Source organism: Diabrotica virgifera, chromosome 8 (genome assembly GCF_917563875.1).
Source record: "Diabrotica virgifera virgifera chromosome 8, PGI_DIABVI_V3a".
NCBI classification, from domain to species: Eukaryota; Metazoa; Arthropoda; class Insecta; order Coleoptera; family Chrysomelidae; genus Diabrotica; species Diabrotica virgifera.
In genome coordinates, this window is record NC_065450.1 from 203720545 (window position 1) to 204008902 (window position 288358).

At 32.2% G+C, this 288358-nt stretch overlaps 5 protein-coding genes and 1 long non-coding RNA gene across 6 annotated transcripts; 4 read left to right on the forward strand and 2 right to left on the reverse strand.

Moving 5' to 3' along the window:
* The first annotated feature begins 910 nt into the window (after positions 1 to 910).
* On the forward strand, positions 911 to 81436 carry LOC114325640 (nose resistant to fluoxetine protein 6-like). Its single transcript, XM_028273753.2, has 11 exons — positions 911 to 1185; positions 12374 to 12615; positions 17629 to 17849; positions 20570 to 20664; positions 32714 to 32907; positions 39126 to 39289; positions 46925 to 47093; positions 49083 to 49276; positions 58326 to 58657; positions 75208 to 75350; positions 79786 to 81436. Exons 1-11 carry the CDS (start codon positions 987 to 989, stop codon positions 80122 to 80124), a joined length of 2292 nt encoding a protein of 763 aa, XP_028129554.1. The 5' UTR covers positions 911 to 986; the 3' UTR covers positions 80125 to 81436.
* Positions 50731 to 53125, forward strand: LOC126890571 (uncharacterized). Its single transcript, XR_007700373.1, has 3 exons — positions 50731 to 51209; positions 51845 to 52002; positions 52945 to 53125. It is a non-coding gene; the product is annotated as an uncharacterized LOC126890571 (long non-coding RNA).
* Positions 81437 to 84635: 3199 nt separating the features above from the next.
* Positions 84636 to 88801, reverse strand: LOC114325639 (39S ribosomal protein L23, mitochondrial). The gene is made up of 3 exons (XM_028273752.2): positions 88519 to 88801; positions 88187 to 88466; positions 84636 to 84873 (listed from the first exon to the last, which is right to left on the reverse strand). Exons 1-3 carry the CDS (start codon positions 88530 to 88532, stop codon positions 84712 to 84714), a joined length of 456 nt encoding a protein of 151 aa, XP_028129553.1. The 5' UTR covers positions 88533 to 88801; the 3' UTR covers positions 84636 to 84711.
* Positions 88802 to 88893: 92 nt separating this feature from the next.
* Positions 88894 to 127281, forward strand: LOC114325637 (serine/threonine-protein phosphatase PP1-beta catalytic subunit). Its single transcript, XM_028273751.2, has 4 exons — positions 88894 to 89033; positions 112078 to 112440; positions 118456 to 118919; positions 125160 to 127281. The coding sequence occupies exons 1-4, from the start codon at positions 88982 to 88984 to the stop codon at positions 125262 to 125264; spliced, it is 984 nt and encodes a 327-aa protein (XP_028129552.1). The 5' UTR covers positions 88894 to 88981; the 3' UTR covers positions 125265 to 127281.
* Positions 127282 to 144593: 17312 nt separating this feature from the next.
* Positions 144594 to 192815, reverse strand: LOC114325649 (FK506-binding protein 59). Its single transcript, XM_050659637.1, has 9 exons — positions 192529 to 192815; positions 192170 to 192427; positions 191967 to 192109; positions 179734 to 179854; positions 167803 to 167987; positions 164529 to 164742; positions 158823 to 159036; positions 151017 to 151155; positions 144594 to 144779 (listed from the first exon to the last, which is right to left on the reverse strand). Exons 2-9 carry the CDS (start codon positions 192363 to 192365, stop codon positions 144627 to 144629), a joined length of 1365 nt encoding a protein of 454 aa, XP_050515594.1. The 5' UTR covers positions 192366 to 192427; positions 192529 to 192815; the 3' UTR covers positions 144594 to 144626.
* Positions 192816 to 197873: 5058 nt separating this feature from the next.
* Positions 197874 to 258467, forward strand: LOC114325648 (zinc finger protein 436-like). The gene is made up of 11 exons (XM_050659636.1): positions 197874 to 198206; positions 198491 to 198603; positions 198882 to 199159; positions 207400 to 207542; positions 207879 to 208068; positions 217412 to 217583; positions 223828 to 224020; positions 234103 to 234312; positions 239903 to 240174; positions 243023 to 243245; positions 254815 to 258467. The coding sequence occupies exons 1-10, from the start codon at positions 198072 to 198074 to the stop codon at positions 243243 to 243245; spliced, it is 1929 nt and encodes a 642-aa protein (XP_050515593.1). The 5' UTR covers positions 197874 to 198071; the 3' UTR covers positions 254815 to 258467.
* The last annotated feature ends 29891 nt before the right edge of the window (positions 258468 to 288358 follow it).

The window sequence follows — 288358 nt, forward strand, 5'->3', positions numbered from 1 at the left end:
CTTGTCCAAAATAGTCCAAAAGTCCAAAAATATAGGTATATGAAAACTATTTAAAAAGGCAGTATAACTATTAACTAACTTTTGTTTGTTGTTTCTTTTCACACAAATTTTAAAACGCAACAACCATAAATAATCTAACTACAGCTGTGCCACAGCCGCCATATTGAATAATTTTTGACATGTCATTTGAACATCCAATCAGAACAAAGTTATAATGCGCATGCGCCGGGATCATAGGTTTTAACATATAAAAATTCACCCTCATATCGCCGGTAAAGAAGTATAACTTCAAAAAGTTGCTTAGAATTAGTTAGTTCATCCAATTCCGGGTTTTGATATTGGTAGGTATTCTTCGTTTTTGTTTATAAGTACCTACACAAAAATTAAAAATTATTAAGCAGTTAGATTTCCTAGTGTGTACTGTGTACTTGTGTGGTTCAAAATGTCCATATCAAGTTAGAAACAAAAGAAGCAAAAAGGGCGCTAGAGCGGGCCCCTGTGGGGCCCGGGCCCTGGTTCCACGGAATCCGCGGAACCATGCTCAGTACGCCACTGAACCCCGCCATAAATAAAACCAATTTTATACTGAAACTGCAGCTCAAATATTTTTTATTTTGTATTCTTCTAATAAAACATTATACTGGAATACAAGTAGATCAAACAGAAAGCTCAAAGTATCGCAGGAGTCGTCTGTAATGGTTTTTCACGTCTCCTGAAAATTTTGATAGATGTGACTTGGCGGATTTTGCTTCTATACCCATTTTAAGGAAATTTTCCTTAAGGAAATTTTAAGGAAATTTTCCTTAAAATTTCTTAAGATTTCAATACTCCGCCACTGGTTCCACTAGATCAATTAACGGAGACTTCATTTAATATAGGTATATTAGCAACAAAATTGTCGATTTAGTTCATAAACAACTAAACGAAAAAGCGAACTTGAAGTACAAAAAAGCATTTTTAATTATTTTTATGAAGAAAAACGTAAAATGGTGCATTATTCAATTCTGATCTTAATTTTCTTATTTCCTATTAATATTTTTTGTGTTAGTACAAATAATTTGTTGAATCCTGATGTTATTTATCAGTGGTTGGTTCCTAAAATAGGTGAAAAGAACAGTCTGTGTTATAATCATAGTCAGTTTTATTGGAATGAATTGCAAGACATGAAGTTATGGGCTGCTGAAAGTAAGTATATATAATAATCAAATTCCTTTCTACAATTGGTGTCGGGATTACAATAATATCTTAGATATTGTGTACAAACTTACGCTACTGATTTCTATTTTGTGCTTCTTTCCAGGATTTGCCTCCCTTTTGCAAAACTTTTTCAATAGCTTTGATCCCATATTTCTCTTGGTCTTCCTCTCTTCTTCTTGATATTTACTCTCGCTTCCCAAATCATTTTTACTGGTCTTCTATCGTCTAGTCTTTGTAAATGTCCCCACCAGCTGATTTGTCTTTTTTCTATGAATTCTAAGATTGATCCACCTCCAGATTTTCTCTTATCTGCTCATTTCTTACCCTGTCAAGTCTTGTGACTCCTCTCGTTCTTCCTAGGTACTTCATTTCGTCGCTTGTATTCTGCTCTTCTGCCTCTCTGTTAATGTCCACGATTCGCAACCGAAGGTGAGTATGGGTCTATATATTGCCTTAAATACTGCTGAAAGTAAGTACTATATTAAATAACGGTTTAAGTGCCAGTTTTTTCGTTACTGATTGTCTTGTAATTATCATATGTTTCTTATATAGTCCAGGGAAATAAGATTTTTCCCGTGTCACATCCCCCTCCAGGCCGAAACCAAATTGTTTGAGTAGTATGGACATCTATAATAATAACCTATATTATGTTTCCTGCAGCCGATTTTGATGATATACATAGTTATAAACAAATGAATATCAAAAAGCGGTAAATTTTCGCTTTTTTCGTCTATTACCAAAAAGTTAAGCATTTTAAACAAATTTAAGAGTAAGAAACCCATACATCGTATAAAAAACTTCAATATGGCGTTCGCTGAATATGTCTATCCTTATTGGTTGCTTAGAAAATTGCAAAATAAATCATAAATTTTGAGTAATTATACATATTCATAACTTATGTAAAAATTAACTAAGAACCTTCTTATTACATGGAATGCTGAGGCTTCTGATGCTTAAATCATAGCCTATATTTCAAAGCAATTGGTAAAATAGTTTAAAAGTTATTTAATTTTTTTATCCCAAATTCATTTTTTTGAAACACTACAAGTCAGAAAATTATGAGGTTAAAGTAATACTTCGGACAGTTAATGAAAGAAGAACATTTATACTATTAACTTAATTAAAAAAAATGACAAAAAGTAATTTTAAATAATGTAAAATTATTTTGCAAAAACGTGTCGATTTTTTTCTTACTTATAAACAATTAGAATAACTTTTTAACCGTTGCCCATAGAACAATTATTTTTTCATATTTTGACACTGACACTTTGATACTGAATTTTTATACACATTTAGAAAGAAAAACAATGGTCCTAGGACAATTAGGAACGAAGTTAGCCCCCCCTTTTTTTAATTCACATGTTGTTACAAAACAATTTTGCAATATTTAAAATTATTTTTTGTCATTTTTTTTAATTAAATGTATAGTGTAAATCTTCTTCTTTCATAAACTATCCAAAGTATTACTGTAACTTCATCATTTTCTGACTTATAGTGTTGCAAAAAAAATGAATTTGGGATAAACAAATTAAATAACTTTTAAACTATTTTACGAATTGCTTTGAAATTTAGGGTATGATTTAAGTACCAGAAGTCTCAGCATTACGTGTAATAAGAAGGTTCTAAGTTAATTTTTACATAAGTTATGAATATTTATACAAACTCAAAACTTATGATTTATTTTGCAATTTTCTAAGCAACCAATCAGACTATACATATTCAGCGAAAGCCATATTGAAGTTTTTTATACGATTTATGAGTTCCTTACTCTTAAATTTGTTTAAAATGCTTAACTTTTTGGTAATAGACGAAAAAAGCGAAAATTTACCGTTTTTGATCTTCATTTGTTTATAACTATGTATATCATCAAAATCGGCAGCAGGAAATATATAGGTTATTACACTCGCGATCATAAAAAGCGGGTCACTCGATGAGTTATTCAAGTTAGATGTCTCGAATTTCCTAAACCTGTTGTCCGATTTGAGTGATTTTTTAGTATGTTATAGCCTTGTTCTTTAGCAATATCGCTATAATAATATTGTTGCTAGACTGTAAATTGTCATTGTATACCAGGTGTAACAATCATACTGTGTTTATTCCTAAAAGTTCGGAACACCCTGTAAAATATTTTAGCATAGATAAAATATTGAAATTAAAACTCAATTGTAGCCTTAGGCTCTCTTAAAATTTTCTTTTTTGATTTATTTGTTTATGTTGGATAATAAAAAAGTTAAGCACGTTAATAACTAGTCATGTTCTTCATCAATACAGGGTGTTTCTAAATAAGTGCGACAAACTTTAAGGGGTAATTCTGTATGAAAAAATAATGACAGTTTGCTTTATAAACATATGTCCGCAAATGCTTCGTTTCCGAGATACGGGATGTTGAAATTTTTCTTACAAACTGACGATTTATTTATTGCTCTAAAACCAATAGAGATATGCAAATGAAATTTGGTAGGTTTTAAGAGGCAGTTATTGTGGATTTTTTGACATACAATTAATAATTATATATTCACCACTGGCGTGCATACGGGTATAAACATTTTAGACACATCCCGTATGCACGCCAATGGTGAATATAAAATTCTTAATTGTATGTCAAAAAATGCGCCATAACTACCTCTTAACATCTACCAAATTTCATTTGCATATTTCAACCGGTTTTAGAGCAATAAATAAATCGTCAGTTTGTAAGAAAAAATTGAACATCCCGTATCTCGAAACTGAAGAATTTGCGGTCATACGTTTATAAAGCAAACGGTCATTATTTTTTCATGCAGAATTGCCCCTTAAAATTTGTCTATATTGATGAAGAACATGGTTAGTTGTTAAGGTGCCTAACTTTTTTATTATCCAATATAAACAAATAAATCAAAAAAGAAAATGTTAAGAAAGCTTAAAGCTACAATCGAGTTTTAATTTCAATATCTTATCTATGCTAAAACATTGAACGGGGTGTTCCACACTTTGAGGAATAAAAACAGTATGATTGTTACACCCTGTATACAATGACAATTTACCTATCTAGCCAATCTCACCAATATTACTATGGCGATATTGTTAAAGAATAAGGCTATAACATACTAAAAAAATCACTCAAATCGGACAACAGGTTTAGAAAATTCGAGACATCTAACTTGAATAATTCATCGAGTGACCCGCTTTTTATGATCGCAAGTGTATTATAGATGTCCATACTACAGTCGAACCCGCTTATTAGAATCCCTGTTATAGGAATATCCCGGTTTATGGAATATAAATTCGAGTTCCCGAAACGTTTCCATTTACTCCTTAATAAATTTATCCTTTTATTGGAATAGGTTCTAATTAGATAATACCGCTTATTATCATATTTTGCAGGTCAACGACTATTTTTTTTTACAATTTTACTAAAAATTTAAATTATGTTTGGTTGTTATGGTCAGTCGTCAAGGATTATGGATTAGATATTATTAGGGTAATAAATATTTATTACTTTGTTACGAGTACCAATTCGATTTTTAGCCGACAAATGCATGGGTCATAAAGTAATTTTTATTTGTCTACGCAAAGGCACTGTTGCCTGCTATAAAATTGTTAGAAGCAGTTTATTTAGAATTCACCCAGAGAGGCTTATTATGGCTTTGTTAAATTCAATTCATCCATTTCTTGCCGCCAATAAAAGTTCCACTCAACCAATGGATTAAGGATGACCGCACGGATTAACAACAAAAAGCTATAATTACCGATAATTTCTCAAGAAAAAATAAGTAATTTTGTTATATGGATTTTAATAAGAAAATATTTACATATCTACATATTGCATACATTTTATATTAATTACCTACTGCTACTGTATTCATTCACATATATAATGTAATGTAATTTGGTATTTAACACATACATAGATAAGTAGTAGTTACACTACTGTATTATTGACGTAAAAAGACCTAAAACCATTTACATATACTGATTATGTAGGTGTACATATATGATATACATATTGGCATAGTATGTAAAACTACACATTGGCATAGTATGTAAATAATATTATTACGTATATTCGGTACACTTATTTCGACTAGCCACCAATGATCGGTTATTAGAATATCCCGGTTATAAGAATATTTTTGCCTGGTACAAAGGCTATTCCAATAAGCGGGTTCGACTGTACTCAAAAAAATTTTTGGTTTCGGCCTGGAGGGGGTTGTGTCAACAACAGGATATTCTTTTCCTTATTTCTCTTAACTAATAACTTAGTTAACATGTATTTTAGGTAAGCTTTTTTCATTTCTTTGCATTTTTCCTTTGCTTCTATGCAAAACCATGAAATTGATGAACCCAATTAAATTTTTTTGTTCAATGTATCTTAGTATCCCGTGTTATATTACTCCTCTTCTTATTATCTCCTCATTTTGAGAGGTAAGAGTGAAAAGGAGTTATGAAATTGGCAGTGACCACTATCTACTAGAAACCGCATTCAGAAGCAAAAGAAAAGAAATAAAAAAGAAAGAGACCTTGAACAGAAAACACAAAGAAATAATAAAAATTTATAAACTAAGGGAAGAATCAACGAAAATAAGATACACAGAAGAGCTAGAGAAAGAGATGGACAATGAACATGAAATAACAGAAACAATAGAAGAAGAACGGGGAAAATTTAAAAATGCGATGATAAAAATCACTTATTTTGTATCGGCTGTCTTTTTCTATAAATAACAAACGTTTGTTATAAAAAAAGATAGCAAATACAAAATAAGTGATTGATGTGATTGTTCATGGGTATTCTTTCATTTTTCCGACTGTATATAACTTAATATGGAAGAGAAAATTAATACCCAGAGAATGGACGAATGCAGTAATTATACCTATATACAAGAAAGGAAACACAAGAGACTGTAAAAACTTTAGAGGTATATCACTACTATATGTAGCAGCAAAAGTATACGAAACCATAATAGAAAGGAAAGTCAGAAACGTACAAAGTGGATTCAGGAAAGGACATAACACGCAAGACCATATATTCACCATGCAACAACCAGTAGAAAAATCCTTAAAGAAAAATAGAGAAATATATCTGAGCTTTATAGACATGGAAAAAGCATTCGGCTCAATCAAAAGAAAAGATATATGGGAAAGCCTAAAGAAGAAACAAGTAAGTGAAGAACTGATAGAAGCAACAAAAAGTATATACATGAAAACAACCAATACAGTAAGAATGTTAAATATACAGTCAGAGCCATTCGAAATAACTCAAGGAGTTAGACAAGGGGGAAGTCTCAGCCCAGTGCTACTCATAAATGTAATAGATGAGATAGTGAAAGAATGTAAGAAAATTTTCAAAAAATACTGCATCGATGGGAACAGAATGCAAATGATAAACGCTGAGATGTGTATCGTATATTTGCAGACGACATAGTGTTAATTGCGGAAACAGCAGAAAAACTGAAATACAACTTAGAGAAATGGAACCTAGAAGCCAGCAAATACAACTTAAACGTAAACAAAGAGAAGAATCAGATAATAAAAATATCAAGGAAACAAGGGACAGAAGATCAAATAGAAGTAATGATAGATCAATAAAATATAATACGGACAAATTCATACAAATACTTAGGAACAGTAATCAACAACAAAGGAGACATTGAGGACGATCTTAACAACAGAATGGAAAACACAGAAAAACTATTCCAAGCACTAAACAGAGGATTCCTTAATAATAAAGAAATATCAACAAAGACCAAGATGACAATATACAAAACAATATATGTCAATATATGTCACTACCGTGACATATGGAGCAGAAAATTGGATATTAAACAAAATACAGCAAAGCAGAATTCAGGCAGCAGAGATGAAATACCTCAGAAGAACGATCGGAGTAAAAAGAACTGATAGAATCAGATATGAAGAAATAAGAGAAAGGCTCAAAATCAAACTGATACTCGACTCAATCAAGGAGAAAAAATTGGCATGGTTCGGACATCTAACCCGGATGGACAATAATAGACAAGTAAAACGAGTATGGGAAGCAAAACCAATAGGGAAGAACAGAAGAGGACGACCCATTAAAGAATGGAATAGTGACGTCTCGCAGATACTACAGAGTAAGGGTACGACTTGGCAGGAAGCTACACAGATGGCATCCAATAGGAAGAAATGGAGAGAGTTCATTAAGAGCTGGGACACCTTAGAAGACTGCAAATTACTGTAATTTAATAAATTGTATTATAAACGGCCCAACACCGAATAGAAAGGTAGAAATGGGTCTACTGATTAAGTAAGTAAGTTATAATACGATCCAGTCTTGTTATTCTACAGCTTCTTCTAATGAGCTTAATTTCGGTTGCTGTAATTTTGGACTTGTTTTGCTTGTTTATTACTTAATTCTCTGCTGTGTCAGTCATCACTAAAGTCCGGATTATAAGCATTTTGCTTTTTTTTGCTTATAATTAGGTTTTTTCGTAAAAATGCTTATTTTAAAGATATGTTGCTTATAGACCAGGGCGCATCTGTAAAAATATTAGTACATTTGGACGTTGAGAGGTGACTCAAATTTTTTTGCAGAAATTGCTTGAAAATAAATCAAATAATAATATTTGAGTTATCCTCCTTCTCAAAAAGGTCCGGAACATTGTTTAAATAATCAAAATGTCAAAAATTGAAGGAAAAATTAGATTTTTTTCTTCCTTTTTTGATTATAACTTTAAAAGTATTTATTTTCGAGAAAAGTTGCACTGACATAAAAGTTGCGTAATTAAATTTTCTACAATATAGAATTGGTTAAAAATTTATAAAATAGTCACCCTTCTTGCAAAATAGCAATAATTGTGAAAAAACATACAAAAACAAGTATTCGCATTTTACGTTTTTCAACCATTTATGCTTCACTTAGGACCTTCGTATTTCACCCTGAAAAACTTTATGATACAGTAAAACAATACTGTAAATTTCATTAAGATCGGTTCAATAGATTTTGCAAAATAAATTTTGCAATCCAGCTTTCGTAAAAAAAAATCATTTTTTCAAAATGTTACAGGACTGAAAATGAAGCAGATAGAAAGTTGAAAATTTTTTTGCGCATAAAAGTGTATTGTACCTTTCATTTGCAATTTTTCAAAATTAAAATCGATTAATACCACGGCGTCAGGAATTTTTTTAAATAAACATTAATTATTGGTGCTACGCGCAGGACAGCGGATAGTTTGCTCTGATTGGGCATTCCAATGACCTTTGATAATGATTGATACATTTTAATTTTTATTACATTTCGATATAAATAAATCAATTTGTTTATTGCAAAATAAAAACACATACTCTATCCTTTGAAATAACACTTTTATTAGCAAAAACTTTCTTTGTTCATATATTTTAACTTAAATAATAAAAGTTTATTATTTTTAAACATATGCAATTGTTTAAACAATATTTCACAAACAATAATAAAATTAGTTTGATTTTTGTGGAATTAAAATATTAAAATGCAATAAAATATAGAGTAAGAAAATAATATATTAGATAAAGATTGAAAGAAATTTTGGTGGAAATCAACTTGTGTGAATCGAACACCGCTGTCCTGCGCGTAGCACCAAAAATTATTGTTTATTTCAAAAATTTTCTGACGCCGTGGTAATTAATGGATTTTAATTTTGAAAATTGCAAATGAAAGGTACAGTACACTTCTATAAGCAAAAAAAAATTCAACTTGCTCTCTGCTTTATTTTCAGTCCTGTAACATTTTGAAAAAATGAATTATTTTTGCGAAAGCTGGATTGCAAAATTTATTTTGCAAAATCTATTAAACCGATCTTAATGAAATTTACAGTATTGTTTTACTGTATCATAAAGTTTTTCTGGGTGAAATATGAAGGTCCTAAGTGTAGCATAAATGTTTGAAAAACGTAAAACGCGAATACTTGCTTTTGTATGGTTTTTTCGCAATTATTGCTATATTGCAACTAGGGTGACTATTTTTTAAATTTTTAACCAATTCTATATTGTAGAAAATTTAATAACGCAACTTTTCTCGTAAATGAATACTTTTAAAGTTATAATCAAAAACGAAGAAAAAAATCGAATTTTTCCTTCAATTTTTAACATTTTGATTATTTAAACAATGTTCCGGACCTTTTTGAGAGGGAGGATAACTCAAATATTATTATTTGATTTATTTTCAAGCAATTTCTGCAAAAAAATTTGAGTCACCTCTCAACCTCCATCTCAAAACAGATGCGCCCTAGACTATTATCTTTGTTTATTGTACTTCTTATGATAAACTATATTGAAATTTCGTGTTACTTCCTGTCTTAAGCAAAATTCTGTGAAGTATACAGAGCTATAAAACTTTAATAATTCAATAAACCATAAGAATTTTAATTCCTTATGCTTAGGAGATAAACAGGAAAACCCATCGGTATACCTGTCATGTAATAAACTAATATTTGTCTGCAGACAGCCCAAATTTATTATATTGTTGTAAAATAGTGCCGGTACATTTGTCTAAATTTAAGTACGCACCAATCATATCTGCAGATGTTGAAAGAACTTTTTCTACGTATAAATATATGATGTATACAGATAGAAGACGTAGCTTTTACAAGAAAAATTTGAAAAACATATTATTGTTAATTGTTTTTTTGCTAATGGCCATGAATTAAAAATATATTAATATGTTAATTATTTTTCGATTATTTTTATTATATTATAGCTTAACATTTTGGTATTTTTTATGTATTTTTAATAATACGATAATTAAAAATAAATGTAATTTAATGTTAATGTCCTTTATTCATATTTATATCATTATATCCATGTTTACTTACATGTTTTTTTCTTGAACCTTGCGTATTTCATAAAAACTTTGCTTATTTTTGCGACATTTTTTGCTTATATAAGTGCTTATTTTGATCTTCCTGTCATGCTTATAATCCGGACTTTAGTCATCACACTACACACTACATACTAAGGTGTTATAATATACAGTATGGTGCAAATGTCTGGAATAAATTCGATATTTCGTAAACCGGCGACTATAAGGAAAGATCCCGAAACAAGTCGATTTTTTTTTAAATTACGATATTTTGGCATATATTCCATACGAGTGACATCATCCATATGGACGTGATGGCGTAATCGATGATTTTTTTAAATGAGACCAGGGGTCATGTGATAGCTCATTTGAAAGGTTATTCAATTCTGTATTCAGTAACATAAAGATTAACATAATTGTTTATACAGAGTGTCCAAAAAAAATTTTAAATTAAATTAGTTGACAAAAAAAAAGAATGTATGTAATTTATTTAATTCAAAATACATTTTACTGCTGTCAAAAAACAGAAAAAAATGTTTATTTGACAAATAATCATTGCTTTTCGCTTAAATTAACTGTTTGTTATATCGATGGGTTTTTGACAAAACATCGTAATCGACAAAACGCAAATTTTACAGGAGACGACTTTTTCTTCTACCGAGTTTTTGGTTAATATAATTAAAATTTTGAAACTGTGATAAATTAGTACATAAAAAATATTAATTTAAGAAAAAAACTGTAATATAACATTCTTTTATCAAATTATGTAACATACGATACTTTGTCAGACCTAGTCTGTGTAAATTTTAGTTGAAGCTTGTCGCTTAAGATAAACATACGATAGTTTCAAGGTATCAATCTATATATGAATATTCATAAATAACGTAAGTAGTAAGTATCTTAACAGAAAAAATATTATTAATAATAAAAATCGACAAAGAAAAATAAAATTTAATACGTATATTAATCTGTGACACTACTAAATGATGTACTATTCAAAAAAATCTCAAAAATTTAATTCAAATGATACGACACGTCTCAAAAAATGTAATTTTTGAGAACTTCGTAGTTTTACAGAATTACTACCGCCTTAAGAGGGTATTACTCAAGTTTGAACAGATATTACAATTTTATAGGTGTTTTTTAAAGGTTAAGATGTAATCTTTAAAATGCACTAAACTATTTTGCTTTAGACATGAAATAAACAACTTTTTTTTGAGAAAATTAAGAAATATAAAAAAATGTAATACAATAACCCAAAATATCAGTTAAAAAACTGTTTGTACAAAGTCATCAAAACCTTTTTCTGTACAACTTACCTAAAATACATTTAATAACAAGCTTTTTTGAGCTCTTATACAGTATGTCTGCGTAACTTGGAACCTATTGATAACTTTTTATTATTAGTTTAAAAAAACTATCAGATATTAAATTTTATTAATTTCATACGAGGTATGTCAAAAAATATGAATCTTGTTCAAGAGTAAAAAAGTAGCTTTATCAATATCGAAAGTTGTTTGGAATTAAAAACTATGTTTCAATTTTCGTTCTATATTGACTCCCCTACAGTTGTTTCAGGTTTCAGTGAACTTACAAGTTGATATATTTTTGTTGCAAATATAATATTTATAATATTTGCACAAGAACAACTAAAAAACTTAGGTTATGTCATTACCAAATTAGTAAATTAGCCTTAAAATTATATTAAAAAGACAATAAACCATAAAAACAAGTATTAAAAACTTACCGCATCTATTGAATAAGAGAATTTTTCAAAACTACCACTATTTTCGTTTTAAATTGTTCTAACGAAATAAAAAATTTGCACTGACTGAGTTCTAACACATTTAGGATAACACTGATGAGTAATCCTCCTAACGGTCATTTTGGTCATTGAATCTTATCGTAAGCGGCAAAACATGCAAACGTAACCGACAAGATTTATGGCGCTTACTATAATCTGTCGGTACTACCTTGCCGTTTACGATACCAAAGGCACAAAATGAGCTTGAAATGCGGTGGTTACGATAAAAATTAAATTCAATTTTAGACACTTGGGATTTTATTATGGGAAAAATAATTTTGAATTAGCTGTACACTATCGTAAGGAACCATTTAAGATAAAAATCTCATTTTCGGAAAATTGATCTTACGATGTTTTGTCTAAAACCCGTCGATATGTTTAAATTTTAATTAAATGACTTTTAAAGCTTCACATAAATAGATGGTTTGGCTTGGTTTTGCTTCAGAAGTGTTCACGCTAGCTCTGCTGAGGAAGCCTGTAAGGCAGAAACAGCTGTCCAGGGATTGTGTATCCCTCTGAATCGAAAGCAAGCAAAAACCGTCTTTTTCTTTTCAAATCATTATTGTTAAAATGTTTTCTAGTGTTTGACGCCTCTGGTAAATTTCCCAGCGGTGTCCTCTACGGCTCTCCATATGCTCTTGGCAACTTCGATCAATGTGTTGACATAAAAGTACCTTATTCTGACGATCCTTTCGTTGGAAAATACTGCATGGCCAAAATCACAGTCACACCACTTGCTAAATATAAAATGACGGAACAAATAGACTACCAGTTTGGAAGATACGAGACCTTTTTTAATGTTTCGGCGTGGAGCAAAATGCTGGTAAGTTAAAAGATATTGTAGATAGTTATTATGTCACTCATTTTTGTTCTGATCCAGATTTGCTTTGCTTGTTATCTCTCTTCATCTTCTTCGGGTTCCATCTCCGCGACGGAGGTCGGCAATCATCATAGCTATTCGAACTTTAGAGACGGCTACTGAAAAGTTCATTTGATGTACCTACATCCGTACCATTCTCTCAGGTTGCGCATAATGAGTTGGAAAAAGTTGTATCTCTCTCTACGCGTAATATGTCCCAGATATGTAATTTTATGGTTTTGATTGTATTTAAGACTTCCATTTCTTTATTTATCGTTCTCAGAACATTTTTGTTTGTGACGTGTTCTGTCCAGGATATTTTCAGAATTCCTCTATACACTCAGCCCACAACTCGAATGATTCCGGTTTTTTCATTTATGCGGCATTTAATGTCCAAGCTTCCATTCCATAAAACAAAGTCGAGAGAACGTAGCATCTAGCCAGCCTAATTCTCAGCTCTAACTTCAAATCTCTTTTGGAGAACACTCTTCTCATTTTGTTAAAATTTGCTCTAGCCTTTTCTATTTTAATTTTAATTTCCTGGAAGTAATTTGTGGAGTTAATCATTACTCCAAGATATGTATATTGGTCTACTCGTTTCTATTTTCCGTAAACGTTTCCATTTACTCCTTAATAAATTTATCCGTTTATTGGAATACGTATGAATACAACAATACCGCTTTTTAGAATACTTTTCAGGTCAACGAATAAATTTTTACCTACAATTTCGAATTTTCTAAAAGTTTATTTATATTATTTGGGTTTGTCAGATAGGTAATAACTATTTTATTGCGTTCTTATAAGTACCAATTCAATCGTTTACCGACAAATTCAGTCGTAAAATAATTTCCTTTGTCTACAAACTATACATATGGCCACCCACTTGCCTGTTATAAATTTTTTAAGAAACAGTTCGCCCATCCTAATATCTTGTAAAGTTATAAAACGTTTTCGGGATGGCCAAACCATTGTAAATTTTTCTAATTTTTATAATTCAAAGCAACAAAAGTGACTAGTATTTTATGTAAAAAAAAACAAGCTACAATTACCGATTATTTTTCAAGACTAAATAAGTAATTTTCTTATTAAGTATATTATGTATTTTAATACGAAAATATTTACATAATCTATAATATATTGCATACATTTCATATTAATTACTGTATGCATCCACATAATATAAAATACTTTGGTTTTTTAATAAATACGTTACGCTATTGTATTATTGACATAAAAAGACCTAAAACCATATACATACATATTAACATAGTATGTGCTACTATTACGTATATTCGGTACACTTATTACGGCTAGCAACCAATGATCGGTTATTAGATTATCCTGGTTATAAGAATATTTTTGCTTAGCACGAAGGCTATTCCAATTAGCGGGTTCGACTGTATTGTCATAAATTTTGTCTTCTTGATGTTCATTGTTAGACCGTATTATTGGCCATACACCGTTATTCTGTTTATCAGTCTCTGAAGATCTTCAATATTTCCGACTAAGATGACAGTGTCATCCGCGTATCTAATTTTGTTAATGGGTACTCCATTTACCTTTATTCCAGCTGTTTCGCCCTTAAGAGCCCATAAGACCGATTTTTAGGATCTCTTCTCAGTAGGTATTAAAAAGAATTGGCGATAATACGTATCCCTGTCTCACCCCAAATCTAATTTCAGTTTCCTCTGACAGGTATTCGTTGACACGTACTTTTGATCGCTGCTTGTAGTATAGATTCGATATGATCCTGAGTCTGAGGTCATTGTAGTTTATGTTCTTTGATTTCAGGACATTCATTAATTGATAATGTAGTACTTTATTCGAATGCTTTATTATAGTCAATAAAGCACTCATATATATCTTGATTGATATCTAGGCACCTTTGTATTAGTATATTAAGGGAGAAAAGAGCTTCACGCGTTCTTAGACCTTTGCGAAACACAAACTTTGTATCATTAATGTCTATATCCAGTTAATGATAATATATTCGGTTATGGATGACTTTCAGTAGCAACTTTAGCACATGGTACATCAAGCTAATGGTGCGGTAAAGATCGCAGTTACCCATTCTTTGGGTAATACGCCTGAGCTATAAATTTGGTTCAAAAGTATCACTAAAAAGACAATGTGCTGTTCATCTATAACTTTCATTAATTCGATAGGAAGCATGTCAGGTCCAGGACTTTTCCCGTTCTTCATTGTTTTTAGTGCGTGTACTATTTGTTCTCTTGTAATATTTGGACCTATTTCTTCTGAAGTAAGTTCTATGTTTTCCAGGTCTCCTCTTTCATCATCGAACAGTTCGTCTATGTCTTCTGCCCAGCGTTGTACTTTCTTGTCGGTCTGTGTTGTAGTAGTAGATACGGAATGGGACGTTTCATCGCCGCCGTTTCGATGCCGCCGGTTCATCGCCAGTCCATTTCTTCGCCGTCCGTTTCATCGCCGTCCGTTTTATCGCTGTCCGTTTCATCGCCAGTTAGTCAGTTGATTTTGTATTATGGGAGATGACACGACACGACGTTAAATTCAGTTCAAAACTTATGACAATTAAAAAGATAAAAAATATTATTATATTTACTGTTCTACTTCCCCTAAATTTTTGTATAGAAATTTTGGGTTCTTTTCGAATTTAAGAAACAGTTTCTCTTGGTTGGAAATGTTGACCGTGAAATTTAAAAGATTATCATTATAATATATTTTATATTATAAAAGTTTAAAAATCTATTAAAAGATTATAGTCTAAGAGCTAGTGAACCCTCCGACTAACGGTCGTCCTGTAAGGCTAGAAATTTTTCTAGTGATAATTCATAGCACACCAAGGCTAAAAACCATGACCTGGCAGGCATCAGTAGTGCACGTGTATCTACCAGGTGAATCGAAAAGTGCAAATTTAGGGAGTAAAATAAACTTTCTCCTGTAAGGTTTAAATTTAAGTATGTGTTTGAGTAAGTCATTTAGAAGAAATTTGTACAATGACAGGCGATTCTGAAGAGCATAAGACCTTGCCAGGCGAGGAGAAGGATTAGGGGTTTTTCCTAAAATTATTCTTTTTGCATCGAACAAATTTTTTTAGATTTTTTGAATCATTCCAAATAGAAAACGTCTTTAGTGATTTTTCTCTTAAGTTAATAGTTTTTGTTATATAAGCGATTGAAAATTTTGAAAATTGCGAAATCGGCCATTTTTAACCTTAAATCGGACATTTATCTAAAAATTTCAATGTTGCCAAGGTACGTAGATATTCTTTAAACACTGATTGATGAAATCCCGAAGAGTTGTTTGCAATAAAATATCGAAAACCCCTTTGTTTTTTTAATTGCTAATCAAGCGGGTACGACACTGTAGTATAAGTGAGGACGTTTGAGTTTGCATAAATTCATTATCTCGAGAATGGGCAAATTTCAACAGAAATCCTCAAACATGTCGATTTTTATTTTTGAATTAGGACTTTTTGGCATATATATAATACTAGTGACGTCATCCATCTGGCTGTGATGACGTAATCGATGATTTTTTTAAATAAGAGCAGGGGTTGTGTGATAGCTCATTTGAAAGGTTATTTAATTCTCTATTCAGTAATATATACATTAACATAATTATTTACACAGGGTGTACAAACAAATTTTTTCTTCTATTTGTCAAATTTAATCAAAGTTAATTTAATAAAAAAAAAATTTTTGTACACCCTGTATAAATAATTATGTTAATGTTTATATTAGTGAATAGAAAATTCAATAACCTTTCAAATGAGCTATCACACAATCCCTGCTCTTATTTAAAAAAATCATCGATTACGTCATCACAGCCAGATGGATGACGTCACTAGTATTATGTATATGCCAAAAAGTCCTATTTTAAGAATAAAAATCGACCTGTCTGAGGATTTCTCTTGAAATTTGTCCATTCTCGAGATAATGAATTTATGCAAACTCAAACGTCCTCACTTATACTACAGTGTCGCACCCGCTTGATTAGCAATTAAAAAAACAAAGGGATTTTCGATATTTTATTGCAAAAAACTCTTCGGAATTTCATCAATCAGTGTTTAAAGAATATCTACGTATCTTGGCAACATTGAAATTTTTAGATAAATGTCTGATTTAGGGCTAAAAATGGCCGATTTCGCAATTTTCAAAATTTTCAATCGCTTATATAACAGAAACTATTAACTTAAGAGAAAAATCACTAAAGACGTTTTCTGTTTGGAATGATTTAAAAAACCTAAAAAAAATTTGTTCGATGCAAAAAGAATAATTTTAGGAAAAACCCCTAATCTTTCCCCTCGCCTGGCAAGGTCTTATGCTCTTCAGAATCGCCTGTCATTGTACAAATTTCTTCTAAATGACTTACTCAAACACATACTTAAATTTAAACCTTACAGGAGAAAGTTTATTTTACCCCCTAAATTTGCACTTTTCGATTCACCTGGTAGATACACGTGCACCACTGAGGCCTGCCAGGTCATGGTTTTCAGCCTTGGTGTGCTATGAATTATCACTAGAAAAATTTCTAGCCTTACAGGACGACCGTTAGTCGGAGGGTTCACTAGCTCTTAGACTATTAAGTATGGCAACGGGAATGGTCATATTTATGGTATTTCCTAGAATTCCTGATTAATACTAAAAAATAAATAATAAATGTAACTGTCGAAAATTCGGAAATACCTATATCAGATAGCGATTAACTGACTGGCGATGAATCGGCAGGCGATGAATCGGCCGGCGATGAACTGGCGGCATCGAAACGGCGGCGATGAACTGGCAGCGATGAAACGTCCTAGACCCTAGTAGGGGTGTACCGTATCTATCCAGAAATGCACCAGTGAGATTTTGTTTTCTTAGTCCTGCCATTTCTTTGACTTTCTTGTGTATCTTGTTATCTCTAAAAGGTTTTTTTCTTATCTATCGCCAATGACTTTTTCATGTATGAGGAAGACATAGAATACAATCGATACCTATACCTTTGTATTTCTAGGCATACCAACATGAAGACTCTAAAGCATCCAGAAACGAAATCTACTTCTCGTTTTGCATGCCATCATCTTGCACGCATGAAGATCTCAAAGAGAAGCTGACGTCCCTTGCAGAAATTATCAACAACGATTTTAACGAAACAATTTTAACAATTGACGTTGACCAGAAAGACTGCCAAATTCGTGAGGAGTATAAGGTATCCACGGGAGATGCTGTGTTTATGTAAGTATACATCTTCTTCTTTAGGTGTTAAATTAAATGGAGTCCAAGTTGAAAAATTTCACAAAATGACATTTTTGGGAACTGTCATAACGGACGAACAGATCCGCACATAGAAACAAGACGCAGAATAGCAGTGACTAAGACAATTTTTATGAAAATTAAAGCATTATTTTGCAATAATCATCTCAGTTAATAACTAAGACAAAGAATGATTAAGTGCTATGTTTAGTCTGTACTTTTATGTGGCACAGAAGTGGGGACGGGACACTAAAAGTATCGACCATGAAGAGAATTGAAGCATTGGAAAAATGTGGATTCGTAGACGGATGTTGAAGATAACTTGGAGAGCAAGAAAAACTAATGAGGAAGTTGTCTAATCTTCGGTCTAAGTGGAGGATGATCTTCAGTAATAGAAACACCAATAGCACTTAGATATTTTATTGATAGCAGTAGACACCATGGTAGTTACCCCGAGAGAACGTTGAGTACTGATATGTGACTTGTACGCGACTTAGTTGAAGACTCTATAATACTACATCTACATGTTGAATGTATGAAGGAATGAAGTTAAAGGCACATCTGGCCTGGTTGAGTTGATTCTAATGAATGATTCTAAAATGTATTCTCTCTTGTTGACGACATGAATTGGGTCATAGCCCACACGACAAAAAGAACAAAGGTTTTACTTTGTCAGCTAAATTAATGTCCATTGCCAAAATATTGTATTATAAATTATTGTGGATTATAAATTGCTACAATTAAACAAATTAAGTAACCCGCACATGTTTAAATATAATAACAAATTGGTTGATGTGATATACGGGGTGATAAATTTATACTGTTCAATATCGGATATTAATTCTGAATATTTGGTATTGGACAAAGTACTAAGGAGGGTCAACAAAGATAGAGAACTGCTAAAGACTGTTAAACACCGGAAAATGTCTTACCTGGGACATATTATAGGGAGGAGAAATCGATATAGAATACTACAAGTAATCCTTAAAGGCAAAATAGAGGGCCGTAGGAAGTGTAGGAAGAAAACGAATTCCTTGGTTAAACAATCATTCGTGAATGGACTTAGATATCAAATGCAGTACAATTATTACTCCATGTTGTAGAAGATTGAGAAGCCTTCGCAATGGTGATCGCCAATGTCGGATATGGCACGTGAGTAGCCATAGAAGTAGAAGAAGCAACGCAAAAACTACGATTATTATTTCTTCCGCAGATTCTCACAAAATACTTATATTTTACGTACGGTAAAATGGGGTCACTTGCCCGAAATTTTAAGTTTTACTAACATAAATGTTATCCTAATAATGCTAATGTGTTCGCGCTGAAGTATGTGAAATTTCGGTACTTCACGCGACGCTATTCCAAAATATGATATTCTTCACCCTTAGCTTATGTATTTTTTATTTAAAAAAATGTGGCAATCTAACCCCCATTTTGGGGTGAGTTTGCCAACCCATTTTAAACACATATCTTAGCAATTTAACAAGCTTACAGGGATCACTTTGCCATCTAAAGTGTTAAAAACCTTATGTAAGTACCTACCAAAAGAAATCTATTTAAAATTAAAAAAAAAAAACACCCAAAATTTATTGCAAAACATTTATTTCATATTACATTATGTATATGTAAAATGTTTAGGCTGAATATGTAAAACATAGTTTTTGTTAACAAAAACAAAAGTAGCTAAATAAACAAATATTCTTTCAAAGGCTAATATTAAGTAAAAACAAATAATTAGTTACGTAGGTACCTCATATTAGGCACCCTTAAAAAAATCTTTTTTTATCTGCCTATATAGGATTTTTTTTTAACTAATGCCTCGACAACTAATGGCCATTGGCATGGTAGGTACGGTGAATTTTTGCAGTTAGGTACCTAGTGTCATGTGTAGTGTGTGTTGAGTAAGTGTCTTGTTACTTTGCAAAGTCGACGTCATTGTCTTTGCAAAGAGACGCTAATTGTATCCGAACGTCTGCGGTTTTTCCGGTGAGTACCGATCCCACAAGGGCAGAAACTATTGTCATTTATTAATTTATAATAAACGAAAAATTTCTGACCCTGGTGAGATTCGAACTCACGACCATCCGGACCTCACGATCCAAAGGTAGGCGCTCTTACTACTGAGCCGCAGAGGGGGTTATATAGGATTAAAATCTTTTATTGATTCTGAATCGAATGTGAAAATATTCCTTGAAGAGGAAAGATAGACTGGTTTTGGTAATACGGTAATAATCTCATTTTTAGGAATATTGCTTATGTCGTCTATGACAGGAAAAGCAAATTTTTTATTAATTTTTTTTTCTTAAAAACTGTACTCCAAAAAGTCGTCGTCTTCATTACTTTCCACGCGTAGTTGATACACAATGGTATTGTCATTGGCGTTACAGATTTGAACTCGAACTCCATTGCTACCAAAACGTTATGAAAAATAAAACTATTATATTAATATGAACAATATGGTAAAGTCACCGGTTCAGGTAAAGTGACCCCACTTTACGGTACTATTTTCTGCTTTCCTGAATGATGAACCACTATAGAAAATGTATTAGAAATTTTTCTAAGCTACCTTACGTTTCGACAATCTTAATTGTCATCTTCAGAGCTGAAGATAGAACAAAACTAAAGATTCGTTCTCTTGAATTTTATTAATATCCTAATTTTATGTCATATTTTGAATTATCAGTAAAAAATTCCTTTTTTAGATTTATTGTGTTATTGTGCTTTGTAATAGTGCTGGGATGCTCAATATATGACATGATTACCAGAGATGACGACAGATACATCTCCAGAGTACCGGGTAAGTGGCTAATTAAGATATTGATATAGGTATCTCTAAAATGTGAATTTTGATTTCGAAAAAATTGTGAAAAATCATTAATAAGAAATGGAAAACAGTCTATATTAATGTTGATGTAATACCAACAGAAAAAAAGTGGTTAAGAATAAAGCAATCAAAATAGATATAACAAATTCTTCAGTGAGAGCCAATTGCTCGCAAATATAAAAGTGGTTAAAAAATATTATCATCATCATGGCATCTACACTCCTAGCGGAGTGATTGCCGCCCTCTTAGCCCTCCGGGCTCTTCCGATCCGTTTGTCGCGGTGAATCAATCCGCATCAACATTTTGGTTTTACAATTGGTTGTGTAACTTGGCATCTTCTACAATTTTTCTCCATTCTCTAACTCCCATTTTCTTAAGGTCCTCGACTATCTGGTTCTCCCATCTAGTTTTGGGTCTTCCTCATGGTCTGCCTAATACAGGTCTCCATTTGGTCATTTTCTTGATAACGGTTTCTGAATTTTTCCTTTTTATATGTCCCATCCATCTGAGTCTCGGTGCCTTGATAAATCTGACGATATCTTCCCTTACAGAAGTTCTCTTACTTCGTGATTCGTTAGTTTTATAAATTCATTATTACCTAAGATTAGTGAGCCTGCTATCTTCCGAATTATTTTTCTTTCTAGGATCCTCAATCTTTCTTTCTCTTTCTGTATCAGACACATTACTTCAGCACCTGTGATTACTGGTGTAATTTCTGCTCTGTAAATTTTCAGTTTAGTATTCTGAGTAAGCTTCTTACCTTTGAAGAAGTTGTTGTATTTCCAGTAGGTTCTGTTTCCTGCCTGGATTCTTTCATTAATTACGATACTTTCATCATTAGTTCGATTAACTCAGACTCCAAGATATCTAAAGTGTTCTAGCTTGTCAAACTCATATTAACGAGTATTTAAACTTGTATTAATGGGATTTTTTCTTGAGCATAGTAGGTACTCTGTTTTGTTTTGATTTATTTCTCTCTTGGATGCTTCTTTACATAACTTCGTAAATTCTTCCTTTAAAATGTTTAGGTTTCTGCTAATTAATGCTATGCCGTCAGCATACGCCACAAGTTGCAACGTCGATGTTATAATTGTACCTTTTACTTCTGTAGCTCTGATTGTTCCTTCTATGGCGACATTAAATAGTGACTTTGATAGAGAGTCGCCTTGTCGTAATCTACTTTCTATTTCTATATTTTTGGTGATTCCGTTATCTGTTATTATTGCTGCAGGATCCTTCCATTGTCATTTTCGTAAGCTTTATAAATTTCATTGGTATATCTAGGCTTTCATGTCTTCTATTAGGTCGGGTAAGCTGTCAAAGGCTTGCTTGAAATCTATGAAAATTATGTGTAAGTCGATATCATGTTCGCAAAATTTCTCAATAGGGGTTTTCATTCAGTCATTTGTTTCGAGCTTCTGTCATATTTCGTATAATCCGTGTATATTAATATTATACACAGATTATACAACATATGACAGCAGCTCGAAAGAAATAACAGTCGATGAAAAGCCCTATTGACTGTGTGATTATGTGAACTGCGTCTATTTTTGACCTTCCCTCTCTAAATCCGTGCTGTTAGTCTCCTATTATTGTAGTTTCAATGTATTTTGAGAGTTTTTGTCTGATTAATGATGTCAATATTTTGTAGCAGGTGTTTAACAGTGTTACTCCTCTATAGTTGTTGCATTTTGTGGTGTTCCCTTTCTTTAGAATCGGAAATATCCATACAGTTTTCCATTCTTCGGACATTCTTTCTTCTTCCTAAATCTTTATTATTAGGTCGTATATTATCCGTTGTATATTTTCCGTAAAAAATTTTATAAATAACAAAATAATATCTTGGCTTTAATTTAGAATACTTTGTAAGTATCAAAAATATGAAGAGGCCAGTTCAACAGTATACAGGCTAATACAGAATGTTGGCATTCGTTAACAATTTATAATCATAACGAAAGGAGCCAATTAAACAAGGCGATATCAGGAGATGATATCAGCAGTAAAAGTTCAAAACGACTCGTCAACCCCATTTGAAATACAAAGGGGGTTAAGGCAGGGAGATGCACTGGCGTGTCAACTTTTTAATGTAGCATTAGAAAAAGTCGTACGAGACGCTAATTTAGATAGCAGGGGAACAATAATCAATAGATCAGTCAAAATTCTAGCATATGCAGACGACGTGGACATTATAACATGAACCAGAGCGAGAACTGCGGAAATCCTAAACGAGCTAGTAGCAGCAGCAGAACGAATGGGGTTACATATAGATCGAAATAAAACCAAATTCATGGCGACTAACGCAAACCACAAGAGCTGGAAATGTTGACGCAGATCTAATCATCAATGACCAAAACTTCTAAGCGGTCAAAGAGTTCATATATCTAGGGACATCGGTTAATCCCAATAATAACACATCAGGGGAAATAAAAAGACGAATAATAATTGCAAACAGGTGTTATCATAGTCTATCAAAGTACTTAGCTAACAAATGTCTCTCAAAAATCTCGTATAAGGCTTAGTCCCCGTTCTCACATATGGATCAGAGGCATGGACGCTAACTAAAACAGATGAATCTGCTCTATCGAAATTTGAAAGAAAGGTGCTACGCAAGATATTCGGAGCGGTCTGTGAGAACGGAATATGGAGGTGTAGATATAATTTGAACTGCAAAATATCTACAAGTATACGTTTGGTGGGAAAGATATTATCACTATAATTAAGCGAAACCGCCTGCAGTGGGCAGGACATGTAGCGCGGGCCCCTGAATCGAACATGATAAAAAAGATTCTAACAGCGCAACCCGTGGGAATGAGAAGACGGGGTAGACCAAAGCTGAGGTGGATGGACGGGGTAGCACAAGATGCCGAGAAGATCGGAGTCGGCAACTGGAAAATGCAAGCAAGGGACAGAACAGAATGGCGTAGAAAGCTTGAGAAGGTCGAGGTCCTCTAAGGGCTGTAGCACCAAGATGATGATGATGATATCAGGGGATAAAGACCCTGTTAGGGACATATCTGTAGACCGGAAGGTCTTTTGAAAAACATCTTAATATTAAAGGGGGAAGACTGGGAAACGGGTCCGTCAGTAACGGCAAACTAAATTTAGTATACAGGCGGCGCTCTGTTCATTCCTTCTATACGATCAGATCGCTTTCTGGTTGCTGCCATGAATTTAACAGCCATTGACTCTTCTCATCTCCTGTGTTTCACCTTGTGGACAAATTTTTTGATATTTTCTTCTCTCTCCCATTTTTCTCTTCTATACATTGTCTATAATGTGTCTCTCACACATTCTCTTCTATAGAATTCCTCAATTTTCATCTGCTTCCACGTATAATCCGAGGAGGTCTGGATACCTTACACTAAATCCCCCTTCACTCTTGCGTCAGAGGCATCCTCTGTTACCAGGATTACCAGCAAAGTTCATCGTCCGCTGCCTTTAAAATTGCTTTTTCGCGGATCATTACCTTTTCATAAACTTCCTCTGGCATTCTTGGTCTCATCATCATTCTCTTTGCCTTATCCCTATTCGGGGTCGGCTTCCCTAATTGCATTTCTCCACACAATTCTATCTTGGGTCATATCAATGTTAATCCTTTTTACCAACATGTCCTGCCTTATCGTCTCCCCCCAGGTCTTATTTGGTCTTCCTCTCCTACTCCTTCTAGGAATCTGCACTTCAGCTATTCTTCGTATTAGGTAATTAACGTCTCGACGTTGAACATGACCAAACCATCTTAACCTATGCTCTCTCATTTTGGCATCAATTGGTGGCACACCTAGGCTTCCCCTAATTTACTCATTTCTAATTTTATCCTTCTTTGTCACCCCACTCATCCATCTAAGCATTCTCATTTCCGCCACATGCATTCGTTGTTCCTCTTTCTTTTTCACTGCCCAACATTCAGTTCCGTACACCACGGCCGGTCTTATGGCTGTTTTATAGAATTTTCCCTTCAGCTTCATTGGAATTTTTCTGTCACACAACACACCACTCGCTTCTTTCCACTTCATCCATCCAGCCCGAATTCTACTGCATGCATCTCCATCTATTTCTCCATTACTTTGTAATGCCGATCCTAGGTACTTAAAACTATTGCTTTTCACAATCATTTCACCATCCAAAGATACCATTTTATTTGTAGTGACTCTGCTGTAGTAACTCTTGCTGTTTTTGTCCTACTAAGTTTTAAACCTTTTTCCTCCAGAGCTTGTCTCCACTGTTCCAGTTTTTGTTTTAAGTGTCTTTCACTATTTCCTATTAACACTACATCATCAGCATACATTAGGCACCATGCAATGCTACCCTGTAGTTTCGCTGTTATCTGGTCCAAAACTAATGAGAATAAATAAGGACTAAGCACCGAGCCTTGGTGCAATCCTATTTTCACTTGAAATTTATCAGTCTCTCCCACACCTGTTCTAACACTAGTCGTTACTCCCTCATACATATCTCTCACAATCTTTACATATTCGCCAGGGACTCCTTTCTTATTGAGTGCACACCACAGAATCTCTCGAGGAACTCTATCATATGTTTTCTCAAGATCAATTAATACCATATGAGCGTTGGTCTCCTTATTCCTTCCTATATTTTTACATCAGTTGCCTTACAATGAAAATTGCATCTGTTGTTGATCTTCCCTGCATAAAGCCAAATTGATTATCAGATATTTCGGTTTCTTCACGTATCCGTCTATCAATTACTCTCTCCCATATTTTCATGGTGTGGCTAAGTAGTTTTATAGCCCTGTAGTTTGTACATTGTTGTATGCCTCCCTTGTTTTTGTAGACATGTACTAATATACTGCTTCTCCATTCGTCTGGCATTTGTCCAACTTCCATAATTCTATTAAATAGACCTGCTAGCCAACTTATTCCTGTCTCTCCCAATGCTCTCCATACTCCCAGGAATATCATCTGGCCCGACTGCTTTTCCTTTCTTTATTTTTTGAAGCGCTTGAGAAACTTCCTCGTTTGTTATTCTGGTAACCATTGCTGTTACTGTCTCTTTTAACTCCACAGGCTGTAGGCTGTCTCTCAAATTCTTCATTTAATAAACTGTCAAAATACTTTCTCCATCTCTTTTTGACATGCTTTTCGTGAATTAGCATTTTATTATTTTCATCTCGGATATATCTAAGCTGATTAAAATCTCTTGCTTTCTTTGCTCTCTGTTTGGCTATTTTACATATCTTTGCTTCGCCTTTCCTGGTATCAAGTTGATCGTATAGGTTTGAATACGCTTCTGCTTTAGCTTTTGCTACTGCTACTTTCGCTTCCTTTTTGGCGACCATATAGTTTACCTCTGGCATTCTTGGTCTAATACGTACAATTATTTCTTCGATTTGTTCTGCCTTCTCCATTTTATTATGTAATTCATTCATCCTCTTCTTTATACTTTTGGGCCCCCTTCGCCATTTATTTATTTTTGTCACAGTTGCCTGTTTGATCTCATTCTTCGTATTTGTCACTTCCCTTGTTAGGTTCGCCAACTAGTCGATGCTTCTCTTCATTTTTGACATTCCTTTCTGTGTTTAACTTCTTTTTAAATTAATTTTACGTTGTTTATCATTTCCACCTCTTCTTAAGTAATCTTTTTCTTCGTGTAATTTGCTTTTCTTTCTTTTATTAATACTGGTCGTCCAGAGACTCTCATCATTACTTTCTCCCTATGTGCGGTTTCGGATATCATCGTTACCACGCTGGAGGAATCCTGCATAACTGAGGCTACAAGGCGATTCTGCCCACCTTTTAGGACATAGGTGTATTTTGAACGTTTTGATCATCTCCCTTATAACAGTTAGTCTAGGCGCCAAATAGAGGTCACCGTGTCATTTTCAATTCTGATGGACAAACTCAACGGTTTCTTATGGATTTTGGGCTGCTGATTACGAATTTCGAGCGGGGATTTCGATCCGAGTGGTCAAAAAATTGTTATAAACAATTTAATTGTTTATAAATTGTTTATAAGACTCTGGCTCATAAACTAAAAGAGTTAAAAAAATATTTCAATCAAAATTTGTTCCCTAATAAAAAACGAGGAAACAACCGTTTACTAAACTTAAATCCGACAATTAGAACTCAAGATATTGTAAAATTAGTGCACAATGCAAATTGCAAAATAAGTATTTTTCGAAGCTTTACCGATCGTAACTCGGCTTCTGCGCATGCAAATGGGCCTTATAAGGTGTCCTTTTAAAGCTTAATTAAGAGGCTTCCAAACAAAGTTTGCTAAATTATTTGATCTTCATTTGTTTTAACGTTATACCCGTATGAAGTTATAATTTTCTTAAAAAAATTGTACATTAATTTGTTTATAAACGTTTCAAGCAAACTTGAGCTATAAACATTGATACTTTAATTGACAATAATGATAAAACAACTCAAAAGGAACAATTTGAACTTACGAAAATGTTCGTGAGTTTATTTTTGGCTAAGATGTCGATATTTTAATGGCGCGCTATGAGGCGCAAGATTGGCTCACAGTCAAGTAAGTATGTATTCTTCGACGCTTTATCGATTGTAACTCGGCTTCTACGCATGAAAATGAGCCAATATGTGATATCCATATAAAAATGGATCGAGTTCTTTTGCAGCATCATCATTGCATATAAAACGAGCATTTATGATGTGGCGGCATACACACAATTGACGGGCCTTGATGATGCTGCAAAAGAACTAGATCCACTTTATATGGATATCATAGATAAATTAGACTCTGAAGCCTAAAAAAGTTTTAGTTTTACTGCCTACAAGAACAGACTTGTACCACCATGTAACTGTTAAAATTTCGCTAAGAACTTATGTAGATGTAAAAAAGCTGATATTCCCTGTATATCTCTATGCAGATTTGCAGATGCATGAAAAAAAAATGTTTGTAAAAATAGTATTAATAAATAATATCAACTTACTTTTTAGTTATACTTCTGAAATATTAGTTTTTAATGTTTTTTCTCATTTAGTGCAAAACATAGAAGAAAATGTAAATAGAATGAAAGGCGATACGAGGTACAGTATGATGATTTAATTATAAGAATTATATGATAAAATTTTATTAGGATCTTCAAAAATGAAAAATGAAGATACCGTATGTACACATAGAAATTTTAATTTGCATCGAGAAGTTAACGCGTGAACCTTTACGCGGTGAGCCGATCTTGCGCCTCATAGCGCGTGCCATTAAAATATCGACCTCTTGGCCAAAAATAAACTTATGAACATTTTCTTAACCTCAAATTGTTCCTTTTGAGTTTTTCTATCAGTATTGTTTATTAAAGTATAAATGTTTATAGCTCAAATTTGCTTGAAACCCTTATAAACAAATGAATGTATAATATTTTTAAGAAAATTGTAACTTCAAACGGGTATAACTTTAAAACAAATGAAGATCAAGTAATTTAACAAACTTTGTTTGGAAGCCTGTTAATTAAGCTTTAAAAAGACATCTTCTAAGACTTATTTTCATGCGTAGAAGCCGAGTTACGATCGATAAAGCTTCGAAAAATACTTACTTTGCAATTTTCAATTTGCATTGTGCACTAATTTTACAATATCTTGAGTTGTAATTGTTACATTTTAGTTTAGTGAACGGTTTTTTCTTCGTTTTTTATTAAGGAACAAATTTTATTTGAAACATTATTTTTTATCTCTTTTAGTTTATGAGCCAGAGCCTTATAAACAATTTATAAACAACCAAATTGTTTATAACAATTTTTTGACCACTCGGATCGAAATCCCCCCTCGAAATTCGTAATCAGTAGCCAAAAATCTATAAGAAACCGTTGAGTTTGTCCATCAGAATTGAATATGACACGGTACCCCCCTTGCGCCTAGACTAAGTAGTACGTTCTTTAAAGGTAAAATATTGCAAAACCTCTAAATTTTAAAGAACCGCTTGGAATGACATGAAATTTGGCACACACATAGCTAACAAGTCAAAGAAAAAAGTGATATTGTGGCGATATGTGCTTTTGCCCTAGGGGTCAGTTTTACCCCCTTTTGGGGGTGAAAAATATATGTTCGCAATAAGTCCGGAAATGGATAAAATGACTAATTCTAAGCAACTTTTGTTCTATAAAGTTTTTTCACCAAGTTAATACTTTTCGAGTTATTTGCGAGTTGAATATGTTAATTTTTCTACAAAATAACCACGTTTTCAGACGGTTTTTCGCAAATAACTCAAAAAGTAAGTATTTGGTCGAAAAAAAAACTAATCAAAAATATAGCAAGTAAGAAAGTGAAAAACATGGTGTATATATTATTAGGTCACTATACCTAGTAGAAGCAGAGTTATAGCTAATGAAAAATAGGTTCATATTCGTCAAATTCCAAATCGAATATTTTAACGTGCATAACCAAAAAACGAAGCATTATTTTGGGAAAAACTCATTTTACCTTTTTTAAAGTATTTGAAAAATTCTTATTTTTGTTTTTTAAAAAAAATTTTTAGCTTCAAATGTAAACATTACGCTCAAAATAAAGTTGGTCCCTTTTTTTGTAAGAAATCTGGAAATTCACCCCCTAATTAGCATTTCAAATGAACTTAATTGTTACTACTTAACAAGTTTTTTACTCGCGTAGGTATGTATTGATTAATATATGATCAGTAAGTTTCATTTCAGATAAAGAAGAACAGTTACAGACTTGGGCAATTTACATAAAAGATTTGTTTACGGATTATCGTCATATTTCTACGAACTCTCTTGATCTGAATGGACCAAAAATATTGAAAAGTGAGGTGATAAAAGCTATAGATCAAACGAAAGATGGGAAAGCAACAGGATGCGATGAAATACCAGTCGAATTTTTAAAAGTTTTTAACGAGAACAACATGAATGTAGTATTGAAACTGTTCAATAAGATATACGATACTGGTCAAATTCCATCGGACTGGTTGAAATCTACATTTGTGCCCCTTCCCAAGAAATCCAATTCTAAGATGTGTAGCGAATATCGCCTTATAAGTTTAATGAGTCATACCCTTAAAGTATTCTTGCGTATTATCCATTCCAGAATACGAGCCAAATTAGAACACAGCATAAGTAAAACACAGTTCGGTTTTAGATGCGGTTTTGGAACTCGAGAGCCCCTATTTGCAATACAAGTCTTGATTCAAAAATGCCTGGATCAACAGAAAGATGTTTACGCCTGTTTTATCGACTATGAGAAAGCATTTGATACTATCAAACATGACAAACTCATAGAACTATTACATCTTTCAGGACTTGACACTAAGGACATCCAGATTATAAAAAATCTATATTGGAATCAAACAGCCCACATAAAGAATGGACATATGGTGAGTGAAAACATAACCATTTCTAGAGGGGTTAGACAGGGCTGTATTCTTTCGCCACTGCTTTTCAACGTGTACACGGAACAAATATTTCTAGAGGCACTAGAAGAGTACAATGAGGGCATCAAGATTAATGGCGTACCAATAAGTAATTTTCGATATGCAGATGATACTGTTATACTAGCCGATAACATCGAAGATTTACAGATGATGCTAAATAGAGTAAATACAACTGGCAACCAATTTGGACTGAAGATCAATAGAAAGAAAACTAAATTTATGGTGATCAGTAAAAAGAACATTCAACATATCGACCTGAATATTGAAGCCGAACGTATTGAAAGAGTACACCGATTTAAATATCTGGGATATACAGTAAATGATAAGTGGGACCCAGACGTAGAGATTAGGATCCGAATTGAAATAGCAAGATCCAAATTCATAAAAATGAGAAAGCTCTTAAGCAACCGCAACCTAAGCGTTAACCTCCGATGGCGCGCCACAAAATGCTATGTACTCTCTACGCTACTTTACGGAGTAGAAGGGTGGACGTTAACAGCAGCAACTATAAAGAAGTTAGCGGCTCTAGAAATGTGGCTGTATCGACGCATACTGAGAATTCCTTGGACAGACAGAGTGACCAACACAGAGGTATTGAGACGAATGGGTAAAGAGTTGGAATTGTTAACAACTGTTAAAAGGAGGAAAGCGTCATACCTGGGCCATGTGTTCCGTAATGATAAGTACAGTCTGCTACAGCTTATCGTCGAAGGCAAGATTGAAGGTAGAAGAGGTTTGGGCAGGAAGAAGAAATCCTGGCTGAGAAACTTGAGAGAATGGTTTCAAATACCAGAAGCTGCGAACATAATACATGCGGCACAAAACAGAGAAACCTATCGTTTGATGGTCGCCAACCTTCGGTAGAAGACGGCACATAAAGAAGAAGAAGTTTCATTGGTTCAAAGTCCTTATTTTTGAAAGAGCTGTAGTTAAAAGGCCTTGAACGAGTCACTTATCACGAGTGTATGCAAATTTAGAAACACCGAATCTTAACCAATTTTTGTCTAACTTTTTTTATTGTTTAAGATTTTTGGTATCTCTAACAATTTTTAAGTTATTTTGAAAAAAAGCATTTTTTTCAAAATTAAAATTTTTAAAAATTTTATTTTAAAACCAAATTTTTTCGAAAATGAGCATTTTGAATCGATGAAACTTACAGATCGTATAAACACAACATAAGTAAAGTAACTTGTGAAGCGGTAACGATTAAATTCATTTAAGTTGCTAATTGGGGGTGATCTTCCTGATTTTTTTTTGCCAAAACAAAAGGGACCAACTATATTTTGAGCGTAACTTGCTTACATTTGATGCTAGAAATTTTTTTTATAAAAACAAAAATAAAGCTTTTTTAAACATTTAAAAAAGTTGTAATCTGTTTTCCCCAAAAATGTTTCATTATTTGGATATTTCCCATTGAATTATTCTTTTTTGAATTTTTCGAATATGAACCTATTTTTCATTAGCTATAACTCTGCTTTTGCTAGGTATAGAGACCTAATACAGTGTGTCCACGATTGGGGTGCCCAAGAGGAAAAACTTTTTTATTTTCAATTTTAGCGAAAAATGTCATTCTTGAAAAAAGTTTTGCTTATTCTAAAACCCCATAAAACGAAATAAAATTCAAGTTTTACAAATCCTGCTTAATGTTGTAGTCAATTTTATGTAAATCCCTGTAAATTTTTGCACTAAGTTCGAAATCGTAACAATAATCTAGTGTTGCCAAGCCACAATGTAGCTTAGTAACTGTCAACTCCGATAAATTAATCATTTGCGAATTGTCATTTTTTTTTCGACAATGTTCAAGCGTTCAAAAAAAAATTTATCTTGTGATCAATTTTATTGTTAAAATTATTGGATTAATAATTATTTAATTATTAAATAATTGGATGTTTCAAGGAGAACGATAAAGTTTGGTTTCATAATCCAAAGAAGCGAAAGGGTTGTTCTCCCAAGTTATTATTATTACAATTTCGAACTTAGTGCAATAAGGATTTACATAAAATTGGCTACAAAATTAAGCATGATTTGAAAAACTTGAATTTTATTTCGTTTTATGAGGTTTTAGAACAAGCAAAACTTTTTATCAAGAATGACATTTTTCGATAAAATTCAAAATAAAAAAGTTTTTCCTCTTGGGTACCCCAACCGTGGACACACTGTATATACACCGTTTTTTTTTTCACTTTTTTATAGGCTATAGTTTTGCAAAGAATATTTTTTTCAACAAAATGCTTACGTTTTGAGTTATTTGCGAAAAACCGTCAAAAACGTGGTTATTTGGTTGAAAAATGAACATATTCACTTGCAAATAACTCGAAAAGTGTTGATTTGGTGAAAAACTCTATAGAACAAAAGTTGCTTAAAATTAGTCAGTTTATCCATTTCAGGACTTATCTTGGACATATATTTTTGTACCCCCGAGATGAGGTGAAACTCATTTTTTACCCCCATATCGCTCTTTTTCATTGACATGTTAGCTATGCGTATGCGAAATTTCATGTCAATCCAAGCGATTCTTTAAAATATACAGCAAAAACCGTGAAAGAATGTACTATAGATGGAAAAAATACAGACTGAGGAAGCTAACTAACAGAATAGAGCAGGATAAGAAGTATTCAGTAACAAAGGGAATTTGCGCATTGCAATGTATTTTTATGATTTTTAGGAAAATGGCACGACCTATTTATGTGCTTTTCCTTTCCGCATAACCTGAAGAAACTAGCTACCAAGACTGCTAATGAGGACGGTTTGGAATGCTTAGCTGGCGTGCGGGTGCTATCGATGTTTCTGATCATTTTTGGACACAGATGCATGTTTACTTTTGGATCCCCTCTTACTAACCCCATCTTCTTAGAACAGGTAAGCAACAGCAAATATTTGTAACATTAAAATGATCACTTTTAAGTATTTTTCATATAGAGACATTAAAAAAATTGTGATTGATATGCTTAGGCCACAGAATATACAGGGTGTAACGAAAATACAGGTCATAAATTAAATCACATATTTTGTGATCAAAAATAGTTCGAATGAACCTAATTTACCTTATTACAAATATGCACATAAAAAAAGTTACAGCCCTTTGAAGTTACAAAATGAAAATTGATTTTTTCGAATATATCGAAAACTATTAGAGATTTTTTATTGAAAATGGACATGTCGCATAGTGAAATTTGTGCAAAATTTTATGGGGGTTTTGTTCCCTTAAACTCCCCCCCCCCCCCCCCCAAACTTTTTTGTACGTTCCAATTAAATTATTTTTGTGATACCATTAGTTTAATTCAATATTTCTAAAACATTTTGCCTCTTAGTATTTTTTCGATAAGGCAGTTTTTATCGAGTTGCGGCTTCTTTTTTAATATGTTTACATAAAAATTTTATGGGTTGTTTTGTTCCTTTAAACCCCCCAAATATTTGTGTATGTTCCAATTAAACTTTTACTGCGGTACAATTATTTAAAAACAGTATTTTTAAAACTTTTTTGCTTCTTTGTATTTTTTCTAGAAGGCACTTTCTATCGAGATGTGACTTCTTTTTTAAAATGGTTCAAAATATACCTAAAAATGTAAATCATAAATAAATTTTCATATTATCACAAAGTCTCCATAATCGTACTTGGCCATTTACAAATATGTGGTGGATTTGAAAAATATTCAAAATATCTCGATAAAAACTGACTTTTCGAAAAAGTACTAGGAGGCAAAAAAGTTTTTTAAATATTGTGTTTAATTAATGGTACTACAATAATAATTAAATTGGAACGTACACAAAAGTTTCGGGGGGTTTAAATGAACAAAACCCTCATAAAATTTTTATGGGGTGTCCAAATTGCACTATAATTTTTTTCTTAAGATACTACTACCATAAGAATGTCACATGTCTATTTTCAATAAATGATCTCCAATAGTTTTCGATATATTGGAAAAAATCGATTTTCATTTTGTAACTTCAAAGGGCTGTAACTTTTTTATGAGCTCATTTGTGCTAAGGTAAGTTAGGTTCAATCGAACTATTTTTGGTCCCAGAATATGTGATTAAATTTATGACCTGTATTTTTGTTACACCCTGTATAAGACAAGGAATTAAATAAGTTTTTTTTAATTAAAACTAGACTCTAATAACACATTTTGAGCCACTTGTAGATTTAGGCATGCCACAAGTTGACACGCAGCTTCGTGAGGTGACGCAGGTTAGTATGGTGAGAAAAAACTGCTTCGTGGATCTTACCTCCACACGCCGTGACAATGTGGTGACAATCTGCGGAATGAGAACTGCATAGCGCAGTGTTACAATCCGTGAAAACTGCGCCACGTCACTCTGCGCGGGAACTTGCGGTCTTAGTATCATTTCTGTGTTTCACAAAAATTCACTCACCCTGCGTCACCTCACGAAGCTGAGCGTCAACTTGCGTCAACTTGCAAATTCACACTTGAATTTGACGAAACAAAAGTTTTGCGTCTATTAAAAACAAGAATAAAAAAAACCGCTAGACGCCGTAAAAATGAGTGGCGCATACAACATTCCAGCTACAAAAGAGCTGGTAATAGTATGAATATTACGTGGCGCGAAAATGTATTTTCATTTTGATGGAAGATAAAATTCTAGTTTTATTTTAAAAGATGTTTGCATTGTATTTGCTAAATTTGAAGTATAGTCTAGTAAAATAAAATTACACTACATGTAAATCAAAATGTAAATTCGTACAGGTTGAACAAATTTTATATCAAAGTTTAGGTGGGTACAAAAGATATTTTCAAGAAAGTATCCAAATTATACAAGGGGATCATTGTTTAAATAATTAAAAAGGGGTAATTTTTGCAAAAAAATTACTTTTTTAACTGCTGAGGTCATTCAATAACCAATGAAGGTCTATGGGATTTTTTTCTGCAAAGTTGAAGGGTAAGTATTTCACATAAGTCTTACTAAATTAAATTTGACCCCCTATTTATTTAAATAATTGTATATAAAACTTTAAAAACAAATTTGCAAAAAATTATTTTTAGCGTTTTAAATAAGCACTATAAAATATCTTATTTTACAGACTAAGTTGCGCTATGTTATTGGTATTAAGCAAAAAAAATTGGTCCAAAAATATTGAATATTTTTTGAGATATTGAATTTGTTTATTAAATGTTATTCTATTTTCAGTTGCAAAAACGCGGTTGTTGCCAAAGAAATATTTACCTGTATTAAATCTTATTATTTTTATTTTCATGTATATTTTTGATAAATGTATTGATAAATTCAAATTTCAATTAAACTTCCCCCTAAAATGGCATTTGAAAATTATTCAAATTTGTTTATAACTTTTTTTTTCAATAACGTCGCGGGGATTAAATATTTTGAAATGCCGTTTCGATAATTATTTTGTTCCTGGGAATTTTTCACTAATTAACAAATTTTTTTGTCTTTTTTCCCCTTCTTTTTTTTTTCTTGGAGTTATATTATTACGGGCCCTTTTAGGGTTAAGTTTCATTAAGAATGTCGAATATCTAAGTTGTAGATTGTAGACATAAAAATATTAAGATTGGTCTAAAATCACTTAAATAAAATGTGGCTACTTACTGAGTTACAGGGTGTTTTATTTAAAAATTTAAAAATTATTTTTACCAATTACTTTCAAACTATTTGACGTATCCTTATCATACTTGGCAGAAAGTGTAGGTACTATACAGTCTACTAAATTGTGATAAATAAAAGTTTTTAGCTACTACCAGAGGCGTACGACAGGGGATAGTTAATGGTTGACCCTTCCCAAATTCTACGCCACTGAGGGAATTACTATTTTAGCGAAATTTTTCGATTCTCCAATACTTTCTATGTAAAGAATATACTCTTTACTGGTAACGATCAAGTCATTAGTTTTCGAGATATTGGACGTTAAAAATAAAACGGCATAGTTATTTTGATTCATTCATTCATTCATTTTAAACTTCCAATATCTCTCAAACTGATGGCTTTATCAATACCAATAAAGTTATTTACATTCAAAGTATTGGAGAATCGAAAAAATTCGCTAAAATAGTAATTCACTCAGTGGCGTAAAATTTGGGAAGGGTCAATCATTCACTATCCCCTGTCGTACGCCTCTGGCACTAGCTAGAAACGTTTGGTAATCACAATTTAGTAGGGTGTATAGTGTATAATAGCCACACTTTCTGCCAAGTATGATAAGGATACGTCAAATAGTTTTAAAGTACTTGGTAAGAATAATTTTTAAATTTTTAAATAAAACACCCTGTAACTCAGTAAGTAGCCACATTTTATTTAAGAGATTTTAGTTAAATCTTAATATTTTTAGGTCTAGAATCTACAACTCAGAGATTCGATATTCTTAATAAAATTTAACCCTAAAAGGGCCCGTAGTAATGTAACTCCAAGAAAAAAAAGAAGAAGAAAAAACGACAAAAAAATTTTGTTAATTAGTAAAAAATTCCCAGAAACCCAATTATCGAAACGACATTTCAAAATACTTAATCCCCGCGATGTTATTGAAAAAACAAATTATAAACAAATTTGAATAATTTTCAAATGCCATTTTAGGGGGGAGTTTAACTGAAATTTGAATTAATCAATACATTTATCGAAAACATACATGAAAATAAAAATAATGACATCTTAATCAGGTGAATATTTCTTTGGCAACAACCGCGTTTTTGCAATTTAAAATATAGTAACATTTAATAAACAAATTCAATATCTCAAAAAATATTAAATATTTTTGGACCAATTTTTTTTTTTGCTAATGCCGATAGCATAGCGCAATTTAGTCTGTAAAATAAGATATTTTATAGCGCTTATTTAAAACGCTAGAAATAATTTTTTGCAAATTTGTTTTTAAAATTTTATATACAATTATTTAAATAAATAGGGAGTCAAATTTAATTTAGTAAGTCTTATGTGAAACATTTACCCTTCAACTTTGCGGAAAAAATCCCGCAGACCTTCATTAATAAGTGAATTACCTCAGCAGTTAAAAAAGTATATTTCTTGCAAAAATGACCCCTTTTTAATTTTTTAAACAATGATCCCCTTGTATGATTTGGATACTTTCTTGAAAATATCTTTTGTACCCACCTAAACTTTGATATAAAATTTGTTTTAACCTGTACGAATTTACATTTTGACTTTTTTTTATTTTATTAGGCTAGTAAAACTCGCCACAAAAGAGCTTCAGAATACAGACTCTGTAGTCCAAGTAATGAAGCTTAAAATAGGACAAAACCTCGCAATTTTTACAGAATGGATCGCTTTGCTTGAAAATTTGAGAATAAGTAGTGGATAGTCCAAGGATCAAAATCTATATGATGCCGAAAGTCGCTTTTACCACTGGGGTGTTTGCCTCCCCATCTGGGGTGTGGAAATTTTTTATTATATTTTGACCACAAAATTGGTAAAAACATTCATTCTAAGCAAAAAATGTTCTGTATATTTTTGAGATAAAATTAATAGTTTTCGATTTATTCGCTATCGAAAGGGTTAGTTTTATATCGAAAAAATCAATGTTTTTAATAAGTTTTCTGCTAATAACTCCAAAAGTTTTCGTTTTATCAAAACAACTTTACTTAACAAAAATGTTCCTTTTGAAAAATTAAACAAAACCGTTTTTTTTTTAAATTTTCTTTAAGACCAACAGTAATCGAGCTATACGTTATTATATGTTAGCTCTTCTTCGTCAAATGCTAAATATTGTAGTTTTAAAGTCAAAAGACAGGAAAACTATGCATTTTTCGAGGATAACTTGTTGAAACTAATTTAAAGTATTTAAAAATATCTATCTCCAGAAATAGAAAAAAAGTCTCTAGCTCAAAAATTAAGTGACTTATAATGAAAAGAATGTCAGTCCCTATTTTTTTAACGAAAAATGATCGGAAGCAACCGCCCTAATCACCACCCTAATTAAAATTAGTCATTGACTTTATTTATTCTTCTTTATTTATGTATTATTAATAGGTTCTAGAAGTTTGACCGGCTTAGAATGATTGTTTTAAAAAAATGGTGCTAAAAGCGAATAACGAATTTTTGTAGTTTGGAAAAAATGGCTTTTTCTTCAGAATAGAAAGATTAGCATCAGAGATACGAAAAAATGTTTAATAATGAAATTGTAGCTTATTTAATTCCCAAAAGTCTGGTTTGCAAAAAATTTTTCTACTGCAAAAATTCAGTGAACTAGTGACAATTAAAACTTATAATAACATGCAAAAACCATCTTTACCAACCCTTTCAAAGTCACCTCTTTTTGCAACTGAGGATTTTTTAAAAGATTTAATAATAACATGCGTATAGATTTTGTAAAAACCTACAAATTTATTTTTTACCAAACTTTCTAAGATAAAAAAGAAAAAGGTTACGGTTAAAAAATCAATATATTTTTTTGAAGAAATCCAATTGGAAGCATAATAATGTAAGTTAGCGGTGTTTTTAGTCATTGGTCTTATTAATTCTTCTTTATTTATGTATTATTAATAGATTTTATAAGTTTGAGTGGCTTAAAATGACTAGTTTTTAAAAAACTAGAGTTAAAAGCGAATCAAGAATTTTTGTAGTTTGGTAAAAGATGCCATTTTCTTCAGAATAGAAAGATTAGCATCAGAGATACGAAAAAATGTTTAAGTATGAAATTATAGGTTATATAATTCCCAAGAACTTGTTTTGAAAAAAAATTTTCTGCGGCAGAAATTGAGTGAATCGTAAATGAGTACAATTGGTAAAACATTGATTTTTTCAATATAAACTAACACTTTCGATATCGAATAAAATTTTATCAAAAAAAGTATAGAACATTTTTTGCTTAGAATGAACGTTTTTAATAACTTTTGCGGCCAAAATATAATAAAAAATTTCCACCCTTGAGATGGGGTGGCAACCACCCCCATGGTAAAAGCGCCTTTTAGCATCATATGAATTTTGATCCTTTGACTATCCACTACTTATTCTCAAATTTTCAAGCAAATCGATTCATTCTGTAAAAATTGCCGAGGTGAAAAGCTTCGGTTCCTCTACTAAAAATGATTAAAATGATTTTGTTCTTCATATTTATTCAAAAATTTTAATAGACACTAATTTTATATTTATAGATGTACTCAAAATTTGAAGCAGCAGTTGTTTTAAATGGACCGCTGATAGTGGACACATTTTTCTTAGTCTCAGGATTTCTTGCCAGTTACATCATTCTCTTACATTTGAAGCACTCTAGCAATGCTGTGAAAGTAGGATTGATCTACGTACATCGGTTAATCAGGTAAGAAAACAGATCAAACATGTCCAGATCAATAGTTGTAGGCAGTCGGTAGGTATTGATAAGAATATTTTCTTCTTCGTCAGTACCTCAAAATTAAGCTTTAAATGTTATTATGATCTTACGTTTGTAATTAAAAAGATAGGAGTGCTCTGGGTCCTAGTCTACTTTTGACCCGTCCAATAGATCCGGTGTTTTTGGATTGCCTTTCTCTTTCATTTCTTCATTCTTGTGGAATTTCTTGTCTATGAATGACAATGGGTAGTCAATTTTGTAAAAAAAACATTCGTTGCATAGAACTCTTTACTGGAATCAAACAGCTGTCGTCAAGGTGGATAACGAAACAACGCAAGCTCAAACAATTCTCAGAGGTGTATGACAGGAATGCATTCTCTCCCTACCACTGTTCGATTTATATTCAGAAAGTATCTGCAAAAGCGGCATCAAATTAAATGGATTCTGGGTCAATAATATACGATATGCGCATGACTCGGTCTTAATAGCGGACAATATAGAAGACCTCCAAAACCTTCTTAGTAAAATTGGAGAACATAGCAAGAACATGAGACTTAGCATCAACATAAAAAAAGACGAAGTTCCTTATCTGAAGCCGTCAATTATATCAACATAAAAATGCAAGACTAGCATATACCTAACAATCAAGATGTAGATAGACCAGGGCAATAAGCTAGAAGTAGACCATGTTCGGGTCACTTAAAGATCCAGGTAGCTGACTACTTTTTTAGTTATTGTATCTGTTTAGTATCTGTTTCCTGCCTAGAGTCCGCGTCCGTTTTTTAATTATTAACAATTTAGTGCAAAAATCACGATTTTTTCGATTTTTTGCACCCCATTCAAAAGCTAAATAGTTGACATAAAATTACAAAATTTAATTTTTTAGAAAATTTTTTGCTCAATTAGAAATCCAATGAAATCAATTAATTTGTGGTCATCTGATTGAATACAACCAATAAAACCAACATTATACTGAAAACAGATCCCATGGGCTGTTTTCACTCAATCATGTAGCTATGGATACCTACATTTCGTTTCATTTCGATTTTGACATTTCAAATATTCAATATTTCAAAATGTCACGATTTGGTTGTAATACTGATGAGAATATTAATGAAATTATCGAATCAAATATACCAAAGAATACTGTTTACAGTAAAAAATTTGTATGGAAAGCGTTTATGGACTTTTGCAATGATAGAAAATATGAATTAGATGGAAATCGGACGGTGGAAGAATTGGCGTCGATTTTAAAGGATTGGGCTGTGAACATGAGAAGAAAAGATGGTACAGAGTTTAAAGAAACTACTGTCAAAACCATGTGGAACCTAACAAGTAAGCTTTTACAAGAAAAGTATTATAAGGAAATGAGAGTTATTATTGACTCATTCAAAAGCGTTGTATTTCAACAAGCGCGAGCTGCCCGCGATTCTATACGACGAAAACTACAATCGGATCCCTGTAAAAGGAAACAAAGTTCAGAGGCATTGAGTGCAGTAGAAATAACAAAAATGATAAATTTGTGGAACGAAGACACCCCTGAAGGGCTACAATGGAAATTCTATCACATAACCGCCGTAGAATTAGCTTGGTGAGGTGGGGAAGCTGCTGCTTGTTTGATTGACTTTTTTCGTATTGAAACAAATAACGATGGTTCTGTAACAAATCTAGTATAATATAACTCTGTATTCAGCAAGATTGCCAAGGTGGTTCAAGAAGGTGTACTGACAGCAAATTTTTAATAGAAAACAACGAAAGTAACGTATGTCCTGTCAGATTATTTAAAAAATTGTTATCAAAAAGGGGCCCAAATATTAAAACGGATAGATTATTCCTAAGAACAAATCGTTACTGGAAAACCGAAAATGATCATTGGTATGATAATATGCCCATTGGAAAAAATATGATTCAAAATTGGACAAAAACGTCTGCCGAAGCGATTGGCTTGAAAACCAAGGAAAAAAAATTACTAATCACTCCAATAGATCGACCGCGGTCAGTTAGTTGGCAAAAAGTGGTGTTCAAGAGCAAGAGCTTATAAAAATTACGGGGCATAACAATCCCAACTCAATAAAACCGTACTTGAACATTGACGAAGAACATCATAATAAAATTATTAACAGCATGCGTAGTGGAAATACATCTTCATCAGTTATAGAAACTAACATGTCTGGATCTTCATTAAATTTTTCTAATTGTTCCTTTGTTAATTGCACATTTAAATAAATTGTTTCTGCTCTGTATTTTTTTTTATAACCAGCAAAAAATTTTCTATCCGAATAACCCTCGAACATTGATAAATGCTCAAAAATTTTTTAACAACTTTCTCAAGCTGGTTGCTTACAGGCAACAGACATCCGCCTACGGCGTCGGTCTGTTTCCAAGCAACAAGCTTTCGAAATCTGTTATAAAATTTTTTCGAACAATTATCAATGTCCTTGGGTTATTACTACTGAACATTAAAAAACCTTCAAAATGCCGATTTTTGAAAGTTAAAAAGTTAATTTCTTGCTACGCAAACTGCAAAATAAGTGAAAATGGTTATTTGTTAATAACCTTTACAAAAATTACCTTAGAACTTAACCTTAGTGTTTCACCCAAAGTTGGGTATTGGGGTACTTAACAAACCCTCAAAATTTGAGACCGATCTATTAATTAGTGTAAGAGTTATTCTAATTGTTTATCCCATAGACCTTTATTTTGCAATAACATAAGACAGAAATAAATGAAGATAGGGCAATTCTGAGTATGCCAAATGAAAGTAGAAAACTTATACTATCAAAATGTACTAAAAAACGATAAAAAGATTATCTAATATAGTCAAAAATCTTAATGCCAAATTTGTGAAATTTTGTAGTTTAAAAACATTTAGAATAACTTTAAAAATATTATCTGTAGAAAAAGCCATTTTACATATTAGAAAAGCTGGTATTTTACACGAATTTTTAAAAATGTAGTTTAATTAGTGACTAGTCGTGGTAAGTGAAGAGGGAGCTGGGAGCCGGCACATGCAGAAGTTCAAAAACTATAAAAAGCAACTTAAAACTACTATCATTTTCTATATCTCGGGATCTACTAAATATATTTTGATCGTTCCTTTTTTAATTTGTATGTAATTTTTCTGTACATTACAAATATGCAATTTGTCTAATAGACATTTATTAATTAATAAACAGTCTAATTTGTTTAAACAATTTTTTAAAAAATAATTTATTCCCAAAAATCCATGATTTTAATCATACTATCCCTATTAATCATAGAAAAAGTTAAGGTATACTTTAATAAATAAATTATCTTCAATAAATAATTACCTAATAAAAATCATTTATTTATTAAAGTGTAGGTACTTTAACTTTTTCTGTGATCATTGATGATATGATACTATGATTAAAAAAATAGATTTTTGTAAAAAAAGTATTTTTTCAAGAATTGTTTAAACAAATTAGACTGTTTATTAATTAATAAATTTATAAACAAATTGCATATTTGTAATGTACGTAAAAATAACATACCAATTAAAAAAGACAGATCAAAATCCATTGAGTTGATCCGGAGCTACAGCAAATTATATTCGTTTGAAATTGCTTTTTCGGTATTTTAACTCGCTGGATTTGTAGATTCCCCCTAGTAATCGTTTGCACTACATTTTTGAAAAATCGTGGAGGGTGCTGTGAAGGTATAATGTTTGTGCAAATTAAAAAAAATACAAATCCCATTCTTTAAAATAGCATTAATGAGATTCCTTAATTATTATAAACAAATTAGCTGTGAATTAAAAGAAACATGTGGCTAACTCTGTCCCAAATGAGCCCAGGCTAAATTCTTTTATTTGAAAATTCGTGTTAAAATACTATATTTTCGAATATATAAAAATATTGTTTCTACGTACAACATTTTTAAAGTTATTCTAAATGTTTATAAACTACAAAATTTTAAAATTGGCATTAGGATTTTTGACTATGTTAATTATTTTTTTATCCTTTTTTAATACATTTTGATACTATCACTCTTCTACTTTCATTTGGCATACTCAGAATTGCACTGTCTTCATTATTTTTTGTCTTATCTTATTGCAAAATAAAGGTCTCTGGGATAAACAAATAGAATAACTCTTAAACTAATTAATGGATCGGTCTCAAATTTTGAGGGTTTGTTAAGTACCCCAATGTACAACTTTGGGTGAATCACTAAAGTTCTAAGGTTGTTTTAGTAAAAGTTATTACCAAATAACGATTTTCACTTATTTTGCAGTTTGCGTAGGAACAAATTAACTTTTTAACTTTAAAAAATCGGCATTTTGAAGGTTTTTCAATTTTCTAAAAAACTGAATTTTGTGATTTTATGTCAACTATTTAGTTTTTGAATGGAGTGCAAAAAATCGAAAAAATCGCGATTTTTGCACTAAATTGTTAATAATTAAAAAACGGACGCGAATTATAGGCAGGAAACAGGTAGGTTTTCTTCCTGTAGGTGTATAGGTCTACAATAACTAAAAAAGTAATCAGCTACCTGGATCTTTGAGTGTCCGAGAAAATCCTTATTACCCTGGACTAAGAGCGCGTAAGAAAATTTAAGTATGTACCTGGGAACCTGGCTATGTGAAATGTGAAGACTGGATGTCGGATAGAAAGGGCCAGAAGCGCATTCATAAAATTCAGAAACGTCTTTAAGAGCTCTGGCTTTGACCTGAACCTAAGACTAAGATCCACGAAATGCTATATATGGTCGGTGCTAATATATGGCATGGCAGAATTGGTACAGAACGACAACTGCTATGCACAATTAAACAGAGAAAAACGGCATACCAGGGACACCTAATTAGAAACGAAAGATACCAATTTCTGCCCACCTTAATTGAAGGAAAGATCGAAGGAAAAAGAGAAGTGGACAGGAAGAAAATTTCATGGCTCCGTAATGTCAAACAATGGACAGGGCTAAGAAACATAGCATACCTAATACACACTGCAAGGGATAGAGAAAAATGGTGAAACGTAATCACTAACATCCATTAGTCGATTGTATAAGAAGAACACCAAGTCATTTTTAGTCAAAACTTTTGTTTGCAGGTTTTTCTTCCTGAAATGCATTTTCGTCAGAGCAGGTCCTTCTGGGCTCTCCCATATAGGGCTTTAAAATAACTATTATTTTTTATGTCTACAATATGGTTGGTTGGTTTTCTATAGACTTTGGTTACTGTTCCTGTGCTTTCTTTTGTGATCAGCACATTCAGAAAAGGAAGTGAATTATTGTTCTCTTGTTCCATGGTGAATTTGATTGACTCTTCTTTATTGTTGATGTTCAAATCAAAATTATGTTTAACTCAAAATTTCGGATTAGTCACAGGCTCATCCTTATCTACATTATTAGCACTAAAGTCCGGATTATAAACATGACAGAAAGGTCAAAATAAGCACTTATATATAAGCAAAGTTTTTATAAAATAAGCAAGGTTCAAGAAAAAAAAAAGAATGTGCGTGTACTTTGTACGCACGCAAGAAGTTATACTTCTATTACATATTATGTGATTTTAACGAAATTGATATAATGTACTTTAAACAGTTTATTTATATTTTATTTAAATATTAAACTAATTTTAATACTTACTACTTTCCAAAAATTTTTATTAAGACAATACCAAAAATTTTTAAAAATAAAAGAATAAAACGCACACAAACACATTGAAAAATGCCACAAAGAAAAAATGATTTCTGAACGATAATAATTGTTGGCAAAAATTTTAAATACACATTTTCTGAAATAAAAAATTATATAATAAATATACTTACAATCATAAAATGCATAAAAAAATAAAAAAAAAAGAAAAACTTGCATCGGGATTCGAACCCGCGAATTTGGGGACGCTTTGATTCGTAATCGAAGCCTAGACTCACTCATCCAATTACTCATTATTTGTCATGCGGAAAAATAGGTCAACTGAACGTTTTACTGTTTGACAGTGATTCTGAATTTAAATCAAATTATGTAGTTTGATTTTTGTGGAAGAAAATATTAAAATATAACAAAACAGTAAGAAAACAATATATTAGATGAAGATTGGTAGAACTTTTGTTGGCAATCAAATTACGCATGTAAATTAAAGCATTACATACCTACTAGATAAATAAATCTACGCCAAAAAATCATAATTTAGAAATAAAAATCGGACCTAATTTCGGATTTCTCTCTAAAATCCCCATTCTTGAGAAAATAAATTTATTCCGACCTAATCCAAATGTATAATTACAATATGATTATAATAAAAACTACTTACCAAATTAGAATGAGTCCTTGTCCAAAATAGTCCAAAAGTCCAAAAATATTTATGAAAACTATTTAAAAAGGCAGTATAACTATTAACTAACTTTTGTTTCTTTTCACACAAATTTCAAAACGCAACAACCATAAATAATCAAACCACAGCTTTGCCACAGCCGACATATTGAATAATTTTTGACATATCATTTGAACATCCAATCAGAACAAAGTTATAATGCGCATGCGCCGGGATCGTAGGTTTTAACATATAAAAATTCACCCTCATATCGAGCGTAAAGAAGTATAACTTCAAAAACGTGTAAGTAATAAACATGGATATAATGATATAAATATGAATAAATGACATTAACATTAAATTGCATTTATTTTTAATTATCGTATTATTAAAAATAAATAAAAAAATTACCAAAGTGTTAAGCTATAATATAATAAAAAAAAAATCGAAAAATAATTAACATATTAATATATTTTTTAATCATGGCCATTAGTATAAAAACAATTAACAATAATATATTTTTCAAAATTTTTTTGTAAAAAGCTATGTCTTCTATCTGTATACATATGTATATTTATACGTAGAAAAAGTTCCTTCAACATCTGCAGATGTGATTGGTGGGTATTTAAATTTAGAGAAATGTACCCGGTACTATTTTAGAACAATATAAGAAATTTGAGCTCTCTGCAGACAAATATTAATTTATTACATGACAGGTATAACGATCGGTTTTAAGCCTAAGGGATTAAAATTCTTATGTTTTATTGAATTATTCTTACAGTTTTATAGCTTTGTATACTTCATCGAATTTTGCTTAAGACAGAAAGTAACATGAAATTTCACTATAGTTTATCATAAGAAGTAAAATAAACAAAGATAAGCAACATATCTTTAAAATAAGCATTTTTACTAAAAATCCTAATTATAAGCAAAAAAAGCAAAAAAAAAGCAAAATGCTTATAATCCAGACTTTAATTAGCATATATATATATATATATTCATGGAGGATTTATAATAAAACATTGTACACAAACAACCCATAGTATGGTGGAGATAGATGAGGGAGCGTTCAAGTATTACGTAACGCGATTTTTGAAGATTTTTGACCCCCTACCCCCTATGTAACGCACTGTAATGGGCGTTTAACTATTACGTAATGAAATTTTTGAAGATTTTTGAACCCCCGACCTGCGTTACGTAATACTTGAACGGTCCCTGATGTGTTCTCGTTTTGGCCTCACGGACTAGAAACATTGAATAAACTAATGGATTTTACAAATATACTACAAAAAATCACTACAATGATGTATTATATAATTGCATGCTTTTGCCAACTCCTTAATGTTTTTTAGGATGACACCAGCATACGCCATGGTTCTGTTATTCTACTGCACCGTATATGTGAGTGTGGGTAGTGGACCATTTTGGCAAGAGAGAATTGGAGTCGAAAAAAATCGTTGTGTGGAGACCTGGTGGGCCAACTTGGCATATGTAAATAACTATGTCAATACAGAGAATCTGGTAAGTACTATTCAATATTTTTTCCTATGAGTAAACTTTTCGTGATCGTCTTCTTTCCTGTAGATATTATTTATAAGACAGCAATTTAATGAATTGTTTCTGACCTATTTACATTTACAAAATGATAATATAGGGTGAAGCAGATAACTGGCCTATTAAAAATATCTCGAGAACTAAAGGCAACAGAATCATGAAAATTGGAATGAAGGGGTTTTGAAGGATGATCTATTAAATGAAAATATTTTCATCTCTTTGCAACTTCCGGTTATACCGGAAGTTGCTTATAACTTCGTTTTTTTAAATGGGACACCCTGTATATTTTTACATTTTTGGATTCTCTTCGATGTCTTCTTTCTTAAAATATGAGGTTTTGTAATATTATACAGGGTATTTTAAAAGATAGTTAGGTGTTTTTTATTAATTTCGTAGCAACATTCACACCCTGTAGAATTGTAGTAGTTTGACATCTAAAACTCTACTTACGTTCAAATGATTTTTAATATACTCTACTATTGTTAAGAATAATTAGTATAGCTAAATTTTTAATTTTAGTATACAGGGTTGGTCGAAACTCGGAATAAGTATTTTCTGAGTTTTCTTAAATAGAACACCCTGTATTTTTATACTGTAATGAATTGATATTTTATGGTACTTTTTTATTTCTTAAGTATTCCCTATACCTAACTGCTTTAATTTGTGAGTTATTGGTGATTCAAGCTAAACATTAATTGCAACAGAAAATACGTAAAGTTTTATTAGGTTGGCCGTGAAAATACTCAATCCCAAATAATTTTTCAGAAATAAATACATATTAATCCAGACTGGTCCTTAAAATTACCAATAATGGTTTAGCTATCAAAATACCTACGTAGTTAAGATTGTTGGTGCGATTAACAATTAAGCACAAATTAAAGCAGTTAGGTATAGGGAATGCTTAAGAAATAAAGAAGTACCATAAAATATCATTTCATTACAATACTAAAATACACGGTGTTCCATTTAAGAAAACTCAGAAAATACTCATTCCGAGTTTCGACCAACCCTGTATACTAAAATTAAAAATTTAGCTATACTAATGATTCCTAACAATAGTAGAGTATATTAAAAATTATTTGAACGTAAGTAGAGTTTTAGATGTCAAACTACTACAATTCTACAGGGTGTTAATTTTGCTACGAAATTAATAAAAAAACATAATTATCTTTTAAAATACCCTGTATAATATTACAAAATCTCATATTTTAAGAAAGAGGACATCGAAGAGAATCCAAAAATGTGAAAATATACAGGGTATCCCATTTAAAAAAACGAAGTTATAAGCAACTTCCTGTATAACCGGAAGTTGCAAAGAGATGAAAATATTTTCATTTAATAGATCATACTTCAAAACCCCTTTATGCAAATTTTCATGATTCTGTTGCCTTTAGTTCTCGAGATATTTCTAATAGGCCCTTTATTTGCCTCACCCTGTATATACTTATTTAAATTAAAAAAAAAATAAGAATAAAAAATTTAACAAATTATAGTGACAGTAGCAGACAAAAATACAAAGAATTCAGGAAAATTATAAAGTGAACATGTAAAAACAAAAAAAGAAAATACAACGAAAACAAACTCACAGAGATAAAAGAAAAATTAAAAAAAAAAGGAAATAAGATCTTTGTACCAGGAAAATATTTGTCCATGGAAAGAGGATATAAAAAAATAACCCATACATGAAAAATAATGAAGGAATATTACTGAATGGTAGGGAACTCGAAAATGCAAGCAATGTACAGAGCACAATGATGCAGAAAGCTTGAAAAGATCGAAGTTCTTGGAGTGTACCACCAGGATAATGTTGATGACATTACTCAATAAACTAGGGAAAATAATGAGAAATTGACAAACTTAAAACCTACATAAAGAAATACATAATCAAGAAATAAAAATCTAAGATACAATATTTTAAATCCTACACACATATTTCATGACTTACTTTGTTTTTAGTGTATGTTCCAGTCATGGTTCATCACTTGTGACATGCATTACTTCTTGACAGTACCAATTTTGGTACTCCTATTGAAGTGGAACGCGCTGTATGGAGTCGTTACTATTGTGGCTTTAATAGCGTGCTCGATAGTGGTTGCAGGATCTTCCGTATACCTCAATAACGAATCGCCAATATTATTGGTCTATGCAAAGTAAGTATATCATTTTATGTACCTACCTATTTAAATAAAAAATTGTATGCACATTATGTGGCTGTTCATTGTTCAATAAGTTTTGCGTTTCGATAAAGGGAGAGCATTGCTACTTGCCTATTGTTTTATTATGTTGGCACATTCTTCATATAATATGAACGTATGTGAAGTTTCATTTCAATCTGTCAATTCATTCTTTGTTTACAAGCCATTTAATGTCGAGTGTCGACGTGTTACAGTGTTTTTTACAATGGAAAAAATCACGGATCGTGCAGTGATTGAATTTTTATTTTTGGAAGGTTTAAAAGCAAAGAAAAATAAACGAATGTTGAAAGTATATCAGAACTCAAAATGAATAACCATTTTCAAATTGTAGAATTCCCTCATCTTCCTTAGTCTCAGCATCCGTATGGCTTGCAAATTGTAGAAGCCTCGGAGGTGTAACCAGAGAAGTTTCCCATTGTTTTCATTCTGGTGGGGTGTAGAATAGCATTATGTTGTTTTGTATGCCATTAGAGTGAAAACTTAGTCTTTTTATATCAGAACTATTCGCCTTTAATTAGTACAGTAGAAAGATGAGTTGCTGAATTTAAATGTGCTTCTACAAGTCTTGAAGAAGATCCACGTCCAAAAACAGCAATAACACCAGACAACATAGAAAAAATACGGGATATCGTATTGAAATTGGATACAGCAACTAGATGATGGTAGCTCAATATAGGGAGACATGGAGAAACTTAGAGGAGGTCTATGTTCAGCAGTGCACGGTAACGGTAAGATGATGATGATGATCGTATTGGAAAATCGCCAAGTGATTGAAAAGGGCTTAATAGAATCCCTAGGTATCTCATTGGGCAGTGTAAGCAATATTTTGACTAAAGTTTTTTTTTTGTTTCCGTAAACTGTGATCACAATGGGTGCCGCATTCACTAACAATGGAACAAAAACACATTCGAATGCGACCTTCTAGCAACATTTCGAGCGTTTTCGAAACGATAAAGTGGATTTTATGCATCTATTCATGACTATGGACAAGACTTGGGTCTATCACCATGATCCTGAATTAAAACAGGATGCTAAAGAGTGATTTCTTGATGTATACTTGACCTGGTGAAACATGATAAACTAATAAGTAGATATTATAAGGTCATGTCCCTAACAACACACAACATTCCAGGAATGTACTACCAAAGTTCTATCAATATTTGAATGTCCTGGACATTTAGGGAACATTCGGTGAACATCTGTTTAAATTATTCCTGGAATGTTACCATAAGACATTCTGTGAACATACTACCAATGTTCCTATATTTTAAGTTGCGAAATAATACATACGTGTAAGAGATACAACATTACTTATAACATACCAGACAAACTAAGTGACATTTTAGGCCTACAGTGCAATAATATGTCAAATTTAAAGAGTTTCCCAAGATTATAAACATACAAATGTAATAAAAATTATTGTTCGCGAATATTCAATTTGGAATGCGATTTTGTTAATAAAAAAAATACTTATAACTTATGCAAAACCCAAGAGAGGCATTTATATTTATTTCTTTTGCGTTCATTTTCAAATTCGCCGTGCATATATTTTTGTGCATGGCGCTTGAGAGGGCATCACGTGACTAAAAACGACCAACCAACGACCTCGCTTCGGCCATCTTGGCATCTTCATCTTGGCGACCTTGCCTTGCCGTGGATTGTTTTTAGTTGTTTGTATTATTTGTGCTTTTTAAGAATATTTTTTTAATTCGGATACTTTTATAATAGCTTTAATAGTATTAATAACATAGTGCATAAAATGGTGTCCTGTTTTTAACGCAGTTGGAGTAGCAGAAACAAATGTAGATAAAAAAATCTGCAGGAATAACGTTTCAATTATGACAGAAGCTCAAAACAAATGACTGTGAATGAAAAGCCCTATTAAAAGGTTAGTATGCAAATATGTAAACGAAAGCATGCCCTGTATTTCAGAAAATAAATTAATACTATTAATACCCTAATAATACTATTCATAAAAAATCTTTTAAGTAACGTAGATATAACAAAGTGAATAAAAGGCATAAATCAGAAGAATTATTATTTTATTTTATAAGTTAATAATTGGTCATATCCATTTATTATTTTAATAATAATTGTGAATAAGCCACAAACTTCGCTTATTCCTAACTAAAATAGTAAATAGAGATAGGTAATAACAAAAGGATTTGTAAAACTAAAATAATTCTTTTTGCGTTTTTGCTAGTGTATGCGTTTATAAATAGGATGGTAGACCACACACTATAATATGCAGTACCAACTAATGAATACACAGAATATTATAGTCGATTTGCTAAACTCAGTCTCAGTACTAATTACTGTAATTTTGGCAAAATTGGCCAAAAACAAAAAAAATTACCTACTAAAATCACTAGCCAGTTGTGTCTGAGTTTGGGGAACCGACTATACTAATAAACAATTTCTAAGCTGTTTTATAATAATTTTGTGAGTTCATTAATCATATTTTTTATTTAAAACTAAAATTTGTTAATAATGCTTAGTAATGCATATATTTTGTATTTTTAGCTTTCCAGAAGATCCTGCGAAGAAGGCATGAAGTATAGATCAGATTTGTTAATAGAGGAGTATGTTCAAAACACTTTTTAGAAAAAGATATTGACAGAACTTCACTTTCATCTGTTCGTTTGAGAGACTGTGCTGTTCCAATAGCTTATGTCACACAGGTATATGCATAACCTAATTAATAATACAGTCCGTACAATATAGATACTGTTGTAATTCATTATCTACATCGGAGATCTAAGTTGACATTGTTGCCCAACTACAAAAAATTTTTGAATTCATTTTAAGTCAAATATATCACATAATTATTGCGAAGTAGATTATACAACAAAACAGATTAATATTCAATGTAAATAAATAAAAACATCAGAAATCGAAAACAAGAATTAAGGTATAATCTTATGTTACAGTTATTAAGGTACCAAGGGTATTATAGGGATATACGTTGACCGAAAGCGTTATTATTATAATACCTGTGGTGCCTTCAACGTTTAATGCCCGACTAAATTATTCTTTATATGCGAAAAATTTGAATGAATTTTGAATTGATTAGTTTTTAAATAAGTACATTTACCAGTAACAGTAGTAACGTAATTGTGGTAACCATAGTTTTACTTAGGTTGATATTTGTCAACTTGACAGTATCTAAGTCGTTATTTAAATTTAATGCCCAAGGGCGTTATATCGTACTTAACAGACTTCGAAATGTCATTATTTGTCAAATAATGTACCAGTAGGACATTAAAGTAAATAATAAAAACAATAAATATAATGAATACTAAATACTTATTTGTTTGTGAAAAATCTATTTCTTTGTGGCTTTTTTGTAATTAATTATTCTAATGGGGAAATAAGCCACAATTTACTTGAAAAAATAATTTTATTAAGGTTTCTACTTCCACATCGGATGTCGTTGTCAAAATACAAAATGTTCATTATTATTATTTTATTTATTAAATATTATTTATTATTTATTTAAATATTATTTAATATTTATTTTTTTATTATTATTATTTATGCATATTATTACCTGTAAATAATATTTCTTCTGATTGTTAATTGTAAAGGATAGAAAAATTACCTTTTATTTTATTTTCTTTTAGAATCAGCTGAGAGAAGTGGTCTACAAAAAACCAGAAAGGAAACGGAATATGTGGGTACGAAAAGCAAAAGAAAGGTTTACAAAGCAAATGTGACACATTTTTTTATAATATTTAGGAATGTCAGCAAATTACATTAAAAAATGTATGTAAAGATTTTTTGCAATAAAAATGTTTATATTTATCAAGGATGTATTATTTGGTATGGCCATATATCGTCAGTGATGTGACAGTACCTCCTATCTGTTTTTTTCAAGAGATTTGTAAGATAGACTAAAAACTTGTTTCGGCCACCTCCTGTTTTCATATATTTTTTGACTTGTTTTGCAGTAAATTCAACTATCTATTTACTACAAAAAAAGTCAGAATACGTACGAAACCAGAAAGTGACCTTAAAAAATGTTTTTCGTCTCCTGCAAACCTCATGAAAAAACATATAGGAGGTATTGTCACATTACTGACGATATATTTCAGTGAATGTCTAAAAAATATACTGTGAATGTTCAAAGAACGTTCGTAGACATTCATGGAATGTTCTAACAAGACATTCAGTCTAAAAATATACTGTGAATGTCCAAAGAACATTCATGGAATGTTCCAACAAGACATTCAGTCTAAAAAATAGACTGTGAATGTCCAAAGAACATTCGTAGACATTCATGGAATGTTCCAACAGAACATTCTAAGAATATTTAAAATGCTGACACAGCACTTTCCTGGTACTTTCCAGGGACATTCGTGTGCATTTGGGACATTCCAGGAATGTTTTCAATGTCCTGTGTGTACATTCTAGGAACATTCATGGAATGTTTTGTGTTATTAGGGGTAATATCGACGATAACACTTATGGATCATTTCAAACCTCTACCAAGAACAAAAGGCTAAAATCAGAATAAAAAGTGAAACATTTGGAAAAATCTTTATCGAGAAGGGAGTAAGACAGGGATGTGTCCTGTCACCTTTCGTCAGCTGAGTATCTCATTGAGAACTAGAATACTTAAGTGCTATGTTTCCTCCACCTTGTTCTATGATGTTGAAGCCTAGACAAGGACAAAAGCAATACAAAAAAATCCAAGCATTCGAACTCTGGTGTTACTGTAAAATGCTAAGAATATCCTATATGAGCCATACGACAAATGTGGAAGTCTTGCCGTGGATGAACAAGAAAAGAGAGCTTATTCTTATAATAAAAGGACGGAAAACACAAACCATCTTTTGGCCACATCGTAAGAAATCAAAAGTATGAACTACTCCAACTTATAATAGAAGGCAAAATCAATAAAAAAAGCGGACCAGGAAGAAGACGCAACTCTTGGCTTAAAAACCTACTACAATGGACGAATATGATCTTCACAGAACCATTCAGGACGGCTGCAAATAAGATTAAATGGGCAAATGTAATGGCCAACGTCCTTAAGGGTAAGGCACCGTAAGAAGAAGAAGAAAGAGTGATTTGAACCTGGTTCTTTAGCTCCGAAACTAGTTCGTATCCAGAAATGGGTCAAGAAGGTGTTAGCATCAATTTTTGGGATATGAAAGGAATATTGTTCGTGGATTTCTTGCAAACTGGTAAAACAATAAATTTTGAATAATATTGAAACCTTTGAGACAAGTAGAACGAAAAAATTCGTTAAAAAAGACGCAGTTTGCACACGAAAAGATCCGTTTTCATCGGGACAATGCATCGTGTCATATGAGCATATTGATAATGGCTAAAATCCATGAATTAAAGTTCAAATTGTTAAAACATCTACCGTATTTACCAGATTTGGCCCTTAGCGATTTCCATCTGTTTCATTACCTAAAAAATGTATGCGTGGAAAGCGTTTTTGATTAAAATATGCGTTTATAACAGCTGTGGAAGCGTATTTTGCAGCCCTTCGAGATTCTCACTTCAGGGATGGAATTCATAAATTGGAATCTCGTTGGAACAAAATTTTTGAAGTTCAGGGCCATAAAATTGTGTTTATCTACTCTATCTCATATTATGTATTAAGCGCCAATCAAGCGCCCGCTTAATTGACAATTAAAAAACAAAGGGGTTTTCGATATTGTATTGCAAAAAACTCTTCGGGATTTCATCAATTGATGTTCAAAGAATATCTTCTTACTTTGGCAACATCGAAATTTTCAGTTTTTCACATAGTTTCTGACAGGAGCGTCATTTGAAATTTTGATAGGGGGGGGCAAGCATTATATATACAATACATTTATATGCAAACATAATACAAAATTGATCTATTTTTTCTAAATTTCAGTAATTTTAAGGGCCAGGGGGGCAAATGCCCCCCTGCCCCCTATCAAATGACGCCCCTGGTTTCTGAGGGTTAAAAATGACCGATTTCGCAATTTTTAAATTTTTAATCGCTTATATTTCAAAAACTATTAACTTTAAAGAAAAGTCGCTGAAGACCTTTTCTGTTTGAAATGATCCAAAAAACCTAAAAAAAACTTTGTTCAATGCAAAAAAATAATTTTAGGAAAAAAACAAAAAAAAAAACGTTTAAAACAAATCCAAATCAAAACAAATCCAAATCCAAATCCAAATTTGTTAAAAGGGTCCTTTTGAGTAATAGACCTGGATCCCGCGTAAGAAAGAAAAGTTGATTAATAGCAAGCTGAAAATTTGTTAATAGCTTAACGGTGTCTAGTCGGACAAACTTTGATGCACGGGAAAACTGGAACAGGAGAAGTTTTAACTGTGGAGCATGATAAACGTGTCGTCCTGACAAGTTTATGATTGTGAAAAATAGCAAGTTGTTTTTAAGTTTATTCGATAGCCAACGTTATGTAATATATGCGAAAATGTTTGTCCGACAAAAATGTTGGGAATTTTAACGAGGCGGACACGTAGAACATGTCACATCACAGGAATTATGTTGGTGATGAATAGCAGTCTGATTTTTGCATAAGAGTTTAATGAAAGGTTAAAAAAGCAATTGGAAGTTCTGTCCGACAAAATTAATGGGAAGTTTTCGTAGTCGGACATTCTAAACAGGTAAAATATAGACAAAAATGCTGGTGATAAATAGCTTTCCGACAAAGACGAAATTTAATTACGTAAATTATTCCTTACCAAGAATGACTGTTGTCGGAAAAAAATAAGGGGTAGATTTTGTAGTCGGACAATTTAAAAAAATAATTTTTGAAATTTCAATAATTTGTGATTATTCTATGTCAAAAGTACCTGCAATCAATTACAATCGATATCTTTCGATTTATCTCAACATCACTTAGATACCTCACTGTAATACATTTATAGTAGATCAGGCAAATTATATTATGGATTGAGTGGTCTAGCTATCTTTGTCTGCCACATGCGCGGGATCGCTTGATTAAAGGAGATAGATAGACCACCTATCGACTTTTTGCACTGTATTCCCTGTCTACCCTTATGTCTATGAATACATTTCCATTTAAGAAAAACTGTCACTTTTGACAATAATTCATAATAAATTGCAATCGTAACTTCAAATTTAAACTAATCGATTTATTTTGGCATCAAATTATTTCTTGCCATCTGACATATTAATTACATTATTATTTCATTTGTAGAAAGTTGAAAAAAATTACGTTATACAATTTTAGTAATAATTTATTTAGGTACCCTTTTTCAATCAAGCAAAGCATAATAGCACGAAGAATGATATTCAATAGAACTTTCACTATTATCTGGCAAATGAACCTCATTGTATTGATGACCAAGTATTTTACTACCTTTGTAAAATGTTCGAAAATTACTCAAAAATGTTCCGTTGAATGGTTTCACTTTTGATTTGGCGACTTAAATTTAAACTGTTGACACTCAAAAATAGACACAAAAACACTCCATAGTTAATATAAATTTTAATTTCCAACACACGTGGCAAACAGAAACTCAGAGACCATGTACTTTCAAATACTACTTTGTATAGCACAAAGTGTCACACTGACAAATACAGCCTTCTAATACATACTTCTAAGCATAATGTGTCATGTTAACGTCTATTCTTATAAGCACCGAAGTTTTAGACTCTTCACATTTTTCAATGTCGTTTACAGGGTTAAGATTTGAGTATGGAAAAAAATGTATACAACGTTTTTTGTAGGAAATTTTCCGTACTTTCTGATGCGCCTAATTAGAAAACCCTAAGAGATTGATTTCACATGTTCTTTGAATTTTTTATTGTCATTTTGAGAATATCTAGAACAAACTCCACCCAAAAAAATCATTGTTTTGCAATATATACATGCATTGATACTTACGTCACTGTTTTTGGAGTGTGCATGTATATATATGCACGTGCAAATATGTGAATATAAATAATAATATAAAACTAAAATAGCTTTATCAATATGTGACTCAGTCATTCTGAAAAAATGTTTTTTATTTATTTCCTTCGATTTGCCCAAACTTTTTGTCCGACATATAACTTTTTGCGTTACAAAATATAGTTTATACATAAACAAATCAAAATTAGCTTGCTATTTATCACCAACATTTTTGTCTATATCTTACATGTTTAGAATGTCCGACTAGGAAAATTTCCCATTCATTTTGTCCGACAGAACTTCCAATTGCTTTTTTAACCTTTCATTAAACTCCCATGCAAAAATCAGACTGCTGTTCATCACCAACATAGTTCCTGTGATGTGACATGTTCTACGTGTCGGACTCGTTAAAATGCCCAACCTTTTTGTCGGACACATATTTTTTCATATATTATATAACGTTGGCTATTGAATAAACTTAAAAACAACTTGCTATTTTTCACCATCATAAACTTGTCAGGACGACACGTTTATCATGCTCCACCGTTAAAACTTCCCCTGTTTCAGTGTTCCCGTGCATCAATGTTTGTCCGACTAGACACCGTTAAGCTATTAACAAATTTTCAGCTTGCTATTAATCAACTTTTTTTTCTTACGCGGGATCCAGGTCTATAATATTGTGCAAAAAATCCGAATCGGAATATTTTTCCTAGCGGATGCGCAGTGGTTTTCTGGACTATCATATAATCAAATATCCTTAACTTTCGCGTTGTCATGGTGATGACATGTGAGCAATAAATTACAACAAAAGTTTTGACAGTTTTGCGGTTTGAAAGAATTTAGAATTTTTAAATGTCAATGTTCTAAAAATTGTAGAATAGAAATGAATTCCAGTGACGAAGAGTTACAGTTTTTTATTTGTTTATGGTAGAGTAGATAAAATATTGTATGAAACTGTGCATGAAGTACTTTTTGCAAACTTACGCGATGTATAGCACTCGCTCCACTGTCGCTCATGCTCTAAACATCGTGTGCGTTCGCAAAAGGCATACTTCACGAACTGTTTCATAAATAACTATTTTCTTATCGAACCGCAACACTTATTGGACAGTCTATTATATTACGTTTTTTAGGTTATTAAGAGATCCAGTTAGTAATGCGACTTTTAGGACCATTTATATTCCGTCGCACATGCGTGCCAGTCCTTACTTTCTGGGAGTGTTGACAGGCTTCATCAAGTACCAACTGAAGCATTCGTCGTTCAAACTACCACAATGGCTAACTCGTACAGGATGGTTTTTGGCCGTTGTTGTATCTCTAGGTACTCTGCATGTGGGTTACATCTTTTATATGCCAGAATATACGAAGACGACTATTGTAACGGCTGTGTATGCTGGATTTCACCATTTTACTTTTGCTCTTGGTATAGCGTGGTTAATAATTGCTGTGTCATCGGGAAAAGGACGTAAGTAAAATGTTTTGTAATAATGTTTAATTACTCAAGGGGACGTCAGTGACGGTTTTAATATGACAGTTTTTTTGTTTCTCTCAAGTTTTTAATTAGTTGTTAAAATGTACAATGCACTTTTAGTCTGGGCTGATTATCGGAGAATAGGCCGTTTTTGGGAACAGTTATTTACCAGCAATTTTATTGCTGGAATCGAATTATAGGATCCTATATATTAATAATATAGGTATGCAAAGCCCGCAGATAGTGTGCTACTTTTTTTTATAAACAAAATGGCGCCAGAAAATCGTGTTTTTTTCAATTATTGCTCTATAACTCCGAAGATTTTAACTTTACAACAAAAACACTCAAATAAAAATCCACCGCAATTAAATTCTGCATATAAATATGTTTCTCCGATCTGCTCCGATGAAAACTTTCCTCGGAAAATGCGGGTTTTCCCAACAAACTCTTTAATTTTCAAATAAAGTTTTAGATAAGTAATTATCTACCAATAATGAAATAATTTGGTGACTTAAAGCCTTCTTGGTTTGGATTATAGTTCCAGAAGCTGGTGAAAATAGAACGAATATTTTAGCAACAATTCTATTGTTAATTATTAATTTACGGTCGCAATAATAACCAAAATAATTATGATACATTGATCAAACTTTGAAATCTTATAAAGATGAGATGCCTATTTAACATTTTGTCGACAAAATATAAATTTTTTATTTTTTTGCATAATCTTTAAATGTTTAAAAAAATAGTTATAAACAAATTAACGTTTATCAGAAAGTTTTTGTTATATTCTAATTTTAAAAAATAGTTAAAATGCGTATTTCAAATATCTTGAAAATGAATGTTTTAAAACTTTTTTGCACCATTTGCAAAACAGTTATGAAGCAAAAAGTTATGAAACAGCAAAGTAAACATACGATTACTGCGTTGTTTATAAATTTTTTTTATTCTTTCAGAGCGTAAAAGTGAGTTTAAAGTACAAGCTAATTACTTAGAAAAAATATCGATTATCAGTTTAATGGTTATATTTTAATTAAAGATTATAAATATTTTTTTTGTAATTGACACGCGCGAAAGTAGACTAATACAGTACCGTAGTTATGTATTATGTATTATACCTGTCCACATACACAACTCGCGCGAGTTTAACGCGTGTCAGTCGCTTTCGAGTGTACATCTCCGGCTCTGTATCAAGCCTACTTTCGCGCTAAAAATTACAAAAAAAGTATTTTTAATCTTTGATTAAAATATAACCCTTGAATTAATATTTGATATTCTTTGTGAGTGATTAGACTGTACTACAGACTCACTTTTAAGCTTTGAAACAATTAAAACAAATTATAAACAACGGAGCAATCGTATATTTACTTTGCTGTTTCATAACTTTTTTGCAAATGGTTGGAAAAATTTTTAAAGCACTCATTTTCAAGACCCTTGAAATACGCATTTTAAGTATTTTTAAAATTAGAATATAATAAACAATTTCTGAGAAAAGTTAATTTGTTTATAACTATTTTTTTAAACATTTAAACATTATACAAAAAAAATATATATATATATATATTTTGTCGACAAAATATTAAATAGGCATCATATCTTTATAATCTTTCTAAGTTTGATAAATGTCTCATGATTATTTTGGTTTTTATTTCGTCTGTAAATTGTTAATTAACAATTGAATTGTTGCTAAAATATTCGTTTAATTTTCACCGGCTTCTGCAGTTATAATGTATACCAAGAAAGCTTTTATTTCACCAAGTTATTTAATTATTGATAAATAATTACTTGCCCAAAAAATTTATTTGAAAATTCGAGATTTTGTTGGGAAAACACACATTTTCCGAGTAAAATTTTCGTCGGAGCAAATTGGGAAAAACATGCCTATATGTAGAATTAAATTGGGGTAAATTTTTATTTGAGTGTTTTTGGTGTAAAGGTAAAACCTTCGGAGTTATAGACCAATAATCGACAAAAACACTATTTGGGGGCGCCATTTTGTTAATAAAAAAAGTAGCACACTATCTGCGGACTTTGCATTCCTATATTATTAATATATAGGAGCATAATATTCGATTCCAGCAATAAAATTGCTGGTAAATAACCTTTCTTTGTACTGTACTAATTAGACCAGCGTATTATAACTATTTTTTTTAAATTTAATAATTATGCAAAAAAACGAAAAATTTATATTTTGTCGATAAAATATTAAATAAGCATCTCATCTTTATAATCTTTATAAGTTTGATCAATGTATCATGATTATTTTGGATATTATTGCGATCGTAAATTGTTAATTAACAATTGAATTCTTGCTAAAATATTCGTTTAATTTTCACCGGCTTCTGGAATTACAATCTATACCAAGAAAGCTTTGATGTCACTAAGTTATTTAAATATTGATTTATAATTACTTACCTAAAACTTTATTTGAAAAATAGAGTTTTTGTTGGGAAAACCCGCATTTTCCGAGGAAAATTTTCGTCGGAGCAAATCGGGAAAAACATATCTCTATGCAGAATTTAATTGCGGTGAATTTTTATTTGGGCGTTTTTGTTGTAATGTTAAAATCTTCGGAGTTATAGAGCAATAATTGAAAAAAACACGATTTTCGGGCGCCATTTTGTTTATAAAAAAATTAGCACATTATCTGCGGACTTTGCATACCTATATTATTAATATATAGGATCTTATAATTCGATTCCAGCAATAAAATTGCTGGTAAATAACTTTTCCATGAATTTTGCTAATTAGCCCAGAGTATTTATGTGAATATCAGTAAACGCACCAAAACATGAAAGATTTGAGAGCTAAACGCTCGGTTTCATAATCAGTTAATGTGGACTTTAAATTTTAAGTTGGTACCTTTATCAATGCAATTCATATGGGTAAATGTCAAAGTTAAAGTGAACTTTAGTTAATGTTCACTTTAAGTCGAATTATGAAACCGGGCGTAGGACACAAAGATCTCACTATTGATATGGATCCAAAACTGAAACATATACAATAGAGGAATTAAAAGTTAACAGCAAAAATCCAGAATACAGAAGACCAATAAACAGAATATATAAAAATTATTAAGAATACGTTAAACTAAATAAAACAGAAAATAACTAAAATGTCACATCAAAAAATGGGACGAGAGCATAATAGAGCAAGTCATAGAAAACAACAGAAGCAATGTTTAAGACCAACACTGGGCGTTTAGGAAATTATCAAAATAAAAACACCAATAATAAAGAAAAAGAAGGACATTATATAAAATAACAAATATAGTTAAAGACCTCTACAAACCCTTGTAGGTACATCTCGCGAAACCAGCCTAATGAACCAACAGAGGAGAATATCAAAAGAAAAATAAAAACGTGGGATCAGAGGTAGGTACCTACGACGGAGGAAATTCTAGATTTGATGAATGAAAGAATAAAAAACAAAACCATCAATAATACCCGCTATAAACAGCTGCAAACCAAATAAGAAAAATTAGGAAGGCTAAAGAAACCTACTTCTCTGTAAAATGTAAAGAAATAGAAGAACTGCAAAACAGATATGACAACTTCAACCTATATAAAAAAGTCAAAGAACTAGCCGGAATAGGAAATAGAAGAACCTCAAATATATTGCTCGACAAAAATGGAAATATTATAATGGAGACAGAACGAAAACTACGACGATGGAAAGAGTACATCGAGGAACTATTTCATGACCAGAGAGAAGCTAATACATCCGTAGATAGCCAAACCGGAGATGTAGGCCCAGAGATAACCAAATCAGAGGTTAGTCAGGCAATAAACTCTATGAAAACCAATAAATCTGCTGGTCCAGATGAATTACCTAACGAGCTGATAAAGTTGGTCAACGAGAAAAACCTGGACATAATAGTAGAACTGTTCAACGCTAACTATACTACGGGAATCATCCCTAGAGAAATGTTGACATCAGCATTTGTGTATTTGCCAAAGAAAGCGAATGACAAATAATGCAGTGACTACCGAACCATAAGCTTAATGTCACATACCTTGAAAATTCTGCTGAAAATTATCCACTCCAGAATACACTTTAAACTGGAGCTGAATATTAGTGACACTCAATATGGGTTCCGCAATGGTATGGGTACCAGAGAGGCATTATTCTTCTTCAACGTGCTGACTCAGAGATGTTTGGATGTTAACCATCCTCTTTACGTCTGTTTTATAGACTACAATATAGCGTTTGATAAAATAAAACATGATCGACTCATGGAAATTCTAAAAACTAAAAACCTAGATGAAAGTGATTTAAGACTAATAACACACCTCTATTACAATCAGCGAGCAATAGTAAGAATTGAAAAAGAAACATCTGAAGAAATGGAAATAAAGGGAGGAGTCAGGCAAGGCTGCATACTATCACCTCTATTATTTAACACTTATTCTGAAGAGGTAATGCGAAAAACTCTGGAAGATGAAACAGTCGGCATAAGATTAAATGGAGTCTTAGTTAGTCTTATAGACTAAGAGCCGCTATAGGTGAAATTTCTTAATCATTTTAGGCACGATGGGACCCTAAAACTTAAATAGTAGAACCCAAAAGAAAGCGTTTGAACACTGTGCCGTCACTTTTCAGTGGCACATGCGTCGACAGTGGCGCATCAAACTTTCCACTTATGGACGGGAAAAATAAATTAAAAGTTACCCTCCCTTACTAACAGAATTACATTTTTTTTATTTTTTTAAGTTCTATGTGATTAACACATAGGATTCAGCGTAATTTTAACCCACCACCCCCTTCCCCCTGCCCCCACCATCAAAAAATTCATTTTTCGTTTTTATTTTTTTTTTGTTGGGATGCAATCAATTTTAAAATTTCAAAAAATTCACACGCATAGCTGAGGCATTTATAAAATATGCCTATTTTTTATAGACCCATAGGTAGAGTGTACATAACCTAAAAAAATTAAAAGAGATTTTTTTTTTCAAAAAAGCGTATAACTTTTTTTTAGGAATAGCTGCAGGTCTAATTTTTCCTTAATATTGTGTGTTTTATCAAACACTATATTTTTAATTTTTTTCAGATTTTTCCGTAAGGCTCCCCACCTTCAAAAATAAGAAAAACTGTTTTTTGGGGGGTTTTGGGGGATTTTCCCTATTTTATAGACTTCATAATATATCAAATCAATTTTGATTTTATAGGTTATATGTAACTTGAAGTAACTGAGTCCTTTAGAATATTTAAAAATCAGAAAAACACGTTCAAACCCCCCAAAACCCCCTTAAAAACAGTTTTTTGGATTTTTGAAGGTGACCGGCGTTATAGAAAAATCTGAAAAAAATTAGAAATATAGTGTTTGATAAAATACACAAGACTAAGAAAAATTAGATCTGCAACTATCCCCAAAAAAAAGTTGTATACCTACTTTTTTCCAAAAAAAAAATTTTTTTTAATTTTTTGAGGTTATGTACACTCAACTTACAGATCTATAAAAAATAGACGTGTTTAATAAAAGCCTTAACTATGCTTGTGAATTTTTTGAAATTTTAAAATTGATTGCATCCCCCCAAAAAAAAAAATAAAATCGAAAAATAAAGTTTTTGATGGTGGGGGCAGGGAGAAGGGGGTGGTGGGATAAAATTACGATGAATCTTATGTCTTAATCACATAGAACTTAAAAAAATGAAAAAAATTAAATTCTGGTAATGAGGGAGGGTATTTTTTAATTTATGTATCCCGTCCGTAAGTGGAAAGTTTGATGCGCCACTGTAGACGCATGTGCCACCGAAAAGTGACGGCACAGTACTAAAACGTTTTCTTTTAGGTTCTACTATTTAAGTTATAGGGTCCCGTCGTGCCTAAAATGATTAAGAAATTTCACCTATAGCGGCTCTTAGTCTATTAGTTAACAACATCAGATATGCAGATGATACAGTAATAATAGCCGATAGTTTACAAGACCTGCAATACTCTCTCTCAATATCAAAAAGACGAAGTTTATAAAAATTATTAAAAACAACCATAATATTATAGTTGGTTCGCTAAACTCAGACACAACTGGCTAGTGATTTTAGTAGGTAATTTTTTTGTTTTTGGACAATTTTGCCAAAAATTGGCAAAATTACTAACTATTTAGTACTTATTAACTATTTAGTAATTATTTTTTCCGCAAATCGCCAGGAAATTTTGACATTCCTGTCAAAATTTCTTGAAGAAAAAGTCAGGACTTCCTTACTGTAAGGAAATGTCATTTCCTTACTGTAAGGAAATGATATTTCCGTACAGTTGTTAGTGTTCTACATAAATGATAGAAAACACATTGCTATTAAAACCTTGTAAATTACCTTAATCATTAAATTTTCTTTATCTGGAGCTTCCTGGATAAATTTTTCAATTTCTTCCTTCGTTAAAATCTTAGATTTCTTTGCCCTATAACCTTGAGCTTGCCGTTTCAATATCGAAGTTTTGAGTATGTAGATATATCTACATTGTGTTTAAGTGCAAGGGTTGACTTCAGCATTGAATAATTGGCCCATAATGTTGAAGATTTTATCTTTAAACAAAGGTCTAGGAAGTATGTCATTACAACATTTTCTGAGAAAGAACTCGTATTTTTACTCATGCGATAATCCATAAAACGTCTGTATGCATTTTCGTACTTTTCTCTTGATTTCTTTGGCAATAATTCTAATGAAGCAGTATTCACTGCCTCAACCAGCTCTGGAGGAGTCCCAGGAATGGAAATTTCATCATCACTTATCATTTTACTTTCGAGAACACCAGCAATTAAATTTATAAGCGTCAAGTTTGACAATTCAACCTCAATACGTTTCCATAGTAACCCAAGTAATTTTATTAGGAATTTCAAAGCACCATTTATTTGGGAATAAAATTATCGCGTTTTTTTTAAATCAATCAATATCTGTCGAATTTTAAACGATTTGCGGAAAAATAGTATGTTTACCTCGTAGGAAAAGCCACATTCCTGGACTCTGTGTTGCTAAGTCTCGGCTTGCGCCTCGACTTAGCAATCTTCACAGTCGTCCAGGAATGTTAAGCTTTTCCTACCCGGTAAACAATGTACAATTTGGCCAATTTTACCAAATTGGCAAAATTACTTACTAAAATCACTAGCCAATTGTGTCTGAGTTTAGCGAACCGACTATACTAACGAACTCTTGATAGTAGAGGGTCAGCAGATCGAAAGAGTAAAAAAGTACACTTACCTAGGAACACTTATAACAGAAATTAATGACTACACTGCAGAAATCAAAGTCAGAATCGAAAAAGCAAGTTCTAATTTTATGAAAATGAAAAAGGTCCTATGTAGCAAAGATTTAACATTAGCTCTTAAAGTACGCCTAAGAAAATGTTACGTATACAGTGTACTATACTATGGAGTGGAATCATGGACGTTAAATGTAGAGACAATGAGACGACTTAACGCCTTTGAAATGTGAACCTATAAAAGAATTATGAGGGTTTCCTGGGTAGATAGAGTTACGAACAATGAAGTACTGAGAAGAATAGGTAAAAAGAAGGAAGTTGAACTTACAATTAAAGAAAGAAAACTACCCCAGCAAACAGGTTTGAGCCCAGTTACGTGATAATTACGTTAAATTTACGGCAAATTTCAACGAATACGTAACTCGGTGATTTATGACGGGAAAAAAACGTATTTCAGTGCCAAATCATTCACCAATATATTAGTGCTTCCTTTATACATGTTTGACATTAGAATAATGTAAAATCATAATGACGAATATTGTACATGTTTTTTATCATAGGTGTGAATTTCGGTTACATCGCAAAGGTACGTTTATTTCACGTAATAATCACGAAACAGAAATAACTTCCTTTGGTTAAATTTTGAGAAATATTTTTGAAAACAAAATTTTACAACGGTGTTGGTTAAATACGTATCGCTTGAATTTTACTCCCTGTATTTTATGGACGTCGAAAAATTAGATGTATTCCACGTAAAAGTAATGTAAATAATACCAATATTTAAACAAAAAGTTTATGATTTCGCTTTTAAAATCATTTAGCATAACTATTTCAATCCAACCTTGATTTGAAGCTATTTTTGCTATTTTTTTTTCTTTAAAAATATCACAGCTAAAATGATGTCGAGTCTAATTTTCAAATCGCGCGCGGTGATGACGTACTACCAAGCCTTTCTCCTCCTTTAAATACTATCACGTGACCACGATACGTGATTAACATAGTTGGTTCGAAAACTAAATTAATCGATTTATCGAATAATAGATACGTTTCGATAGGATTATTTTTTTTATATTATTCTGGTATTGAAATAGATTTTTAGTAAGACCAATTAGGTAATAGCAGAAGAAATTTAAAAACAAAAAGAAAATACGTAATACTAATTTAAAGTAAGTAGAATAGTTTAACTGTAATTTTAAAAATAATCGATTTTTATAATCGATGATCACAACCTCTAATTCTCTAATATCAGCTTCTCACATTTCACATTTCTCACAACAAAAAGTGAAAGTGAAACGTGAAGAGCTTTATTTCCCTCGTTTTATTTTAGGCGGGTTTATAATGCCTTTCGTATTAACGTTTACCTCACTGCTCGAGGGTTGAAGTGTCGTGAAAAAACAAGAAAGTGTCAAAATAAAAAGTGACCTGTGTTGTGTTTTGTGTTGGCAAATTTTTTAATGCGTCTTTAGGTCGGTAGCATTTTTGGTTCATTATCTTGTATAATAATTATACAAGACAAATGGTTGAAAGTCTCTAAATTCTACTAAATAAATACATTGTTAATACTTTATAGGCTTGTTTTATTTATGTCATATGAGGATAATAATTACGTGATTCGTAAGTTAATTAAGGTCGAATTATTTACGTGAACCGAGGACGTATCTTTCACGTGAATACTAATATATACATTCCCTAAAAGATACGTTAATCAACACGTATTTGCAACGTGAATTTCCCGAAACATTTTATTGGTATTTAAGGTGAATAACACGTCTATTGGAGACGAGTTATTCACGTAATTTAAAGACGTATTTTCAATGTGACATTCCAACCAAATTTTCACGTGAAATTCACGTAAGCAATTTACGTATATTGGTGACAAATGTACCAGAAATTCACGTAATTAACACGTCGGTCTGTTTGCTGGGACAGTATCTCGGACATGTGATGCGGGGCGAGAAGTATGGCATCCTGCGACTCATAATGCAAGGAAAGATAGATGCCAGAAGAAGCATCGGAAGAAGACGAATTTCATGGCTGAAGAACCTGAGAGAATGGTTTGGATGCAGCTCAAAACAACTATTTAGAGCTACTGCCTCAAAAATTAAAATATCTATGATGATTGCCAACCTCCGTAGCGGAGATAGCACCTGAAGAAGAAGAAGAAGAGGTAGGTACTAAGTACCAAATAGAGAGAGATTCGAAATAGAAAGAGTTAAAAAATAATAAAGCTCCAGGACACGACGGTATAATTGCCGAACTTTTGAAAACAAGTAAGACAATAAAAATCCCAATACTATAGTCGGATAACAGAGCTACTTAATAGATGTCGATAGTAGCAAAATCTCTAAAGATTGAAGCGAGGCGAGAGTCTAGTAATAATCCTACACAAAAAAGGGGACACATGTGACCTAAAGAATTATAGACCTATATCGGTTGTTCAGTCTAGTGCACAAAATGTGTGAGAAATATTAACAACCGGTTGGCTTATAAAATGAGTAATTACTAACCGGTTGAACAGACAGGCTACAGCAAAGGACACAGTACATCAGACTATCAGACCATCTGCTGACAATGAGAACATTGATAGAAAAGGCAAATGAATACCAACTAGCCGTATTTCTTGCCTTAGACCATGAAAAGGCATTTGACAGTATCAAGCTGTGGGCCATAGAACAAGCTATTAATAATAATTGTAGAATATCGTCGGTGATGCTACAATACCTCCTATCTGAGCTCAGATTGAACAAGCTGGCTTCCGCCCTCATCGAAGCTGTACGGACCAAGTGCTGTCATTAACAACTTTTATAGAAGCTAGTTTAAAAAAAAAACAAAATACAGCAAAAGTATTCATAGATCTAATAGCAGCATATGATACTGTTTGGAGACAGGGATTAATATATAGACTGGCCCGTATTATCCCCTGCAGAAAGATAATTTACCTCATTGACAACATGCTGACAAACAGAGCCTTCCAGGTTATAATGGGAAAGGAGACGAGTAGACAGATGAAACTTAACAATGGCCTTCCACAGGGTTCTGTCCTTGCCCCTTTACTTTTCAGCCTCTATATTGCTGACATGCGTGAAACCGAATCTTGAAAGTTTGGATATGCTGACGACTGGACTATTGTAACAAGCCACCAATCTTGAGAAACTACAGAAATCACTCTCACGAATGACTTATCCGTCCTCAGCGAATACCTTAAGAAATGGAGACTACAAGCAAGTACTACAAAAACTGAAGTATCAGCTTTTCATGTCAACAACAAGCTGGCACACAGAGAATTGCGAGTGTATTTTAATAACAAGCTGTTGAAACACTTAAAATACCCGAAATACCTTGGGGTTACTCTAGACAGAACGCTCACATTCAGAGAACACCTGACGAAAACAGCAGCAAAATTGAAAACACGCAACAATATAATACAGAAACTCTGCGGCACTACATGGGGGTCCACAGCATCAACTTTAAGATCCTCTGCTCTTAGCCTGATATATCCGGTGGCAGAATACTGTGCACCAGTGTGGCTAAATAGCAGGCATATCCACCTGGTCGACACTCAACTAAACCGTGCTATGCGTATGTGGAAGATTGGGAACGTAAGACAGATCCGCATTACCATAGTCTACCGGACAGCAAAAGAAGTAAAAAAATATCAGATGAAAACCCTAAAAAAAGTTTTTAGTCTCTGTACAAAACTCATGAAAAAACAGATAGGAGGTATTGTCACATCACCGACGATATGTTTACCCCAGGCTGTGGGTGAAAAAACATGATATAATTCAGGAATTTTTGAAACCTATCGGTTGTTGTAAAGGACGATGCCAGGAATAACTTATACTAAAATGTAACCAAAAATTTTGTGCGGTTTTTTTATTTATGACGACTTTCATTTGTTAAATTTACAATTTTTAAAGATTTTTAATTTTGCAGCTTAGGATATTCATTTTAGAGAAAAACTTTTAAATAGAAAATTGTGGTAAATTAAAAACATACAATTTGAGCTATGGCAAGTTTAATTTTGTTTATACATTATTGCAAAACAGCCTTCGAAAGGTCCAAAACGGCCGTTTTTTGCAATTGCCTTATTTATTGTAAAAATAACTTTTATGTATTATTTAAGGCTATAAAATGAAGATCTTTCAATACTAAACATAAAAAAAATTGTAGTGCCCGATTGGTGAACTTGTTGTTTAGATATTATAATTTGTTTATCCCAAGAGGCCAACTGTCCAAGGCTATAACTTTTTGAAAAAAAATCGTACAGAGTTAATCCAAGATCCACTCTCCTTCTAAAGACTTATATTTTCATATTCTGATGTAAATAAGTGCGTATAACATTTTTCAACCTATTATTTCGGGTTTGAAAATAAGGGGGCAAATTTCGTTATAAACATTTAGAACTGAAGCCGCCCCTGTTTTAATTTAATGTATTATAAGTAGCTAGCCGTTGCTAAGGGCAACCGACACAATAAATCACAGTCGAAACGAAAAATAAATCTCCACTACACTTTAAAAATCATTTTTAATAATTAAATGTAACTTTCGGTCAAAATAAAAGATAATATCAGTCTTTCTTTAGTCAATGACTGTGAAATAATTTCTTAATTGTTATAAATAAAGTCACTACGATTTAAGAAAACAAAAACAATTATCTCGGCTTCAGTTGGTCGTAGAATATTTTTATTTGGTTTTGAATATTTATTTTGGCTTCAGCAACAATAATCTGCAAGTTAGAAACTCATATGATGTACACCTGGTTCCAAAAAAAACTGATACGACTCTTGACGCGTATTTTGTAGAAAATTGAGCAGTGTATTTTGAAGGATAAATACCTAATGTTTACATACTGTCAATGTCACTGCCAAATCTTAAAATTTGTCAGATAGCTTATTCTGTTCCACGGTTATTAGACTTTATTATTAATCTTTATTATTAATACTTTCTCCGCAACTGAGGGTATCTTATCAACTGTATTGTTTTTAAACAGTAGATGATAAAATAAAAATATTGACAGTTCAAAAATGTGAACATTATTGCATTGTGTGTGGCCTAAGTTTGGGCTGAAAACTGAAATGTATTACATTTTTACAAAATTTTGGAATGTTTAATTACGTAGACCAATTTTAACAGTTGTTTTCAATACAGATTTGAATCATCTACAAATAGTTTCTAATGTCTTTTGATGTCAAATAATTAGGGAAGCTGGAATTCAACAGTTTAGAATTTTACATTGAGTTAATGCAAAATTGTGTCGCATGTCAAAATTCTCAATGTATTTTAATTGTATTCATTTTTTTTTCGAATCCTGCGAAAGTTAATAAATATTTTTGAAAATTTTAAACTCAGAATGAAAGACTACATTATTACCGAGGGCTGAAAGACCCTGAAAACATCTATAATATTTATTTTAATAAGTTACAGGGATGAAAATAAAAAAAAAGTGTGATATTTAATTTCAAATATTTCATTCACTAGAAACTGCTTGTTTATTCTAAGGGGCTTTTCGCCCTCGGTAATAATGTAATCTTTCATCCTGCGTTTAAATTTTTCTAAAATACTTATTAGTTTTTTCATGAATCAGTTGTTTGTTGTTTGTTTATTTTATTATTTGTCTGTCATAATAAATATAATGTCAGATCAATCAAATACACTGCTCAACATGATGAAATCTTACTAAGAGTCGTATCAGTTTTTTTAGGAACCGGCTGTACAGGGGCGGCTTCAGTTCTAAATGTTTATAACGAAATTTGCCCCCTTATTTTCAAACCCGAAATAAGAAATTGAAAAATGTTATACGCATTTATTTACATCAGATATGAAAATATAAGTCTTTAGAAGAAGAGTGGATCTTGGATTAACTCTGTACGATTTTTTTTCAAAAAGTTATAGCCTTGGACATTTGACCTCTTGGGATAAACAAATTATAATATCTAAGCAACAAGTTCACAAATCGGGCACTACAAATTTTTTTTTATATTTAATATTGAGACATCTTCATTTTAAAGCCTTAAAAAATACATAAAAGTTATTTTTACAATAAATAACGCAATTGCAAAAAACGGCCATTTTGGACCTTTCGCAGGCTGTTTTTCAATAACGTATTAACGAAATAAAACTTGCAATAGCTCAAATTGTAGGTTTTTTAATTTACTACAATTTTCTATTTAAAACTTTTTCTCTAAAATGAATCTCCTAAGCTGCAAAATTAAAAATCTTTAAAAATTGCAAACTTAACAAATGAAAATCGTCATAAATAAAAAACCGCACAAAATTTTTGGTTACATTTTAGTATAAGTTATTCCTGGCATCCTCCTTTACAACACCTGATAGGTTTCAAAAATTCCTGAATTATATCCTGAAATCGACCTATTTTTCACCCACAGCTTGGACTAGTTCGAGATATAGGCAACTAATATAACATATAAATATATGAAATCGCAACTATGATAGTCAACTAGACGAAAATACAAATCCCATCCCTATTAAAAGAGGAGTTAGACAAGGTAACGTAATGTAGCCAAAGGTGTTTAATATAGCCCTAAAAGACCTTTTCAAAACTACAAATTGACCAACATATTATAGCATCAACGTTAATGGCAACAAGTTAACCACCTCAGATTCGCTGACCAAAGCTGATTATAGCGAGCACATTCGAGGAATTACCAACTATGGTGGAGGAACTCGCAGACAGTTCTCAATACGTTGGACTAAAAATAAATATGACAAAAACAAACCAATGTGACAACAGAAAGTGCATTGTTGGGTATACGACTGTCAGATAAAAAGAGGGACGTCTGGGTAAGATCAAAAACAAAAGTCGACGATACCACAACAAAAATTGTCAAACTTTTGATTATAATAAGCTATGGCCACCTTTATCAGTGGCCGCAGATTTAGTTGTTAAGTACCTTCCTGTATATTATTTAGCAAAAATGAAGTAAAAGTCAGACTTATTCTCAATCTTTATTATAACTTCCGACGACCGGTTTCGCTCTTTAAAATTTGTGGAGCATCTTCAGGTCAAAGGTAACAAGTTACAAAATGCTACAAATAAAAACCAGAATTAGGACATTGTCTGGTTGTAAAAGATGCTAAAGATCCATATGATCAAGCCAATGTTGAATAACATACATAAAAGTAGCGAAATAGCATACCAATGCACATGCAAGCATTCATGGGGGTGGTGGTACAAAACTTCCCTCAAACGCAACAACATGCGCAGAAGTATGCTATATATAATCATGCAATCATAACGTTTCGTACTTACATTCGGATACAAGGTGCTATCAACTCAGTTTTCATTATCATGATGTTTCTTTTAAAGTTATGTTAACGGGATATGGTGGAATAGACGGACGATGCAGCAAAGGTAAACAAAACTATGGGACTTAGGAGTTCTTGAGGGTGATGAGATAGTTGGTGTAAGTTAACCAGCAAATCTATGTCTGTTATTATGTTTGTGTAAATCAAATTAGTGAATGACTTATTTACTATTTTAATGTGTGTTGATTTTAAAGATTTTGTTTTTATTTTATTTTAATTTTATTTATATTTATATATATATATACCTATATATATATATATATATATATATATATATATATATATATATATTAAAGAATTCTATTTATTATTAATGTAAGATTGACAACGTTTGGATCGTAAATGTATTGAGTAATTATTGTGTATGTTAGAATTTGATTGTGCAGTTGCAAACTGATTATTTAAGCTCAATACCTGATCTGTGACGTGTACTGCTCGTGTGGGACTATTGTTCTAATAAGAGTAGGGTGATCGAAAGCTTTTAAATTGTAGTTAAAATGCCATATCGGCAGTCATATAATAAATAGCAATACAAAGTAAAAAGGTGGATTTAAATTAAAATTAAAACAGCAATGTAGGTAAACAAAACATTACAAATTTAAGGGTGGAGAATTGGAATAGAAATTAAATAGAAATGTAAATGTATTAAGAAGTAATTGTTTGTGAATAGCAACTATGTTTTAAGTGATATAAGCTATGGATAGATATTAATAAACTATTGAACCAGATAATGGAAAATAGTAGTAAATTATATTTTCTTGGTATACCTACATTGTTATAATATAATATAATATAAAATATAAAAAAATATAAAAAATACAAAAATTAAAATAAAATAACACAATGTAGGTATACCAAGAAAATATAATTTACTACTATTTTCCATTATCTGGTTCAATAGTTTATTAATATCTATCCATAGCTTATATCACTTAAAACATAGTTGCTATTCACAAACAATTACTTCTTAATACATTTACATTTCTATTTAATTTCTATTCCAATTCTCCACCCTTAAATTTGTAATGTTTTGTTTACCTGTTTTAATTTTAATTTAAATCCACCTTTTTACTTTGTATTGCTATTTATTATATGACTGCCGATATGGCATTTTAACTACAATTTAAAAGCTTTCGATCACCCTACTCTTATTAGAACAATAGTCCCACACGAGCAGTACACGTCACAGATCAGGTATTGAACTTAAATAATCAGTTTGCAACTGCACAATCAAGTTCTAACATACACAATAATTACTCAATACATTTACGATCCAAACGTTGTCAATCTTACATTAATAATAAATAGAATTCTTTAATATATATATATATATATATATATATATATATATATATATATATATATATATATATATATATATATAAATATAAATAAAATTAAAATAAAATAAAAACAAAGTCTTTAAAATTAACACACATTAAAATTGTAAATAAGTCATTCACTAATTTGATTTACACAAACATAATAAGAACTCCTAAGTCCCATAGTTTTGTTTACCTTTGCTGCATCGTCCGTCTATTCCACCATATCCCGTTAACATAACTTTAAAAGAAACATCATGATAATGAAAACTGAGTTGATAGCACCTTGTATCCGAATGTAAGTACGACACGTTATGATTGCATGATTATATATAGCATACTTCTGCGCATGTTGTTGCGTTTGAGGGAAGTTTTGTACCACCACCCCCATGAATGCTTGCATGTGCATTGGTATGCTATTTCGCTACTTTTATGTATGTTATTCAACATTGGCTTGATCATATGGATCTTTAGCATCTTTTACAACCAGACAATGTCCTAATTCTGGTTTTTATTTGTAACATTTTGTAACTTGTTACCTTTGACCTGAAGATGCTCTACAAATTTTAAAGAGCGAAACCGGTCGTCGGAAGTTATAATAAAGATTGAGAGTAAGTCTGACTTTTACTTCATTTAAAATGAACTCTCACATGCAACCCATTCAAGATTTTATTTAGCAAAATTTAACAAGCTTTTTTCTTTCAGCATGGATTGATCCAATACTTAGCTGGAAACCGTTTGTTCTTCTCAGTCGTTTAAGTTACACGGCTTTCTTATGTCATGGGGCCGTACAGCTATATACAGCAGCGTCTTTGAGGGAACCCAGCTACGCCACTGTATTTGGCACTGTAAGTACTTACATTTTTTTTGATATTCCAGAGTCATTGGCAGGTCAGTATTTTTTAATATTTCTCTAACATTTTCTGGGTGTTTTGGAACCAATTTTTGTCCTTTATTTGTACCTATATTTGTCTCACAATGCAGCTTAATACGGAATTCTCCTTGTAAAATTTTGTGTTAGGAACTACAATCTGCAGCTGTTTTGTCTTCACGCATTGATTACTGAGCTCTGCCGGAAGGGCAATGAGCGTTTGATATGGTAAATATGAGACTGACATATAGAGTATCCCTCCAGTGAGAGATCTGTTTTAAAGCTAAATTTAAATTTAGTGGTTTTTTTTACTGTGAGAGTACTTATTAGTGTTTATATTTCCTTAAAAGCTAAAACTTATCTGGGTCCCATAGACAGGTCGGTAGGCAACAGGCGTCTAAATCTATGCATTTGTCATCGGGTACATTTAGACGGTTGGTCAATACATTAGGGCGCACTGATACTATTTTACTGTAACGAACACTGAATTGGTAGATGATTTTCTTGATGGATTCCAGCATTTCCAGCTAGACGTCTTATAGAATGACCCTATTGGGAATGTAGAATGATGCATTAACGATGGCTCACAACATTTTGTTTTGAAATCTTTGAAAGATGTCAATGTTAAAGTTACTGGCGGTTCCTCAAATATGGCCTTGTATACCATAGGTCCACACAGGTTTGAGAAGGGGCCTTATACAACAGTAATTTACTGTCCAATGATAATGTAGATTTGCGTTCAATGAGCCAATACATTTTGCTAAATTTAAGGTCTAGCTGGTTTCTTTTGGCAAATATATGCTTCTTTCAAGTCAGTCGTCGGTCCAAATGCATGCCAAGATATTTAGCATCATCAGCTTGTGGAAGTGAGCAGTTGTTGATTTTTACAGGTGGACATGTTTCCCTACGTAAGGTGAATGTCACTTATACAGATTTTGTTTCATTAACCCTGATACGCCATGTTTTTAGCCACTTTTGGATGTTGTTAAGGTTCATCTGAAGGTTTTTTGATGCAGAGGCCGGATCGGTGTGAGATGCCAAGACCGCCGTGCCATGAGCGAATATTGCTACAGTGGTGGTTCTTGTTCTTGGCAGATCAGCTGTATAAAGAAGGAACAATATAGGTCCCAAGACTCTACCTTTAGGAATGCCAGAATATATTGGATGTACAGTCGAACCCGCTTATTAGAGTACCGGTTATAGGAATATTCCGGTTTATGCAATATATACTCGAGGTCCCGAAACGTTTCCATTTACTCCTTAATAAACTTATCCGTTTATTGGAATACGTATTCATAAAACAATACCGCTTATTAGAATAATATTTCAGGTCAACGAATAAATTTTTACCTATAATTTAGAATTTCCTAAAAATTTAAATTATGTCTTGTATTATAATTTCTCGCCAAGGACTTCAAAGGCCTGTAGTGCTGTTTTATTTATATTATTTGGGTTTATCAAATAGGTAATAAATATTTTATTGCGTTGTTATGAGTACGAATTCAATCCTTTACCGACAAATTAAGTCGTAAAATAATTTCCTTTGTATAGAAACTATACATATTGCCACCCAGTTGCCTGTAATAAAATTTTTAAGAAACAGTTCGCCCATCCTAATAGCTTGTAAAGTTATAAAACGTTTTCGGGATGGTCAAACCATTGTAAATTTTTCTAATTTTTATAATTCAGAGCAACAAAAGTGACTAGTAATTTATGTAACAAGAAAACAAGCTACAATTACCAATTATTTTTCAAGACTAAATAAGCAATTTTCTTATTAAGAGCACACAGTAGCGATCAACAGGTAGCAACAAACACGGTCCAAGATTGCGAACTTTCAAAAGTGAGGCAACAGTGCGTCGGTAATTTGACACTGACAGTGACGTTTATACTATCAAAAACAATAATTTTTATACACATAGTCGCGAAATGTTGCCAAGTTAGTGACGTTCGATTTCTTGTTATAAAAAAATCGATTTTTAGTAGTTCCAATGTGACACAAAATCTAGGCACGGGATAAAAAAGTTTATTTGAAGAAAGTGTATTTTTTTGTCTTTCTTAATGGCGGTACAGGCTCCTTTTTTCAATATTTTATTTAGTTATAGAGTAATTTCCACATATTAACATATTTCTGAAATTGGGCTCTGTACCGCCATTCTTTATTATATTACGAATATGTGTGCCAAATATCTCGACAAAATATTCAAAATTAGAGCCGCAATCTTGGAACGCGTTTGTTGCTATCTGTTGATCGCTACTGTTTGCTTTTAAGTATAATATATTATGTATTTTAATGCGAAAATATTTACATAATCTATATATTGCATACATTTCATATTAATTACTGTATGCATCCACATAATATAATGTAATTTGGTTTTTTAATAAATACGTTACGCTATTGTATTATTGACATAAAAAGACCTAAAACCATATACATATACATATTAACATAATATGCACTATTATTACGTATATTTGGTACACTTATTACGGCTAGCCACCAATGATCGGTTATTAGAATATCCCGGTTATAAGAATATTTTTGCTTGGCACGAAGGCTATTCCAATAAGCGGGTTCGACTGTAATTCAGTAAGTTCACTTCTTTGATTCACGAAGAAATGTCTGTCTGATAGGTAAGATTTTAGTAGTAGCTAGTGAGGATAGGGTAAGAGGGCTTTCAATTTAAATTGTAGGCCGTTATGCCACACTTTGTCAAAAGCCTGTATCCAAGAAGGCTGCTGAGCAATATCTTCTACCGTTCCGATCCCTGTAAATTTGGTTAACTTATCTGTGTATGTGTATCTGCTAAATTGTTCCATGCTTTTTTCGAAATCCAAATTGGTGATCTGGAATTAGTTTTTTTACCTTTATTATTATTTGGAGCCTCTTGGCGTAGGAGAGCGTCTTGGGAGGCGTAGGGCTTGATAACATTGGGAGCAAGCTTAGTGGCCTGTATGGATAGACGAGCCTCCGGTTTTTTCCGGGCTTGGAGATCATGATGATTTGTGCAACCTTCCAGGTGCGGGGGAACTAACTCGTCCGTAGCATTGCCTTAAATATGAAGGTTATGAGCTTGTAACATTTTTCAGGACCCTCTTGTAGGATTTTTCCAGAAATTAGATTGAATCCAAGTGCCTTTTTATGTTGATTTCATGCTTTACAATGTGTTTGACTTCCTTTACAGTAAAATGTAGCATGTCCATTTGAAATGTGACATCTAGATAGTCCATTATTTCTTTTTCTTCTGCGGTGGATATCTTGGAAAAAAATGGTTTAAATACATTTTTTAGATGTTCCACGAAGACATCTGCTTTTTCTTTATTACTTCTGACCCATGTATTATTGAAGTTTTTGACAGGTGGATTTGGTAGCTGTTGCGTTTTGAGATTCCTTGTTGCTTTCCATAATGAGTATTCTGTACAGAATATGAATTCTGTACAGAGTATTCTGAACAGAGTATTCTGTACAGAATGAGTATTCTGTACAAAATAAAGGTTCACTCTCAGATTACAAATAAAGAAAAACAACCTTCTCTGTACAAAAGTGTAGGACGGACTGGAACATATTCTGGAACACATTAGATAATCTAATTTCTCTAGACCTATCTTAAAAACTGAACTAGACATTGAAACACCAGTGGAAAACCTGACAAAGAATACCTATTCAAGAAGCAGATTGGTTAGCCACTACAAACTATGAAACACCTCTAGGCAAAAGTGAAATTTCCTTCAATTAAAGAAAAAATTGCTGTCAAAAGACAATTACGGAAACAATGACAACAGGCAAGGTTTGGGAAAAACAAGAAGAAACTTAATAAAGTAACCAAAGAATTGAAAGAGCTACCTAATTCAAGAAGAGCTAAACAAAGGTATTCAAAACTATTTAGAAAGTCTTATACCTACAGAAGCAACGTTGCTCTTTCAATTCGTTGGTTACTTTATTAAGTTTCTTCTTGTTTTTCCCAAAACCTTGCCTGTTGTCATTGTTTCCGTAATTGTCTTTTGACAGCAATTTTTTCTTTAATTGAAGGACATTTCACTTTTGCCTAGAGGCGTTTCATAGTTTGTAGTGGCTAACCAAGCTGCTTCTTGAATAGGTATTCTTTGTCAGGTTTTCCACTGGTGTTTCAATGTCTCGTTCAGTTTTTAAGATAGGTCTAGAGAAATTAGAAATTAATTTGTTCCAGAATATGTTCCAGTCCGTCCTACACTTTTGTACAGAGAAGGTTGTTTTTCTTTATTTGTAATCTGAGAGTTAACCTTTATTTTTGTCACTCATAGAGAGTGGTCGGATGATAAATCAAAACAACGTTAATTCTGCTTTACATTTCTTAGTGTCAATACCTTTCATGATACATTTAGTGATATGAAAAAAGTTTCATTATTACTATACTTAATCTTTTTTCCAGGTCTACGTATCATTTGGAGACATCGTTACGGCATACACCTTGGGACTCATGCTCAGTATGTTCTTTGAATCACCAATGATCGGCATCGAAAAACTTATTTTCAGCAAAAACAAAGATCCACCGTCATTAGAGCAAGACGGCAAAGCAACACCTGTTATAAAACTCTCTCCTATAGCAGCACATGGCACTATCAATAACAACAATGAAGAAAAACCATCGTCTGCATGTCAGGGATCTAACAATATCATGGAAACACCTGATAAACACGTTAGTCGGGATGATACAGGAGATCACTCCGTTGATGATGAGAATAAAACAGTTATTGTGCATACGGAATAGTCTTAATTGGACATTTTTAACTAAATAATTTTATTTCGCACACAAAATTCGTTAAAAATGTTACTTGGGATGTTATATACAGGGTGTCCCGAAAAGATTGGTCATAAATTCTGCCACACATTCTGGAGTTGAAAATAGTCCGACTGAACTTAATTTACCTTAGTACAAATGTGCTCATAAAAAAAGTTACAGCCCTTTGAAGTTACAAAATGAAAATCGATTTTTTTCAATATATCGAAAACTATTAAAGATTTTTTATTGAAAATGGACATGTATCACTCTTATGGCAGGTTCATCTTAAATCAAAATTGTAGTGAGATTTTTTCACCCCATAAAAATTTTATGGGGGTTTTGATCCCTTAAACCCCCTCAAACTTTTGTGTACGTTCCAATTAATTCATTATTCTAGTACCATTAGTTAAACACAACGTTTCTAAACTTTTTTGCCTCGTAGTATTTTTTCGATAAGCCAGTTTTTATCGAGATGCGGCTTCTTTTTTAATATATTTACATAAAAATTTTATGGGAGTTTTGTTCCTTTAAGCCCCCCAAATGTTTGTGTACGTTCCAATTAAACTATTATTGTGGTACCATTAGTTAAACACAGTGTTTTTAAAACTTTTTTGCCTCTTAGTCTTTTTTTGATAAGTCACCTTTTATCGAGATGTGGCTTCTTTTTCAAAATATACCTAAAAATGTAAATTATAAATACATTTTCAGATTATTAACAGGTCTCTACATATAATCGTACTTAACCATATACCAATATGTGGTGGATTCGATAAATATTCAAAATATCTCGATAAACACTGGCTTATCGAAAAAATCCTAAGAGGCAAAAATGTTTTAAAAACAGTGTGTTTAACTAATGGTGCCGCACTAATAATTAAATTGGAACGTACACAAAAGTTTGGGGGGGTTTAAGGGAACAAAACCCGTATAATTTTTTTATAGGGTACACAAATTTCACTTTAATTTTTATTTAAGATGCTGCTGCCATAAGAATGCCACATGTCTATTTTCAATGAAACATCTTTGAGTTTTCGATATATGAAAAAAACATTGATTTTCATTTTGTAACTTCAAAGGGCTGTAACTTTTTTGTGTGCACTATTGTATATATAGGTAAGTGAGGTTCAATCAACCTATTTTTGACCCCAGAATCTGTGGTATAATTTATGACCAATCTTTTCGGGACACCCTGTATAATGTTATTATATCCAGTGATATTTTTTAATTAGTGATATGTAAATACTATACAAATAACTTATTACTTTTATGTACCTACCTAAATAAATATTTATTATTTTTATTTCTTCGGTATATCAATTAGTTTCCACTATAGTATGCAGTCTACCTTCGCGTATCGGCTAGAGCTTGCGGTCTACCTGTGAGGCTAAACAACACCATAATCTTTTCTCAGAAGGGTTGGCATATAATAGTGAAACGCAGCAAACCGTTTGTAAAGACCGCATATTATATATCCATATTTAGTGAAACTAAACTATAACTAAAATTTATATACATATTTTGTACTTACCTACGCTATTTAAGTAATAGTGAGTTACCAAAATGAATTTAATATTTTCAAGCACCGCAAACAAAATAAAGGGATTATGTATGTTCCTAGTCCTATTTCCCAGTATACTTTGTCGTTCGTCTTCCTCCTAACAGCATCAATCATAGATTGGATACAAATATACAAATACAAATAATGCCTGTGCCTGTTTAAGACGCGCCACAATAGAGTTTCAAAATTCAAACTGTATCAGTTACTCTTTTGTGGCGGATTTTACTTCAAATTTAGCAAATATGGAAAAATCTTTTAAAATAAAACTAGAATTTTATTTTCCATCAAAATGAAAATACATTTTCGCGCCACGTAATATTCATATCAGATCTTTTGTAGCTGGAATATTGTATCCGCCACTCATTTTTACGGCGTTTAGCGGTTTTTGAAGTTATACTTCTTTACCGGCGATAGAGGGTGATTTTTTTATATGTTAAAACCTATCAGCCCGGCGCATGCGCATTATAACTTTGTTCTGATTGGATGTTCAAATGACATGTCAAAAATTATCCGATATGGCAGCTGTGGTTTGGAGGTAAAGGTAAAGGTAAACAAATGTATAATATATTAGTTTTATTGTTGTGAGGACAGAAACAAAAAAGTTTATAATATTGTAGTGACTTTTAAATAGTTTTTAAAAGCAACAGGTACGTAATAATAATAATTCTTAATGTATCATGGGTATAAACCTACCTATTTGATCTGCCAAAATACATAGTATGTAATACTTTTATTTATATAATTTGATTACCATCAAAATTTCTATCAATATTCACCTAATATATTGTTTTTTTACTCTATGTTTTGTTGTATTTTTTCAATTCTAAATCATTTCAATTCAAAATTAAAATAATTTGATCAATTTTCAAAATATCACAAGTTTAATGTTGTTCTGAAGCTATTTCCTTGTGGCATTTTTATAATTACGTATTTTTTATGGGAAATAAGCCACAATTTTACTAAAAAATGAATTTATTAACGTTTCATATAATAAATTACAATAGTATTTTGTATTTTGACAACGAAACCCGATTTGGGCTTCGAAACGTTAATAAATTCATTTTTTAGTAAAATTGTGGCTTATTTCCCATAAAAAATACGTAATCACAAGTTTAATCCGTTTAGTTAGTCGATCTTCGTAAATAATGACACATAGTGTCCGTGGCTAAGCGGAGAAGGCGAATGAATTCCAATACCAACCGCTCTTATCAGCGCTGGTTCGAGTCCCAATAGAAACTTTCTTTTTTGTTTTTTTTTTAATACATTTTATGATTGTAAGTATATTTATTATATAATTGTATTTTCAGAAAATACGTATTTAGTTAAAAAATTTTTCGACAATTAATGTTCAGACATCATTTGTGGCTTGTTTAATGTGTTTGTGTGTGTTTTATTCTTTTATTATTTTAATTTTTGGCACTGTTCTAATAAAAATGTTTGAGAAGTAGTAAGTATAAATTAGTTTAATATTTAAACAAAATATAAATAAAACGTATATTAATTTCGTTTAAATCATATAATAGAAGTATAACTTCTTACGTGCGTACAAAGTACACACACATTCTTTTTTTATCCTTGTATCAGGAGTTTTTCAAATTTATTTATAAATTAAATGTATGAAGTTGAATGTAATGTTTATCAATTACACGTTAAGCTTTATAAATGGTCGCCTTTGTCGCATTATCTCCCAAAAATGATCTAGTGTACATCGAATACACACTAGATTTTTTTTCTATTCGAAATAGATTGAAAAAAAAAATATTGGGATGGCCGGTAAATGAACTCGGATTGCCCGTTTCCCGATCAAATTTAGCGTCGTAAACACTACAACTACATAAACCATTTCGGGAATATTCGTTAATTGGATTATACTTTTGTAGCTTAATAACTTCTAAACGGCTTAACCGATTTTGACCACTAAACATGAGTTTGAAACGTATTGACAAGTAGTATCTGATGCATCTAAGGTAAAGTATGATAACTGAAGGTATTATAGGAATTATTGAGCTTGAAAAACTCTTTTTTCCCATAGGAAATAGATTTGATCATACTTATGAAGCCTATAACCTAAAAATTCGAATTTTCCCGGATATGAGGTATACACCGTTAGATGAGCCTAGAGCCCTTCTACAAACCCTCAGTTATTTGCGCAATTCGTAGGTTGAAATTTTGAGTAATTGTCGAAAAACCAAAATTTTCAAAGTTTAGTTTTTCGGCTATACTGAGAGGTATGTCTGATCCTGACGGCTTAGACACCATTTGAAAGCTTAACTCAACACTATTGATTTGGTGTATTTGCGGTTCTCCTGTCTCTTCTTGAACCGAAGATATATACCCCCAAAAAATATGCCGTTTTGTACCTACTAGTCCTATAGCTGGCTTATGGGTGGTCAAAAGTCTCAAACTACACCGGTTCTGAATCAGCCCTGACCCCCTCTTCAAACACAGAAAAAAAATTCAGATCTGTTTAACTTTTCCAGTTAATACATACATACATAATATCCACAAACATTTTCCCTTTTTTAAATAGAAATTGAGTCATATTTCTGAGCTCGTTTAACTTTTGAATAGTATAACCGATTTTCAAATTTAGACATGCGTTGGAAAGGTAATGATCAGTACTATTAGAAGCCGCAAAGGTGGGACTTAAATTTTCGAAGTTTTTGGGAGTTTTGGGGACGAGAACGAAAAACAGGCCCTAAATAGGAAGGGCCGTAAAATCCACACCCTTGGACCAAAATGGATGCTTGACATATGAATGGGTGAGTCTTTTCCTGAACTTTAAGATGGGAGTTGGCACAATTTTCAATTCCGTCAGATTTAGAAAATCGAAAATTTCGTGTACTTATATATAGTGTCGCGTGTAGGGGGTGTGGGTGTACGCCACTGGCGAGAACTGCCGTTCTCTAATAATAAAAATAAAATAAATGAATACTACTAATTTAAATAGTAGGTATATATTTTAGTTAAGAAAAACTATATCAATTATAATCACAACATACAACGACACTAACTACTTATAAAGTAAACCACCCAGGCATGTTCTGTCTCTCTTTGTTTTTATCTACAAAATCTTGATACCCCTCCTTGGCTTGCTTTAGAGCTTTCTTATGATCTTCCATTTCTTTATCAGCACCACCTTCAAACAAATCTGGAAACTTGAACTCCTGTCCTTTGGGCTGAAACAGAAAAACCTTGTATTTATAAAAAACAATTAGAAATAAAAATATAAATAAGCTTTATTGTAACTGAAAATTGTACAATTTTATGGAAAAAGCTTACAAAGAATCAGAAAATAGCTTACAGAGTCAAAAAATTATAATTTACTGAAATTACATAAATCGTCAATATTACAAAATAAAAGAGAGTGAAATAAAACAAAACAATCTATTGCAAAATTTAAATAAATTGTAAGTTGCATAATAAAACCTTAACAACGAAAAAACTTAAGTTGCTGTAAATGATACCCCCCAAATATAGATAAAAATACTTTAGTTACTTGTACATAAAAAAAGGTTCTGTAATTTCTTAGCTATTCATTAAGGTACTAGTACACTTTATAAGACCAAAAATAATCATTTTTTTCAAGAATTTTTTTCTCGGAACCTTTATTAAAGAACATAAAACTTTTTACATATTAATATCTAACTCTTAGAGAGTACAAAAAATATATCTTTTTTCATTTATGCACGTACACTAATATTGTAGAGGGCGCAAAAGTCGAGGCCTCGAAAAATGATGGTGGACAGTTAATCTCAGGATTGGGATATCTGAAACAAAAAAATCGTACTGCATTTGAAAAAGGAATGTTTTCTACGTGACAATTTACTACAATTTCACCAAAAAAATAAAAAATACATATTTTTTAACCATGAAAAACTGAAGAAAAACGGACGATTTTTTCATAAAATTTTTTAAAATTTCTGTAAAATCTTTTTTTTTCGAAATTTTTCACTAGCGGTAGTAAATTGTCACGTAAGAAACCTTCCCTTTTCAAATGCTGTACGATTTTTTGTTTCAGAGATCCCAATCCTGAGATTAACTGTCCGCCATCGGAACTACTTTTTTTTGAGTCCTCGACTTTGGCGCCCTCTATAGAATTAGTGTACGTGTATAAATGAAAAAAAAATATATTTTTTGTATTCTCTAAGAGTCAGATGTTAATATGTAAAAAGTTTTATGTTGATTTTTAATAAAGGTTCTGAGACAAAAAATCTTGAAAAAAGGCTTATGTATTTTTGGTCTTCTAAAGTGTACTAGTACCTTAAGAAACTCTTCTATTGGATAATAGGGTCTTTCAGATAGATACGACCTTTGTCATTTCACGGAACTTGGGGAAAGATGTTGCATATTTAAGTTGTAAAGGAAGATGGTGGTATAGTTTTTTTTTTGCAGAATATCGAGGGCTTAGAATACAAGTGAAACAAGTCCATTTTTGTTATTTACAAATTAACAACGCTATAACTTGCACCAACTAGGTAACATGCAACAATAAAAGCAATGTAAATGTCTAAGCTACTACTTAATCTTCTGACATTGAATATATCTGGACATCGGAGGTAAACTACACTATGTCATTTCAAGCAACTGTGTTTGCAACAAAGTTTAGAGCACTTAGGATGTTAATAAAAGTCTTATATATCCCATAATTGGTTGAAAGACAATATGACCATATTTTAATGGTAATATATGTAGAATTGTAAATATTTTATCTTAAGTTTTAAGACTCCTGTATATAACTTTTCTTAATTATTATTATTACGAAAACGAAATAAGAGTCTCATGCATACAAACACATGTGCGGATCATTTTGGGGATTTGGAATTGGAGTTATCTAAGATGCAAAATAAACAATTAGCCACCTTGACTAATTTTAATAGTTTTCGTTTATTGGAAAAGGTCGGTACATACTTTGAACCAATTTTAATACGTTGGTTCTCAGGGAAAAACAGAAAAGGGAGATTAGATGTAAGAGATTTTTATTTGTGTTGTTCTGAAGCTATTTCCTTGTGTCATTTTTATAATTACGTATTTTTTATGGGAAATAAGCCACAATTTTACTAAAAAATGAATTTATTAACGTTTCGAAGCCCAAATCGGGTTTCGTTGTCAAAATACAAAATACTATTGATTTTAATTTAGCGTAGGGGGCGAGAGTCAGTCGATTTTGAGATTCAAATGAAAGAGGCTGTATTTGGCGATAATCGAAAGGACACGAAGTTTAAGACGTACTTATATATTGACAAGCCAGTAATATATTAAGTAGATAAACGCGATTATTTCAAAGACATTTTCTTTTGTGAGAACTCATAAAATTTTGGTCACAATTACACAAACACTTTTACATTTCGTCAATTTAATAGTATCTATAATTTTAGTTGTCTATTTTATTAATTAAAACTGTTAAACATCACACGGACTTTTATTACGATTGTCATTAACGAATCCTACATATATAACCAATTTATATAATTCCAACTAATAATAAGTGGATTAAAGGAACTTGTTCAAAATAACACCATGGCAAAATAGTGTAGTTTACCTCCGAGGTCCAGATATATACTTTCAAAAATGTTAACAGGTGATTTTATTACAAAACTTTCTCTTTAAACCTCTGCAGCTCAAATTTAGCTAAAGTGGACTTTGTTCACTTGTATTCTGAACCGTCCATATAATGTAGGTTTCTTTACTAACTCAGTCAGTAAATATGTACATATTTACCGGATCAGTAAATACATATCAATGGTTGAATTTCTGGTGGAGTAGTCTTGATTAGGTCTTCCTAAAAAAATATGTGCATGTTTACGAATTAAGCTAAAATATATAAACAGTCTTGCAAGTTCTCCAACGGAACTCAGCATCAAGGAGGCATTATCCATATTTCTTTTGAAGCCACCCTTAAACACGCAACAAGACATGGCGTGTTTGAAATTATTGACTTAACCCAATGATAGTCAATGTCATTTTTACGTTTTCATTAATTATTGTTTGTTCCTTTATTATTTTAAATCAAATTATTTTAAAGCATCCGCTCAAGAAACTTATTATTCTGACGATGATTAAAGTAATAATTGAAACGTCACCATGAATTTGTAGCTTCTGCAATATGTTCTCCAGAGGTCAAACAGATACTGTATTGCCGTTTTTTGTGTAATTTAAAAATAACACCAGATTGGGCAGCTGTACTAGAACCTCAAAAAGAAGGTGAGATTTGAACAAAGAAAAATATGTTATTTTGGAAGTGCTTGTTTCTTACTTAACAAATTGATATGAAGGGGCCGTTTAAGGTTACTGTCTATAAAAAAAAAACAAGAAATTACTGATCTGGCTTTTATCAAGAAGCAAGGGTTGAAGAGCTCCTTTATAGGATAATGCTACTGTCTTATCCATTTTAAAATAGAGAAAATTAGAGTCGGACCAGGTTTTTATTGTAAGTAGATCAGAAGTTATAGTGGCATAAAGAGTTGCTCCAAGTGACCACCAATGACTTACCAATGACACATATGCGTATTTTATATCGTCATCTTTTACAACATATCCGTGTGTCTTCTCTCTTCTGGTTTTCGGCATGTGTATCCTAGTATGTACATCAGCACACTTAACCTCATATATTTTTTCTAAATAATTTTTTATATCGTGTTTAGTCATTTCCATAGAACAAGAAAAGGTAACGATGTTGGCAGGTTGCGCATGAGGAGGCCGAACCAATTTCATCCAGAAGTTTGGAAGGAACACCCTCAATTGGGGCCCTCCTTTTTGATATATGGGATACCTGAAAATTGATACTTAAAATGATTGTCATAAAGCAAATAAAAGATAATTACCATCTAGTAGACATTTTTGTTATTTATTATGTTTTTAATTCATTAATAACACTATATTAAAATTTTTTCTTAAATCCTGCTAAATTTATTTGTACTTTTAGGTTATGGTTAGGATACGAATCGCTTCTTCTTCCTTGTTGTTACAAGTTCCAATAAATTCTGACATTTACATACTTTTTATTTACATATCATCAAATTACTTATAGATTAATTTAGAATATAATTCAGAACAGTCTTTATATAATTTTAAGTCATACAAGTTTTTGTATTTTTTATCTATAATAGAAAAAAATTATATATTTTTTCGAAAAAAAATCTCTCGCTGCTAACTTCATAAATATCCCAAAGGAAATCCTTGCCTCAAGGCATGATATTGCATAGGAAATTGTCGGTTGTCAACAATGTTATTTTGATGTTTGACGTTTATATTTGTTGTGTGCCGTGAACAATTTGTTGAGGAAAAATGGCAGAGCCAGAATTAAATGTAGACAGTTTAATACAAAGATTATTAGAAGGTAAATATCTTATTAATATTATAGTTTGAATACCGTACAACCTTTCACGCAAGTAAAATTTTCGAAATATCTCCAATTTGCATGGTTTTCTCTTAATACACTATTAGTACTTCTTCCTATGATTGAGCTGTCAAATACATATTTTGCACTTTATTTCATACAAAAACCACAACTGTAAATATTTTCTATTGTTATTGATTTAATTTCGTATTACCGTTTTTTATCAATAGAAAAAACAGTTCGAGCTTCAGGTAAATATATATCTAGAGATTTATTTTTATACTTAGTTCTGCCTGTTTTTGTGCTGCTTTTGGTGTGATTTGGGGTAAAAGGGTATAAAAGTCAGCAGGAGGCCCAACTCGATGTCAAGAAGAAGTCAAAAATAAAAGATATATTTTTATCCTCTGACAGTAAGAATAATAATATGTTTGCTTAGTAGAAGTGTTGTAATATCTTTGCATAGGTACTAAAATAGTTTGGATAAACATTAACAAGGAAGTGATAATTCTGTCAAGTATTCAAAACATTAGTAGAGTGTACTATTTCTGTAATTTTTGCTAGTACAGTAAAACCTCGATATAACGGACTAATTGGGGGTGACAGTTAAAGTCCGTTTAAGCCGAAAATCCATTAACAGGTTGACTGATCATATATAAATAAAAAAAATTGGCCCATATGCCCAAGCACATATTAGTCAAGGGCATAGCGAGCGTATACGCCCGCCGGGGCATATTGGGAGAATTAGGTAGTGGGCGTATACGCCCGCCGTGGCAGTCAACCTGTTAAGTATATAGAAACAGTTTTAAAATAAATAATTTTTTTTTGAAATATGTACACTGTATTTAGATATAAATAAAAGAGACAATACACAAACAAAATTGTATTTAATTGTCTTCGTTGTGAAGTGAAGTTGTTTAGATTTCGATGCGTTTGCTTTCGGTAATCCTGCTTTAAAAAAGGAATCAAGTTTTGTTTACACTTTTGAAGTCTGATGTTTTTTATAATAGACTCTCTAAAATTACGAAAATGTGTATAATACAGTTGAACTTCGTTATCTGGCGAATACTCAGTTAATGTTATTAACCGTTGAGATGCAATCTTACCTCTGATAACTTCATTTTTGGCAGTGTTATTTTGTCTTCGTCGCTATCTTCACTTCCAGTCATCTTGGTTCCATGCTGTAGCAAAATTAAAAATTGTTGATTTAAAATTGTAACACTTTAAGTTTTTCGAGGTATGATCTTCTGCATTATCTTGCAATATAACCATTACTTCATCTAAAAACTTTCAGCAATATAGTTGTTTGGATGACAAAATTATTCACTTATTCATTATCACATACAACGAAACTTGCCATTTTCTGAACTTAGGATATTTTCAGAGAGATGAGCAGGAGTGTTGTTTAAAATTAATAAATTCACCTCTTTCGGCGGTATTCCCAGTTTCTTGTCTTGAAATTTTGTCATTGCAGGTACAGATTCTTTAAAAAACCAATTTTTGAAAATATCTGAGCCCATGATAATATGAAACGGGTAGATCATGAGTTAAATCTTTTAAGACTCTAGGTTTACGAGATTTGCCAACAATTAGAAGAGTCAATCTATGCAATCCACCGGTGTTAGCACAAAGTAGTGCCGACATCCTGTTCTTGCTAATTTTTCTTCCAGAATTCAATTTTTCATATATTTTTACATTCAAATTATTTTAACATAGGACTAGATTTTTTGTCTGATCTATCAGAGGTCCGTTAAATAGAGCTCTGTTCTATCGAGGTTTTACTGTACTGTATTTCATGGAATATGAAATTGGTGATACCTTAAAAAATTATAAGATAAAACTAGCCATTACTTACACATAATGAATTTTATCTACTCTATGTCATATTATGTATAAGTTTTTAGTTTGTGAAAACTGTCATTATAGATAGCAGTGCATGAAGGGTTTAAAGTGTGTGTGAAGTAACAATGTATTTTAAATGAGATTTACTTTTTCGCCCACTTTCAATGGGTTTTTGACACACTTTCGTATAATCAAATATCCTTAACTTTCGTGTTGTCATGGTGATGACAATATGAGCAATGACTTACAACAAAACTTTTGACAGTTTTGTGGTTTGAAAGTAGTTAGGATTTTTAAATGTCCAAGTTCTAAAAATTGTAGAATAGAAATGAATTCCAGTGACGAAGAGTTACAGATTTTTTATTTGTTTATCGTAGATAAAATATTGTATGAAACTGTGCGTGGATTACTTTTGGCGAACTTACGTGATGTATAGCACTCGCTCTGTTTTCGCTCGTGCTCTAAAAATCGCATGCGTTCACAATAAGCGTGCTTCGCGAACTGTTTCATAAATAACTATTATTAGTTAAAACATTCTTTTACTCCATTATATTAAAAAAGCAATTATGAATTAAGTTTTAAATGTTCCTAATTCATCAAATAAATCTTGTAATAGATTGTGTCAAGGTTGTATGAAAGGATTACCATAAATCAATGTTTTCTCATTGTGTTAATCAAGAAATAAAACATTCAAACATAATCCAAAGTTAATCCAGATGAGATACCTATATGTTGAAGTGAACACTGTTAGATAATAGACATGTTTCTGATGATTACATTGAGACGCATGTTATGAAAATTTCTAAATAAATAGATAACTTCTTTTGGAACCAAAATTACAGTGGGGTCCATATACTAATAGGTTAGTAAAAAAATAAAAGTCTCTGGAGACTATATGTACTATCCCATATTCCACTCACATTTTCCATACTCTATCCTTGTCTGGGGTATTTGGTCTGCAGAAAAAGGCAGCAAGGGTCCTTGTTGGTTTGGGACTTAGGGAGGCCTGCCGCTAGACTTACAAAAAACTGGGAATTTTTACTGTATGGATGCATTATATTGTAGAAAACCTTCGATTCATGAAGAGGACTATCAGTCTTTATAGAAGTCACAGATATCAACAAGGTTATGATAATAAGCACAAGCAGAATATGTTAACAGCATATTGGTGTTTGAAAATTGCCAAAAGAATCAAGACATTGGGCAATAAAATGGTTTAATTTTGCCCCATAATATCAGAAACTTGCCCGAAGGGGAATTTAAAAATAAACAATTTTATACAATCTATGAATATCTAAAACATAATTCTAATTTTGATTGAGATTTTGTACATATTTTTTACTTATGTAAAATTTTATATTTTTAACGTGCATAAACAATATTGTCTATTGACTAAATTTCGTGAATGCAGTGGTGACGCGGGCGCCCATCTAAAAATTTTTAGGGGGGGGGGCAAACGTGAAGATGTTGCACATTATATTTTGTATACTTTGGATAACCATATATAGTTTACAGCACCCGAAAAGCTAGGGGGGGCCACAGTCTCCCCTGCCCATGGGTATGGGCGCCCATGGTTGGTGATATATCAATTCATGTCACAACTAGTGTAATTTTGATCTTATATAGATTGTCTTGTGAATAGGTGCTTTGAGTTAATTTTTTTTTGCCAGACAAAACAGGCCTTTTTTCGTTAAATAGCCATCAAAACGGTCAATATGAAAAATATAATTCATAAACAGTGGCTTACAGTTTCAGGCTAGTAGTCTAGATCTTGTTTTAAAGGGTGTTTGCCCCTTTTTAAGTGTAAAGATGTATCCATGTTTTATCAACATGATAATATACAAAAGAAACCTTCAGATTCTGTTGTGTCATTGCTAAATACCCCAGTTTACCTGTGACAAACTCATTGGTTTCACATAAAAATCTTATACACGTTTTCGAAGGTTCTAATAAGTATATGAGGGATAGCTGATGACAAATGCTTGAAGACCTACAGCGGATTTTGCTTTGTTTTTTTAAACAATCATAAATAGTGAAAAAATCATTTTTTGGCTATAAAATATTTCTTAGATATTTTTGAGTAAAATGGTTCACATATAAGTTCTAGATCTTAAAAAGTTCTTTAATTTGCGAATTTCTAAGTTAAAATACATAAACAATTATTAACCAAGATGCAAAAAATTAACTGCAAATAATCCTTATTTTTGCAGTAATTTATAAATGTTGATATAGACGATCCCAAACCCTTTTTTCAGTACGACATTAATTTTGACGTCATATTGGATTTTAAGAATGTCACAAATAATTACATGACATTTTAGTTAAATCTGTCACTGATAGTTGTCAGAATATTTAATATTATATAAACATCAATATTTATACAAATATTTGCCAGAATAATAATATTTAAAATAGTTTAATGTAAAAATAAATAAATACAAAATCAAATTTCACTATACAATATCCGAATATACCAATGACAAAATATTTAAATTTACGTCGCTGAAAAATACTAACCTAGATATTACAATTGCCATTTTACCATATGATTTGTGAAAATACGATCACAATCGATTACTTTTGTGTCAAATTATCTTTATTCGCAGCATTGATTGGTTATGTATTTAGAGTATTCTAATCGCCAACCAATTATACATCTTTAATTATAAGTCGTTTTAATACGCAAATGCCCGTCAAGGAATACATAATTTTCTAATTTCAATGTATAATAATCACAGAAGTACGTTTTTTTGTCACTTCCACTTCCAACTGTATTGTGTTAGAGAGAATTCGATAATCTGTGACTCACTGAAAAAAGGGTTTGGGATCATCTATAACTTTGTTTTTTGAATAGTGATGTAATATAACTACCTATACTTGAAATTATGGCAATTAATGAGTTACTGAAGCGTGCTAAATCTCAACTATACTAAATTTACAATCAAGATGCAGTAGAAATAAACAAACCAAGACACATTAAATGCTACTAGGAGCACTCTCGAATCATAATTTACAATGTATACAGGGTGAGGCAGATAACTGGCCTATTAGAAATATCTCGAGAACTAAAAGCAACAGAATCATGAAAATTGGAATGCAGGGGTTTTGAAGGATGATCTATTAAATGAAAATATTTTCATCTCTTTGCAACTTCCGGTTACACCGGAGGTTGCTTATAACTTCGTTTTTTTAATGGGACACCCTGTATATTTTTACATTTTTGGATTCTCTTCGATGTCTTCTTTCTTAAAATATGAGGATTTATAATGTTATACAGGGTATTTTAAAAGATAATTACGTTTGTTTATTAATTTCGTAGCAATATTCACACCCTGTAGAATTGTAGTAGTTTGACAACTAAAACTCTACTTACGTTCAAATGATTTTTAATATAGTCTACTATTGTTAAGAATCATTAGTATAGCTAAATTTTTAATTTTAGTATACAGGGTTGGTCGAAACTCGGAATGAGTATTTTCTGAGTTTTCTTAAATGGAACACCCTGTATTTTAGTATTGTAATGAAATGATATTTTATGGTACTTTTTTATTTCTTAAGCATTCCCTATACCTAACTGCTTTAATTTGTGCTTAATTGTTAGTCGCACCGACAATCTTAACTACGTAGCTATTTTGATAGCTAAACCATTATTGGCAATTTTAAGGATCGGTCTGGATTAATATGTATTTATTTCTGAAAAATTGTTTGTGATTGAATATTTTCATGGCCAACCTAATAAAATTTTACGTATTTTTTGTTGCAATTAATGTTTAGCTTGAATCACCAATAACTCACAAATTAAAGCAATTAGGTATAGGGAATGCTTAAGAAATAAAAAAGTAACATAAAATATCATTTCATTACAATACTAAAATACAGGGTGTTCCATTTAAGAAAACTCAGAAAATATTCATTCCGAGTTTCGACCAACTCTGTATACTAATATTTCAAAATTAGCTATACTAATGATTCTTAACGATAATAGACTATATTAAAAATCACTTGAACGTAAGCAGAGTTTTTAATGTCAAACTATTACAATTCTACAGGGTGTGAATGTTGCTACGAAATTAATAAAAAAACGAAAATATCTTTTAAAATACCCTGTATAATATTACAAAATCTCATATTTTAAGAAAGAAGATATTGAGGAGAATCCAAAAATGTAAAAATATACAGGGTGTCCCATTTAAAAAAACCAAGTTATAAGCAACTTCCGGTATAACCGGAAGTTGCAAAGAGATGAAAATATTTTCATTTAATAGATCATCCCTCAAAACCCCTTTATTCCAATTTTTATGATTCTGTTGCCTTTAGTTCTCGAGATATTTCTAATAGGCCAGTTATCTGCCTCACCCTATATACATTGTAGATCCCAAATCATGATTTTCAAAGTTTATGCATTGTAAATTATGATTCGGGAGTGCTCCTAGTAGCATTTAGCGTGTCTTGGTTTGTTTATTTCTACTGCATATTAATTGTAAATTTAGTATAGATTGACCAAATAGTTTGTAAGGACAAATAGTTTGTAAGGTACTTTTGTTCTCTCAAGACTTCTATAGCCGCTTCATTTATAGGCGCGTTCCAAGTGACATGAAAACCGTCCTTCGTACCGCCCTCGTCATGCGCATTATAAAAAATGCGTTCCAAGCAAACATGAACGATGATTCGTATCATACACTGTGTTGCTCCAAGCGATCCATGTACCGTTTCGAAATCGGTAACTGAACGGTCCTTTTGATACATGCCTTCAAGCAGAAACTATTTAGTCCTGTCGCCAGGGGGGGTACAACGGCCTCCTGTATTCAGATGGACTTACCCAAGTTTTTATTATGTATTTTGGCCCGTAGAATACGAATTTTTTGGGTAACAGTTGATCCGGATGTCGATAAGATTGTTATAAACAAAGACGTTGAGGAATTACATAACAGCGATTTCTCGCAAAACAAAACATGCTTTTGTATTTTTTGGGCCATTCTAACCAAAAAATGTTCCTACAAGTTTTTTCGTAGGATGCATAGTTTTCGAGATAAACGCGGTTAAACATTCAAAAAATCGAAAAATTGCAATTTTTGAACTCGAATAACTTTTGATTAAAAAATGGAATAGCAATTCTGCTTACCGCATTTGAAAGTTCAAGTCAAATTCTATCGGTTTCGAATATATACATTGCTAAAAATTTATGTGTTTATTGCTAAAAAAAGCTATAAACACATAGTGTTTCCCGTGCCTAATACATGCGTTTACATGCATGCTACGTAGAAATAGCCTCGCTTGCACTTGTACCTACTCTACCTACTCGTTCGATTTTAAATGAGAAATCATTGAAAACATCACTCCAGCACTAGGTGTTTATACTTTTGTTTAACAATAAAATAATAAATTTTTAGCAATGCAAATAACTAAAACCGATATACTTTGACTTGAACTTTCAAATGCGGTAAGCAGAATTGCTATTTTATTTTTTAATCAAAAGTTATTCGGGTACAAAAATTGCAATTTTTCGATTTTTTGAAAGTTCCACCGCGTTTATCTCGAAAACTATGCATCCTACGAAAAAATTTGTAGGAACACTTTTTGGTTAGAATGACCCAAAAAATACAAAAACATGTCTTGTTTTGCGAGAAATCGCTGTTATGTAATTCCTCAACTTCTTTGTTTATAACAATCTTATCGACATCCGGATCAACTGTTACCCAAAAAATTCGTGTTCTACGGGTCAAAATACATAAAAAAAACTTGGGTAAGTCCATCTGAATACAGGAGGCCGTTGTACCCCCCCTGGCGACAGGACTAATTTGTACTGACTTGCGTAGTTAAGATTGTCACAGTACTATCAGATCAGCTGATGATTCAATAATAGAATAATCCACGATATTAATATGTATGTACTTGTGAATGTTGATTTTCGTTTAAATAAATATTAATTCTTTTTTTTTCAGTTAATCTTAAAGATATAGGTAATTTATTATTATTTTTTTTTCATAGAAGACAGAGATTTTATGTCAGATATAGATTCTGAGGAAGATTTTGAAGTTGAAGTGATGTTTAATGAACATGTTAGAAATGATACTTTCTAACCATCTAGCAAACTATCAGCAGATTCACGTGGTACTCGTAGTGAAAATGGCTCCGGCGCAACTCGAATTTGAAATGGTACACAAATTCGTTCCAAGAGTTTTACGTACCTATAATCGGTTCGGGATCGAAATAAAACCGTTCAAGGGCGATTCTGCGCATTAAAACAGTCCAATCGATTTCGTGACGGTTCAAGGGATCGACAAATAATAGGTGCGTTCGCGGGAGCCTGTCGAGGACTAGTCGGCGACAAATTAGCAGCAAAACGCATGCGCACTTTAAAATGATATAATTAATATCGTTAATAGATAAATATACAAGGTATATTTTAATATTATAATTTAATAATTAGTTATTAATATTAATTAAAAGTAAATATACCTTGTTTATGTATCTATTAACGATATTATTTATATTAAATGAGGTTAGAAATTGTCGGCGACAATTTGTCAACTGTATCCGCGAACGCACCTATTAGGTGCGTTCGCGGGTACAGTTGACAAATTGTCGCCGACAATTTCTAACCTCATTTAATATAAATAATATCGTTAATAGATACATAAACAAGGTATATTTACTTTTAATTAATATTAATAACTAATTATTAAATTATAATTTATATAAATTTTATATATTTATATAAATTATAATTTATATAAATTATAATTGTGTCGTCTTGGAACGAACCTACATTCTATTTCGATACATATTTAAGGTAGACGAATACGCCATATTATTAAGCTTTAAGGGGATGGGTACGTATTTTCGGCTGCAATGCTATTCAAATGGGGATTCACTTTTTTCGAATCATGAGAAAACTAATAAGTATTTTTGAAAAATTTAAACGCAGAATGAAAGATTACGTTATTAGCGAAGGCCGAATTCCCTGAAAACTTCTATAATGTTTATTTTAATAAATTACAGGGGTGAAAAACTAAGAGAAAATGTAGTGGGATTTTTATTTTCAAATATCTCATTCAAAAGAAACTTTTTATTTATTCTAAGGGACTTTCGGCCCTCGACAATAATTTAGTCTTTCATTCTGCGTTTAAATTTTTTAAAAATATTTATTAGTGTTTTCAGGATTCGAAAAAAATGGACACTATGTCCGTGGTGATATTTTTCAAATCGAACATTCGCTATCTTTGTCATACAACGCACTGAGTCAAATAGAATATGATGACAAGACAGTGACAGTTTTAAATATTTGACATGGTATCGGGAATATTTTGAGTTGTTGATTAAATAATATTGATAGTGTCTTTGATAAATAATTGATTTAAGACGTGAACTTAATACAAATATATTTATTGTTTATTATTTGTGGAAGAACCAAGCAGAGAATACATAGGGATATATTCTGTGATCCAAGTATTTTTTCATAGTAACAATATATTATTAAAAAACACTTTTCCTCTTTTCTTGATTGAGTATTAGTTTTTGATGTACATATAAATTATATATGTATATATAAATTATTACAATCACTGAATACATAGTTAGTGAAAAAATTATCAGTAGTAATTGCACAAGAGCTCTGAAATTATTGAATTTTTCCCGAGTGACACTTTGACAGTTTTAATTTCACGAGCCGAAGGCGAGTGAAATTATGTCAAAGTGTCACGAGAGCAAAAATTCTATATTAATTTCAGAGGTCGAGTGCAATCTGTTGCAATTATTTCATGAATAAAACTGTTCAAAACCAAAATTTTATTGTAATTTATTTATATGAGTACCATTAAACACACAGTTTTTATAAATATTTGACGATTGAAAGTCATCACTTTTATAATTTTTAAAACATTAATTGTCATTAATGTCACTGAATGTATTTTTTCGTAGCAACGAAGGGCATCTGACGTAATATACTTAACGACGGGAGATTATCAAAAATTATCGATTTAATTCAGATTTCTGTAGCTTTCTATTGGTCAGAATCTCCTATGAATGAAATAATCAGTAGTAACTGCACAAGAGCTCTAAAATTATCGAATTTTTCCCGAGTGACACTTTGACAGTTTTAATTTATGTCAATGTGTCACGAGGGCAAAAATTCGATAATAATTTTAGAGATCGAGTGCAATTTGTTGCGATTATTTCATGAATAAAACTGTTCAAAACCAAAATTTTATTGTAATTTATTTATGTAAGTACAAATTAGTACATTTAACACACAGTTGTTATAAATATTTGACGGTTGAAAGTCATCACTTTTATAATTTTTAAAACATTAATTGTCATTAATGTCACTGAATGTATTTTTTCGTAGCAACGAAGGGCATCTGACGTAATATACTTGACGATGGGATATTACCAAAAATTATCGGGTATATCACAAGAGAGTGAGAATAAATTGAAAATAATGCGACAGTTTTTCCACAATTGGTTGTCTGGCAATAGACACGAGAGCCCGCAGGGCTCGAGTGGCTATTGCCCAATGACAACAAATTTGAGTAAAAATGAAGCATTATTTTCTTATTTATTCTTACTGTCGTGTGATATTCGTAAGATTATTTTTTAATACGTATATCGTCGATATTTTCTTAAATGTGACAGTTGTCAAAACTAGGAAACTGGTTGCCATTAAACAGAAACAATCTACTTAAAAAAATTCTATCGGTAATTTTCTACAGTAGATAATTCTCAGTAGTAATTGCACAAGAGCTCTGAAATTATTGAATTTTTCCCGAGTGACACTTTGACAGTTTTAATTTCACGAGCCGAAGGCGAGTGAAATTATGTCAAAGTGTCACGAGAGCAAAAATTCTATATTAATTTCAGAGGTCGAGTGCAATTTGTTGCGATTATTTCATGAATAAAACTGTTCAAAACCAAAATTTTATTGTAATTTATTTATGTAAGTACCATTAAACACACAGTTTTTATAAATATTTGACGATTGAAAGTCATCACTTTTATAATTTTTAAAACATTAATTGTCATTAATGTCACTGAATGTATTTTTTCGTAGCAACGAAGGGCATCTGATGTAATATACTTAACGACGGGAGATTATCAAAAATTATCGATTTAATTCAGATTTTTGTAGCTTTCTATTGGTCAGAATCTCCTATGAACTAAATAATCAATTTAATTTTTATTTGTGTAGCTTTCTATTGGTCAGAATCTCCTATGAATGAAATAATCACATTTATTAACTGAATTAATATTTGCAATTATACAAATAACAGTTATCCAAGAACATTCAAAAGCCATCTCTTAATCTCTTAAGTTAATGATGATTGTCAAGTAGAATGACATTCTAGTAATGGTTACATATCCATACCAGTGTGAATTTTACTACACGTAATTTGCCGTGTAAAGACAGATAAAGTTGGGATAGCTGTAAAATATTTGCGAATTTATACCGATGGCCTAAGTTTAATCTCATTCTGTGGAATTCTGTTGATTCATCTGTTTTTTATATTGTACCGTTTGTACATTTTCTCACAAATTTCTCGATAATTTGGATCTAGTAGATTCTCAGAGTGTGTCGAATAGGGAAAAAGGTTTGTACTTTTACAAGATAATGGTCCGTTTTACATTCAGCCCCTCTGTAAACTCTGGCATAGTACATAAGTAGCCGGAAAGTATAATGCGAAGTAAATATTGATGTATAGATGTGAAAACTTTCTGCAAAGATATTACACACTTCAATTATCTAGAATTTTATTTAGAGTAGCACATTTACAAGCTTTTGCTCCCAACAAATGATAAATTGACCACAATACTTTGAGAATTTGTTTGCATTTTAGTGTTGTTAGTTTTTTTTTGTAGATAAACAAAGTACCTAGATAAATTTTATATCGCTTTAGCGTACCTTTCTGCATCATTAACTGTTATCTATAATCTATAGAAATGATGTCATCGATGATTGTTGTTATCGTAATAGATTAAAGTAATAAGTGATTGATTATATTTTTCAAGCTAACAAGGTTGTGTAGTTTGATTTTGTTATTTACACAATAGGATTATTACAAATAAATAATAGGGATTAGGTAAAATTCAAATCGAGTGATGGAATATTCTAATGAACGATTTTTATAATGTAGGAAATTAAGATAATCATGGTAAAATTTGTAGCAGTGTCGTTTTAAGGGAACTTTTACTTTTTACGTAAAAACATTTCTTAAATCATAGAAATACTGTCATAAAATTTTAAGTAGAAATTCGAAACAGCAACGAAGTTATAGCTGTATTTATACAGCTACCTACCTGAGCTAAAACTCGTTTGTATACAACAACGCGGGCGACGCCTGACCTGTGTAGCTGCAATTTGACAGTTGATTCGTGATATATTGCATGCTATAGGAGCAGTGAGACATCAAAATAGGGCAGAATTAAGAAAAAGAAGGTTTGACCGACCATTACTGGACAGTGAGGGCACCCAATATGTACCAGAAATCGCTGATTAGATGAAAAAAAAAAAAAAATAAATGTGGCCATTTTCTTCGATAAAATTACAGTAAAAATCCTTTAAACGCGTTTTTTTTTTTCGAAATCACATTTTTCAAAACTGGGAGACGTTTTTCTACACAAAATTTCCTACACCAATCTCTGTAAACCAATTTTTTTTTCTGCTTTAAACTCTAAAAAACTAAATAAACCTCTAAGAAGTTAAAAGAAACCACCTCACCTTTTTACAGGGGTAAATTTACCCCCAAAACAGACGTTTTTTCGAATAATTTATGAAATCACGTATAAGAGCCATAAAAATATAAAAAATTTAATTTGTGCTGGCTCACGAATTGAATGCAGTAGGAATTACAAAAATGTTACAAGAAGGCAATAATCATCATCATCATCAACCAGCCCTTTGCGTCCACTGCTGGACATAGTGTTCATTTTGACATCATTTTTGTCCATTGCGCTCTATTTTGAGCACTTTGCATCCCATTTCTTGACATTTTCTTGAGATTGTCAGTTCAACGAGTAGGGTGTCTTCCTCTACTTCTTTTGTCTAATCTCCGCCTCCACTCAAGTAATCTCTTCGTCCACCTTTCACCACTCCGGCCCAGTTCCATTTCAGTGTAGCAATTCGGAAATTACATCGGTAATTCCAAAAAAGTCCAAAAAAGGACTAACCCAGATATCCAAAGTAAAAGTTTTCCTCCAACACCAAATTGTTCTACATGGTCCACATATTGTTCAGTAAAAAGTTACACGATTTGAGCGTCCGGTTTGGGGGGAGATGAGGGAGAAGTCGGTAAATTAGTAGTTTTTTTTTACGTTTTTCGTCAATATTTCTAAAACTATGCTTTAGCGTATAGTCCAGAAAGCCACTGCGCATCCGCTAGGAAAATATTCTAATTCGGATTTTTTGCACAATCTTACTCAAAAGGACCCTTTTTAACAAATTTGCATGTTGCCAGGACCAAAAGTTGGTCAAAAATTTTTTAAACGTTTTTTTTTTTTGTTTTTTTCCTAAAATTATTTTTTTTGCATGAAACAAATTTTTTTTAGGTTTTTTGGATCATTACAAACAGAAAAGATCTTTAGTGACTTTTCTCTAAAGTTCACAGTTTTTGACATATAAGCGATTAAAAATTGAAAAATTGCGAAATCGGCTATTTTTAACCCTCAAAAACTATGTGAAAAACTAAAAATATGAATGTTGCCAAGGTAGGTAGATATTCTTTAAACATCGATTGATGAAATCACGAAGAGTTTTTTGCAATACAATATTCAAAACTCCTTTATTTTTTAATAGGGATGTTCACTAATTTTTAAATATAGTTAAATTCAATAGATTACAAGGTATATAAAAACGTAACAATCATAAAACTGTTTAAAAATGTATATTTTTTAAGATAAATGAGTTCATAATGTTGATTTTCTTGGAGGCTAGAAAAACGGTACCCTGCAGCGAGGCTATGGTCTGTGACGTCAGCAGTCGTAACGTCTTTGATCGACGACTAGTTTTGTATACTTATTTACTCAGTGTATTTGAATGTGCGCAGTTTTTTACGTATTTAATGATTAAAAATAAAGCCAAATAAGTGGTGTTTTGTTCCTGGGTGTGTAAATACATAAAAAAACAGTTCTGACAAGATTTTTATTACCGTTCCAGCCAATTTAAAACAGAAAAAGAAATGGTTTGTTGCAGCTAGAACTTAAAATAACTAACTTAAAGAACTAACTTAATAAAATAAACATTATAGAAGTTTTCCAGAGACTTTCGGCCCTTGGTAATAATGTAATTGTTCTTTCTGCATTTACATTTTTCAAAAATACTTATTAGTTTTCTCAGGATTCGAAAAAAATGAATGAATTTAAATAGCATTGGACCAAGATTTTGCACCTACCCCCTTAAAGAGTAAATAAAAAAGTTTCGGGACCTCAAATTTGTATTCCTTAAACTGGGATATTCCTAAAAACGGGATTCTAATAATACATACAGTAAAAGTAAACCTCGAAATAACTACATGTGGATGTAGGTATGACTTTATATTATATTAAAATCATTAATAATTTAGTGAAAATATTGGTTGAAATGAAAATGTATAATACCCAAGTTCACAAATATTTTTTACCTTGGAACAGTTGTCAACTCGAAATACGAAACAACCGAAATAAGATCTAGAGTTGAAAAGGACATTTAACAACATGCATGAGAAATATTTTCACCCATTGCGACATAATATCTCTCCCACTAAAAATGCGGCTGCTAAAATGTTATTATTTCCGGTCTTGCTATATGGCGCAGAGGCCTGGACAATAATGGAAACATTAATGAAAAAGCTAGAGGCATTCGAGATGTGGGTGTACCCACGTATCCTCAAAATATCCTGGGCGACCCACACCAACGTACAGGTATTGCGTCGAATGGGAAAACAAAAAGAAATCTCTTTTACAATTAAGAAACGAAATCTTAAATATTTCGGTCATATCATGAGGCATGATAAATATCGTATACTCCAACTGATAACGCAAAGTAAAATAGAGAGCAAACGCGGACCCGCAAAAAAAGACACTCATGACTTAAAAACTTACGCCAATGATTTAGATAAAAATCGATCGAGTTATTCAGAAACGCCTCAAATGAAATTAAAATTGCCATGATGATAGCCAACGTCCACAACGGACAAGGCACATGAAGAAGAATAAAAATATTTTTAATACACCTAACCAAGGTAAAGTAATAACCAGCCAATGTATGTATACAATATGCATGCGTACAATGCATGCATACAACTTTCTCTATTTTTTTTTTGTGGAGTATTAAGCATTTATTTTTTTAGCTTAAAGACATGGAAAATTATATGGAATATACACTCAGTAAAGCTGTGGTAGATTTATTTTTTTACAAGATGCCAATAAATCATACACCATTGTCACAGTATAAAGAGGTGCCATTGTTACATCTACACTACAGTCGGTAGTTTATACGAATCGGCTTTCTGAAAACCTTCTTCCATTTTATGTGTTTATTTTTGTAAAACCCAAAATATGTCCTTACAAACAGTCTATCCACTTTAAACTAAACAAATTCACTATAAAACTCCTCTTTAACCCTGATAAAACAAGAAGAGAACAAAATAAAATGACCTGAAAGGTCAAACAGGTAAACAGTAACACTATGAGAATGGCGCGCGCTTGGGGTATGCAACTAGTGACGTCAGGCCAATAGAGAAGCGTTCTTGAAATTTAAAATAATGCTAGATTTCTAATAAAGATTTTTTATAGAAAGGCTTTTTCAATTTTGTTGAAATTTTTGACAATTATTCCTAGGGTGTTTCTTAATCGTTTTACATGTTTGAAATGACTTTTTAATTTTTTGTGAACATCCCTATTGCTAATCAAGCGTGCGCGACACTATTTTCCACCGTTGCATGTGTATGCAGTATGGTGCAAATGAAAGGAATAAATTCGTTATTTCGTAAACCGGCGACTGAGAAAAAATCCCGAAACAGGTCGATTTTTATTTTTAAGTTGTGATATTGTGACATATATGGTATACTAGTGACGTCATCCATCTGGGCGTGATGACGTAATCGATGATTTTTTTAAATGAGAATAGGGGTCGTGTGCTAGCTAATTTGAAAGGTTCTTCAATTCTCAATTCAGTAATATGAACATTTACATAATTATTTATACAGGGTGTCCAATAATTTAATTTTTTTGTCAATTTGCCAAATGATTTAATTTAATAAAAATTTTTTGGACACCCTGTATAAATAATTATGTACATGTTTATATTACTGAATATAGAATTGAAGAATCTTTCAAATGAGCCAACACACGACCCGTATTCTCATTTAAAAAAATCATCGATTACGTCATCACGCCCAGATGGATGACGTCACTAGTATACTATATATGCCACAATATCATAACTTAAAAATAAAAACCGACCTGTTTTGGGATTTTTTCTTAAAGTCGCCGGTTTACGAAATAACGAATTTATTCCTTTCATTTGCACCATACTGCATACACATGCAACGGTGGAAAATAGTGTCGCGCACGCTTGATTAGCAATTAAAAAACAAATGAGTTTTGAATATTGTATTGTAAAAAACTCTTCGGGTTTTCATCAATCGATGTTTAAAGAATATCTACCTACCTTGGCAACAAAGTTTTCAGTTTTTCACATAGTTTTTGAGGGTTAAAAATGGCCAATTTCGCAATTTTTCAATTTTTAAAAGAAATTTTCTTTAACAGGATTGTGTTTTGTAAATAAAATTTACTATTTCATTGGCCGATGGTATGTTATTGATAAGCCCTTGAAGAAACGTCAACCTCACCACCCAAAATCATCATCAATAGCCCAAAAAATATAAAAAGTATCGAAAACCTCCAATTTTCACCCTTCGTAACTCTCGAACCGTTGATTTTATAACAATTATGTATAAACTTTTTTTGTTTTAAATTTTATGTAGAACATTTTTGTATAGAACATTGTTTACGTTAAAGCATAGTTTTAGAAATATTGATGAAAAACTTATAAAAACTACTAATTTACCAACTTCTCCCCCCCCCCCCAAACCGGACGCTCAAAATGGTGTAACCTTTTACTGAACAATATGTGGACGATATAGAACAATTTAGCGTTGGAGAAAAACTTTTACTTTGGATGTCTGGGTTAGGCCTTTTTTTGGACCAATTATACTATACTACCTCCGTAACTTTGAAACCGTTCATTTTAGAAGGATTATGCATACAACATTTTTTATTTCAAATTTAATGTAGAACATTTTTGTATAGAAGGTTGTTTATGGTAAACCGCATAGTTTTAGAAATATTGACGAAAAACGTAAAAAACTACGAATTTACTGATTTCTCCCCCCTCTCCCCCCAAACCCGACGCTCAAAATGTTGAGCGATCATATAGAAAAATTTGGTGTTGGAGGATAACTTTCACTTTGGATGTCTGGGTTATGCCATTTTTTGGATCAATTGTATCATACTATAACTAAATATAATAGTTTTTTCTTTAAAGCATTTAAAAATTTAGAAAGGAAAAGTCTCCTTAACACGAGTAGTTTAAAACTGCGGATTTTGATTTTATATTCATTTTAAAAGTCAGTTTAAAAAATCCATGGACAAATTTATGTCCCGTTGCGTTTCGCATAGTTGAATCCCTGAATCTTTACCCGTGCTTCATCATTTAAAGCATACGAAATAAGTCGTTGATAACTCGGAAATTGAAATTTACTAAACGCAACAGCAAGTGGCAGTTAGTGACTTGCTGTTGCGTTTAGTAAATTTCAATTTCCGAGTTATCATCGACTTATTTCGTATGCTTTAAATGATGACGCACGGGTAAATATTCAGGGACTCATCTGTATATGTAGACTTAAGGGGGGTATGGTTTGAAATCAACATATCAAGCACATTTTTGTGAATTTTTTTCGAAGCTATGGCACAATTATTTTATTTTTAAATTAAATAAACATATTAAGTACAATTCAAAGAATATTTAGAAAAAAATTCAATCCAAAATATTGAAAAGTAAGCCATTGGTGACAAATTTTGACAGGCAGCTCACAAAAAATGGATTTTGCGGTGGACATCAGAACTCGTCACTAGATCATACGAAACAAAAAATTCAAAAAGATTTAATTAGCTTATGAGTTTCACGAGGTCACAACGTCGAGTTTTTTAATGTTGTTCTGAAGCTATTTCCTTGTGGCATTTTTATAATCAAGTATTTTCTATGGGAAATAAGCCACAATTTTACTAAAAAATGAATTTATTAACGTTTCGAAGCCCAAATCGGGTTTCGTTGTAAAAATACAAAATACTATTAAAATAAAAAAAATGTTGTTGCTAAGTAAAAAAATTCTTCTAATAATTTATTTAATCTGACTCATTTATATTGGCAATTCAGACGTATATTATACATTTTAAAGTAGAAGAGTTTAAAATGATATCGCCAATATTTATGAGTTGCGTTCCTGGGACGACTTTACCAAAAGATAGTTCATTCGATTACATGAAATCAATCCCAACTCAAGAATATCCGTCGCAAAAAAAATCATAGCATGTGATCTGTCTTTAAAAAGACAACCAAATGCAACGATGACAGTAAAATTCTCGCGTTAGAGATTCCATAGTAAATCACGAGGGAAAACCAGTAAAAAACCTCGTGATACTATCCCGACATCGTAAGTATTTGGTCTTACATAAAAAATTAATGTTAAAAAATTCATTTTTTAGTAAAATTGTGGCTTATTTCCCATAGAAAATACTTAGTCGAGTTTTTTATTTTTAATGATTTTTTAATTTTTGGTATCACTCAGAAATAAAAAAAAAAAAAGAAAAATATCTCGACGTTGTTACCTCATGAAATGCCTCAAGAAAATCTGTGCAAAATATCAGGTAGATCGGCCGAGTAGTTTTTCAGTTACAATGTCCACCGCATTTGAAAAAGCAGTTTTGAGAAAAATCCTTTAAAGTTTTGACAACTGCATCTTCATCTTCTTATTTGTCTGCCAAATCGTAAAGTGATGCACATTGGTATGTTTTTTGAATCGAGGAGTAATCTACAAAAGAGAAGGCGAACAGTTGTTTAACGTTTCTCACTACGCTCAAGCGTGCTGGCGCGAAGCCGCTGCAACGCGAGTCGAAGGTAGGGATATTCAACACCCTGTATTTATGGTAATTTTACTCAGATTATTTTGAAATTTTCAGAGAGTATTCTTGAAAGTATGCACTTTTATTTGAAATAATAAAAAAAATAAATATTTCAAACCATACCCCCTTTAACGAACGTCTGAACTGTACCGTTCGAAACACGTTGATTATTTTCTACTCAGAAGCTGAATTTTGTTTTAATCGAAAGAATATGATGCTACATTACAGTAAAAAGTTTTAACCAAAGTTTACCACGGGAACCTGCTTATTTATATCGTGGGAGTGGACCACCATCCAAAAGAAAAAAATATGTATTGCAAAGCTTGCTCAAATTCCGATTTTTTTGAAGTGAAAACTTCTTTAGGGACCTTGTGCGATTTTTGGATAGGAGAAAAAGCATTGAATTCGCGACCGTCATTGCGACCGTCATCGCGACCGTCATCGCTTATGCTATATATTATTTGTATGAATATATAAATTGTATAGAAGTATTTAAATTTAAAATAAATGTAAACTCATTTTAGGATGGGGAAAAAAGATTTATTTCGCGACCGTCATAGTGACCGTCATCTCATCGACGAAATAAATTTTGTACGTATCTACATTATGTGTATCTATACATAAATTGTATAGAAGTATAAAAATTTAAAATAAATGTAAAACCTATTTTTCGATAGGGAAAAAGGATTTATTTCGCGACCGTCATCTCTTCGGCGAAATAAATTTTGTACGTATATGTATTGAAGTGAAAACTTCTTTAGGGAAGTTGTGCACTTTTTGGATGGGAAAAAGTATTAAATTGGCGACCGTCATAGCGACCGTCATCTCATCGACGAAATAAATTTTGTACGTATCTACATTATGTGTATCTATACATAAATTGTATAGAAGTATAAAAATTTAAAATCAATGTAAAACCTATTTTTCGATAGGGAAAAAGGATTTATTTCGCGACCGTCATCTCTTCGGCGAAATAAATTTTGTACGTATATGTATTGAAGTGAAAACTTCTTTAGGGAAGTTGTGCACTTTTTGGATGGGAAAAAGTATTAAATTGGCGACCGTCATCTCATCGACGAAATAAATTTTGTACGTATCTACATTATGTGTATCTATACATAAATTGTATAGAAGTATAAAAATTTAAAATAAATGTAAAACCTATTTTTCGATAGGGAAAAAGGATTTATTTCGCGACCGTCATCTCTTCGGCGAAATAAATTTTGTACGTATATGTATTGAAGTGAAAACTTCTTTAGGGAAGTTGTGCACTTTTTGGATGGGAAAAAGTATTAAATTGGCGACCGTCATCTCATCGACGAAATAAATTTTGTACGTATCTACATTATGTGTATCTATACATAAATTGTATAGAAGTATAAAAATTTAAAATAAATGTAAAACCTATTTTTCGATAGGGAAAAAGGATTTATTTCGCGACCGTCATCTCTTCGGCGAAATAAATTTTGTACGTATATGTATTGAAGTGAAAACTTCTTTAGGGAAGTTGTGCACTTTTTGGATGGGAAAAAGTATTAAATTGGCGACCGTCATCTCATCGACGAAATAAATTTTGTACGTATCTACATTATGTGTATCTATACATAAATTGTATAGAAGTATAAAAATTTAAAATAAATGTAAAACCTATTTTTCGATAGGGAAAAAGGATTTATTTCGCGACCGTCATCTCTTCGGCGAAATAAATTTTGTACGTATATGTATTGAAGTGAAAACTTCTTTAGGGAAGTTGTGCACTTTTTGGATGGGAAAAAGTATTAAATTGGCGACCGTCATTGCGACCGTCATCGCTTCGAAGAAATAATTTTTTGAAGTGGAAACTTCTTGAGGGTCGTTGTGCACTTTTTGGATGGGGAAAAATGATTAAATTAGCGACCGTCATCGTTTCGACGAAATAAATTTTTGAAGTGAAAATTTCTTTAGCGACGTTGTGCACTTTTTAGATAGGGAAAAAGTATTGAATTATCGAACGTCATCGCGACCGTCATCGCTTCGGAAAGATAAATTTTTAAAGTAAAAACTTCTTTTGGGAACATTGTGCACTTTTTAGACAGGGAAAAAGTATTGAATTAGCGACCGTCATCGCTTCGGCGAAATAAATTTTTGAAGTGAAAACTTCTTTAGGGACGTTGTGCACTTTTTGGATGGGGAAAAATTATTAAATTTGGATGGGGAGAAAGTAATAAATAAGCAACCGTCATCGCTTCGACGAAATAAACATTTGAAGTAAAAACTTTTTTAGGGACGTTGTGCTCTTTTTGGATGGAAAAAAGTATTAAATTATCGACAGTCATCCCGACCGTCATCGCTTCGATGAAATAAATTCGTGTAGTGAAAACTTCTAAAGGGACGTTGTGCACTTTTTGGATTGGGGAAAAGTATTGAATTATGGACCGTCATCGCTTCGACGAAATAAATATTTGAAGTGAAACTTCTTTAGGGACGTAGTGCACTTTTTCGATGGAAAAAAGCATTAAATTAGCGACCGTCATCGCTTCGATGAAATCAATTTTTGAAGTGGAAACTTCTTGAGGGACGTTGTGCACTTTTTGGATGGGGAAAAATATAAATAAGCGACCTTTATCGCTTCGACGAAATACATTTTTGAAGTGAAAACTTCTTTAGGGAACTTTTGCACTTTTTGGATGGGGGAAAATTATTAAATTATCAACCGTCATCACTTCGATGAAATACATTTTTGAAGTGAAAACTTCTTTAGGAACGTTGTGCAATTTTTGGATGGGGGAAAATTATTGAATTAGGGACCGTCATGGCTTCGACGAAATATTTGAAAGTGAAACTTATTTAGGGACGTTGTGCACTTTTTCGATGTAAAAAAGTATTAAATTAGCGGCCGTCATCGCTTCGATGAAATCAATTTTTGAAGTGGAAACTTCTTGAGGGACGTTGTGCACTTTTTGGATGGGGAAAATATTATATTAGTGAACCTTCATCGCTTCGACGAAATAAATTTTTGAAGTGAAAACTGCTTGAGGGACGTTGCGCACTTTTTGGATGGGGAAAAATGATTAAATTAGCGACCGTCATCACTTCGACGAAATACATTTTTAAAGTGAAAACTTCTTTAGGGACGTTGTGCACTTTTTGGATGAGGAAAAATTATTAAATTAGCGACCGTCATCACTTCGACGAAATACATTTTTGAAATGAAAACTTCTTTAGGGACGTTGTCCACTTTTTGGATGGGGAAAAATTATTAAATTATCGACCGTCATCGCTTCGACGAAATAAATATTTGAATTGAAACTTATTTAGGGACGTTGTGCACTTTTTCGATGTAAAAAAGTATTAAATTAGCGACCGTCATCGCTTCGATGAAATCAATTTTTGAAGTGGAAACTTCTTGAGGGACGTTGTGCACTTTTTGTATGGAAGAAAAGTATTGAATTAGAGCCGTAATCGCTTCGACGAAATAAATATTTGAAGTGAAACTTATTTAGGGACGTTGTGCACTTTTTCGATGTAAAAAAGTATTAATTTGCGACCATCATCGCTTCGACGAAATAAATATTTGAAGTGAAAACTTCTTGAGGGACGTTGTGCACTTTTTGGATGGGGAAAACGTAGTAAATTAGCGACCGTTATCGCTTCGACGAAATAAATTTTTGAATTGAAAATTTCTTTAGGGACGTTGTGCACTTCTTGGATGGGGAAAAAGTATTGAATTTGCGACCGTCATCACTTCGCTGAAATAAGTTTTGTACATATATAAATTATGTGTATGTATACATAAATAGCATAGGGCATACGCATCGCGTATATCGTATATGATATAGCACTTCTTTTAGGATGGCGTAAAAGCATTGAGCTCGTAATTTATATACTATAAGAAGTTTTCACTTCTGTCGGCACTCCCACGAGTGCCTTTAATTTTTTTTTCATAGCTCTGTAGTTTGGCTCTGTAGATGCTATTACACGATCCCTGTGCAATGTAAACGCCGCCGGAAATATTAAATTCGATGCTTAGAACATCTTGTCTAGCTGTAATCTAACATATAGTCTTTTTTAGTAAGAGGGATGAGACCGGGCAAATCGGTCCAGATGACCGAGTCCGAAGTGCGCGGTCTCTGCCTCAAATCCCGCGAGATCTTCCTGCAGCAGCCGATCCTGCTGGAGCTCGAGGCGCCGCTCAAGATCTGCGGCGACATCCACGGTCAATACACCGACCTGCTGCGTCTCTTCGAGTACGGGGGTTTCCCCCCTGAAGCCAACTATCTGTTTCTCGGAGACTACGTCGATCGCGGCAAGCAGTCCTTGGAGACGATATGTCTACTGTTAGCGTACAAGATTAAGTATCCAGAGAATTTTTTCCTGCTCAGAGGTAACCACGAATGCGCCTCCATCAACAGGATTTATGGGTTCTATGACGAATGTAAGTAATTTATTTGTAATTTTTATCTAACAAAAAGCAATCTTACCAGAATTGATGTAATGTCTGACAACTTATAAAAAAATAGAACGCGATAATACCCGAAGGTTGGCTGTATACCATCTAGTTAAATAAAATTAACATGAAGTAAAACTCCCTAGTGTAGTTGGTATATTTAATAAAAATTCTAAAAATTTTTTAAAAATCCAAACGGATTACGTTCAAAACGTTTTCGGACTTATCAGTCCATCATCAGTGAACCTAAAAGTAAGTAATCTCACTTAGTAAAATTGAAAAAGGGTGAAATTTTGAATGTTAAAAAATTGAAAAGTGTGGTTACGATTACTTACTCTCTGTCCTTGCTAAATAGCCACAATGCCAAACACTGGTCAAGATGTATATTCTAACTACATGGTGAAATTTGTTAAATAATTTGGCTTACATTGGATGCCAACGGATTAGTACTAGGTACATGATGCTCTAGTCCATTAATTAAGAGATTTTTTTATTATGAATAGGTCTACATTGAACTACGTTTAGTCTGTCAATGATTTAGAAGGAAGTTGAAATACTTCAAATGTCAGTGACATTGACATCCAGGAAAGGGAATTTGTAAGGTATTAACCAAGGTCAAGATCCAATGTGGTTACGGAAATTTAAGTTTAAAATTCCAACACAGTTTTAAACTTAAATTTCCGTAACCACATTGGATCTTGACCTTGGTTAATACCTTAAAGATTCCCTTTCCTGGATGTCAATGTCACTGACATTTGAAGTATTTCAACTTCCTTCTAAATCATTGACAGACTAAACGTAGTTCAATGTAGACCTATTCATAATAAAAAAATCTCTTAATTAATGGACTAGAGCATCATGTACCCAGTACTAATCTGTTGGCATCCAATGTAAACCAAATTATTTAACAAATTTCACCATGTAGTTAGAATATACATCTTGACCAGTGTTTGGCATTGTGACTATTTAGCAAGGACAGAGAGTAAGTAATCGTAACCACACTTTTCAATTTTTTAACATTCAAAATTTCACCCTTTTTCAATTTTACTAAGTGAGATTACTTACTTTTAGGTTCACTGATGATGGACTGATAAGTCCGAAAACGTTTTAAACGTAATCCGTTTGGATTTTTAAAAAATTTTTAGAATTTTTATTAAATATACCAACTACACTAGGGAGTTTTACTTCATGTTAATTTTATTATAAAAAAATGTTTATAGGAGAGAAAATTTAGTCTTTAACATTATTCTCTTCGCCGAAATTACACATGACTCTTTGAAGAAGTTTAAAAACATCACTTTTTGTTCTACATACAGTCTAGGCTTACTATTAAAAGTTTATATGAACTCTTAACAACATTTGGAAGCTGTAGGACCGGACGAAATACCGACAGAAATATTGCAACTTATAGCCGACTGCAATATACATGTAATTGTCGAATTATTTAATATCATATACAGAACAGGTATATTACCTAAAGAATGGCTTCTATCAACATTCGTGGCTATACTGAAAAAGAGAAACGCCAGACAATGTTGCGAACACCGTACCATCAGTCTAATGTGCCACATACTCAAAGTATTTCTAAAGATTATTCATCGTAGAATATACAAAAAGTTAGAACAAGACATTGGACAAACTCATTTCGGATTTAGAAATGCTCAAGGAACCAGAGAAGCATTATTTGCAGTAAATGTGCTAATACAGAGATGTTTAGATGTAAACCGGGACATCTGTGTCTGCTTCCAAGATTATAACAAGGCATTCGATATGGTGAAGCATAATCCATTAATAAAACTACTGAGAACAAAGAACATCGACACACGGGATATAAGAATAATAATTAATCTGTATTATGAACAAGAAGCTGTCATAAGAATAAATAATTTAAACACTAATCAAATAAAAATCAAAAGAGGCGTTAGACAGGGCTGTGTCTTGTCGCCATCGCTGTTTAATGCATACTCAGAAGAAATAGTCAAAAAAGCATTAGAAGATGAAGTAGCAGGCATAAAAATAAATGGCCTACCCATATGTGAAATTAGATACGCATATGACACAATACTAATAGCAGAAACTATTACAGATCTACAAACAATTTTAGATAAGGTTGTTGCAACGAGTGAAGAATTTGGTATATCACTAAACATAAAGAAAACAAAATTCATGGTTATATCAAATAAAAATATTAGAAACATCAATCTACACGTAAATAATAAGACGATAGAACGAGTTCAGAATTATAACTATTTAGGGATAAACATTAGTGAAACAAATGATTATATCAAATAAATCAGAATTAGAATAGAAATTAAAGATATATTATTATATAAATATATTATATAAATAAAAATTAAAGACATATCGCATGCTATAATTTTTTATTATTTTAACTATTTAGAATGGGAAATAAGCCACAATATTATTAAAAAATGATTTTTATTAACGTTTCGACGCCCAAATCGGGTGCCGTTGTCAAAATACAAAATACTATTAATATAAACAAAAATGTTGTTGCTTAGTAAAAAAATTCTTCTAATAATTTATTTAATTTGACTCATTTATATCGGCAATTCAGATACATATGATACATTTTAAAGTATAAATAGTTAAAATTGTAAAAATATCATATGTATCTGAATTGCCGATATAAATGAGTCAAATTAAATAAATTATTAGAAGAATTTTTTTACTAAGCAACAACATTTTTGTTTATATTAATAGTATTTTGTATTTTGACAACGGCACCCGATTTGGGCGTCGAAACGTTAATAAAAATCATTTTTTAATAATATTGTGGCTTATTTCCCATTCTAAATAGTTAAAATTGTAAAAATGCCACAAGAAAATAGCTTCAGAACAACATAATTTTTTATGACGGATATTCTTGAGTTGGGGTTAATTTCATGTAATCGAATGAACTATCTTTCAGTAAGTCGTCCCAGGAACGCAACTCATAAATATTGGCAATATCATTTTAAAGTCTTCTACTTTAAAATGTATAATATATAAAGATAAACATTAGTAAAACAAACGATTATATCAAATAAATCAGAATTAGAATAGAAATTAAAGATATATTATTATATAAATATATTATATAAATAAAAATTAAAGACATATCGCATGCTATAATTTTTTATGACGGATATTCTTGAGTTGGGGTTAATTTCATGTAATCGAATGAACTATCTTTCAGTAAGTCGTCCCAGGAACGCAACTCATAAATATTGGCAATATCATTTTAAAGTCTTCTACTTTAAAATGTATAATATATGTCTGAATTGCCAATATAAATGAGTGAGATTAAATAAATTATTAGAAATTTTTTTTTGCTTAGCAACAACACTTTAGTTTATTTTAGTAATATTTTGTATTTTGACAACGGCACCCGATTTGGGCGTCGAAACGTTAATAAAATTATTTTTTTCATTTTAATTGTGGCTTATTTCCCATATAAATAATTAATCATAAAAATGCCACAAGGAAATAGCTTCAGAACAACATTAGAATAGAAAAGGCTACAAGTGCATTCATTAATATGAAACAAATATTATGTACCTAGTAGAGGCCTCAGCCTAAATCTTGAAAGCGAGTACTAAAATGTTATGTATTTTCTGTTCTTTTGTATGGTGTGGAGACATGGACTCTTAATAAACAATGTCTTAATAGATTGGAAGCATTTGAAATGTGGACATATCGAAGAATGCTGAGAATCTCCTGGACAGACAGAATAACCAATGAGGAAGTACCTACTAAGAAGAATACAGAACAGCAAGGAGATACAGGATTCCATCAAAATAAGAAAACTTCAATACTTGGGTCATATAACATGTGGTGACAGATATGAACTCCTAAAATTAATTATGCAGGGAAAGATTCAAGGATGGCACAGCATAGTTAGGAGAAAAATGTCCTGGCTGAGAAATCTCAGAGAATGATTTGGATGCAGCTCAACTGAACTCTTTCGGGCTGTAGTGTCAAAAGTTAGAATAGTAATGATGGTTGCCAACCTTCGTCGCGGAAATGGCACGTAAAGAAGAAGAAAGGAATCAATTGTAGTAATTTATACTTCGTAACTAAGGTAGCGGGTAGATACCCCTCTATGATCCCGATTGAGGGTAGACCTATCCCAGGAATTTAGTGTGCCTACTTACGCAAGCTCCTGGTTTTTCCTCCACCCCCTACTTCGAGGAAACCAGAAATAAACGCCGGTATAATTCTCCCCAAACCTCAAATCCCTTCTCCATATCCCCCTCAACACTCACCAATATGTCTTGCCAGCGTGACGAGTTATGGCTAACTCACCGAAAAATCAGTTTTAAAACGACAGGATCTGGTCCCCAGGTGGGTGCTCAATCTCACACCTCTAAGGAGGGGAGGCTGGAATCTGGGGGATGCAAAAACTCATTAAACATCGAAAACAACATATTTACATTGCTGGTTTGAATGACAGAACTCTCAAATCATCTGAAAAATGGATGAATTGGAACAACTAACTAGGATCAACTGGGGTATCCTTGGTCTAAGTCATACGAGACTACAAGGAGAACAATGTACAATACTCCATTCTGGGCATACGTTCTACCAGTTCCATAAAGAGTACAATACACATGTCGGCGGTGTAGCACTATCGGTCCATAAAAGACTCAAACATCTGTCCACAAAATCTACTGCAATCTCGGAGAGGGTCTTATACATCGTTCTTAAACTATCAGAAATGTGCAGCATCCAAATAATTCAAGTATACGCTCCCACTAGCCAGTCAACAGATGAAGAAATAGAGAAATCCTATGAAGATATTTCTAAAGTAATGACAGAAGGAGCTCATTTCAAAATAATCATGGGAGATTAACTCCAAATTAGGGTAGCATAGCACCGAAAACATATTAAATAGAGTAATACCATATTATGATCCACAAGGAAGAATTTCCTGTAGCTGGATGCATACCAATAATTACAAAAATTGAAAAAAAATCTTCTGCGTAAAAGGTATATTTATTATTGTCTAGGAATTACCAACGGAGAAGAGCAGCCACAGCCAAGCAAGGGTGGAGGCAAAAAATAAAGGAGGCCAAGGCTCAATTTGGGCTGTAGTGCCGTAGAAGAAGAAGAAGGAATTACCAACGAAAGAGGAGAACTACCATTAAGTTGTGACTTAAATATCAAACAGTTTGATTGCCCTTTCAACCTCTTCTGCCATTGACGGTTTTGTTGTATCATTTTCCACATTTTCTGTTTCTTGTAATTGTTCATGTTCTGTGTGTTCTACGTCATCATTGTGAGAGTTTTTGGTCGGCAGGTTTTCCAATTTCACCGCTTTATTCCTGCACAGATTAATTTTTGGTTTATATCCCTGTTTCATTTGTTTGATAAATTTATATATGTACATTTCGTGTTTTATCTTCCTTTAAGTTTATTTCCTATTTTCATCTTAATTTTGTGTAGGCATGTCTACTTTTTCAATATGCCTCCAGTAAGTTGTCATTCTGTCGTTTTTGTGGTCTTCCCACTGATCGTCTTCCTATTGGCAAATCGTCTCTGTCCTTCCTACTCTATTTGTTGTCATATGTGGTCGTTCTATTCTACTCTTCTGGTTTTTACCCAGTTATTAATGTTATCGACCTTGCATCTCCATCGTATATCTGCACTTCTAGCTCTATCCCATAGTGTTTTACCATCGTTTTTGGAAGGATTTTCTTCTCTGCTGTTTCTAGCATTCTTTTTGTCCATGTCCATTAATTGTTTGTTTATTTATTCTCCTTTTTTTTTGTCCAGCACTAAATACATTTCTGAATTCAACTTGGTCCACTGATTGATCAATTTTGCCGCGACTGTCTTTAATAATCTTATCAGCTTATCTTTTTTCGCACAATTTATATTTGTGATATATTTTAGCAGCCTATTCTTGTCCAAATCTACGATTGCATTTACCAAGGCTTGCATTAAATCAAAACCTTGTTTCATCGTTCAATCTTCAATTTCTTCGTTTTTTTTTTTTAGGTAAAAGAAGGTACAATATAAAATTATGGAAGACATTCACGGACTGCTTCAATTGCTTACCCATTTCCGCCATTATCGATGAAAAGATTTTCTGCTGTCACGGTGGACTGAGTCCAGATTTGCAAGGAATGGAACAAATCAGGAGAATAATGAGGCCGACAGATGTACCAGACACCGGTCTTCTTTGTGACCTTCTTTGGTCCGATCCAGACAAAGACGTCCAAGGGTGGGGCGAGAACGATCGAGGTGTTTCCTTCACCTTCGGAGCAGACGTCGTAAGCAAATTCCTGAACCGACACGATCTCGATTTGATCTGCCGCGCCCACCAAGTTGTCGAAGATGGCTACGAGTTCTTCGCCAAGCGACAGCTCGTCACTTTGTTCTCCGCTCCCAACTATTGCGGCGAGTTCGACAATGCTGGAGGGATGATGAGCGTGGACGAGACGTTGATGTGTTCGTTTCAGGTAAGTCTTATACTAGTCATCACCCGTATGTAAAGCCTTAATTTGTTTGCTTTAAAGAAAGGGGTTTCCTTCATCTTTCTAATACTATTGTTCCATGTCTGGGTTGTTAGCCATCTAGACTCCTAGTTGCTTTCAACTTAACTTTTAATTTTGTTCCTATAATTCGTGATACTCCACAGAATACATATAACCTTATACAGAGTGGGCCAAAAGTCTAGAAACGTCTAATATATCTTAAACGGATTCAGTGATTGTAATAATTTACATACTGTACAACAAAAACTAATACTCAATCGAGAAAAGAGGAAAAGTGATAAAGTGATTTTTTAATAATATACTGTTACTATGGAACGCTTACAATTTTGAACATCTTTAACAATAAAATACTTGGATCACAGAATATATCCTGGTGTATTCTCTGCTTGGATCTTCCATAAATAATAAACAATAAATAAATTTTTATTAAGTTCACGTCTTAAATCAATTATTTATCAAATACACTATCAATATTATTTAATCAACAACTCAAAATATTCTCGATGCCATGTCAAATATTTAAAATTGTCACTGTGTTGTCACCATAATCTATTCGACTCGGTGCGTTGTATGACAAAGATAGCGGATGTTCGATTTGGAAAACATTACAACGGACATGGCGTCCATTTTTTTCGAATCCTGAAAAACTAATAAATCATCATCATTCTCTTTGCCTTGTCCCTATGATATTATATTTCTTATAGAGAAAAAAGTAATAAATATTTTAAAAAAATGTAAACGCAGAATGAAAGACTAAATTATTATCGAGGGCTGAAAGTCCCTTAGAATAAATAAATATGTTGTTTCTTTTGAATGAGATATTTGAATTTAAAAATCACACTACATTTTCTCTTAGATTTTCACCCATGTAACTTATTAAAATAAACAATATAGAAGTTTTCAGAGACTTTTGACCCTCGGTAAGAACGTAACCTTTCATTCTGCGTTTAAATTTTTCAAAAATACTTATTAGTTTTCTCAGGATTCGAAAACAATGAATCCCATTTAAATAGCATCGGAGCCGAAACTTTGTACCGATTCCCTTAAGATGGATACTAACAACCACAAAGATACAACAGTACCTACAAACCCGTGCATTTGATCACTGCATCCTTCCTGTTCTGACATATGGCTCAGAAATATGGACATTAACAAAGGCCAACATAAACAAAATAGAAATAACTCAAAGAAAAATGGAAAGATCCATGTTGGGAATAAAACTGTAAGACAGAAAATCAAACAAATGGATAAGAGAGAAAACAAAAGTAAAAAATGTAACAGAACATAAAAAAGGGTTAAAGTGGAGATTTGCGGGCCACAATGCTAGACAGGAAGATAAAAGATGGAATGCTGAAATACAAAACTGGAGACCGTGGACAGGAAGAAGAGGAAGTCCTCAGATGCGATGGAAGGACATCGTAAAAGCTGCAGGAACTCACTGGAAAAGCGCAGTCAAAGACAGGCAGATATGGAAATATTTGGGGAAAGCCTATGTCCAAAGTTGGATAGAAATGGGCTAAAGAAGAAAATATACAGGGTGTTGTATTTAAAAAACCGAAGTGACTAATTAGTATCAGGTAAAATACATAGTAAATGGGGCGATGTTACAAACATCAAATTTCAAATCTCCGTATTGCAAAATAGGTGTATCTGTTGTGTATAATTCGGAGCATCCATTTAAGAGATTATTAGGGGTTTCCAAACTTTTGGTTCACTCTATATAACACGTCCAATGCCATAAGCACTGCTAGTTATCACAAGTAATATAGATTTTTCCTCATTTCTTATAACTATTCTATGTACTGCTGTAAACCATGACAAATAAAAACCTGCCACAATCTTCCACACTAACGTTACCTTGGCACGGCAGATTGTAATAATTAAACCAAACTTATGTACAATAATAAGATACCTAACTAATTCGCAATATAAACTTACGTGCTTCACTTAAAAATTTGGTCATTTTTGATGTCTGATATTTCCTAAACCTGTTGGCCGATTTAAGTGATTTTTTGAATATGTTATAGCCTGATTCTTTAACAATACCACTGTAATATAATATTGTTGCTAAACAGGTAAATTTTCATTGTATACCGGGTGTACCAATCAAACTGTGGTTTTTTCTTAAAGTGCGCATCACCCTGTGGAATATTCTAGCATTTATAAAATACTGAAACTAGAACCCAACTATAGCCTTAGGTTTTCTTAACATTCTGTTTTTTGAATTATTGGTTTATGATGGATAATAAAAAAGTTAGGTACTTTAACAACTAGACATGCTCTTCATCAATACAGGGTGTTTCTAAATAAGTGCGACAAACTTTAAGGGATAATTCTGCATGAAAAATAATGACAGTTGGCTTTATAAACGTATGTCCGCAAATGTTTCGTTTCCGAGATACGGGATGTTGAATTTTTTCTTACAAACTGACGATTTATTTTATTGCTTTAAAACCGGTTGAGATATGCCAATTAAATTTTGTGGGTTTTAAGACGTAGTTATTGCACATTTTCTGACATACAAGTAAAAATTTAATATTCATCATTAGAGCGCATACGTGTAATATCACTGATCATATTACTAAGGGAGTGCAATTAGAATGAAAAGATACAATGTTTCGGAAAAAATCAAACAAGGTTATATTTTTCTAAAACTTTTTTTGTTAGTTTATAAATATGTTAAAGTAAAAAGTTCTACTTTCAAATTTCGCCGCTAATTGTTTATTAATTGTTTAAACAATAACAATTGTTTTGTATAAATAATGTTAAGAATATGGGTGAATTCAACATTTTATTTTGATAAAAAATGTTTTTATTTTAGTTTTGATTATGCTGAACCCGAATCTGACATTACAATTTGCAAATTCAAAATGGCGGATTCAAAATGGCGGATTTTTTCCTAAAAATCCTTAAAAAGTAGTTGTAAAATCCGAATTTTTTTTATAAAACGTGTTTGTTTACATATATGTGGATATTTTTTAAGGTTGCTGAACTTGAATCAAATTTTGATAATTTAAATTATAAAATGGCAGATCCAAAATGGCGAATAACTTAAAAAATAGTTGTAAAATAATAATTTCTTTACAAAATGTATTTATTTCTACATATGTATATTTATTTTTGAGAGCTTTGATAAACCTAACTTAAATGTTAACATTATAAACTATAAAATGGCGGATCCAAAATGCGGATTTTCTAAAAAGAACATTTTTCTAAAACATTTATTGTCTTTATTTTTAACAGGTTGTTGAATCTGAATTAAAGATTAAAAATTTAAATTTCAAAATGGCGGATCCAAAATAACGGATATTTAAATGAAAAAGAAGTAGAATCCAATCAAACAAATTTCAGTTATGAGTAAAATACCTATATTTTTCATAATACTGAAAATTGTTATTATGGAAAGTTGTTCAGAATTAAAAACGATGTGTCAATATGCAATTACACTCTTCTAATCGAAATATTGTGAACTATAAAGGTACATATTTATTGCGCGAAATATAATTTTTTTACATACCTCGTATAATATTGATAAAATATAATATTTTATATTTGCATATTAAGTGTTAGACCATGCACAGCTATTTATGACGAATAACTTTCTTCATAAAATTGATAATAAAACAGTTATCATAAATAATAAGTGAAAATTTAATTATGTTGGGTATAATTAATTAGAAACAATATTAAAAAAAAACAAATTTTCGATTAGAAGGATATAATTACATATTGGAACATAATTTTTAATTCCAAACAACTTTTCATTATAAAAATTTTTGATATTGTGAAATATAAAGGTACTTTACTCTTGAGTGAAATTCATATTTTTTGACATACCTCGTACAAAATTAACAAAATTTGATATTTGATGGTTGCATCTTATGTTATATACGATGCAGAGTATTTTATAAAGAATAACTTTTTTTTGTAAAACTGATATTAAAAAAGTTATCAATAGGTTCCAAGTTACGCAGACATACTGTATAAGAGCTAAAAAAAAATTTTTTTGTTAAACATTTATTATTGTTGAAGCTTTTGTACACAAAAAAGTTTTGATCACTCTGTATATACATTTTTTCATCTCGTAATTTTCGGTTTTTGTATTACATTTTTGTTATCTTTCTAAGTTTCCTCAAAAAGAAATTGTTTATTTCATTTTTAAACTAAAATAATTCAGTGTTTTTTTAAGATTATATCCTAAGCTTTAAAAAAATATCAAAAAAATTGTATTAGATTTATTCAAACTTGAGTAATACCGTCTTAAATTGGTGGGAATTCTGTAAAACTACGAAGTTTTCAAAAATTACATTTTTTGAGACATCGTATTATTTGAATTAAATTTTTGAGATTTTTTTTGAACAAAACATCGTTTAATAAGATTATTGAGAGGTAATTTGTGCAAATTTGAGAGTTTTATAAGTAAAATTGTATTAGTTACACATTTTTAAATCATTTTTAAACAAAATTCATGTAAGGCTCACTTTCCGCCCACACCGTACTTATGTCCATACATTTTATTTCTTTTTATTACAACCATAAGATAGCTTATTTGATCTTATTTCATGTCCAATTTGTAAAATTTCTTTTGATCCATTAAGAATTACATTAAAAAAACTCAACCGTGCACTTCTTCCAACGCTAGTTTACAGTGCGCCAATGTGTGTGAGAAGGGTGACTTTAGCGTTATAAATAAAAAATTACAGAAGCTAGAGATTTAATTTTAGAAAAATTTTTATATAAGGTTTTTTTTGTAAAATTTTCTGAATTTTTCAATGGTCAAGTCAGTTTTTTTCTAAAAATTATATTTTCGGAGTTATTTAAAAAAATATCTAACTTCGCTGTTCATTTGTTTAATAAAAAATGAAGCACCCACTTCTCGAGTAGAACTTTTTGATATGTTGTTTATTAAACATTCCTTAATGAAATTACAGAAAGTTTTATCTTGTTTGATTTTTTCCGAAGTGAAAATCTAAATGCATTCCCCTATACCCGTATGCACGCTAATGGTGCACATAAAATTCTTAATTTTATGTCAAAAAATCCGCAATAACTAGCTCTTAAAACCTACCAAATTTCATTTGCATATCTTCAACTGGTTTTAAAACAATAAATAAATCGTCAGTTTGTAAGACAAAATTCAACATCCCGTATCTCGCAAACGAAACATTTGCGGGCATACGTTTATAAAGCCAACTGTCATTATTTTTTCATGCAGAATTACCCCTTAAAGTTTGTCGCACTTATTTAAAAACATCGTGTATTGATGAAGAACATGTCTAGTTGTTAAAGTGTCAAACTTTTTTATTATCCAACATAGAATATATCAAAAAGCAGAATATTAAGAAAACCTAATGCTAGAATATTCCACAGGGTGATGCAAACTTTGAGAAAAAACACAGTTTGATTGGTACACCCGGTATACAATGAAAATTTAACTGTTTAGCAACAATATTATTACAGTGGTATTGTTAAAGAATCAGGCTATAACGTGTTCAAAAAATCACTTAAGTCGGCCAACAGGTTTAGGAAATATGAGACATCAAAAATGACCAAATTTTTAAGTGGGCCGATTTCTATGCACGTAAGTTTATATAGCTGCGAACATTGGATAGTTTACACCATTACGTATCTAGTAGTCGATTTTTTGAATTTTTACATCGTTTAAACACACATTTTACGTCAAAATGACGTTAATTACCAGTGGCGGACCCATAATAGGTTGGTTAAAATAAAAAGAAATTATAGAAACAAGTTTGTTTTTGATTAAAATGAATTATGTTCTTAATAACGAAACTGAGGAAGTCTGGGTTAAAAATATCCATTTTATATTAAATAATGATAAACAGTACCGCAATTAATATTTGATGGAAGACCCATTATTATTATCAATACAACTTTGCAATCTTCTTTTCATAGATCCAAATAGCACAAATATTCTCATGTTATATTCAAAAATACATTAACTTTTTAATTTTTTTTTCAATACTTGCGAAATTTTTGACGAGTACTTTTTTAGCGAATTCGTGTGACACTGCGATTTTACAGAATGTATTAAAATTTAAAAATGAAGGTGTTAACCATTCAGTGACCTCAGGTTTACATAAAAGTACAATATCACATACCCATCACCAATTTTTGTGCATTTGAAGTGCAATTGACTTTAATCAAATCTAAGTGTCTAAACATATATGTATTTTGTTGTAGATTCTCAAACCGTCAGAAAAGAAGGCAAAGTACCAATACCAGGGGATGAATTCAGGCCGCCCATCCACACCGCAACGAAATCCCCCTAACAAAAATAAGAAGTAGATCACTAACTTATTTCTAGCCCCCCTCCTTCCCTTCCCTCTACACCTCCGCCCTATCCTTACACTACTTTTTGTATTCATCTTATCTGTCGACGATGCATTTGTAATGAGTAGTTTCTCTAAGCAATGCCCCCCGGAACAGAATAAAAAATGGTTTAAGCATGTCAAGAACTATTATTGTATATTATTTAATGTTTTATTATAATTTATATATTGTATTATGTGACTGATTGTTTTTTTTTCAGGTTTTTTTTTGTTGAGTGCTGACTGAATTGCTTTGTATTATTTTTCTTTTGCGTTATCCCGGCTTGGATTTGTCATTTGAGATGATCATTTCAGCTGTATTGTTTCCTTAAATCGTCTACAAAAATTTGTAAAAATCGAACACTACAGATTCTGCTGATACTCAAATCTTAGAAATTTAGTGTATGTAGCTCCCACTGATGACACTCATTGCCAATTGTCATCAATCGATTACTTTTACGATTTAAAAAAGCAAAGAAATTTATAAAAGGACATATAACTTCAATTTCGATGATTCTTTCGAGTTTAACGGTGGAAATATAACAGAAAGTGGGAGTATCCCTCTCCCACTGACGCCACTGTCTTGTCAAATGTCACCAATCAGGCAGCTTGTCATGTGTCAATGTTTAAATTGTATTTCCGTCTTTTGCCACTGCTTCTGTGTAATTAAAAATAGGGAGTTTTTGTTGCTACGTAACGTAACGCATCTCCGTATACGTAAAGCAACTAACGTGTCGTAGAGGATAAATGTTAAAATGGTAGTTTTTGTAACTACCTTAACGTAACGTAAAGCAAATCGTAAAGTAATTTTTAAATTTCGTTGACATTAAAAAAATAAAACAATGTTCACACAATATACAATTAATATACAAATGTAAAAAAAGATAAATGAATGATGAAATTGAATGGTGTTAATTGCTTATATTTAAATATAAAAATATTATTTTTCCTTAGGTTAAAATTTTTTTATTTTTGTTTATACCTACTTTTTAGTTGTAAATTATTGTACCTACATCAGAATTCCAGTATAATGTAAATAGTTTGGTAATATTTATTTAAAAATTTTACTGAAACTAGGTCATTTGTTTATCTAGTTATTAATTGTGGTGATCACTGTATTTCTTAAATTAATACAAGATTTGTTTGTTTTGCTTTATTAATAGACAACTTAAAAACAATAAAATTTTAAATCTATTATGAAGTTCCAATTTCCAATTACAAACACAGAATAATTTTACTCAAATAGACTAAACCAATAACCAATATAACCTTAAAATGTAAGGGTAGTACGCTGATGAAATGTTCATTTGGTTGGTAATCGGGCAAGATCCTCGTGTGAATTCGGTGACTTTCGTCTCGATAGGGATGCGTTCTCACGTACGTATCAGAGCGTTACTTTAGGTAATACTTATCGAGATACGTGAGTTCAACTATCAATGCGCAAGCGTACATGTCAAAAAGATGCGTTACGTTTACGTATTTGTGTGCACAAAGACTCCCTAATAATGCATAAAGTTCTTCCATTGACGTCACTTATTGTCAAATGTCACCAATCAATCACTTGTCAATTTGCAAGCCTAAACTTTATTTTGCTCTTTTGCCATTGTTTTTTTAAGGGAGCAAAGAAATTTATAAAACCTCATTTACCTTCAATTTTGAAGATTCTTTCGAATTTAATGATGGAAATATAACAGAAATTGTGAATATCCCTCTCCCATTGACGCCACTGTCTTGTCAAATGTCACCAATGCGGCAGCTTGTTATTTGTCATTTTCTACACTGACTGATTATCTTAACTGACTAATCTATGCCTAAATTTACAATTATTCGTGTTAAGTGTGTACCCACATTGTACATAAACACTTTCTTTTAAAATTCACCGAGGAGCACTGTAAATCCACATACTAACTACTTAAAAGACAGTCTCCTGAATTTTCAACCATAGTGAAAGGTTTTCAATCGTACAATCATCAATAAATTTAAGTTTGAATGTTTTTGTTCTTTTTTCTTACCGCAATCGAAGTGAAATGACAATTATATGTGTGCTTTCTACTGTTTTAAGTCGATAAAAGGACAAAGTTCCAATTATTAGTCGTGTGAACAAATATTTTTATTAGATTTCTTAGAGTACGCTAGAAAATCCAATTTTGAAGTGTACAGGGCACTATATTTTGATCCCCCTGTAAACTGCTTTATTTACAGAATTAGAAAAAAATGTAAAATACAAAAGTTATTTGATTTGTAAATTATGATTTTTTGACATATTATATATCATACTAGTGACGTCATCCATCTGGCCGTGATGACGTAATCGACTATTTTTTTAAATGAGAATAGGGGTCGTGTGCTAGCTCATTTGAAAGGTTATTCAATTCTCTATTCAGTAATATAAATATTAAGATAATTATTTATATAGGGTGTCCAAAAAATTTTTTAATTACATTAATTGACACAAAAAGAAGAATGTATGTAATTTATTTAATTCAAAATACATTCTACTGCTGTTAGAAAACAGAAATAAATGTTTATTGAACAAATAAACATTACTTTTCACTTAAATTCAATGTTCAAGCTGCCACCCATCTGCCTCTTGGCAGTTTGAACATTGAATTTAAGCAAAAAGCAATGTTTATTTGTACAATAAACTTTTATTTCTGTTTTCTAACAGCAGTAGAAGATATTTTGAATTACATAAATTACATACATTCTTATTTTTGTGTCAATTAATTTAATTAAAAAAAATTTGGACACCCTGTATAAATATCTTAATGTTTATATTAAGATTTATGTATAAGTTTATATTAAGATATCTAAATTATCTTAATGTTTATATTACTGAATAGAGAATTTAATAACCTTTCGAATGAGGTATTACACGACTCCTATTCTCATTTAAAAAAAAATAGTCGATTACATCATCACACCCAGATGGATGACGTCACTAGTATGATATATATGTCAAAAAATCATAATTTAAAAATCGAATAACTCTTGTATTTTACAAATATTGAATGGGTTGCATATGTGAGTCCATATTAAATGTAGTAATGAAACACAGACTTACTCACAATCATTTAATTATACTTTGACGACCGGTTTCGATCTCTACATTATACAGATCATCTTCAGGTCGGCGTTACAAGTAGTAACCAAGTAAACAGTAACAAGTAGTAAACGGCATCATTTAACTACTTGTAACGCCGACCTGAAGATGATCTGTATAATGTAGAGATCGAAACCGGTCGTCAAAGTATAATTAAATGAAAAATTGAATGGGTTGCATATGTGAGTCCATATTAAATATAGTAATGAAACACAGACATACTCACAATCATTTAATTATACTTTGACGACCGGTTTCGATCTCTACAATATACAGATCATCTTCAGGTCGGCGTTACAAGTAGTTAAATGCTACAATAAGAGAAAACTTGTGTTAGAACAGTGTCTGATTGAAGACATGTTAATAGAAAGCCAAATTTAAAAAATTTTTATAAAATTTTTTGAAATAAAGGTTTGCAACTGTTGACATTTCAGAATATTGGTATATACAAAGGCACACCTATGAGTAAAAATGCTCATAGGCATGTATGTGCAAATGGGTGCATACAGTTTGTGAATTTGTTGAGATTAAAATTTTTAACCATTAAAAAACAAAATAAACATAAGCTGACTTAAATATGTTTCCAAATTCAAAGTAGTAATAATAAAAGAGATAGTAATATTGTTCTAATCTACTTACATGCCGTTACAAGGATTGCGTTGCAACTTAGTTGTTGTCATATTAGTACGTCCAAATTATGCTAATTGGTTTGTTGGGATAGTGATAGGGTAAACAGACATGTTACGTAGGTTAAAACATAGTAAGATTTCGAAATCTTACTATGTTTTAACCTACGTAACATGTCTGTTTACCCTATCACTATCCCAACAAACCAATTAGCATAATTTGGACGTACTAATATGAAAACAACTAAGTTGCAACGCAATCCTTGTAACGGCATGTAAGTAGATTAGAACAATATTACTATCTCTTTTATTATTACTACTTTGAATTTGGAAGCATATTTAAGTCAGCTTATGTTTATTTTGTTTTTTAATGGTTAAAAATTTTAATCTCAACAAATTCACAAACTGTATGCACCCATTTGCACATACATGCCTATGAGCATTTTTACTCATAGGTGTAACTTTGTATATACCAATATTCTGAAATGTCAACAGTTGCAAACCTTTATTTCAAAAAATTTTATAAAAATTTTTTAAAATTTTTTAAATTTGGCTTTCTATTAACATCTCTTCAATCAGACACTGTTCTAACACAAGTTTTCTCTTATTGTAGCATTTAACTACTTGTAACGCCGACCTGAAGATGATCTGTATATTGTAGAGATCGAAACCGGTCGTCAAAGTATAATTAAATGATTGTGAGTATGTCTGTGTTTCATTACTATATTTATAATTAAATGATTGTGAGTAAGTCTGTGTTTCATTACTACATTTCTTGTATTTTACATTTTTTTCTAATTCTGTAAATAAAGCATTTTACAGGGGGTCAAAATATAGTGAATAACCCTGTACGCTAGGAAAAATTTTGGACTAATAATAAGAACAAATTAAAATTTGTGTTGACGAGGGCACTTTTGGCTCATTTTAAAATAATTTTTGGCTCACAACAATCCACCATACTAACGTCACCTCAGTGTGGAGAATTGTAATAGTTAAGGAGTTGCATAGGTTTTTTGTTTTTTTATTCCATATGAAAGTATTTCAAGAGCATTCACACCAAATTTGAAGTAAATGCGAGCAATATTACGGTGGATTGCGATACATATTTTGAAACTTTTCATTGAAACTTTGTCCTTTTTAACGATAAATTCGGAATTGATACTATTTACCCGATTATATAATTACCGTAAGTTAAGAAATGTGATGTCCTGGAAAGATTTTAACTTGGGGTAACTCTCTACCGTTGTTTGTCCAGTATATTTATGCTTTGACTTCACCCCTCGTGTTTTCTCTACTCGATGACTATTTTGTGCAATGTTGAACACCAAAATTACTCCTCTTTTCCGTCGTACGTAATATTTAGTGGATTTAAGCTTAAATTAACGTTTAGAGAACTTTAGTTTTGAATACATGTGCACGGTTTGATGAAAAATGTTCTGATTTGACAATCAAGGCCAAAAAAGGTAAGAATCCAAGGAAACAAGCAGAAGAGTGTAGAAAAATAAGTGAAATCCATGAAAGGCGTACGCAACAGTGCTAAAAGTATTTAAAATATTTCTAATACCTAGCACCCAAAAACGCTATAAATGATTCCTTAGTAATCATAAAGGAAGGAAATTTTTCAACTAATGAAAAAGTGCAAGAATTTGACAGAGAAAATCGTCGTTTATAAACAATTTTCTATAGAAATGTAAATGGTTAATATAGAAAAAACTGTAATTAAAACAAATATATGAATATTGTCGATCTGTGCACAAGAAATTCTTAAATCAACATACTTGAAGAATATATTTCAGTAACAAACAATAATAATTGGTCCAGATGAATAACAGAAGAAAAGTTTTCCTTTTAATAAAGTTTTGACTTCTTTTTTCAAATCTACTGTAATTCTTTTCATCCCACATGGCATTTTTACATTGCTACCGGTGTCTTAAATATGGTCATGTAGCGAAGCAGTGTCGTAGTACAGTGGCTCTTTGCATAAACTGTGGTAAAACAAAAGATGAAACTCATTCATGTCGGGATCCACAGGATAATTGTTGTATTTATTGTAAAACGAATTCACATAAATTAATCTCTAAATCTTGTCCAACACATATAAAACAAAGTGAAATAAAAAAAAATGGCTGAAGAGAATTTAACTTTTACGGAAGCAAAAATTTAAATAAAACATCATATGCTTCTACATTAAAAGTTAACAATAAATTTCAAGCTCTACCTTATTTATCAGAGGAAGAGTTTCCCCCTTTGCCTACACGAAGACATAATATCCAAAATCTTCCACTCCTACTTCATTTTTCGTTTCGACAAATTTCCTTGAACATCATTATCCGTTTATTTTGAGCGTTCAAACAATCCTATGTTTAGAGGTTTTTCATTCACAGTCATTTGTTTCGAGCTTCTGTCATATGTTGTATAATCCGTGTATATTTGTATTATACACAGACTATACAACATATGACAGAAGCGCGAAACAAATGACAATCGATGAAAAGCCCTATTAGAAAGATATCTCTGCCAAAACACTTCTAAGAAGTATTAAAAATGTCCAGGTTGTCAGTGGATCCCACAAACGTCATTCATTGTCAGCTGTCACGTGTCACGCCTTCTGTCGTTTTTTAACCTTCAAACTCTATTCTAGTTTTGTACTATTATTTATAAACTAAGGTGGTCTTGTTTTGTAGTATATTATTACTATAGTTCATTCGCTTTCAAGATACGCTAGAGTAGCTACGCCTGATTCGTGGGTTTTTCGTGTCGTCGCAGCTTGTTATTGGTTAGAAATTAATTTATAATATAGAATAAATTGATTTATGACAAACGACAAGCTGCGACGATACGAAAAACCCACGAATTAGGCGTCCGAAACTGGCGTCGCTACTCATCTTGAAAGCGAATGAACTATAGTAACATTTGTTCGTCATCATCTAAATTTGCTGGACAATCCTTGTGGATCTTGTCCTGCTGGGAGGCAAGTCACCACTCCCGTCGATTTCTTTCTTCCCTTTATCTTACGATCCTTAGAATCTTAAGGTCTTATTCCACATCATTAATCTATCTTTTACGAGGTCCTCCTTTCCTAAAACTTTTTACAGAAACTTTATTCTTATATAATTATATGTACAATTACATTACGTTGACCTTGAGATAGGTCGGTGATAACCTATTTCTCGGTAACTATATCCCCGGACTACGCGCTAGAGAGTGCAACGACAACGACGATGTCTCAGGTACTCGACCTTCCTATTTATATCTGTTACAATTAAAAACAGTGCCAATATGTATGACCATATATGGTGAGGTACTATACGTATATCAAGAATGACGTGTGCTTTCTTTGCAGTCTTTCAAATGAGTTCAATACCTTGAACTTTGCTACTATCGTAATAAATTATACAACTTGCAATCATAATATTATGGCCTTATTTTTATAACAAATAAATTAGGAAAATTCCGTGAGGGTTGTCGTGTACCATCGCACCAAGTAGTCTCTCATCGTTTTGGGATAAAGTCCATGTTTCAGCCTCTTACATCAAAACCGGTTATTCTTGTAAAGTTTTACTGTATATTTTAGGTTTTTACTTCTCAGATGTATTTGAAGACCACAGAGAGTTCAGTTACCCTTGTTACCGGTATTATTTCCTTGATAAAGTTGTTCCTGTAGCTTTTCGGTGAATTGTAGGATTTTATTATTATTCCTAGACCTGTGAACAGGAATTTTGGCTACCATATCTCACCACATCCGTAAAGGGGTTACACATAAACTAGGAAACCAACTTTAAATATTTGTAAAACCTTAATTTTGTGGTTTTTAACTGAAAATATATATTCTTCAAGTATAATATTATTTATAAAGTTAGAATGAATCAAAATATGACTTTAGATGGACTAATATGTGTTTTAGTTTTGTTTTGTAAAGATCAGTAGTTTTCTGGTGTATTTAAATTTCTAAAAAATCGGTGTTTCCACTTATATTATTGAATAAAAAGCTTGATTCTGGTGTTTCTAATGTAGGGTGTTGTATAGTTATACCTTTTGTTTGTGATTATTCGACCAAAAGCTTATTTGGTTAGACACCAAGGCTCTGGATCGTCAGTTTAAAGAAGAAAAACTTGTAAAAACGGTTTAATTTATTAATTATTATAGTGTCTAATACTGGACATTGGCTCTCCTCGTGCCGTTGTCTAAATTTTGCGAAATAATTCAGAAATTTAAGAGAATTTGCCAAAGATTATTATTATGCATCATATTTGGAAGTTACTAGACAATTTTAAACAATATTTCCTTATTTATTCGAATAATTATTCAGTTTTTACAAGTTTTGGATCTCTATTCACTAAACCATGAACGTATTGCACGATATTGACCAAAAATTTCCCACTGTAAAAAAGAATCATTGCATAATGCGCATGTATGTCACTTTATACTCCTGGCAGTTGTCAAACATCGTGTTTGAAGCAGCTAGTCCAAGGTACTCTAGTATTTTATGAAGTGGATATATTATTTTTTGATATGTATAAACATTTTCAATTTCTTTGCGACACGACAATGCAGCAGCTGCATAATACTCTGGTTAAATCGGAGAGCGCAGGAAGGGTCTATACCGGTTTCGGAGGTTTTTTCCTTTTCATCAGTAGTCCCATATCCTTTTCTCTCCGATTTCCCCAGGTATAATAATTTTGGCCTTTCCGAATTGCAAAGAACGAAATGCCGCGGATCTTTGCAATTCGGAAAGTTCCAAAGTATGATACCTGGGGAAATCGGAGAGAAGAGGATATGGGACTACTGATGAGGAGGAAAAACCTCCGAAAATGGTATAGACTCTTCCTGCACTCTCCGATTTAACCAGAGTATTATGCAGCTGCCGCATTTTCGTGTTGCAAAGAAATTGAAAATGTTTATACATTTTAATTCATTTATGTACTCTTTTGTTGAGTACTAAGGAATCTTTCTTGTTGGAACTTTTACCAATCTGAGCAGATGGGTTGTGAATTATTTAAAATTCTCTCATCTTAATTTCCTCGGCATCTTGTATGATTTATAGTTTTTGAAAATCTCGGGAGGTTGTAACCAAAGGAAGTATTCCACCTGTTGTCAATCTGGTGGTATGGGAACGATATTTATTGTCTTTTTCTGTGCTACTTCGATTGATAACTTATGTTATTTTTTAATACTTTATTAAGTGATTATATTATTTTGAAGTATTTACCGGCTAAAAATATTTTATTTTGTTTTATGTTGTGGTTTCATAATTCAAACTTCCCACACATTTCTTCTTAATGCGATTCTTCTTTATTATACCTTTATACGTTTTTGTTTACAATGGGGAATTTTTTGTGAAAACGTTTATTTACTTGATTTGTTTTTGGACTAAAACAACCAACATGTTCTCTTGCAATAATCTATATACTGTTTTTGTATCGTTGTCTGTTATTTTGGCATGTTTCTACACATCTGCATTGATTTCTAGTGCTAGATCGGCTGAATTGTTTAGTATAAACAATTGATAACTCTTTCAAATGATCTCTTTGATAAGGCTAATACAAAAATGAGGCTATTGCGGTATTTACAGAATTTATTTTAATTTACAAAACAATTTAGTCGAGATAGTTTTAAAATAAATCACGAAGCAGTAAAACCTACCAGATTTTTGCCGTTGAATACTTTGTAATAAAACTTGTTGCATTCGATTCGTAAGAGCCTTAGGAAACTTTGTGAATCAAAGTGATGATGACGAAATGAAAATTGCAATATTGAACAAGAAAAATGCATTTCGAATTGATGAAAAAATTATAAATTCGGAAATTAGTTAGTATTACTACTCGGGGGGTTCTTGGTCTCGCTGAACTCTAATATCATGTAGGCGTAGGCAATAGTCTCCGAGACACCTGGTGTCCAGGAAGGAACTCGTCTCCAAGAGTTTTGTGAAAATTCGATACAAAATCAGTACAAACTCATTACTTGGTGGTTTTTGAGGACGCCGATCACTAATATCATGACGGAGATGGTCTCTGATCTACCTGGTGACCAGGAAGTCAGGTACAAAATCAGTGTGCAAAGTCGTTAATCGGGCGGTTTTTGGTGTCACTGAACACTAATATCATGACGACGATAATCTCGGATATGTTGGTGACCAGGGCGATCCTCGTCTCCTGTAGTTTTGTAAAAATTTTATACAACATCAGTGAAAACTCATATCATCGCGGTCATGATATTCGTGATCAGCGACCCCAAAAACCCCCTATCCTGGGCATAATACCTCGGAGACCATCATCATTATTCTCTTTGCCTTATCCCTATGCGGGGTCGGCTTCCCTAATTGCATTTCTCCACACAATTTTATCTTGGGTCATATCAATGTTAATGCCCTTTACCAACATGCCCTGCCTTATCGTCTCTCCCCAGGTCTTCTTTGGTCTTGCTCTCCTACTCCTTCCAGGAATCTGCACTTCAGCTATTCTTCGTATTGGGTGATTAACGTCTCGACGTTGAACATGACCAAACATTGCTTCAGCTTCATTGGAATTTTTCTGTCACACAATCCACCACTCGCTTCTTTCCACTTCATCCATCCAGCCCTAATTCTACTGCATGCATGTCCATCTATTTCTCCATTACTCTGTAATTCCGATCCTAGGTACTTAAAATTATTGCTTTTCACAATCATTTCACCATCCAAAGATACCATTTTATTTGTAGTAACTCCATATTTAAATGAGCATTTCAAATACTCTGTTTTTGTTCTACTAAGTTTTAAACCGTTTTCCTCCAGACCTTGTCTCCACTGTTCCAGTTTTTGTTCTAAGTCTCTTTCACTATTTCCTATTAACACTACATCATAAGCATACATTAGGCACCATGGAATGCTACCCTGTAGTTTCGCTGTTATCTGGTCCAAAACTAATGAGAATAAATACGGACTAAGCACCGAGCCTTGATGCCATCCTACTTTCACCTGAAATTTATCAGTCTCTCCCAAACCTGTCCTAACACTAGTCCTTCTCCCTCATACATAGCTCTCACAGTCTTTACACATTCGCCAGGGACTCCTTTCTTAGTGAGTGCCCACCACAGAATCTCTCGAGGAACTCTCTCATATGCTTTCTCAAGATCAATGAATACCATATGAGCGTTGGTCTCTTTAGTCCTGTATTTTTCCATCAGTTGCCTTACAATGAAAATTGCATGTGTTGTTGATCTGCCCTGCATAAAGCCAAATTGATTATCGGATATTTCGGTTTCTTCACGTATCCGTCTAACAATTGCTCTCTCCCATATTTTCATAGTGTGGCTAAGTAGTTTTATAGCCCTGTTGTTTGTACATTGTTGTATGTCTCCCTTGTTTTTGTAGACAGGTACTAATATACTGCTTCTCCATTCGTCTGGCATTTGTCCAACTTCCATAATTCTATTAAATAGACCTGCTATCCAACTTATTCCTGTCTCTCCCAATGCTCTCCATACTTCCCCAGGAATATCATGGGCCGACTGCTTTTCCTTTCTTTATTTTTTTAAGCGCTTGGGCCACTTCCTCGTTTGTTATTCTGGTAACCATTGCTGTCACTGTCTCCGTTAACTCCACAGGCTGTCTGCCAAATTCTTCATTTAATAAACTATCAAAATACTTTCTCCATCTCTTTTTCACATCCCTTTCGTGAATTAGTATTTTATTATTTTCATCTAGGATACATCTAATCTGATTAAAATCTCTTGCTTTCTTTGTTCTCTGTTTGGCTATTTTATATATCTTTGCTTCGCCTTCCCTCATATCAAGTTGATCGTATAGGTTTTGCTTTAGATTTTGCTACTGCTACTTTCGCTTCCTTTTTGACGACCACATAGTTTTGAATATCTATGTCCGATCTGGTTTCTTGCCACTTTTTATATAATTTTCCCTTCTCTTTTATTTTTCCTTGTACTTCATTTGACCACCACCAAGTCTCTTTATCCTCAAACTTCTTTCCTGACGTTTCCCAAGTATTTCAATAGTCGTCTCTCTAATAATATTGGACATTTTTCTCCAAATTGTGTTAAGGCTTCCTTTCATGTTCCAACATATTTTTTCTACTATCCACCACTTGATTTTTTGTGGTCCTCTCCGACATTTTTGTTTAGTTTCGCTTTTTTACTTCGATGTCCAGAACAAGCAGCTTATGTTGTTGGCTTACTGTCTCATCTATTACCTTGCAGTCCTTGCATTCACGTATATCTTCTTTCCTATTTGTGATTGATGTCCACTTTTGTAGGTAATAAGTTGAGTCCGATACCCCAGAGACCATCACCGTCATGATATTCATGTCCAGCGGGGCCAAGAACCCTCGAGTATTAATCTTAACACATTCACGGACACGCTGTCCTTGTATACACGTATTCTTATGGAGTAAATGACTTCGTATGCAGTCATGACCGTGAATGTGTTTTTCTCTCATTTCCTTTAATTATGTCCGAATTAAAAATTTATCATTTTTCATCACTTCGAAATTAATTTTTCTTATCCAATAATGCAATTTTCATTTCGTCATCATCACTTGGTTTCACAATGTTTCCTAAGGCCCTCATGAATCGAATGAAACACCAAGTTTTATTGAGCGTATCCAACTGCAAAATTTGGTACGTTTATTGCTTCATTGATTCGCCTAATAGCTTGAATTTGTGACGTTCTTAATACAGTTTCGAATGACAAATGACAGGCTTACAATGTATTCGGAAGGAAAATATTCGTAAGTATCTTTAAAATGCATTAAATGATTTCCGAGATTCTACACAAATTTTTTGATGTATTTGAATTTGTCTGAAATGCTGAATTTTTCCTCTAATGGAACCCGTGGATATAGAAATCGATGCAGAATTCTACGGATTCATAAATCTCAGCAGAGCAATTTACTTAACCATATATTTTAGTATAGACACCCATCATAGTTATATACAGTGGTGACTGCCCTAATATCCGGCAAAATAACGAAAAAAAAAACGGAAAAAATAATACGTTGTGAAATAAAAATAGATGAAACTAGTATAGGTGGTAAATTATCAATAGAAACCTATAAATTGACATTATATTGATAGTTTCCCATCTTTAGACGTATCTGAGTCAAATTGTCATAGGAAAATTTTATAAAATTCCCCTGTCACAGTGGCAGTTGCCAAACTCCTCCGATACGTCTAAAGGTGGAAAACTATCAATATAATGTAAATTTTATTGGTTTCTATTGATAGTTTTTCAATTTTACTAATGTCATATCTTTTTATTTTACAACCGTTTTTTCCGTCTTTTCTGTTATTTTGCCGTTTATTAGCGCACTCATCACTGTGTAGGTAGTTTTTCTTGTTCAATGCGTTTTTTGGAACATTTCCCGGCACTGTGTCTATTCACATTCGTCTGTATTATTTTAAATTGAATATTTTATTATAATGATAAAATATTAAGAGTATATGACATAAATATATCTATATTACTAATTATTGTTTATTTATTTACCCACATTTGAAGAAGAATATGTGTAAAGAGCATAAAAGCGATGAAAATTATGACAAGAGAAAAATATCAAACGAAGAAATAATCGAGACCTGTAAGAGGTAGTGGACTATTCCTCTACCACCTTTTCAATAATCCTCTAGTCCTAGATTACATTCTCTAGCCTGATCCTTTTTAAAAGGTCAAATAACTTTAACTGAACCTTCAATGTAACTCTTTGCCGATGGCTTTTCTTCGCCTAATGCAAAGAACACCAACAGCAAAGAACCACAACAAACACCAATTGCGAATCTGGACCTCCACTTACAGTTGAAGAAGTAACGTATGCCATCAAAAGTACCAAACATGGTAAAGCAGTAGGCCCTGATCATTTTCATTCCGAATTTTTAAAACTTATGGACTGCGACGGCATAAAATGGTTAACAAATATATTTAACAATATATATGACACGGGCATAATTCCCCAAAAATGGCTAGAATCAACTTTTATAAATCTTCCAAAAAAACCCAATGCGAGAAAGTGCGAAGACTATAGAATTATAAGCCTTATGAGCCATTTACTTAAAACATTTCTAAAGGTCATTCACAAAAGAATATATATAAAGTGCGACGAACAACTAACAAGAACACAATTCGGATTTCGTGATGCTCTGGGAACACGGGAGGCCCTTCTTGCGGTGCAAGTGCTATTTCAGAGATGCAGGGAATTGTGATATACAGGGTGTTTCATTAATAATTGTCCATATGGTAACTGGAGAAACCGTAGCACAAAATACGAAGATTTAACCTAAAACACTTAAATAAAATGTGGTTCCTTACTGAGTTACAGGGTGTTTTATCTAAAAATTTAAAAACTATTTTTGTTCAGCATTTTAAAACTATTCAACGTATCCTTTTCATACTTGGCAGGAAATATAGGTACTGTACAAACTACTAAATTATGTTAAACATACGTTTCTGTCTATTACCAGAGGCGTACGACGGGAAAAAGTGAATGGTTGACCCTTTCCAAATTCTACGCCACTGGCGGAATTGCTATTTTAGTTCAATTTTTGGATTCTCCAATACTTTCTATGAAAATAATATACTCTTCATTCGTAACGATAAAATCATTAGTTTTCGAGATCCTTGAAGTTAAAAATGAAACGACACGGTTATTTTGAATAATGTATTGTGTCGCTTCATTTTTAATTTCAAATATCTCGAAAACTAATCATTTTATCGTTCCGAATAAAGAGTATATTAGTTTCATAAAATGTATTGAAAAATCAAAAAATTACACTAAAATAGCAATTTCGTCAGTGGCGTACAATTTGGGAAGGGTCAACCAGCCACTATCCCCTGTCGTACGCCTCTGGTAGTAACTAGAAACGTTTATTTACCTTAATTTAGTAGGGTGTACAGTACCTACACTTTCTGCCAAGTATGATAAGGATACGCCAAATAGTTTTTAAAGTACTGGGTACAAATAATTTTTAAATTTTAATAACATGAATCATACCATAAATTAATCAAAATAACTGTGCTGTTTCATATTTAACTTCAAATATCTCGAAAACTAATGACTTTATCGTTACCAATGAGGAGTATATTATTTACGTAGAAAGTATTGGAGAATCTAAAAATTGCACTAAAATAGTAGTTTCTCCAGTGGCGTAGAATTTGAGAAGGCTCAACCATTTACTACCTTCTGCCGTACGCCCCTGGTAGTAGCTAGAAACGTTTCTTTATCATAATTTAGTAGGGTGTATAGTAGTCGCACTTTCTGCCAAGTATAAAAAGGATACGTCGAATAGTTTTAAAATGCTGGGCAAAAATAATTTTTAGATAAAACACCCTGTAACTCAGTAAGGAACCACATTTTATTTAAGTGTTTTAGGCTAAATCTTCGTATTTTGTGCTAAGGTTTCTCCAGTTACTATATGGACAATTATTAATGAAACACCCTGTATACGTATGCTTTAGAGATTCAGGGAACGCAAAATTTTACGAAAACCTCCAAAAAAATAAAGGAAGGATGAAAATTTGGGAATAGGTAGTTGAAATTGTCTATTATCATATAAGAAAAAGTTTACAATTCTACATCCCCTCCATTTTACAAAAATTGGAAAATACGGGGTGAAAATTTTTTTCTCGGGGGTGAAAAAAAATACGTTCAAAATAAGTCCAGAATTGGATAAAATGACTAATTCTAAGTAACTTTTGTTCTATAAAGTTTTTTTACTAAGTCAATACTTTTCGAGTTATTTGCGAGTGAATGTGTTCTCATTTTTAACCAAAAAACATGTTTTTGGACGGTTTTTCGGAGATAACTCAAAAAGTAAGTATTTTAGCGAAAAAAATATTCTTAGTAAAAATATATAGCTTATAAAAAATTGAAAAAAAAAAGGTGTATGCGTGTGGTCTGCAGACCCAGTAGAAGCAGAGTTGCAGCTAATGAAATGTAGGTTCTTCTTCGTCAAATTCCAAATCGAATATTTCAATGTGAAATAACCAAAAATCGGAGCACTTTTCGGGGAAAATTCATTACAACTTTTTTAAAGTGTTTAAAAAAAAGTTTATTTTTGTTTTTTAAAAAAACTTCTAACATTAAAAGTAAGTTAGTTACGCTCAAAATATTGTTGGTCCATTTTATTTTTTGGTAAAAAAATGGCAAAAATCACCCCTTAATTAGCTTCTTAAATAAAATTAATCGTTACCGCTTTACAAGTTACTTTACTTATGTATTGTTTATATTATCTATAAGTTTCATTGGTTCAAAGTGCTCAGTTTTGAAAAAAATTGGGTTTAAAATAAACCATTTTTTTTTAATTTTGAAAAAAATCGTAATTGTTTATGGAATTAACTTAAAAACACATAGGAATACCAAAAATCTCGTAGAGTAATAAAATGTACGTTTTGCTTTTCGGAATAATTTGATTTTTTATTTTCTTTTTAGACAAAAATTGGTTATGCTATATATGGCTGTTCAAAATTTGCCTAAACTCGTGATTAGTTACTCGTTCAAGCCATTTTAACTACAGCTTTTTCAAAACGAAGCACTTTGAACCGATGAAACTTACAGATCATATAAATAATGCATAGACAAAGTAACTTGTGAAGTGGTAATGTTAAAATGTATATGTGATGCTAATTAGGGGGTGATTTTCGCGATTTTTTTACAAAAAAAATAAAAGGGACCAACAATATTTTGAGCGTAATTCACTTACTTTTAATATTACAAGTTTAAAAAAAAAATAAACCTTTTTTTGCTCATTTTGGTAAAATGAATTTTCCCCTAAAAGCGCTTCGTTTTTGGGTTATTTCACATTGAAATACATATTTGATTTGGAATTTGACGAAGAAGAACCTACTTTTCATTAGCTGCAACTCTGCTTTTACTGGGTCTACAGGCCTCATGTATACATTTTTTTCGCTAAAATACTTACTTTTTGAGTTATCTCCGAAAAACCGTCTAAAAACATGTTTTGTCTGTTAAAAATGAACATATTCACTTGCAAATAACTCGAAAAGTATTGACTTAGGGAAAAAACTCTATAGAACAAAAGTTGCTCAGAATTAGTCATTTTATCCAATTCCGGACTTATTTTGAATGTATATTTTTCACCTTCGAGAGGGGGTATTCCCCTCCATTTTTGAAAAATGGAGGGGATGTAGAATTGTAAACTTTTTCTTATATAATAATAGACAATTTCAACTACCTATTCCCAAATTTTCATCCTTCCTTAATTATTTTTTGGTCAGATTGTTCTTTGATCGGGCTAAAAGCATTTGACAGAGTAAAACATGACAAATTAATAACTCTAATTGCAAGAAATTGGAATTGACAAAGATCTAAGAATTATCAGAAACATTTGTTACAATCAAACGGCCAAAATCAAAATAGAAGACCAGTTAACTGATAAAATTGCAATAGAACGAGGAGTACGACAGGGCTGTATTTTATCTCCACTACTATTCAATATTTACTCTGAATGGGTATTTAAGGAAGCTTTAGACGGTTGTGCGAAAAGAGTATTAATAAATGGTGAATGGTTTAATAACATTAGATATGCAGATGACACCATAGTTTTTGCCGATAATCTGAATGATTTACAGATATTAACAAATCGTATAACAGAAGTCAGCAACAGATACGGACTAGCTCTTAACATAAAGAAGGCCAAATTTATGACAATTAGTAAAAAACCAATACCAAACGCTCAACTTACAATCAACCAACAGAGTATCGAAAGAGTTGAGCAATATACATATCTGGGCACGAATTTAAATAGCCAATGGGACCACTCAACAGAAATTAAACAGCGAATAATAAAAGCGAAAGCAGCATACGTTAGAATGACTCATTTTCAACAGTCGAGACATATCATTAAAAACAAAATACCGTCTGTTGAAATGCTACATATTCACAGTTCTGCTCTACAAAATGGAAGCGTGGACACCAACTGTTGAATCTATGAATCGGCTCGAAGCTTTCGAAATGTGGTGTTATAGGCGCATCTTACGCATATCCTGGGTTGACCGAATTACTAATGTGGAAGTCCTGCGTAGAATGGGGAAAGAGTGAAATTCTCCATAACCCTCAAAACAAAAAATTAGAATATCTAGGGCATGTAATGAGAAATCAAGATCGTTACGGCCTTCTCCAACTGATTCTCCAAGGGAAGGTAAATGGTAAAAGATAACCGGGAAGAAGACGCATTTCCTGGCTTAAAAATTTACGAAAGTGGTATAACACGACTACCACTGAACTGTTCCGCGCTGCGGTAAACAAAGTCAAGATAGCCATGATGATCGCCAACATCCGGAACGGATAGGCACTTTAAGAAGAATGCAAAGAACCGCACATTTACTAGGCTGTCACACTGATATAAAATGTGCTCTGCCGTTTCTTCTTGTAGATGACAGAATCTGCATAGGTCTTCATCTGTCAATCCCATCAGTTCCCTGTTAGCTACTGCCTATTCAGCTTACAGTGCCCTGTTAGCAGATCTATTATGGCTTTGACTGTTTTCCTGTCTTTGCTTATTAGGTCTGCCGTAAGTTTTTAATTGTTAACACTACATATATATATATATATATATTATACAGTATGGTGCAAATGAAAGGAATACATTAGTTATTTCATAAACTGGCGACATTACATAAAAATCCCGAAACAGGTCGATTTTTATTTTTAAATTATGATATTTTGGCAGATATACCACACGAGTGACGTCATCCATCTGGGAGTGATGACGTAATCGATGATATTTTTAAATGAGAATAGGGGTCCTTTGCTAGCTCATTTGAAAGGCTATTCAATTCTCTATTCAGTAATATTAACATTAACATCATTATTTATACAGGGTGTCCAAAAACATTTTTTTTAATTAAATTAATTGACGAAAAAAGAAGAATGTATGTAATTTATTTAATGCAAAATACATTTTACTGCTGTCAGAAAACAGGAAATGTTTATGGAAAAATGTTTATTTGAAAAATAAACATTGCTTTTCGTTTACATTAAATGTTCTAACTTACAAAAAGCAGGTGCCTACCGGGAGCTGGCTTGAACAATGAATTTAAGCGAAAACATAAATAACAGTAAAAAGTATTTTGAATTAAATAAATTACATACATTCTTCTTTTTTGTCAATTAATTTAATTTAAAAAATTGTTATTGGTTTAAAAAATTGTTAATTGTAATTAAAATATATGTTAATGTTTACATTACTGAAAAGAGAATTGAATAAACTTTCAAATGAGCTAGCACACGACCATTATTCTTATTTAAAAAAATAATTGATTACGTCATCACGCCCAGACAGTCACTCATATGATATATATATATATATATATATATATATATATATATATATATATATATATATATATATATATATATATATATGCTAAAATATCGTAATTTAAAAATAAAAATCGACCTATTTCGGGATTTTTCCTTGATGTCGCCGGTTTATGAAATAACGAATTTATTCCTTTCATTTGCACCATACTGTATAAACACCACATAGAGGGTAATTTTCTGAATTGTCACATAAGATGCTACCCGTTCCTTGATTATAACGTTGATTATCTTAGTTTTATTAACAATACAACGATTTTAAATAAATTTATTGAAATACAAAATGTTTACATATCTTTAAACTCGCCAGTTTTATTTAGTAGAATAATGTCGGGATTTTCCTTTTCAAATTCGCTGGGTTCTCTTTCTCTGTCTTCCTGACCCCATTCGCCGACGGAGCTCATCACATTGGGCAGTTTTCTGTTCTCATATTCTTCCCTCTATAAAAAACAATTAAACATTTTATGATGATTCATTTGATGCTTTAACATACAAATGAAAAACAAAGTTCTATCCTTACCTACTTTTTATAAATTAGTAATATTGGACATAAAATAGTATCAGCGCCATATTACCATGACGTCACTGACTGATTATGAGGTTAAGTTTATTTTTATATTAAAGAAGATGGATATGTATGATTTTCCCTTAACAGTTCATTAAAAGTTTACTTAAAGGTTCACTCCTCTTAGAAATTATTTCCTCTTAATCAGTAATTTAATTTTACGATTCAAAACACAAGAAAAAACATAATCCAGGGTGTTTCGTGGTCGATCAAGTCCATGGAGTCTGTATTTAAGGGACAAATGGCATATTGTCGGTGATGTGACAATACCTCCTATCTGCTGTATCATGAGTTTTGTACGAGAGACGAAAAACTCCTTTTTGGTTGACCTCCTCCTGTTTTCGTATATTTTTTTGACTTGATATATAAAATATCAAAATCTTATTTTATAAATCAAGTCAAAAATCCACAAGGAAAAAAGTTTTTTGGCTGTATACCATGTAATACAAAAAACAGTAAATCCTTTATAAAAGGTATATATTTAAAATCCCTAAAAAGGGCTACATCACAATCACATAACTAGTTTTCGACTGGTTTACCAGTCATCATCAGTGCTTACCTAAAATGAATATAACCTGACAAAATAATGCAAAGATATTGAAATTTTGACTACGGTTAAAAAAGCTGTCGGTTATACTCACGTGAAGTTTACATGCTAACCACCAAGATATAGTTTAACAAAAATGTGTGGGTCGAAGCCCTATATAAGTGGTCCGTTAAGGAAACATCGGTTGAAAATGCCAACTAAAGCATGGATGTTTAAAGTATTTTAATATTATGCCCCAGGCAACATCTGAGCTGTGGTTTGACTTGATTACATGGTGAAAGAAAATAATATTGACTGTAATACATCCAACTCACACATAAATCTTGAAGCACTTTGCCACTAGCGCCACTGTCGGCTTGCGGTGAAACTACGTTGTGACAACGTAAAATTTGACGTAAACATTCAAATTTAATTTTATAAATTTTTGAATAACAAGCTAATTTTGCTAAATTAAATTAAAATAAAAATAGTTCAAACACTTATACAAAAACAATAATAAAGCAATTTTATAAATGTAAGGTTAGATTGCTCTGGTTATCACCGTAGACCGCCTAGCTGGCGCTATTTTTTGCTTCCTCAAATGTAATGGGAAATGTCAAGAGTTGTATATATTATAGTCCATAGTATTTGGTGAAAGTCTGGTAGCAAGTGACAATGAAATGGGTAAGAGACCTCAGAACGATGACAAGACAGAAATGACAGTTCCACAGAAAGTTGAAAATATGACAGGTTAATTTTTCAACTTCCTGTGGAACTGTCATTTCTGTCTTGTCATCGTCCTGAGGTCTCTACCCATTTCATTGTCACTTGCTACCAGACTTTCACCATGTAATCAAGTCAAACCACAGCTCAGATGTTACCCGGGGCATAATATTAAAATACTTTAAACATCCATGCTATAGTTGGCATTTTCAACCGATGTTTCCTTAACGGACCACTTATATAGGGCTTTGACCCACATATTTTTGTTAAACTATATCTTGGTGGTTAGCATGTAAACTTCACGTGAGTATAACCGACAGCTTTTTTAACCGTAGTCAAAATTTCAATATCTTTGCATTATTTTATCAGGTTATATTCATTTTAGGTAAGCACTGATGATGACTGGTAAACCAGTCGAAAACTAGTTATGTGATTGTGATGTAGCACTTTTTAGGGATTTTAAATATATACCTTTTATAAAGGATTTAAGTACTGTTTTTTTTTAGTCAAATACATATTATATGAAAACAGGAGGTAACCATAAAAAAGGTTTCTCGTCCTACAAAACTCATGTTTCAGCAGATATGAGGTATTGTCACATCACCGACGATATTGTTAAAATGATTTATATTTGTTAGTTTACGAATAATTTATAATTGAGGGGGTCAGACGTAAAATGGTTTAACTGCAGTTTTGATAGTTCTGAGATAATCAGCTTTACAGTTGTTTGGAGTTTTATAAACTGATGATTCTAGGAGTCATTAAACTAAAGTATGTCTAGTGTACAATGTACTATAAAATAATAAAAATATAAGGGTATATAATTACTCCTTTTTCAATTATTAAAAAAATGTACTTGAATCGGTACATGGTGTTGATAAATGAAGACACAAGTGCATGAAGGGTCTATGTGACAAATTTTTCAAAAAATTTGTTTTTTTTTATGTTAAAAGTAAGTTGTTTGTTATCTATGTACACGGTAAATTTTAAAATGTAAGTGCATAAAGGGTCTATGTACACTTTTTATATATAAAAAATATACAGGGTGAGTGGGGAGGAATGTGCCAAACTTCAAGACTGTATAATATACGTAAAAATAATCAAAAATAACTCATATGTTGTTATTCAATTTTAATTTGTTTCCGAGATATGGGGTGTTAAAATTTAGTGGGTTTTAAGACATAGTTGTTGCGCATGTTTTGACATATAACTAAGAATTTTATATTTATCATTGGCGCGTATACGGATAATAGTCTGTAATTTTAAATATAAAAATGGTAAGCCACTGAAATATTTCAAATTAAAAATCTTTTTTGAATTCCTCGTTCAATTTTTGACAAAAAATCTATCTTCCCTTTTTTCATGGAAAAAAATAAAACATCTACACGTTTACAAAGTTTTCGACGAAGTTTCTGTATGAATGTGTAGAAACTTATTCCGAATACCTTATAAGCGTTAGATATTTTATTTTTTGCATGAAAACGAAGCATTGTATGAACAAACATGAAGAGATTGTTTGTCAGAAATTGAACAGGGAATTCAAAAATAATTTTTTATTTGAAATATCTCAGTGACGTACTATTTTATTTCTTTAAAAAATTTCAGACTATTACTCGTACACGCGCCGATGGTGAATATAAAATTCTTAATTGTGTGTCAAAACATGCGCAACAACTATGGGGTCATCCATAAACTACGTCGTTGAGAACAGGGAGGGGGGCTTGCTTATTACGACGGAGTACGACAGGGGGGAGGGGGGTATGAGTGCCCATTCGACGTCGTTTAATATATTGGTATATTTTAAGTTTGTCGCTATTGTGTCTATAAAAATAATTTTTTACTAACTTCTACCAGCATTAAAGTATCAAATATTCATATAAAAACGTATAGTTTTTGATATGAAATTGAAAATAAAACAAAACGTTTACGAATAAATATACAGTCGGAAAAATGAAAGAATACCCATGAACGATCATATCAATCATATACAATCGCATATTTTGTATTTGCTGTTTTTTTTTTCTATAAATAACAAACGAGAGATAGATTATTAATTATCTTAATAATATGTGATTGACACGATCGCTCATGGGTATTCTTTCATTTTTCCGACTGTACCTTTGTTAAAATTAAAAAGAATAATTCTGTTATAGATACTTTTATCGCATACTTTTCATTTCGTTTTTATCAGTCACGGCGTTAAAATAATATTAGGTAGCACTTTTGTACAGGACAACAAACAATAAGATATTGTTCTGTGGGTTTAAACAATCGCTTGTATATACAGAAGAACGTCTGGAAGCAAAAAATATTAAATTGTTAGTTCATTTATGTGCTGCATACTGTGTGTGAAACAAAAGTACTGAAAGAACGAATAGAAATAAAATATTGTTTTCTATTTAGTTAGTAAGTCGTATTTATACTTTAGAAGAAATGGCATCGAAATCAAAACAAAATTAATATAAAGATTTATATGATGCAGTTAAGAAAGCATACCCCGCAAAATCTTGGTCCAATGCTATTTAAATGCATTCATTTTTTTTCGAATACTAAGAAAACTAATAAAGATTTTTGAAAAATTTAAACGCAGATTGAAAGACCGAGGGCCTATTGCCGAGGGCCAAAAGTTCCTGAAAACATCTATGTTTATTTTAATAAGTTACAGGGGTGAAAAAAATAGAGAAAATTTTGTTTGATTTTTCATTTCCAATATTTCATTCAAAAAAAAACCTTTTGTTTATTCTAAGGGACTTTCAACCCTCGGTAATAATGTAATCTTTTATTCTGCGTTTAAATTTTTCAAATATATTTATTAGTTTTCTCAGGATTCGAAAAAAATTAGTGCATTTAAATAGCATTTGGCCAAGATTTTACGCCTACCACCTCATATTTGATTAAAAAAAAAACAGAAATAATATTGATTTTTTTTTAATCAATGAAAGGGGGGTCGTGGGTTGCAACGACGACGTCGACATGGGGGGAGGGGTCGTCTCTAAACAACGAATTACGACGGTGGGGGGGGGGGAGGGTATTAAAAAGTTCAAATTTTTTACGACGTAGTTTATGGATGCTCCCTATGTCTTAAAAACCACCAAATTTCATTTGGACACCTCAACCGGTTTTAGAGCAATAAATAAATCGTCAGTTTGCAAGAAAAATTTTAACACTCCATATCTCGGAAACAAAAGAAAATCGAATAACAACATATGAGTTATTTTTGATTATTTTTACGTATATTATACAGTCTTGAAGTTTGGCACATTCCTCCCCACTCACCCTGTATAATAAATATTTTTTTAAAGTTTTTTTTAATAGTGTTAATAAATATATTAGTTTTAGGAATACCTATTCTATAAATTTAGTCTATTTAGATCTTATGGTAAAAAAATTCTAGTATAAAAACTAACTTAATTTTTCTCAATAACTTGCACATGTCACATAGACCCTTCATGCACTTGTGTCTTCAAATGTTAGTGGTAAAACGGTTTAAGTGTAGATGTTAACGGTTACTAATCATTTTTATCCCAGCTGTTATCCACAGTGTAACTACAACTAGCACGTTGCATAATACTTAATTAGTCTTCAAAATTCGTCACAAATCTAATATTTATTTACTTGAAATTAATCCTGTATAAACATGTGTTTTTACAGAATACTAAAAATAGTTTTGTGGTAAAATTGTTTTCATTAAATTAAATGTAATGGCGATAGACGGCGAAATATGCTTGAATCCTTTTACCACTAAGTTATAATACCATTTAAATATGCAAATCTGTACTTCGAGCATATTTTTAGAAAAGTGAACTTAAACCCTTTTCACTTCTAACCCCCTCAAGTATTATAATCATTTCAACAATAGGGAACTTACATACAATTTTTAATTCGAAAAAATGGTATAAATCACAACAGAACATAATTTAAAACATGTATCAAAGATAAAAAAGTTTTGTTAGTCTTTCGTTTGGCCCTTAAAGACGAATAAAAATTCAAATTAAACCAGCCTGCCCAAAACGCGTAGTGATGTCGTCCGGTTATGTTTATATTTTGCACCAACAAAGTAAACAAAATTGTATATAATTTTAAATTAGACAATATAAACGTCAGTAGAAAATACAGTTACATATGTGACATTGTGACGTCACAAAGTGTTTTTGATCGTTTGAACTATTCATAGAAAACTTGTACTTTTACAAAATGGTTTTATTTTCCATGGTAAATCTTCTTTCCTTTCCTTCAAAAACTACATCAAACTCCAATCTCAACAAACTGGTATATTATATTGTTACAATGACATACGATAAAATTTATCGTATGTCATTGTAACTTAATGTCATTAGAATATAGAATAGAATATTTTTCCCTAATTCCACGACGATGAGTTGGCCAAATACCAAAGTAGGTGGAGGCCAATAAACTAAAGAAGGAAAAGAAGAATATACCTAAATATAACCATAATCATAACTATATCTTTGTAATAAAACTATGCGACGTCACGGGTCGTTTGAACTATTTTATACCGCAGAAGACTTTAAATTTGTATTTCTAAGTTATTACGAGTTTTTGAAGCGTGAAATTTTGGAAATCTCGTTTTTAAACAAAACTGAACATTATTATGTAATAAAAAAATGTGCAAGTTCCCTATTAAATGGTTTATAACAAATGCGTACACAAAAACAAGTTTGAAATTCGAATTTAGCGGGTAAAAAACATAGCAATGCACTCTGAAACTCCGCGGATATGGGCCACGAAACAGAACCCTAGACTAATAATAAAACTCAACATATATCTATTTCTACTTTATTGAAGACAATAAAAAATATTTCAATAGCAACATGAAAAAGTGTATAGTTAATTGGTCTTCACCTGCGTGTCCATTTTGGCGAATTTGTCGAACATATTGGCGTAAATCTTCTTCTCTTTCTGTAGTTGTTCCTTCAACGTTTTCGAACAAATGGTTAGTTGAGATTTCGCAGCTGTGTTGTTCGGATCTATCTCTAAACACCTACAAATCACCGAAAATATTATTCAAAACATTCTCGAGTATTTTCAGATATACAGGGTGAATCAGAAATATGGCCTATTAGAAATATCTCGAGAACTAAAGGCAACAGAATCATAAAAATTGGAATTAAGGGGTTTTGAAAAGTGATCTATTGAATGAAAATATCTTCATATATAAACTTCGTCTTTTTAAAAGGGACACCCTGTATATTTTTAAATATCTGGATTCTCGATTTCTTCTTTCTTAAAATATCAGATTTTGTAATATTATACAGGGTAGTTTAAAAGATAATTACATTTTTTTATTAATTTCTTAGCAATATTCACACCCATTGTAGCATTGCAGCATTGTAGTAGTTTGACATCAAAAACTCTATTTATATTTAAATGATTTCTAATATAGTCTACTATTATTGTTAAGAATTAGTAGTATGGATAAATTTTTAATTTTCGTATACAGGGTTGGTCGAAACTCGGAATGAGTATTTTCTTAACTGGAAAGTTTGTATTTTCAGTCTTTCAGTATTGTAATGAAATGATATTTTATGGTACTTTTTTATTTCTTAAGCATTCCCTATACCTAACTCCTTTAATTTGTGAGTTATTAATGATTCAAGCCAAATATTAATTGCAACAAAAAATACAGTCGGAAAAATGAAAGAATTCCCATGCGTCATCGATGATATGCATACGAATCAAATCAAAAATTTCTAGTCAAAACAAAGTCTAAACTAAGTTAATACTGAAAATAAACGGATGTGACTACTACCCCACCGTACGATTTTTCGCTACGTAAGAATGTGTCAAAAATTTTTTATGATGTTATTCTTTTTCTGATAATATATATTTATTGGTGATAAAATATTACTATTACTACCGTAATTAATTATTTGATATAGATTAATAATACAAAAATAATGAGTAAGCAAATATAGTATTACGAATTTCTCCATGTTAAAGTTGCCAGTGGACGTAAATAGTAACAGGAATTTAAAAAATGTCGTTTATGTCAGTTTAAAAAACTATTTAAAAAATTTATTAAGTGATTAAAATGAAAGTAAACTTAATGAATTCATATCATTAGGTATCCAGATCATTTTCCAGACATTATCTGCAAATAAATGTAGATTCGTAAAAATAAAGATACTAATCTGTAATTTCATACACTATGATTGAAAAGTCAGAGTAATATGTACACGTTTGGCAAACTCATAGACAGAAGTTAACCATATTGACAGATGATTACTTACAAATTTTATTGACGTATTTTAATTAAATAAATACTTACCAAACCAAAAATACAATATAATATCAAAATAGCTCTTAAAAGAACTGAATTTATTCAAGTAAATACGACTGATTATTAAAATTTATAAACTCTACCGAAACTAACCCAGTTTCACTGTCGAAGTGACAGAAATCGAATCTGTCAGATTATAGTTGACCAGCACGATTACTTAAATAGTAGTTTATACACACGGTTATTAAACTTTATTACAGTTGTCTTGGCCGACGGTGGTGGGGAGATTTATATTTTTTACTTTACGTCACAAGAGTTTACATTCCCATATTTTTAAATGATTTTCGATCATTGAATGTGTGTTATTGTGTATATATGTGTACTGACAGTTCATTGGTATTATTTGTGTTATTATGAAATAATTAGACAAATAGTACACATTTTATCTTATACCGGGTGGTGAATCGTAAAAAGGGCCATAGGAAACTCAATGTAAAATTCTGAATTGTTGAATTCCTGCTTCCCTAATTATTTTACATCAAAAGTCATGAGAGAATACTTGTAGAGAATTAAAATCTGTATTAAAATCAAAAGTTAAAATTGTTCTACGATTTAAATGCATTCCAAAATTTTGAAAAATATGATACATTTGCCACAATAGGTATGCGTGTAAAAGTAAGGCCACACGTTACTATTTAACTGACAGTGCTCACACCATTGACTGAATAAAAAAATCTTTATTATTAATCCTTTCTCCACAACTGAGGGTATCTTATCAACTGTATTGTTTTTAAACAATAGATGATAAAATAAAAATATTGACAGTTCAAAAATGTAAACATTATTGCATTGTGTGTGGCCTAAGTTTGGGCTGAAAACTAAAATGTATTACATTTTTACAAAATTTTGGAATATGTTTAACTACGTAGACCAATTTTAACAGTTATTTCCAATACAGATTTCAATCCTCTACAAATAGTTTCTAATGTCTTTTGATGTACAATAATTATTAGGGAAGCTGGAATTTAACAGTTCAGAATATTACATTGAGTTAATGCAAAATTTTGACGCATGTCAAAATTCTCAATGTGTTTTAATTGTATTCATTTTTTTCGAATCCTGAGAAAACTAATAAAATTTTTGAAAAATTTAAACTCAGGATGAAAGAGGGCTGAAAGTCCCTGAAAACTTTTATAATGTTTATTTTAATAAGTTACAGGGCTGAAAATAAAAGAGAAGTGTGATATTTAATTTCAAATATTTCATTCAATAGAATCTGCTTGTTTATTCTAAGGGGCTTTCCGCCCTCGGTAATAATGTAATCTTGTATACTGCGTTTAAAGTTTTCTAAAATACATACTTGGTTTTCTCAGGATTCGAAAAAAATCATATTACGATTCAAATGACAGTAAACTCTCGTGACGTAATCTCACCCTTAATGTTCATTGGTTAGTCGATTTAGGCAACCGTAGTAATGTCTAAGAACCGTGGTTTATACAATCATTATCTCTACTCATGTTGAATGTTATTCTAAGAATGACATTAGAAGTACAGAAATAGTCAAGTGTGAGTTTAAATTTTCTACTAAATTAATATAACTACGTTGAACAATTGTATCGCCGTCTCACTCTGTCAATTATAAATTTTTAACTGCGTATGTTTTGGATAACGTTTTTGCTTTGTAGACAACACTTAATAATCTATCTCTCTCGTTTGTTATTTATATAAAAAGGCAGCAAATCCAAAATATGTGCTTGATATGATCGATCATGGGTATTCTTTCATTTTTCCGACTGTACGTGAAATTTTATTAGGTTGTCCGTGAAAATATTTAATCACAAATAATTTTTCGGAAATAAATATTAGTCTAGACTGATCCTTAAAATTACCAATAATGGTTGAGCTATCAATATACCTACGTAGTTAAGATTGTTGGTGCGATTAACAATTAAGTACAAATTAAAACAGTTATACGCCAGTCACTAGGAGCAAGAATAGGATATTATAGTCGGTTCGCTAAACTCGGACACAATTCGAGGGTTTAGTATCAAACAACGTTAACTACAAAAACATAAAGTGGCAGAAAATGCGAAAAACTGTTTTGGAACGTAATATCGGCCAACAAATTTGTGATTACGGAGGCAAAATACATTACAATAGAAATCTGTAAATTTATATAGTATTATTATGGTTTCTTTGACATATGGTAAAAATTATTACAGGTTATTGTTATTCTACACAGAAAAAAATAAAATATTTTTCTAATAATGACCTGATAACGCTTTTTGATATTACCGATATATATATATTTTTTGTAACCGTTAACGTCGCACCTGATAATAATAGTTTTACTACGGGGTTAGCACTGCTGGATGAAAATGTAAAAATGTAATGTCCCTAAAATGTTGAGAAAATTTCACTGATATTTCCCCTTTTTTTCAGGATATCCTTTAACTTAAATTCGCTGATATTTTCAAAATTTTCAGGATATCCAATGCAGCACTAACCCTGTACCTATTATAAAAAATGTTATAAGTGTATTTAAATAAAAAACATTATTTTTCTAATAACATACAAATATTAAACTTATGAAATGTCTAAATACTTATAGGTAGCATCTTTAAACGTCTTCATCTTCTGAAACATTTTCATTATGATCATCACCCCTTCCTTGAAGATTCTAGTAAAAGAAGTGATATTGGTCTTTAATTTTTGCTCACAGAGTTCTACTAAACCTTTTGACTTTTTATTATTAATCGTTAACGGTTTGTCATATTTTCTTCTTTGGCACAAGTTTGTTAATTGAAAATGTTCGAAGTTGCCTTCTCTGTAGTTTTAATTTCGTAAAGTTGTCTGATTTAAAATTATATTTGAAATAACTGTGTGCAGTGTCTTCTTTTATAATATGTATATTGTAGCCAAACTATGTTCAACCATTTGACAACATTTCCTTCAATGTCAGTTTTTTATTTTTAATCATTTGAATTTGAAGTTCTTTAAAATTCAAAATGTCTTCCTGATCTATTTCAACTACTTCGTATTTTGATTTCTTTAAAGCCATTTTAATCACTGTACATATACCATCTCGAAGGATCATAAATTTCCAAGCCTTTACTCGCGTTTTCGATGTGGGCATGGACCATATATCACGTTCCATTTGGGAATATCCGGGCTCAAAAAATAACTGGTCGATTTTTGAAATATTTAGTGTTTCAACAGCAAACAGAAACATTTTGGCCCAAACAACTTTCAGACATAAAAGCGAAGTCTTTCCCAGTAACTTCACTTTTCATCATATTTGTAAGGCAAGAGGCAACCTCAGAAGATCCACGACCCGCTAGTGCTTCGTGCCATACAAAGTTTTGTGCTACGACTGGACATTTTTCTGTTAAACACTGACAAAATCAAAATATTAAATAATTACGACAAATATATACGTAACCGGCAATAAGAAAATAACATATATGTTTTCTTTTAACTTCGGCAAAACTAAAAAATGTAATGAGTAATCAGATTATTGTAATCATGTAATCATGTAATGAGTAATCAGATGGTAGAATCGAACAATATCGAAAATAAACAAATGTATTTAGCTATCCAGCTTCAAAATAACCTTTTTCAAACAAATACGAATTATAATAATAACGCTGTCTACAATTACAGCTTAAAATATTAGTGTCAATAAACGTTAACAGTCGATAACTGTTTTTGATGTATCACGAAATTCACTGTGAAATAACGTTATCACCTCTTAGATGTTTTTGACATGAACAATTTTTTCACAATTGGTAGTTAACGTTTAATGTATTTTGTAATCTCCTGCAGATAGAGATACAGGTTTTTGTTACTAAATGGAGTCGAAAACGGTGAACTCGATTATAGATATATCTCAATTTCACAAAAAATGTAGATAACGTTGTTTGACACTAAACCCTCGAATTGTCTAGTGATTTTAGTAAGTAATTTTGCCAATTTGGTAAAATTGGCAAAAAAAATAATTACTAAATAGTTAATAATTACTAAGTAGTTAGTAATTTTGCAAATTTTAGCAAAATTGGCCAAAAACAAAAAATTACCTACTAAAATCACTAGCCAGTTGTGTCTGAGTTTAGCGAACGGACTATACCTCCGAATTCTATCCTACTGCATGGATTTTAATGAAATTTTGGGCCTAGCCTCTACTTATCTCCTAATGCAAAGTCTATCCTATGCCGATGTGTGCTTTTATCTTGGGGGGTGGTTCCCACCAGTGGCGGCTAGTCTTATGAGGCAGGTGAGGCAGTGCCTCACCGGTATATCAATTGACTCTTTACGTTATTTCGTTATTTCATCATCAATTCTTTAAATACAATTTAACTGTTTGAAATTTGCTAAATAACTTTATTTTCGTTATTTCATCATCAATTATTTAAATACAATTTAACTTTTTGAAACTTGCTAAATAACTTAATTTTTATTATAAAACTTAATAACTTTATTTTTATGATAAAAAATAGAAATAGGTAGGTAGGTACGGCCCTGACCCCGTATCTTTGTAGTTAAGCGTTCTTCATAAATACATCGGTAGGTACCTACCCTACGTGGGAGTATATATGCGTCTCATTCTCACTTTCTCAAATTATAGCAGAAGCACTGCCTCAGATGGGTCCTTGTCTAGCATATTACGAAGCCGGCGGTGATCGGCCGGCCGCAATAAAATTTAAACTGAGACTGCGACTGAGAATAATTTTTGGAGCCGGGATTAAATATCCTTTCAGAGGCTGGCAAAAATATGCCTCTAGCGTGGTTCTGCAGTTTCAGTTAGGTAGTTTGTTAAAGCAGTTTGTTCTGGTTACGTGTACTTGGCCTTCTTACACTCTGGTTACTTACTATTAGTATAATTGGATGTTTAGAATATGTTATCATGCTGTGACTAGCTGTATGCCATTTTCCAAATGTCAATTAAATAAGTAAATTAATAAAAAAATTAGAAATTATGATTTCTTTCATAATAATTTTACTTTTAAGCACGCTGTTTAATAAAAAATATAAAAAACCAAAAAAATAAAATTTAACCCTTAGTTTATTTAACATAAAAAATCAATCTTATAATATAACAGTAATTTGTTTACTTGCTCGTTTTTATTTAATATATATTCTTCAATAAATTTACAATATAAGATTGGTTCCAAATGAAATTATCACGTGTTTGAAGGTATATTGATTGCGCACAATAATTTCATTTTAACAAGTGATTAATAATAAAAGAATCAGTCAACAGCGTAACCAGGATGATCCTAAGGGGGTATGGGTCTCCGGGGGTATGGAATTAAGGAGGATGCTAAGGGTATGGGGCGCTTATAACCCCTAAAAACCCCCTGGTTACGCCACTGAAATCAGTTGTACGTTCTTGTCATGTAGTATATAATGTAAATTTTGCTTAATATGACTGTGCAACGCTGATGAGACCAAGAAAGGACGAAACATCTGACTCACACTGTTTTGATATGTGGTATCATATTAATTATTTTTAGCTAAAAAAACAGCTAATAAGAGTATGAACGATGTTATAGACTTAGAACTTTCGACTTTCTTTTGCGAATAAAATAATTGTTATTTAATATCGTTTGCAAGCCTTAAAATAAATACGGTGCCGTTTTGTGACGTTATGACGCCACAAAATCGACCTTCCGGCTATTAAAGAAAAGCTAACCATAATAATACAGTGAACTCCCTCTATAACGAGAACTGAAATGGCGTACTAATTACCTCGTTATAAGCGGATCTCGCCATATCAGACAACAATAGTATGTAATATATTATGTTTAGGATGTAAAAGAAGAAGACCAACGACAGACAGATGTCAGCGACGTAACGCCATTCCGGCTAGCGTCATGTAACTTGTAAGTTGTAGCTTCTTAATTGCTAATAAAGATTTGTATGAACAATACTGTTTAATATTTGATTTACATGACGAAAGGAACTTAAAACAGTACATATCACCACTAGTGAAATGTTTTGAAGCCTCCTACATAGTTTATTAGGTGTCGATTATCGACTTCAACAATGAAACTTGGCCATCGCAAATTGTAAATTTCCTACGATATTCAATATCGGTCGACAGATAAATAGGAAGGAAGTTACAGGCGGTGGAATTTATTACAGCACTGGCCTCGGTAAGCACACAGATGTTGGACATACCTCGTTATAAGCGAAACTTCGTAATACCCGTGTTCGTTATAGAGAGAGTCTACTGTAATATTCCTTAAGTGTAGTGTGCCTCACCATCTTGTACTATCACGAGCCGCCCCTGGTTCCCACCCCTTCTTATGGGTGGACATTTTTTTGGTTAAAATTACCACGGAATTCGCTAGAGAACCTAATTCTAAGCAGAAACCACTGTTCACGTTTCACACTTCACAAAAAAAACTTAAGGAAATATAACTTACCTTGTAAAGTCTTGTCTGGCCAACTCGGGCTCTCGCAATTGAATGTATGCTTGTCCTCGTCTAAAGAGAGCTTTTTCGTTGTCGGGATCGATATTTAAGGCAGAGGTAGCAGCTGAGCGAGCTTCAAAGTACTCTTTAAGTTTCAATTGACATAGGGCGATGTTTAAATGTGCAGCTAGTAGCAAGGCATTTCTGTCTTCTTGAGTGTCAGTATCTAAAACATATGTGTGTTATTGTAGCTATCAGAACCTCAGATTCACCTTAAGGACAATTAAATAAATAGGTATCGTAAAAAATATCACATCCTATGCTTTGTTTTTAAACCAAGAGTTGTAAACTAAAAGGACAGATTCACACCCAAGAAAGTCACTAGAATAATCACCAAATACATCTTTTTTTACGGTTGATCATGCCGGCCTTCGAAGGTAATCCATAAATATTATAGATATTATACGAATACGTCGCTAAAGAATTCCAAAAACAACTGTCAATAGTGTCAAAATTTCATAAATGTCAATAGTGTCAAAATTTGATAATAGTGTGGTATACTTCATAGAGTTATATATTAGCATAGAGAGAGTGTCATTCAGAGCGAAGTGACGACACCATCTTTTTTATTTGGATTAGTGCTGTTTCACTCTTACGCATAGTAAAGCTGCGACAGTTGTCCTCCCCTTCCGTACCTATACTCACACTTATGTCATCTTAGTTTCTCGATACAATGTGTTAGAAAGAGATGACACAAACCAGTCCATGAGATCTTGTCGTCAGGAAGAGCGGAAGGTAGGCTCACTCTATGTGTATATGTCTATCACCTCTATGGTATACTTGTCTGCGGTTGGACCAATTACAAACAAGCATTACGGCGCGGTAAATTTGAATTACTCCTGCTGGTTTAAAAACAGAGCATAATAGAAACCAGGCACTTCTCTAATCTAATGGATGTATGTACTTATCGTGGGCGAATATAGATTCAGACCACCTCTCGATAAGCGCAAAAATAAGAGCAAGAATCTCAAATACAAAAAACAGAAAGCACTCGCTACAATGTAAAACTCTTTTAAGACCAAGGAGGAAGAATGCGTGCATCTAAGAAAAAAGCGGACCTTGGAAAACCATAATGCAAGAGCATCAATTGCGAAAGGGGCAAAACGAAATTAGAAAATTCTACAACATAATTGATGGATTCGACCGTTACTTGATGGAAGTTCATTTTATCTCACAATAAAACACTGAAAAAAGTTTGTTTTCTATACTTCTACAAAATTTATTACAACTATGTTATTACTACAGCTGTTTCGGCAAAGTGCCTTTCTCAAGTGATATATTTTACAATGTGTTTGCCTTTTTAAGTCTTTAACTGAAGAGGTTGAGGAGTGGGGAGCTGTTTGTCTCGAGTTGGTCATTCAGAATTATATCTGTATTTTTTAATTTATTAATTTCCATTGATTCCAAAAGTGATAGCTTAAGGCCTTTATTTTGAATATGTAGAATTTGAAACTCTTCATTGAAAGAATGATTATGATCTAGAAGGTGAAGTGCGTATGTAGAAGTGTCTGTTTTTCTATTGTTGAAAGCCCTTTTGTGTTCTGCTATCCGTTTGTCAAAAGTTCTGCCAGTTTGACCGATGTAAGTTTTCGGACAGTCACCACAAGTTAGTTTGTACACACCACTCTGTAGTTGCTTTCTCTTTCGGCTTTTATTGTTTTTAATATGTTTGCTTAAGTTGTTGTTAGTTCTGAAAGCTGGTGTTATTCCTTTCTTTTTTATGTATCTAGCTATACTTGTTATTTTGCCAGTATATGTGAGAGAGCAGAAGGTACTGGGTTCTTTCTGTGGTGGTGGATACACTAATTTCAAGGCTTTCTTATGGAGTTTTTGGTTTAAAATGTTGTTAACTGTTTGTTCGTTATAGCCATTGTTTACTGCTATTTGTCTAATGATATTTAGTTCTGTCTCGAAGTTATTTTTTGTCATAGGAATTTCTGTCAGTCTATGTATCATGCTATGGTAGGCTGCTAATTTGTGTTGTGTAGGATGGGATGATGAATTGTGTATAGTTGTGTCAGTATGGGTAGGTTTATGATATACGGAGAACTCATGTTTGTTGTGTAGTCTGGTAATCGTTACATCTAGAAAGTTTATGGAATTATTCTGTTCTGTTTCTATTGTGAACTCAGTATTACTATGAAGTGAATTAATGTATGATAGAAATTGGTCAAGTTGTCTGTTAGTTCCTGTAAAGCAGATTAGTATATCATCCACGTATCTCCACCAATATATAAAAAAGAAAGGAATAACACCAGCTTTCAGAACTAACAACAACTTAAGCAAACATATTAAAAACAATAAAAGCCGAAAGAGAAAGCAACTACAGAGTGGTGTGTACAAACTAACTTGTGGTGACTGTCCGAAAACTTACATCGGTCAAACTGGCAGAACTTTTGACAAACGGATAGCAGAACACAAAAGGGCTTTCAACAATAGAAAAACAGACACTTCTACATACGCACTTCACCTTCTAGATCATAATCATTCTTTCAATGAAGAGTTTCAAATTCTACATATTCAAAATAAAGGCCTTAAGCTATCACTTTTAGAATCAATGGAAATTAATAAATTAAAAAATACAGATATAATTCTGAATGACCAACTCGAGACAAAAAGCTCCCCACTCCTCAACCTCTTCAGTTAAAGACTTAAAAAGGCAAACACATTGTAAAATATATCACTTGAGAAAGGCACTTTGCCGAAACAGCTGTAGTAATAACATAGTTGTAATAAATTTTGTGGAAGTATAGAAAACAAACGTTTTTCAGTGTTTTATTGTGAGATAAATTCTACAACATCCTAAATAAGACAAGAAAAGAATTGAAACCACGGCTGACGATGTGTAGGCATAAAAACACATATATAGTTAGTACCAGCGATGCGGTACAAAGCAGATGGGTTGAGCACTTCAAAGAACTACATACTTGGTACCGAAGTGGAAAAATGCTGAGTCTGGAATTGAGAGAGAGGTAAGTAATTTAATCTAAGATGTAAATTAAATGAAGCCATATATGAACTTAACATTCCCCATAAATTAATAAGACTTGTAAAAACGACTATGAGTAAAGTGATCTGCAGATTGCACATATAAGCCTATATATATATATATATATATATATATATATATATATATATATATATATATATATATATATATTTGGGGCGAAGATTGAATGATGATAAGAGATGCAGAGTTACACAATAGGGGAACAAGTCAACGCATATTATGGCTTACAATGATGATTTGGATTTGATCGCATACACCATACGAGGACTTAAAGAGATGGTTTCCACCTTTTTAACGACCACACAAAACATTAGTCTAGTCGCAACATAGGGGGTCCTGTGGGAAATTCTAGCTCGCCGTGATTTGATAGTTGTATTATAGTTTTTTTGGGTCGCTGAATCCAATGGAAGTGGTCTGGAAGTCCAAATATGGTACGTTTAATACGTTTTCTGACGGTTTTTGCTCTACATTTTAAAGAACCACTTGGATTGAGATGAGAGTTGGCATACACGTAGCTAACGTGTCACACAAAACAAGTGATATTGTACCGATGTGTGCTGTTACCCTGGAGGTGAGTTTCACCCCATTTCAGGGGTTAAAAAATAAACATTTAAAATAAGTTAGGAAGTGGATAAACTGATTAATTCTAAGCAACTTTTGTTCTATAGAGTTTTTGCACTAAGTCAATACTTTACGAGTTATTTACGAATGAATATGTTCATTTTTTAACAAAAAATCCACGTTTTTAGACGGTTTTTCGCAAACAACTCAAAAAGTAAGTATTTTTTCAAAAAAAAATCTTAGCAAAAATATAGACTATAAAAAAGTGAAAACAAAATGGTGTATGTGTCAGGTTCGTAGACCCAGTAGAATCGGAGTTGTAGCTAATGAACAACAGGTTCATATTCGTCAAATTCCAAATCGAATATTTCAACATAAAATAACCAAAAAATTTGAGGAAAACTCATTACAAATTTTTTAAATCTTAAAAAAAACTTTATTCTTGTTTTTTGAAAAAGTATCTATAATAAATAAACAAGTTACGCTCAAAATAAAGAATGTGTGTGTACTTTGTACGCACGTAAGAAGTTATACTCTATTATATTATGATTTCAACGAAATAAATATACTTTCAACAGGTTATTGGTATTTTATTTAAAGATTAAACTAATTTTTACTTATTTTTCCAAAAAATTTTATTAAAACAATACCAAAAATAAGAAAAAAATAGAAAACACACGGGTTTGAACCCGGGACCTCTCGATCTCCGGTCACACGCTCTATCACTGAGCTATATTCCCTTTGCTTTGACAGGTTACAAGATTTCTCATACATACTGACAAATTTAATAGACCAAAAGTGAAGTATACAAAAATACTTTAAATATACTTACTTTTATTATAAAATATCTTATTCCCGAGGAAGACAAATCCAAAGACACAAAAAGTATAATAAATATATTTGCTAAAAACACTAATAATATATTCTTTTCACGCACACCTTATTTGCGCTAAGATGTAGCGACTATTATTACCATACTGTCGGTGTGCGCATGCGTCAGGGAATGTAAAAATTCACCCTCGTGCCTAAAGAAGTATAACTTCAATAAAGTTGGTCCTTTTTTTTGGTAAAAAAAAATCGAAATTGCTAAAAATTAGCATCTCAAATGAAATTAATCGTTATCACTTCACAAGCTGCTTTACTTATGTATATGATTTGTAAGTTTCATCGGTTCGAAAGTGCTTATAAAACCACTAAAAACTTGTTTTTTTTTTGTTGAACAATGAACATATTCACTCACAAATAACTCAAAAAGTATTGACTTAGTGAAAAAACTCTATAGAACAAAAGTTACTTAGAATCAATCAGTTTATCCACTTCCGGACTTATTTTAAAGTTTTCGTTTTTCACCCCCTAAAAGGGGTGAAACTCACCCCCAGGGTAAAAGCACGCATCGGTACAATATCACTTGTTTTGTGTGACACGTTAGCTACGTGTATGCCAAATTTCACGTCAATCCAAGTGGTTCTTTAAAATTTAGAGCAAAAACCGCGAATAAACATACTATAAACCGTTATTTTTGCAATAATTTATTAATAACAAAGTAGGAACGTGGTTTAACGTATCACGACTAGTGGCAATCGATTTAGCGTATAAAAATACTATAAAAACGACTACAAACTTGCTGTAGATAACGCATTTCGAGCTTTTCGGCGAATAAACAATTATTTTGTTATTAACAAAATAAGAACATATCTTGAGTAATCGCGACTAGTCGCATTCGATTCAGCGACCAAAAATACACCAGAGAAGACCTTAACACTATTAATTTATTTACAGGACTTCTAATAATTCCTGACAAATACCTAATTTTACCATAATTTGTTAATAACAAATAAACGCACCATATTTAGACCACTTTTATTGGATTCAGCGACTCAAAAAACCTATAATACCACCATCAAATCAGGGCGAGTTAGAATTTCCCACGGGACCCCTATGTTGCGACTAGACTATATGGGCCTTAAAATAAACGAGGAAAAATACGATAGAGCTAGAAACGCCGAACAAAAATTCAGCATACACCACTATACTTTTCAGATCGTAAATAAGAACTAAATCATTCAGATATTTTAAGTCTTACTTACCAGTATCCTTCTCCAAATAACTATGTATCCTCTTGTACAACTTCACGGCAGATTCATACTTCCCATTTTTAAAGTAGTTTGTTCCTTTTTCCTTAAACAATTTGCATTGTTGAATTTTTTCTTCGGAATCAAGTGACCAGCTTTCTTTTAATTTCTCGAAGTTTCTTAGTGTAACTGTATACTCTACTGTAGCATTAGCTGGAATGTTGAATTCCTAATAAAACAAAAATATAACTAGATTATTACTCTATGCATCACTCAATAAGTTCAGGTCTGAGATATAGGTGGCGTTAGTAATAGGAATATTACATAGAATTATTCTTCTTCAAGTGCCATCTCCGCGGCGGAGGTCGGCAATCATCGTAGCTATTCGGACTTTGGAGACGGCTGCTCTGAAAAGTTCGTTTGATGTACATCCGTACCATTCTCTCAGGTTGTGCAGCTATGATATTCTGCGTCTCCCTATACTTCTTTTTCCTTGAATCTTTCCTTGTATAATGACTTGGAGCATATAATTAGAAAGTAATAATTATTAGGTTTGTTCTAGCAAACAGTCAAACTAGTCAGAAACCGTCAGCAAACAGGTGGTCAGTGAGAGAACATAATACAGTCACCAGTGCTATCCCCTCTACTCGCGCTGGTCCACTATTCGCTGATGGTTTCAAACCGTTTGAAACTGATGCTAGAACAAACCTATTGTCATCGTTATATGTCAAAATTAAGGCGTATTCCGTCCATTAGTTTCAGAAGTTTCAGTTACTGTGGTTAAAGACAGACAAATTTGAATTTTGCGGATTGTATTATCTCTCGTTGCAAAAAATGTTTTTGTGACTGTTTGTCACTGTTTACGCAAAGTAATGGCTTGGAAATGTCTTATTCAGAGTCTGTTTCATCTTAAACAACGACTAAGAAGCCTATTAGTCATAGGTAGTAGTTTTGGTGAATCATAAATTGAACCTCCATCAAGCGGAAGTGTTGAGTTGAAGGTATGTATCTTAAGGAGGTAAGTCATCTTATCTTAAGGAGGTAAGTAACTCATCGGTGTACTCTCGAAGATTTGTGTCTCACCAACATAGATGGAACCGATGCACAGTGGTTCCAAATGCTGAAAACGTGGTCATGAGGCGAAAAAAGGAGTCCATATTTAGGGATTTTCATGTTTACAGTTGTTTTCTGATACTATCGTAGATTCCTAATACGCAGGTATGAGGATCAGACTGGATGTATTCTGGTTCACAACTCAGGAACAAGTGGGCCATGTCCGGGGTTATTTTGGTCGGCAGAGAAAGTGAAAAAGAACGCGTATATTGAAAATGCTGTAAAACGTTTTGTAGTTTATCAATTTTATCGCTGCAAAGCAGATTCTTCCTTTTTAAGTATGTAGTAATGTAAGATGTAACTTAAATCAACATTTATTAACAATAAATGCCATAAACTTTTTAATGCATAAATAGGGAAAATATACTTGAAATAATTAAAATCTTGTAAAGATGCATTCAAAAAGTACAAAATTCTGCATAATTCTGCGACTAATGTTTATTTATCTTGAAATATATAGTAAGGAAATGCACAATCACTTTGATTTAGCTGCCTATAACTGCCTATGCATTGCTAGCAGTTGTTTAAATACAAAAGTGGGAAATGACGCATATTACATGATTCTGGCGATTGTTGAGTATGTATGGGCAGTTGTACATAAGTAATAGGTTCTGAATATTGTACTTCATAAAGAAAATGTATTGGTAATCAGCAGTTTCAAAAGTCCCTTATAATATAAAATTTTAAACAAAAATGCGGCCAAAATAAAATTTTCGAATTTCTTTCTTCCATATTTTATCCGCCTTTTTGTTTAAAAAAAAAAGTAAAGTTAGATTTGTAATCAGCGACCTTAACCTAGCAAATCTGACAAAAAAATTTCCTTTTTGACTGATATTTTCAATTTCTTTCCGCCATGTTGGATCCGCCATTTTGTTTTTCAGAAAAAATAATGCCAGATTCGTAATCAGCGATGCCAAAAACCCTTAAGAACGAAAGTAATTCTTTATGTATAAACAATATACGCTTATAAGGTTCATGACCACGTTTTCGGCATTTGGAACCACTGTGCGATGTAGCCCGATACTTTATGAATGACGTGTCCGAACAAGATCAAGTCAACACTTGGACAATTCAGAGCGGCATTTATCGTAATTCAGCCAAATCAAACAAGAATGGATGAAACATGATTCATCACTTCATTTCCAAAGCGAAATCGACAGTTAACTGAATGGTAAATATCAGCTGAAAGTGACCAAAAATGTAGACAGTAGCCGATAAGTTTGTTGCTGCTCCATTTTGTTCAATGATTACCTTGAGAAAGAAAGAACCAATCAATAGCAAATGTTATATAGCATTACTGATGTATTTGAAGGAAGAATTTGCAAAATGGCAACAGATGAGGAAAAAAATATTTTTTTTGCCAAGAAAATGCACCACATCCTGATTTGATCACAACAAAAACAAAAATACACTTCAAACTATTATTTATTACATATTGTATTCAGATCAGCTTCCCAATATTTTAGGTAAAACGATTTGGAGATCTTATCTCATCTTCATTTGATCCATATTATGGAAATCAAACATATTTTGAAGGCAAAGTCTCATCCATTTATGTACTATCAAAAAGTAAGAAACAAATGAGCTCATCAGGATCAAAACCTGCTAAATCCTAAATTTTTCATTTTCACTTTTTTTTACACAATTTCAAAGTTCAAGTATCTATTAATCTACAGGCATAAGGTTTCGGCTCAAAACCTACTAAATCCTCTTTAAAATACCACTGAAATGTTAACATAGAATCAAACCCTGCAATATCCATAGTTTTATGAACAATAAAATACTTCTTTTTCTTGTATAGTTTGTATGTTTTCCTATCAAAATGGTTCAATACCCACTTTTAGTGCATTAATTGCGCCTAAAAGCAGTTAAAAATGAGCAATATTAAGTGGGCTTAGAATCAAAATCTGCTAAATCCAAACTGAAAGGACAAATTTCTGAAGATGTAAGGGATATGCAGAAAAATGACTCTATTAGCAAATTAGTGTGCCATTTTATGACATTTATTGATGCCACTTTGATTAAGAAATCCCAGATACTTTTTGGGAAATTTATATTTTTAATGTTTTTTAGTCTCCTGAAAAATTGCAAAAAATGGATCTAGCAGGTTTTGATTCTATAGGCCTCAAATATAAAAAAACTTAAATATACACTAAATATCTCGACTAATACTCACTTGTGAAGCATTAGCTCCAAAGGCATATTTAGGATGAACAATAAGTCTAGAGGTCTCGTTTTTCTTGAATTTTTGTATCGCTATGTCAATGGCTGAGATTACATTAGCTTCTGATGCTTCTCCAACAGCAAAAGCTGCATCCCTCTCATCAAAAATCCTACCGTCGTGTTTTCCAATGAGATGAACTATAAAAAAATAACATATGTCAAAAATTGTATGCCAAGGACATAAATTTTTATTATGACATCAATTTTTTAGTGTGCATTTGATTTTGACAATACATAATATTAACATTTTTATTCTACCATTATGAGAAAGCAAAACAATGTCATTTAAATAGGCTATTGATTATATTCAAAATAAGATAGCTAAAAGGAACTACAACGTTAACGGGGTTTTATTATTTCATATGATCAATGGACATCTATATATGAAAAAACCGCGGAGTGCTACCATTTAAAGGGGTGCGTTTTTGAGAAATGGGTGAATTAGTCCCTGGGCACAGGTTACATTAGGGTGAGTTCTATGCACTTTTGGTACAAACATATCTACATAAAAATTGTTCCTGGTTAAATTTCCTATCTAAATATCACTTTTTAAAGTCAATGGTGCTTTTTTTTTACAAAAATATGTTCAAAAGAAAAAGCACGAAGATACCCAAAAGAAAGGAATTTTGTTTTTTGTCCCATAACTTTTGTCCACGAGGATATAGGTATAGACATTGCTTTACAGAAAAAAAACCTGCATATCTCTTCTTTAAAATGTTGTTTAGTAGAGGTAATTAGGATATATAGTTTTCGAAATATGATTTTTCAAATTTCGCCACTCACAGCAATTTTGGGCAATTTTTCTTGTTATTTTGCAAATATTGTTCTGTAACTTTTTTTTACGTTACTTTAGGTATATGCAATGGTACATGCAATAGGAATAGAAATGAATTGTCTTTAAAATGGTCTACTGTATAACGTTGTACGATTTTTTTAAAGATATTATGGTTTTTCAAGGTTTTATACTTTTAACGATTTTTTATAATTTAATATAAAAATAAAATAATATTATTATATAATACATATATTATATTATAATATTATATTATATATAGTATATATAATATAATATTATATTATATATTATATTTTATAAAATACCTAATATAAAAAAATATTATTTTTTACATTTTTTACAATTATTTTTGAAATTTCTCATTATACCTTTTTTTCTTCTAGATTTAGGTATATATTATATTATATAATAAAAAAAGCTTATTTTGTTTACTTTAAAATGGTGTATTACAAAAAATTCTAGGATTATTTTTTAATAAGATATTATTTTTCAAAATGTAATAAGTACTTGCAACGATTTTTGATTTTAGGATTATTTTTTTAATTTCTCATTATAACTTTTTTTTCTTGTACATGAAGATACTATATATTGCTCAATAAAGAGGGCTTACTTTCTGTTCTTTAAAATGGTGTATAATCTATATTTAAATAATGGAAACCGAGTGATTCTTTGATATTTTTTTACCTGCATTATTTAAAATTATTTCTTTTACAAAAATTACATAAACATTAGACTTAGAAAACATCACTCTAGTTAAAATTATTTAAACGTTGACATGTAAAAAAATTTTAAAATCAAAATACATCTCTTCGTTAGCATTAGCTTCAATATCTTCCTTTGACACCTCAGTTATCTTAGAGTTCCCACAATTAGTACCCATTCACATGCACCCTTTGCAGAATATTGAACAACTAATTCCTATCTTCCTACAACCGCAGTTTTTTGTACATCCTTTGGTACATATACATGCTATTTTTTCAAGCAAAGTAAATATTGGAATTAATCCATATTTTGAAGTTTGCCCGGCCGAGTCAAGTGGATCGAAAGTATTACCTATAAAAATAAGATTCAATCATAACACACAATCACATAAAAAAGTTATAATGAGAGATTTAAAAAATAATCCTAAAATCAAAAATCGTTGCAAGTACTTATTACATTTTGAAAAAGCATACCTTATTCAAAAATAATCCTAGAATTTTTTATAATACACCATTTTAAAATAAACAGAATAAGCTTTCTTTTTTATTATATAATATATACCTAAATGTAGAAAAAAAAGTTATAATGGGGAAAAAAACGTAAAAAATATAAAAACTCGTTAAAAGTATAAAATCTTGAAAAAGATAACCTCTTTAAAAGAAATCGTACAACATTATACAGTAGAACATTTTAAAGGTAATTGGTTTCTATTCCTCTTACATGTACCATTGCATATGCCTAAAGTTACGTAGAAAAAAGTTACAGAACAATATTTGCGAAATAACAAGGAAAATTGCCCAAAATTGCTGTGAGTGGCGAACTTTGAAAAATCATATTTCGAAAATTGTAAATCCTAATGACCTCTACCAAACAACATTTTAAAGAGAAAATGTGTAAGTTTTTTTTCTGTGAAGCAATGTCTATACCTATATCCCCGTGGACAAGAGTTATGGGACAAAAAACAAAATTTCTTTCTTTTGGGTTTCTTTGTGCTTTTTCTTTTAAATATATTTTTGTAAAAAAAAGTATTATTGACTTTAAAAAGTGATATTTAGATAGAAAATTTAACCAGGAACAATTTTTATGTAGACGTGTTTGTACCAAAAGTGCATAGAACTCACCCTAATATAACCTGTGCCCAGGGACTAATTCACCCATTTCTCAAAAACGCACCCCTTTAAATGGTAGCACTCCGCGGTTTTTTCATATATAGAGATTCATTGACCATATGAAATAATAAAACCCTGTTAACGTTGTAGTTCCTTTATATAGTACGTAATCAATAGCCTAAAAATGACTTTAATTCAAATTTGACTGAATAACAAATTATCATTAGTAATTACATAATGATTATCATTTCTTTTTTCTGTGAATGTAGCTATTCTATGATTTTCTTCACACAGTCTTTGCAACTCTATGACTTCTTTTATACATACACTAAGCATCAAACTTAACGTACCACCTTAAAAATGGGACATTTTTGATGTGTCGTATTTCCTAAACCTGTTGTCCGATTTGAGTGATTTTTTTAGTATATTATAGCTTTATTCTTCAAGAATATCGATGCAATAATATTACTGTTAAACAGGTAAGTGTCATTGTATACCGGGTGTAACAATGTTAGTGTGTTTTTTTTTTCAAAGTTTGGAACACTCTGTGGAATATTCTAGCATATATAAAATATTGAAATTAAAACTCAACTATAGCCTTAGGCTTTCTTAACATTTTGCTTTTTGACTCATTCGCTTATGTTGGATAATAAAAAAGTTAGGTACTTTAACAACTAGCCATGTTCTTCATCAATACAGGGTGTTTCTAAATAAGTGCGACAAACTTTAAGGGGCAATTCTGCATGAAAAAATAATGACCGTTTGCTTTATAAACATATGTCCACAAATGCTTCGTGTCCGAGATACGAGATGTTGAATTTTTTATAATTGAGTATTTTCCATGGGAAATAAGCCACAATTTTACTAAAAAATGAATTTATTAACGTTTCGAAGCCCAAATAATGAAATATGTATATAAAATATAAAAATGCCACAAGGAAATAGCTTCAGAACAACGTTGAATTTTTTCTTACAAACTGACGATTTATTCATTGCTCTAAAATCGGTTGAGATATGCAAATGACATTTGGTAGGTTTTAAGAGCTCTCTATTATTGCTCTTTTTTTTGACATACAATTAAGAATTTTATATTCACCATTGGCGTGCATACGGGATGTATCTAAAATGTTTATACCCGTATGCACGCCAATGGTGAGTATAAAATTCTTAATTGTATGTCAAAAAATGCGCAATAACTACAGTAGACTCGCGATTATCCGAGGTAACTGGGACCGTGACTACCTCGGATACGGAAAAACTCGGTTAACACTGAGATTGTGTGTGTGTGTTCACAAAGAGGGGATGGCATTAGATAAACTTTTTGCCACAGATATTTGAAAGTTGAAGATTGAAGATGTCATATTAAATTTTTATTTTAGAATCTTTTAGAAATTGTATGATAATATCATTAATAGTTTTGGTATTGAAGCTTAGTAGATGTGAAATATTCAGCGGTAAACTTACATTCCGCTCCTGAAGTCTAGCAATTAGTGCTTTCGTATGGTTTTTATTAAGTTCACAATTAAAGATTATATGATTTAAATCTGCAGTAGAGTAGTTATCACATGAACAGAGAGAGTTGATACGCATTCCTATTTTAGCTAAATGTGCAGGAAAAATGCCATGGTTTAATCTTAAGCGACTTAGGGATGTGGAATAAAACCGAGTAACGTGATAATCAAATATATGTGGGATATTTTGCGGAAGTTGTGGGTATATGTAAGTGTATGGATTCCTCGAAGTTTGTACAAACTTAAGCCAAATAGTTTCCCATTTCTTTCTTAATTTTTTATGCAATTCTGGAATGTAATCGCTGGAGATTGTTAAATCTACTATTTCATTTAAAGTTGCCGAATTCTTTGCCATTTCATCCACTATCTCGTTTTCTTTGATTCCAGCATGTCCTTTTACCCAGATAAAGACCAAGTCACTACTATTATTTTTAAATCGAGCGAGTGTCTTTCTAATATGGCATAACAACTCATTGTTGTGTTTTTTGGTTATTGGTTGTGATATTGCCTCAAGAGCAGATAAAGAATCTGATAGTATAACCGTGTCTCCAAAGTTCTGTTCAACCGCGTAAGTTAGGGCTCTTTCAATAGCATAAAGTTCGGCAGTGAAGATAGATGTACATTTAGGCAGTCTAAAAGAATTACCACTTTTTATATTAGAAACATAATAAGCGCTACCTACACTATTACATGTTTTTGAACCATCTGTATAGATGTATTTATAATTAGAAAATTCAGATAAGATTAATTTTATAATTTTATTGTTTTGGCATGGTAAGTTTCTATATGTAGGTTTTATGATCTTTGGAAAGATTGCGATTTCCTCAATAGAAAGGTTATATATGGGTAATATTTGTTTAGTGTTAATGCTAAAGTTGTTAGTTTCTAGATAAGCATCTGTAAGAGGGGGAGAAGTTTTAATTCTCCAATAAGAATTTGTTAAATTATATTCAGTGAGACTGTTAATTTTACTTAATAATTTATGTGAATCTAAAGTCCTGGTCTTTAATAGAAACTTATTAGACAAGAATTCTCTTCTAAGGTTTAGAGGAGGTTCCTGCGCTTCTGCTAGAATTGCAGCACATGGCGTTGACTTAAACGCACTAATACATATACGTATTGCCTTATACTGAATATGATCGATTTTTGATAAATTAGATTTTGACGATGAACCATATAAAAAGCATCCATAATCAATGATTGACCGAATATACGATTTATAGAACATTAATGCTATCTTTGGGTCGGCACCCCATCTAGCTTTACATATGCAACGAAGCATGTTTAAACCTTTCTCGCATTTGTTGATAATGTGATTCACATGGAGTGTCCAGGTTAGTTTTTTGTCCAAAACCACGCCCAGATACTTATGGTGAGAGGATACATTAATATCAACATTACTTAAATTTATACTGGTAGGGGAACTTAACCTATGTCTAGTGAAAAAGGTGATGCTAGATTTTTCAGGGGATAACGTGAAATTAAAAGCCATAGACCATCTTTTTACACATTGCATTATCAGTTCCAAATCGCATAAACACTCACCATATGATTTACGGCTGCTGTATATACAGAAATCGTCTGCATACTGAATAATTTTAATTGTATTATTTGTTTCATTTAACATGTCATGCAATTCTGCAGTATAGATATTAAAAAGTACTGGACTTAGGACTGAACCTTGCGGAATTCCGACTGATAATAATCGAGGGCCGTAAATGTGATTTTCTGAATCTCGAATGAAAACTTCTCTGTCCCTATACAAATCTGTGATTCTTTGTGCGAATTTATAATTTAGACCGTATTTTATGAGCTGAACAGTTAAAATATCAATATCCAGAGTATCATAAGCCCCTTTAATATCTAAAAACAAGCATGCCGTTATAAGATTAACGGAAAGTGCATTCTGAATGTCGGAAACTAATTGAGCTAATGCTTCAGAGGTGCCTTTGCCTCTGCGATATCCAAACTGATTAATAGGTAATAAACAATTACTTTCAAAATGCAATTCCATTCTTAATTTGATAATTCTCTCAAATGTTTTTGTAATGCATGATATTAATGAAATTGGTCTGTAAGAGTTAGGTAGACTTAAATTTTTGTTGGGTTTAGCAAGTAAGCAAATTACAGTTTTTTTTAAACTTTGGTCATATAATCCTTGCAACCACCAACTATTAAAAATATTTAAAAGAATTCCTTTAGCAATTTCAGGCAAGTATTCAATCATTTTATATGTAATGCTATCAAATCCCGGTGCTGTACTTTTAGATTGTTTGATTGCTAATCGTAATTCCTCCAAACTGATAGGCATATAAAATGATTCATTGCATGCTACATTACTATTGAATTTACTGAAGTCGATTTTATTTGATGCAAATTTGGGAATAAAAAACTCAAAAAAATCGTCCACCATATCAGCTGATATACTGCCCGATCCCGTTGAGTCTTTGTTTGATATTTTTTTTATAAATTGCCAAATTTTAGTAGGGTGCGTGTTTTTATTAATATTGCTTATGAAAGATATCCAGCTATCTCGAGCTTTTTTAGAAAATAGTAATTTAGTTTGACTAGCTACATTTTGATATTGACAATAGTTTGTATAGTTTGAGACACGTTTATACTGGTTCAGGGCTTCTTTTCTGCGACGAAACATATCATAGCATTCGGTATCCCACCATATTGGACGTTGAGTTACTTGTTGTCTTGCTCTTTTTAGGGGAATAGTTGCGGATGCTGCATCTGAGACCTTTTCCATAAAAATAGAGAAGCTTAGTAGATTGGAGTTTAGATTTTGGTTTGTATTAATTAACGAATTTTCCAGTATAGTGGAGTATGCAGACCAATCAGCTAATTTATCATTCCATTTAGATGCTGGATTTTTATTTATTATAACTCTATCCCTAATAATTTCAAATTTGATTAAGCAATGATCTGAACCTAACGCATCTGGTACGACATCCCATACACAACAATCACTAGCTAAACCAGCAGAGCAAAATGTAATGTCTACCGCCGAAGGTAGCTCTTCTGGACGAGAAATTCTAGTTGGTTTACCATTATTGAGAACAACATAGTTATTGTCATCTAAGGCTTCTACTAATTGATTACCACAAGCTTTATTAATATGAGATCCCCAAAGTGTATGATGGCTGTTAAAATCGCCACAGAAGATAACAGGAGAATTAAATTGCCGAAAGATATTTGACCAATCTGATTTAGAAACATTTAATTTAGGTGGTTTATACACCGATACTAGTATGATATTTAAGGACGGAAATTTAACTGCGCAAAGTTCTAAATCTTTTTTATATGCAAAAGTAATAGGAAAATTTATAAATTTAATGTCTTGGCGAACTGCAATGGCAACACCGCCAAAGCCATTTGCACGATCCTGTCGGATAATCTTATACCCTTTTAGTTTAAAAGAATGGTTTGGTTTTTTGAAGGTTTCTGATAAAGCTATAATATCTACAGGATTATCGTGTAAAAAATTTAATAAACTTGGATGGTTTTTAGAGAAAGAACGAATATTCCATTGGATAACTTTAATGTTTTTACTATTGGGTGTACTTATCTTATTAGTGGATTGAATCATCAGAACAAGATTCAATATCTATTTCTGGAATTAGATTTGAAGGACTTAATATAGAGGAGATCATATTTCTAATATTTTCTTCTAAATTGTAATTTGTTTCGGATGAATCTGAATTAACTACTTGTTTAACTACGGTTATTATCTGACTTGTTAGTTTTTCCTTATATTGAATAAAGTCATCTCTGTGAGGATTTGGTATGATGGGATTATGTGAAGATTTGGTTTTTTTTGATTGAAAATGGGAAAAAGTAGGCAGAGACGGAGAAATAGGTGGAGACTCCGGAGCAGATGGCTTACGTTTTTTCACTTGTCTTTTGGGTGAAGTATTTCGAACAATGGGTTTACGTAGCAAAAAGCTAGAATTTGGAGTTTGGGACGTACTGGGGAGTGGCAGAGAGGGAAAATTAGTGGAATTATTAAGAACTGAAAATCTATTATTTGTAGAAATCTTGGCATAAGATGGATTATCATGCAATCTTTCAGCTTCTTTAAATGTAATATTTTCCCTGGCCATGAGTTGTTTGATATTTTTTTGTTTCTTATATACTGGACAATCTCTGGATGTAGAGCAGTGTTCATTATTTTGGCAATAAATGCAGAATTTTTCGCAAGAAGAGTCTGACGTATGATTTAGGCTAGAACAGTTTCGACAGTGAGAAGATTTGGTTTTACATTGCTTGGCAGAATGCCCATATCGCAAGCAATTAAAACATTGAACAACGGGGAATATATATGGTTCTACAGAGAAATTGCATAAATTAATTGTTATATTTTGAGGAAGTTCATTTCCTACAAATTGAACAATAACCATTTGTCTGTTTACATATGAAATATTACCGTCTTTATCTGTTACCTTTCGTTTCATGCGTTGAACTTGAACCACCTCTTTATGAGATATTATGGCATTTTTTAAATATTCCTCAGAAAAGTATGTGTCAATATTCCTCAACACACCCTTCTTGTGTGTAAAAAATTTGGGTATATACGCTACTAAGTTATTATTAGACATAATTTTATTATTAACTAGATAATTAGCTTTTTCATAAGACTTAAAAATAACTTTAACGCGATTAAGACCAATCGATTTGATATCAAGAACATCGGATTTTATATAATTGTCAGTCAACAAAACGTGACCAATCCGGATTGGGAAAATTCTTCCCAAATGCTTATCAGTACTCTCAATATATACAAAATATGGACCTTTAACCTCAGTTCTATATCTATTATTTAAATCTATAAAATTATTTACATACCTATCCTCCTCTGCGTCCTTATTTTCGGGTGGCGAAGTGCCACCCGAGGTCTCATCCATTATATATTTTTTTAATCACTTACCTAACCTACCTATTATAAACAATAAAGAAAATTAACAAAAGGAACACTAATTAACACAATAACACACAATACACCGAGAACTGGTCGTTTGTATCGTTAAAATCAAACTATTAAAATGCGGAGAATAAAAATTCGTGTCCACACTTTGACAATTATTTGACGTAAATGAACACTGAGATTGGTTATATTGATAGAGAAACACGTAAATAATCGTAACTGTGGATATTTTAATGACAAAATTAATACAGTACTGTCTATAAAAGATAAAAACATTTACCTTATCAATATTACTGTTTAAAAAAGTCTGATTTTGCATAAGCTTTATTCCTCTTTTTGATTTTGAATCGGCGATGTTGCGTCAAGGTTGAAAATTGTAACTCACCTGTTATTACTTTTGCCTCGGTTAACCGAGAGGCTCGGATGACCGAGACTCGGATAATCGCGAGTCTATTGTACCTCTTAAAACCTACCAAATTTTATTTGCATATCTCAACTGGTTTTAGAGCAATAAATAAATCGTCAATTTGTAAGAAAAAATTCAATATCCCGTATCCCATAACGAAGCATTTGTGGACATATGTTTATAAAGCAAACTGTCATTATTTCTTCATGCAGAATTATCCCTTAAAGTTTGTCGCACTTATTTAGAAACACCCTGTATTGATGAATAACATGGCTAGTTGTTAAAGTACCTAACTTTTTTTATTATCACACATAAGGGTGGTTCGCCAAAATAAGCGGCATATTGTGTAACTCGCTTTTTTCTTAAGTCCTTTACATACTGTGTTTCAAATTATGTTGCCAAAGTTAAGTTATACAATAGATGAATGTACGCCACTTAACATTAATTTAAAAAAAAGTATTTTTACAATCATTTTATGCAATTTTAATGTCAAAATATCAACTCCGAGGCTGTAACCCAGCTGGTTTTTTTATCTGCTTTATAGTATTACACACTGAAAAGATACAAAAGTGCAGATTATTTTATCAATAATTAATTAAAAACCCAATGTAATTTAAAACTGTCAAATTAATAACTTTCATTTTTAAAATTAAACCATATAAATCTACTACTAAAAACTGTAACCAACTTTGTGCATCAACACCGAGGCTTTATGAAAATATATGAAAATTTAGGCCAAACTGCACTATACTGTATGGCAGGCAGCTTGACAAGAGAGGAACGCTTCAGTCTAACCCAAATTGTGGAAGAAAGTGGACGAACATGATATCGTTAAGCAATAGAAAATTTTTCAATGTGTCTTAAGCTAAGCGTATGTTTTTATACAGTCAACACCGAAGCCTTCGTAAAAACTTAATTTTTCTAATTTTTTTAATATGTTTTTCTTTTAAGTATGCATATTTTTAATATGTTTTTATTCAGAATAAAGCAGAATTATTTTTAATATTTGTAGAAAGTAGAATTAAAAATGTATGAAATCATCAACACCGAAGCAATCAACTCCGAAGCTCAATCTTGCCTCGGAGTTGACGAACGTGCCTCGGAGTTGTTGAAAGTGTGTGAGTGGTCATTCTTAAACTAAAAAATACAATTTAAATTTAGTCTGATATAGGAAAAGGGTTACTGGGTAAGCTCTCAAGATGTTTCGATCGGTGTGGTAATATTATCTTCTTTTTATAGAAAATGGCTCGTATATACTGGAGCACTGGAGTACGACGGAAAAATGAAGGCGAAAATCCCCAAAATCGTTAAATAAAGAATTTACGAAAGAAAGTAATATTTTATGAAGCTATGCTTATTTCTGTAAGAATATACAATTTTGGGTAGTCTTCTCTAATGTTGATAAAAAAGACATCCGTCTATGTAGGCACAATATGTGAAAACATGGAGCTCATGTGTGGAAGCGGATAACAAAGCATTATGTTGCGCAGAAAAGACAGAAGAATGCATAGAAAGGAAATGCCAAGATTGTGTTCAAAATCAGATTAGATTTTTGAAGTTTAACCGAGAAGACACGGCTACATATTGGAAAGTTTTGTCAACACGAAGGCCGGTCTAAATCAACTTCGAAGTAATTGATATTTTACCTATTTTTCATGTTTTTCTGTAGTAGTTTATATCAAAATGGAAGTGTTTTGTATATTTTTATTACATACCAATTTTTATTTCATTGTTACGATCATAAATTTCAATTAACAGAGAATTGGACACTTAGTCAACTCCGAAGTCACAACATTTCCGTTTTTCGGAAAATATTTAAAAATGATCTCTGCTGGTATCATGGGAAAGTTGAATAGCTCATTTTATAAGAAATATTTAAAAATGAACTAATTCTAAACCATGTTTTAAATTAAATTTCTCTACCTCGAAATTGCCGTCTATTTTGGCGAATCACCCATAAGCGAATGAATCAAAAAGCAAAATGTTAAATGTTAAGAAAGCCTAAGGCTGTAGTTGAGTTTTAATTACAATATTTTATATACGCTAGAATATTCCACAGGGTGTTCCAAACTTTGAGAAAAAAACACACTATCGTTGTTACACCCGGTATACAATGACACTTATCTGCCTAGCAACAATATTATTACATAGATATTCTTGAAGAATAAAGCTATAATAAAAAAATCACTCAAATCGGACAACAGGTTTAAGAAATACGAGACATCAAAAATGTCCCAGTTTTAAGGTGGTGCGTTAATTTTGATTCTTAGTATATATCTAAAAATTAACATTGTCATAATAGTCTATATTGATAAGACACCCACTAACCAATATCCTGTTTTTATTGAACATTATTTCCAAATTGTTTATCACAAACTATCAAAAACCACAAGATTAACATTCAAGATAAAAATAACAAAAATCCTTTACCTTCAACTTGAGCCCCATCATTAGGAGTCGAATATCCTTCGCCAGCAGTGATTTGGATTCTCTCTATGCCTCCATCTCTATTCGGACTCAAATCTTCTCCTTTCCAGCTTAATACTTCAACCTTCACAGTAAACAATCAGTATATAAAACATAATTTAAGCCAAATTAGACATATTTTTTAAATAAGAAATAAATTGGAGAACATTATTATTATTATTATTATACATAAGCAAGGGCAGAGGGACAAGTCCCTATTATGCCCAAAAACAAATAAATTACATAACTAACCTACTAGTAGATGCAATATAAAACAAAAAAAAAAGATATAATTTTTGTTTACATAAAAAAAAATAAAATAGTTCAGCTATAATAAGAAACGGTCAAGTCTGTTTTTAAACGTGTTAGTAGAGGGGGCCGTGACAATGTTATCACTAAGGTTATTCCAACTCTCGAACACTCTATTTGGTAAGAAGTTCTGCCTTGATCTCGTAGAAAAGTTCTCTTTTTTAAGTTTGAACTGGTGACCTCTGAGGCGTTCATCTTGGTTTATAGTAAACATTTCGTCGAGATTTCCGAAACTGAATTTTAATATTTTAAAAGTGGTTATTAAGTCTCCACGTTGTCGACGAAGTTCGAAGGAAGTTAGATTGGCCATACTAAGTCTCTCTGCATAGGAGGGTCTTCTCAGTCCCAATGGAATTCGAGTTGCTTTTCTTTGGACGTTTTCCAACAATGTTTTGTCTCGAACCAAATCAGGATGCCACGTTGGACCAGCGTATTCAAGAATCGGTCTTACGTAAATAGTGTAAAGTTTACAGAATGACTGCATTGAAACTCTCGCAAAACACCTCCGAATAAGATATAGTCTGGAGTTCGCACGTTTACAAATAGAAGTAATGTGGTCGGACCACGTTAGACTGCTGTTTATGATAACACCAAGGTCGTTATACGAGAACACTGAATCTAATGGTCGCCCGTTAACAAAATACGGCACAAGTGGGTTATTTTTACCAATTCTAAGCACTACAAATTTTTCCGCGTTTAAGGGTAGTAACCATTGGGAACACCAAGTAAAGATAGAGTCCAAGTCCCTTTGGAGGGTTAACTGGTTTGTCATAGGATTGGCATATATTTTTGTGTCATCAGCATAGAACGATATTTTACTGGAAACATAATAAGGAACATCGCTGGTATAAACCGTAAAAAGCAGAGGTCCGAGGACAGAACCCTGAGGCACTCCACTTTCCACTAACCTGTCCTGTGAGAAAGATTCGCCAACTCTAACTTTGTAATGTCGATCTGTCAGGAAATCATCTATCCAACGAAGTAAAGTACCGCGAACTCCGAAATGTTCTAGCTTATGTAGAAGTCTGTGCTTAGGGACACGGTCAAAGGCTTTAGAGAAGTCTAGATAAACAACGTCGACCGGCTGCGAACTGTTAAGGGATAGCGTCCAGTCGTTAACACAATGTAGGAGATTGGTTAGAGTAGAGCGGCCAGACACAAAACCATGTTGTTGTGTTGGAATGACATGTTCCTGGAGAAGGAATTTAGTCATCTCCTCGGAAATAATGGCTTCCATGACCTTACCAACTACTGACAGCAAGCTAATCGGACGATAATTGTTGGGATCGAGTTTGTTGCCTTTTTTAAAAATAGGGGTGACGGATGCTAATTTCCAACTAGGGGGTAAGGAATTCTGGGTAAAAGAAGTCTGCATAATTAACGTTAAAGGTATTGCAAGCGTGTCTGCGCATCTTTTTAACATTTTTGGTGTTAAACCATCTAAACCAGGTGAAGCGACTGTGCGAAGTTTCATTAAATGTTGTTTGACATGATCCACTGTAAATTCGACTTGCTCTAAGGATGCGCCGACACGGTTAAGGAAGAATTCCGCACCAAGCGACCGAGACAGGAGACCGCGACAGGCGACACATAGGCGACGTCTCCCCATGACTGCTTTCAATGCAATTATATCAGGGTAGTTCTGCAGCCCGTGACCGAGACCAGCGACCAACTATCGTCTATCGTGACCTATCTGTCGCCTGTCGCGGTCTCCTGTCTCGGTCGCTTGGTGCGGAACTCTACCTTTACACCTAATAGGAGGTAGATTGCCATCATTCGATTCTTTAGTAAAAACCTGTGAAAATGCTAAGGAGAGAGTTTCGGAAGAATCTGTGTCAGAAGAGCAATAAAGTCTGATAAGGTTTTTGTAGTAAAGGTATGGACACTTTAGATGTCAATGATGATCTTATATATTTGTAAACTTTTTTAATGTTACCGCTTTCAATAACACTTGTTTCAAAATTACGTCTTAAAGTTTTTAGAAATGTTTGTAAGTTATTTGAAAATCTGCGGTGGTTTTGAAAATCGCTGTAAAGCCCGGTCTGTTTAAATTTCCGCCAGAGATGTCGTTTGTGATTAATTTTTTCTGTTGCCGTTTGATTAATCCACGGTTTAAGATTGTTTTTATAAGTCTTACGGATGGTAGTATTTTTAGAAATTATATTGTGGACGGTATCGAGAAATGCAGTCCACATTGATGAAGGGTCGTTTAAGTCAGCAAAAAACAAATTCCAGTTGATTTGAGAGAATTCAGCGTCGACTTCAGAAAAATCTGTTGTGGTGTATGTTACAATATTATTTTTGCGGGGTAGAATTTGATTGAATTGGATGTGAGCCGTTATAACTGCATGATCTGACTTTCCTATAGGAGAGCTGATTTCGAGAGATGAAATCAGCTGTTCGTCGTTAATAAGCACCAGATCTAAAGTAGATGGTTGGTTATTAGTTCTAAATCTGGTAGGTTCTGTAATGAGCTGTGTTAAGTTCGAATTTACTACAAAACTTTTAAATAAATTATGAGAGTTTTCGGTGTCAGATAACGAAGTTATTGGCCAGGTGATCTCCGGAAAATTAAAATCTCCAGTAATAATGAGATTATCGAGAGGTGATAGTTCTTCAAGTTTAGTAAACATAATATTATCGTGTGCAAGTACTGTAAGAGGTGGACGGTATATACAGACTAAATTAAGGCAAAATGGATTTTTAGTAATAGACACGTGAATAGCATCTATTCCAAGAATATCTAATGGGTTAATGTTAATTTTGAAAGTTGTGGTAATAATATTAGATAAATAAATGCATACACCACCACCGACACGATTTTCTCTGTCTTTACGATAAATTGTATATCCATTGATGTTAACAGAAGAATCAGGAATTGAGGGTTTAAGCCAGGATTCAGCAATACAAATAATGTGTGGCTGAAGAAGTTGCACTGTGCATACAAATTCATCAAATTTTGCGGAAAGTGAATCTAAATTCGTATATAGAAATAGCCAATCATTAAATCTATCGGTAGAAAAATTATGAACGAAATTTCGTGATTCTGGGAGTGCCATTAATGTATTTAATTGTTAAGTCATGTTCACCGTTATTTTTGCGAATTTCTAGTTCATTTCGGAGTTCTTTTAAGCGTGTTTGTTGGATGGGCGTCTTATCGTCAATTATTGAGAATTTTTCCGTGGCTTTGTTTTCCAAAAGTTTTGCTTTATTTCCCAAAATATCTTTAACGTGGTATTCCGAACTCATTACTACCTTTATCATTCGGGGAAAACGTTGGTTCGCTTTGCCGACTCTGTAGAAAGTGATTTGCTTTTCCTGACAGCCAACAGTTGCCAAGACAAGGTTAATCTTATTTGCGTCGTCATCTTTTCTGCGTTGTGCATCCCCAGAGGAAGATTCTGGAACGCCTCTGATTAGAATATTCTTCGCACGTGTCATGCGATCTACAGCTTCGTTTGCAATATTATCCGTGAATTCGGTAGACTTAAACAAGTCAATTTGGCTGAGCTTATTATTTAACTCAGTTATTTTACTTTCAAAATCATTAATTTTCGTACGAATTTCCATTTTAAAGTCCAGCAAAAGATCTTTTATTTCCGAAAAATTAGAGATATTTGAGCTGCAAGAATTACATAGGATACTTATCCCACGAATTTTCTGTCGAGTAACGCAATCGTCGGAAGAAAGATCCGTGCATGTGATATGTATTTGTCGCTTACAACCATCGCACTGAAGTTTACGGTCAGCTGTTGCTATGTTTTTGGAGCAGTTAGAACAAACTGAGGTAGAAGGCATGATCGGGTTTTTTACTGGTATGTAATTAGTATAGTTTGTTTTATTATTAATAAATTGTGAAATGGTACTCACAGTTGTTTATGTTCACTGTAATTGCACTTTTTTACACAAAATTTTTTACAACCACTAATGACTATTGGTATATGGAACTGGTATGCAAAATTTCTTTGCGAAATTATTATTATTTACAGCGTAATCTTGAAAATTACTAGGAGCACAAAAATGTACGTGTGTCGTTAATCTACTAGCGAGTAGATTAACGAACATGAAAGAGAATATCTATATTAATAACGATATGACCAAGGTAGAAAGAGATATACAAGCAAAAATCAGGAACTATGCAAACGACAAAAGAACAAAAGGAAAGTATGTTAATATTGTATTTCAAAAGATATTTATCGACAATTAGGGAAATGGAATTAAGAAAATACAAGGGAAAAATAGGCAAAAATAACTAGCAAATAAAATAGGAAGCGAAAAAGCAACAGTAACGACAAGGCATGGAAAAGGAAAATGAGAAGAACATAGTTTAGCAAAAAATAAAAACAAGTTAGCAAAGGGAAAATATATACAGATAGGAACGTGGAATATGAGAGGGTCTTTTGAGGAAGGAAAACTAAAACACTGCAGAAGTAAATAAATACAAATTTGATATTATACCCTGTAACGGTCACGTTACGAAATTAGCTCTTTAATTATTATTATAATTATTTTCCCTCGGTCTCCATTTAAATTCTCTAATTTCTCGTATAGGACTACTGAGGTGACGTCATACCTCGGTGATGGAACGTACTCCACCTATCGAGAATTATTTCGTGTTCTGAGAGAATTTGACGTTCACCTTGGCGGAGAAACGTCTCTCGTTCGTCACTTGCTTTGTGGCTGCTAAGTGGGTTGGTTTGGTACTTGGTACTGGTACCATGAAATGGCGGATGAGTTCCATACACCCTATTTTATAACATCGATCCAGTTTTTAAAGTAAAAAGTTACCAGCAAGGGTTGTCTGGAGTTAGGGAGACATGTGTGTGACAACTCCTGTTGGAGCCTAATAGGAATCATTCGGTGAGATTTATTTTTTTTGTAATAATTTTTTAATTAGCCATCGTCATGTGTTTTTTGTTGTGGAATATTTAAAATATTAGTCCCATTGTTAAACTTTCTTAGTCAATCTATTAAGGGAAGGGTGTAGATGATTTCGATCTTTATATTATCTTTATATGGATCTTTATATTAATGGGGTTTTTGGTTTTACATAACCAAACATTTTTGAAGTCCTCAAATTAATATTGGAAATAATTACCATTTCTCTGTAGGTTTTAAATTTATTGAACATCCAATATTTTATAAATTCAATATATTTTTACAGATATTTCCTCAAATAAATCATTTCAATGTCATTTATTCATGTCTTCACACTTAAAATAGTTCAAGGTTACCTGAGATTGGTTTTCTGTTCCATTTTTAATGGCCGGTTTTTCTATACTATTGCTTCTAAAAAGTATTTCTTCTTCCCTTTACTTTTTGCTCATGTTTAAAATGGGAAATAAAACTGGGAATGTTTTTAGCCATTTGGAAGAAACCCTAACATGAAACCGTAGCCCTTTGACCACCTAGGGAAACCACTGCAGCCACGGCCAAGTCACCATTGGGAGTATGTCTATTTGGGAGCAAGCTATGGGAGCGTTCCAGCTCAATTTTCGTCTTGGCACCTGGGCCTACAGGAGTCATGGGGTCGCACCATCCTGGTGCATCATTTTCTAGGATGCAACCGCAACCTCGTTTGGGAACATTTAGTGAGGTGTTTTAGTAACTATTGGTTTTTTTATATTTCAGACTATCTGTTAAATACACTATGTTTTTTTTCCAGATTTAGGTTACCTCTGGTTTTTTTTTGACATATTTGTATATTAGATTATTTGGTTCCCAAACTTTGTATCTACGGTAACTTCTTGTGCACAGGAATAAGCCTAAAGAAAATTAGGTTTTTAATACTTTATTATTGCTTTGATATTGGTTTATGTAATTCGGGTAAATTTATTTTTTAATATTACTAGCTTGTTTCCCAAATATTTTACTGTTATTCGCTTTATTCCGTTTGTTCGGTTAATTTAGGTCATCGTCGGTATTTATCTCAACTTCATTTCTACTTTAGTCAATTGTATATTTAACTTTATTTATTCGTTATTGTATTTTCCCTTAGTGAGGCTTGGGCCTATTTATTTGTAGTATTTTCATCTTTGTCAGTTTCCTTTAGTTGTATGTAGCAGGCGTACTATAACCATTTGGTAGAAGACTTATATAATTTTGTACCCTATATGTTAGTGAGAGGTACTTATACCTGTAATTTTGTAACAGATAACATTATTGTTGTTATCTTAGATATAACTTTTGTATAACTTATGTCATTTTAGAGTCACATGATATGCACTTTATGTAACTCAGAGATTGTCAAAGATCTAGCAGTTATTTTTAATAAATATTTATTTATTTTGTATATCAATTATTTTATTACTCCTTTATGTTCATTATTACAGGTTTGATATATTTAATATTTGACAGCAGTATAAGATACCTGGGAAAATGATCGAAGATCATTTTCATGGCGCCCATGATTTGTTAGATTTATTTATCTTGTTCGTCTTTAGCAATTATCCATCTTCATTCAGTTTCAGTACATTATTCTTATTTTATTATTTCATCTTTTAGTCATCATTACTATCTATATAGAGCTACTGTTCTTCGACAGGCATGCAAACGAGCCGTATCCATCCTTGAGTGTCAAGTGGTTTTCTTGCATCTCTTGCTAGCCAACTCTATTCAGTTTGCCTCTGTCTCTTCCCACTTCTACTTCTATCCCTTCTAATTCCCCTTTCTTCAGTACTACTGCACTTAACTAGTATTTTTTTTTCCTATTGCGGCTTCTCAACGTAGAAGTCACTTCACCCTTTTCTTTACACACCCCACATTCTCTTCTTTTCAGCCACAACTATTTAGTTACCTTAGTTCTTTTCTTTTTTCCTTACTTCTGTTGGAGTACCTATATCTTTCTTTTTACTTTCACTCCAACAGAAGTTTTCTTAATTTTGTTACAACCCTTACAGAAAACTAAGTTAGGGCAAATTCGACTTGAAATAGAAAACTATATTTTTCTTTAATAGTGGGGGCACACTATTAAACAAAATAATGAAAGAAAGGATATTGCGTTAAATCCCTATTTATGAGAGATCAAAATGGAGAAAGTCTAATGAATGGAAAAGACATTTTAAACAGATCGAAGGAATATTTCGAATATTTGCTGAATGGACAAGAAAATCTGGAAATAAACTCAGATAACGAGGAAGAATATTCAAGTACACAGCTAAATCCAGATCATATCAATGAGATGCCTCCCACTGAGGAAAAAGTTAAAAATATTATAGAGAGACTAAAAAATAATAAAAGTTCAGGAAACAACCAAATATCATCTGAGATGTTTAAATATGGAGAAAATCGCATGCATGAAGAAATCATCATCATCACGTAGCGCTACAACCTTGGATGGGTCCTGGCTGACTGTACAACTTTCTTCCAATTTGTTCGGTCTTCCATCAACCTAGGGTCAAATGGGATGTTCAATTTTCGGAGATCTGCTCGGAGATGTTATCTCTCCATCGCATTCTGGGACGTCCGAGTGGTCTTTTGCCTGTAGGAATCTCCTCCCATACCAGTCTTACAAGTCTCTCGTTATGAAGTCTGTGCACGTGGCCTGCCCATCTTAGTCGCTGTGATTTAATTTCTTGAACAATATTGGTGTCATTGTAGAGTTCTTTTAATTCGAAGTTGGTTCTGATCCTATACTGGTTTGTGTTAATGTCGTGGTGAGGTCCGAAAATATTTGTAAGTATTTTTCGTTCAAAACGTCTGAGCTTTTCTTCGTTTGATTTAGTTATGGACCACGTTTCGCAACCATATGTTAGTACAGGTCTGACGATGGATTTATAGATTTTGATCTTGGAACTTCTTGTAAGATTTTTTGATTTTATAAGCTTATCCAGTGCGAATAAAAGCGATTTGCTGATTGGATTCTGTCTTTTATCTCTTCAGTAACATTGTTGTCAGCTGTGATTACGGCCCCCAGATACTTAAAACGTTGTACTCTTTTGAAATTGAAGGTGTTGACCGTCATATTTTATCCTATCCTATCTCTTCGTGTCGTTCTATTTATACACATATATTTCGTCTTCTCTTCATTAATCCTCAGCCCTACTTCGCTTGTTGCTCCTTCCACCTTGTTGAAAATGGCTTTTGTGGATAGGATGGCGTCTCCAACAAGATCAATGTCATCTGCGTATGCTAGTAATAACTTGGGGTCTTGAACCGATAGCAGTTCTGTTTTTATTTCGGCTGACCTCCTAGCTCATGGCTTTCTCTAATACAAGGTTAAAAAGTAGTGGAGATAACGCATCACCCTGTTTGAGTCCACTGTTGATTTCGAAGCTGTCAGACAGTTGGCATGCATGAAGAAATGCAGATGATAATTGAGAAAATATGTAATGAAGAAAAATTACTAAAAGAGTGAAGCAATATGTCCAGTTCAAAAAAAGAATGAAAGGTGAAAAAAAAGTTATTCACCAATACCTACTAGGCGGGTTTTAGACAAGGAAAAAACACAATAAAGTATATTTTCTTGCTGAAAGAGATACTAAAGTGCAGAAACTGACCATGATATTATTTATAGACTTTAAATAACCATTTCATAAAGTAAAAAGGAAGGAACTGTATAAATCACTTGAAGAACAGAAAAACAAGTAAAAGTAAATAATGAAATATCAGACAATTTTCTAGTAAACGAGTAAGGTAAGGCGACTTCTATTCTTTAGTCTATTTCTGGAAAATGTGATATGGGAAGCCAATAGAAATAAAAAAAGAATGTGTATGTACTTTGTACGCATGTAAGAAGTTATACTTCTATTACATGATTTCTTAAAAATAAATATACCGTAGAACCCTGCAAATCCGAACTAATTGGGGGGACAGCTTGTTCGGATTCCAAAAAGTTCGGATTATCCGAAAGTTAGCCTTAACTAGTAGTTCAAAGCTTTCATTGTGATTTTGAGTAGCCAAACGTTCTCGCAAGAGTGTGGACAATATTTTTGGACTCAAGTTGACTATGAGAGAACCAAAGTAAGTTTGTGTTTAACCTTTATAAACACTAAACCTATATATTAAAGTATAATATTTATTTTTAAGAAATTTTAAATGTCAAAGTCCTAGTAATCCTACATTGTCCAATTTTCTGGCTTTACTCTGTATAATAAACATGGTTTTAAGTTTTTGTCTTGAATTTTTAAATTTTTTTCACTTTCTGTTGGTTCGGATTTGCCGAAAGTTCGGATTTACGGGGTTCTACTGTACTTTAAACAGTTTGTTTTAATTTTTTTTAAACCCAAACTAATTTTGTGCTTACCGCTTTCAAAAAAATAAAAAAAAGTATAGGATTGCACTGGATTCGAACTCAAGACCTCTCGATCTCTGGCCGAATGCTATACCAAATACTCTACGAAGACTGTGTCTGTATCAGTTTGAACGTACCTAATGACAATTCACGGTAACAAACAGACAAGGTGATGTATAATAAATATACAATAAAATGTTTTAATAATACTCATCTTACTCCTGAGGAAGACAAATCCAAAGACACAAAAATTATAATAAATATATTTACTAAAAACACTAATATATTCGTTTCGCACCTTTTCTTGCAATGATATATTTATACATAACTAGAAAGATTTAGCAACTAAACGCCATACTGTCGGTGTGCGCATGCGCGCAGTATTATGAAATTTACCATTTGACAATTTTGTACAATTAACTTTGAAAGAGTTAGGTTCATTTATGAATGTGTTGGATAATAAATATTCTAACTATGAAATTTTAAATGGTAGAACGTTAAAGGAAATTTATGAGACAATTGGTCACATCATACTAAACTTAATTAATACATCACTGGATGCTGGTAAGGTGCCAAATCAGCTTAAAACTAGTACAATTATTCCTATCCAAAAGATCAGTAATACAAATAAGGCTGAGGAATTTAGACCTATTAATACATTACCGACAATTGAGAAACTCCTGGAGCTAGTTGTTTATGAGCAATTAATGGAACATGTAAAAAAGAATTCAATTTTAATAGAAAATCAATCTGGGTTTAGAAAGAACCATTCTTGTGAAACTGCATTACAACTAACAATCTGCAAGCTAAAGAATGATATAAAATATGGTAAATATACTATTGGAATTTTTTTGGATCTGAAAAGAGCTTTTGAAACCATTGATAGAAACATTTTATTAGCTAAAATTGAACAATATGGAGTTTCCGGTAAGGTTTTAAGTTGGTTTGAAGATTATCTAAGCAATCGCAGGCAAAAAGTATGTTTTAATAATACAGTATCGACTGAGAAAGACATTTTGGTAGGGGTACCTCAAGGTAGTGTCCTTGGATCACTCCTCTTCATACTGTATATAAATGATATAGATTTGTTTTTGGATTGTGAATTTATCAATCTTTTTGCTGATGATACTTTGATAGCATGTAGTGATGTTAAGTTAGAGAATGCTGTAGAGAAGATGAACAGAACACTTGATCGAGTTAATAAATACCTCAACATGAATAAATTAAAACTAAATATTGATAAAACCAAAGCTGTTATTTTTACTACTAAATATAAGTATAGTTTAATAAATTTAAATCTGATTAATTTACACATTAACAATGAAGAGATCAAAGTTGTAAAAACAGCAAAATATTTAGGTTTTCAGCTTGATAACGTGCTGTCATTTGATGGACATTTTGAGTATATAAGTAAAAAAAATTTCAAAAAAATTGTATTTTTTCACCAGAATAGCTCAAAATCTGTCGACTGAGACTAAAGTAACTGTATATAATACAATAATACAGCCACACTTTGATTACTGTGCATCGATTGTATATTTATTCAGTCTTAATAAAATTAGTCAGTTATAAAAACTTCAAAATAGAGGAATGCTCATCATATTAAGAACTATTAGAATAACGCCAATATTGATTATGTTAAAATCACTTGAATGGTTGCCAGTTCGTCAACGTTTGCATTACCTAACCATGGTTTTTGTGTATAAAATATTGAACTCGTTGGCTCCATCTTACTTTCAAAAATATGTTTCTTTTCAGAGAGATGTACATGATTATAATACAAGGGGTACAAATAATCTACATATTGTTGAGTTTAAAAATAGCTTTATGATGAATTCTTTAATTTGCAAAGGGTTTAAATAATATAATGAACTACCTCTCGATTTAAGAACTTGTAGAAACATTAATACATTCAAGTACAGTTTAAAAATATATATTATAGAGAATAAGATGTGTTGAATGTATTTGTGTTGCCTTATATGTATACTTATTGTGCTTACATTAATCGCATTAGTATTTTATTCAAATGTTTGTGGCTTTCGATATTGACATTTTAATTAGTTTGAGTTTTACTTTTTAAATTTTAAATTATCAAATGTTTGTGGCTTTAGGTATTGACATTTTAAATTAGTTTTAGTTTTTTACTTTTTAAATTATGTTATGGACTATATCAATACTTGTATTGTTTTGACTATATGTACTTTAGCATGTTTATATTAGGTTATCCTATTTCAAATAAAGTATTATTATATTATTATTTTACTCTCAATCGCGCTTAAAGAAGTATAACTTCAAAAAGGAGTTATATATCTGGATCAGAAGGACAAATGAAGATCTGAGAGAGTTACATGGAGAGCCCAGCATACTAGGAGTAATAAGGACCCAACAACTAAGATGGTTTAGGATTAGGACACATGTAGAGTAGCCAGAGCGTAGACTACCTAAAATACTACTGTCAAGTAGAATAGAACATCTGAGAAGAGGTCGACCCAGAACATGGATGCAGGAGATTATCTAAAAAGATTCAACATCACAACTTGGAGGATGAAGACAATGGACAAGAAAGGATGGACGAGAATACTCAATCACGCCTTGGGCCTACTAGGCTCAACATAGTAATTATTATTATTAATTTCATCAAAACTGTCATACTTACATCAAATTTGAGAGTAGAATTTGGAGGAATAGTCGGAGGACTGCCACTTTCACCATAAGCATATTGAGGGGCACATGTCAACATGGCCCGCTCCCCTTTCTTCATGGTAGCTACACCAATATCCCATGCTTTGATTACATTACCTATAAAACATAAAGATGTAAGTAATTCTTCCCTGTACAAACTAAATTTGTTTACTGTACCTTTTCCCAAATCGAATTGGAATGGGTCATTTCTGTCCCTGCTAGAATCGAATTTGGTTCCATCAGTTAAGGTACCAGTATAGTGTACTGTAACTTTGCTTCCTTGGGGTGGTAGTTCCTCTCCAGTACCTTCCTGGAGTATTTCTTTCAACACACCTCCGTCTTTATTCGGTGAAATATCTACCGGAGAGGCCATTGGATCAAATTTTAATTTACTACGGCTACTGCAAGATATTAACAACGCGGTTCTGGAATATTCTGGAAATTGGAAGGTATTTGTTAATATAATAATATTTATTAAATTAATGTATGTATAAACATTAATCTATATTAAAGTTTGTTATTCAAGCTATACTTACTACTGGAAAAGTTTTATAATACTGTTATTAAAATCGGTTTTTGAAGAATGAAAAATGTTTAGCGCTCTAGCCTTCATCCAAAGAATGACATTTGAACTTTTGTACTGCGCATGCGGCCTGTGTTATGATTTTTACAATCACCAAATCTTTTTTAGAATGGTTTTTAAAGTTTAGAATTTCGGTTTCAACAATTACTCTCTCAATTTTCTCAAATTTAACAATAGTTTATCCTCTTTTAAAATATTTCTACATCCATAGAAATCTAAAATTTGTCAAATTGTTATTTGTCACAATAGTTTCTTTCGCAAATGTACCAATGCACGCCAATGATATGTAATACCTCATTTCAAGTTTCAAGTTCCACCCTGTATGCGGCAATTTTGTAGTTTTTTGTTTTGTACAATTTTTTATTTTTTTTAGTTTTATTGACTGGCCACTTGGTTGATAAAACCAGTGCCAATAAAACACAAACATACACGTTTTGCACAGAGTAAAAGTTAGAAATAAAGAACAGTATAAAATCTATTACTTATTAAGAATATTAGTAAAACTTCAAAATAAAGTCATAAAAATTTACTTTATTTTCTACAATTTAAATTTACCGCCTTTCTATACCACAGAATAGCTCCCTATTCTGTCGCCATAGGATGCCATACTGTATGTACTGTATGCAAGGTCCCTATACCATAGGTTGTATGGTAACTTTGACATTGACAAATGAAATATTGTCATCGTGACGTCACCCAGACGATCAATTTGACGAATTGCTTGTAAACATAATAGGATACGTGGTTTGGAGGCTATATTTTGTTATTAAATATCGTTAGTGTTTTAATTTGTGTTTATATCTTGAGATATAATGTATCTATAGATATCATTAAGCGTTTTTAGTATAATAACTTAAACCCAAAACTCTTTTACAAGTGTTCAGATACATTTTAATGTGGTTGCGTTAAGTACCTACTTACTTACTGGATTGCAGCCATCTGAAGATCGTTTGAATAAACAATTATAAACTAAATGAATATATAAAATGGGGAAAATTCCCTTTATTGCACTGAAATTGTATTTTTTTTATAATTTATTGTTAACGTAAAACTTCACAGGTACCTATTGGCCATGAGCCGATGGGTAGAGGGGATTTGACAGCTTTCTCCAGCGCTGTTAGTGGCAGTTTTGTGCATTTATCTGATAAATTTAAATGGCGCGCCATGGGTAGAGGAGAGGGGATTTGACGGTTTTCGCCACAGCTGTTAGTGCAACGTTGCCACATTTAGTAGATTTCTACTTTTTTGGTAGATTTTTGATATTTTTTAAAAAATTCTAGTAGGCAATATTTTTTAGTAGATTTTTGGTATATTTCAACATTTTCTTATGACTAAAATAAAATTTGCTTTTTAATAGTATTTACCCCATTTCTAAATTAATTTTTAGACATTTTGTTACAATTTCCCAATGTCATTACCGAAAATAAGATTCAGGGGTGGGATTCTGTGTACAATCGCTAACACCAGGTTTGTTCCAACACGACCGAGAACCGTCAGGAAACGGTAACGATCCTGCGCAGTAAAGAAAATCCGTTCCAACAAAAATATGATCGTCATCGGATCGTCCTTCCCACTGTTCCAACAAGAATTGTGATCTTTCGGTGACGGTTTCGTGATGATCATTTCAGTAATCGGGCAAATGCATAATGTGCTGGTTGGACTGACTTGAGCACTAGGATTTAATTCTTTAAATTTTTTGAGCCTTTGATCGACTAAAAGCACACAAGCTGTCACCAACAAAAATGACAAATATATGATTACCGTCATGGGACGATAACTGGGCGATACAATTACGAACATGCGCACAACAAACGGTACAAGCAGTTTCGTGACGGTTTTTGGGCCGTCCAAAAGTTCATGTTGGAACAAACCTACCGCCGACCGCTTTCTATCAATAGAGAGATATCGCAAATGCAAACGATAATATCGTGTCAAGACGTAAATAACGTATAACGTTCTATTTCAGCACAGGCAACAAGAGAGTTATCGCAAATGTTCTGGGGCGGGGCTTAACGTTATTATGACAACCGACGTTTGGTATTACAATGTAACCTAGAAATTAATTTTGAGGAATACTGTAATTGTTTTTTATTGAAAAATGAATTTGGATATTGAGCTGGTTGACACGCATTTTAATTTTAATGATTTAACCAACAATAAATATAAATAGTTAGTATAAAAATAATATAAAATATCTGAATAAATAATATCCTAACCACAAAAAGTAGTCTATTGTAGACAAAATAAAAATGCACGTGTTTCCCAACATAAGATGATTCACAGTATTTAGTTTATAAAATTTGTATTCTATACATTATTTTTATGTTTCATCCCAAATGTCAAATTAGCGTTAACGTTATTACCGTCCCTTATTTCAACCTAAATAGCGGGACACGCTATCCGGTATTAGCGTAACATTCATTCTGCGCTTGCGTACATGTCAAAATAGCGTATTCCGCTATTAGCGTGCGATAAAAATGCATTTGCGATATCTCTCTAATGTCAATATATTTGAATTTTTAGTTTTAATTCAAATATTTTCTTGTTTTACAAGTGTCACTTCAGCATCAACTAGCAAAACTAGAAAATAATTCAATTAAAACTAAAAATTCAAATATTTTCACGACAATTGACATCGATAGAAAGCGAAGTGTAGATATCTACAGTGCACGGAATCTAGCCCCAGGACGTAGATGATGAATATTAAACAGAAATGAAACTGGATTCTGGTGTAACAAACTTGCAGATTTCAAGTAGCAGTGCAATCAGTACCTATTTCAGGTGTTATTCAAGAGTTCTGGTATTCGGTGGTCGGTGAGCCTGTTAGAAGCTAACGATGGAAAACTAAAATATCTAAGGCCCGGTCTTTTCACCTCCGAATAAAAGTTATTCGGAGGTTATTTGACAGATTTACATGTAATCTGCCGGATAAACTTCCTAATAAATATTTATTCGGAGGTGAAAAGACCGGGCCTAATTATAATGTATGTAACTTTGCAAAACAACAAATGTTGTGTTTGCGTGTTTCTAATGTAAAATGCGAAATAATTGTTTGAAGAATGTGATCCAGATATGCAGATGTTAAAATCAGTGGATGACAAAATATTATATATAAATATTAAATATGAAACTGATAAAAATTAATTATAGTTGGTCATTTTGTTCCCCAGTTAAAATATAAAAAAGTTTGGTTTTTGTTTACAAACAGTCATATTAATTTCTAGTTAAACTCCCTCTGTGGCTCAGTAGTAAGAGCGCCTACTTTTGGATCGAAAGGTCCGAATGGTCGTGAGTTTGAATTTCACCAGGGTAGAGAATTTTTCGTTTATTATAAATTAATAAATGAAAATAGTTTCTATCCTTGGGGGATCGGTACCCACCGGAGGGACCGCAGACGTTCGGATACAATTAGCGTCTCTGCAAAGACAATGACATCGACTTTCCAAAGTAACAAGACACTTACTCAACACACACACTACACATAAAGTCTACTTTACACTACATGATTTATCACGTGATTTATCATATGATTTTGCCCATGACGAGCCGCATGACAATGCTTATGATAAAACACAATGCTTATGGCAAAATCATATGACAAATCACACAGTGTAAACATGTAAATTTTACTCCATGACCAAATCATATGACAAATCACATGATAAATCATGTAATGTAAAGTCGACTTAACACTAGCTACCTAATTGGTAAAATCCACTGTACCATCACCATGCCAATGCCCATTAGTTGTCGAGGCATTAGCTAAATAAAAAAAATTTCTAGTTAGTCAGCTGTTATTTTTATTATAAAAAGTCATAAATTATATACAAATATATTAATAAAGTTTTATAGTATATTTTAGTTTTTGATAAGTAGATTTTAGTAAGCTAAACTTACAGTAGATTTTCTAAATAAAATGTGGCAACGCTGTGTTAGTGGCAGTTGGCAGTTTTGTTTTGTGCATTTGATAAACTTCACAAACTGAAATGGCGGGTAATATGGATTTTTCAAAAAAGAAAACAAGATATTGCAGCTGTTGTATTGATTCATGTAAAAATATTGAATATAACAGTACTGGATGCAGTTATTATATTCGGAAACATTGCGTACATGTCCTGTATCAACTAAATCCTTTCCTTTTTTGGTGTTGCTGATTGAAATTGGATATCATGGGAAATAAGACTGAATCCAGTATAATGTTTAATATCCATTTTGATAGAATTCAAACAAATTACAATTCATACAAATTGCAAATTTTAATAATCAAAGCAGTAAGCACACAAAAATAAACAGAGGTAACCTTTAAAATGTTAAATAATTCATATAAACTTATTCTTTTTCTCAATGGTCTCTTGAGTAAGCAGTCATCCAGTCTCACGAACTTATATATTAAATATTAAAATTATAATGAATAAAATAAAAAAACATAATTAATTTTACTATTAATTCTGTGTATTCGTTTAGTAATCAGGTAACAATAATATTTCAGTTCATAATTTGTGTCTTTCTAGATAAGTATCTATTTTTCTCGTTTTGTATATTTCACATACATAAATTTTATCAGAAAAGTATAAGTTTCAAACCGCGAGATAGCGCTACCGTCGAAACTCACAGCCAATTGAATGGAATCATAATGTTTTCATAGTTTTAGGTATTATAATCAAGTACCTAACGTAATTAGATGCTCTTAAGGGAAAAACTACTAATTTTGATACATAAATCTTTAGTTTAATCTCTTTTTCACCATGTTTTACATGTTAGGAGGAATTTATAATAATGTGTACTACATGCATTATCCCCAATTCAAAATTATTATATACCTACTCAAAATCATTTAAAAAAGTAAATTGTATTCAACCCATTATTAATATACCTAGGATATTTTAATGATTTAGTCCCATATATACACAAGAAAGAATCTACTTCTGCTTTAATTAAGTATGTAGTAATGCTATTGCACTGCATATATTTAATTGCAATTATATTCTATGATTTTTGTAACTCTACAGGCATCTACCGCATTTTTTAAAGAATATATGAAATAAATAGTCATTAAAAATCCAAACGTATTTTTTTTAATATACATATTTTCAATACATTCCTACTTTCCGAGTTCATTTCAATGAGTGAAGTGAATGAATTTGAATGCAGCATTCTGGGTGACGTCACTCCCGCCATTAGATTCTCGACGCTGATTGGTGGAAAGTTACCATACAACCTGTCTATTTATGAACCTTGTACTGTATGTATGTTGACTGTCTGCTGATTGACAGATTGGCTGAAGGCACTACTGACAGTAATGACTGAGGCCACTCAACTCAAACTCAAGAAGAGGGTTAGGTTAGCTTAGCAGCTTAGCTCAGAAATGGATCAGAAGCAGAAGTCTATGGTCTATGGCTCAGAATAGAATGTCAGAGTCAGAATGTAGAATGTAGTGTTTTTGTTTATAAAAAATAAAAACTATCATAGTGGAAGACGAAGACCTTTAATTTTACAATGGACAACACAGTGAACGTCTCTGACTGTTGCAGAACTTGCTTGAGGATAGATTGCGCCCTTACATCCACTGAACTACAAGATACCGATTCTGTTAGCTTCTATGACAAACTTTTGGCCTGTGTCTCAGAAGTAGTAAGTAACTAAGTGCTAAAAAAAACTTGATAATATAATAAGATAGGGTTGAATGCTAGAATATATGAATTTTACAAATAAAAAATAGATGTCCATCACAGTTATTTATTAAATCTTTCCCTATCAAAGCATCTTTAGGGACATTCCTTTTTTTGACGAAATGCCCCTGAAGGCGCTCTGAGAGCGAGTGTACTTGGGTAAGATTTACTAAACGCTATGCTCAATATCTGCCTTTTATTTGTAAAAATCAGTAATAGTTTAAGCATAACTGTTATTGTTTTTAGACATGGTTGAAGGAAAGAGTAGCTTCTTTAATCTGTTCGGTGTGTATTGAACGTCTCAGAGTTGCTTATGACTTTCGAATTGTTTGTCTTCAGTCCGATGCCACCATAAATAGGTAAGAACAAATAAAATCCTTACATCATAGGCCAGTTTTGATTACTTGTATTGTAACTTTCCTTCAAGTCAATGTACGTCCTCACTACTAGGTTTGTTCCAACACGACGAAGAACCGTCATGTAATGATCACGTCATCACGTTACTAGATAATTAACGTTTCATCATGGGTCCATGGGAACGAAATAATACCTTCCATGGTACTGCACAGGACGGTGACAGTTACATGGACGGTTTCTAGTTGTGTTGGAACAAACCTACTGTATGTATACTTTTTAGATATCTCTGTATCCAAGATGACTCAAAACAGCAAGGTACATCTATCGAAACCCGTACATTATCCACACCTACAAAGTTTGAATTTTCTATTGCTACTACAGCTGCTAGTGAAACAACTGCCTTGTTGACTGAAGACCATCAAAATTCTGAGTATATTCATTTAAAACACTTCCTAGATAGTGACGAAGTACTTATGAAACAAGATGATCTGATTAAAAATGAAGTAAAACATTGTGAAGAGAGGACTGCAAGCCCGCAAAATGCTGCCACCAGTATAGGTAAGTTTTTAACCACTTCTTCTTTTAAACGTGCCTATCTTCTAGTGCTGTTGGCGACCGCATTGACCCATATTATTCTATTCACAGCACCTTGAAATAGATCAGTTGATGTTAGACTAGTCCGCTTTTTAAGATTGGTGAATCAGAGGCAAGGGCCTCTCTTGCTCTCAATCTTGCCTTGTGGAATTCAACAGTAGAAGTCTGTATTTACTATTACACATAATGTGGCTGAAGTAAGCCAATTTTCTGTTCTTTACACTGTTAATAATTTCTTTGTCTTTTCTTAGCCTCTGGAGAATAGTTATGTTAATTGTGTGGTGTATATATGAGACTCTTATAACATACTTCAGTAGCACCACATTTCAAATGCCTCAAAAGATTTTATTGCATCTTCTGCAAGTTTTCTCCAGCTTTCTATTTAGTAGACGAGGACACTAAAGACGTAACATATAAGAATTCCTATGCATATATTGATACTTAAAAATAAGTTGCAGATAATCTATTTGATTAGATGATTTAAAAATTTACTTAGAAATTAACAATATCAATGATTGTCACACTATCCAGAATGATCTGAGTGGTGTGCATGAATGGTGGAGAGAAAACTATTTAAATCTTAATGCAAATAAATGCAAAGGTGTAAGTTACTCAAGGAAACATAATAGTATAAACTATGTTTATACTATTGATGGTAGCGAACTGGAACATGTGAACAAAATTAAAGATCTTAACATAATTTTTGACTGTAAACTTTCATTTACTGAACATATATCTTTAAAAGTTTCTGAAGCACTTAAATCTTATGGATTTATAGTCAGAAATAGCCGAAATATTACTAACATAAAAACTGTCAAATTACTATATTTCTCTTATGTACGTTGTAAGTTAGATATGTGTCTATAATTTGGTCTCCATTTTATAATTCACATATTCAGTTGATTGAAAAGGTGCAGCGTAAATTTTTAAAATATCTATCATCTAAAATTAACGGTATATATCCAGAAAGAGGTATCAGAAATAGTGAGTTGTGTAATAGTTTAGACATGGTTTCATTAGAAATGAGACGAAATTGTGCTTCACTAATATTCTTATTTAAATTGTTGCATAATTCAATTGACTGCCCCGATATTCTCAAACAAATAAATTTTAATGTATGGTTTGTTCAACAGTAAATGGTTTGAGTTCAATTAGTGCGGTCTTAAATATTATTAAATTTATCTGACCTGGCCCATTGTTAAGACCCACCCGGAGCGATAAGCCACCGAGGTAGACAGAGTTGGTCTTTTGCAATTAACACTGACTAGACGGTACTTCCATAATAAAGCCTAAAATAAATTTTACCTGAAACCGGGCGTTTTATACTATTATCGGTTAATCCGGGCTGTTTATAGTGGTAACTAATTGAACTTTATTTATTTATTTATTTATTTATTTCTACGGTAGAACCATTTACAAAATACAAAAACAAAAAAAAAAAAAATAAATAAAAAAAAAAAAAATAGAATAAGTAAGATCATGTATAAAAAACAATGAATATAAGACAATTAACCAATAAAATTTGTAAAATAACACAGTACATATATCAAATCACAGTTAGAAAATGAAAAATATCACATATTTAACTAATTAAATTCTCAAGTTGCCTCTTGAAGTCATTAATGCCTAGACAGAATGGATCAAGTTTCATGTCATTGCAAAAACTGAGCATTCTCGACAAGGGAAAATGACGAGAATACTCAGTTCTATGAAAAGGAATATGAAAGAGTGCAGTGTGTCGAGTTCTATGAATTGTATTGAAGTACACATTATCCAACAACGAGGGACAATTAATATCATTGTTTAGAAGTTTAAATAAAAACAACATATCAGCTCTCAACCTGCGGTTCTTCAGTGTAGCAATGTTAAATTGAGACATTATTCCAGAATAATCTATGACAAAATTTTCAGTATTTCTTATATTAGTATGTGCTTTATAAGCCAAAGATCTTAGAAACTTCCGCTGAACGCTCTCCAATCCATCAATGTAGACTTGATGAAATGGAGACCAAACAACAGAGCAGTATTCAAGTCCTGAGCGCACTAGAGAGCAGTACAGTAATTTGAATACAGTAGGTGAGAGATCATGACTGTTGCGATAAATAAACCCAAGATTGCGAAATCCTGTTTCCTTAATTTTAAGATAATGGCTTCTAAATGTCAATGCAATCCAATAATACACCCAAATCTTTAATCTCAGTAACTGAATTCAAGAGTACATCATTAAGAACATATCTATTAGCTGTTAGATTATTTATACGACCAAATGAAATACAAGAACATTTAGTCGGGTTTAGGCTTAAACCATTTTGTTTCGACCATAAACATATATTATTAACATCATCTTGCAGGAGATCTTTATCTGATATATCCTGTATGTAACGAAATAACTTAAGATCATCAGCAAATAGTAGAAAGTGTGAGTTTTTGATAGCCCTACCAATATCGTTAACGAACAAGTTAAAGAGCAAGGGACCACAATGAGACCCTTGTGGGACACCAGAACAACAATGGAATTCTTTAGAAACATAATTGTTGATACGAACTTGTTGTGTACGACCCATCAAAAAGTTTTTAATCCAATTAACAATGGGTTCACCAAAGCCAGATGCACGAAGTTTATGAACCAACAGGTTATGATTAACCCTGTCAAATGCCTTTGAGATATCAGTATAAATGCTGTCGACCTGAATCTTATTCTCAAATGCACCCAACAAGTATTGTTGGTAGTTGACAAGGTTTGTTACAGTTGACTTTCCGTTAGAAAAACCATGTTGCTCATCAATAATTATGTTTCGGCAAGCCCAGGTAAGACCCATCGATACCAATTTATCTAGAAGTTTTGGGATTGCTGATTGAATAGTTATACCTCTATAATTATTTACACACTCGCGATTGCCAGATTTATGGATAGGTGTAAGAAAACTATTTTTCCAATAATGTGGAAATATAGATGATGATAATGATAAATTAAAAATTTGTTGTAAAGGGTTACAAAGGGAAAACACACAGTTCTCTTAACTTAACCATTTACTGTTTAACATACCATACCTTCTTATTCTCTTAGAAATGTTTCCACGTTCAGGAGTACACAAGCCAGAACAAACCTGATATTAAACTCCCCCATATTTATTATGTGTGAAAATTATAATTTTTTGGTAGACTATTGTGATATATTCAACTGTAGTATAAGTCAACTTGTCACAATGGCTAAGTCTCATTTGAATTCTTGATTTATTTGGTAATTGTTTTTTCTTTTTTCTTTTCTTTAATTATTGTAAACTCTTAAATTAATGTAATTTAAAATTTAGTTTATAATTAATGTAAAATTGTCCTATAAATGGATACATGTTGGACAATAAAGCTATTATTATTATTATAATCTTCCTAAGACTGTTAAAAAGAGCTTCTGGCTCTTTCAATACAAGTTTTTATTTCGTAACTATGAACCCTAGTATCCTTAATATTACAGCTCAAATAGCATATTTTCTCCAGTCTCTTTAACAGCCTATCACTTACTGTAATTTTAACCACTTTTCAGCTAAATTAGGTTAGTATGAATACAGTAGAACCCTGATTATCCTTGCTCCTCGGGACCAGACGTGGCACGGATAATTGGAAAGCATGGATAATCTATTTCTCGTACAGGGTGATTGATTAGTGGGGTAAAGCTCAATAGATCCGCTATAGTAATAGATAGCCATAAAAGTTAATAACAAAAATTTTAGCCACCTTTGAGCTTCACATTATAAAATTAGTTAGAATGTTACAGGGTGTTCGATAACACAGTGGCAGACCAAACTTATGTTTTTTTAAATAGAACATCCTATATTTTATTTTAAATTCGAAATTCCGTTAACTTCTCCATCACAAAATTATAAAGGTTTGTTATGTTATACAGAGTATTTTCAAAGTTATAACCAATTTTATATGAAAATCGTAACAAGTTCAACTCCCTGTATAAATAAAAATAAGCAAAACAGCACTGGTTTATTAATGCCATATTTTTTTACGTATTATCAAAATTTATCAGAATGATTGATATTGCTAATTTTATTTATATCAAATACAGGGTGAGTCAAAACGCAAGTACATTATTTTCTCAGTAATTTTAAATGGAACACGCTGTATTTTATATCACTATTGAAAAGTACCATTACCGTACTTTAATTTTTGGATAACATTCCCTATGTCTCAATTTTTAGTTTTCGAGATATTTTCATTTTTCAATGGACCAGTAGTAGGCTATTGATTATATTCAAAATAAGATCGCTAAAAGGAACTACAACGTTAACAGGGTTTTATTATTTCATATCGTCAATGGACATCTATATATGGAAAAACCTCGGAGTGCTACCATTTACAGGGGTGCGTTTTTGAGAAATGGGTGAATTAGTCCCTGGGCACAGGTTACATTAGGGTGAGTTCTATGCACTTTTGGTACAAACACGTCTACATAAAAATTGTTCCTGGTTAAATTTCGTATCTAAATATCTCTTTTTAAAGTCAATGATACCTTTTTTTACAAAAATATATTCAAAAGAAAAAGCACAAAGAAACCCAAAAGCAAGAAATTTTGTTTTTTGTCCCATAACTTTTGTCCACGGGGATATAGGTATAGACATTGCTTCACAGAAAAAAACTTACATCTTTCCTCTTTAAAATGCTGTTTGGTAGAGGTCATTAGGATTTACAGTTTTAGAAATATGATTTTTCAAACTTTGCCACTCACAGCAATTTTGGGTAATTTTCCTTGTTATTTCGCAAATATTGTTCTGTAACTTTTTTCTACGTAACTTTAGATATATGCAATGGTACATGTAATAGGAAGAGAAATCAATTGCCTTTAAAATGGTCTACTGCATAACGTTGTGCGACATTTTTAAGAGGTTATGGTTTTTCAAGGTTTTATACTTTTAATGATTTTTTATATTTATTACGATTATTTTTTAAATTTCTCATTATAACTTTTTTTCTTCTACATTTATGTATATATTATATTTTATAATAAAAAAGAAATCTTATTTTGTTTACTTTAAAATGGTTGTAGGATTATTTTTGAATAAGATATCCTTTTTCAAAATGTAATAAGTACCAGCAAAGATTTTTGATTTTAGGATTATTTTTTAAATTTCTCATAACTTTTTTTTCTTGTACATGAATATACTATATATTGCTCAATAAAGAGAGCTTACCTTCTGTTCTTTAAAATGGGGTCTCATCTATATTTAAATAATGGAAACCGAGTGATTCTTTGATATTTTTTTACCTGTATTATTTAAAATTATTTCTTTTACAAAAATTACATAAACATTAGTTTAAGAAAACATCACTTTAGTTAAAATTATTTAAACGTTGACATTTAAAATTTTTTCAAAATCATAGTCCATCTCTTCGTTAGCATTAGCTTCAATATATTTCTCTGACACATCAGTTACCTTAGAGTTCTCACAATTAATACCCATGCACTCCTTGCACAATATTGAACAACTAATTCCCATCTTCCTACAACCGCAGTTTTTTGTACATCCTTTGGTACATTTACATGCTATTTTTTCAATCAAAGCTTGTGGTGCAGGAGCTTTGACAGTAAATATTGGAATTACCTAATCTATATTTTGAAGTTTGCCAGCCCCAGTCAAATGGATCCAAAGTATTACCTATAAAAAATAAAATTCAATCATAACACACAATCACATAAAAAAGTTATAATAAGAAATTTAAAAAATAATCCTCAAATCAAAAATCGTTTCAAGTACTTACTACATTTTGAAAAAGCATATCTTATAAAGCGCATTTTATTCAAAAATAATCCTAGAATTTTTTATAATACACCGTTTTAAAGTAAACAAAATAAGCTTTCTTTTTTATTATATAATATATACCTAAATGTAGAAGAAAAAAAGTTATAATTAAAAATTAAAAAATAATCGGAAGAAATATGAAAAATCGTTAAAGGTATAAAATCTTGAAAAACCATAACCTCTTAAAAAAGTCGCACAACGTTATGCAGTAGACCATTTTAAAGGTAATTCATTTCTCTTCCTATTACATGTACCATTGCATATACCTAAAGTTACGTAGAAAAAAGTTACAGAACAATATGTGCGAAATAACAAGGAAAATTGCCCAAAATTGCTGTGAGCGGCAAACTTTGAAAAATCATATTTCGAAAACTGTAAATCGCAATGACCTCTGTCAAGCAGTATTTTAAAGAGAAAAGATGTAAGTTTTTTTTCTGTGAAGCAATATCTATACCTATATCCCCGTGGACAAAAGTTAAAGGACAAAAAACAAAATTTCTTTCTTTTGGGTTTCTTTGTGCTTTTTCTTTTGAATATATTTTTGTAAAAAAAAGTATCTTTGACTTAAAAAAGTGATATTTAGATAGGAAATTTAACCAGGAACAATTTTTATGTAGACGTGTTTGTACCAAAAGTGCATAGAACTCACCCTAATGTAACCTGTGCCCAGGGACTAATTCACCCATTTCTCAAAAACGCACCCCTGTAAATGGTAGCACTCCGCGGTTTTTTCATATATAGAGATCCATTGACCATATGAAATAATAAAACCCCGTTAACGTTGTAGTTCCTTTCTACAGTACATAATCAATAGCCTATAGCGTGGCCACCTAAATCACCAGGATTTAAAAAAACTGGACTGATTTTTTTAGGGTTACGTTAATAATGAAGTTTATAAAATACCTCCAACAACAAGGGATGGGATGAAAAATAGAATACAAAGTGTATTTTGATGTGTTAATGTACAAATACTTCATAGAGTAAGTAGCTCATTCAATGATCGTTTTTAGGCGTGCATAAATATGTTAGGTAATTTTGAACACCTTATGTAATTAAATATTAAAAATATTTTATTAAAAGTAGTTTCTAATTTTTTCATACATGTTTTTTACAAAATGTATTACTGATAAATTTTTTTTCGTTCTTTATTTGTTACATTGTTACATTTACATACAAAAGTAATGTTTAATTGTCCTAAAAAAATGTTGCATTTTGTGTTTGTGTGTTTTTTTTGTAAAATTTATTACTAATCTTCTTTCTTTATTTGTTACATTTACATAAAAAAGTAGTTTTTAATTGTTTTAAAAATGTTGCATGTTGCGGTTGTGTTGTTTTGTAAAATGTATTACTAATAAATTATTTTTATTTCTTTATTTGCTACATTGTTACATTTATTACCGGATTTATAACCAGTAATCGCCAATTGTCAATTCAGTCATGGCTTAATTTAGATAAATTTAGACACCTAAAATATTTTGCTCTGAAAAATGAAAATATCTCCAAAACTAATAGATTTGGACATAGGGAATGCTATAAAATCATTAAAGTACGGTAATGTCACTTTTCAATAATGATATAGAATACAGGGTGTTCCATTTAACATTACTGAGAAAATAATGTTCTTGCGTTTTGACTCACCCTGTATTTGATATAAAGAAAATTAGCAATGCCAATAATTCTTGAAAATTTTGACAATAAATAAAAAAATATGGCATTAATAAACCATTGATGTTGTGCTTATTTTTATTTATACAGGGAGTTGAACTTGTTATGATTTTCATACAAAATTGATTATAACTTTGTAAATACCCTGTATAATATAACAAACCTTTATATTTTTGTGATGGAGAGGTTAACAGGATTTCGAATATAAAATAAAATATAGGGTGTTCCATTTAAAAATACATAAGTTTGGTCTGCCACTGTGTTATCGAACAACCTGTAACATTCTAATTTTGTTAGGTAAAGCTCAAAGTTGGCTACAATTTTTGTTATTAACTTTTATTGCTATCTATTACTATAGCGGATCTATTGAGCTTTACCCCACTAGTCAATCACCCTTTATATATTCCTTTGTACGTATATATATATATATATATATATATATATATATATATATATATATATATATATATATATACATTACATATGTACCTATTATACGAAGTTAACAGAAAAAACAAATATTTCATTATGAGTCTCGCTCTTGACATATAGAGTTTCCGTCGAGTGATTTACGGTGACGCTATTTTGATAAACCGTCAAAAATTCAATTTAAGTATTAGAAAATCATGGCACGGATAATCCGCAGCCCGGATAATCCGCACACGGAAAATCAGGGTTCTACTATATATGGATATGACAAAGCTTCAAACTATTTCTGATTTTTGATATTTTTAGAGTTTATAAGTAAGACTGAGGATAGAAATATTGCTGAATCACAACCTCAACAGGCTATTTTGTTGCAAGAAGAACATCACTGCCAGACTGAACCTCAAATACATTACGAGATACCAGACCAAGAAAGTCATCCAGATATACAAGTAAGTAATGTTGGGAGTAGGTTTTATGGTAAACAAAATAGATAAAAACATAATAAACAGCTTTAATTCAATTTCAGAGAGAATGTGCAGTCTAAGAAAAAAAATGAAAGACATTTTATATACAGAGAGGTTCAAAATTATGGAATAAATTCATTTTTTCGAGTATAGGCCACTTTGGCCAGATATGTCTATTTTTATTTTTATGATTTTTTGCCATATATGCTTGGTAACCATATTACTAATTGGAAAGAAACTCTGTTGGTTATTTTTTCCATTTTCCAAGATCTATTTGGTTTGCATTCTAGTTTTATCCATTTTAGAATAATTCTCTTATAGATGATCCACCAGAGTCTCCAAACTGAAGAAATAGAGCAACAGTTAGAAATAGAAAGTTCAGAACAGGTCGAGCAGAATGGAGAGCTTCACAATATCGTTATTGCACCCATACAGACTATTCACCAGCCAGATTTATCACCTCCCAATTATGTGGCTCTTCCATATAGACAAGTCATCAAGAGAACTACAGGTGAGTAGAAATGCACACATTCTTAGAGTAACTACTCCAAAACTGACGGTTCAAGTTGAATTGTTCAACTAAAATCGGTTTTCCTACTACTACTATTGGTTTACAGCGCTCTCCAACGCCTTCTGACTCCTAACTGCCATTCATCTTTGTTTAGCCATATAAATGGAGGGATTTCTCTTTCCTCTAGTTCTTTTTCAATTCCCTCTCTCCAGCTTATTCTCGGCCTTCCTATTTTCCTTCTCCCTTTTGGTGTCTATGCCAAAATCTGTTTAGGGGTCCTGTATCCTGTGGTCTGGCATTCTCTTTACATGGCTGTACCATATGAGTTGTTTTGTGTTTATGTCATCAATTATTGTATGTGTGATTCCCATCATTTCTCGTATTCTCTCATTTGGTATCCGATCTCTTCTTGATTTGCCTGCTGCTCTTCTCCAGAAGTCTATTTCTGTTACTAGTAACATTTTCTCTGATGTTTATTTCAGTGGCCAAACTTCACTGCTATATGTGATTATAATTTTAAGTATGGTATTGTATATTCTAAAGCTTGTTCGCTTTAGGTATTGTTTGGGCCCACAGAATGCCGTTCATCATGGATATAGCTTTTCTACCCTGTATGTTTTTGTCTTTTACAGCAGCATCGAGTGTTCCATCTTGATTTATCTTGTGTGTGTGTGTGTGTGTTTGAGCATTATTGGCTTCGGAGTCAATGTCCATTCGCCATCCTACCTTTTTGGGATTATTTGTATTATTTATGCGGAAGCTCCAAAGGAGTGCTTCCTGCTTTCTACTGATTTGTTCAGGTATGTATCCAATCACAATCCTGCTCCAATTTTACAAAGAACTATTTTATATACCTATATCTAATTTTCAACGATTTTTGTTTTTATTTGGAATTATTTCTTTTCATTTTGATTTTTTTTTTATCATTTTTTTATGTATTTTTTTTTATTTATTTATTTTTTTTTTATTTTTTTTTATATATATATATTTTTTTTGATATATTTTTTTTTTATTTTTCATTGTCTTTTTCAATATAATTTGGGATATTAGACTAGGACACAATTTGACGCTCAGGGGTCGATCAGAGCATTTAGACGAGACAGGTGGACCTCGGATAGGCGTAGGGCTTAACACGAAAGGAAAAAAAAACATAGGTTATAAACTTAATCTAATACATAAAATATGTTTGTACAAAATTTGATAAACATTGAAATCTTCTGCTCTTAATAGTTGAGTTAGGTTATATGGTCTGGTGATTTTGGGTATTTTGGCCATTTCTTCATTTAATAATTTAACCTCGTTTATTATTCTAGAACAGCCTAGGATCATGTGCTCCGCTGTACCTTCTTCTCCACATGAACAATTAGGAGAATCACTCAATTTTATTTTATATTTGTACTGGGGAGTTAAAACATGGTTGAACCTTAACCTGCACAAAACAGAGAAAAACCGCTTGCTTCCCGACAGTCTTGAGAACCAAGACTGGCCAGGAGGCTTGGTAACTATGTTTTTATAAAATTTTCCCTTTGGACTGTTACTATACATTTCTCTCCATTCGGCTAGTATTATGGGTTTTACGTGGCAGGCAATTTCACTGTGGGGACATTTATAACTTAAAAGCTCTCCAGTTCTACTTCCTTTCTTAGCATCTTCGTCCACTTCTTCATTCTCTTTTATTCCACAATGTCCTTTAATCCAAACTAATGATACATTGATTTTTTTTGTTTGTAATTCTTGAAGTTTAATAATTATAGTAGTCAAAATATAATTACTACTGACTTGGTGGATATTTTTTATTTTCATAATAGCACTTTTACTATCAGAACAAATTGCAAATGATTCTGCTGTAATTTTCATATTACTTATATACAGGAGAGCTTCTAATATGGCTATTAATTCTGCAGTATATATTGTAAGCTTTTCATTTAATTTAAAGGATTTTTTATGATTTTTATGTGGATCAAATATAGCGCAACCTACTTTCTTGTTGTTCTTTGATGCATCCGTGAATATATATTGACATCTGGGAAGATACTTTTCTAAATCCTCCTCAAATATGTATTGTCTAATCCTTGGGTGAAATTTTGAATAGTCTTGGAGAAAAACACAGTTAATTGGATGGATGTTATAAATATTTATGCTATATAATGGATCTATATCTGAAGAGTATATTTCTTCTATTACGTTATTTATTACATAATATGACTCAGTAATAGTTAAACTTTTTTTCAACTTCCAATAACTATGGGTAAGATCCGATGTAAACAGTATATTGATTTTTTGGACTAAGTTGCTATTTTTAGAACTTAATTTAGCTATAAAATTGGAAGCTAAAATCTTTCGGCGATATTTTAGTGGAGTTTCTGCTACTTCCGCAAATAAGCAATCAATTGGTGTACTTTTTAAAGCCCCTAGGCATAGCCTTAGACACTTATTTACTACGTGATCTATTTTTTCTAGTTGACTTTTGGAAGCTTGGTCATAGAAGAAACTACCATAATCCAGTATTGACCTAATGTAGGATTTGTACAAAAGGATTGCTACGTTTGGATCTGATCCCCATTTTGTTCCACACACTGACCGTAAGATGTTAATTCCTTTTTCAGTTTTCTTGATTAAATAATCTATGTGGTTTTTCCATGTCATTTTTTTATCCAGATACATTCCTAGGTATTTTACAGATGCCCGTACACTATACTTTGTTGTATCCAATGTTATTTCTGTTGGAATGTGTTTTCTTTTCCTCGTAAAAATGCAGACTTCTGTTTTTTTCCTGGAAATTTTTAGGCCATTTTCATTGCACCATTTATTAAGGTTCTTATAGGCTATATTTAATTTTTTGCACCCTTCTTCAATATACTGGCATGGGGAATATATACAAATGTCATCGGCAAATTGTAGTATAGAAACGGTCTCACTACATTTAATTTTACTTTCCAGATCTGCTGTATATATTAAGTATAGTACAGGGCTTAGTATACTTCCTTGTGGTAACCCAATATTGGTCGTTTTAGGTCCCAATGTTTCATCATTTATATTTATTGACACTGACCTATCGGAATATAGTAATCTTATACGTGAGGTCAAAGATTGGGAGATTCCCATTTTTTCCATTTTTTCATAGAGAATGTCTAATATGACGTTATCATATGCTGATTCTATGTCTACGAAAATTGCTGGAACGGAGTTGTTATTAGTAAAGGCGATATTTATATCACTTACTAGGTTGCCGATATTTTCAATAGTTGAGCATCCTCTTCTGAAGCCAAACTGTAATTTAGGTAATTTTTTATTATTTTCGAGCCAATGAACTAGTCTGACTTTGATCATTCTTTCTACAGTTTTTAATACACAAGAAGCTAGAGAAATTGCTCTATATGACTCTGGATCTTCCGCATCTCTATTTGGTTTCAGAATTGGGATTGCTTTATATTCCTTCCAGCTTGTTGGAAATTCTGCCCGATTCCATATTGAGTTAATTATGTTGCGAAAAATTTCAATACTTGATTCTGACAAACTAGCGAGCATTTTATAATAAATGTTATCAACTCCAGGTGCTGTGTTATTGTTTGTTTTAAGGCTTTGTTTTATTTCCATACTTGAAAATTCACTATCTATATCATCCGTGCTCAGTGAAATAGTCGGCCGAATATTTGTTTCCACCCAACTTGGAGCAATTTTATTAAGGAATGTTTCTACCCACTCACCTATTTGGATCCTATTTCTTGGGGGATTAAATGTATTTTTTATTTTCTTTATATACTTCCATATATCTTTTATTGGTGTGTTTCTGTTAAGTTGTTTGCAAAAATCTTGCCAAGAATCTTTTTTGCTTTGTAATATTATTTTTTTGGCTACTGCTACTGAATTTTTATATTTTAAATAGTTAGTTAAATTTGACTGCCTTTTATAAAGCAAAAAAGCTTCTTGTTGACATTTAATAGCATTTGCACATCTCTGATTCCACCAAACTTTGCTAAATTCTGATTTGATCTCTGTTCTCTTCTGTGGGATTGCTAGTTTTGTAGCATGATTTATTGACTCTATAAAACTTTTATATGACCTTTCGTTATTACTTCCATCTAATTGTTCATCTACTATCTGAGAGAAAAAAGACCAGTCAGCTTTATTTAAATTAACTTGGTTTTTACACTTAAAGGATAATTTAGTAGTATTAAAATGTGTTTCAATTAGAACAGGAAAATGATTGGAAGTACCTAATGGTGTAATATCAGTTTTCCAATCACAATTTAAAGTTATATCTCTAGAGCATATTGTAATATCTATAGCAGATTTGTTATTACTTCCAAATCTAGGTATTAATGTTTCGCTTCCTGTATTTAAATAATTTAAGTTACACTCCTCTATAGCACCGAGAAGACTTGAACCCGCTATGTCTGAATAACTATTTCCCCATGCAGTATGATGACAATTGAAATCTCCTCCTACCAAAAATGGCTTTTCTAAGCTATCAAAAAAGGTAACCCAATCTGTTTCTCTAATGTTTAGTTTTGGTTTGGCATATATAGAGTATAGATGGATTTTTATATTTTTATTTATTGAAACTGATACCGACACACATTCGACATCCTTTATCGGAGTAAATTTTGGCTTAGGAAAAAAGGTAAAGTATTTTCTTAATAAGATTGCAACTCCTCCAAAATTGTCATTACGGTCCTGTCTAAATATATTAAAATTATTAACAAAAAAATGTGAAGATTTCTTTAACCAAGTTTCCGAAAGCAAAACTACATTAATTTTATTGTCGAAAATGTATTTTTCAAAGTGACCTTTATTACACAAAATTGATCTAGCATTCCATTGCAGTATATTTAAGTTACTCACAGTCAGATAAAATTTGCGTTATACTGTCTTTTATGTTTTCAATAAGTGTACTATTTTTAATTTCTACATTTGAAAAAGTTAAAATATCTTTGATAAGGTTTAATAATGATTCGCAAGTTTTTATCTGTTTATTTACCGTGTTAGAGTCATCACAACCATTATTATAATTTGGTATATTTTTAAACTTATTGAAAACAGGTTCTGTTAAAGTTTTTGGATTTGAAATTATTTCTTTACGTTTTTCGAATGTTTCATCGATCTCTGGGGACATAGCTAACCTCCTTCTTTTTAAAGTAACAGTATAACGGTTAGAATTTGTGTTATTTTTTGCTACACTTGAAAAACTTGTTTCATGCTTAGAAGACGCCTCGGCGTATGATAGGTTTTCATATACCATAGTTCTTTTTATATTCTTCTGTCTAATAAATTCTGAACAATTTTTTTTATCAGTAGCGCAATGCTTTTCTTTACAATAAATGCATATTGGTTCATTTTTTTGGCAGCTTTCTGCCTTATGATCTTCTCCACAGTTTTTACAACGTTCTTTTGATCTACATTGCAGACTGACGTGCCCAAATCTTAAACAATTCAGGCACTGAATTATTCTTGGCACGTATTTTTCGACATCATACACCATTTTTTCTATTATTACCTTTGTGGGTAAAAGTTGACCTCTAAATGTAACTATAATAGTAGTTGTTGGAACAATTTCATTTTGGTCATTTTTACGTGAAATTCTTTTTACGTGACTTACTTCAAAATTGTTGCCCAATTTCGGTTTAATAATTTCTTTTAATTCCTGTTCCGATAATTCTAAGTCTATTTGTCTTACGACCCCCCTTACATGTGTAAAAAACATTGGGATGTATGTATCGTATTTATCTTTTAAGGTCTGTGCTGTTAATAATTTATTTGCGCTTGTATAAGAAGTTAATTCGACCTTTATTTTATTAGCTCCTATTATTGATATGTTAGCTATGTCCTGTTTAATTTCTGGAACAGAATTAATAATCAGTCTAGAGGTAGCTACCCTATGGAGATTCCCTATTCTCCCTGTTTTACTTTGAACATAAACAAAAAATGGAGCATTATCTTTAGAAGAATATTGATTAATATTTTTAATGACCGTATTTACGTCTACATTTTTCCCGGAAACATTATCAGAATCATTAACAGTACTTATCTGTGAATTGGGATTTTGGAATCCTCTAAATTCCTCCACTGGAGAAGCTGGAAGATCCGGCACTGGCGAAGCTGGATGATCCGGACGGGACACATCCATTGCACACTCTAACTCATCTTTATCGGGGGGTTGTCCACCCCCGCTATTAACGCTCATGATTTAAAACCACTTAGATTTCACTTTTTTAATATCGATATGTGTACTTTAATATGAATAACTAGTTTTTTAATTACGAGGTGAAAACACCGATTTCTTTAATTAGATTTTAAGTATCGCACGTCTTATCAATTTGAGGAACCGAAACAGACTGTGTTGATTTATCTTCACGCCCAGGTACTTCTATTCATCACAGTGTTTAATTTCTACCCCATCGTCTAATGTAATGGACTGCTTTGTCCCTCCAATACACATGGCTTCAGTTTTCTTAATGTTGACTTCGAGACCTTATTTGTTATATTCTTCTATTAGCTTCCGCGTCATGTAGCTCAAGTCGTCATAATCCTGAGCAATCAGAATTTGGTCATCAGCGAAACATAAAGGGTATAGTGCCGTCTCGTCATTGAGGGGGATTCCCATGCCATTACATTTTCTTTTCTAGAGCTTGAGTGCTTGTTCCAGATAAATTTTGAAAAGGGTAGGCGAAATACAGCAACCCTGCTTCAATCCTTTTGTGACCTTAAATCCCCCAATCCTTGTTTCATTGTACAGACTTTGGACTGCTTTGATAAGACCATGTTTAATGTTGGTTTGCTGTAGGGTTGACCATGATACTATAAATAACAAGATAATATATTGCACATCCGGAAGTCGTGACGTAATTGGAGACCGGCAAGTTCGTAATGGTTCGTAATCATTCGTAATGTCCGATTACTTTGAATTGTTCGCGGTTGTATTTTATATTTTATCTTTGACAGTTATTTTGACTGGAATCTCGACATTAAATTCTTTTCGAATACATTGAAGTTTAATGTTATTTTGCTAATTGAATAATTTTATCACATAATGCATACAAATCCCATTTAACTTTAACAAGAATTCAAATTCAACTTCCGGTCTCCAGTTACGTAAGCAATGCGCGAACTCGGACGTATTTGAGCTACGGGAAAATACTATCTCTTTATTTATAGTATCATGGGGTTGACCATAGTTTGCTGAGGGGCACACTGTCATATGCTTTTTGTAAGTCTACGTACACTAGGTGGACTTCTTTATTGACGGCTGTTTTTTTCTCAATAACTTGCGTAATAGAGTACAGGTGGTCTACTGTGGACCGCCCAGCTCTATAGTCATTTTCTATTTTGTTCTTAATAATATACATACTTCCTACATCCTATGTTTCGCATACATCCTACAACTATACTATACATACTATATTTGTGAACTGTTTTTTTGTACTACACAGGAAAAAAATAACAACAATTTTGTTTGTGTAATTAATAATAAATTATTTATTTATCCAAATCATCCGTATGCATACCTCCATTGTTGCAACATAACTTGATACGACGCCATGTTCGTATCCATATCATGTCCGGAGGATCTGATGTAACAGCTTGTCGAACTTCGTTTCGTAAGTCCTCATTCGAAACATATCTGCGTTTTCTAACCTCCTCTGTTTAATGAAACCCCACATTGTATTTTCCGGCGTTGTCAAATCTGGACTTCGTCCAATCCATCGGTCCGAGAAGATTTCGTTTACGCAAAATGGGGTGGAGCGCCATCTTGTTGAAAATAAACAGTGTTAGCAGTTCCCTGAGCGCTCAATTGCGTTTCATGCGCCGGAACGCCAACATGCATTGGCGTGGTTGAAACATTATTATTATTACTATAAAGAGACTTTCCGGCCATCGTGTATATAGTTCATTTTAATGGTCCCAAAACAAGAACTCTAATGATGTAAGCTCTGGTGATCTAGCTGGCTCTTCAACAGTCTCCATTCTGCAAATCCATTGATGTGGAAATATGTTCTTTAAGTAATGGTTAGATTTTTCAACATAATGAAACCCTAGTTCCTTTATTGCTGAAGTCAATCAGAGTATTATTTATTTCCAGATTTGGCCATACGGCTCACACTCCCTCTAAGGGGAAAATTGAGCTCTGGTGGGACTCTTTCCATGTTATCGAGGCCTTGGTGACTTGGTATGGAAGTGTATCTCCCAAACATTTTCGTAAACATCTGGCCGTCGATAGTAGGACGATTTCTGCATGGCCTTATAAAGATGTTCATTCGAATCCAGCTTTTTTGTTTTCTAGGAGGTTCTTCGGAATGACTCCAGTAGTAGAGACTATAATAGATAGTCTCTGAGTACTTTGCATTGTCCATTGTCTTCGTATTTGAATTTCCAGATCTCTGTACTTGGCGATCTTTTCAGTAAATTTACTACGTAGATTATTGTTGTTAGGTATCGCCACATCAATGAGTGTTGTTTGTATCGTTAATTTATTAACTAATGCGAGATCTGGTCTGTTGTGTGCCACTGTTTGGTCTGTGAGTACAGTGCGGTCCCAGTATAGCTTGTAGTTATCATTCTCACGCATACTCTCAGGAACGTATTGATAATATGGGAGATGATCTGTTTGGAGAAGTCCCAGTTTGATAGATATCTCTCAAAGAAGGATCTTTCCTACTGAGTCATGCCGTTGCTTGTATTCAGATGCAGCAAATGCCTGGCAGCTCCTGGTAAAATGTTGGATGGGTTCTTGGGCTTGACATCCATATCGGCATTTGTCGTTTTGGACCTGAGGGTTTTTGACGATATATTTCAGGTAATTTTTGGTTGGTATAACCTGATCCTGAATGGCTAGTAATGAACGTTCTGTTTCGGGGAACATCTTTCCCGATGTCAAGCAATAGTTTGACGCTATATTGTCGACATAGTCTTGGCTGACATCATTTGGGTGTCGCCCGTGCAGAGGTTTACCTATTCAGGTGAGTATTTTTTCGTCCTTTGTAAGGCGATTTCTGCGCATTTCTGGTTCCCTAAGTTTGATTGGTGTTGTGTCATCTACTGTACAGATAGCGAGATGTAGAGTAGATTTCTCAGCCTGTATCTGAAAATAGGTTTTATATATTTATTTATTATTGGGTTTTATTATTATATTTAGTTTATTATTAATTGTTCTACAATAAAAAGTCTAATAGTCTAAATTCTGGAAATCTGCCTGGCTCTTCTACAAATGATCTACTGTATGATCAAATTTATGCAAATTCGTTGATTTGAAATTTTCTTGATGCAGTAACAAACATTAGAATATAATAATGTTGTATTTTTGTGTCTGCTGTATGTAGATACTCATTTTGATTTGTTTTCAAAGGAGTACAGGTGACCCCTCACATAGTCAAAACCGAATCAAACGAAGAATCAGCTACTTCTGGATATCCTTGTAAAGAATGCGGAAAGAGCTACAAGAAAAAATCTAATTTGAGGATCCATATGAGGACTCATACGGGAGAAAAGCCTTTCGAGTGTCAGTACTGTGTTAAAAGGTATGTTTATTTGTTAAATATGTTTTTATTTTAATTATTTGAACTTTGCCCTGGAACATAACTACTGTACGCCATTGAAAATGATGAAGGTCGACTCCTGAACATTATTTGGAATCAACTATTGTCATAATTGTCCGAACAATCAACAAATCGTTGACGTTTCCGTCTCTATAGGCGTAGAAAAAAGTGTAATAAAAATAAAAGGTACCCCCGTACCTTTAAAGGTAAAGATAGGTAAAATGCATTTCCTCAAAGAATTCAATTTTTTTACGTTCTATGTGATTGAAAATAAGACCGCTAAGATAGCGCAATTCTAGCATACCACCTTCCCTTCAAAATAGGTCAAATCTAGAATTTTTTATAGGCTATTATATAATATGAAGTAACTTTAGGACAGGGGTGGCGAACCTTTTTATATTAGAAGGCCAATTTTCATTTTACCATTTTTGAGAAGGCCGCATCCATACATATATAATACGATTTAATTAAAGGGATTTATATGCAAAATTAAAATACATAATTTTCTTTGCAATTAAATAGTTTATTTTTTAAAATGACATACAATTAATAAATTCCAAAAAATTTGACATTTAATTTTACGATCCAGAAAATTTAATGGGATTTCTGTGGTTGTTTATTGGATGACAAAAAAAAATATTTAGTTCAATTGACGTGGTACGTAATTTAAGTTGATCTTTCAAATGAACATCACTTATTTGACTTCTTAGGCGGGTTTTAATTTGAGTCATGTATGAAAATGTTGTCTCGCAACAATATGTACTTCCAAAACATGAAAGAATTCTTCGTGCGTGTTGTCTTAGACGAGGATAAATAACTGGAGTCTTCCATATTTCAATAGGATCTTTTTTTGAATCGAATTGTGATTTAAAGATATTATCTTGTCCTATCTCAAATAATTCCATTTGATATTCTTTGGCCGCTACGTCGATATCAACAAGGTGTGGTTCGAAAGTTAATTTAAGTGTGACAAACAAGTTTTTCAAAATCTGAGAACCTTTTATTATATTCTTCAATTAATATATCCAGAACAGAAACATACTCATCCAAATTTTGAGGGGAAAAATTTTGCTCCATCATAATTTCCGATAACTGTGGGAAATGTTCTTTAGAAATTTCTAATCGACTTAGTAAAGATTTAAAGAATAAAAGTTTTTTTTCGAAAAGCTTGAATTTTTTGCCACATTTCGTATATATATTTAGTTTTTCCCTGCAAGTTTAAATTCAATTCATTTTGCTTCATTGTCATGTCACATAAAAAGGCAGCATTTCTACAAAATTCTTTTTTTGATAAATCGCAACATTTCTTTTGTTCTTCAAAAAATTTAATTATTTGTTGACGCAGGGTGAATATTTTTAGCAAAACTTGTCCTCTTGATAGCCAACGTATTTTGCTATGATATGGTAAATCTCCATTGAATGTGTCATTATCTGACATTATTATATCTCGAAATTGACGATGACGCATTGAACTTGATCGAATAAAATTTACAATACCAATAATTTTTTCTAAAGTATCGTTCAAACTAGCCGACTTAGCACATAGGTTTTGTTGGAGCAAAATACAATGAAAAGAAATCAAGTTTTCTAAATTAGCATATTCTTTTTTTAATAACGAAATGAAACCTTCTCGCTTTCCTACCATGGCTGGTGCACCATCGGTACACACACTTACTAAATTATTTATATTTAACCCTGCTTCACAAATTTTTATTTTGAAGTTCTCCAAGATGTCTTTTCCTCGTGTCCTGCCTGAAAGTGTTCCTAATGCAAGCAACTCTTCAAAACATCGAAAATCCTCAGTAATAGCTCAAATAAAAAATAGAACCTGTGCTGAATCGGTATTATCTGTGGATTCATCCAATGCTATGGAGAAATTTATGAAAAGGCCACAACTTAAGCAAGAAAAGGCCACATGCGGCCTTAAGGCCGCACGTTCGCCACCCCTGCTTTAGGACATTCTTTAGGACTTTCAAACTCCCGAAAAACATGTTTTTCAAGATTTTTAATAATTTTGCGGGGTTAATTATACTTTTCGAGACCCATACAACCTGAATCAATTTATTCATCAATTTATTCTTTCAGTTATAAGTACGCTTTAAAAAAATACATTTTTAGGTTAACTAAACCTGGCGTTCTGTTACCGCATCAGTGATGGTGTTTGGTTGGCTTAGTGTGACTCTTCCTCCTGTCCCGTATGATACTCATAGGCATAATAAGAATAGACATAATAAGAAAATTTATTTCATTTTATTTCAGTGCTGAATATGTTTTATGCCAAAAATAAATTATTTACAAAAAGTGTACTATTTCTATGCCATAGATAGTAGATTAAGAACCGCTATAGGTGAAATTTGCCAATCATTTTAGGCACGATAAGACCCTATAACTTAAATATTAGAACCTAAAAGAAAACGTATGGACACTGTGCAGTCACTTTTTAGTGGCACATGCGTCGACAGTGGCGCATCAAACTGTTCACTTATGGCCGGGATAAATAAATTAAAAAGTACCCTCTCTCACTCCCAGAATTCATTTTTTTTTAAATTTTTTAAAAATTATATGCGATAGAAAATAAGATTCAGCGTAATTTTAACCCACCACCCCCTTCCACCTTTCCCCACCATTAAAAACTTCATTTTTCGTTTTTATTTTTTTTTAGATAGAATGCAATCAATTTTATAATTTCAAAAATTTCGTAGGCATCGTTTAGGCTTTTACAAAACATGTCTGTTTTTTATATATCCGTAGGTTGAGTGTACATAACCTCAAAAATTTTTTTTTTTTTGGAAAAAAATCCTTGTAACTTGTTTTTGGTGATGGCTGGAGGTCTAATTTTTTTATTTTGTGTTTTATCAAATACTATGTTTTTAATTTTTTTCAATTATTTTTCAAATTTTTTTCGTAAGGTTCCCACCTTCAAAAATACAAAAAACTGTTTTGGGGGTTTTTATGTATTTTCCCTAGTTTATAGACTTCAAATAGATCAAATCAATGTGTTCTTATAGGTTATATGTAAATTGAAGTAACTGAGTCCTTTATAACATTTAAAAATGAGAGAAACACGTTCAAATCCCCAAACCCCTCCCTCAAAAAACAGTTTTTTTTGGATTTTTGAAGGTGGGGAACCTTACGAAAAAAATTAAAAACATAGTATTTGATAAAATACACAAAATAAAAAAAAATTAAACCTCCAGCCATTTAAAAAAAATGGATATTTACCAAAAAAAAATAATTTTTTTTGAGGTTATGTACACTCAACCTACGGATCTATAATAAATAGACGTGTTTTGTAAAAGCCTCAACTATGCCTATGAATTTTTTGAAATTTTAAAATTGATTGCATTCTATCTAAAAAAAAAATAAAAACGAAAAATGAAGTTTTTGATGGTGGGGGAAGGGGGTGGTGGGTTAAAATTACGCTGAATCTTATTTTCTAATCACATGTAATTTAAAAAAAATGAAATCTGTGAGTGAAAGAGAAAATCTTTTAATTTATTTATCCCGTCCATAAGTGAAAAGTTTGAGGCGCCACTGTCGACGCATGTGCCACTAAAAAGTGACGGCACAGTGTTCATACGTTGTATTTTAGGTTCTACTATTTAAGTTACAGGGTCTTATCGTGTCTAAAATGATTAGCAAATTTCACCTATATAGTCTATAGATGGAGATGTGAAATCAAATTTAAATTTGTCATTAGGCACTCTAATTTGGGACAGCTTATTTTGAAGCGGAAATATTTTGTCACATTATTATCTAACTGCCTTATTTACATACCAATGGTATTTCAACAGCAAATTAATTGATATCAAAAAGTTTGTTAATTGAACAAAAAATGTATAGTTGAAAAAGAGTTGAACTGTAATTGGTTTTAAAAAGTTATTTAAATTATTTGAAGTTTATTAATCAAAATTTTTTGAATTAATCTTTTTATTTGAATATGAAAATTTAAAATGAATATACAGGGTGTCCAGAAACTCTACCGACAAACGAAGACAGGAGATTCCTCAGATAATTTTAAGACAATTTAACCCAATTCACCTAGTCCGAAAATGCTTCTTAAGGGAGCTAGAGCTCTTTGAAGATGGCGTCATGAAATTAGTTTTTCTTAAATACCTCCAGAACGCTTCTATTTAGAAAAACGAAAATTGGTATGCTTATTTACTTTTCAGAGATGAATCGATTCCATCCATTGCAAATTTCTAGTACCGGTCATAGGCGTGCGTTTTGGGTAGAGCAACGGGTATTTTATCGCATAACTTTTTTGTTCTTAACTTTTATGCATTTTTGACACCGGATTATTAAATTGTGAGATATTCTAGTACTAAAACGTACTCTTGATTTCGTTTTCTAGAAAAATCGATTTGAAAGTTTTTCCTTTTTGGAATTTGAAAAAAAATTGAAAGAACTTTTCAACAAAAAACGAAGTAATTTACCAACATAAAGTAAGAGTAACTTTTAGTACTCGAATACCTCATAATTTAATAATCTAGTGTCAAAAATGCTCAAAAATTCAAGACAAAAAAGTTATGCTATAAAATAACTGTTGGCCTACCCAAAACGGACGCCTATGACCAGTACTAGAAATTCGCAATTAATGAAATCGATTTATCTCTGGAATATAAATAAATGTACCAGTTTTCGTCTTTCTAAGCAGTTTTTTTAAATTTTTTTTTTAATTCAAAAAGCGAAAAGTTTTCAAATCGATTTTTCTAGAAAACGGTGTGTTCTATCGATTTAAAACAAGAGTACCTTTTAGTACTAAAATACTTCCCAATTTAATAATCCAGTATCAGAAATGCATAAAAGTTAAAGATAAAAAAGTTATGCGATAAAATAACCGTTGCCCTACCCAAAACGGACGCCTATGATCGGTACTAGAAATTTGCAATGGATGGATTAGATTTATATCTTGAAGATAAATACGCGTACCAATTTTTGTTTTTTTAAATAGAAGCGTTCTGGAGGTATTTAAGAAAAACTAATTACAAGACGTCATCCTCAAAGAGCTCTAGCTCCCTTAGGAAGCATTTTCGGACTAAGTAAATTGGGTTAAATTATCTTAAAATTATCTGAAGAATCTCCTGTCTTCGTTTGTCGGTAGAGTTTCTGGACACCCTGTATAATAATAATAATAATAATAAAATTCTTTTGGAAGCTTATAATATAAAGATGTTTAAGTTTAGTTAATACAAATATATGTAAATTAACTAGGTACAGACGACAGTCTGATTTTTATAAAATAATGTTAATTCTTGTGAAATATTTTGTCTCAAAAAAAATGCATTGTTTCGACAAAAAAACTTCAAGATCCTCTTAACTATCATCATTATGATTTTTAGGTTGAAATAAAAATCAATAATGGGTAAAACACAAATTTTATTTACACTGAAGAAAATAACATAAAAACGAATATAATCCATAAACGTTATAAATAAGATGAAGACTAATCTTCATAAAAAAGTCTTGTATTAACTTCGTTAAGTTCCCTTTTGACTTTTTTATCGGAACTATAACCCGTTATAAATCCCGGTACGAAGCAAGTTATTCTAGTGTAAGCTTTCTTGGCACTCATATTTAAATAATAGTAACCACCAAAACCAGTAATCTTATTTTAACTCTGAATAATTAATTATTTTCGAAATTTTCACATTCACTACAATGCAAAACTAACATGTATTTCTACACCAACGCCACCCTAGCGACAAACCAAACAAACAGGCCAAATAGTGTACATAAATTTCAAGGTCACCCTATCTCGATTTCTCTCCTATGTAGAGGTCATAGATGATACCTACGGGCACAGTATATAGAGGTTCCACAGTAAAACCACTCCTCTGTCGGCTCTTTGATCTCAAGAAGTAATACCGGCAGTACGCAATTGGTAATTCACCAGTGGTGGATGCGGGTTTTCCCTGTTAAAATCCGTACGTTTCTATGCGACTAGCAATGCGAGAGTGGGGCAAAAGCGACTAAGAACATTACGCGGTCGCCATGCGCGACTACAGATTTTACTTCCAATTTTTCGGAGAGTAGTTCTACTGTCCCTCTTTATACTGTGCCTACGGGTCTCAGTGTTATTATGTAATCACATAGAACGTAATAAAATGAAAAAATAAGATTTCTTGAGGGGTTTTTGTATCTCTTAACGTGGGGTACCCTTTGACATCTTCGTCACACATAGGCGTAGAACAGGGATACCATAAAAATACGTTAATTCTTTCAGGTTTTATCATTCTTCGCACCTTCGGGAACACGTTCGTCGCCACACCGGCGAGAAACCGTACCAATGCGCGGTCTGCAACAAACGGTTCACCATTAAAGGGGAGCTTACGATGCATATGAAGTCGCACACGGGAGAAAAACCGTACGCGTGCACCTGTTGCGATAGGAGGTGCCTAACGTCTGCGGATTTAAAGGTAAATAACAGAATTGCACTATCTAGTTAATTGATTATTACTTCATTTTGGAAACTATACACAAAAAGTTATACTAAATGGTTCTGTTGTATTAATTCCCATGAAAATGTGTCTCATTTTCGGACTAGCTGCAAAATTAAGGAGTCATATACGTTTCTCGAGCTTAAAAAGTAGTCTAAATGTAATGATAAATTGTACGAAAACTATTGGGCTAATTGATTTCATTTTTATTATCATTTTAAAGTTGGACTCTGAAGGAGCATAAAACATATGTTAAAAGTTAAAAAATAATTAAAAACATGGCGGCCACGTCCAGTGGCGTAGAACGTGTTTTTTTTTCAGGTCAAACGGTGGGCATGATTCAGCTCGTAATATTTATTTGAAACAAAAATTGTTTATTTGTTATCATTTTTTAGAGTCATAGTTCTCGTGTAATGATCTAATGATCTAATTACGGGTGAGCTGTTGAAAAATCTTCCCCGAAAAGCTATCGTAAAATTAACAAACCTCTTTAACGGTGCATTCAGATTAAAATATGTACCAATGATATGGAAGATGGCGGAAGTCATTATGATTCCTAAACCAGGAAAACCAGCACATGAGGTTTCATCATACAGACCGATATCTCTGCTTCCTGTAATATCGAAGCTGTTTGAGAAACTGCTCCTCAAGCGAATAAAACCAATTATTGAAGCAAGAAATTTGATACCGACACATCAATTCGGATTTAGAAATAAGCATTCAACAATTGACCAGGTGCACAGAATCACAAATATTATCGAAAGATCCCTAGAAGAAAAGAAAGTCTGTTCAACTGTATTCCTTGATGCTGCACAGGCTTTTGATAAAGTCTGGCATCAAGGTTTAACACACAAACTAAAATATTTTTTACCTATACAGTACTCAAAACTTTTACAATCATACATAAAAGAACGACATTTTAGAGTTAAGCAAGAAGACTGTTTTTCAGACTTAAAAGAAATTAGAGCAGGTGTTCCACAAGGCAGTGTGTTGGGTCCAGTCCTATACCTACTATACACGTGTGATATACATGTACTGGAAAACAACACAGTTGCCACCTTTGCTGATGATACAGCTATTCAAGCAGTAGGGACGACAAGTGAAGAGGCGACCAACAAGGTCCAAATAGCAGTTAATCAAATCCATAAATGGACACAAAAATGGAGAATCAGGCTGAATGAAACTAAATCTGTCCATGTTAATTTCACCAACAAAAAATAGAATATATACCAGTTATAATCAACAATATCCAAGTACCATATGCAGATACTGCTAAGTATTTGGGTATAACATTAGATGCAAAACTACGCTGGAAGGTGCACGTTAAGAAAAAAAGGGAAGAACTAAATATAAGATATAAAAAAATGTATTGGCTAATTGGAAGAAACTCCACATTGTCGATGCATAATAAGTTACTAATTTACAAACAAATATTGAGACCTGTATGGACTTATGGATGCCCACTATGGGGGTGTACTAGACCAAGTAATATAACAGTAATACAAAGATTCCAGAACAAAATACTGAGAAATATTGTAGATGCTCCTTGGTATGTTACAAACAGTGATCTCCATAAGGACCTAGGAGTGGAAACTGTGGATTTAATCATCAAGAAGATGGCAGGAAGTCACGAGCAACGACTTCATATGCACGAGAATATTGAGGCAATCCAGCTCCTCGATACCACTGGGCAAGTTAGAAGACTGAAGAGGACAAAGCCTTATGAACTAGTTTAAGTGATAGGTGATAGTGAAAAGCAGAGCATAGTGCTTGTGCGCGTTAGTGTGTATGCTAGAATAGTGCACTATCTTGTTAGGTTAGATAAGAGACGCTATGGGGTAAGCTCTTAATTTTAAGAAACATTAATAATTTAGGTTAGATTAAAATTGCTGATTGGTCAAGTATGACCAGATTGTAATTGTAATAATCATCATCGTAGTGATGATTATGGAAAAAAAAATAGTTCTCGTGTGACGAAAGGAATTTAAGAAAAAAAATTAATTACGGAAATGGTCGAAATTTAAAAAAAAGTCGTAATTTTCACCAAAAAAATTGTTTATTTTTTTATTGCTATTCGAAAATGGTTAAATTTAATCAAAAAAGCTCTCGTCGCACGATAGTCAATCTAATTTAGAATATGTATGCCAAAAATGAAGTTAATCGGACGAACGGTTAAGCAGTTATCATGCCCACCGTTATGAAAAATGCTATTTCGAGAAAAACATGTTTAAAGTTTTGCAAGACCTGCGGAGCGACCCGAATAGTTCCGTTTAAAGCAGCTGTAACTTCGTCAATAATTCGAATATCGAACTCGTTCTGGTCTTAAAATGTTTCTAAGAGATGTACCTTTTAAAATAAGCAAAAAAAAAATAAAATCGATTTTTTGAAGCCGATAAACGTATATGACCCCTTAAGCAAAATATAAGACGAACGAAAGTTTTACTTTTAATATTAACCATATCAAAAATAAAACTTTATTAGAACTACATAATCTTCCGGGTACACCATTGGTGGCTTCTAAAATTTGCAAGCCAACGAATTGCTGGAGCTAAGAATGCCGAGGGAAATCTATCAGGTTGCATCTCACTACCCGTCTGTCCAGCACGGTAAAATTCCAACAAAGATTAGTTCCCAATACTCAGAATAGGAGTAGAAGTAATAAAAATAATAAATCTGTGGTTCCAAGGAAAAGGGGCATGAGTCACATTTTTTCTTGAAATCGTCAAAAGAGTCTAACAAAAATTATTTTAAATTTTCTATTTGGTAAAAGGCCACATGTCTGAAAAATGTAATGCATTTCTTAATTAGGGCCATTCAAAAATTAGGCATGAGTCAATATTTTATCTACACCGATAAAGAAAAGGGGCTTGACTTAAATTACGCCTATTAAATGGCACGCAGCGCGGGGTTTTAGTTTTGGAATAAGGCATCCTGTCGACTTAGTTCTGGAATGCGCTACGGAACGGCTCAGAACTCACAGGCGCTTCTTACGGTTAACGTTGTTTAAAGTGTTTTTATGTGTTTATTTGGTATTACCTTTGTGTAAATAATACAGCTATTTAAGTGAAAATTAAATAAATAATATCTTTGAAAATGTCTTAGTCTAATAGAAGCAGAAAGATATTAGATTTGTTGTTGGAAAATGCATCACAACAAGCAGGTTAATACAAAATAACTTTAAAAATTTTAAACTTAATTTTTAATTAAAAATATTTTCTGTGTCTGTAATATGTAACACGTTTTAATCCTTTTGATTTTACTACATAAGTCTGTATGTTCACAAAGAAGGGATGGCATTAGATAACCTTTTTGCCACATTCGGCCCTAAATTTTTCAAAAATACATTAGTTTTCTCAGGATTGAAAAAAATGAATACATTTAAAACACATTGAAAATTTTGACAGGCGACATTTTGCGCCTTTATTACCCTTAAATGAAATAATAAAAGTTGTATTATGCTTTGTATAGGAAATTAAGGACTCTAATGTGGACCAGTGTAATAATTAGCTATAATGTTAAAGTGTTTGGTTTACTTCTTTTCAGGCACTTCTTCAAGTAGTAACTTTTTTGTAGGAGAACAAATACCAACTGTTAATAAATCTAAAAGTATTGAAGATGGTAACTAGATGTACATACATATTTTAACTATTTTAAATGTTCCTTCTTTGTCACACTTTATCTACACATATCTACATTACACTTTTTATAGCTGCTTAAGATGTTCTTATTTCCTCTATTGTTAATATTTTTTCTAAAATCCTGTAACCATCTTCTTGATATCGTCCTATTAGAGGTAATTATCACGAAGTGGACTTTTATGAGATTTTGACATTTTCATCAATTTTATCTTTCAAACACTACAGTATTATAATAGTGTATTATTTGTGTGGATTTAATTACCTGTTCGGCGATTGATTAAAGAAATGAGTTTAAATTTCTTTGTAATAGATAGCTGTAACATACCTAATCTATTTTGCGATTGAGCAGGCCGATCAAGCAAGCGACTGGTAGTAAGTATTGTATTGTTTAAACTGAGTATTATATTTTTGAATTTTTGTGCCTTATCTGTTCGGCGATTGATTACAGAAATGAGTTTAGAATAAATTTCTTTGTATGTAACAGATAGCTTACGTAAAGGGTTTTCATAGTCTACTTTGCGATTTAGTAGGCGACTTTTGTGGCTGTCATGTGTCGAAAGTATTGTATTACATATTAATCTATTTTCGAAGAAGGAAACATTGTTCATTTTTTAAATAGTTGACTGTTATTTTTGATAGTTCGTTAGACGTCAGCAAAATTTTATATACCTTTGTATAATATTTAAGTATAAAAATGAAGCCCAAGGTAACGATACTTTATGGAGACAAATTCACTTCAAAATATCCAATAATTGTGTTCATGGAAAAACTCATCAAGTAAATACCTATACAAATTGGTTTAAATATCTGGTTTTATTTATTCTTTAAAGTTGCATTTAAAAAATCCTAATATTCAAGTCAGGTGAATTTAAAAAACAATTTGTTCCTTTAACGGGAGCGACTCAAAATGTCGCCTGTCAAAATTTTCAATGTGTTTTAAATGTAGGTATTCATGTTTTTCGAATCCTGTAAAAACTAATACATATTTTTGAAAAATTTAAACCCAAAAATTGCAACAAAAATGATACCATAACGGTAAAAGTGACATCACAGTGACTTTTAGTTTTTGGACTTTTCTAAACTTTTAAAAGGGTCACTTCAACTAAGAGAGTTTGATATAAATGGAAGCAAATTTGTGTGGTGCGATGTTAAATTGTTTTCATATGGCACTGATAAAGGCATCGTTAAGTACAAAACATCCCTAAAACAAGAAGAGCCATTTAAGTGCATTTCATTTTGCCAAAGGGAAAATCGAAAATTCCATTGCAACCCGAAAGGTGCTACACCGGCCCTTGAGCTCTTGAGCATAAGCAGAGAGAAAAAGAAAGATTTACTAAATATTTTTAATTTAATAGATTTAGAATGCCATGCATTTTATGAAAATTTACCAGGCGGCAACAATGTTCGAGAATGCAGAATATGTTTGTGGTTCGGACGATATGTTTAAATAATATCCTAAACAAAATTTCCAAATAAATACTTAAAAAAACCTCTCTTTTATTTACCCACTGACAATACAAAGGGGCTTAAGTATGGATAACAATAATGTGTTACCTGCTTTATAATTTGGAAAAGAGACACATGTCACTAAACTAATAAAAATAATAATAATTCAAAAAGTACAATATTACACAAATATCACAAAAGAAGATTAATTAATAAATCATCCTTACTCTGGTTAGAAAGGCTTTATATATATTGTTATTTTGAAATATTTAGTGCGCGCATAGCTTATATTTACTCTTTTGCTAATATGGGCCAATTCTAAAAATGACTAACTAGGTGACTTATGCCCCTTTTACTTCAATTAGTAGTGCCGTCTTACTTCTAACAAGAGCCGTCTTACTTCAATTAGTAGTGAGATGTCGTGGTGGTGAGATGCAACCTGATAGATCTCCCTCGGCCTTCTTTGCTCCGGCAATTCGTTGGCTTGCAAATTTTAGAAGCCACCAATGGTGTAACCGGAAGATTATGTAGTTCTAATAAAGTTTTATTTTTGATACGGTTAATATTGAAAGTAAAATTTTCGTTCGTATTTAGCAGATGCCGCCACGGCCACGGCATCCATGCCATCATGATCTTTCGTTTGCGGACCGAGGCTGGCGACCTGAATTTTAGTTGTTCAGTAGGGTGGAGCGTCGGTATATATGTAAGAATTTTTTTTTCAGGAAAATAAGGACACCTGACTGCGGGAAAGTTGTAATTTAGACTATAAAATTTTTTCATGTTTTTTGTTTTTTGCTGCCGGTAGCCCCTCCACCGCCACAAGCGTCGGTAAACATGTAAAAATTTTTTTTAGGAAAATGATAACGCCTGACTGCGGGAATGTTTTAATTTAGAAAATATAATTTTTTCAGGTTTTTTTATTTTTGTTGCCGGTCTTCCCTCCACCACCACCAGCGTCGGTATATGTGTAAAAAAAAATTTTTAGGAAAATGGGGACGCCTGACTGCGGAAATATTGTAATTTAATGTATAGAATTTTTTCAGGTTTTTTGTTTTTTTTTGACGGTATTACCTCCACCACCACCAAGTTTTTTTTATATTTTTTTGGAAAATGATTTCTGAACCGTTGTAATTGAGAAAATACCTTTTTTTCAGTTGATATCTTTCCTCTCCATTGACGCAAGGTTATGTATTAAAGTGAAGTTAAATTCTTTTAAAGACATTTCCTTTGTATCTATACAATTTTCCCTTTGATAGTGAATTTTGATACCTCCACTACTAGTCACAACAATTCCAGTCCTCAATAAATTAAAATAATAAACTAGGTCAAAGTATTTATCAGTTTTTTAACTTTTAAGTTTAAATTAACGTATGTTTACATAAAGTATGTGTTACAGAAGAAGTACAGTAAGAAGCTACTTATTTGAAATTAAATCTTTCTTGCTTTCAAATGTCGGCATGATAGACCTTGAAGCTAGTTTATTTCTAATTAGGCCACCTCGTCTTTCATATCCATAAACTGCAAGAGATGCTTCAGTTATCAGTTTGATTGCTCTTTGGGCGGGAATGAACTAGTCTTCCAGTGTCACCTTTGGAAAGAGCTTCGGAGCAACTGTCGTGAATTATTGATGAACATATTTGGTGTAAATAGTTTTGATCCGTACTTAATTCAAAATCATATGTAATATAAGGTAGTTCTGATTGTGTCGTAGAAAACTCCAACCGGAAGCTTTTCGCAATTACGTAAAAGCCTTCCAATATGCTCACGAAATGCACAAGAGGGTCAGTTGTTTCACCATCAAGATTCTGTAGCAAATGTTGCAAAGGAAGTTCGTTCGCGTGCAATTGGCAAATAAACCATTGCAAGGGCCGCTCAATTGTTTGTTCTAGCAACGAAATAATTCCGCCTAACTTCATACATTAGTATTTGTTCCGTCACATGCAATTACCTCTAAACTATCTAATGAAATCGAAGAGTCCCGAAAAAAATTATTTAATGAATCCAATATAATTACCTACTCCCGTTCCAGAAATTGGATATAAATGTAGTAGATACGATATTTTGAATCAGGTTGTTTTATTAAAGTGATGTGTTTTTCTACTGTTGTTCTTTTCCTGTTATCGTCAATTGCAATAATCAATATTTTATCTTTACCACCTTCGAAGTACAAACGAAACAAAACTATTAATTTTGTGAATCTCTAAAATTCTGCTCTATTTTTGGTCTTCGCGTCTAACTTTGTGACGGTCAATAATATTTTGAGTGTCTTCGTTCTTGACAATTCCATAATCTTGTAACATTTCGAAGCTGAATGTGTTGCAATAGTTGAAGAAGATTTCTATTAATACCATTATTTTCTAAAGTTTATCCAACCAATATAATATATTTTATCATATCACAGAACGTGGGTAAAATTGAACATTGTAACACTCTTGGTGCATCAAAAAGATAGCGCTCTATTGTATTTCTTGTATTTTTAGACGTTTTATGTTGTTAAAAACTGAGTAACGTCTAACTCTCTAAGTCACAACAAGTTGTAGGGATACAGGCCCGGTCTCATATTAAAGGCCTACTATGTACTTTAATGGCTCGTAATTTTCACTTATAACTTAAAAAAAAATTCGTAAAATTTAGGAAAAAAGCAACCGCTGACCACTGAAAATATTTATTACAATAAATAAAACAATAACTTAAAAAAAAAATCAATCCAACCTCTTCTTCCACCGCCCCATCAGTCTCAAAATGAAAATATATTGAAAGTGGTGGGGGCGGTGGAAGCACTTGACATATATTTTTGTAATTTTCTCAAAATATCTGTTTTGTATTTACACAATTTTCTGTAACTCAGGCATAACTAATTTCAGAAAAAAAATTTTTCGCTCCACCCTATTGTTCAGAGAGAATCAAATATGCGCTCTCTGAGGAAACCCCAATAAGGGTAGAAACTAGTAGTGCTTTTGGCGCTCTCTGAACTATCTAAAGTAAGACGGCTCTTGTTTCGGTTCGCAACGAAATGATTATTTATTACAAAATATAAGAGTTCACTTACATATGCTGACATACAACGAAGTTTTAAGGCACAAACTATAATAATTGTAGTTTTATGAAGTAAATCGTACTTTTATTACTTAGCTTTATTTTTCTCTAATACTACCGAAATACATGTTGTAAATTTGTCAACCATATGCTTGTGGCTCTATTTCATTTTTCTGCATAACTGATATATCTATACAGTAATGAGCGCGCTAATAACCGGCAAAATAATGCAAAAGATGGAAAACATAATACATTGTGGAATAAAAAGAGATGAAACTAGTAGAGGTGTAAAATTATCGATATAAACGTATAAATTCACATTACATTACATATAGTGCTGTCGCCAGGGGAGGTACAACGGCCTGTTTTATTTAGATGGACTTACCCAAGTTTTTTTATGTATTTTGACCCGTAGAACACGAATTTTTTGGATAACAATTGATCCGGATGTCGATAAGATTGTTATAAACAAAGAACTTGAGGAATTAAATATCTGCGATTTTTCGCAAAACAAAACATTTTCTTGTATTTTTTGCGTCATTCTAAGTAAAAAATATTCTTATAAGTTTTTTCGTAGGATGCATAGTTTTCGAGATAAACGCGGTAAAACTTTCAAAAAATCGAAAAATTGCAATCTTTGAACCCGAATAACTTTTGATTGAAAAATAAAGTAGCTTTCTGCTTACCGCATTTGATTATTTGCATTTCTAAAAATAATTTTTTTGATATTAAACAAAGCTATAAACAAATAGTGTTTGAGCGTTTTGACGAGTGCTCAATGCATGCGTTTTAATGCAGACTATACGTAGAAATTGTCTATTTGCAGGCGCCTGCACTTGTACCTACTTGTTCGATTTTAAATGAGAGATGTATTGAAAACATCACTCAAGCACTATGTGTTTATAGCTTTGTTTAACAATAAAAAAATTTATTTTTAGCAATGCAAATAATCAAAATCGGTATAATTTGACTTGAACTTTCAAATGCTATTTTATTTTAGCAGAATTGGTATTTTATTTTTTAATCAAAAGTTGTTCGGGTTCAAAAATTGCAATTTTTCGATTTTTTGAATGTTCAACCGCGTTTATCTCAAAAACTATTCATCCTACGAAAATCCTTGTTAAAACATTTTTTGATTAGAATGACCCAAACAATACAAAAAAAAAAAAATGTTTTGTTTTGCGAAAAATCGTTGTTATGTAATTCAGCAAGTTCTTTGTTTATAACAATCTTATCGACATCCGGATCAACTGTTACTAAAAAAATTCGTGTTCTACGGGTTAAAATACATAAAAAAAACTTGGGTAAGTCCAACTAAATAAAGGAGGCCGTTGTACCCTCCTGGCAACAGCACTAATAGTGTCCTACCTTTAGACGTATAAGAGGAGTATGGCAGCTGTCACTGTGACAGGAGAATTTTATAAAATACTCCTGTCACGTCTAAAGGTGGAAAACTGTGTAAAGTAATGTTAATGCATACGTTTATATCGATAATTTCTACCTCTACTATACTAAATTTACAATCAAGATGCAGTAGAATAAACAAACTAAGACACGTTAAATGCTCTAGGGGCACTCCCGAATCATAATTTACAATGTAGGTATATATACATTTTAAACCCCAAATCATGATTTCCAAAGTGTATACATTGTAAATTATGATTCGGGAGTGCTCCTAGTAGCATTTAACGTGTCTTGGTTTGTTTATTTCTACTGCATCTTAATTGTAAATTTAGTATATTTTCATCGCTTTTTATTCACAATGTATTGTTTTCCATCTTTTACGTTATTTTGCCGGTTATTAGCGCGCTCATCACTGTATATAAAATATATCATGTCATGTTATCCTTCTTCACTTTACGGCCCTAGAACACCATAACAAGATTCAGGGAAGTATTACATTTTACAATAATAAAGTAACTTCTTCTTTTTTTTTTGTAGGTTCACATGAGAACGCATACCGGTGAAAAACCATACGAGTGTACAGTGTGTAACAAAAGATTCGCAAGTACGTACATCTTGAATTCACACATTAAGACTCACACTGGCGAACGACCGTATTCATGTAATATCTGCGAGAAGACTTTTACTCAATCTTCACATCTGAACGTGCACATTAGGAAGCACACTGGAGAGAAATTTACGTGCAAGGTAAAGTTTTTTAAGAGCGCAGGCGCAAATATTTTAAGGCTATCCTTACTTTTTCTTTCTTTACACGGTAAATTACGTGTAGTAAAATTCTCACTGGTATGGAGATGTAAACATTAGTTGACAATTACATTGTCATCATTAACATATCAGGAGCTTGGAGGAGTAAGGGCGAACTGCAAAAACGATGTTTCGGGAAAACTGAGTTAAAGTTTACAAACACGTTACAATAGTAAGGGCGAACCAGTGATGCTACTAGATTATGCGGTTTATCGTCGAATCTCTACTATAGCGTGCGGTCTACCGAGGGATGCGGTGTACAATGTGTATTATTACAATGCCGACAAAAAATCTTTACAAAGTGAATAAAACGTGTAAATCTTAGGAATTATTATTTTAATTTTATGGCTTGTTCCCAACTAAAATAGTTAATTGATATAATAAAGTATTAACTTGTAAAATTACTATAATAATCCTTCTTATTTATGCCTTATATTCCCTTTGTAAAGATGGTTTTTGTGGTTGTCACGTTCTTTCAGTATATGGGCTCATCACTACAATCTTTTCTCAGAAACGTTAAACAGAATAATAAAAGGCGCCTTTGTAAGCGGAAAGTTTATCGTCAAGTACTAATAAAAATTACAATATACAATAAACTTTATGCAAATTTAACTTCTCTACTATTATGCAAATTACACCCTAATCTTTTCCTACGGTATGGAAATCCTTCACGTAGATCTTAAAAACTCAAGAGGATTTTGCAAGATTTTTATGAAATAAAAAAAGAGGTTTAATAATTTTTATTCTATAAAAATAAACATCTCTAGTGTTTTTAATAAAATTCACAAATAAAGCTTCAATTGAATTCAATTTGATTTTCATCGTCTACGGTTGCTTTGTTTTATGTATACTGTATCTCACTATCACCAATTAAAGCTACTAAGTAAGCTACAAAATCACAGAAACACCGGCGCATTAACAGAGGAAAAGGGGCAAACCTTGAACGGAAACGCAACGAAAGCATGTGGGTTCGCCCTTACTCTTCTAGACGATTATGCAGTTCAGTTTCTGACATGAATAGATTGGTATATTATTTCTTACGAAATTTTAGGAGTATGAAGGGCGAAAAATGCTGTTATAATAAACAGACGCATTCTTTAAAAGTATGTGAGGAAGATGAGAGTATTTTTGAAATGATCATTTTTCAGGTTCGCCCTTACTCCTCCAAGCTCCTGATATGTAGAGATGGCTTTTGAATGTTCTTGGATAACCGTTACTTGTATAATATCTTAAATTATTAATCAGTTAATTAATATGATTATTTTTTCACTAACTGTGTATTCAGTGATTACAATAATTTATATACTACCTATACAATAAAAACTAATAGTCAATCGAGAAAAGAGGAAACGTGATAAAGTTATTTTTTTAACAATATATTGTTACTATGGAACGCTTTATCATCATCCAGCCTTCTTCATCCAAAGTTGAACATAGGCCTACCCTAATTTCTTCCAGTTTTGTCGATCTAGGGCTTCCTACAACCAATTCCCAGCAATCCTTTTGACGTCGTCTGTCCATCGTGTAGGTAGTCTACCTCTATTTCTTCTGTCTGCTCTTGGTCTCCACACTGTAATTTTTTGGGTCCACCTCCCGTCCTTCATTCTGGCTACATGGCACGCCCAATTCTACTTCAGCCATGATACTCGCTCTGTGACATCTGTGACGCCTGTCCTTCTTCTGATTTTTTCGTTTCTGACCCTGTCTCTGATGGTCAGTCCAAGTAGTGACCGTTCCATTCTTCTTTGGATCACTCTAAGTTTGTTTGCTGTGGCCTGGGTTAACGATAATGTTTCGGCGCCGTAAGTCATAACTGGAAGCACACATTGGTCGAACATCTTCTTTTTCAAATAATTTGGCAAGTTGCTCTTGAAGATGTCTGATAGAGCTCCATACGCGACCCATGCTAAGGTGATCCTTCTCTGTAATTCAGCAGTTTGATTGTCCCTGGCAATTTGGATTTCATGCCCTAAGTACTTATATTTATGGACCAATGCTATTTAGTTGACGTCGACCTTTGGATTTTCGCTTGGTAACAGGTTTGTCATGTATTGTCTTTTCAAAATTTATGTTTAAACCAACTTTCTTACAGGCGGCATCTAACTCAGCTAGCATAGTTCTAATCTCTTAAGTTGTCTGTTATAAGAACTATGTCGTCTGAGAATCGTAGGTGGGAGAGCTTTTCACCGTCGACATTTATTCCTTTGGCGTCTTACTCCAATTGTTTGAAAGCATGTACATACAAGTACTGCCGTAAAGAGTTTGGGAGATAACGTGTCTCCCTGTCTAATTCCTCTTTTGATTTTTATAGATTTGGTATTTTTGTGTAGCCGGACGGTCATGGTTGCATTATTGTATATGTTCGCTATCAGTTTGGAGTACCGATAATCTATACGACTTTCCTCTAACGCTCTCATTATGCTGTTAATGTCTATCATATCAAATGCTTTGCGAAAATCTACGAAAGTCAGGACCAATGGTCGGTTGTATTCGATAGATTTTTCTATAATTCCTTTTATGCAATGTAAGTGGTCGTTAGTGCCAAAGTTTTTCCTAAAACCTGCCTGTTCTCTAGGTTGGTAACAAATCTAATTTTGTTTCCAGTCTACTTGTTATTATTCTTGTGAATAACTTTAAGAGGTGGTCTAATCGGCTTATGGGTCGGTAATTCTCGAGGTCTGTTGGATCACCCTATTTGTGTAATAAGATGGTAAGTGATGCCATCTTGTAGGTGTTTCACTTTGGTGCAGACATAAGTTGAACAGTTCCTTTATGTTGTTTAAAAGTCTATCTCCTCCAATCTTTACGGCTTCTATAACGATATTGTCTTCTCCCGGATCTTTATTTCTTATGGATCGCTTAGATACATTTTAAACCTCTTTAACAACAAAATACTTGGATCACATAACACAGGGTGTAACAAAAATACAGGTCATAAATTAAATCACATATTCTGGGACCAAAAATAGTTCGAATGAACCTAACTTACCTTAGTACAAATATGCACATAAAAAAGTTATAGCCCTTTGAAGTTATAAAATGAAAATCGATTTTTTCGAATATATCGAAAACTATTAGAGATTTTTTATTGAAAATGGATATGTGGCATTCTTATGGCAGGAGCATCTTAAGAAAAATTATAGTGAAATTTGTGCACCGAATAAAAATTGTATGGGGGTTTTGTTCCCTTAAACCCCCCCCCAAACTTTTGTGTACGTCTCAATTAAATTATTATTGTGTACCATTAGTTAAATTTAATATTCTTAAAACTTTTTTGCCTCTTAGTATTTTTTCGATAAGGCAGTTTTTATCGAGTTGAGGCTTATTTTTTAATATGTTTACATAAAAATTTTATGGGGGTTTTGTTCTTTTAAACCTCCCAAATGTTTGTGTACGTTCCAATTAAAATTATTATTGTGGTACCATTAGGTAAACACAGTGTTTTTAAAACTTTTTTGCCTCTTAGTCTTTTTTATAGAGATGTGGCTTCTTTTTTAATACGGTTCAAAATATACCTAAAAATGTAAATCATACATAAATTTTCATATTATTACCAAGTCTCCATAATCGTACTTCATATACAAATATGTGGTGGATTTGACAAATATTCAGAATATCTCGATAAAAACTGACTTTTCGAAAAAGTACTAAGAGCCAAAAAAGTTTTAAAAATATTGTGTTTAAGTAATGGTACTACAATAATAATTTAATTTTAACGTACAAAAAAGTTTGGGGGGGGGGTTTAAAGGAACTAAAGCCCCATAAAATTTTTGTAGAGTGTTTTTTATTAAGATGCTTCTGTCATAAGAATGCCATATTTCCATTTTCGATAAAAAATCTCCAATAGGTTTCGATATACATATTGAAAAAAATCGACTAAATTTATGACCTGTATTTTCGTTACACCCTGTATATCCTGGTGTATTCTCTGCTTCGATCTTCCATAAATAATAAACAATAAATCACTTTTTATAAATTTCACGTCTTAAATCAATTATTATTTATCAAATACACTATCAATATTATTTAATAAACAACTCAAAATATTCCTGAAGCCGTGTCAAATATTTAGTAGCCTAGTTTGTCACTGTCTTGTCACCACATCCTGTTCGACTGAGTGCGTTGTATGACAAAGATAGCGAATGTTCGATTGGGAAAAATCACCAGGACATGCTGTTCATTTTTTTAGAATCCTGAAAAAACTAATAAGTATTTTTGAAAAATTTAAACGCATATTGAAAGATTACATTATTACCGAGGGCCAAAAGTCCCTTAGAATAAATAAACAAAAGGTTTCTTTTGAATAAGATATTTGAAATTAAAAATTACACTCAATTTTCTCTTTTTTTTTCACCCCTGTAACTTATTCAACTAAACATTATAGAGGTTTTCAGGGACTTTCGACACTCGGTAATAATGTAATCTTTCATTCTGCGTTTAAATTTTTCAAAAATACTTAGTTTTCTCAGGATTCGAAAAAAATGAATTCATTTAAATAACATTGGAGCCGAAAGTTTGCGCCTGTCCCCTTAATATTTAACAGTTAAAAGATATGTTTTGATGTGAACATCATTCTTCTTCATGTGCCTCGTACTTTTAGCACATTGGCGATCATAACAGCCCATTTTGCCCTGTCTCTGAAGAGTTCTATTTTTGTTTTTCCACTCCACTGCTTCAAATTTTTCAACCACTTATCTTGTATAACCAATCGCATCAACTCATTAGCGCAAAGTAGCTCATTTTTCTTTCATTCAGAGTTGAGTATTTTTTTTTCTTTTTCCATCTTTCTTAATATTTCCGTGTTTGTTACGTGTTGTGTCTTTGATAGTTTCCACATTCTTCGATAACACCACATCTTAAAGGTGGCAAGTCTTTTTTCAGTTGCGTCCGTAATTGTCCAGGCTTCAACTGCATATGAAAGGATAGATAATACGTAGCATCTCAACACTGTAGGTATAATTTCTATTTCCAGTTTTTCATTGCACAATACTGCTGCCATCTTATGGAAAGCGCTTTTGGCCATCTCAGAGCGTTGTTTTATTTCTAATTGAGATCCCATTGTTCGTGTAGCTCATTTCCCAAGTAATTGTATCTAGTTACTATCTCTAAAGCTTCTTCTTTACGTATATTGTTTCGTCTTCAATTTTGTTCTTACTGACAATCATGATTTTTTTTTGGGTTCAGAGCCATTCCATCCCTGTCACAGTACTACGTAGTGCGATCGACTAAAATTCGCAGTCCTTCTCTCTGTCCGCAAGGGGTATTATATCGTTTGCATATCATCTGGTGCCTCTGTAACATTATTACTTAATGAAATCTTAAATTGTGAATCTCTTTTCAAAGAGTTTCTTCGTTTCTTGTGTTATTTTATTTTCTATATCATTTATGACTTTGTGAATAATTCCTCAACCTCATTGTATTATTTTAGATTGACATCTGACAGTCAATTTTGACAGTTTACTATCAACTCTTAATAAACTGTCAACTGTCATACTAAAATCTCAAACTTTTTAAATACAAATTTACTTTCTAGATCTGTGATACAAAATTCACCCACTCTTCCCAACTGACCGTCCATATGCGCGAGCACACAGGCCGACAACCGTACAAGTGCTCGGTATGCAACAAGGTCTGCAACTACGCCTCGGAATTATCGTCTCATATGATGAAGCACACCGGAGAGAAGTTAAGCTGCGTCACTTGCGATAAAAAGTTTACTTCGGCGGCCTATTTGGCGGAACATACACGAACACACACGGGAGAGAATCTATCAAGGTGTACGATATGTAATAAACCGTTTACTAGGTAAGATATCAAAATTATATCGTCTACTTCGTCAAATGGAAGGTCTGTTCGATTTATAATTTAAAAAATAAGTAAGGCAGTAGCAGTATTTTTGAAGATAGGACAAATAATCCCCGGACAAAAAATCCCCACAAATTATCCCTGGACAAAAATCCCCAGAAAAAAATTTTCACAAAAAATCCCCACAAATAATCTCCACAAGTAAATCCTGGAATAGTCTAGTCGCAACATAGGGGGTCCCGTGGACACTTTTAGTTCGCCGCGATTTGATGGTGGTATTATAGGTTTTTTGGGTCGCTGAATCCAATGGAAGTGGTCTGGAAGCCCAAATGTGGTGCGTTTAATTGTTATTAACAAATTATGGTAAAATTAGGTATTTTTCAGGAATTATTAAAAGCCTTTTAATTAAATTGATAGTGTTAAGGTCTTCTGGTGTATTTTTGGTCACTGAATCGAATGCGACTAGTCGCGATTACTCAAAATATGTTCTTATTTTGTTAATAACAAAATAATAGTTTATACGCCGAAATGCTCGTAATGCGCTATCTACTGCAAGTTTGTAGTCTTTTTCATAGTATTTTTATACGCTAAATCGATTGCCGCTAGTCGTGATAGCTTAAACCACGTTCCGACTTTGTTATTAATAAATTATTGCAAAAATAACGGTTTATAGTACGTTAACTCACGGTTTTTGCTCTAAATTAAAAAACCACTTGGATTGACATGAAATTTGGCATACACGTAGCTAACATGTCAAATAAAACAAGTGATATTGTGCCGATGTCTGATTTTACCCTGGGGGTGAGTTTCACCCCTTTTCGGGGGTGAAAAAAGAAACCTTTTTAGAATAAGTACGGAAGTGGATAAACTGATTAATTCTAAGCAACTTTTGTCCCATACAGTTTTTTTACTAAGTCAATATTTTTCGAGTTATTTGGTTTTTTTGTTGAAAAATGAACATATTCACTCGCAAATAACTCGAAAAGTATTGACTTAGTGAGAAAACTGTATAGAACAAAAGTTGCTTAGAATTAATCAGTTTATCCAATTTCTTACTTATTTTAAAGGTTTCTTCTTTCACCCCCGAAAAGTCACCCCCAGGGTAAAAGCACACATTGGCACAATATCACTTGTTTTGTTTGACATGTTAGCTACGTGCATGCCAAATTTCATGTCATTCCAAGTGGTTTTTTTAAATCTAGAGCAAAAACCGTGAGTAAACGTACTATAAACCGTTATTTTTGCAACAATTTATTAATAACAAAGTCGGAACGTGGTTTAAGCTATCGCGACTAGTGACAATCGATTTAGCGTATAAAAATACTATGAAAAAGAATACAAAATTGCTGTAGATAACGCATTTCGAGCTTTTCGGCGAATAAATAATTATTTTGTTATTAACAAAATAAGAACACATTTTGAGTAATCGCGACTAGTCGCATTCGATTCAGCGACCAAAAATACACCAGAGAAAACCTTAACACTATCAATTTATTTACAGGGTTTCTAATAATTCCTGAAAAACACCTAATTTTACCATAATTTGTTAATAACAATTAAACGCACCACATTTGGGCTTCCAGACCACTTCTATTAGATTCAGCGACCCAAAAAACCTATAATACCACCATCAAATCGCGGCGAACTAAAAGTGTTCATGGGATCCTCTATGTTGCGACTAGACTAGAAAAAAAATCGCCACAAAAATTCCGTACAAATAATCCCCACAAATTCTTTTGGACAAAATACCAAAAAAAAAAAAATCCCGTACAAAAATCCCGGCGTTTTTGGCTTGATTATTAATTTCTATTTCGTAATTTTGGAATACATTCTCCAAGTATGAACAAAGTAAGAATAAGTAAGCGAACTGATTTGCTTTTTCTTTTCCGTCACGTGCCCATGTTCAAATTTTCTTTTCTAATTGACGGAATATGTTGCGTTGGTCTATTTATTCTTTTTGTACATTTCTACAACGAGTAGTCAGTAGTTTAGCCATCTGTCAGATCGTTTAGGTATTGGTTCATTGATTAATTTTTGGTTAAATCTATTCCCATTTTTAAGTGCTGGGTGAGGTTATTTAATATATTTTTATTTTCTGCAGTTCCTTTTTTGCCATGCTTTCCAATTACTATTTTGCATCTTATGGGTTCCCTTGACACTACCAGGGATTTGGTCTTAGCATTTGATATTTTCATGTTGTAGTTCTTCGCCACTGTATTGAAAGATTGTGCCATTCGCTGTAGTTTATCCTCGTTATCGGAGATTGAGATTGCGTCGACAGCATAACAGAGGATTTTTATTTGTTTTTCTCCCATCTTATATCCTTTTCCTGTAGTTTTAATGTTTTCTATGATTTTGTCCATTACTAAATTAAAATGTAATGGGCTCAAGCTATCCCCGTGTCTGATTCCCGAGTTGATTTCTACTTCCGATGTTAGTTCATTCTCGACTTTTATTCTGGTATTGTTCTTCGTATTAATGTATTTAATTATCCTTATCATCTTGTTGGGCTGATTTTTCTCCTTTAGCAATCTTAGCACATCTTCCAATCTCACACAATCGAAGGCCTTAGTCAGATCAATAAAGCACATAAATGCAGGTTTATTATATTCTCAGCAATTTGTCTGGCTATGAATATGGCGTCTATTGTGGACCTATTTTTCCGAAATCCTTGTTGTTCCTCACTAATTGCGTATTCTTCATTTATTTTATTGGCAAGTATTTTTGTTAAAAGTTTAAGAGTTGTGCTCAGCAAGGTGATGGTACGGTAGTTGGTAGGGTCTTCGCTGTTTCCTCTCTTGTGTATTGGTATATTAGATATTATTAATCCAAAATAATATTTTTTCAGATCTCAATATCTGCTGAAACATATGCGGACTCATACAGGCGAAAAACCGTATCCTTGTTTCGTCTGTGGCAAGAAATTCACTCAGTCGTCCAGCTTGAAGGTGCACATGCGTATACACACTGGCGAAAGACCATATTCGTGCTCGATGTGCGACAAAAAGTTTACTACTTCCTCGGATCTTTCTGTACATAACAAGAAACACAAAAAATACATCGATTTATAGGTAAATATCTGCGACACATCTCATTATTGTACAAGTCGACAGAAATATCTGTAACCGCCAAGGTCAGATCGAAGGAAAACTTGGGTTATGCGATGTTGTCAGATCAATCGAGTTTCAAAGGTTTTTCTGTTTTTGAAGTTATACTTCTTTAGGCGCGATTGCGAGTGAATGTAAATACATATGCGCAAATTCATAAAAAATTGTTGGTGCTACGCGCAGATACGTTATACGTTTGCTCTGATTGAGTATTCCAATGACATATCAAAAATTATCCAATATGGCGGCTGTGGTTAAAGAATGTGTTGTCATTTTTATTATTATGGTTATGGTTGTTAAGTTGTGTTTTAAAAGTTGTGAGAACAGAGACAAAAGTGAGTTCATAGTTGTATTGACTTTTTAAATAGTTTTTGAAGTTATAGTTTTTTACGCGCGATATGAGGGTGAATTTTTATATGTTAAAACCTACGATCCCGGCGCATGCGCATTATAACTTTGTTCTGATTGGATGTTCAAATGACATGTCAAAAATTATCCAATATGGCAGCTGTAGCGCGCAGCTGTGGTTTGGACGGTTGACGGTTTGGTTATGTATGGTTGTTGCGTTTTAAAATTTGTGGGAAGAGAAACAACAAAGGTTCGTTAATAGTTATACTGCCTTTTTAAATAGTTTTCATATTATATTTTTGAAGTTATACTTCAAAATGTTTTAATTTATATATGTATCAGTCCAGAAAAGCTGTGGAAAGAATATATTAGTGTTTTTAAATATATTTTTCTACAAACGTGTTAAAAATGCAATTTTTAGGACTCCATAGGAGCGTTAACAATGCTACTTTAAGGCACTAGTGCTTTAAAATTTTTAAGGCACTGCAGTTAAAAGTGAATTGTCAAATTGTGAAACGTCAAAATATTTATATTTCATTTATTAACATTAATATTAATAATACAACTTGCGCAATTTGAAAAAGGTGGTTTAAAAGGTTTTTTATTATAATTTTGTGTCTTTGGATTTGTCTTCATTGGGCGTAAAATAATAAAACATCTATTTTTATATTTCACTTGTCACCGTGATGTATAATTGTGTATATCTGAAAGGTAAGTAGCATGCGGCGATGGCCTTGTTGGTAGAGCATTGGACCAGAGATCAAAACATCGCGAGATTGCGGGTTCAAATCCCGGACGATTCATATTTTTTCTTTTTTTTTTTAATTGGCATTGTTTTGGTTCATTTTTGGTAATTATTGTTAATTTTTTGTATTGTAACTGTTAAGTAGGTATATTTATTTCGTTGAAATTATATTATAATAGAAGTATAACTTCTTACGTGCGTACAAAGTACACACACATTCTTTTTTATATATATTTTTGGACTTATTATTGTTAATATACAAAAAAGTTATACTTCTATTAAAATTGTGTCGAAAATCTGACGTTTTTTTGATTTTTTACGATTCCTCAAGAGAAAATCAATGGCTGGCCCGCTCTAGTTCGTAAAAAAATGCGGATTAACATTATATTTCGAGAATTTACCATTTTTAATGATTTCAAAATTTGACGAAAATACAGCAATACATCGAAAGGCTATAGTCCATGAAAAAATTACAGTATGTATAATTTTTTTGTCGAAAAACGTCGTTTTTTAGCCGAGTTTATACGATTTCTCACGAGAAAAGCAATTGCGGGGACGCCCCAGTTCATAAAAAATGATGTATTAACGTTGTTTTTAATTTTTGGTATTATTTTAACTATTAAAATTAGTTTAATATTTAAATAAAAATACAATTAAAATGTTTGAAATATATTTGTTTCGTTGAAATCATACATTTATGAGTATAATTTCCTACGCGCGTACAAAGCACACACACTCTTTTTTTTTATTTGTTACCTGTTTCACAGTAAAATTTCCTTCTGCTTCCTTCTGCACAAATTTAACGGGATTATAATTTCACGGGATTGTGCAATTAGTGTCCCATTTTTCACGGCACTTGTAATATTGATGTTTATTAAAAAAATAATGTGTGTGTACTTTGTACGCACATAAGAAGTTATACTTCTATTATATGATTTCAACGAAATAAATATAGACGAAGTAGTTTTCAATCCTAATAGTAAATTATTAATATTGAAAATATTAAAAATATTACTAAAAGATTTTTAAATTGAAAACTTATTGGTACACTTTCCTGGTAACACCTCCAAGACTTCTACAATTTACAAGTCAAATGGATGCTGCAGTGAAGACGAGAGGGAAGGAATTCTACACTATGCAATTCACATCCTCCGTCTGCAGCTGGTAAAGTTCCAACGGAAAAATGCACCTAGTTACTCTACGGAGTAATACGACTATAAAATAAAAATAAAAATGTACCTATACCATTTTTATTCAGTTGCAATGCGAAGGCAAAACAATCTTACTTTTCAATTAGAATACGGAGTGCAGTCCAGTCCCTTGAATCGCGATTTTCGGCTCTTATTGGAACCTTCATCGGAAAGAACGTAGGCACTGTTCTCCATATTTTAACTGATTCGCATCGAGAGGTTTTCCCACCCATTGCAACTGAAGTGATGATTGTAGGTGGCTAGCGCCATCTGGCATTGAAAGACGAAGTAGTTTTCAATCCTAATAGTAAATTATTAATATTGAAAATATTAAAAATATTACTAAAAGATTTTTAAATTGAAAACTTATTGGTAGACTTTCCTGGTGACACCTCCAAGACTTCTACAATTTGCAAGTCAAATGGATGCTGCAGTGAAGACGAGAGGGAAGGAATTCTACACTATACAATTCACATCCCCCGTCTGCAGCTGGTAAAGTTCCAACGGAAAAATGCACCTAGTTACTCTACGGAGTAATACGACTATAAAATAAAAATAAAAATGTACCTATACCATTTTTATTCAGTTGCAATGCGAAGGCAAAACAATCTTACTTTTCAATTAGAATACGGAGTGCAGTCCAGTCCCTTGAATCGCGATTTTCGGCTCTTATTGGAACCTTCATCGGAAAGAACGTAGGCACTGTTCTCCATATTTTAACTGATTCGCATCGAGAGGTTTTCCCACCCATTGCAACTGAAGTGATGATTGTAGGTGGCTAGCGCCATCTGGCATTGAAAGACGAAGTAGTTTTCAATCCTAATAGTAAATTATTAATATTGAAAATATTAAAAATATTACTAAAAGATTTTTAAATTGAAAACTTATTGGTAGACTTTCCTGGTGAGGGTCTAGGACATTTCGCCGTCGCCGTTTCGCCGTCGCCATTTCGCCGTCGCCGTTTCGCCGTCGAGCCATTTCGCCGTCGCCGTTTCGCCGTCGAGCCATTTCGCCGCCGCCATTACTTGTACATAAGTTTTGAATGGTTTTCGAACGTTTTGTTCAAAACTATCACTTTTGCATAATGAAGTTTTTTATTTTTGATACAGTAAAAACAATTGAAATTAAAATCCCTTGTCTCAATATTGTTTATTTCCGGGAATCTGATAATAGTCATATTTTTAATACTGTAAAAATAATTTAGTTTTCAGACGAAAACAATGTATAGTTGAATACGAAAATATAACTTGGTTTTATTAGCAACATCAGCATTTTATTTACACTGACATTTAGTATAAAGAAAGTTAGTATGTTATCACGTTCTTGCGACATTTAGTATAAAAAAAGTTAATATGCTATCACGTTCTTGTAAACTTAACCAATGCCGGGATGGCGACGGCGAAACGGCCGACGGCGAACTGACTTGACGGCGAAACGGCCGACGGCGAAGTGGCTCGACGGCGAAACGGCGACGGCGAAATGGCGACGGCGAAACGGCGACGGCGAAACGTCCCAGTCCGTCCTGGTGACACCTCCAAGACTTCTACAATTTACAAGTCAAATGGATGCTGCAGTGAAGACGAGAGGGAAGGAATTCTACACTATGCTTTATCTTTACCAGCTGCAGACGGGGGATGTGAATTGCATAGTGTAGAATTCCTTCCCTCTCATCTTCACTGCAGCATCCATTTGACTTGTAAATTGTAGAAGTCTTGGAGGTGTCACCAGGAAAGTGTACCAATAAGTTTTCAATTTAAAAATATTTTAGTAATATTTTTAATATTTTCAATATTAATAATTTACTATTAGGATTGAAAACTACTTCGTCTTTCAATGCCAGATGGCGCTAGCCACCTACTATCATCACTTCAGTTGCAATGGGTGGGAAAACCTCTCGATGCGAATCAGTTAAAATATGGAGAACAGTGCCTACGTTCTTTCCGATGAAGGCTCCATCCAATAAGCGCCGAAAATCGCGATTCAAGGGACTGGACTGCACTCCGTATTCTAATTGAAAAGTAAGATTGTTTTGCCTTCGCATTGCAACTGAATAAAAATGATATAGGTACATTTTTATTTTTATTTTATAGTCGTATTACTCCGTAGAGTAACTAGGTGCATTTTTCCGCTGGAACTTTACCAGCTGCAGACATGGGATGTGAATTGCATAGTGTAGAATTCCTTCCCTCTCATCTTCACTGCAGCATCCATTTGACTTGTAAATTGTAGAAGTCTTGGAGGTGTCACCAGGAAAGTGTACCAATAAGTTTTCAATTTAAAAATCTTTTAGTAATATTTTTAATATTTTCAATATTAATAATTTACTATTAGGATTGAAAACTACTTCGTCTTTCAATGCCAGATGGCGCTAGCCACCTACTATCATCACTTCAGTTGCAATGGGTGGGAAAACCTCTCGATGCGAATCAGTTAAAATATGGAGAACAATGCCTACGTTCTTTCCGATGAAGGCTCCAACAGGAGCCGAAAATCGCGATTCAAGGGACTGGACTACACTCCGTATTCTAATTGAAAAGTAAGATTGTTTTGCCTTCGCATTGCAACTGAATAAAAATGGTATACATTTTTATTTTTATGAAATAAATATACTTTAAACAGTTTATTTTAATTTTATTTAAATATTAAACTAATTTTAATACTTACCCCTTTCCAAAAATTTTTATTAAAACAATACCAAAAATTAAAAAAAAAAGGAATATGAATTGTCCGGATTTGCACGCGTGACCTTTCGATCTCTAGTCGAATGCTTTACCAATGACCTACCACGGCTCTGTATACATCGCATCTCGGACATAATTGCAATCATAGTGACAAATAGATCAAGTGAAGTATAAAATAAAAACGTTTAAATAATACTTATTGTCTTACTCCCGAGGAAGACAAATCCAAAGACACAAAAATTATAATAAATATTGTTATGATCTGCTTCTTATTAATTTTATATTAATTATTATTTATTTGATTAATTATTTAATTGTCGCAAATCATACATAAAAATGAATAAAAAATCTCAGGGTGCCTTTTTATACTATTAAAAAAAATCTAAATTATCACACGTTATACTTATCTTCTCTCGTGGGTTCAGTATCTCTTAGTTGATCCTAATCGGGATAAAATAGGGAAAAGAAATAAAGCAAAATATTAAAATAAAAATACAGAATTTTCTTTTATTTATCAAAATCAATACTCTAAAATCTATCAAATCTAAAACCTGTGGACACAGATGTCCGAATGAAATTTTTACCACTTAAATTTATTATAGTTAAAAAAAAACAATTTATCGGTTTGTTCCCGATGACTTTGGTAAAACAAACTAAACAAAACAAATTTATGTATTCGCAAGATTAGCTATACTTTTAGAAATATTGGAATTTTAATTCATATGCTTTTTACTCAAAAATTTAGTTTCCGAACATAAAAATATCTTTCACATAAGTTGACTGACCTTTTTCTTCACTCACTCTGATGTCTTCTCGTGACCCAAAAAGAGCTCTCCCTCGTTGACTATGTTAAAGGCTACTCATCAAAGCCCTCTCCGTTCTCCAGCTTCAAAACTATCAGCATACCAGCACCAATTCTCCAACAAGCCGGGCCTCTTTTGACACGTACTCGATTCAAACAAAACTCCAAAAATTCTCTGCTCTCCTCACAATAATACAGAATCAAAGAGGTATTTCGTCTCAATTTGATCTGTCTCTCGTTCCACTTTTCAACACTATTCTCCACTATCAAACAGCCACTGGTACTTGCTAACTATCTATCCACGAAAACGTCGAACTGCTCCTCAGCGATGCCAAAAACATAATGACTTCTTTTTCAAACTCTCTCAATCATTCAAACTACTTTTCCCCTTCCAACTTGCCAAGAATCATAAACAATCTTTTCCATTCGACAAACAAACAGTCTTTTTCAAAATTATTCCGACCATCCTAATTACTTTCGGGGAACTATACAACATTTACTCGTGTTGAAAAAAGATATTAAAATTCCAAACTTTCTTTTAAAACCACTTTTCTCGAAAATGATAATTACATCCAGTTGTGGATTCTATAGTTTCCGTAGTAAACAAACTTTCTCCATTTTAAACCTAAATACATCGTCCTTTTCACTTTAATTATTCACAAAAGTCTTTAATGGTTCATCGGAAAACTCATTAAAAGAGAAATCCACTTACATCCAAACAAAATTCTAATAAATATTTACAGCTCAATATACAGGGTGTATCAAATTTATGTGCCTGCGTTATTTAAGAAAAAAATTAATTTAATTTTTATTTTGCCTTTGATTGATAAAATTAAAAACACAATAATATATTTACTAAAAACACAACATATTCGTGTTGCACCTTATTTGCGCTGATACATATCTACATAAATTAAAAGATTTAGCAACTAACTCTAACATACTGTCTGTGTGCGCATGCGCGCAGAATAATAAAAATTCACTCTCAATCGCGCCTAAAGAAGTATAACTTCAAAAATAATAAATGTATTCTAAATAAACAACTATTGGAAAATTTTCTCTACAATGTCGAAAAACCACTGATTTCGTGCACACTGAATTTTAAACGGATGTTTACTCTTTGCACCAAGGCTTTCAACTGAAGGCCCCTCTCCTTTATTTGCTACCTGAGTGACCTTCCCGGTTTCACATATTTCTGTATAATTGTACACTCCCTAGCTAAAAAAAATCCAGACACTTGCATTTTGTATGTTTTTTTTTTTAATTCTGTAGGTGCTTTGTTCGGCTTGAATGTGCTGGCCCAGAGATGCATGGGCATAAATCAGAATATGAACTTATGTTTTGTAGACTTTGAAAGTTAATTTGATAAGGTTCAACATAAAAAGCTTGTAGATGTATTAAAAAGCAAAAATATTGACAGTCGTGATATGAAAATGATATTTATTAATCTACGTTGAAATCAAACTGCCAAGGTAAGAGTTGACAACCAGGACACTCAAAATATCAAAATACAGAGAGGAGTCCGTCAGGGTTGCGTGCTGTCCCCACTACTCTTCAATGTCTACAGTGAAGCAGTATAATTTTTGCCAAATATTAAAATGTTGTTTCTATGGTGACGCGATAATTTAAGAGGCAACAGTAGTGATCAACAGGTAGCAACAAACGCGGTCCAAGATTGCGGCTGTAATTTTGAATATTTTGTCGAGATATTTGGCACACATGTATTCTGTAACATTTCCGTTAAATTTAAGAGGCCTCTAAAATTTTTTTTAACTTTTAACATTCCTCTAAAACTTTTAGGTTAGATTGACATTCTGTAAACACATATTACAGAGGACCGCTAAAATAATTTGTTTTAGAGGAATCCTCTAAAAGGTTTTGAAATAAGTACGGCAACGTCGCACGTTTTGCGTTTTTGAACTATTTTTAACCTAGAAATTGACCGAAAACTGACTGTCAGATGCCAAAAATCATAAGAAAGAAGAAGAAATTTACAGTTTGCTAGAAAATATATTTATTATATTTAATTATTTTTTAGTAAAACTCATATTTCCCAATAACCTAAACATTCTTATTTATAAAGTTATACATTAAAATATTGCTGAAAAATTGCATATTGTATTTCTTCTCCCCTTCTACATTAATTTTGGTCAAATGGTCTATTTTCAATTACATTAAGGTCATCTACCTAACCCCATCTGCATCTGGTTCTAACATTCTAACTAAACCTTCTGGGACTGGGACTTCATCTTTATAAACATTAAGATACGTTTTGTACTGTTCCACAATAATTTTAAATAATTTTACCTGCATTGATAGGATTTAATCGCTTTGACAAACATCTTGATTTCAACATTTTTTCATTCGCATTCCTAGGTAGGCAGGTAGGTACCTACTTTCTTTGAAATGGTAATTCTAGTTACTTTCAGGTCAATTACTTTGTGTTTTTGTTGTAATCTGAATTCAGCTCTACAAAAATAAACAAACATTTGAATTTGGTTATATGTAGGTGTAGTGTGTCGATTGTAAAGTAAACTGAGACTTACCTTTCATTATTATTTATTATTTCTTCACCAAATACATTATAAAAGCCATTTGGCATTTATAAATGTTTATCTCCATTATAAAACAAATAAGAAACTACTATTCATAGGTTTGTTCCAACTCGATACAAAATTGTTCTTGAATCGTTACGTGCATGCGCAATAACGAGTAATTATGCGCAGTAATACATTTTTCGTTACTGCGCATACTGGTAACCGTTCAAGAACGGTTTTGTATCGAGTTGGAACAAACCTCTGATAAACATATTAGGCTATTGATTATATTCAAAATAAGGTAGCTAAAAGGAACTACAACGTTAACGGGGTTTTATTATTTCATATGGTCAATGGATATCTATATATGAAAAAACCGCGAAATGCTACCATTTAAAGGGGTGCGTTTTTGAGAAATGGGTGAATTAGTCCCTGGGCACAGGTTACATAAGGGTGAGTTCTATGCACTTTTGGTACAAACATATCTACATAAAAATTGTTTCTGGTTAAATTTCCTATCTAAATATCACATTTTAAAGTCAATGATACTTTTTCTTACAAAAATATATTCAAGAGAAAAAGCACAAAGAAACCCAAAAGATAGAAATTTTGTTTTTTGTCCCGTAACTTTTGTCCACGAGGATATAGGTATAGATATTGCTTTACAGAAAAAAAACCTACATATTTCTTCGTTAAAATGTTGTTTATTAGAGCTAATTAGGATTTATAGTTTTCGAAATATGATTTTTGAAAGTTCGCCACTCACAGCAATTTTGGGCAGTTTTCCTTGTTATTTCGCAAATATTGTTCTGTAACTTTTTTCTACGTAACTTTAGGCATATGTTATGGTACATGTATGTTCTACTGTATAATGTTGTACGACTTCTTTTAAAGAGGTTATCTTTTTCAAGATTTATACTTTTAACGATTTGTTATAATATAATATAAAAATAAAATAATATTATTATATAATATATTACATAATATTATATTATATATAGTATATATAATATAATATTATATTATATATTATATAATACGTAATATAAAAAATTATTATTTTTTACATTTTTTACGATGATTTTTTAAATTTCTCATTATAACTTATTTTTTCTTGTACATGAATATACTATATTATATTGCTCAATAAAGAGGGCTTACTTTCTGTTCTTTAAGATGGTGTATCATCTATATTTAAATAATGAAAACCAAGTGATTCTTTGATATTTTTTTACCTGTATTATTTAAAATTATTTATTTTACAAAAATTACATAAACATTAGTCTTAGAAAACATCACTTTAGTTAAAATTATTTAAACGTTGACATTTAAAAAATTTTCAAAATCAAAAGTCCATCTCTTCGTTAGCATTAGCTTCAATATCTTCCTCTGACACCTCAGTTATCCTAGAGTTCCCACAATTAGTACCCATGCACATGCACCCTTTGCAGAATATTGAACAACTAATTCCTATCTTCCTACAACCGCAGTTTTTTGTACATCCTTTGGTACATTTACATGCTATTTTTTCAAGCAAAGCTTGTGGTGCAGGAATTTTGACAGTAAATATTGGAATTATTCCATATTTTGAAGTTTGCCCGGCCGAGTCAAGTGGATCCAAAGTATTACCTATAAAAAATAAGCTTCAATCATAACACACAATCACATAAAAAAGTTATAATGAGAAATTGAAAAAATAATCCTAAAATCAAAAATCGTTGCAAGTACTTATTACATTTTGAAAAAGCATATCTTATTCAAAAATAATCCTAGAATTTTGTCTAATACGCATGTAGAAAGTTTTTTCTAATACACATGTAGTTTCTACAAATGTAGAAAAAAAAAGTTATAATGGAAAATTTAAAAAATAATCGTAAAAATTATAAAACCCCGTTAAAAGTATAAAATCTTGAAAAAGATAACCTCTTTAAAAGAAGTCGTACAACATTATACAGTAGAACATTTTAAAGGTAATTGATTTCTATTCCTCTTACTTGTACCATTGCATATGCCTAAAGTTACGTAGAAAAAAGTTACAGAACAATATTTGCGAAATAACAAGGAAAATTGCTCAAAATTGTTTTGAGTGGCGAACTTTGAAAAATCATATTTCGAAAACTGTAAATTCTAATGACCTCTACCAAACATCATTTTGAAGAAAAAATATGTAAGTTTTTTTTCTGTGAAGCAATGTCTATACCTATATCCCCGTAGACAAAAGTTATGGGACAAAAAACAGAATTTCTTTCTTTTGGGTTTCGTTGTGCTTTTTCTTTTGAATATATTTTTGTAAAAAAAAGTATCTGTGACTTTAAAAAGTTATATTTAGATAGGAAATTTAACCAGGAACAATTTTTATGTAGACGTGTTGGTACCAAAAGTGCATAGAACTCACCCTAATGTAACCTGTGCCAAGGGACTAATTCACCCATTTCTCAAAAACGCACCCCTTTAAACGGTAGCACTCCTGTTTTTTCATATATAGAAATTTATTGACCATATGAAATAATAAAACCCCGTTAACGTTGTAGTTCCTTTCTATAGTACATAATCAATAGCCTAATAACCAAACAAAAATGATCAAACCCCATTCTAACGGACTGCTAAAAATTTAGCGGGTACGTTTTGACATCCTCTAAAATATTTTTATTTAGCGGGAGTTTTAACGGTTCGGATTTTATAACGGATCGATAATTTACAGAATACCAAAATGTTTTTAGCGGGCGCTAAAATTTTAGAGGCCTCTAAAATTTAACGGAAGTGTTACAGACTCGTAATATAATAAATAATTGCGGTACAGAGCCCAATTTGAGAAATATGTTAGTATGTGGAAAATACTCTACATATAACTAAATAAAATATTGCAAAAAGGAGCCTGTACCGCCATTAAGTAGAACAAAAAAATACACTTTCTTCAAATAAACTTTTTTATCCCATGCCTAGATTTTGTATCACATTGGATCTACTAAAAATTGATTTTCTATGACAAGAAATCGAACGTGCCTGACTCAAATTTTAGCGCGCCTATGAGTATAAAAATTATTGTTTTTGATAGTACATATAATGTCACTGTCAGTGTCGAATTACCGAATTACCACTGTTGCCTCACTGTTGAAAGTTCGCAGAACTTTCAAAAAACAAAAATATTGATGACGCGCTACTGTTGACTCTTAATGCAAGTATCCGGATTTTTATGATCAGGAGTGTATTTAAAATTGTATTTTGTTTAGGTTATATCTACGAAAATAGAAGAACTGATAGAGATTCTCCCAAACAGTGTGAAAAAATGATCGGCGGGGATTTCAAAAGAGGGTTTATCAATTTTTTAGGTTAAGATTTTTTACTATTTTTGTTCTGTGATATTGACGTTCTGCGATTTTTAGGTTAGGTCAAACATTGTGACAAACTATTGATTTTTTGGCCTAAAAGGCTACTGTTGCTGGTGAATATAAAGCGTGCTCTAGGAAGAGTTGTAGATATTAATTTCTTGTATTGTTTTTCATTTCTCCAGAATATCCATCCACCAGATCAATACTATCGCTTATATTTCGCTATCAATATACCTTTTTGACTGATTTTTCATAGAGCCATGTTCAATAGCCCAATTCTAAAAATTCACCTCATAGGATTCACCACAATTTAGGCACCAAGAAGTAAACATAGTGTAATGCTATTTGCTCAAGCAAATTCGTAATTTTGAAATTGTGCCATTTTTCAAAAAAAAAGATTAATTAAATCATTCAGAAAAAATACTAATTTTTAGTAGTTCATTCGAAATGTAAAACGTTACTACATATTTTATTCTTTAGTCGATGGTCTCCAACACACGCTGTACGTAGCCTACGGCGTCTATTGGATACCACCAGCTAAGTCAGTGGTCACTTTAATTCACCCCGTAATTTGAATTTGTTTTAGAATTACTACTTTTTAACTATTTTTGGTTGTAAGATAGGTTTTGTCCTTCAAAGTAACGAAAATGAACAATTTTCTTACGGCGTGACGTTGTACGCTGCCTACAGCGTCTATTGGAGACGACCGGTTTAGGATTCACCAACACGTAGGCAACAAGCAATATACATACGTGTAATGATATTTGCCTAATCAAGTTTGTAATTTTGAAAGTACAGTAGAACCCCGATTATCCGTGCTCCTCGGGACCGGAGGTGGCACGGATAATTGAAAAGCACGGATAATCCGAGCATGTATTTCTTATGTATAATACATATGTACGGATACACATACATATGTACCTACCATAAAAAGATAACAGAAAAAATAAATCTTTCATTATGAGTCTCTCTTTCGGCGTATAGAGTTTCCGTCGAGTGATTTACGATGACGCTATTTTAATAAAACCTTAAAGATGCAATTTGAGTAATAGAAAATCATAGCACGGATAATCCGCACCCGGATAATCGGGGTTCTACTGTATATTCAACGAATATACAGCTCCTAGAAGAAGCTTTTATATGAAACAGATGGTCACGTTTATAAGCAGGCTTGTTGACGAGGGATTTTGCGGCCGCAGTGTCAGGTCTATGCACCTCCACGACACCTACTCAGTTGGAACGCAAAATCCTATGCTAAAACGTTACAGGGCCTTACCTTTCTATCAGAGTATACAGGGTGTTTCATTAATAACTGTCCATATAGTAACTGGAGAAACCTTGGCACGGAATACGAAAATTTAACCTAAAACACTTAAATAAAATGTGGTTCCTTACTATCTAAAAATTTAAAAACTATTTTTGCTCAGCATTTTAGTACTATTCGACGTATCCTTTTCATACTTGACAGGAAGTATGGATACTGTAGAATCTACTAAATTATGTTAAAAAAACGTTTCTGGCTATTACCAGAGGCATACAACGGGGGAAATTGAATGGTTGACCCTTTCCAAATTCTACACTACTGGTGGAATTGCTATTTTAGTTCAATTTTTGGATTCTCCAATACTTTCTATGAAAATAATATACTCTTCATTCGTAACGATAAAGTCATTAGTTTTCAAGATCTTCGAAGTTAAAAATAAAATGGCATGGTTATTTTGATTAATGTATTGTGTCGCTTCATTTTTAATTTCAAATATCTCGAAAAACTGATCATTTCATCGTTACGAATGAAGAGTATATTATTTACATAAAGAGTATTGGAAAATCGAAAAATTACACTAAAATAGCAATTTCGTCAGTGGCGTAGAATTTGGGAAGGGTCAACCAGCCACTATCCCCTGTCGTACGCCTCTGGTAGTAGCTAGAAACGTTTATTTATCTTAATTTAGTATGGTGTACAGTACCTACAATTTCTGTCAAGTACGATAAGAATACGCCAAATAGTTTTAAAGTACTGGGTACAAATTACAAATAATTTTTAAATTTTAATCATATGAATCATATCATAAATTAATCAAAATAACTGTGCCATTTCATATTTAACTTCAAATATCTCGAAAACTAATGACTTTATCGTTAGCAATAAAGAGTATATTGTTTACTTAGAAAGTATGTATTGGAGAATCTAAAAATGGCACTAAAATAGTAATTCCTCCAGTGGCGTAGAATTTGAGAAGGGTCAACCATTCACTATCCTCTGTCGTACGCCTATGGTAGTAGCTAGAGACGTTTGTTTATAATAATTTAGTAGGGTGTATAGTAGTCGCACTTTCTGCCAAGTATGAAAAGGATACGTCGAATAGCTTTAAAATGCTGAGCAAAAAGAGTTTTTGAAATTTTTGGATAAACCACCCTGTAACTCAGTAAGGAACCATATTTTATTTAAGTATTTTAGGTTAAATCTTCGTATTTTGTGCTAAGGTTTCTCCAGTTACTATATGGACAATTAATAATAAGACACTCTGTATATTCGTTGGTATATTGTTATAAAATACATACTTTGTCAGCTCTGACACATTTTTTAATGGCTAAACACAAAGAATTCACTCCTAAGTAGTTCATCGATAAGAAAACTGATCATTACTTCCATTATTAATACAAAAAATAGGAAATTTAATATTACAGGTTTATCGGATGAAAATTTTAGTGCGCGTATCTATTTTAATTCTTCTTGAGTTGCTTTATCTTCTTTTTTTTTTATCAAAATTGTTTCTTTTTTTTTTTCATAACTTGCGATGCCTTGCATACCTATTTATATAGATATATCACCTAACAATTTTTTGCTTTCATCGGTTACATTACCTACTTAATATTTTGTTTACGAATACGTGAAGATTGTGCAAAATGTGATATTATATAATATTTATTAGTTATCAATTCAGATTTTTAAGAACAAAGGTCTCAAAATGTATTTTCGGAAATGTTCGAGATTTTCGCTAATTTGCAGCCTTGTGTTATGATACATTGTAAACTCGGTTCGCTCAACTGAGATGCGTTTTGAACAGATTCATGGTAGGAAACCTACAATACAAAAATTCCTACCTTACGCTATTAACAGCTCAAATAACCTTACTCTTTCATTCAAAAAGAAAAATTATTGGAAAAAGTGGGAGTGTGTACTAAACTCATACAATTTTGTGGAATTTATTTCCTCAAAATATTTTTATTTTGTACAATAAATATATTTCTAATTTGTTATCAATACATTATATTATGGTGTAAATAAATAATAATTGATTGGCGTAAGATTGTGTTATTCATATTTGTATTCTATTAAAATATTGGCAATGAGCATGCGTGTTTGGTTGTGTAGCAATTTCCAGCCACGTCTAGTCTGCCAAAATGTAACTAACTTTGCAAAAAAATTATTACTAAAATTACTAGACAGTTGTGTCTCAGATTAGCGAACCGACTATAGTTAGATCACTTCATTTTGTGTATTTTTATATATCTGCGTAATTTATGTATACGAATATAAGGTTTTAGAGCAATTTTTGTTATTTCATTTATTTTCCTTTGACGATGTATTTTAATGTACACAAAATTGTTGATTTGTCACCCCATGGTCCTGTTTATCATCAGAGCGTAATTTTAAGATTTAAGTATTAGGAGAACAAATGGCTAAGGGTTATTATTATATAATACCGGGTGTCCACTTATATTTTCCCCCATTTTAACTGCCTATAACTTCTAAACGGCTCAAGATACAAATATGCGGTTTTCGCTGGTATGTTTTATTTTAGTAAAAGTTTTGTCTGAATGGATTGAATTTTTTATATCGCTTTCAAATACGAGAAAAAAAAATGACGGATTTTTGAAAAAAAAATTGTTGACTTTTTTTTAATGGAACACCCAGTATATTTTTTTGTAAATTGAAAGAAAGGTCATTACCTATCCCGCGATATAAAGTTTTTCAAAATCGGTTGTCAAATCAGTGAGTAATTAATTTTTAAAATGAGGGGTGCAACGTGGATATCACATACCTAAATAACATAACTGAGCAAAATGATATTATGTTATGTGATTTCCACATTGCATCTCTCATTTTAAAAATTAATTGCTCAGTCATTTGGCAACCGATTTTAAAAAATTTTATATCGCTGGATAGGTAAATGACCGTTTTTTCAAGATACAGAAAAACATATACTGGGTGTTTTAATAAAAAAATTCAACAACGTTTTTTTTTCAAAAATCCGCCATTTTTTATTTAAAAGCGATATAAAAAATGGTCATTTACCTAAAAACTTGATAAAACGGTCACTTATCTATCCAGCGATATATTTTTTTTTAAATCGGTTGTCAAATAACTGAGCAATTAATTTTTAAAATGAGAGATGCAATGTGGAAATCACATAACTTGCTTAGTTATGTTATTTAGGTATGTGATATCCACGTTGCATCTCTCATTTTAAAAATTAATTACTCAGTGATTTGACAACCTATTGTGAAAAACTTTATATCGCTAGATAGGTGAATGACCTTTCTTTCAATTTACAAAAGAATATACCGAGTGTTCCATTAAAAAAAAGTCAACAAAGTTTTTTTTTAAATCCGCCATTTTTATTTCGTATTTGAAAGCGATATAAAAAATTCAATCTATTCAGACAAAACTTTTACTAAAATGAAACATTTCAGTGAAAACCGCATATTTTTATCTTGAGCCGTTTAGAAGTTATAGGCAGTTAAAATGGGGGAAAATATAAGTGGACACCCGGTATATAAAAATCCACCATTTTTGAAGTTTTCTATCGGAAGAGCAGAAATAGGAATGGGTTAAAAAATGTATTGACCAGATTGAAGGAAATTGTTTAAAAATCAGCAAATTTTAGGATTCAAGTATCAAGAGGGGAGAAATGGGAATGGGTCAAAAAATGTATTGACCAGATTGAAGGAAATCGACAAATTTTAGGATTTAAGTATCAGGAGAACAGAAATGGCGAAGGGTTATTATATAAAAATCTACAATTTTGAAACTTTTCTATCAGGAGAGCAGAAATGGGAATGGGTTAAAAAATCTATCGACCAGATTAAAGGAAATCGTTTAAAAATCGACAAATTTTAGGATTTAAGTATTAGGAGAACAGAAATGGCTAAGGGTTATGTAAAAATCTACAATTTTTAAACTTTTCTACCAGGAGAGTAGAAATGGGAATGGGTAAAATAATGTATTGACCATATTATTGAAGGAAATCGTTTAAAAATCAACATATTTTAGGATTTAAGTATCTGGAGGGGAGAAATGGGAATGGGTCAAAAAATGTATTGACCAGATTGAAGGAAATCGACAAATTTTAGGATTTAAGTATCAGGAGAACAGAAATGGCTAAGGTTATTATAAAATTCTACAATTTTTAAACTTTTCTATCAGGAGAGCAGAAATGGGAATGGGTTAAAAAATGTATTGACCAGATTGAAGGATATCGTTTAAAAATCAACAAATTTTAGGATTTAAGTTTCAGGAGGGGAGAAATGGGAATGGGTCAAAAATGTATTGACCAGATTGAAGAAAATCGACAAATTTTAGGATTTAAGTATCGGGAGAACAGAAATGGCTAAGGGTTATTATTTAAGAATCTACAATTTTGAAGCTTTTGTATCTGGAGTGCAAAAATCGGAATAAGTCGAAAAATATATTGACCAGATTGAAGGAAATCGTTTAAAAATCTACAAATTAAGAATTTAGATATTGAGAGGGCAGAAATGGCTAAGTGTTATGTCATTGAAGAAGAACAGAAATGGTAAGTGATTAGTTTATGTATCTATTAATCTGATTTTACAGATTTAGGGATTTTGTGCAAAATTAAAGAAAAATTTAACACTTTTTAGGATAAATAATTTATTGATATAATATATACATCAACTGACAACAATTACATAAAATGTGTTTCACTGCTAACTTTTTTGAAACATACCTATACCTATATCATCACTACAATGACGTTGGATGTCCAAGTATGTTGTAATTATTTCGGTAAAGATTTTCCAAAAGCTTTTCTGGTTCCTTAGTAATTGGTATATCTTTTCATGAATTTGATTGCAAAGTCTGTCGTCGGACAGTATATCAGCTGTTTTTAGGCTAAAAATAAATAGAATATTAGATACTATACTCAAACAGATGTAAAACTAGCACTGAGCTGTGGTGTCGAATAGATATACCATATAGAATGGCGGATGATTTCCTCCAACTTATTTTATCACATAAGAAATTTAACGTAAAGTAAAAAGTTACCACCAGGGATTGTCTGGAGTGAGGAGACATGTGGGTGACAACTCCTGTTGGAGTATAAATAGGAATCATTCGCCATTTGGAAGAAACCCTAACATGAAAACGTAGCCCTTTGACCACCCAGGGAAACCACTGCAGCCACGGTCAAGTCATCATGGGAGTATGTCTAATTGGGAGCAAGCTATGGGAGCGTTCCAGCTCAATTTTCGTCTTGGCACCTGGGCCTACAGGAGTCATGGGGTCGCACCATCCTGGTGCATCATTTTCTAGGATGCAACCGCAACCTCGTTTGGGAACATTTAGTGAGGTGTTTTAGTAACTATTGGTTTTTTTTATATTTCAGACTATCTGTTAAATACACTATGTTTTTTTTCCAGATTTAGGTTACCTCTGGTTTTTTTTTGACATATTTGTATATTAGATTATTTGGTTCCCAAACTTTGTATCTACGGTAACTTCTTGTGCACAGGAATAAGCCTAGAGAAAATTAGGTTTTTAATACTTTATTATTGCTTTGATATTGGTTTATGTAATTCGGGTAAATTTATTTTTTAATATTACTAGCTTGTTTCCCAAATATTTTACTGTTATTCGCTTTATTCCATTTGTTCGGTTAATTTAGGTCATCGTCGGTATTTATCTCAACTTCATTTCTACTTTAGTCAATTGTATATTTAACTTTATTTATTCATTATTGTATTTTCCCTTAGTGAGGCTTGGGCCTATTTATTTGTATTATTTTCATCTTTGTCGGTTTCAATTCAGTTGTACGTAGCAGGCGTACTATAACCATTTGGTAGAAGACTTATGTAATTTTGTACCCTATATGTTAGTGAGAGGTACTTATACCTGTAATTTTGTAACAGATAACATTATTGTTGTTATCTTAGAGATAACTTTTTGTATAACTTATGTCATTTTAGAGTCACATGATATACACTTTGTGTAACTCAGAGATTGTCAAAAATCTAGTAGTTATTTTTAATAAATATGTATTTATTTTGTATATCAATTATTTTATTATTCCTTTATGTTCATTATTACAGGTTTGATATATTTAATATTTGACAGCAGTATAAGATACCTGGGAAAATGATCGAAGATCATTTTCATGGCGCCCATGATTAGTTAGTTTTATTTATTTTGTTCGTTTTTAGTCATTATTCATCTCCATTCATTTTCAGTACATTATTCTTATTTTATTATTTCATCTTTTAGTCATCATTACTATCTATATAGAGCTACTGTTCTTCGACAGGCATGCAAACGAGCCGTATCCATCCTTGAGTGTCAAGTTGCTCTCTTGCATCTATAGCTAGCCAACTCTATTCAGTTTGCCTCTGTCTCTTCCCACTTTACTTCTATCCCTTCTAATCCCCCTTTCTTCAGTACAACTGCACTTAAGTAGTATTTTTTATTATTTTCCGACTTCGGCTTCACTGCTGAAGCCCCTTCATTTTCATTTTACTACTTTCAACTACCTAGTAGAAAGTAGTTCTTCAGTTATATTTTCAGAATAGCTACCATAAGTATTCTTTCTTTTCCTTACTTCTGTTGGAGTACCTATATCTTTCTTTTTACTTTCACTCCAACAGAAGTTTTCTTTTCTTATTTTTGTTACAATGTCTTATTTTCAGATTTATTTTATTGTTATACTGATCTTTTATATGAAAAATTTTATAAATAAGACTCGAGGGAACATTGATATTGAATACCCGAAAGAAAAAAAAATAAATCTATGGGAAATGAAAATATTGAAAGTAATTTTTAGAGGTCTTAAAGAGGAGGAGATATATAGAAGAAGAACCAATGCAGTATTAAACAATATAATGCAGAATGCAAAAACTGTATTATTAGTAGATGATTTTAACTGAAGGCTCAGAAAAAGAATACTTAGTAATTATTATATACATAAATTATTTTGATTAATAAAGATTAGTTCACAAGAGGAGTAAACTAAAAATACAGATTCACACCCAAGAAAGTCACTAGAAAAATCACCAAATACATTTTTTTTTGGTTGATCATGTCGGCCTTCGACAGTAGGTAATCCATAAATAATATATCATAGTAATACATCGCTAAAGAGTTCTAAAAAAAACTTCTTTTTATATAAAAGCAGACTAACAATCTAAAAAATTAAAGGAATAACGCAGAAACCACAAAAAATCGCCGATATAGCTGGTGTTGGAAAATTCTCGAGAATGAAAAATCGGAGAATATTCCCGAGAATATTCTCGATATGGAGAATTTTCTGAGAATGAACCTTATGACGCGCTTATGGATATTGTTAAAGATGAAATATAGTATTAAAAATCATTAAATTATATACAAAATTATGAGACGAAACAACAGTGTTCTTTATATATAAGGAAATACAAAAACAACAGAAAACAAAATTTATTTGACAAAAAAAAAATAAAATTTTCTTAACAGCAAATATTGGATATGGTGAGCTAATCTGAAAAAGATGAGGCCTCAGATTCAGAATCTATTTCTATCATTAGCTCATCCTGGTCATCTACATTCTGCATTTCAATGTACTGATGAGAAGTTGTGGGATTTTGTTTTTCACTAGTCGACAGCTCAGTCATGGATTGGTCTACGTCTAACAATTTTAAATTGTGAGCAATAAAATTTACCTAATCAGCCCGTTCCCCAGTAAGCCGGTTTCTTTTAGAGGAGTGGATAAAACCATAAGTACTGAAACTTCTTTCAGTCGATGCACTGGATGAAGGCATGCTTACCGTCATTGGACGAACCTAATAACTGTGTTGGCTGAAAAGCAATTGATGAATGTTTCTGTTGATCCTTTTCAAATAATTGTCTCGCTCCCACCAGACATTTAACACATTTTACTAAATGTTTTGTCATTCTTGTTGCATTTTTCAAGTATTGTCTATCACAAAATTTGCAAAAGTACTTGTTTTACCTTGTACACTTTTAATTTTACAGTAATTCCATATATTCCTCTTAAAGCGAGCATCACACTCTCGCGAAGTTACTTCGGGAAAGTTCACCGAAGTCCGAAGTACCTGTCACTACACAAGGTACAACGGCCTCCTTAATTCAGATGGACTTACCCAAGTTTTTATGTATTTTGACCCGTAAAACACGAATTTTTTGGGTAACAGTCGATCCGGATGTCGATAAGATTGTTATAAACAAAGAACTTGAGGAATCGCATCAGTGATTTTTCGCAAAACAAAACATTTTTTTGTATTTCTTGGGTAATTCTAAGCAAAAAATGTTTTTACAAGTTTTTTCGTAGGATGCATAGTTTTCGACATAAACGCGGTTGAACTTTCAAAAAATCGAAAAATTGCAATTGTTGAACCCGAATAACTTTCGATTGAAAAATAAAATAGCAATTCTGCTTACCGCATTTGAAAGTTCAATTCAAATTCTATCGGTTTTGATTACTTTCATTGTTAAAAATTAATTTTTTTATTGTTAAACAAGGCTATAAACACTTAGTGAATGAACGATGTTTTCAATGCATTTCTCATTTGAAATCCAACGAGTAGGCGCGCATAGACAATTTCTACGTAGATTACGTACATTAAAACGCATGCATTGGGCACGAGAAACACTATGTGTTTATGGCTTTGTTTAACAAATAAAAACTTAATTTTTAGCAATGCAAATAATCAAACCCGATAGAATTTGACTTGAACTTTCAAATGCAGTAAGCAGAATTGCTATTTTATTTTTTAATCAAAAGTTATTCGGGTTCAAAAATTGCACTTTTTCGATTTTTTGAAAGTTCAACCGCGTTTATCTCGAAAACTATGCATCCTACGAAAAAACTTGTAACACCATTTTTTGCTGAGAATCACCCAAAAAATACAAAAAAATGTTTTGTTTTGCGAAAAATCGCTGTTATGTAATTCCTCAAGTTCTTTGTTTATAACAATATTATCGACATCCGGATCAACTGTTACCCAAAAAATTCGTGTGCTACGGGTCAAAATACATAAAAAAAAACTTGGGTAAGTCCATCTGAATTAAGGAGGCCGTTGTACTCCCCTGTCGACAGGACTATAAATAAGGACTTCGGTTCCTTTGACTTGGTCTCAAAAACCGCCATAGAATGCAAGTAGGCCGAGACGCAACAAAGTCGCATGAACAACCTGTCTAGACTCTCGTACTCGCTGAACTTCGATCAACTTCGCGAGTAGTATAGTGAGCGTTTTAGGTTTTTTAGTAAATTATGCTTTACTTCGATCCATTCTAAAGATTTGCACGTTAATATAGCACCAAAACAATAAATACCGACACTGTAAACACCCTAACTAGTGGTTTATGGGATTCCCCCGCCCCGGCTACTCACATATTTATGGGGATTTGATCTAAAATCGCGTGAAAGCGAAAAAGCTTTTCATGAGCGGAGCGGCAAGTAGGTGTTTGAGCTTCAAGAATAATAATGTGTGGGATGCAAAAAATATACTAGGTCAATTGGCAAAAACAATATAGAAAATTCTCGAAAATAATTTTCTGCCCGATAATATTCTCGCTGAGAATTTTCTGGCCGAGAATATTCTCTTGAGAATATTCTCTTTTTACATCACTAGATATAGCTTAATTGAGGCCCCTCGAACTCAATTAACGGGTTTAAGTGACAAGTGTTGAGAAAACTTTGTTCAAAGTTCTAGATAAATTTAAAAATCTAGGTACATACTAGTTAGCATGTTTTCAATGACATGTCATTTTTGATAATGTTTATGTTTAGTTTATGTAAAAAGTTTGAAGCCACCATGTTTTCTATGTGTTTGGGAGTCCATTTTTGTATTTAACCAAATTTCCTAAAAATTCTCACTTGCACCCTTTGCATAGAGGTATATATTAACATAGAGGGAGCCTACTTTCCGCGCTTCCTGACGACAAGATCTCATGGACTGGTTTGCTGCATCTCTTTCTAACACATTGTATCGAAAATCTATGATGACATTCAGTGTGAATATAGGCACGGAAGAGGAGGATAACTGTCGCAGCTTTACTATGCGTAAGAGCGAAACAGCACTAATCCAAATAAAAAAGATGGTGTCGTCACTTCGCTCTGAATGACACTCTCTCTATGCTAATATATAACTCTATGACCCTTTGTGTTCTGGGGGCCTCAATTCACGGTTCTTGGACATTACTACGGTTGCCTAAATCGACTAACCAATGAAAATTAAGGGTGAGATTACGTCACGAGAGTTTACTGTCATTTGAATCGTATAATATGACTTTTTTCGAATCCTGAGAAAACCAAGTAGGTATTTTAGAAAAATTTAAACGCAGGATGCAATATTACATTATTACCGAGGGCGGAAAGCCCCTTAGAATAAACAAGCAGATTCTATTGAATGAAATATTTGAAATTAAATATCACACTTCTCTTTTATTTTCAGCCCTGTAACTTATTAAAATAAACATTATAGAAGTTTTCAGGTACTTTCAGCCCTCGGTAATAATGTAGTCTTTCATTCTGAGTTTAAATTTTTCAAAAATATTTATTAGTTTTCTCAGGATTCGAAAAAAATGAATACAATTAAAACACATTGAGAATTTTGACATGCGTCAAAAATTTTGCATTAACTCAATGTAAAATTCTGAACTGTTGAATTCCAGCTTCCCTAATAATTATTGTACATCAAAAGACATTAGAAACTATTTGTAGAGGATTGAAATCTGTATTGGAAATAACTGTTAAAATTGGTCTACGTAATTAAACATATTCCAAAATGTTGTAAAAATGCAATACATTTTAGTTTTCAGCCCAAACTTAGGCCACACACAATGCAATAATGTTCACATTTTTGAACTGTCAATATTTTTATTTTATCATCTATTGTTTAAAAACAATACAGTTGATAAGATCCCCTTAGTTGCGGAGAAAGGATTAATAATAAAGATTTTTTTATTCAGTCAATGGTATGAGCACTGTCAGTTAAATAGTAACGTGTGGCCTTACTTTACACGCATACCTATTGTGGCAAATGTATCATATTTTTCAAAATTTTGGAATGCATTTAAATCGTAGGACAATTTGAACTTTTGATTTTAATACAGATTTTAATTCTCTACAAGTATTCTCTCATGACTTTTGATGTAAAATAATTAGGAAAGCAGGAATTCAACAATTCAGAATTTACATTGAGTTTCCTATGGCTCTTTTTACGATTCACCACCCGGTATAAGATAAAATGTGTACTATTTGTCTAATTATTTCCTAATAACACAAATAATACACATATATACACAATAACACACATTCAATGATCGAAAATCATTTAAAAATATGGGACTGTAAACTCTTGTGACGTAAAGTCAAAAATATAAGTCTCCCCACCACCGTCGGACAAGACAACCGTAATAAAGTCTAATAACCGTGGCCTCAATTAACCAATAAAATGCCATATAGTGTCAAAACTTTATAAATGTCATTACTGTCAAAATTTCATAACAGTGGAGTAAATTTGCCTGAGGTTGGACTAATTACAAACAAACATTACGGCGCGGGAAATTTGAATTACTTATCCTGTTTTAAAAACAGAGCATAATGTTATCTAATATTTCTAAAGATTTTTAAACTTTCAGTCAATTTAAATCGCTTCGTTCGATCATTTATCGTACAATTATACCGTTCAACTCAGAAAATAAAAAAAAAATCGTTTCGGTTTAAAAGAGGATCAAACGGAAACAACCTCACCTAATTGACTTTTTTCGAACTAAATCTAGCATCAAAAAGGCAGGGCTTTCAGCCGTTTTGATGGCTCCAAAAGGCATCTCGTTCCATTTCTTTCCGCCACAGTCTATAAATTTTTAATGTTTATCAATTCCGTCTGATGTGGCTTTTATATTTTGTCGCAAACAATATTCCGCCGACGCTAGTTGTAAAACGGCAACTTCAAAGGAAGCTACATATGTAGGGGTCGATGGGGGGCGCGTGGTGTGGGTCAGAGGTGCCGCGAAGGGGAGGGGGTAAGCCACCATCCGTGCATTTGCTTTAAAGGAATAAATATACGCGAAAAAGGCGACGCTCTGTGTTACTTTTACGGCTTTTATTTTGACAAGTGAAACATTACGGCGGGGAGCAAAAGGAAGCCGACAAAAGATGAAGAATGCGAGATGAGCACTTAATCTCTCTAATAAACAGTATACTTTAATAACGCTTTAATAATAAAACATTAAGTTCACGAATGAAATGAGAGCTTAAACATTTCACTTACACGTTCTAAATACAAGAAGACATTATTGACATTTGACATAGTTTTGATGTATGTTCTTGGGACAATTTTACTTCGTTTCTTGGGCAGATTATAGCAGAGAACCGAGACCAAAACCTAACATTATATTCATTATTATCATCATCCAGCGTTCTACGACCAAAACAAATTCTATCAAAATAGCAGTCAATAATAACTTAGGTATACAATAATTAGTATCTTAGAATTGTACAAATATGTAGGGGAACATGGGTAACAATGAGACACTTTTCTTTCTGAGCTTAGTATTTTAAAAACTAAGGCAAATACTATTTATATTTTGAGTGTTACACGATGGTATAAGTATCTCCAAATAATGTTGAATAGAATATAATGCAAAAAATGATAAATAATGAAAATACAACAAATATGCTATTAAAATGTCATTTGTCTCATTGTTACCCACACCGGAGGTACAATGAGACACTATTTGAAAAGTGTAATTTTTTATGCAAAACATTAGGAAAATACTGAATACACTACATCAAATGTTTAATTATTTATTTAAAAACACCAGCATGTGCTAAAACTAATAATAATATAAGAAAAACCTAGATAAACATTCATTTTACTGAATATTAGAACTGAACAAAATAATAATAAAATAAGAAAAACAAAAACATTAATTTTTCTTCATTCCAGAAATAAACAAACTAAACCTTATTTTAATATAAGAAAAACATAAACATTATTTTTACTGAATATTCAAATTAAACTTAATTTCAAATGAATAAAAAGCGTTTTGTCATTTTGTTTTGCCGTAGTTAACAGGTTATGGCAAAATCATTTTATGTCTTTTTCCGAAACTGTATCAATATCCTGAACATTTGGAAAATAAAATTTTCCATCGACTTTTGTGCTTTTCCTTATAAAAAGCTTAGCTCGAATTCACTTTCATTACTATTTGCTGATAATATTTTTCCTGTGTAATATATCTGTTTACCGTTAATGTTCTCTGGAGAAAAATTCTACCAGAATGTAATTCCCAGAGCAAGGATTTCTTTCTAACTCTTCGAATGCTGTTGGATCTAATTCAGGCATAAAATTGTCAGATGAAGCATCAGAATTCCATTCATCTGCCTCATTGTAACTCTCTTGAATTTTCCTTTTGACGGCGACCTTTTTTTGTTTTTGAACCGTATTTTGCCTCTTATTATATTTTTCCTCTAGATTACGTTTTTCTGGGGTATCGGTGGGAATCATACTCCTAACTCTCTTTCTTTCTTTCCTTGTTAATTTTCTCTCCTGGACTTTGGGATATCCTCTAATTTGTTCAGGGCTTCTAAACGCTTGGATATCAGCCACATGGTCAGTATCATTATCATTTACTTGAGGTTGACGGTTCAGATTCAGGACATGGCCGGTCTGTAACGGCACATGGTAAATAGTCTAGTTCTGTAAGAATATCTTTATCGTACGGAAAGATACCACATTTGTTAAAAGCCGATATAATATTCTGCGAAGTTAAAGCTTTTTCAAAAGCTATTCCTGCAAAAGCTGCAACCTCGTATATGGATATGTACTGGTTTTCCAGGATGCTGCATTAACCAGCTATCTACGGCGGCGTTGTAAGCCAAACTAAATGGCATGAAGACTCCTACATCCAGAGGTTGCCACTTGATCGTTGAATGCGGAGGAAAAGTTACAATCGTAACTCCATTTTCTTTAGCCAGATTCAAGACCTCTGTTCCTCTGAAAAGCTCCCTTTGTCTGATTTCCCAGGAGGATTTCGCGGCATTTTTTTCACAAAAAGAACCTAAAAAATAAGTTAAAAATGAAGATAAAAAATAATTTACAATATGGAGTACAATGAGACATGTCTCATTGTTACCCAACACGCAATGTCTCATTGTTACCCAAACGACCTTTACAACAAAAAAAAATAATTTTCACCTAACCTTAAATCGAATCAATGGAAAAATATCTCTATTCATCAAATAATAAGGTCCTGCATATTATCCATTCGCCAAAAAAATGAAAGAAAACATGGTTTTCGTTAAAAATGAAAAAATACGTACCTTCAAAAAAAAAAAAAAAGAATTGGTCAAATATCAACACTCACTGCCGATCGGGATCAAACTAAACACGTGGCTTGCGTGCAAACAGGAACCTCGTGGTCCTTACATAAAAGCTAAAGCGCTCATGCCAAAATATTGACGAAACAGTCGTACAGGCAGCCAGAAATACAAGTGTCTCATTGTTCCCCGTGTCTCATTGTTACCCATGTTCCCCTACACTTTAATATTTTTCTTGTCCAGTGACGGTTTAAGACATCATGGGGCCCTAGGCGGCCATAAGAAGTAGGCCCCTTTAGAGCGACCATTTGCTTAAAACAAATTTACAGATATTTATGTTGTTTTGGGAAGTAGCTACTCCAAAAATAAATTACGACAATGTAAAAAAGATCATTTTATTTTTTACTTCTGTTGCTTTGCTAAAGATTTAAGTAAAATAACTGCATCTGATAAATTTATAGTTGGATCTTTTAATGTTTACTAGCAGCACTAAAACGTTCTAAAATTTTGTACCACATAATGGTTAAAAGAGCTATTTAATACTTATTAATTTTCCTATACATATAACATTTGTACTGCTTTAACAGCATCAAATCTAGCTGACCATCTAGTATACAAGTCTTTTAACCGATCACAACTCATCACAACTTTTTTAATAATTTATAATTTCCAATCAAACTCAGTTTTTTGCTTTGTCTTCTGTCAAATATTAGGAAAATACAACCGACTTCAAGACAAATTAAGCAGTTATCTTCAAAGGCATTTTTATATTTCATGTTCTAACCATTCCCTCAATTTGGTAATCAATTTTTCAAGCAAGATTTGCTTAGAAGCTGGTAATTATTTTCATATGGTACGTTTTTTTTTTCAATTTCTACCCACCGACGGACCTTATAGTCCATTCACTCACGGTAAAATATTGCAAACCCTCCGAATTTTAAAGAAGCTTTGGATTTGAAAAAAGAGCTTAAATTGACATGAAATTTGGCATAAATATAGCTAACATCTCAAGGAAAAAAGTGATATTGTGCTGATGTCTGCTTTTGCTATGAGGTTGAGTCCGTCCCTTCTCGGGGTGAAAAATTATTGGCAAGTGAATATGTTCATTTTTCAACAAAGAAAAAACACGTTTTTATACGGTTTTTCGCAAATAACTCAAAAAGTAAGTATTTTACGAAAAAAATATTCTTAGCAAAAATATAGCTTTTACAAAATTGAAAAAATGGTGTATGTGTGCAGCCTGTAGACCCAGTAGAAGCAGAGTTGAATATTTTAACGTGAAATAATCAAAAAATGAATCACCATACGAAACTCATCATAACTTTTTTAAATGTTTAAAAAAAGTATTATTACAATTATTTTCATAATTGTAGGTCCACCGCTAGAGGGCGTAATTGAATTTCAAAAATTAAAAAATCAAAATTTTACAAAATTTACCTAATGAAAGGGCACCAGAAATCAAATCATCGTATTCTTCATAAAATTCTGCGCATATTTGATGCCACAAGTTTAAGTCTACCTTTGCAAATAAGAGGTGGGGGTGAGTAGGAACCTTCTTATGAAAAAATGGCTGTAAATCCGGTTCCGCTAAATCGAATTTTGCATACTTGGTCTTGTTGAAAACAGCTCTTTTTCGTCAATGTAAGTGTCTTATTTTCGAAATAGTCTAATAAGTAATATGCAAGCTAGGAGGCGTTATTTAATTATTTTCAGAAATCTAGTTTTCTTTGGAAAATATTAAATACAAGTATACCTTTTTAATCCTGTATTACAAACTAAGACCAAATTAGCAACATAATACCGAAAACCGCATGTCGATACCTTTTTTCTATCTCGAGATATCTTAAGAAATGTGTAAATTTTAAACATAACTGTTACTGTCACCGGTAAACGAGGTTAAGGAAAAGTAGTGTGCTATGGAAAAAACAAATAAACATTTTCCAGACGTAAACGTATATAATTAATTAAAACAACAATAAGACAAACAACACTATAAAATATAACAAAGAAATAAAAGCAACTACATTTACTTAGTCTTAGTGACTGTTCAATTGTTCAAATGTTCAAATTGTTGCCCATCATTTTGGATGCAAACATTTACTCTTTTAAGAGTAGACTGAATAGCAACAGATTTAACTGTTTTAGACTTTTATTTGTGGGGACGGATTAAAGACTTTGTTTTTGCCGCTAGAGGCAGAAATTAAGACTGCTGTTCAATCTACTCTTGAAAGAGTAAATGCTTGCGTCGAAAATGATGGGCAACAATTTGAACATTTAGGTCGTCGCTAAGTGTTGTTTGTCTTATTATTGCTTTAATTAATTATATACGTTTACATCTAAAAAATGTTTCTTTGATTTTTCCATAGCACATTACTTTTCCTTAACTTCTTTTACCGATGACATTAACAGTTGTTTAAAATTTACACGTTTCTTAAGGGGGGGGGGGGGGGGTATGGTTTGAAATATTTAATTTTTTTATTATTTCAAATAAAAGTGCATACTTTCAAGAATACACTCTGAAAATTTCAAAATCATCGGAGTAAAATTACCAGAGATACAGGGTGTTGAATATCCCTACCTTCGACTCGCTTTGCCGCGACTTCGCGCCAGCACGCTTGAGCGTAGTGAGAAACGTTAAACAACTTTTCGCCTTCTCTTTTGTAGATTACTCCTCGATTCAAAAAACATATTCCAATGTGCATCACTTTACGATTTGGCAGACAAATAAGAAGATGAAGATGCAGTTGTCAAAACTTTAAACGCATTTTTCTCAAAACTGCTTTTTCAAATGCGGTGGACATTGTAACTGAAAAACTACTAGGCCGATCTACCTGATATTTTGCACAGATTTTTTTTAGACATTTCATGAGGTAACAACGTCGAGATATTTTTCTTTTTTTGCTTATTTTGTGTTCAACAATAATAAATCTGTTGATTTTCACAAATTTTTACCAAAAATTTAATTTTTTTGATTTCTGAGTCATACCAAAAATTCAAAAATCATTAAAAATAAAAAAACTCGACGTTGTGACCTCGTGAAATTCATAAGCTAATAAAATCTTTTTGAATTTTTTGTTTCGTATGATCGAGTGTCGAGTTCTGATGTCCACCGCAAAATCCATTTTTTTGTGAGCTGCCTGTCAAAATTTGTCACCAATGGATTATTTTTCAATATTTTGGATTGAATTTTTTTCTAACATATTCTTTGAATTATACTTAATACGCTTGTTTAATTTAAAAATAGAATAATTCTACCATCGCTTCGAAAAAAATTCACAAAAATGTGCTTGATATGTTGATTTCAAACCATACCCCCTCCTTAAGATATCTCGAGATAGAAAAAAGATGACATTCGGTTTTCGGTATTATGTTGCTAATTTGGTCTATTTTTGTAATACAGGATTAAAAATGCATAGTTGTATTTAATATTCTCCAAAAAAACTAGATTTCCGAAAATAATTAAATAACGCCTACTAGCTGGCATATTACTTATTAGGCTATTTCGAAAATAAGACACTTACATTGACGAAAAAGAGCTGTTTTCAACAAGACCAAGTATGCAAAATTCGATTTAACAGAAACGGGCTTACAGCCATTTTTTCATAAAAAGGTTCCCACTCACCCCCACCTCTTATTTCAAAAGGTAGACTTAAACTTATGAGAAATCAAATATGCGCAGAATTTTATGAAGAATACGATGATTGGATTTCCAGTGCCCTTTCATTAGGTAAATTTTGTAAAATTTTTATTTTTTAATTTTTGAAATTCAATTACGCCCTCTAGCGGTGGACCTACAATTACGAAAATAATTTCCAGGATTTTCCCGATGCAACTTTTGTTATAATAGCTATTTGTATAACAAGGGAGGAAAGTGCTACTTTTCCTCCCGAGAATGAAGTTTACTGCCCGACGCGTAGGAGGGCAGTAATCATTCAAGGGAGGAAAAGGCACTTTACTCCCATGTTATACATATGGTTTTTCCACCTTCCTCAAATAACAAGTCATTTTTTATTTTTACTTAATATATTTATGTAACTAACCAACAAAATTTATTAGAACTAAAACCAACAAGTAGGTACATTATAACTGTCAACTGTCAAATATAAGTCAAATTATTAATGTAAACATTGTTAAATCAGAATAACAATTTACTGTTTTTTACCATTCTGCAAAATACAGAGTGTTTTTAAATAAACGTTAAAATCTATAGATACTTACGTAATAGAAAATAGATGTTGTTCTGAAGCTATTTTCTTGTGGCATTTTTATAATCAAGTATATTCAAATGGGAAATAAGCCACAATTTTACCTAAAAATGATTTTATTAACGTTTCGAAGCCCAAGTCGGGTGTCGTTGTCAAAATACAAAATAATATTAAATAAACAAAAATGTTGTTGCTTAGTAAAAAATTCTTCTAATAATTTATTTAATCTGACTCATTTATATCGGCAATTCAGACACGTATTATACATTTTAAAGTAGACGACTTTAAAAATGATATTGCATTTTTAATATATTATAACATCCACCATACTCCACAGTATGGTGGAGATATGTAGATGATATGTTTTCCATATGGCCTCATAGATCGGAATTTTTGGATACGTTCCTGAATATTATAAACGATCAAGAAGAGACAATAAAGTTTACAATGGAAAAGGAATACAATAACACCCTACCTTTCCTCGATGTTTTGGTCTCAAAGAAGGATACTGGATATGAGACTCAAGTGTATAGAAAACCAACACACACCAACATATATCTCAATTACAAATCAAATCATAACATCAACGTTAAAAAGGGAATCATTAAATCCTTATATGATAGAGCCAAAATTACTTGTTCTAACGAAAATTCATTTTTAGAAGAAAAACAATTGTTAACATCTGTTTTATTAAAAAATGATTATCCCATATCGTTTATAAATAAGGAATTGTCAAGATTGGATCGAATGGAACAGAACAACTTAGAACGGGATCCTACAACATTCACAAGAAATAATACGAGGAAAATATCAATACCATATGTAAAAGGACTATCCGAGAAACTTAAAACAATAGGAAATAAATTCAACATATCAACAACATTCAAAACAACAAACACATTGATATCTATTCTATCTAAAACTAAACCTAACAGTGAACAAGAAAGAACAAAGAATTGTATTTATAAAATACCTTGTGAATGCGAACAATTTTATATAGGTGAAACGTCAAGACCATTAGACGTTAGAGTAAATGAACATCAGTCTTATATAAAAAATAGAGAATTTGATAGATCTCAAATATGTCAACACGCATGGGATAATGAACATAGAGTTCAGTGGAGAGATTCAAGTATAGTCCTAAAAGAAGCAGATAGTAAAAAGAGAAAAATCAAAGAATCGGCTCTAATTATGCTAAATGAAACCAATTGTGTCGCAAATTCCTCGGTAGAATGCAGTAGGATGTGGTTACCCATACTAAAGGAGGAAGTCAATAGAAAGAAAATACCACAATTAGTAAATCAGTAACATATCGAGTTAGTACATATTTAGTATTTTAGTATTATTAAAATTTAAAATATCAAGTCAGAATTTGGTATTAGTTTTGAGAGTAAACTAAATGTAAACCCAAATACTTGCGATGTCGGGATAGTATCACGAGGTTTTTCCTGGTTTTCCCTCGTGATTTACTATGAAATCTCTAACGCGAGAATTTCAGTACCACCGTTGCATTTGGTTGTCTTTTTAAAGACAGATCACATGCTATGATTTTTTGTGGCGGCTATTCTTGAGTTGGGATTGATTTCATGTAATCGAATGAACGATCTTTTAGTAAAGTCGTCCCAGGAACGCAACTCATCAATATTGGCAATATCATTTTTAAAGTCGTCTACTTTAAAATGTATAATACGTGTCTGAATTGCCGATATAAATGAGTCAGATTAAATAAATTATTAGAAGAATTTTTTACTAAGCAACAACATTTTTGTTTATTTAATATTATTTTGTATTTTGACAACGACACCCGACTTGGGCGTCGAAACGTTAATAAAATCATTTTTAGGTAAAATTGTGGCTTATTTCCCATTTGAATATACTTGATTAGAAAATAGATATTGTACAGATCTTCAATAAGTTATATTTCATGAATGAAATACCATGACGTCACTTTTACTTTTCCTCCCTAGGGAGGAAAAATATTTTCCTCCCTAGGGAGGAAAAGTACAACTTTGCTCCCTACAATCAGGTCCGGAAAAGTATACTTTCGGTAGAGGTAGGTGGAAAATATTTTTTTCTTAAAGCTGTACTATAAACGGTTCCTGATAGTCCTGTCGCCAGGGGGGGTACAACGGCCACCTTAATTCAGATGGACTTACCCAAGTTTTCTTTATGTATTTTGACCCGTAGAACACGAATTTTTTGGGTAACAGTCGATCCGGATGTCGATAAGATTGTTATAAACAAAGGACTTGAGGAATCACATAACAGCGATTTTTCGCAAAACAAAACATGTTTTTGTATTCTTTGGGTCATTCTAAGCAAAAAATTATTTTACAAGTTTTTTGGTAGGATGCATAGTTTTCGGCATAAACGGGGTTGAACTTTCAAAAAATCGAAAAATTGCAATTTTTGAACCCGAATAACTTTTGATTGAAAAATAAAATAGCAATTCTGCTTACCGCATTTGAAAGTTCAAGTAAAATTCTATCGGTTTTGATTATTTTCATTGCTAGAAATTAATTTTTTTATTGTTAAACAAAGCTATCAACACATAGTAATTGAATGATATTTTCAATGCATTTCTAATTTGAAATCGAACGAGTAGGCGCGCATACAGAATGTCTACGTACATTACGTCCATTAAAACGCATGCATTGGGCCCGGGAAACGCTATGTGTTTATACCTTTATTTAACAAATAAAAACTTATTTTTTAGCAATACAAACAATCAAAACCGATAGAATTTGACTTGAACTTTCAAATGCAGTAATCAGAATTGCTATTTTATTTTTTAATCAAAAGTTATTCCGGTTCAAAAATTGCACTTTTTCGATTTTTTGAAAGTTTAACCGCGTTTATCTCGAAAACTACGCGTCCTACGAAAAAACTTGTAAGACCATTTTTTGCTGAGAATCACCCAAAAAGTTCAGAAAAATATTTTGTTTTGCGAAAAATCGCTGCTATGTAATTCCTCAAGTTCTTTGTTTATAACAATCTTATCGACATCCGGATCAACTGTTACCCAAAAAATTCGTATTCTACGGGTCAAAATACATAAAAAAAACTTGGGTAAGTCCATCTGAATTAAGGAGGCCGTTGTACCCCCCCTGGCGACAGGACTATGAGATATGGCCGAGAGCCATTCTTATTGGGACACCCGATACATACTAAGAAAATGGTTTTCAGTAAAAACATCTACTAATAAAACTGTTTGTAGTTTATTTTTTAAAGGGATATAAAACGGACTATATTGCCGAATATCGTTGGAAAATTGCGGAACGTGCTAACAAGTAGATGGCGTAATGCCGACACAACCATCATAGTATTTAATCCCATTTGCACGAGAAAAAGGCAATCGAAAAAGGAGTATGGCGGCAATGGCAAGTGGGCAATAGTGCGGAAAAAACTCCGCCATTTAATATTGATGGTTTCATCGGTTTCTCTAACGACTCGCCATTAGGAAAAAATCCATTTAGCGTGGGGAAAAGAAGGAAGAAAAGCAAAAAACTTGGGAACTTCCATCGCACTCTCCACTTCTAAGAGCTGCAAAAGTGTGGGGATGCCTCCTGAGAATAAATAAGTTGTTAGCGGCGTTGCCAATTGGGTTATATGATTAATTTGCGGTAATTTTAAAGGAATTTGCGCTATTCTTCGGCAATTCGCTTTATCGTGGCGGATTTTATCCACTTGCAGTTCTAGCGGTAATTTGGGTAAACTCATTTTCGCCACGGGAAATTGTTGGAGGCCATTCAATTAAGTATTTTTGTTTAAATAGAACTTTATTAGTTTCGGTTTTTATGAATGACCATTTAAGATGGAGCATTGATAATACAAAACATTGTAGAACGAAAATTAAATTTAATATGCCTTTGCTAGAACATGTTTTCTGTTTGTAGGCATGGATCCCGCTTACCAAAAAAAAAAGTTTAATAATAACAAGCTGAAAATTACTTAATAGCTTATGGTAGGGGAGCCCCAGCGGGGATTTTTGCAGTTACTCGAGCGCATCATAAAATCACCTGGGGAAAAACCTTGTACTTACTCTGTAAATGCAGCTCTACCATATCGCCTGGTGAGAACAATAGTGACGAAACTTCAAAATGAACATTTTGAGATAATCGTATTTGCAGTATTGATGAAACTGCTAAACAGTATAACTGACTTATAGGTAATCATTTTGCAAAAATTTTCTAATAATGTGCTTTCTAGATATGTAAACCAATTAGTAGAAGTAATTTTATTTGATGAAAAGATGGATATTGTATTTATTTTTGATTTTTTTTCTGCGTTACGCCATTATTGCATTATCGAAGATGTTTAATTTGATGTTTTGCCTCTATACTTTAATACTACTATACTACAACAGTTTAGTTTCTGTTTTAAATAATTAAAAAATTTACTTTTAAAAATAAATTAAACGCATCAAATAAAATATTTTATTGTACACACCAGTTATGCGCAAAATGAAACTAAAGTACAATAGAAAAATAACAAAATAAGATCTTAAGTAATAATTATGAAGACGATAAACATGATAAAAGATAAAAAGTAAGCAAAAGAACTATGAATAGTAAAATTAAATTCATCATTTCACTCACGTATGTTTCGTATTTCAAACTACTAAAGAAATTATTGTGGGTAGAAGGAATTGATTTATTTTGTAAGACTTCTTTTTAGAAATGAATATTGGTTCTCAATAGTGTGGAATTAAACAATACTGATCCAAAGTGGATAGACGCTTTCTTGATTTGCTATTTCTAAGTACCTAAAAGAACGATTGAAACTGAGTTTCTCTGTAAGAAGTTTTATAAAAAAAACACAAGCAAAAATGACCACACAGACAAAAGTGCTCATTCGCCACTATTGCACATTGTACTACTATCTTTAATAAAATATCTAATATTTCAAATACATGTAGGCACGGCGTAATTACAGATTCGCCAGTATTGATATAAAGTTTGGTGTGCTTTCGTCGTTAATGCATCAAAATATTTGACAAATTCACAATACCATAAAGACTTGTAGGCGCCCTCTAGTAATAAGGAAATTAAATAATTGTTAGCCGATATTGCACATAAAAGAGGGCATATTTAGATGCCGATTGATGGACTTAACTCAAAAACGTTAATTTTCAAGTTTCGCCACTATTGTTCTCACTAGGCGATATATTGGCTCTTAATGCAGGGGAGTTTGTTAAGGGGGGGGGGGGGGGCGAAAAAAAATCTATCCTTAGAAAAACTCGAAATCGTCCGATTAAGATAAGATAAGTTAAGTACATACAGAACAGTGTATATTTCAAAAATCTGACTGTTTTGTGACTCACCCATTTCCTTACGCTCCACTAGAAAAAAGCGATTATTTCGAGAAATAAAGGTCAGATCGAACAACTGAAAAATATATCAAAAAATGAATATCCATTTTCAATTTCGTTGCAGCACAAAACTATAGCCGCATCATTATTCGAGTTCAATCAAAGAGTGCAGCAAGCACCTCCACCGGTTTAGAAACTTATTAGTCTCTCATCAGGAGGCACATATGCTGCTCTCTCTGACCCAATAGGACAAACCACGGCGTGCAGTCACGGATTGCAACGAACGAAATAGCAGGGATGCCCTAGCGTCCACTGCTATCAAAAAACTAAGTTTTCAATCTAATAGCACATAAAACAACATCCAATATTGTTATTCTACATCCTACAAGACCGAAAACAATAGGAACCTTCTCTGGTAACACCTCCGAGGCTTCTACAATTTGCAAGCCATAACGGATGCTGAGACTAAGGAAGATGAGGGAATTTTACAATTTATAATTCACGTCCCATCTGCTCAGCGCGGTAAAGTTCCAACGAGAATGGTTCTCTTCGTACTCCAATCAGAGTAAACATGTAAATCAAAAATGAATAACCATTTTCCATTTCGTTGCAACACGAAACTACAGCCGCATAATAATAATAATAATAATAATAATTTATTCAACAATAATAGGTACAATCTTTTTAGATATTTACAGCTAAAGTGAATAAATTAACCCGAAGGTCTCCGAGAGGTGTGGATACACCTGTTTCGGTAAATATGATATAAAATAATAAATAATAACATATTAATGTAAATAACATAAATAACATAAATAGCAACATAATACAATATAATATAATACAATAAATAGACAGGTACGTTTTTTTTAATTGTAAATACACAGTTATGTTTTAGTAAATATGATACGTAGAATAAATAATATAATGAAAACAATAAAATAAATTTTTTTAAACAATTATGTATGGCTCAATTAGTTAGTAATATTTTTGAAGAATGGTGTATATACGCATGTTTTATTAAATATGATAAAAATAATAAGCAAAATAAATCAGTTTAAAACAATATAAAATTTGAAATATAGGTATAAAAATTGGTAGTGACTCTAGAGTTCCATTTATTTTTTTTTGTTTTTTAATGTATGTAAATTTAAGCTACTATAATGATGTCACAAAAATTTCTTGTTTGTTCCATCAGAAATGATTTTAATTTCTTTTTAACTAGAAGAACATTCTTAGTATTTTTGATATCATTGGGGACATGATTATGTATTTTTGGGGCTAGAAATAGAAAACTTCTTTGACAGAAGGACTTTATCATTTTCGGAGTCATATAAAGGTGTTTGCCTCTTGTATCATGCTCGTGTGATGGTAAATTGTTGTCTGTTTTCATGGTGTGATATTTTAAAGACACACAAAGAAAGTATAACTGTTTCAAGTCAAATATATCACTATCCTTATATAATCTCTCTGTAGAGTAAGTGTATGGTTTAGACATAATAATTTTCAGAAATCTTCTTTGTATGATTTCCAGTGGGAGAATGTGTGTTTTTAGGGCGCTTCCCCAAGCCAGTATACCATAACGGAGATGACTTTCTACTAGTCCGTAATATAGTGTGCGAAGGTATATATTAGGTATGTGTTTTTTAAGATGTTTAAACTTATACACGATAAACTGTAGCTTTTTAATGATATATTTAATGTGAAAGTCCCATTTTAGATGTGTATCTCTAAAAACTCCTAGATATTTAACATTTGTTACGGGTTTAATATAAAAATTTTGTTTATTCTGTGATATTTGAAGGGGTTTGAAAAGATCAGCGGTCAAGTTAGAGTTAAATATTGGTAGAAAAACAGTTTTGTTAAATTTTATCATGCCAGTTCAATCAGAGAGTGCAGCAAGCACCTCTACCGGTTTCGAAACTTATTAGTCTATCATCAGGAGGTACTTATGCGGCTCTCTCTGACCCAACTAGGACAAACCCCGGCGTGTAGTCACGTATTGCAACGAACGAAATGGCAGGGATGCCCCAGCGGCAACTGCTAGCAAAAGACTATTTTTTCAATCTAATAGCATATAAAACAACACCAAAAAATGTTACTCTACATCCTACCAGATTGAAAACAATGGAAACCTTCTTTGGTAACACCTCCGAGGCTTCTAAAATTTGCAAGCCATAACGGATGCTGAGACTAAGGAAGATGAGGGAATTTTACAATTTATAATTCACGTCCCATCTGCTCAGCGCGGTAAAGTTCCAACGAGAATGGTTCCCTTCGTACTCCAATCGGAGTAAACATGTAAATCAAAAATTAATATCCATTTTCAATTTCGTTGCAACACGAAACTACAGCCGCATCATTATTCCAGTTCAATCAGAGAGTGCAGCAAGCACCTCCACCGGTTTCGAAACTTATTAGTCTCTCATCAGGAGGCACATATGCTGCTCTCTCTGACCCAACTAGGACAAACTCCAGTCTTTTTTTTAAATATATGTTTAATATTTTTCAAAAATCTATTAAATGATATCAAACACGACCCCCCACGGAGAGGGCCAGGGGGAAAATTTAAATTTTAAATAGGAACCCTGCGATATTTTGCAAAATGAACATCAGATCAAAAAACTGCAAAATACACTTATTCAATATTTTTGAAAAACCTATCGAATGCCACCGAACACGACCCCCCACGGAGGTGGGGTGGGGGGTTAATTTAAAATCTTAAATAAGAGCCCCCCTTTTTTATTACAGATTTGGATTCCTTACATAAAAATAAGTATCTTTTATTCGAGACATTTTTTCTAATTATGGATAGATGGCGCTATAATCGGAAAAAACGATTGTTGGAAATGGAAAACTAAATTAAAAATGGAAAGTCCCCACTTAAATGAAAAACTTTACTTAACTTTTTTGGTTTTAGGACCTAATCTTCACAACCCAATAGGTCCCCATAACGCTCGAACAACTGCAAATTTAGCATACTTTCCTCCCCTACTATTAACGGTGTCTAGTCGGACAAACTTTGATGACTGGGAACACTGGAACAGAAAAAGTTTTAATTGTGGAACTCGTCATCCTGACAAGTTTATGATTATGAAAACTAGCAAGTTTATTCAATAGCGAACTTTATATAATATATGAAAAAATGTTTGTCCGACAAATATGTTAGGCATTTTAATAAGTCCGACACGTAGAATATGTCAAATGACAGGAATTATGTTGGTGATAAATAGCAGTATAATTTTTGCATATCAGTTTAAGGGGGGGGTATGGTTTGAAATCAAAATATCAAGCACATTTTTGTGAATTTTTTTCGAAGCTATGGTACAGTTATTTTATTTTTAAATTAAATAAACATATTAAGTACGATTCAAAGAATATTTAGAAAAAAATTCAATCCAACATATTGAAAAGTAAGCCATTGGTGACAAATTTTGACAGGCAGCTCACAAAAAAATGGATTTTGCGGTGGACATTAGAACTCGTTACTAGATCATACGAAACAAAAAATTCAAAAAGATTTAATTAGCTTATGAGTTTTACGAGGTCACAACGTCGAGTTTTTTTATTTTTAATGATTTTTGAATTTTTGGCATCACTCAGAAATCAAAAAATTGAAATTTTTGGTAAAAATTTTGTGAAAATCAACTAATTTATTATTGTTGAACAAAAAATAAGCAAAAAAAGAAAAATATCTCGACGTTGTTACCTCATGAAATGTCTCAAGAAAATATGTGCAAAATATCAGGTAGATCGGCCGAGTAGTTTTTTTAGTTACAATGTCCACCGCATTTGAAGAAGTAGTTTTGAGAAAAATGCGTTTAAAGTTTTGACAACTGCATCTTCATCTTCTTATTTATCTGCCAAATCGTAGAGTGATGCACATTGAAATATATTTTTTGAATCGAGGAGTAATCTACACAAGAGAAGGCGAACAGTTGTTTAACATTTCTCACTACGCTCACGCGTGCTAGCGCGAAGTCGCGGCAAAGCGAGTCGAAGGTAGGAATATTCAAACACGCTGTATCTTTGGTAATTTTACTCCGATTATTTTGAAATTTTCAGAGAGTATTCTTGAAAGTATGCACTTTTATTTGAAATAATAAAAAAAATTTAAATATTTCAAACCATACCCCCCCTTAATGTAAGGGTAACAAATCAATTAAAAGTTCTGTCCGACAAAATATATGGGACGTTTTCGTACTCTGACGTTCGAAACCTGTAACCTGTTCCAGTGTTCCCGTACATCAAAGTTTGCCGACTAGACACCGTTAACCTATTAACAAATTGTCAGCTTGCTATTAATTACCTTTTCTTTGGTACGCGGGATCCAGACATTCTGTCTGTTTTTTCTCTTGTGTTTTTTTATTCGTTTCTTTCTTTTTTCTTTCCTTTTAAATTACATACACTCACCTTTCAAAATTAAGCGCCCACCTTAAAAATTGGTCATTTTTAATGTCTCGAATTTTCTAAACCTCTAGTCCGATTTAAGTAATTTTTTAATATGTTATAGCATTATTCTTTAACAATATCGCTGTAATAAGATTGTGGCTGAACAGGTAAATATTTGTATACTGGGTGTACCAATCAAACTGTATTTTTTTTTCAAAGTTCGCATCACCCTGTGGAATATTCTAGATCTATAAAATACTGAAATTAAAACCCAACTATAGGCTCATGTTTTCTCAACATTACGACTAGACCAACTACTTATTTTTTTATGCAGAATTACCCCTTAAAGTTTACCATACTTATTTAAAAACACTCCATGGCTAGTTGTTAAAGTACCTAACTTTTTTATGGTCCAACATAAGAAAATGAGTTAAAAAACAGAATGTTGAGAAGACACGAGGCTATATCGTTGGGTTTTATTTCAGTTTGATTGGTACACCCGATATACAATAAAGATTTACCTGTTTAGCAATATTAGGTTTGTTCTAGCAAACAGTCAAACTAGTTAGAAACCGTCAGCAAATAGTTGGTCAGTGAGAGAACATAATACAGTCACCAGTGCTATCCCTCTACTCGCGCTGGTCCACTATTCGCTGATGGTTTCAAACCGTTTGAAACTGATGCTAGAACAAACCTAATATTATTACAGCGATATTGTTAAAGAATAAGGCTTATAAAATATTAAAAAGATCACACAATAGGTTTAGAAAATTCGAGACATCAAAAATGACCAATTTTTAACGTGAGCGGTCAATTTTGCCGGTGAGTGTTTCTATTATTTATAGCTGTTCAATCAATCTTATCCTCTCTTTTTTTTACGTATTTGTTGCCCATGCCCATGTGAACTATCACAATCAATGAGACATGACAACAGAGATCAAATTCATAACTGAGAATAGGAAGTACCTACGACAGAAACTAAGATACAAAAAAGTCAAATTAAAAACCTCTCGATTTTTAAATGGCTAAAGAATAAAAGGCAGGAACAACTAGAACAATACCGAACAGAAAATAAAGAAGCCATGAAACTCTATAAAAGAAAGAAAGAGACTGTAAAGAGAAAGAGAAAGAGAGTTGCAAACATCAATTTCCAACAGGCCTTAAGTAGCATATAGTCCAGAAAGCCCTGCGCATCCGCTAGGAAAAATATTCTAATTCGGATTTTTTGCACAATCTTACTCAAAAAGGACTCCTTTTAACAAATGTCCATGTTGCCAGGACCAAAAGGTGGTCAAAAATTTTTTAAACGTTTTTTTTTGTTTTTTTCCTAAAATTAGTTTACTTGCATGGAAAAAAGTTTTTTTGGGTTTTTTGGATCATTCCAAACAGAAAAGGTCTTTAGTGACTTTTTTCTAAAAATGATAGTTTTTGACATATAAGCGATTAAAAATTGAAAAATTGCGAAATCGGCCATTTTTAACCCTCAAAGACTATGTGGAAAACTGAAAATTTGAATGTTGCCAAGGTAGGTAGATATTCTTTAAACATCGATTGATGAAATCCCGAAGAGTTTTTTGCAATACAATATTCAAAACTCCTTTGTTTTTTAATTGCGAATCAAGCGTGCGCGACATTATTTTCCACCGAAGTATGGTGCAAATGAAAGGAATAAATTCGTTATTTCGAAAATCGGCGACTTTAAGGAAAAATCCCGAAACAGGTCGATTTTTATTTTTAAGTTATGATATTGTGGCATATATGGTATACTAGTGACGTCATCCGTCTGGGCGTGATGACGTAATCGATGATTTTTTTAAATGAGAATAGGGGTCGTGTGGTAGCTCGTTTGAAAGGTTCTTCAATTCTCCATCAAGTAATGTAAACGTTTACCTAATTTTTTATACAGGGTGTCCTTCTACTTCTTTTTGTCAAATAATTTAATTTAATAAAATTTTTTTGGACACCCTGTATAAATAATTATGTAAAGGTTTATATTACTAAATAGAGAATTTAAGAACCTTTCAAATGAGCTGGCACACGACCCCTATTCTCATTTAAAAAAATCATCGATTACGTCATCACGTCCAGATGGATGACGACACTAGTATACCATATATGCCACAATATCATATTTTAAAATTAAAAATCGACCTGTTTCGGGTTTTTGTCTTAAAGTCGCCGGTTTACGAAATAACGAATTTATTCCTTTCATTTGCACCATACTGTCGGTGGAAAATAGTGTCGTGCACGCTTGATTATCAATTAAAAAACAAATGAGTTTTAAATATTGTATTGCAAAAAACTCTTCGGGATTTCATCAATCGATGTTTAAAGAATATCTACCTACCTTAGCAACATTCAAATTTTCAGCTTTTCACATAGTTTTTGAGGGTTAAAAATGGCCGATTTCGCAATTTTTCAATTTTTAATCGCTTATATGTCAAAAACTACCATTTTTAGAGGAAAGTCACTAAAGACCTTTTCTCTTTGGAATGATCCAAAAAACCTAAAAAAACTTTTTTCCGTGCAAAAAAAAATAATTTTAGGAAAAAAACAAAAAAAAAAAAGTTTAAAAAATTTTTGACCACTTTTTGGTCCTGGCAACATGCAAATTTGTTAAAAGGAGTCCCTTTTGAGTAAGATTGTGCAAAGAATCCGAATTAGAATATTTTTCCTAGCGGATGCGCAGTGGCTTTCTGGACTAATATACAGGCACCGAGGCAAAAATTACTACAAGAAATGAAAGGAATGGAAAAACCAGAAAAGTTAATAAGCCTGACTAGAATGACAATGAAAGACTCATCAGCAAGAGTTAAAAGTTCCTATTATTAGCGAAGAAATCTTCAAAATTGGACTTCAAGAATGTATAACCATAAGTAAAGCCAGGCTACATGATAACTGGAAACTTCAATGGAATCAATGCTGTATAAATTGTCCGACAAGGCACACTCTATTACATCCGAAAATCCCGACAGATTATTGGCATAAAAATTTAGATTTTTCAAGATACGATATTGCTACTATCTCCCGACTAAAATTTGGCCACGCCTGTTATCCCGCATATCTATATAAAATCAATGTAATACAGTCTGATTTGTGCTAAAATTTCAATACAATAAGTGACTTGGATCATATATTCTTTTGCATGTAACACAAAGAAATCTATTGGATATGCAGCTATTGCAAGAAAACGTTTGTCCCCCATAATATAATCTTATGAACTTACTAGCTTTGAACAAACCGTCAATTTTTAGGATTCTAAATTATGTTAAGTCGTGTAAATTGAAACTTTAGATTAGGTCTAGCTTTGCTACCTTTGTCTTTTCTTCCTGGTAATAACACCCCGTATCCTTACTCAGTCTGTCGTTAGTCACAGTGAACGATTCCTAGGTGCTAAAAGTTTTTTTTCCTTCCCTACCCTTTATTGTTCGATTAGATTCGTAATAATTGCATTTGTCTATTTTTAATAATTTGAGATAAAACTACATATTATTGAATTTTACGCCAAACTGAGTTTGATTGTACTGTATTACCTACCTTGGTATAACTACCTTGCAGTGGCGTGCTGGAACTTTCCAAGCGGCCCGGTGAGTTTATAGAAAGGCGGCCTCCCATCCTCATTTTACCTTATATTATCAGGATGTTTTACTCGTTATTTATAAAATCAAATAAACAAAAATATAAATTATTTTTAAGTCAAACATAAAACTTTGAATTCAATGATTTTTTTTAAATTTGCTATATTTTTTTATTTAAGAATACGCAATCTTACAAATAGTAAATGACATGTATGACAATATTGTATGTAGTAAGGCAGAAACCATAATTTCCTAAATAAATATAATATGAATTTGATGTAATTAAGATAAAAGTAAAATAAAATTTTGAGAATTTTTCAGTTATGTGTTAAGTTGGAGTTTAGTAAATCAATTATACAAGAAAGTACAAATATAAGTGCAGTGCAAATACTTTGATTTAAC

Coding starts and splice junctions, on each gene's coding strand:
- LOC114325640 (XM_028273753.2), top strand. CDS start 987: ATGGTGCATTATTCAATTCTGATCTTAATTTTCTTATTTCCTATTAAT. Junction 17,850..20,569: donor ACGGGAGATGCTGTGTTTAT/GTAAGTATACAT, acceptor TTCCTTTTTTAG/ATTTATTGTGTTATTGTGCT. Junction 20,665..32,713: donor ATACATCTCCAGAGTACCGG/GTAAGTGGCTAA, acceptor TATGATTTTTAG/GAAAATGGCACGACCTATTT.
- LOC114325639 (XM_028273752.2), bottom strand. Junction 84,874..88,186: donor AATACGCATATGTGTCATTG/GTAAGTCATTGG, acceptor TTTCTGTTTCAG/CCCAAAGGACAGGAGTTCAA.
- LOC114325637 (XM_028273751.2), top strand. CDS start 88,982: ATGGCAGAGCCAGAATTAAATGTAGACAGTTTAATACAAAGATTATTA. Junction 112,441..118,455: donor TTATGGGTTCTATGACGAAT/GTAAGTAATTTA, acceptor TTTTTTTTTTAG/GTAAAAGAAGGTACAATATA. Junction 118,920..125,159: donor CGTTGATGTGTTCGTTTCAG/GTAAGTCTTATA, acceptor ATTTTGTTGTAG/ATTCTCAAACCGTCAGAAAA.
- LOC114325649 (XM_050659637.1), bottom strand. CDS start 192,365: ATGGCCTCTCCGGTAGATATTTCACCGAATAAAGACGGAGGTGTGTTG. Junction 159,037..164,528: donor TTATTTGGAGAAGGATACTG/GTAAGTAAGACT, acceptor CATATGTTTTAG/ATACTGACACTCAAGAAGAC. Junction 144,780..151,016: donor TCGCCAAAATGGACACGCAG/GTGAAGACCAAT, acceptor TGTTTTTTATAG/AGGGAAGAATATGAGAACAG.
- LOC114325648 (XM_050659636.1), top strand. CDS start 198,072: ATGGACAACACAGTGAACGTCTCTGACTGTTGCAGAACTTGCTTGAGG. Junction 217,584..223,827: donor TGTCAGTACTGTGTTAAAAG/GTATGTTTATTT, acceptor TAATTCTTTCAG/GTTTTATCATTCTTCGCACC. Junction 234,313..239,902: donor GAGAGAAATTTACGTGCAAG/GTAAAGTTTTTT, acceptor TTTACTTTCTAG/ATCTGTGATACAAAATTCAC.